At 49.6% G+C, this 267,622-nt stretch overlaps 5 protein-coding genes across 14 annotated transcripts; 3 read left to right on the top strand and 2 right to left on the bottom strand.

Annotated features, from left to right (window-relative positions):
* The first annotated feature begins 13,140 nt into the window (after positions 1-13,140).
* PIK3R6 (phosphoinositide-3-kinase regulatory subunit 6) lies at positions 13,141-42,266 on the top strand. Of its 2 annotated transcripts, XM_032199881.1 has the most exons (21): positions 13,141-13,201; positions 19,049-19,375; positions 22,500-22,617; positions 25,105-25,188; positions 26,256-26,347; positions 28,148-28,216; positions 28,461-28,593; positions 29,380-29,449; positions 29,841-30,024; positions 30,441-30,588; positions 31,530-31,616; positions 31,869-32,325; positions 33,084-33,183; positions 33,945-34,067; positions 34,508-34,618; positions 36,131-36,221; positions 36,901-36,971; positions 37,198-37,288; positions 37,759-37,829; positions 38,874-38,986; positions 39,752-42,266. In XM_032199881.1, the coding sequence occupies exons 3-21, from the start codon at positions 22,605-22,607 to the stop codon at positions 39,906-39,908; spliced, it is 2,265 nt and encodes a 754-aa protein (XP_032055772.1). In that variant the 5' UTR covers positions 13,141-13,201; positions 19,049-19,375; positions 22,500-22,604; the 3' UTR covers positions 39,909-42,266. The 2 variants fall into 2 exon arrangements, with proteins under 2 accessions (XP_032055772.1, XP_032055773.1); XM_032199882.1 differs by lacking the exon at positions 19,049-19,375.
* A 9,891-nt stretch (positions 42,267-52,157) lies between these two features.
* LOC116496505 (bMERB domain-containing protein 1-like) lies at positions 52,158-70,295 on the top strand. Of its 2 annotated transcripts, none has more exons than XM_032199661.1 (7): positions 52,158-52,243; positions 57,789-57,909; positions 63,169-63,242; positions 66,555-66,669; positions 66,792-66,865; positions 67,473-67,624; positions 67,895-70,295. In XM_032199661.1, exons 1-6 carry the CDS (start codon positions 52,180-52,182, stop codon positions 67,589-67,591), a joined length of 567 nt encoding a protein of 188 aa, XP_032055552.1. In that variant the 5' UTR covers positions 52,158-52,179; the 3' UTR covers positions 67,592-67,624; positions 67,895-70,295. The 2 variants fall into 2 exon arrangements, with proteins under 2 accessions (XP_032055552.1, XP_032055553.1); XM_032199662.1 differs by having other exon boundaries at positions 67,473-67,627.
* A 5,543-nt stretch (positions 70,296-75,838) lies between these two features.
* CCDC42 (coiled-coil domain containing 42) lies at positions 75,839-104,583 on the bottom strand. The gene is given in 9 exon segments (XM_032199905.1): positions 75,839-75,937; positions 76,251-76,330; positions 76,333-76,555; positions 77,570-77,791; positions 78,249-78,446; positions 78,981-79,085; positions 79,212-79,317; positions 79,656-79,781; positions 104,474-104,583. Coding segments are annotated over 9 exon segments (1,269 nt in total).
* Positions 104,584-131,748: 27,165 nt separating this feature from the next.
* MYH10 (myosin heavy chain 10) lies at positions 131,749-235,564 on the top strand. Of its 5 annotated transcripts, none has more exons than XM_032199833.1 (43): positions 131,749-131,780; positions 134,214-134,591; positions 147,304-147,460; positions 169,837-169,864; positions 179,796-179,898; positions 185,817-185,846; positions 189,607-189,699; positions 193,472-193,535; positions 195,180-195,278; positions 196,227-196,370; positions 196,669-196,764; positions 200,472-200,590; positions 201,009-201,161; positions 201,574-201,747; positions 203,508-203,681; positions 206,411-206,525; positions 207,546-207,608; positions 210,064-210,257; positions 210,660-210,781; positions 211,109-211,178; positions 211,278-211,438; positions 212,055-212,163; positions 212,246-212,377; positions 213,330-213,536; positions 214,864-215,001; positions 215,619-215,742; positions 217,892-218,063; positions 218,809-219,021; positions 219,131-219,275; positions 220,643-220,849; positions 221,911-222,015; positions 223,057-223,209; positions 224,131-224,379; positions 224,950-225,162; positions 225,697-225,909; positions 227,276-227,437; positions 228,877-229,005; positions 230,322-230,410; positions 230,651-230,774; positions 230,864-231,072; positions 232,334-232,442; positions 232,832-233,004; positions 233,848-235,564. In XM_032199833.1, exons 2-43 carry the CDS (start codon positions 134,247-134,249, stop codon positions 233,990-233,992), a joined length of 6,024 nt encoding a protein of 2,007 aa, XP_032055724.1. In that variant the 5' UTR covers positions 131,749-131,780; positions 134,214-134,246; the 3' UTR covers positions 233,993-235,564. The 5 variants fall into 5 exon arrangements, with proteins under 5 accessions (XP_032055724.1, XP_032055726.1, XP_032055728.1 ...); XM_032199834.1 differs by lacking the exon at positions 131,749-131,780 and adding an exon at positions 132,091-132,109; XM_032199835.1 differs by lacking the exon at positions 185,817-185,846.
* Positions 235,565-236,703: 1,139 nt separating this feature from the next.
* Positions 236,704-261,853, bottom strand: NDEL1 (nudE neurodevelopment protein 1 like 1). 4 transcript variants are annotated; one of them, XM_032199623.1, is made up of 10 exons: positions 261,784-261,841; positions 255,413-255,511; positions 253,872-254,025; positions 252,456-252,604; positions 251,286-251,422; positions 249,252-249,425; positions 248,297-248,388; positions 245,813-245,964; positions 242,705-242,739; positions 238,308-238,376 (listed from the first exon to the last, which is right to left on the bottom strand). In XM_032199623.1, the coding sequence occupies exons 2-10, from the start codon at positions 255,496-255,498 to the stop codon at positions 238,369-238,371; spliced, it is 987 nt and encodes a 328-aa protein (XP_032055514.1). In that variant the 5' UTR covers positions 255,499-255,511; positions 261,784-261,841; the 3' UTR covers positions 238,308-238,368. The 4 variants fall into 4 exon arrangements, with proteins under 4 accessions (XP_032055513.1, XP_032055514.1, XP_032055515.1 ...); XM_032199624.1 differs by lacking the exon at positions 238,308-238,376 and adding an exon at positions 243,877-244,008 and having other exon boundaries at positions 261,784-261,853; XM_032199622.1 differs by lacking the exon at positions 242,705-242,739 and having other exon boundaries at positions 236,704-238,376.
* Between the last annotated feature and the right edge of the window lie 5,769 nt (positions 261,854-267,622).

The raw sequence follows: 267,622 nt of genomic DNA, 5'->3' as shown, positions 1-267,622 counted from the left end.
TGATGTGGAAAAGCATGCTGAGGTCGCTGCTGGGCATCTCTCCTGCACATCACTAAGTCCAGTAGGCTCAAGGGATCAGAAACAGACTTGAATAGCTATTTCCACCCACTTGGAAAAAGTTTTCCCATTGATTTAATTCCCAGACAGGTTTGTGTGCATCATTTCAAACGGGGCTGAAATTTGACAGCTGTTTTATTTTCTGTTGTTGTTGTTCAATACATTAAAATAGCACCTTATCCTGTCAAAACATTTCTATTTGTGATCTTGATATCCGTGGCTAAATATACCCCTGCCGCTGTTAATGATACAAACCTCTTTGGTTTCAGCTGGCCCTACAGAAATACTAGAGAAGAGAGTTTCCACACACTGGGGAGGAAAAACAAGCACAGGCTCTAGGGACTCGTAATCCTGGCTCATTTTTTGACCTCTGATGCTTTCTGGAAATGAAAAGAAGGAAGTCGGAGGTTCCTTCAGGCCATCCTTGTACATACGTGCAACCTCACCAAAACTGTGTCATGTCTGTGCTGATCTGTAAAATACTGTTCAAAGAACTTTTAACGTAATTGTAAGATATTAAATGTTGATTTATTTCGAGTACAAGTACGGTGTTTGTGTTGAGTAATTCCCAGTGCAGAAGGCACGGCTCCCATCTCCACACGGAGGGCAGGGTGCACCTGGTCGTTTGCAGAGCAGTTGACCCGAGAGCAGGAAAAAGCTCATAAAGTCACTGGTTCGTTAACCTGGTCCCAGAGGGCATGACACGGTGACCTGCAGCGGCTAATTGAGCTCCTGTTTTGCCAGTAAAAAACATTTTTGATGCTGCAAATCCCAAACTAGCTTTATGTTGAATTAAGGAGGAAAGCTGGCAGAGCCTGTGTGCGCAAGGTGAGGTCTGTGCATAGCTGTTCCTCCTAGGAGGCTCCCTGGCCTCCTCTGGGTCGCTCTGCAGAGGCACAAGAGCTGTTCTGTGGCCAGGCCCCGTGGGCAATGTCCCTGTGGGCAACGTCCCTGTGGGCAGGGTTTGCCCAGCAGTGGGATATTGGGTTTATTGCAGAGCCCTTCTGCATCTTCAGGGATGCAGGCTTTGCAGATGAAGCCGCTGCTGCTGGCAGAGCTCTGAAAAACGAAGTGGCACTCACAAATGTCCTGCTGTCTCAGGAGTCACCCTTCCCTTCCCGGGACAGTCAAGGAGAGAGGCTTAGTTGGTAGGGGTGAGGGCCAGTGTGTTGTATGTGCATAAACAACCAGGGAGAAGTCATTTAGGAACAGATAAGAATAACTTCTGCTGATCAGCACTTTGCTATGAATTACCTTTTTTTTTTTTTTCCCACTGATTAGAGAACAGCAAAAGGTGTTCGTTTATTCATTTTTTTTAAATCAAAAAGTAAAAAGACAAGGGTCACTTGAAAAGGCAAATTGAATTCAAACAGGAAATAATTTATTTTCCAAACTGGAGTAATAATCTGCTTTTATTTGTTCTCAACAACAGCAACAAAAAGCCCAAACCCTAAGCCACAAATTCCTTTTTCTGTTCCTTCCTTTTTAAAGAAGAAAAAATGGAAAGAGGAACAAGCATATTTAAACCCACAGCAAAAAGTTCTTTGTTCTAAGCAAGTTCATTATGAGAAGTTTGGGATCAGGGTCCAACTCTGATCCTTGTAGCGTCACACAGCTGGGGGGGGTTGGTTTTGTACGTACAAAAGATTTGGCAAACAGCTTCTGATGAAATAACCAAAGTTGGATTTTCCAGACTATTTAACAAACCTGGTTTTGCCTTTTGTAGACAGGTTCAAATCAGTCCAAAGGTGTTTTCTGTGACTCTTGCAGCATCACAGCTGAGCTGGCCTGTGGTCCAACTGGAAGACGGTGGGTAAGGTGCATTTGGTGTTTTAGCCTGGGAACATGGACTTACGCTCACTCCCTAAATGAGATAGATTATACCAAAACTGTGCCTCGGGGTTTTGGTTTGTGTTAGTTCATCAAGGTGCATTGGCAGCTTGAGCTGATGTCCCTACTCAGAGAGTGGTTGTCATCTCATGGTCACCTCAGCTGAAGCTGCTGTGCAGGATGTGCTCCACTGGCGGTGAGCTGGGACATGGTGAAGGGGTCTGGGAACACACGGTGAGTTAACTTCTCATCACCCTCCATCCTCTGGTCCTTCTCCAATGGCACGTTGTGCACAGGTGCTCTTTATTGTTACCCGTGCGACCCCCCCAGGTTTTCCCCCCAGCACTCCATGATGCCCGCATCAGGCACCTGCATGTCACAGCAGCCGGTTGAGAGCCACGTCTGCTGCCCCAGGGCCACCGGGGCTCAGCGTTGGCTGGAAGCAGAGCAGAACGGATGCTGGCGATGTCAGTCAGGCTGCTCAGTGTCCAGCCAACATTTGGATAGCTTCAGGGATGGAGACGTTATCTAGAGCACGAAGTAGAGAGCAGCATTAGCCAACACTCGGCTGAGAAGGGTTTCTTGAGTGGGTGTTTCTCAGCTGGTGGCTGATAAGCAATACAGAGTGAATTAGCATCAGTAGGCAGGAATGAGCCTGCCTGTGTTGGAGCCACTATTACACAGATTAAGATATGCCCCTGAACAGTTGAAAACACAGGTGCCATCCTTTTTTGGCAGATGTGGGCAATCAAACCACCTCCTGTGCTCTAAGCAGGCCATCAGCAGATTGTCTGAATGGACACATTGCTGTAGGACATTGGGAATGCTCCCACACTGTGACAGTCTTATCCTGAAGCATCCTGGGTGAAGGAAAAATACATTTGTTCCAAAATACTGTGTTGGTTCAGGCTGGTTTTCCTTAGCTCTATGGGCACGTTTGACAACAAGTCTGTTTGCAAAGCTCCTGTGGTCTATCAGGGGTGAGCAGAGGTCTGCTCACGATCCAGGCTGCCTGCAGAACCCAGAGCCTGTACCTGGGCTTGGTGTGCTAGCACAGAAGTGGCTCAGGCACCGGGGTGGTGGCCACAGGCCATGGTGCTTGGGTGTGGGGACACGCCCATAGGCGTGTGCAGCTCAGCACCTCTAATCCCTTCCTCATGCTCATCGAGTTGTTTGTTGGAAGTGCCCGGGGAAACCTTCCTCTTGTTCTTTTGCTTCCTGGTAGACAAATGTGCAATGCCATAGGTGGCATCTGCAGTGCCCCCGGCATGAGGCCAGCAGCTGGGGGGTGACACGGGATGAGGAAACCCACAGGGACCTTGGGACTTGGGTGGTGGGGTCTAAACTGGGATGTTTCTAAGGGCTCTTTTACAAGGAGGTATTTCAGAGGTGCTCGCCTGCTCTCTCAGCTGTAAGGAGAAATAGCAGAGAGCAGAGTCAGGCTTCCTGGCAGCTCTGTCCTTGCATGCCATTAGGGAGGGGAGGGGGGAGGAGGATAAACGTGCCCAGGCTGTCTCCTCAGGTAGAGGTCACAGCCCCAGCAGCGCTGTCCCCTCCTGCATCTCGAGTTACCCTCAGCCCTGCACCCCAAGCTGGGCTCGCTGCCACCTGAGCCTCTTGTGACGGCTGGCTCCATCCTCCACTGGGACAGTCCTGGGCAGCGGGAGGGTCTGCCTGACCCAGAGGGGTTTCTTGAGATAATTCAGCAACTTCTAAGAGGAAAAAGGAGAAGACAAAGAAAATCCAGGGCATGTCTTCTGCCAAGCTCCCTGCCCTGGTTCCCTTCTGGGGCTGTGAGCTCCTGTGCTGGCAGAGCAGGTGGTTTCTAGTGCTCGTGATTCAGCTTTATGCTTTCAGGCAGTTGTGAAGTAGAACAGATTGGAAGTTTTCTGCAAATTTCACTCATTTCTGAAGGACTTTGGCCACTGCCAGTGACTGACTCCCTGTTTGCCTCGGGACAGACCTTTGCTCAGGACTAGCAAGAGCAAAGGTGGGCAAGCGAAGTGCTGGTGGCTGCAGGAGGCTGTTTCTCTCTCCTGGTGACGCCTGCTGCTCCAGTGTCCTTATCTTATTATGCTAATTAATGATCAATTAAAAGTTAACAAGGCTCCCTGTGCCTGTACAAGGAACAGTTTTCCTGGCAGGGAAAATTCACTTGAGAAGAGTACCAGTGTGCTGGCAATGGAAAGCTGCACAATGAGCCATACGTTCAGGTGCAGCACACGTCCTACATAGGCCTGTGGGCCTGTGCCGGTCAGTGCTGACAGTGTGAGGAATGGGGTGGGCTTTTCTGTGCCAGTCCCACACCCTTCTTCAACCAGTGTTCACCTCTGTGCCCCCGTAGTCCCTTCTCCTCTCCGCACACATCTCCGCTGCAGCCCTCGCAGAAAGCCCCATGAAGGCTGGAGGGTTGCAGCCAGAGCAAACACGTCTCAGGACTGAAATCCAAACCAAAACAAGCATGAAGAATATTTTGTGGTGCTTACCCAGCCCTTGGCTAACCCAAGCAGGGTCTGACGGCATGAAATCTTCTGGGCAGCAATGGGCCAGTGCAATGCAGCGTGTTTAGCCGGCGTTTCCACATGTGGAGAGGTGCACGGGCAGGGCCGCTCCGACCCCCTCTGTGCTCACCAGGATGGGTCCTGCTTCTGGATGTGTCCCCTCTTCTGCGTCAGTGCTTGTGTCTGATCACCCCATGGACGAAAGAATTCAGTTCTTGCTGAATCAGTCTCCTGTTGGCTTAGGAAGCTGAAAGGCTCACGGAAAGGTCCAGGCCTGGCGCAGCTGGGGAGTGTGCACCCCAGGAGGTTGCACAAACATTGAGCGTGAGTCAGCTCAGCACACCTTGCCCATACCCTGATGTTTGCAGCATCTTTCAAGGAGGGATCTGTGGCCTGCAGGCTGAGACATCACTCCTGTAATCAGAAACCAGCAGATGGATCTGTCAGGAGTCCCAGGGCTCTGGGTTCTCTGCTCTCACATCTACTGGGAGACCTCTACTGACCATGGGCTCTGCCCCATCTCCCAGGAGTGGGCCATGGGGCGCTGCTCCTCTGCACCCATAGGCACTGGCAGGTTGCTGACTCATGGGAAAGAACAAGACCCTGAATCACTGCGGCTTTTCCTGTATAATGGTGTGTTTTTTCCTGTTGTTGGTTTCTGTGTTGACTTACTGTCAACTGTGGGCCAGGTTAAACCACCTGAGAACAGGACAGTCTTGTGAGAGGCTCCTAGAAGAAACTGTAAAAAGTTCAGTCCATTGAGAGTTTTCCTGCCCAGGAGCCCATCTGAAATGTCATCCTAAAGGTGTTTAAATTTTTGCTGCTCTTTTATGGGTAGTTTTAACGGTGCACTGGGCACTTCCATCAGCAGGAAGCAATGGGGTAGCTCCAGCTTTGCCGAGTCTCCAGCAGCCAGTCCCCAGGAGATTGGGCAAGGGACAAAGGAAGGGATGTGTCCTGTCTCTGCATTCTATAAGAGCACCATCAGGACCCCTTCCTGCTGCAGCCTGGGTGGCCAAGAGGCGTGTGGCTCTGAGATGGGGCGCAGTAGAAAGGGCACGAACAATCTGGGTACAGGAGAGATAGAGCCATGGCAGAGATTCCTCCTCTGTTTAACTTCACAGCCATCACAAAAGGACGGATGTGCTAATCTTTGGTGGGAAGCCAGCTTCTGCCCATCAGAAGGAGCCATCTGTGCGTTATCATACAGCTCGAGCCTGTGTGCAACTGAGGCGCTTCCAGCAGTTGTGCCGGTCCCTCAGGCCAAAGACTGCCCGGACAGGGAGGGGTGAAGCCTTCAGAAACTGGAGGGACGCTGGTGTTTGTGCTGCTGGCTCTGCTTCCTCACTGAAGGAAGTGCAGGAGAGGCACTTGTCCGGAGCAGAACTGCTCAATTAAAGATGCTTTGGTGAGGAACAGTGCCTGGGTGGAGATGGCTGGCTTTTACCTCAACTCTACTCGTTCCTGGTAGCCATCAGTAAATGCATGACTGCTTTTGTGTGACCAAGCTGAAGCCTTCCCGCAGCCTTCCCATGCTGTCCTCTGCTCCTGGGGAGCTCAGGATCAATGACCTCCATTGCAGTGAGTGAGCAGTCCTCTGGGCTGCGTGCTGGGGACTGGAGCTAACTGGTGCCCCCAGTCCCATTCCAGCTTGACCATGGTGGCCGGGCTGAGCGGTGGTGTCCCCCTTCCCACGGCCATTGGGGTTGGAGGATCAGGGAGGGCCAACGCTGCCCTCCGTCCCCCCGTTCTCCAGCACAGAGATTGGTGGCCATGCGGACGTGAAGCTGGAGCTGTGCTGGAGGCGGGTGGCCACAGGGTGCCTGCAGCCCGTAACTGATGCTCCGTGCTGACGGGCAGAGTGGGCGTGGGTAACGGCTGCTGGTCGGTGACCATAAACCATGGCGAAAAGCAGGCTGTGACACTTCTGTCTTTCTCGTTTTCTGTTAGGATGTGTTTACAAATAGTTTAAGACAGTGGGAGAGATGCTTTCTGAATGCTCCCAGTATGACTGGTGTGTCTGAATGTGCAAGCGGTGGGGCTCTGGTTAGCATGCGCTGAGCTGTGTTAGTCACCCCAACGCCTTCCAATACCCCTGGTGCATGCAACCGTGCCAGGAAATCCTCATAGCTGTACTGCTTATCTCTGCCTATCGATGCATCACTGCCGTAACACACACGCGTTTGACCTGCGTGTACGTACGTACGGGTATGATATATCTGCTGTGATATAAACGACACATCCAGCACAGATGTGGGCAGGTGGGTGGGAGTTCACCCACCCACTGCAGATTTGTAAAATGTCTACATGCTTTGTATGGTTAAAAAAAGAAAGTTTAGATGTGTGTGGGTCTGTGTGTAGCGTGAATCTTTCTTACTTTAAGAGATCCACCCTGCCTGAGCATGTTATTAAAGTACAACAAACAGGGCAACACGGGCAGGGTTTGGGTGTTGACTTATGGCCATGCAGAGCAGGGAGCTGCACGTGCACACACATGCTCTCACTGCAGAGTTTCTCTTTCAGTAGGCATGTGAAAAACAAAGCAAAACAAAACCTCTGCAGCCTGTTGCTCTGCCCCCAGCCAGGCCGTGCCAACACGTGCAGCCCCCGACCGTGAACGTTTTGCCCCGGTGCACGCAGCTCCCCCCACAGCGGGGTGAGGATGGGGGGCTGCGTTCACCCTGAGGCACCCACTGACCCCGGGGGCTACCCTGCAGGAGCTGCTGCATCCCGAGGGTGCTGCATTGTTCCCATGGCCGAGGGGAAGGTGAATTTGGGCTGCCAGCAGCTGGAGGGGACTGAGGAACTGGGACATGACCTCCAAATAGAGGCTGCATCATTGCACTGTGGGGTGCTAGAAAGAGGAGATTCAGCTATTCCTCCCAAATTATTATTATTGTTGTTATTATTACTATTATTATTTTCAATTGTCTTTTTTTTTTTTTTTTTTTTTTCCTTGGGAATTTCAAAGCTACATTTGTGATGTTTTTTCATTTCACCTCTGTGGTTTTTGACCATCTTTCTTCTTTCCAGAGCTCTCCATCCCTGGCTTTAAAAAGCTCCAATATATAAAATCCCCAAAGTGATGGGCAATAGGAAGAAGATGCCTGCCAGTGAGGAGATGGGAAGAGAAAAAAGAAAACAACAAAGTAATTTGTCATGTTGTAATGCACATCAGACAAATCTGGCATTGCTCATTGTGGTGTCCCTGTATAAGAAACGCTGGGCTGGGCTGTGAAGCAGAGGCTGACCCAACAGAGATGTGTCGGTGCCAGCAAGGGGAATCCAGTGGGGAAATTCTTCAGGACCACAAAATTAGGAGAGAACAGGTGGTATCAGCATGCACTTTTACTTCTGCAGGCAGCACCTTTCTGTATCTGATGGTGTCAGCGATTCCTCGCTCCCATTGGGTGACACCAGCAGGTCTCCCCATGTCTCACCCGAGAGGACAATGCCCCTTGCCCCACCCTACAAGTGCAGATGATCCCACTGTAGAGGAAAGAGGATGTGCAGTGCTGGACCCATTTATCAAGCTCCTTGCTCACCTGCCATGAGAAAGAAGGACATGGCTAAGGCAAGCAGGTGAGAAATAGCAGACACGGGATGCTGAAGGGTGATGTTGGAAGTGCCAAAGCTGTTTTGGAGTGAGTTGTGAGGAGCCCAGCTGGGAGCTGCAGGCTTCTGTATGACTGTCAGCTGCAGGGCTAAGTGGACCCAGGTGGGCTAAGTGCTGTAAATCACCTGAGATGAAGAAATTCCTGCTCAGGTGTTTTCCGAATGAGCCACGGGATCCCTCTTGTGGGGACTTTCAGGAATGGGTGGGGAATAAATGAGGTTTAGACTGGAGGACAAGTGAAGGACCAACTTCACCAGGGGGAAAGGAGCTGGAGAGCTTTCACCTTAATTCACCTGCTGGGAAAATGTCAATGCAAACACATCAACTTTTTGCACAGACCTGGGAACAAAGGGAAATGAGGGATTGGTGGTGCTGCCTGTAAGGGAGCCAGGAAAACACAGACGTGGCGCAGCCACCTCAGGCTGGGTGGGAGAGTGGTGCCCATGGCCTGAGCAAGGTGTCATTGCCAGGCTGGGGGACGGAGGATGGAGACACAGGGCTTGTGCCACCTCTGTGGCTTTCTGGTGTGATCATTGATGAGAAGGAGCAGAAAACATCCGAGTTATCCTCCCAGGTGAGGCTGAGCAGAGGAGGATGGTGACTACACTGGAGAATCATGATTTAAAGTGAACTGAGCTGACACCATTTTTTTTTTATTTTATTTTTAACCTACCCATAGGATGCTGTTCAATGGAGACAAGCACCAAGTTTCTCCTTGGGGCAAGAGTGGCACCTACACTGGTGTGGCCGGGGAGGTGGTGGTTCTGCTGGGAAGGTCACGGGCTGGCTCCAAGCTGCTGGGTTCCCCCAGGGAGTGAAAGGCCACCAGGCTTGGCCAGAGGAGCACCACGGGCATGAAGCAGCCGTGCCCACCCTCCTTCCTCCAAGAGCTGCCAACTGATGGACACAGTGGTCTCCGAGGCGAGGTATGATGTTCAGACCCAGCTGGAGAGGGCCGCGGGGGATGTTGCCAGGATTACTCAGGCCAGGCAGTGTGAGCAGGCAGAGCTGCTCATTGTGCTCGTGTGGGCATTGGTGCTGGATGGCTTCTGGGGCCTGACCTGGGGTTAAGCAATAACCTGCCCCCTTCTCTGCCTCACCCAGTGGGCTGGAAGCTGCAGCGGTGTTTCGAAAGCCCTGCTCGTGCTGCCTTAAACACCTCCGTAAGAGCAGCGCTGCTGCCTGGCTTATCAGCTCGCTGAGTGAATTGGAACAGAGTGGCTGTGATTAAAAAGTGCTATTTCCTGCTGCATGCTATCGCTGGCAGAGCTGACAAGCTCGAGGATTTGATCTTGTTCCAGAACTGTCACCTTGGCACCCCCAGGAGAGCTGTAATTTCTGGGAAGAATCTGCTGGGAGGTGTGGGCAGCGGAAATGTACAGCCCTTGGCTTGTGGGCACGCAGCACTTAAGATCTGGACAAAAAGCCATCCCGTGTGGTTTCAAGCAGATGATCTCTTCCGCAAAACAGGCAGTTACTGGCTGTGCACCCAGCCCAGTGGCACGAGGCAGCTGCAGCACCCAAACCCATCTCCTCCTCAAAACGTCCTGCTCACAAGCAGTGGTCTTTACCAGCGGTGGCTTCTCCATTGCTGGCACTGCTGGGTACATGCCCAACACGTTGGATGGTGAGATGGAAAGGAAAAGCTTGCTGATTTCTTATCAGCTGCCTGCTCAAGCTTATCACAATCATTTTGCTTGGATTTTCAAACCCATAATTAACCTGTAGGTGAGCAGTTGTCTCTCCTGTTGCTATTATCTTTATCAGATAAGGCAGTTTCTACCCTTGCAGGGCATGCCATGAGGCTTCTCAGATGTGAAAAGTCCATGGTTCATTATTGTCTTGTACTTGCTTCTGTTTTCTTACCACGGACTTTTTCAAGACCTTAAAAAAAAAAAAAAAAAAAAAAAAAAAAAAAAATTTGTTGAAGATGACTTAGTTTGGACAAATCAAAAAGGCAAAGGTAAGGACCACAAAACTGGCAGTTTGCTTGGCTTCCCCTGTCCCCAAATACCCCTATCCTCATTAGAATCAGGCTGAAAAACAGAGACATTACAAGAACATATCAGTTGGTCTGTGACCTGCTCCCTTATAAACTGGAAGAAAAGCATCCCTTGACTAAAGCGTTGGCGATTCGGACATCTGCCAGTGGAGCTTTCCCTGCAGGCTGGGTGGTTTGGGAGGAGCAGTGCTCAGACAGCGTCCTTTTCTTTGTGCAAATACCTTTGCTTCCCTCAGAAACCCAGTTGGCTCTCTAGGTCTGTTATTATAGCAGCCACATAATGATAGAAAATTGAAGTGGGGAAAACTAAGCTGTCCCTGAATAGAAAGCAGGGCAGGAGGAGAGGTGCCCAGAGCTCCCATTTGACCAGGGAAGCTGCTTTGTGCTTAAACTGGGTGTGAAGCAGGAACCAAGATGGGAACCAGACAGCAACAGGGAGGAGAAGTGGCTCCATCCCCAGCGGCCCCAGCACCGCTGCTGGAGGTGGGCGCAGGGCCCTGCTGCAGCTGCAAGCACTGGAGCATGACGGCCGGCACGGAGAGGGTCCCACCAGCGTGTCACGGCCCGCTGGGTGTGCAGCACCGTGCCCGTTGTGCAGCACCATGCCCCCGGGCTGTGCAGCACCGTGCCCGCCGGCAGCAAGCTGCTGTTGCTGGCATGGTTTCATGTGTTGGCGGCTGTCCCAGCACAAGAGAAGCAGGCTGTGTGCTGTTCCCCCAGCAGGAAAGCCCCAGGCTGGGCAGCAAGTTCCCCTCCGGGCTGGAAAACCCCTTTTGAATTAGTGCTTCAGGTGAGTTCTTTGTATTTGTTTTAGCTGGAAAGATTTCTTCTACAAAAGGAGGATTCAGGGATTCAGAAAGCATTTTGTATCCCAAGCATGCACAGAACTGTATAGGCACGGCCCTTTATGGTGCTCCTACAACGCCTGTAAATCCCCAAGGATGGTGTTGTGGGACAAACAGCTGTTTTGTAGTGGGTCTGTGCTGTTTGCCACACAAGAAGTTCTCTCTCTTCTCTCTCTCCTTCTTTTGGTTGTTTCCTCTTGTTTTTTGTTTGTTTGTTTGTTTTGTTTTGTTTTTTGAGCTAAATGAATTTTGGGTCAGGATCCCAGTGATGATGACATTGAGGAGGCTGCTTGGTGTGCATGGCAGAAATGGGGCAAGGGGAAAGCCAAGCTCATGGCATCCTTCTGCTGTAGCTGTGTGGTGAGAGAGGGTCTGACAGCAATGAACATATGTCAGGGGTGAAGGTTTGGGTCCTTCAGAGGCTGACTGGGAGGGAAGGGGTGAAAATGTCCAACAGCAATGGGAGATCCTGGCCTTGAAAGGTGCCTGTGGAGCATCACCAAAGCAGGAGCACATCCAAGGAAGGGGTGCAAGGAACCCGGTGCCAGCCTTTGCCCCTCCTGTGATAGTGCATGGGGCTAATCCCATCATGGTGTCAGTGTGCTGGCTTCAACCCTCTCTTTGCTTTGCAATTTGCATGGAAACATTTTTTGTATGGACACTTCTGCCTGCAGTAGGGGTTCCTGCATGCTGGGGACCTCCTGCTGGAGGACAGATGCAATGTGGTGTCAGGACATAGAGACAGGCATGGGAAAATAAGCTATTGAACAGCACTGCCCAAACCTCAGCCATGGCATGCTGAAGCTCATCTTGATCCTAGTAGGGAAAACCCTTTGCAAACAGGACCCCACATTCACATGCCACTGCCGTGCTGCCCATGGGGCTGCTGGCACTGCCCCTGCCACGGCCACCAGGACACATCTGTGGGTCCTTCATCAATGGGAGCGAGTGTGGACGAAGCCAAGAGAGGGGAAATGTGGGTGTTATCACCCAGTGCTGTGTGTGGCTGCTGCTTCCCTGGAGCCTTCCTGCCTGTGGGGTTGTGTGGGGCGGCGAGCCCCTGCTGTGGAGATGCCTTGGCACCAGAGTGACCAGTGGGGACTGGAAGCAAATCGCGCCGACAGCCAGCCGAACGGCCACCTCCTGCCTTTCCCTCCAGGCCAGGAAGGAAGTAGGTTATTTTTAAACCAGGGGCCCAGGTATGTAACTGTACCTAATGCTTTTTCTCATGTAAAAGAAGATGGGAAGTGATACGGTGTCGGCTGCTGTTCCCACGCTCCCTCTCGCAGCACGTTCCCCCACCCGAAGCCCTTACCCCAAAGAAGCTCAGGGCCTCAAGCATCGCTGCAGGTGACGCTTGGGGGCTGAACTCACAAGCTGGGCCCCAGACATGAGCAGGGGCAGCCCTTGTTGAGGCTTTCCCCAGCTGAGCTGATGCAAATGTGCAAATGGGCCGCGGTCCTAGCAGAGCCTGGGGCCCCGCAGCAGCCCCAAGCAGCCTCACCTGGGGCCTCCCCCCCCTGCACGGCCCCATTTCGGCTCAGCTCAGCTGCTGCAGCCCCGCCACCGAGTCACGAGTGGTGACAACGTGACGCCCCGCTGAGCACAACCAGACCTGCTCTGGCCGAGGACGCTGCCAACGCAATGATGAATTTCCCCGTGACCCCTTCCCCGGAGGGGCTGGGTGTCCCCTGCCCCGTCTGTGTCCCCGTGCTGGCACCGGGCAGCCAGGGGCTGCTGGGGGCACCCGTCCCCACGGCGGGGGCTTTGTGCAAAAAGCAGATGTGCACGGCGCGCTCCTGGCTGCAAGAGCTGGCAGGGGCACAAAACTTCGTGCTGGAGCTGGAAAAGCCTCCCGCTTGGACAGACTCCTCCTTGTCTCTGTAGCAACCCTGTTTATTTCCCGGCACGGGGTGTGCAGCGTCAGGCACTCTCGCTGCCCGGGCTGGGAGGCGGCAGTCTCCACGCCAGGAGGCCCGAGTCCTGGCTAGGCTGCTCCCCAGCAGCCCGACCTGCACGGCTGGTTTTTGGGGATTAGGGCAGGGCAGGGCTGGAGCCTTCTTCCACCCGCTCCTGCACGTCCAGAGAGTGCTGGGTGAGCGCGACCCACGCGGTGACAGCTTTCTCATTAAGGGGCTTCTGTCTGAAAGAGGAAGTTGTCTTGAAATAACTCCAGCGCTTCCCTTTTCACTTTGCAGACTTTGAAGCGTGCAGCCGCCCCGGCGCTGCCCCTGCACCCTGGGCAGAGCGGAGCCCCTGATGGCTGCCCCCGGACCCTGCTGTGCCCCTCCGTGCTGGATGCGACCCCGGGTGCACGCCTGATGCTCCCGCTGCCTGCCCCACCAAGCAGGTAGGGTCTGGATGGAGAGCATCGGGTGGCTCTGCGTGCACGAAATGCTGCGCTCGCCCTCCTGCCCTGTCCCTCTGCTGCTCCTCTGGGAGACCCCCGCTGCTCTGCTGCTCCCTGAGGAGGTCTGCTGTGCCGTGCTTTTACTGGGCAGCAGTGTGTATGTCAGATGCTGGAAGTGTGCGTTTGTGTGTGTGTGTGTGTGTGTGTGTGTGTGTGTGAATGCTGCATCCCCCCGCATCTTCCCTGGAAGACCCTGGGAAGCGATTGAACAGAGTTGGTGTGGTTTTCCTGCCTGGGGCAAGCAAGGGGAGGGGGGCACAGATGGTGCTGGAGAAGGGGAACCTGCTGCTTATCTGCAGGAAAGGAGAATTTGTGCAAGCTCGCCCTGCCAGCCAGCATGATCCTGGTGGGAGGCAGCGTTTGCCCTGGAGCCTGTCCCCTGAGGCTGCCGGCACCCCGGGGCAGTCCCGGGTGGGCTTGGTGTTGGTGGTGCTCTTGCTCCGGCACTCATCCGAGCCCCCCATACACCCTCCTGGCAGCCGCTCAGCCCAGATGGAGCAGCTTACATCACCGATCTGGGGCCGTTTCAACACTAGCTCATGCTTATTCATTTTGCTCTGTGCGAAACGGCTCCCTCCCAGTTGCGAGGACCGGAGCTGCTCCCGGCTGTCACCCACTGGCAGCTGCACTCCGGCTGCTGCTTGCGGGTGGCTCGCGCCGCGCTGGCTGTTCGTGTAGTCGTGTGGCCGCCCGCCTGCCCCTGCCTTTGGCCCGCTGCCTCAGACCTCCCCTGGGGGCCCCGAGCGCTGCGGCGGTGACATGGCAATACACGGTGATGGCAGCGGTGATAACGCGGAGAGCGCAGCAGCCCCAGCTGGAAAGGAAACTAAAAAGTGAAGTGCTGGGGGCTTGGGTTTCTAAAACAAAGCAGATGAGTGAGCTGTGTACATGAGGCAGGTTTTAGCTCTTCCTCTGCATCTTCTGGCAGCATCCTTTGGCTGCCTGTGAGGCACCAGGCCCGAGTGGCCTCCTGGAGATGCTGTTGCCCTCCCAGGGGAGCTCTCTGGGTGTCCGTCCAGCCCAGTGGCCACGTTTCTTTTGTGCCCCTTGGCTATGCCTGAAGGAAACAATTTTGTCTGGGCATCAAGGGCTGATTGATCACCTCTGAGGCTTGCACAAGCTTTTCCATGGGTGCGTCTGGTGCTCTGATCCTGCAATAAGTGCGTGGCTTCCAAGACTCTCAACCAGTATCCAAGTTCCTCTGTGGATGGCCCAAATCCACGGGACATTATTCAGCCTTTACAGCTGAGCATCCAGAGGCATGTCCTACATCCACAATGGTAGAAAATACGTGTCATTCTGGGGAAATATATGTCATGAATCTGTTCTAACTATGCAGCTTTCTCCCAGGTTTGATCAGAGGAAAGAGTTTGGTGCCACAAAGCCTCTGGGCTGTCCTGGTGAGACCTGGGCTCGCTGCTTCACAGGGCTCTGCCCTGCAGCCCCTGCCTCCAGCCCTGAGGTGCTGGGCCTCCAGCGGCTGGCATGGAGCTATCCTAACATTAAGTGGTTTGGGGCTGCTATAAACTTCATCTGGGATTGTGCTTCCACCCCAGCACATCCAACTGGCTGTTGGGATGGGGGCTGCAGCAGCATCCCTCCCCAGCAGTCCTGTGTGCCCAGCCTCGGGGGGATTTGAAACAGAGGAGCTCTGATTGTCACAAGAGATGACAGCTGCTCTTCTCTTTTGGAGGGAGCTGGCCCAAGGAGCCTCTTGGCTTGGTTGTGCTCAGCCTTACCAATGCTGACCACGTCACCTACCCAGAAGCGGGGGCTCTCAGGACTTTCTTCCAGTTACTTTCTTGGTTTTTGAGTTTTGCTGGTGCTAATGGCTGTGCTGAAGGCAGATGCCGTGTTGGCTGAGTCACGTTGTTCTATTTTGAGGTGTGACATGCCTCGAAGACAGCACTGTCCATCAAACGTGGTTTGGGCAGGAGCTCTCCAAGGGAGCTGTTGCTGTGAGTGAGCTGTGCCCCATGGGTTTGGGTAGTTCAGTCCGGAGTGGCCTTACCGAGGGATGTTCATGGTCCTGCTGAAAGCAGGGGGTTCTGCTGTTGGATGTACCATTTAATTATGTACCATAATTACACCTCATTGGTGGGCTTGCCCTCATGGTTCCTCATTATATGCTTGCCTCTTCCTTGCTCTCTGTGTCAACCCTGTGCCAGGAGGCTGTTTCCTGCTGCCAGGGCAATGCCAAAAGCACCCCATAGCCCTGTCCTCCACTGACACGGGGCAAAGGTGCCATCCCCACCATGCTGCTGTCACTCTGGCTCTGGTCACCCTGCCCTGGTGGCCCCCCAAAGCCCCATGCAACCATTCCACCCCCCTGCAGCCCCAGCAGCTGCTTGTGCTGCACCACAGGATGCTGAATGTGCCCTGAAACTGCTGCTAAAGCCCCAGATGCCTTAGTAAGGGGTCTTAGCAAATCTTTAGCAAGGATTTGCTGTCAACATGCAGCTGCTTTATCCCAGCTGGTGATACAGCGTGTCTGTAGGGTGAAGGGACTGTGCCGTGTATTTTATTTCCCCCTCAGGCTGACAGCACTTGCCTGGGCTGTTTGTGCGAGCAAACCTGGCAGCGGTTTTCAGAAAGCGTTTATTTTTTCCCTCCGATTGTTTTTCCAAAGCCGACTCCGGGAATGGAAAGAGAGATGCTAAATCTAAAAAGCTGATGCTTCCGGAAAACTCGTTTCTTCCCTTAGAAAGAATGAAACGTGACGTTGGCGAGGAAGTCTCCAAAGAGCCGTTAGTGTCCAGGAAGCCGCTCCACTTCCACGCCAGCTTTAGCAAAGGGACTTGGGGCTCGTTTCATCCTGACGGGCAGATGAATATCCGCAGTGGTGTGGGCTGTGAAAGTGTTTTGTTACTGAAGAGTGTCCCTCTCGCGCCCTCGCTCCACGGGCGTGAGCCTCCTGTCAGGGACGCGCCTGCTGGAGCAGCCGGCAAGGAACTGGTGCAGCACAGTGTTGCTGGAAAGCAGAGGCTGAGCTCGAGACATCTTTCCTTGGCAGGGAGAGCCCAAGGGAGAGCATCTGGTTTCGTATCAGAGCTGCCTGAAACCACGAGCCCTGCCAGGTTTTGGAGCAGAAACTGAAAATGGGTCTGGAAGGCATCGTGCGTGGTCCCCCTGCTTCTTCTGCAGGTCTCCTCCGCCCCAGCAGCCTGTTTGAGTGGGGACAGAAATAAGGCTCCTCAACAGACTCTCCCAGGTGATTTTTATGTTTTTTTTTTTTTTTTTTTTTTTTTTGAGTTTCATAATGAGAGTTTGGCTTAGTTTTCATTTTAAATGTGGCACATTGCGCTCAGGTGGTTGGTGTAAGGTGAAATGGAGCTTGCCCTCAGTGTTCATCCTTGGCCATAGGTCGGGTCCTTGGTGGGGCCTGGAGCTGTTGTTACCCAGATGGTAAGGGGGTGCAGGCTGGATTTGGCTGCTAAAAGCAGCCACTCCCCTGGCAGGTGGACATGGTCTAAGAGGAGGGCACAACCAGGAGGGCAGAGCTGCTCTGATGGACAGCACCGGGAGCTCTTATCGTGGCATCGGGTTGGCCCGGTGTCGGTGGTGACCCTGGGTCCCAGAGGAGCAATTACACGGCATTTTGGGGCTGTCAGCCACACTCCGAGCAGCCCAGGGGATGTGATGTCAAATGGGCAGGTCGCCTTGGGGTAAACGTCCCGCTCGGAGCTGCCTCCAGCTCCCGCAAGAGAAAACCGCCTTTGGCTCACGTTCGATCCTCCTGCTCCAGCCGCTCTCACCAGAGCTGGAAGGAAACCCGGGCTGGGAGCCGCCCCAGTGCGAGTGCTGTGTAACGTTAGACTTTTGGAGGTGCTGCTTCCATAAGCGAGCTGGCCTGGAGCCACCTGCGGGGAGCAGGGGGAGGGCAGTGTGAGGGGTGGCGGGTGCTGCTCTGCCCCGCAGGACGTCTGCCACCGCATGGCACCATGCCGCGGGTGATCCCGTGCCTCCCCCCCAGCTCCGCACCTGCTGTTTCTCCCTTCAGGACGCCCCTGTGCAGCACAGCTCACTCGCTGCTGCCGATGGTATTTGCATGATTCTTCCTTGCTCTGGCTCCTTTGGGGTGTCTGCTGTAGGATCAGGAAGGGCTGGTGGCTGGCAGTGGGACGGGGAGAAGGGAGAGGAGGAGCGTGTCCAGGGAACAGCTTTCCATAACCTGCTCCTGGGCAATACATGGGTTTTTCTTTTCAAGTGTCTGTCATTGAGCTGATAAACTGGCACAGGAAACCTCAGACATACCCGTGTAGTGAATTTGTAACCAAATACAGGGCTTCAGAAGGCGTGGAGAGACAGTCTTTGGAGCGGGACTAAATATATCTCGGAGAGAGCAAGCGTGTGTGCATGAGCTATGCTTACCCTGCTTCGTCACTGGTGTCCTTGGGCAAGCTGGGAGAGGGGACATCCCCCAGCACTGGGCATGGTCAGCAGGTGTCCAGGCAGTGATGCTCAGGACCCCAGCCAAGGTGTGCTGGGCAGTGGAGGATGCTCGTGTGTGAGGGCAGGATGGAGCGACTGAGCTTCACACCTGGCTTTGGGTTTTCTTCCATGGTTTTAGGTATTTCTGCCTCACTCCTTCTGTGTCTTGTGTTTCACATAGTCTAGGAGGTTGTGTTTTTAGCAATTTCTGCCATCCTTTGACAGTCTGAGCAGCAAGTCTTTTGGGGATCTTGGGCATCCCGGTGTGGAAGGTCACCAGGGGATGGCCGCTTCCCTGAGTGTGGTGGGGGCTGAGACGACTCACATGGATGGACAATTTTCCATCCATCTGCCGTGGCATTTCCAACCCCACCCCAGGCAGTGCTGCATGGGCTGGGGGAGCTGGGCTGCTGCAGGGTGAGACGTGGCCTCCTGGGGCTGAGCTCTGGTCCTGGTTGGGCCAGATTCCCCTGTCATTCGTGGAGGCACTTGGGTGCTTGTTGGCAATATGTTGGCAGCTCTTCCAAAACCCCTGGCAGCCTTGGTGGTGGAACCATGACTGTGTCACGCCGTGCTCCAAGGCTCGCTGCTCAGGGCTTTGAGGAGCCTGGTGGGCAGGGGGTGCTCCACCACAGGTAGCATGGTGCTGAGCCCGGACCTGGGCCCTTTGGGACCGTAGGTGACACATCCTGACACTCACAGGGACACTAACTCATGTTATAACTGAAACGATCCATCCTGGGCTATCTCAGTGGTGCGTGGAGGGTGGGCTGATGGATGCTGAGGAACAGGCTCTGCTCACACTTTCTCTGCCACCCTGGTAGCTTAGAAAAGGAAGACGTAAAGACCTTTAACCTGTGATCTTATCTGTGTGTTTCTGGGGTGAATTGTGCTTTCGCTGCCAAGATCTTCATTTTCATGAATATAGACAGATGCTGTCCATAACTACCTCCAGCTCCTGGGAGAGGTGGCTTTGGAGTCACGCAGGTTTTATCACTAAAAGCCTCATGGCTATTGAGAACCGAAAGGAGGAATGTGGCTTCCCTTCTCCGTTCCCTTTCTCTTATTTTTTTTTTCCTGTAAATGAAATAAAATACAGCTGATGCCTTGGGTATTTTAAGAATTGCAGAGAGGAAGCAGGGAACTGCAGCTCTGCAAAGAAGTGGGATGAGTGCAGAGAAGCCTCTGGTCTTGCTGAGCTGGCAGACAGCAAAATAACCAGTTACGGGATGAAATGTGTCTCGTGTCTGCTGCAGGGAAGAGAAGAGATGCATGGGGAGGAGGGGGACAGAAAGCGGAGGAGTGGTGTGGTTCAGGGAACTGAGCAGCTTCTGCCTCTCGCCAACACTTTTGCAGGGCCAGCGTTTACGCCCCGTGCTGCCGTATTTCCCCTTGGCTCCGTTCTCGTCTCCCCACCATCGTGTGTGCTGGCTGGGGCCTCTGAGCCCTTCCTGTTTTGGGGTAGAAAGCTTGTGGTCACCAGTGAGCAGCGGGCTCTGACACATGCACGCAGAGCAGAAGCGAGCCCCGGCAGGGTTCAACGTGGGCTGCCGGTGCCGGAGCTTAGGACTGCTGCTTCACTGCTAGCTCCTGCCTGCATTGCCACCTCCTCCTCGCCATGAGCCTGCTGGGACCATCCTGTGCCCTGCGGTGACGCCGGGAGCTGGAAGGACGCAAGGGAAGGTGAGTGCAGCCCGGAGCGAGGTTGGGGATGCTCTTTCCTTGTGTGGTCCCCCCGCTCGCAGCGCAGCGGGGAAGACGTGGGGTGGGCATGGGGTGGGAGGTATGTTCCTAGCCTTCTGGGAGGCGTGTGGCCCTGTCTCTTGCAGGCTTGAGGTAGTCTACCAGGTGTTTTTTTTCCTGAGAAATGGAAAAAATACCTGCTTGTATAGACACAGGGGCCAGCAGCAGTCCCGTGCTGCTGGGTCTTGGGATGTGGCACCATTGTTTCTGAGGGCCCCCTGGCTGAGAATGTCCCTGTGTGAGATGCTGGGCCAGCCTGGGAGAGGGGACCTGGGTCAGAGAGGGGCTGCGGCACATCTCAGACACATCGCTGTGCCAGCTCTCCTCACTCAGCACCAGGGCTCACAGCATATGTGGATCAGGGCTTGATGGGCACAGAGGTGGCTGTCACCAGGGCCTTCAGCCCCACTGGCGTCTCCTTCCCAGGGGTCTGAAGGTCTTTGCTCCCTGCCAAGCTGAGCTCAGCTGGCGGTGCCGTGGCCATCTGGCACAGACCAGCCTGGCTTCATTAATGTCACCTGGGCAGCAGCCTCCAGCTGCACGGCTGAGGGAACGGGGATGTGGCTTTGGCAGCCAAAAGCTCTTCTGAAGGACGGCTGAGCCAGTGCACTGTGTCTACAGAGGCCAGCATCTCCGGCATTCCCCGTCAGCTGTGTTTGCTTTATGCAGGCAAACGGAGGTGTCTCCCTGCTGCTGCTCCAAGCAACAGCTCGGGCTCTGGTCTGAGAGCACTCTGCACAAGGATGAATTAGCCCTGGTTGCAGCACAGCCTCCTGCAGCTTAAAGCCCTCCTCACCATGCCGCTGGGCTCGGCTTTGTGCTTGTTGCTGCCAGGGAAGCCCTAGTGAAGCCCAGGAGGGGAGGTGGGAGCTTGCCCACCCGCGGGCTGCTGCCGTCCATCTCCTGCCATCTCCAGCCCCACCTCCCCTCCCAGGGGGAACCGGGCTGACCCCAACCTTTCTCACCAGCCTGCTTCTACCCATCTCCTTTTGTGCCTTGTACAAAATTTGTCCTCCTGATGGACTCTGAATATGCCGGGGAGTATTTTGGGGAATTTTATATTGAATTTTCTTGGGAGACTTGAGTTCTTGGAGCAGGCAGGCAGGCTGCTGGCCCCATCTCAGGTCTTTGCAGACAGCGAGGAGCACCAGCACTTCTTAAGCAAGCAGGCAACTGAGAAGCAAAGTTTCTAGGGCCTGGAGCAGCTCACACCACCCCGAGTCCTTTTCTAAATCTGGAAAGCGAGCGCCGGTGCGCTGGTTCCCTCCCACGTGTGGGTAGGTAGGATGCGGATGTGGAAAACCACCGACACAATTAGCAGCCGCCTGCCTTTCGCTTCGGCAGACGCCTCTGCTGGCCCTGAAGAGCTTGGCATGCACCCAGCCCCATGAGGGGACTTTTTCCCCACAGGAAATATCCCTTTGAGAGCCACGTGCTGACCAGCCCACCAGTGATGTGTGGTGCTGGGCAAGGAAGGGATTAGGGCATCCCTCACTCCTGTAGCCAGTGGCTGGGGATGGTACTGCTGTCGAGGAGATAAACACAGCCAAGAGGAAGCCCTGAGCACGACGACACCCCTGAAATAGGGCAGCACCAAGGCAACCCTGAGGTGTTAGATTCTCCTTGGCAGCCTCCTCGTCCCCTTGCTGCCACCCCAGCAGGATCTGGCCATGCTGTCCCAGGAGGTGGCAGGGGATGGGGATGCAGGGCTGGCACCAGGTTGGGTGCTAAGGGTGTGCCGCAGGAAGGAAAACCCTGCGGGCATTCCCACCACTCACCCACAGGAAAGAAATGGTTTTCTGGGCTTTGTTTTTTCCCCCTGCCCCATCACATGTTCTGGGTCTGCAGACGGGGGTGTTGGTCTCAGAAGAAACCACACGTCCATTCCCACAGTGATGTCCACGTGCTGCATAGATGCAACTCCCAGGTCAGCATCAGCTGAGCTGGGGGGTTGGAATCACCCCCTGCTCCCTGCCCTGCACTGAGCCATGCAAGGAGAGGCAGGGGTCTCCTGTCATTAGCCCCTGGGCTGCAGCAGTCCCTGTCCTTGCCTCCCTTGTCCTCTCTGCCTTCAGTTGCTCGAGGCTGGGAGCTGCCCAGCGGGTGGTGGAAATCTGCAGTGGTGGCTTGGAGCCAGCCCCAGAAATAAAGTCCCGGCAGCTCTGGGGTGGGTGCTGAAAGCTTCACTTTCTTCAGGAAGCTTTTAGTGAGCATCTGGGAGCAGCTGAGAGCAGGATGCTCTTGGGCACGAGTTGTGTGTGGTTGGGAGAGTTCCTGCAGGTGTTTGTCCATCTCCTGCTACACTTGCTGGGCTGGGTGGGGGATATGTACAGATTTAGGGCCTAAATGGGCAGAGATAGATCTTAAATCTATAAATTAAATGGAGAGATTCCTAGATAGAGCAAAGACATGAGCAGGAGTGTGGGCTGGTGGTCTGACTATGCTTGGAGGGGCACAGAGGACTGATGGGGTCCTATGGGTGGGGAGAGGGTGGTTGTGGGGACGCTGCTGTGCCGTGGGCACTGGGTGGCCGTGTCACAGGCAGATCTCCCTTCCTTCCTCCTCCGCTTTCTTTTTCCTCTTTCTTTGGAGAGAACAATGCTCGATGGCAAGGGAAGCCGTCTGGCTCCGGGCTGGCTTCCCTCTGGAGTGTAACTGGCTTCTGGGCTTTCCTCAGGTTTTGTTTCTCTAGGTGCTGGATAGGGATGGGATAGGGATGGCAGATCAAGGCAATAAATTAGAAACCTCATGGAAGTTCAGCTTCTCTTCTTTATTTATTTTTATTCCTTTTGGACTTCACATTTTGGTCTCAGTTTGATTTAACCTGAATATTTCTTCGTAAATCCTGGGGAGGAGAGGACTCCTGCTGCTGCCCTGCCTGGCGATGCCCATCCGTGGGGGCCTCTTGCTGTGGGTCCCGAGCACTCGGGTGGGTTCAGCTCCGAGCCGAACCTTTCTGCCCCAGAAACCCCAACCTGGGGCTTGTCCTCGGGACTCTGCCTCACAATGTGCTCCTGCCATCCCCGCCGCCTGCCCCAGCTGACATTGTCCTGTGGTTCTGCAGGCGAGACACCGGACCTGAGGCCATGCCCGAGCAGAGTGAGCAGCAGCCGTGCACTCGCCCATCGTTGCAGCCGTGCCCGTGCCCTGCTGCAGCCCCGGCCCGGCCATGGAGAGCACAGGTGGGTGATGCTGCTGCACGAATCCTTCCCCACCCCATTCCCTCCTCTGCCCCAACAGCCCCAAGAAAATACCTGGCTATCTAACGAGGACTGATTGTTGCTGGGCAGAGCGATACCATGGGGCCCTGCACTTAAACCCTGATGGGAAAATGGCAATTGTGACATGAAACACCTGAGGAATGGTCAAAAGATTTGCTGTAGAGTGCCACCAGGTCTGGTAACCAGCTAAAGTCAGATTTTAAAGCAATCTCACATTTTGTTATCAGTATATCAATACTGAAATGTTTTATTCCACTTACAAGCCACTGCTGGCTGTTGCTGGTGGGCTGAGAGCATTTTTAGATCAAAGTGCCCCATGTTTGTGTTGGAAGGGGTGTTCTGACGCTTCGCTCCCCACCAAGAGACCTCAGCATATCACGGCTGCAGTTGCTTTGATTTACAAAAAGAGGACACAGTATTTATACCAATGCTCAGGAAAAACTTCCCGTAGTCATTAAAAATATACAGAAATGAAAAGAATGGGAAGTTTCATGTAGTCCATTACAGTGTGTAATCCCTCAGTGCAAAAACAATGAACACAGTAGTGAAAAGGAGGAGCTTTACCAAATCACTGCAGGGAAAACAAAAAGGAGAGAAAATGCAGATTTCTAAAGTAAAACTTTAACATTTCCTCAAATAACACTTCCAGAATGAGAAAGATCCCATTTCAAAGGACGCTTCTGCACTGTAACTGTACTGTGTGGGTACGATGGCACGAAGTATGCTGGCCAAGATGGGATTTTCCTCATGCACACACACAGCTTCAGCAGCACAAGATGAATAATTCTGAACCCAAACGTGTGGTTGTCTTCTAACACAGCCTAGACTGCAGTCACAGCAGTAAGTGCTCCTCTGCAGAAGTTTGGATTCCATGGATCCCCTGCACCAACATCCCTAATGGGGTGTGCTTCCCTGGGTAAATAGGATATTTTGGCTGTTGGGCTGTGTGGTGCTCAGGAATGAGCCATTCCCAATACTTTAAAGTTTGCATTTCCCAGTCCAGTTTCATCCAGGGCTTGTGCCTGGTGCCCTTGGTCAGCATCTTGTTGGAACCTTGTCATTGTAGCCCTGGGCTTGGGGAGGGCATGAGTGGCTTGTCATCGGTCTGGCCATGCTGTCTGCATGGGAGCTGGGGCTGAGGGGGCAGCAAGGATGCTAGGGTGGGCTAAAGGCTCCTGCCTCCCTCCTGTGCATCGCTGGCAGGGATGCTGGCAGCCCTGGGGTGCCACTTGATGCTGCTGAGAGATGCAATAGGAAGAGACAAAAAACATCTCTGGTTCTTGCATCAAACCTGCCCCGAGATGGGGTAAGGGTCTGCATGGGACAAGGGGGCAGATGCTCAGAGCTGCCCCATCTGCTGCAGGATCATGTCCCTGCCCGTGGGATCCTCAGGTTTTGGCTCTCTGGAGATGCCTCTTGCAGCCCCTGTGTGGCTGAGTCTCCGGCTGAGCTGTGAAATCCTCCCAGGGTTTTCTCCTTGTAGCTCCCAACCCATCTCCCTCAGGAGAGGGGTTACCATGAATACTGAGGTCCTGCCCTGGATCAGGCCATGTTCTGGGTGCTCCAGCCTGTAGGCATCACCTGATAATAGCTGACTATATAAAGAGTTTCTTACTACAAAGCAGCAAAAGTCCTTTTGTTATGGGGGAAGAGAACCCAGAGCAAGCAGGGTCACACAGCCCGGCCATGGTGGAATAAAGGGATCTTGCATCTCCAGGCTGATCCCCAGCGTGCCTTCAGGGCTGGCTTTTATTTCACAGTTGCAATGTTCCAGCGCTGACACATGAACTCCCTCCCGATCACATGTCCCCACCCCACAGCCGAGTCATGCCCCAAATCGGCTCTGAGGTTGTCAGATTTATTTTTGGACGAGAGCAGGATGCTGCTCGGCTCTGACGTGCACAGAGCGGGTGGCAGTCACTGGGCTCGGACCCTGCCTCGGGGTGCTCCGGGCCCATGGGTGGCAGCTGTGGGCTGGGAGAAACTGCGAGAGCCGGGTGGTGGGTGAGGGTGAGGCCGAGTCCACGTGCTGCCAAAAAGCAGAGGTGTTTCTGCTCTTGCACAGTGCCAAGCTGTGGTTTTCTGCCTTTAGCTTGTATATTTAATGTGCAATTTTGTAATTCAACAAAGGGAGAGGGATTCTGCAGAGCCTGTGCAGAGCAGTCCCCTGCAGAGTGTCTGTGCCACCATGTCCCTCCGGTAGGGCTTTGCTCCCCGGTATGGCTCCATGGGCCACCGGTCCGTGGGGTGGCACTTGTCCCCCTGGCTCCAGTGGCCCTGGGGAGGGCTCTGACCTGTTGCCATCAGGGCTCGGCCAGGTCTGAAGCCTGCTGCTATACCCATCCTGAGAGATGTGCACTCAAACCAGTGTCATTCCCCTTGGTTGACCTGGGTGCCGGTGTCCCAGAGGTGCCACCCAGGCCACTCACGTCCTCTTTGTCCCTGCAGAGGTGGAGTCGGACATCCTGCGCCGTGTCCGCACGCTGCTGCGAGAGCTGGACGGCCACCACCCCTCCTGCCAGCATGACCGAGGTGAGGTCCTGGGGACAGCACCGCTGCCACCCGCCCTGCGCACCGGGCACTGTGTGGCCCCAGCCCCACTCTGGTCCCCTCTCAGATGACACCAGGGGACACGAGGTGACCTCCGGTTCCTCTGCCCCTTCCAACCTGCTCTTAGAGGTGCCAAATGTTTGCCAACTTACTGGTGCCTCCATGCACCAACGCCGGTGTTTTCCATCCCTCCTCCACATGGTTCCTCACTCTCACCTCAGGCAGGGGTCCAGCAGTGGGGCAGGACATGAAATGTCAGAGCCTGGGGCTCTGTTCCCTGCTCTGACACCAACTCACCCTGCAGCCCCTTCCAGCTCGCTGATACCGGAGTTTCCCAGTCCCACCCTGAGGGGCTATTGCTTTGCCACACATGGCTCAGCTCCGTGCTAGGGAGCCAGCTGAGATCCCTGCATCACCGTAGGGGAGAATAAAACTCTACTTGACCCAGCAATTGGACTGCTACAGCTCGAGGAACTTAATTGATTTTGAAAAAATGATTTTACTTGGAGCACACAGGATATTTTAGTGTTAATTAAATCTGATTTTTTTTTTTTTTTTGTCTGGAATGAGCCTCGACAAGTCTGCAGGGCTGAAAAGCTTTGTGGTCCTTGTTCTGAGCGCTTGGGGTCGGCAGCCACACCGTGGCTCAGGTGCTGCATGCTGGGACCAGCAGGAACCCCAGATCCCTGGGGCAGGCAGTGAAAGCAAGCAGGGAGGGAACAGAAAAAAGACTTGATGTCATTTAGTCCATTTTCATGCCTTGCTATTCTCCAGCTCCCCAGTCCCAGTTTTTTTGGGATGCTCTCCCAAGCATTTGCTGGTGCTTGACATCAATGCTGCATCCAGAGTGAGGGCAGCGGTGTGACATGTCCCTGCAGAGGGTCACTGAATGAAGCAGAGGGTGGAGAAGCCTGGGTTAGCTATGAGAGTGATCCCAGTGGTGGTTTCTGCAGCAGCAGTGCCTGGGTCACCCTATTCCCCCACCACACACGGCTCCTTGCCCATCGTCCTCTGCAGGGCAGCCTCACCTCTTGTTTTTCCTTTCTCAGGGATGCTGCGATGGACATTGCACAAAAAAATTGACCAGAATCCCAGTAGTAGCTCCATCCTGGTCAGGATCTTGGTGAAAGAGTTGGAAAGGGTGAGTGTTACCTCACACTGAATGTCCCTCGGGAGGTGGTCTCACCTCCCCTGCGGGGCTGTCTCCATCCTGGGGCATCCCTGGCCTGATGATCCCCCAGGTAAAGGGTTTTTAGTGAGTTTAGGGTTTTTGGAGTCTGGCTGGGGACTGTGGCTCACAGCCACAGGCAGACGGTGTTTGCAGCTTGCAGATTGCACAGCACAAAATGCTTCCGACCGCCCCCAGGTCCCCCGCAACCCCCTGGGCCAGCCGTGGCCTCAGGTACAGTGGAAATTTCTCCTCCCTGCCACTCGTTTCCTTCCGAGCGCTGTCAGATCAGAGCCGTCCAGCCCCGTATCCTGTCCCGAGAGCACCTGACGGAAACTGGGCGATGCATTTTTTGATTCATTGACTCGTCTCACTTTCTGAACTCGGGTGAACCTTTTGTACCCGCAGCAACCTGCGGTGACCAGCTTTGTGGTTGGATGTGATGCGATGTGACGTGATGAGCTCGCACCTTTTCTTCACAAGCACACCTCAGTTCTTCCGGTGCTGAGAGGAAGAGCCCACTTCCCCCAGTCCTCCCCAAGTGTGGGGACACATCCCCTGCCCTCCCCAAGCAAGGAGCCCCCTGCACCCCTACTGTCAAGTGGCTTTTGCACATCCAGGTAGACAGGAATGCCCACATCACCCTTGGCTAGCGATGCAGGAATTGCCCTGGTGGGGCTGAGGTCTGCTTTCCCCTGCAAAAGTCATCTCAGCCCCTCCCTGCTATGCTTTTATCCCTCTGCAGCTCTTATTTTTGTGTGCCCAGGAGGGATGTCAGGCCTCCTGGTCTGTAACTCCCTTTGTGTCCCTGAAGCTCCCGGAAATCAGTGCCATGTTATTTTTTTTTTCAGCCTGCTGGTACTGCAGCAGCTCTGAGCAGGCAGTAGCAACCACCGATAACAATTCAGAAATTTCATGCTTGAGCTCTTCTGGGGCTCTGCCCGGAGATCAGCTGGGTTCAGCAATTCAGTATTACTCATTTCATTGATCGTTTCAAAAGCTTTGCTGCCATCGGTTCAATTTAACTCGGATCCATCAGCACATCATCCCTGAAAAGAGGTGCAGAGGGAGGCTCCCTGGGCACCAGCAGCAGCACAGTGAGGAGCTGCAAGCTCTGCGATGCCTTTCTGTCTGTCCAGCAGGGCTACAGGAGTGAGGGAGAGCATCCAGCCCGAGGCACCTTCCTGCTGAAGTAGCCCCATTTCCATTAGTGCAAAACAAAACTTGATAAGGCATTGCCCCCTCCCTGGCAATGAGGGTCTGTGATGTTTTTGGGGTGGAAATCCCTCTGTGAGATTTATCTGGGGCTGCTCCTGCTGTTGGAGTGGTGCTAGAGCCGGGCCAGGCTGTGGGCACGTCCTGCTGGCTTCCCACAGCCTGGGACAGGGATGCAGGAGCAGCTCTCCTCCTGCTCTGGTTCCACACCCACCAAACTCAACAGGGGCTTTTCCCAGGGATTTTGTATTTCCACATGGATTTTGGCATCAGAAAGGCACTCCCCAGTGAGCTCAGTTAGAAACTTTTGTTCTCCCTCTCCCACCACGGGTGCTGTGCCTGCTCTTGGTGGTCCATCACACACCCATAGCAGCTCATGGCCAACTCAGGCAGCCCACCAGGCAGGACCTGACCACCCCAGGGACACCCTGCCCTCCCTGATGGCCCATGGAGAGACCCCAGACCTCACCCTGGTGCTGGGAGCATCCCCCTGCACCCAGCACATCCCAGGGCCCACGGTGGATGCCCCAGCACTGACTGTGCCTTTTGGTCCTGCAGGCAGAGCGAGGTGACTACCGACATTATATCATCCCCCTGCTGCACACGCTGATGTACACCCTGATAAAGGTAACTGCTCACGGGCTTCACTGGGACAGAATCCCGGGGAATCAGAAAAATGCACGTCCACAGCCCTATGGTGGGTACTGCTGGAGGCTTCCAGACCATGGCAGTGCCTGGAGCTGCTTTGCAGATTGCATTTCAGCCCAGGCTGAATGTGGTGTAGCTCTGCACCCCGTGGTCTGTTGGGGGGAGAGCACTCTTCGGGGTCTTTGCCTGTGGCATCTCCTTACCTGCCCCTTTCTTGCCGCAGGCTCCCTGTATCTCCGATGAGCTCTGCAGCAGAGTGTATGACTTCTGCAAGAAGCTGCTCACCCTGCCCAAGCCTTTCTGCACCATTGGTTTGGACTACGCTGTCAGGCTGAAGATGGAAAGGGCAGCACCGGGTACGATGGCTTCCCTGCTCTGCCCCCAGGTCTGGGGGTTTTCCTTTGTCTAATGCAACCAGCCATGGCAGGGATTTCTGCATGGGACTAGCCAAACACCTGGGGTCTGCAGGATATGCTTGTGTGGGAGGGTTCCCCTCTCCTGATTTCAGGTGGTTATTGGCAGAAAACCTCCCTCTGAGAGCACCACTGAAATCAAGTGGGGTTCCTGGGAGCCTGAACCCAACTGCATCACCCTCACTGCTGCTCCCTGCTACCTCCGGAGCTCCGAGGTCCCCCCCAGCAGAGGTTTAACCCAGCTAAGAAAATAACTTATCTGGGGAGCACCAGGAGGCTCGTGAGAAGGTTACACACTGCATTGGGTGCCTGAGCACAGTGGGGTGGGTGTGGACCCTTGGGTTATCCCCACCCCAGGGCCAGGTGAGGGTGAAGCACATCACTGCCCACTCTGAAATGTGTCGTGCCCTTCGTATCCTTCATGTCCTCCGTGTCCAGCGCTGTCCCCCGATGTGGCCCCAAGGCTGTGGCTGGAGCCGGACTCTTCCTCCCACTCCCGGCCCCCTCCTGAGCTCATAATCCACTAAACAAAGGAAGGGAAATACAGGAAATTATCCCTGAATAGAAGGGCTTTTCTTTTTCTGTAGCACAGCCTATCTTCGTCCTTGACTATTTTTAACCTGGGGCCTGGCTCTCAGCTCTCGGCTCTCACCTCGGCTCCCCAGTGCCAGGTGCTGTTGTTCTGCCTCTACTCTGACTCCTGCCTCTTGGTCTTCTCACCTTCACTAGGTATGCTCTACCAAAGAATGGTGATTTCCGAGCAAAGTCTAAAAAGCAACCCGTACCCTTACCAGGAAAAGTGAGTAGCATCTCTTCAAAGGTGTTGTGCCTTCTATCTCTTCTATTGCCTCACTGCTCTGTAGTGAGTCCGTCCCTTTCCTGCACCCTGGGTCCCTGTTGGATGCAGATGCTGCATACAGACTGCATGGCAGGAGGCAGTCACAGGGTATGCAATTTGGAGGCATCCAAACAAGCTTTGTGCTGGGAGGAGCACGTTCCTCCTACCTGCCCCTGTTTATTTCCATGGCCCTGGGAGGCATGCGGGGAGGGAGTATGTGCCGTGCCCCTTCTCAGCGTGGGCAGAGGTGTGAGCTGCATGCACCAGCCCCAGTGTCAGTAACGGGGAGTTCTCATCTCACCCCATCTCACCTCCTCGTCCCCCTCTGTTCCCACCCACCCACCCCACACAGGATTTTCATCTTTGCTGACCCAGAGCTGCTCTCCGAAGCCATCTGCAACGCGCTGGTCACCGACACGCAGGCGGCTCAGCTCTCCCAGAGCCCGCGGGTGTGCATGTGCTATGTAATCATCCACGCCATGCAGGCGGCCCTGGGCGAGGGATGCGACCTCAGCGGCTTGAGGATGAGCCTCCAGGTAAGCAGCAGCACCAGCACGGCACCACGTATGGTTTTCTAACAACCCCACTCTTGCTGGGCACTTTGGAGCAGGGAATTGCTCATGGCAAGTGGGGAAACTGCCCCTGGCACCTGGGTGCTGGTCTCCATCCCGAGTACCCTCAGTGTTACTTGCTGGGCTGGGCAAGGTGAGGTGGCTGGGCAAGCAGAGGTGGAAATAAACTAAAAACCCTTTGAAATATGAAATAATTGCTGCAGCAAGAGCCAAAGGTCTTGAATCTTCAGGTTTGCACAGCAAAGCTGGGCTCTGGAGCTGAAACATGGGCTCATCTGTGAGCCCATCTTCACAGGGTGCATTTGCCCCCTCCTGACACCCTACCTGAGGAGCATCTCCTCTTTTCACACCTCTGGGCTTTAACAGCATCTCTGTGACAGGACATGCCCATGAGTGAGGTCGAGCACTGGTTCCAGCAAGTGGTGGCAGCTGTCGAGTGCGCAGGAAGCGAAGCGAGTGTGGACCGCGAACAGCACGTGGAGAGGCTGGAGAAGATTTACTGTGCCCTCCTTGGCTCCTTGCCACCAGGTGAGGCCCCTGCCCTGCTGCCTGTCCCCACCATTGTCCTGTTGTCCATCCCCAGCCCCCTCTGTTCCAACTTCAGCAGCAGCCATCACTGGGACCAGTCCTTGCAACCTGGCTCTGCGTTACAGCCCCGTGTTGGGGATGGGATTCAACAGTCACAGCTCTGTCATTTGCAAAGGGAGCTGTGGGAACTCCCTGTCAGCCAGGGCTGTTTGATCTGCAGTGCTCTGCTGGTGTAAGGTGCCTCCTGGCATGATCCAGCCTGGGGACACACCACTCCCTAAAACCTTGCACGGATGTGGAGGGCAGCGGTGCTGCCTCCTGCCCCCACAACAGCAGCGCTCTGTCCGAGCGCGGTGACACGGGGGCCACACAGACTGTGACAAACATCCCCATGTGCCCTGGCTGTTCCTGGTGCAAGGTCCTTATGTCCTCCTCATCTCCCCAGAAAAAGCCAGAGGCTGTCCCACAGCTCAGAGACAGGAGCAGCAGACAGCGGTGCAGGAGAGGAGCAGGACCATCTCCTTTCAGTCTCACTGCTTCTCGCAGAGCCCTAATGGGGCAGAAACAGCCAGCAGTGGTGGGGTCAGAGGGTCCCTTCATCTCAGCTGAGATCACCAGGAAAGCTCCTGCCACCTGGGTTGGAGGCTCAGTACTAGAAAAGGCATTCTTTATTCTGCAGTCCCTCTGCTGTCTGCAGCAAAGCAAGGTCCTTCAATTGCCCGTGCCTCAGTTTTCTCATCTTCACTTCTCCCTTCCCCCAGATGTGAAGGTGCTTTCTCCTGGCACTCAGAGGGCTGGGATGACATCCTCAGGTCTGCCCAAGGGGTGACCAGGGTGGGAGAACCCCAAGGGCCATGACAACCAGTGGCTAAAGCAGAGCCCTGGTGAGGGTTTGTGCATGGCCTGTTCCCATGTGTTACGAGCACCCTTTTTTCCCCCAGGTGATTCTCCCCTGGGGAGGCTGCAGGACATCCCTCTGCCCAACCCCAACATCAGCTTCCACCTCTGGAAGGAAGATGACCAGCTCTGTGAGTGGGGCATCAGGGCTGGATCGGGGGAGCTGGGGGAAAAGGGATGAAGGAGACAAGTGGGGCACCCCTGTGAGATACCCTCAGAGCACCTAACGTGATGCTGAGCTGTTCATGGTGGAGTGGGAAATGAGGCTGAAGGGGGGATTTGGACCAGCTGTGGTTGGTGTGAGAAGAGGGAAGCTGGGGCAGGACGAGGACTCAGCCTGGGTCTGGCTGCATTTCCCTCCCTGAGATCCCTTCTGCCCACAGGGAAGGAGCTGGTGCTGTTTATCCGCCCGCTGTCGCAGAGCTGCGAGCCCGACCGTCTGAGCCAGGACATGGACAACTTCGAGATCCAGGACATCATTTCGGAGTGCGAGTGCTGCGAGCAGACGCGCTTCTCCGTGCTCTCCACCGACAGCGGCATCGAGCGGGACCTGCCGCCGGCGGCCGAGGAGCCCTTCGCCCCGTGCAGCGCCGACACGGAGCAATCCCGGCTCCAGAGGAAGGGCGGCATTAAGAAGAAGCCATCCCCGCTGGAGAGCATGGCCTTCCTGCAGACCGGCTGCAACGGCCCCGGGGCGAAGCCGGCGGCCAAGGCGCAGAAGAGGATGGGCGTCCCCGCCAAGCCCCCAGCCCCGCTCCAGAGGCTGCACACTGCGCGCGTCGTGCTGCTGGGGGACGACCGGCTCCTGGGGCGCCTGGCCCAAGCCTACCACTCCTTGAGGTGCCTGGCTGGTGGCCATAGGGGAATGGGGTGGGGGCTTCGCTCTGTTGCAGCAGTCAGGGTGGCCGGGGATGGGGTTGGGCTCCAGCGCTGCCTGGGACAGGATGGGAGCTGGGTGTTTTGCACCCAAGTGCATCCATCGTGGAGTGAGTCACAGAATGGGTTGGGTTGGAAGGGACCTTCAAGGGTCAGCCATCCAACCCCCTGCCATGGGCAGGGGAATCTCACAAGGTTGCTCAAAGCTGCTTCTAACAAAACTTTGAACACCTTCAGGGATGGGGCACCCACAGATTCTCTGGGCAGCCTGTGCCAGGGCCTCACCGCCCCTATGGTGGAAAAACTTTGTCACTGGCTGCACTGCCCAAATGATGACATGGGGAGTTTTTCCCCTCTGTGCATGAAATGGATTAAAAAAAAAAAAAAAAGAACAAAGCAATAAAACAAGACAAGATATTTTCCAATGCACAAGGGGAGAACCCTAAATGAAAGCTCCTGGCCCAGGCTGGGGTTGGGCTGCGGTGCAGAGCTGGACACAAAGGGGTGGCTGGTCCCAGCCCAGAGCCCACCCATGGGACACCCCTTTCCCCATCATCTGCCCCAGGAGGATTTGAGAAGCTGGGGGCTTTTCTGCCACCTGTTGCGCTGGGCCCAGGAGGCGAGCGAGGAGGGTGCTTGCTTGTGTTGCAGAGCTGCTGTCGGGAGCCGTTTTCCTCCCCCTTCACCTCTGAGACACGGCTATTTCTTCTTTCCATGTCAAGGAAGCGAGAAACGCGGCGTGTGTTCCTGACTCCGAGGCTGAACCTGCAGTTCTACTACATCCCGGTCGTGACAGGGCAGCCGAGCGCGCCGACAGCTGCGGTGAGTCCAGTCCTCCGGCTGCCAGGAGCTGACGTGTTTTCTGGAGCAGGAACAGGGGGCTGCCAGGATTCACACCGGTGAACACCTGGTTCCTAAAAACAAGGAGGGTGGGAGCCAAGGTGGAGCAGCTGGGCTGGGCTTGCAGGCTGTCTTTGGGCATCCATCAGCCCGGGAGATGTTTGGGTCGCTCCAGCCACCCGCAGGGGTGATAACTCACAGCCCAGACAGGGTAGGGAGTTCTGTCATGCTCCAGCTGTGCCCAGTTTTCGGGGGATAAAAGGAGCTTTGGCAAAGGGACTAGTGCTCATTTAACCTCCCAGGCTCTCAGAGGAAGCGGTCGCCTCTTTCTGAGAGCTTTGCCTGCTTGGTGGGGCCCCAGCTTTGGTTTTGCAAGTGACCACATTGCAGTTTATCTTGGGCAAACTTTGAGCTTTGAGACAGTCTTACTTATTACGATATTTGAAGGAGGCCCAGAGCTGGCTGTGTGTCCTAATGGATTTGCCATTATAAAAATGAGTATTTCTTCTTTTAATTCTTCACTGATTTTCTGTTCTTGAGCACCTGCTGAGTGAGTGCTGCAGAAAATGCTTTGCCATCTTCTTTGGATCAAGCAGAAAAGGGGTCACAAGTGGAGGGCTGCCCACGGGCAATTTGCTTCCCCTCTGCCTCCTAGCATGGTTTCCCCAGGAAAAGCCCCCGTTTCTGTGGCTTCAGGTATTTTGAGCTGTGGTTGTGCCCTGAGCTGTGCATTTCTCCCGCAGACCCACGCTGCTGCCGGCCCGGAGGAGCTCTGCGAGGTGGCCGGGTACCTGGGCAGAGCCGACCCCTGGTACGAGAGCAACATCAACACACTGTGCCACATGATCCCCAAGCTGGCCACCATGGTACGAGGAAACCTCCCCACTTCCACAGTGCTGCCTGAGCCTGGCCCCTTCCCCATGCCCCTGCGGCACCCAGGGATGAGCTCCTGCTTGCAGAGCCCTTATGGTGCAAGTGGCTGACTGCCCCAGCCCACAAGCCCCATTTGCAGCGATGCGTTTTTTTGGTCAAGGGACAGGAAATGGCAGATTTCAAGAAAGCAAATGTAAATGAGGCATTTGCTGAAATACCCCAGCTATCATTTCCTGGCAGTTTGAGCCACCATCGATAACCTGCAGAAAAGGCTGGCAGTCAGGTGCAAGCCTTTGCCTCTTCCATTGGCTTTGGCTAAGTTGTGGCAGAGCAGCTGAGCTCATGGCTCAGTAATTAGTAGGAAGGTGTGCGGGTTTGTGGCAGTGTTTTTATGAAGTGAACGTGGCTGATCCACTGCATGATTTTCCCCCAGCCTTCCTCTCCGAGCAAACATCTTGTGACTGATCTCTTCATCACCGATGTGATCGCCTACTACGTCCGCATGGGTGCCCAGCCCGTCTGCTTCCAGGTCTACGCAGTGAAGGTGGGTGCCCCATCTCTGGTGCTGCCCCATGGCCCTGCAAGGCTTCTTCCCCATTGCTGGAAGTGCTCTGCAAAGCCCCTGGGGTCTTTGGGCAGCTCTGGGCCTGGATCTCCGTGCCCCCCCAGTCCTTCAGCTCCTTGCCAAGCTCCCAGGTCTGGTGGCTCCACGTAGCACAGCTCAGCTGGAGTCAGTGATCCTGGGAAGGCTATTTCAGGATTGTGAAGGTCAGCAAAGCAAACCATAAAATCACCCCACACACCCATATGTTTCCTGCTCTGCTTGACATGGGTTTGCTGAGGAGCTCTGTGCCTCCTGATGCTTTGGGTGCTGTGGTCAAACAGGAGTTTTCAGGGTGGCTTTTCTAAAATCTTGCTATACCTTGTAGGGGCTTTGCAGGGTTTCCTGAAATGCTGTCTTTCTTTGTTTCCTGCCAGCTTTTCTCTGAAATGGTATCAGAGTGAGACCTGGCACTTGTCACGAGAGCAAAGAACTACTCTATTTGGTCATGAAATACTAACCCCCCATCTCTGGCAGTTTTCCCCCGTCAAAGCTTAAGGTGACACCAATGCACATATCTCCTTTTAATCTAACTGTGGCCAACCCAGTGATCTATTGCACCAAAGGAGCAGCAATTGCACGGGCAAACTGGCACGTGGCTTGCAAAGAGCTGGAAGAGCTTTGGGAATTACTGGTAGAGCATCACCCAGACTTGATCTAATAACATGTAACTTATAAACACCTGGAGTGCCTGGTCCTCAGCTTGTGTGGCGGGGGATTTTGTTCTCTCTCTGAATATTTTTCTACTCATTTCTCCTCCATGACAGAAATCAAGAGCAAGTGAGAGAGTGGGTGACTCAAGCAGGGGAAGAGGAACTGACTCCAGATGTGGTTTTCAGATAGAGGCACCTAAACTACCCTGCTGTCATACAGGGTATGATTCTGGAAGCGCTGAGCCTGTTTTGCCTTTTTAGTTAAGACCACGCTGTTCCTCTTCAGCTGCAGAGAACTTTCTTGGAAGTGAGGGTCAAGCCCCACAAGAGCTGGATGTAAGCAGAAGCTCTCCAGGACATAATCTCTATATTTTCTCAAAACAAGCCCATGAAAAGAAAAATAACACATAGGTCTTAAGTGACCAGTTGATTTAGGTGTATTAGAGAGAAATTACGTGCCTTGAAGCTAAGCCAGAGTCTGTGGTCAGGCTGCCCTTGACGTGGGTTGCCTCTGGGTGCATGGCTGGGGACAGACTCATCCGTGAGTGTGCAGTGACACCCAGTGGCAAGGGACACTGCCCATGGCTCTGCCCACTGCCTTGTGCCCTGGCAAGGTCTGCCGTGCTCCTGGGCTTCGGAAATCAGATCTCTCCATCCCATATTCCCCTGGCTGCCATGGGGAGGTCATAGATTCCCTTTCACACCTGTGTGCTCTGGAGAACCTTCTCATGTCACGACCGCAGTGTGATGTCACAGGGTGACTGAGGACAAGGTGTTCTTAAGAGTTTTTCCTCTCTTTTAGGTTTTCTTCAATGACCCAGCACTGGAGCCAGCTGAGGATGTCTTCCTCACTGAGCTGTGTGCCCAGGTGCAAGAGAGCATCTCCCACAGAGGTGTGTGTTTCCTCCTCGTGGAGCCCCACAGCTGGGACTGCCACCCTGGGGGGGTTTCACCTGCCCCAGCTCCCTTCCACCCAGTCCTCAGCCTGCAGAAAGCAAGGCCATGCCATGGGGCCATGGGGCAGCAGCCCTCATTCCTCAATGAGCAGGAGGTTCCCTCAACTCTTCTGTCTCCTTCCTGGGCAAGTGATGCCAGTCTAAATGAGACATCTTGTGGTCACTGGCTCCTGGTCAACCAGGTTTTACAGGGGAGACTTTGGTTGGATCCAGGACCCCCTGAGGTTGGACCAACATTTTATTCTGGCTGAAAGAACAAGCTGATAGCTTTAAAAACATCCCCCTTTCCAGATATTTTCCCTGTTAGAAATTCTGCTTTCTTGAGTTGCCAGTGATGGGACAAGGGCTCTTGAAGGCTGGTCGCATCCAACACCCCAGTCTGATCCAGTGGATGCTGGGCACAGACCCTATACTGAGTCCGTGGATCTCACTCACTGGACCTTTTGAGGGCACAGAGCCCAGCTGCTGTAGGCAAGGACTGGGGCTGGTGTGCCCACCTGCAGCTGCTGTGTGACGGAGGGATGGCTCGTCCCATGGGAGGACCACTCTCCTCTGGCTGCAGACAGGTGGGATGAGAGAAACCTCAGTTCAGAGAAACCTGGTTCCTCCCTTGCAGAGTTAAACCTGACCAAGAAGAAAACAACCCTGGAAGGCCCTGGCATAGATCTTGCAGTAACATACAAGAAGGTAAGTGGGGCTTTGGGCAGCCCAACACACCGCTGCCCACACAGCTGGCACAGATCTCCCCAGAGCAGTGATCAGGCCCTCCTCCTGTCCCCTGGAACTGCACTCTGGGGGAGGACAGAGAGGTCCCGATGAACTTTAAAAGTCTGTTAGCTAACCCTCTATTTGTGACAAACTGTCTCAACGCTCCCCAGGTACAACCACTGAATTAACAGAGCCTTTCCTGCAGGTTGTGGTGAGTGAGCGGGCAAAGGAGGTGTCGGCGTCCCTGCGCTCCACAGGCCTCGTGATGAAGGCCATCCCTGCCGATGAGGCTGAAGGTGGGTTCCTCCGGCTTAGGAGCATGTGAAGGAGGTTTGCTGAGTTTTCTGGTGCTCCACAGAGTAAATCTGACCATAGTACTTAGTGCCAATTGTGCCTGGGCAATGGGGTTAAATCTGTGACGTACAAATACTGGTGTCACCATGGCCTGTGGTCGTGTTTTCTCATGAATGCTGTGCATGGAGCTCCATGTAACCCGGGGTTCTGCTTAACCGTAATCTGGTCTTGGCAGCACCTTCCTCTTGCTGCAGCCTTCCTCTTTCACCTTGCCTGAAGCACAACCTTTGAGGTTTCACCCTGAGCATGACCCCATGCAAACCCCTGCCCACAGAGCTTGCTGGAGTCCTCCTCTTCTGCCAGCACATCCCATGGCCCTCTCCCAGGCAACCTGATATGGGATGAGGCTTCATCCCCATTTGAAGCTGAGATTGTGCCACTGTTCAAGGCTAACACACTGCTTCTGTTGCAGATCTGTTGTGTCTGAATGTGAACGTCACTGAAATCATTAAGATCAACAACTTGTCGGGACGATCATTCTCAGTAAGTAGCTGTGGATGCTCCTGGCCCTGGAGGGGTCAGCCTTATGGAAAATTCTTATTGCAATGGGAAAGGGGGAGCTCTCCATGGGGATAGGAAGGTTCTGGGGCCATCTTGCGCTGAGAAGGTTTTCCATGGAAAAGTCCAGTTTTTCAAGTGAAAGCCCCAAGCACTGTCCCTGCTGCTTGATACCACATCAAATTGTGTGGACACCCTGAAGGACTGAACTGTCACTGGGATTCTGTGACCCAAGGGACAAAGCGGAGAAAAAAGGCTTAGCCCCAGACATCATGACCCTGCTTGGGTAGGGGAGGGGATCTGTAGTTCTGAGATCAACCCCATTAGCTCCACAGCTCCAGCAGCAGAGTCCTCTCCAGACCACTTGTGTCAGCCACTTCGGGGCCCACCAGAACCGAGGCTGTTGGGGAAATGCTGTACCAAAGCATAAAAGGGAAGCAGGAATGTCAGTGAATCTAATCAGCACCTCAGAGAAACAGATATGCAAGAGGTAGGACTGAAAAACAGGGCTCCTGTCCCTCTTGTTTTACGTGAGATGAGACGCTGTCCTGTGGGGGTGTGTCTCTGCAGTTTGGGTTGCAATATTATTGTATTATTGTGCCTTGGACATTTGGAGTTGCCCTGGAGCCTTCAGTTTCTCAGCTGGTGTTTCCAGATAGCCAGAACTCTTTTGCTTGTTTTCACTCAGCTTTTGGAGACACCATGGTGCTGTGGCCCACTCTGCCCACCAAGGTACACCAAGGCCCAGGAGAACTGGCCAGGTGTCCTGTGAGACACCCCAAGCCTTGCAACCTCTGCAGAGTTTGCCAGTTTGCGAAGTCTGCCCTTGCAAGCTTTGGCCAGGTTGTGATGTCAGAAAGTGGAAGAGAGAGACACTTCTATCTTTAATCAGCTACCTGAGGTTAAAACCGAAAGAGAAAGGCATCATTTATCCCTTTCATACCCAGCATGCACACACCACCAGTCACCGCGTGGCACAGGGCCTGGAAGTGAAGCACTCACTGGGCTCTTCCTCCTTTCTCAATCCAGGCTGTGGCAAACAGGTTGAAAACGCGCGATATCAAAATCAGAAGCACGGAGCAGAGGCCCTTCACGGTGTGCCTGGACAAGGACAGCAGAAGAACCTACAGGAATGTGATCAGGTGAGGATGCCCCATGTCCCAGGCTCTGCACACCTCACCCGTTAACTTGCATCCCTCCCAGGAAGAAGGGCTTCCAATGTGGAAGAGCTCTTCCCCATGGAGTCCTAGTCCTAATGGGTATATATCTGATAAAAGACCTATAGGTAAATACATTGCTTTTCCAGGGAAAGCAGGGCAGAGTGGTGCTCTCCTACCTTTGCATTTTGGGGTGGTAATGTTAAAAAAAAAAAAAAAAAAAAAAGATTCTTCTATTTTAAGTAAGGCGCTGTCATTAAGATGGTAGAAGGAAAGGTAGATCCGAGATCTTAGATCTTCTAAATTGTTTTGTGGAGCTGATGCTCTCTACACTGACTGCAGTCCTCACTGGGGTATCTCAAGCATATGAAGGTGTGGGGAGAGTTCAGTCCTGCTAAAAGGGCAGGGATTGCTGTGGCTATAGTGGTGGCAGTGACATATGATGTGCTGGAAGTGAACAGTCAGGGTTTGTGGTTCGTGTTTCATAAGCCATGTGGGGCATAGGTAAAATGTGAGTTTCTGAGAACTGAAGTGAGCCAGGCTAAGGCCACTGGTTTTGTGGTAAATGCTAATATACAGCAGCTCATCTTCCCAGCCAAAACCAGTCTGAAAGCACAAAAGCAGCTGTGTCTCAGCACAACAGCCCTCCTCTGCAGGCAGCAGAGAGACTTGAGGTTTAGTCTGAGTTCAGACTCTGGCCCTCAAGGGCAGGTTCGCATGAGTGGTAAATGTGTTCTTGTACTCTTGCAGCGTGGAAGTGTCGCCCTGCCTAGAGCCCAGCTACTGCTTGCAAAAGACAAGGACAATGAAATCCAGCGTGCACGAAGCAGAGGATGTGGGCCTTGTGAAATACATGCCCAAGTCTCTGCTGTTGCCCATCAACACGTTTGCAGGCATCATCCAATGAAGCAAATGAGAAAAAGATGATGTGAAAGATGTGACATCTGGGTCCTCAAAGAAGAGATGGAAAAAGAAAACACACTAAGAAGCCACCAACAGTGATTTTACGACCATAATGGTGTTTCTAGAGCTGCAAAGGCAGAGGTGGAGAGGGCTCACGGAGGACAGCTGCATGCTGGTGAATGGCAGTGGTGACCACAGCCAAGGACCCCTGTCCAGGGGCAGAGCTTTCCTGAAGAGCTGAGGTTTTCAGCCTTTTGCACAAGTCAGGAAAAACCTTTGAACTTTTTCATTTCAGGAAAAGGACTGAGGAAAATACAGCTCAGGTGATGGTGTGTGCTGTGTTGTGGATCAAAGAGCAGTTGCTATTAGTAATATTTATTATGGTGGTATCTCCTGCCCTGGCAGATGATCAGGGATTGTTTTGCTGGGTTCTGCACAGCAAACTCAGTTCTGGCACAGGATGATGTATTTGGGCAAACCGGCAATTGCTCCCCTGACTCAACCAGGAAACCTCACTGCAAGCCCGACCACAACTGGGAGTGTGTGTGCATGTGTGTGAGACTTCCAATGCAGGAAGCCAGTGGGAAACCTGCTGTTGGTTCAGAGGGGCTATAGAAGATAAAGACAGATGGTGTGAAACAGGGATGTGGGAAATCTAGTGCAATATTTGACGGTGCTGAACTGGACTAGAACTGCTCAGGTTGCTGAGATTTTGCTCTGAGAAGCAACCTCCTGCGATCGATGGAGAAGCAGAACACCTGGAAGACTTCTCTGTTCCTTTCCTCTGCTGCTATCATGGTGTAGAAACCCTCCCCTCATTTGCAGATGGGCTCCACCTAACCCACTTTTATGGATGGTCATGTCAGAGGCCTTGTCTTCATTCTAGCTTGTGGATGACTGAAATAATGGAAGAAACGAGGTGTGTATTTATTGACCCTCTGAATGCGGTCTGAGGTATCTGGGGTGTCTCCAGGGAGTCTTCCAGAAATTCGTGTTGGAAGGGATTTGGGATCAGTCCTTCTATGACACTATCATTTTTTACTGTCTCAGCTCCCAGATAACTCCTTACCTGGGTTGCCTTCACTCAGAGGTGCTTGCTTGGATCTCCCACCCAAAGGAAGTGTCCTTTGGCTTTGTCTGTGTGTGTAGCAGCTCCTCCAGCTCTGCCTGTCACCCATGGGAAGTCCCTGAGGCCAGCTCTGCAGTATGAGGTGGCGCTCTGTTAGCCCTGATGGCTTGTGCCAGCCGGAGAAATGCTGGTGTGGGCTCAGTTCCTGTAGCCAACCAGGAGTCAAACTAGTTTAAGGCTGTGGTGACCAAGGGCAGACAGGAACCTCCTGAGGACAGCTCAGTTCCTCCTTGGGAAAGATGCTGAAGGTGAGAGAAGAGCCAGCTTCAGCAGGGGGAGTCCCAGCCAGCAACGACATGGGGGATACTGGGAAATGCTCCCCCCGAGCCATTTCACCCATGCCTGGAGCAAGGTGTCCACCGCTACCCAGGTGTCTGGAGATCCTTCCCCTGACCCCCCACAGTGGAATCCCCCCACTGCTGTCCCTCAGGCTCACCTTGGCACAGGAGGCGTTTTGCCTCTTGTTCCCGAGCTCAGGGTTTATTCACTCTCATTTTGAATGCCCCATGCAGACCCAAATCAGCACTGAAATACATTACTGGGAGTAAAGCAAGTCCAAAGCTGTGGGTGGGTGATGGGTTAAATAGCAGTGTAAAGCGCCTCCAGGTCCCCAAAAGTATTAAATCACCAAACCAGCACAAACAGCTGAAAGATCATGTTGGGCAACAGCAACATTGTCATTTCCAGTCCCCAGCCTTAGCATCCCCCTGCAGGAGTCACAAACCCGCAAGAAGATCTCAGCAACTGCAGCTCTTCAGTACTGTTTTCTGCCTCCACTCACTCACAAATCAAGAATTGTTGGTGCCCACCAATTCCAGGCTTAGTCAGCAAGCATTTTGGCCCTGAAGGAAACTGAATTTGTAGAGGAGGCTCGGGAACAAGTCAAGAAACACGTTCTTGCACCAACCGTCTTCCTCCATGAGCTGCTGCATATGCTAGCTTTGGGCTTAAGGGGGTGGCAGTGGCTCTTCACACCTCCGCTCCCTTGGGGCTTCATTTTTTTGGGGGGGTCACACACCCCTGGCATGCCTGGCTACTACTTACAAAGCCATGAGACCATACTTTGGGTTGGAGCTTGGTCTGCGGTGTCCAGAGTTGACTCTGTACCATTGTAAATGATGTAGATGGATTATAAGTTATTTGTACAGGTGTCAGAGATGGTCTGTATCAGAAGGTGCGATCCTTTTAATGGCGATTGAAAAAAATTAATATATATATATATATATATAAAAGCACAGCAGAACTGGACAGAATTGTTGGTGTTTATTTTTTATATTTGCATGCAGCTGGGGTGAGTGAGGAAAAAGTTGGTAAAAACTACCAAAAAAGAATAGAAGGACCTTTGGACCTCTATGACTGATGTCTTCTCCTCCCCACCCTGGCACTTCCTGCTGTGTAGGTAAATGCTTCATTTCCATAGTGCTCTTTTGTGAAGGGACAGGCAGAAATGGAAAAAATGCAGAAATTTGGAAGCAGGAGTCTGTATCCGCCATGCTGGCTGCCCCTTGACTCCCAGCTGTGCTGCCGTAGTCTGTCCCCACAGCCCGGCCCCCTCCAGCTCTGTTTCCCCCAGTCTGAAACACCGCCCTTCCCCAAGCATCCTCCAAAGCCCTTGTACTGATCACCACTGCTTGTTGATAAAGCGGAAAACAATTCATCAGCTTGTGTCAATGAATTAGCTCTGCGGTGAAAAAGCCTTTCACAGGTAGTTTTATTCACCCCTGGAAATCGCAGGCAGCTAGTGCAGCTCACAGAGCTCCTTAGCACAGGGGCAGTGTTCTGGTCTTCCCTGTGCCCTGGGAGCTGCCAGCTCTGGGACAGCTTCGTCTTCTGCACAGGGGCTGGGCGAAATGCCTGGAGGAATGTGGCAGTTTCTCAAGGGGATAAGGGGGGACATAACTGCCTGGGGGCTTTTGGGGTTGTGGCAGCTCTGTCTTCATCTCTTTGCACACCCAGCATGATGCTGAGAAGATGCAAAGCTGTCTCCGGTGGGACAATGGGTGACACCAAGATGGCTTGCCTGGAGCCTGTGTGTGTCCTGGCGCGGTGGCCTGCTGTGTCACCCCATCGTCCCAGCTGTGTCACACTGAGGCTGGCTCCCAGCGTGAGTCACTGCCTCCTCCTCCTGCATAAACCCACAGCAGCCTGGGCAGCCAGCAGCACTTGCAGGTGCCAGCTGCCTGAGCTCTGCATCCTGACCAACCTCCTCCTTCCATCACTGCTTTGGACAACCCCAAAACACCCACTGGCTACAAACCATTCAACGCTTTGTGAAAAGGATAAAAAACATCTTTTTTCCAAGAGCATTCTGCACCAAAATGAAAAACTTTGGAGGCAGAATGAACCCAGCAACAAGAAATCCCAGTATAGATCACTTTATATACAGAAAGGAACCCCACAGCTGACTGAGGGGGAGGAGGATGCTGTGCAGGCACCATTAACAGTGGATGGATGTGTCTTCATCGCATGGCCTCCCTGCAGCACTGCTGGAAGGTGCCAGGAGTAAATCAGCCCTAACAGCAGTGTTCACAGCCCTATCCATCCATAATTCGTATCCCACTGGGGTGATTTCGGAAGCTCACTGCTCAGGCAGCTCTTTCCCCTTTTGGCCACACTGTGACCCCCCCCACCCCTGCCTCCCTGGGGGTGCCGTCTCCTCCCCTTGCCTGCATAGGACTAAATCTGTGTCCTAAACTGAACCTGCTGGCTCCAGGAATGTCCTCAAGCTGCCTTACCTGTCCCCTTAAACTCAACAGCACACAGATTTCATCACCTTGGCAAAATTGCTTGTAAATGAAAATTTGCTGGGCTGCACTCATGAAGAGATCTGTGTCAGAACTTGAATGGGGCTGGGGACAAACCCCAGTCCTTAGGGGCCTTTCAGCTGTCATCAAAAGCTGTTTTTAGTTTAGTAGCTGCTTCCTGGGTCACAGGGCTACAGCATCCCGTTGCAGAGAGATCCATTTTAGTGACATCTCCCTGAAGTTTTACAAACCAACTGCAAAACCCGGAGTATTTGTCTAAATACATATTGGATGTGTAACATGCAAGTGGCATCGTGGTCTCTCACCCTGCTGTGTCCTGGATTTGGTAGAAAGTTGTGCATAATCTCTTTCTGTGCATGCATTGATTACAGATTATCTGCACATCAAATGCTTTCAGTGTAATTAGCTCCCCTTTCTCTGGCACAAATCCACTAGGCCATGCAGAATAACCTACCAGAGTGACTATAGATAGACTTGTCCTCGAGCCAAGAATAGCTGGAACTCTTCATTAAGTCGCTGCTTTCTCCCAGGAATTCAAACTCAAGTTGGGAACGATTTTAGTGTCAAGAATTTATCCCAGCCTTATTACCATACAATACCTCAGGAACTCTAATTACGCGTTAGTAGTGTTCGTAGCTGCAGTGCTGTGTGAGCAGCACACCCCGGAGCCCTGCGCACAACCGCGAGACGGGTGCTGCAAAAATATCTGCCATGCTTTAAAATGCTGTGGCTCCTTCGGCCAGAAGTGACAGCCTTCGTTTGGGGCCAATTAAGGGGATTGCATGTGCTCTCTCTATCTGATTCCATGAAAAATCAGGCGGTGTGGTTCAATCACCACGGGGAGAAGCCTTGCAGGGAGGGGTGGTGCCAGCTGTGTGGCCCCCATGGGGGCATCCCCAGAGCCCCGACCTCCCTGGTTTTCCTGGCCAGAGGTGTTCAGAGCTGTTCAGCCACCACAGACACAAGCAGTGAGCATTTAAGATACAGCCCAAGGCTTTGTTTCAGTGTAATAATAATAATTACTAATTTATTATTACTATTATTAAACTAAACAGCACATTTTGTCCCGATTCAGGGAAGGATTGTATTTATACAGTTCAAAATACATTCTGAATTGCCAACCATTATGGAGGTGAGTGAGGCAGAGGGCTCATTTGCTGAAGAAATTGCACCAGTTTGATTAAATTAGCCTCTGCTGTACTTTCTGCCGTTTGTGCGTGAGGACTGTACAACATGGGTGACTCAGTTTCTTCTCTGGTGGTCACAGACTCTGCAAGCCCCAAGGGTAAGGAGGGAGATGGACTTGAACTGGTCTGTGTGAGACAGCTTCACCCCGAGCTGGGCTTGCTGAAGTAAGCAGGTGCCAGGCATTTGATGTCACTGGGAATAAGAAGCAGCCCAGAAGAACCAAATTGCCTTTGGGGAAAAGATGGTGTGTTTTCAGCCACATCAGTTGTTACTTTTGCATTACTTTGTAACAACTGGCCAAAAAATTTGGTGTTGAAACTTCTGTTTCTGTAAGTTTTATTCTTAAACAGCAAATTGTAAGGCAAAAAGTGATTATAAAATAATGTTTTATAATGTTTTTACTGTTTGCCTACTTGACAGTGAACATTAGCACGTTTCAGATGCTTGTATAGAAATCCTTTTTCTTTTTTAGCCTCTTGGTGTCAGTCCAAGGTCTAGGCTGGGCTGTGCACTTCTCCTCTGAATTCAATTTGATTTAATTATGCTCAGGTGGAAAACCATCATTAGTGCTGGGGAATGTGTTGTGCACAATGACAGTCTTTGTAGATCGTGCAGTTCAAATTCCACATGGATCAATACTCTGTGAGATGTTTCAATGGGTCCAAATAAAGCAGTTGTAGTAGGTGAGGCATCATTTGCCAACAAATGCCAAAGGTCTCTTTGCTTTTAGTGGCACGATGTGCAGGAGCGGCAGGTGGTTCTGTGTACGGCTGCTGCAGATGGATGGGAACCCAAGCAACTCACTGAACTAAACACTTATCTTGCATTCTTTTATTTTTGTTCCCAAGTTACAAGGAAGCTACTAAAGTCACAGATTCTGTCTTTCTGGCAGTTATTTTATGCCAGGATATTGCAAATCTTCCCTTCAACTCCCATCCATGTGCATCTCACGTCCGCAATTGATTTACGTAGCGTGGCTCTCTTGGAATATGGAATCAGGTGAAGCTCAGTGGGCACCGATCTCTAAATGTTCGTTTTTCTTGTGGATCTGATTAGAATAGTAACATCCTCTCCAGCATTCTCCAAAGGCATCTGTAATTCAACAGCAACCACAGCGTGCTGCTTCATGGACTGTACTGAAACCTGTCCAGATGAATTTACACCTATTTTTTGTAATGAGTCTTTTCCCTAAATTGTAGCTAGATATTGTCCATTTACAGTAAGTCCATTTAGGTGTAATTTAACAAGATCAGGAGAGCGGTGTTTTTGAGAGCTGTGGAGTTATTCTGCATGTTCTGCATCTTAAAAGTGAGAGCTCCTGAGTGGTCTTTTCTTCCACGATGGAGCTTAATGCCTCTAGGGCATGGTTGTGCTGCTGTGGGTGCCCCTAGTAAAAGTGCTCCTCATTTTGGCCACCTCTGAAGTACAGGCAAGACATTACCAGTCTGATTTGAACTCTTGGGTGAATTATGATTGCAGCACAATACAGGAATTCTGTGCCTGTAAAATATGGGTCCCATTTACACACCTCAAAGTATCAGGCAGCTCCCGACCATTGCTGGGGTGAACACTAGCTAGTGCTAATGTAGGGAAAAAAAAAAGGATTTTCTCATGAAATATCTTGACACTCTCAGCTTGACATCTGTATTGCTGCATTTATCAAGAAGGAGCCAAAGCAGAGGAATCTCTGCTCTCTCTGCTAACTTAGATTGTACATTTCTCTGTGAACAGATACATTTTTTGTGCATGGTTTCTCCCTGGGGCCACTGGTTTTGCTGTGATATAAATTACTTTTCCGGCCAAAGGCAATTTTTTTTACTTGAAATTGGGTGTGTTGACACCATAAAACTGTGAACCCAGACATACAGCTGAGTATGAGGCAACTTTAAAATTAAGCTTTGCTTCACCTTTAATATTTAGAATCCCTGCCTGAAGAAACCAAGCTACAGAAAAAGTAGTTATCTCATACTGACCTTATCAGTACAACAGACTGGGAAGTTGTTGGTACCAGGGCTTTGGTTTTGAAACTTTGAAAACATTTCTAGCTCTCATCAGGTTGAAAGGTCAAAACTACGGAGGTAATTACAATGCTCAGAATAGGAGGCTTGTTCTAACATGGTTTTTTATCAGCAGCAAAAGGAATTTTGAGCCAGGAAACACAATCACGTGCTGAAACGATTTTAATAGTCAAAGCATGAACTGAGAAATGTGAACATGAATTTTTGACAAATCCTACAGAAAATAAGCTCATTAAAAAACTCCAGACCAGTTATTCTGACAAGATATGGATGCTGCCCTGAAGCATTAGGCATTCAGGTCTTCGGGACCTACCTGAGGAGGTGCTTTCTCGAGAGGTGACAAATTGAAATTCTAAGCTTCCTTTTATCATCAAGACGTGCCTAATTAAGCTGGCAGTGAAGGGCCTTGCTCACATCACTTGGAAGCGTTTTTGAATACTCTGACTTTGTTGCACATGCCTTAAAGGTACCTGCTGTTTGCTGCTACCTGCTCAGGTTGTTTGAGGGGCTTCAACAGACCTGGTCCAGCCCAGCTTTCTCCAAGCTGCAGTTTCATGCTCTTTGTATTTGCCAGCACCTGGCCAGGGTCTGGGAGGTTGTATTACTGTTTCCTGATAGTGGACAATATTCTATTCCAAAAAATTACAATGAATGTGCACTTTCTGTTATGTAGGCATTTGATTTCCACAGAAGTAACTGTGTGCAGGGAAATATTTTGTGTTTTTAAGAAATATTCTGCTAGTGCCTTGAAAGTATTGCTGTCAGCAATGCTCCCCTTATGTAGACCAATGTGAAAATCAGCTCAGGATCCATTAAAACTTCTTTGCTGTGGATTTGAGGATGTAGAGCCTCTTCTGCATTTTCTCTGCAAAATGGATTTGTATGTAATGACTGCATTCAATACAGCAGACCGAGTAGTGTGCATTAATTGGATCACAACTCTGTGCATGACTCTGGACTGCTAAATGTAATCCCATGTTTTTATGGAGAGTAAAGCAAGCACATAGAGTGCTTTAAATTTAAAGTGCAGACCACAGCAGATCTGGCTACTCATGGCGAAGGTAATCCTGTAGAAAATTTGACTGAAGAATCGGTTAAAATATTTACATATCCATTTTCACTGCATTGTGGAGTAATCAAAACAAGGCGAGTCACTTCAGATCTGAGTTCATAATTGCAGCAACAGTGGATGCTCATCATTTAATGAGCTGAGGAACAATCAGCTGGTGGGCTATTCTTACCTTTGGCATGAAATAACAAAACCACAAAATTCAGTGGCTATATATGTGCAGAAAAAAAATTATCTCTGAGTTCAGCTTTGCCTGTTTGAGTGGGAGCCTAAGTTAAAAATGACAGCCATACATAGATCAGAAAACTCTGGGTATTCCTAGACAATTCATTCGAATCACAAAACTCAGTCTGTTTCAAAAAACACTGTTTCATCTCCTGCCAGGGTTACACAGGTTCATGGCCTCATGGCTTGGCGCTGCTCCTGCCCGAGAGCTGCTCCTGCATTTGCAAACAGTGGCTGGAGCAAGGTGCTGCTGTGCTTCCCCTGCTCTGAGGCACTGCTGCTGCCTTCCTCACTCAGAGCAGCAGCTCCCACGTCCTTGGCTCATGCATAGACTCTGGATTTTTGTCTTCTTGCTTTGCTGCTGGGTTTATATGCCACAGTTTGCCTCAGTGAATGAGGCACTGCCTCCCTTGCAAGTGTTTTGTTTTAAAGTACTGGAGTGGAACAAAGCTAAACAGCTCTGACTGCATGGAGCAGAACACAGTTCTCTGGTTTTTGCACTTGGGAATTCCAAGATTTGGCTCAGTTTATAACAGTGGCAGCAAGGACTAGCTCAGCAGCCTGTTTCACTTGGGGGGAGCAGTTCGACAGGAGGATGCTGCAAGGTGCTGAGAGCAGGTACTGCAACACAGGCTTTTGTTTGCAGGACGTGATATTTTGGACCCATCCCTTATGTTGCCATGCTTCTATTTTGCTCACTGGCAGCTCATTTTACTGCAGCCTGGGCTGCTCCCTGGCCCAGCAACTTTGTGTTTTCCCAGGGTGAAGGAATCCCCTCCCTGAGCCCAGCTACACCTCTTGCCTTGGACCCTGCTCCTGGGGACATCAGTGCCAGCTGCAGGCACGTCCTGGCAGAGCAATGTGTACAAGCAGAGGGCCTGTGCCCCCTCTATGTGCTTTGGGCAAGGTGGTGCTTATCTGGGTGTCATCGCGGAGGACTGCAGGTTGTGGATCCCTCCCAAATGGAGCGGTTGCTTCTGCTGTCAAGAGTCCCAGTGAATGGCATTCAATCCAGCTGACTACTGGCACCACCAAACACAAACACAAAACAGTTTTCTTTCACATTTTTATTGGTGATTTGGATGAGGGGGTGGAGGACACCCTTAGTAAGCTGGCAGATGACACCAAGTGACAGTTGCTTGGGGAGATAGTTGGAAAGGAGCTGGGCAGAAAGGTGCCCTGGGGGTGCCGGTGCACAGCCAAGAAGGCCAGCGTGACCCCAGCTGGCCTCAGGACCAGCACAGCCAGCAGGGCAGGGAAGGGTTTGTGCCCTCATGCACAGCACCGGTGAGCCTGCACCTTGAGCACCGTGTTCAGATTTGGGCCCCTCAGCGCCAGAAGGGCACAGAGCTGCTTGAGCCTGGGCAGAGGAGAGTGGCGCAGCCATGAAGGGGCTGGCAGAGAGGAGCTGGGGAGAGCCACTGGTGGAACTGGGGCGGCTTGGTCTGGAGAGGAGGCTGAGGGCAGGCCTCCGCGCCCAATGCAGCTGCCCTACAGGAGGCTGCAGGTGCGTGCCGGTCTCTTTTCTCAGGTGGCAGGTGATGGGAAGAGAGGCCATGGCATCAAGCTGTGCTGGGGTGGGTTACATTGGATATCAGGAAGGATTCCCTGACCTCAGTGCCAGGGAAGCTCATGGAGCAGATCCTCCTGAGAATCATCATGCAGCACTTGCAGGGCAAGCAGGCGATCAGGCCCAGTCAGCATGGGTTTATGAAAGGCAGATCCTGCTTGATGAACCTGATCTCCTTCTATGACAAAGTGACGCGCTGGGTGGACGAGGGAAAGGCTGTGGATGTGGTCTACCTTGACTTCAGCAAGGCTTTTGACATCGTCTCCCACAGCATTCTCCTCAAGAAACTGGCTGCTCTTGGCTTGGACTGGCGCACTCTTCGTTGGGTTAGAAACTGGCTGGATAGCCGGGCCCAAAGAGTCGTGGTGAATGGAGCCAAGTCCAGTTGGAGGCCAGTCACTAGTGGCGTCCCCCAGGGCTCGGTGCTGGGGCCGGTCCTCTTTAATATCTTCATCGATGATCTGGATGAGGGCATCAAGTGCACCCTCAGTAAGTTCGCAGATGACACCAAGCTATGCGCATGTGTCGATCTGCTTGAGGGTAGGAAGGCTCTGCAGGAGGATCTGGATAGGCTGCACCGATGGGCTGAGGTCAACTGCATGAAGTTTAACAAGGCCAAGTGCCGGGTCCTGCACCTGGGGCGCAATAACCCCAAGCAGAGCTACAGGCTGGGAGATGAGTGGTTGGAGAGCTGCCAGGCAGAGAAGGACCTGGGAGTGATGGTGGATAGTCAGCTGAATATGAGCCAGCAGTGTGCTCAGGTGGCCAAGAAGGCCAAGAGCATCCTGGCTTGTATCAGGAACAGCGTGACCAGCAGGGCTAGGGAGGTGATCGTCCCCCTGTACTCAGCTCTGGTGAGGCCGCACCTCGAGTACTGTGTTCAGTTTTGGGCTCCTCGCTACAAGAAGGACATCGAGGTGCTTGAGCGGGTGCAGAGAAGGGCGACGAAGCTGGTGAGGGGCCTGGAGAACAAGTCCTACGAGGAGTGGCTGAGGGAGCTGGGCTTGTTCAGCCTGGAGAAGAGGAGGCTCAGGGGCGACCTTATCGCTCTCTATAGGTACCTCAAGGGAGGCTGTAGCGAGGTGGGGGTTGGTCTGTTCTCCCACGTGCCTGGTGACAGGACGAGGGGGAATGGGCTTAAGTTGAGCCAGGGGAGTTTTAGGTTAGATGTTAGGAAGAACTTCTTCACTGAAAGGGTTGTGAGGCATTGGAACAGGCTGCCCAGGGAAGTGGTGGAGTCACCATCCCTGGAAGTCTTTAAAAGACGTTTAGATGTAGAGCTTAGGGATATGGTTTAGTGGGGACTGTTAGTGTTAGGTCAGAGGTTGGACTCGATGATTTTGAGGTCTCTTCCAACCTAGAAATTCTGTGATTCTGTGATTTCTTCATGGACAGCATGGGCAAGCACTGGAAGGGGCTGCCCAGGGAGGTGGTGAGGTTCCCATCCCTGGAGGTATTTACAAGACGTGGTGTAGTGCTGGGACGTGGTAGGTCAGGCTGATGGTTGACTTGACAACCCTGAAGGCCTTTTCCAACCTAGGTGGTTTCATGACAGTATGACCAGCATGAAGCCCTACAAGCAGAAAGGTTTTAAGTCCATGCGGGTTCCCCACCGTCCCAGCAGTTCCAGGCTGGGACAAGGCACTGAGGCGGTGACACTTGTCCTTGCGGCATCCCACAGAAGAGCTCCATGGCAGGAGAGGAGGAGCAGCTCACAGCCACGATCCCCGTTCCAGTGGGTGCTGCCAACAAACCTTTGACTTCCAGACCATCGCGTATTTTTGAACGTTTTTTAAACACTTTGCTGTTCTGTTTTTCCCCAGGGGGCAGTTACTCTTGGTGCAAAGTGCAGCTGCCCATGCCCACCTCCTCGCCCTGCTTTTAGGGGCCCGACTGAACCCCGCATCCCCCCGCAGCACGCCCCATGCCGGCTCTGCACCCCCACATCCCCATTCCTGGCAGGAGCCCCAAGCCCGGGGGGGCTCCCGCGGGGCAGCACCTCCCAGCCCCACTGCTGTGACCGGGGGGCGGGGGGGGAGGCTAATTTTATTATTTTATCCTTGATTTCATTATTTTACGTGCTGTTTGCGAGGCGGGAAGGGGAGAGGGGGAGCACATGAAGGACGAAAGCGGGGCCGAGGAGCGGGGCCGGGGGGGGCCGGGGCCGGGGGGGCGGCGGCGGCCGGCAGGGGGCGCGGCGGCCCCGGCGGAGCGGAGCGGATCGGGGGGGAGCGGCGGGAGCCCCCCCGGCCCCGCCCGGCGGAGCGGAGCGGGCAGGGCAGGGCCGGGCAGGGCCGCGCCGTGCTGCGGCATGGAGGGGACGCGGACCCCCCCCCGCTACGGATCGCTCGAGTCCACCCGCTGGCCGCAGCCAGGTGAGCTCCAAACTTTGCCCCGGGTGGCTCCGGTGCTGTCCCCCCGCCGCCCCTCCGGTTCTCCCCCCCCTCCATCCTCCCCACGGACTCGGGTACCGGAGCCCCGCGGGGCGCCCCGCAGCGGTAGCGGCCCCAAGGGGAGCCGGGCACGGGCTGGGGGAGCCCCCGGGAATGGGGCAGGGACGGGGGGACGGGGGGACGGGGGGACGGGGTGCATGGGGAGGGAGGGAAGGGGCGGCTGGGGGAGAAGGGGTGGACAGCAGGGGATGGAGGGAGGGAGGATGGAGGGGAGAGAGGGTGGAGGGACCGAGGGCTGGCTGGAGGGGAGGAAGGATGGAGGGAGGAATGAGCCCCCCCCGGCTGATGCTGCCCAGAGAGGTGCAGAGCTGCCCTGGTCGGCAGGCTGGGTGCCCACGCTGCCCTTTGCTGCCTTTTCCCATTCTGACCAGTTCCTCCAGAATGAAACGGGGTGGGCCTGGGGGGGGGGGGGGCTGACCAGGGGGATCACCCAAATCATAGGACCTGGCCTTGGGGTGGGAGGTGATATCCCCCACACCTGGGCTGTGGGCACCCCGGGGAAAGGAGGCTCCTGCAGCCGGGGCGTCCTTCCAGCTGTAGTCCTACCCTATGGATAGCACAACCTCTGCCCTTCCCCGTCCCTTTCTGCTCCCCGTTAGCCCCTTGCACCCAGCAGGATGGGGACAAGCAGCCAGAAAGTCATGGAGGGAGGCACGGAGCAAACTCCAGCACCTTGCTTGATGCTGCTGTGGGGTTGTTGCCCGTGAAGCTGCTCGGCTCCACAGGGAGCTACCTGAAGTGTCCGTCGTTCTCCTTTGTGCCTTCCAGAGCAGTAATATTTATCCCCACCATCTCCCCCTGCCTGAGAAGAGTGTCTGGGTGAGGGCGTGCAGGGGTCTGAGCTTGTCCCGCAGGACTGGGGTGCTCGGCCGTGCACTGCAGGTTCTTGAGGTTCGTGTCCCTCTGCTGGGCACCCCGGGGGACAAGCACTGTGCCACCTCTGTAAATGCTGCCCCAGAGCCGGGCAGCATGTTGTGGTTGCTCTTGTTATCAGACTTGCGGAGCAAGGGCTGGTGGTGGTGAGCTGAATGCCTCCTGCCCACGCTGCTTTCTATGGCAGGGAAAAACCCACAGCTGAGTTAAAGGCCTCTTGGGATGTGGCCCAGGTAAAGGGCCCTGACCCCCCTCCTTGGGGCACTGTCGATCAGTCGCCCAACTTTAATCATCGCTCACAACTCAACCCTGAACTGGCTGCTGCTGTGACTCATCCCAGACTTGCTGCTGGCTGTCTAAATGTTTTCACCAAAGCCATACGGAGTGAAAGTCTCCAGCTATTATACTCCTCATTAACGATACTCTCTTCCCCTGGGCCATGCGTGATGATCAGAGCATCCCCAAGTTGAGATCAAAGCTTTCTCCCCTTACTGGGTTTCCCAGCTGGAAATGCTGCCTGTCGGGGCTCTTTGCTTGGGCAGCGTGGGGCAGATTTCTGTGTGGGTGGCAGATTTCTGTGTGAGGGGCAGATTTCTGTGGGGGGGGCAGATTTCTGTGTGAGGGGCAGATTTCTGTGGGGGGGGCAGATTTCTGTGTGGGGGGCAGATTTCTGTGTGTGGGGCAGATTTCTGTGTGGGGGGCAGATTTCTGTGTGTGGGGCAGATTTCTGTGTGGAGGGCAGATTTCTGTATGTGGGGCAGATTTCCATGCCTGGTGCCACTGCCGCCTGTGCAGCTGTGGGAGCAAAGGGGCCCTGGGCAGCGTGGCTGCACATGTGGTCATCCTGCTGCCTCCCTGAAGGGACACTCAGACTGTAAGCTGGGACACAGGTTTAATGAACGCCTCTGCTATAGCCCCTACTTGGTGCCAGGCACTTAGAAATGGGTGTTAGAAACCCATTCTCAGCTTGGCAAAACCACCTCTGGGGACATCTTTGGCCCAGCTGTCTGCAGGATGTGCTGGGTTTTACTCCCTTGTGAGCTCTGAGTGTCCACGCTTCCATCTGTGATGGCTTTATGGAGTCGCTGCCATCACACAGGCTGCGCGGGGAGCTGTGGTGTGGCCTGTGCCTGTAGCTGGGGGGCTCAGGGATGTGGGATCCCCTGCGTCTGCCTGGAGGAAGCATCTCCTGCACTCGCAGAGAAGATCCATGTAATTCCTATGTATTCGTCACAGACTTACCTCATCACATGGAATCACAGAGGAATCTGGATCAGGAGGGAGCTCTGGAGATCTCAAGCCCAACTCCCAAGGATGAGATCCCTTGACCTCTCCAGTCCCAGTTCTTGTTTCCTGAAGGGAAAATGTTTTCCTGCAATCTAACTGGAACCTCCAGTGTTCCTGCTTGTGTTCATCATCTCTTGCCTGATCTTCGCACACCTCCAAAAGGAGTCTGACTCCCTCTTCTCTGCTTCCTCCCATTAGGTAGCTGAGGACAGCCATGAGATCCCCCTTCACCTTTTCTCCTTCGGGTTGAGCAAACCTGCTTCTGTCAGCCTCTCCTTGCCCATCTTGTGCTCCTGTCCCTGCCCTTGCTCAGATGTTCAGCTCTTGGCAAGACTGCCTGTGGTCCTGGACAGATGCTGGTGGATGGAAGGGGTCTCCACCAGCAAGTTAATCCTATCAGCATCCTGTAGGATAGGGCATCCTATCAGTAGCCCTCGGGTTGCTGTCTGTATGGATTCACTGGTTTCTCATGAGGATTGATGGATGTTTTTTGTGCAGAGGATTAGCTCTGTTTTCCATTGCCCAGGTGTTCCTGCACCCCACAGTGTCTCCGGTCCTGCTTCCCAAGCCCTTGTGTTTTCTTGGTGCCAATCAACGTGAAGGATTGGCTGATGTTGGGCAGGGTCTCACCCTTACCAAAAACCCCAGCAGCAGCAGCGTGGGGTTTCTGATCCCAAAGACTTTCTCCATTCTTCACTGAAAACAGAAGGGGTAAGGAGGAGGTGCCTGTGACAGATTTTAAGGAAGCAGAGGGAAGCGTTGGGGGCTCGTGGAGGCCTGAACGGCAGAGGCAGAAGGGTGCTCCTGCCAGGGGGCTGTGTCCATTTTGCAGGAGCTCTCACCTGGGGCTGCCCTTGCTCCTGAATTAAGCAGCTCCAGGCAAACCACTCCCTGCTTAGAGCTCTTCTCCAGGACGTACTGCTCCGGTGAGATCTTCCCTGCCGTGCCGAGGACACGTCTTGCCTTAGGGACACTGAGTGCCCTGTCCCAACCACACCACCAAGGGGAGCTTCCAGCTCAAATCCTGCAACCATTGCTCTGCTGCATGGCATAGACCTGTCCCTTGTCCCCACCCCGTGTGTCACTCCTGACCTGCAGCCTCCGCTGTCCTGCAGAAAGGTGGCTGCGGGGTGCATGAGGGCAGCTCCTCCTGCGCAGTGTGTCCCCAGCCACGCTGAATTCCCTGTTGTTGATGCAAACCCACCCTGAGCCGAGCCAGCAGCTCTCTCACCCCTGTGGGCAGCTGCCTGTGGGCTGACATTGCCTACCACTGCCTCCTCCTTCCTTCGTGTGCACAAGCGAGGATTCGCTCCCGCAGCTGGGATGGCTGCGGCTAATGAGGTTCTGGGATGAGAAGGGAGAAGGAGCGATGCTGACACCTGTTTCAAGCCATTGTGCTCACTGTTGTGGGTGGGAAGCAGCTGGCTGATGACCTGAGCCAGGTACCAGTGATCAGAGCTGTGCTGGGTGAGTCCCCCACCCACCCAGGCCAGCAGTGACAGGAGCTCCCCCGGGCCCACCCCTGTGCTCCAAGCAGGGCTCAGATCTGTCTTTGGCTAATGAGAGCTGCAGTCAGCTTGTGTCTTTGTTTACTGAAGCATCTGTAAAACAAACAGCCTCGTCATTTCAGCCTGGTCACTGAAGGGACACTTGGAGCAATGCAGCTTTTTCCTGACAGGTCTAGAGCCGCACTGAAGTGTAGGCAGCACCCCAGGGAGCGGCTCCTTCAAGTGCACGGTGGCCGTTCTGTCTGCACCCTGGGGTGTGTTACCTGCTTGTCTGCTGCCTTCTGCAGGGAGGTGTGAGCAGGGCACATATACAGAGAGGTGTGAGCAGGGCACACCTGCAGGGAGGTGTGAGCACTGCCCCCAGCCCCCTGCCCATGGCCGGGTGCAGCAGCGAGGCGCTGCGGGGTGGCAGTGCAGCAGGATGCTCGGGATGGGAGCTCAGCATCCCGGTCCCCTAGCAACCGAGGTCCTGTCCCCTAGCAACAGCAGCCCGGTCCTGCAGCAACCGCATCCCTGGTCCCGTAGCAACCCCAGTCCGGTCCCCTAGCAACCCCTTCAGGCCGATGGAAAGCAGGCTGGGGGCTTGGGGGGGGGGTCCTGGGCTTGTTTGCAGCAGAGGCAAGAGCTGATGGGAGGCAGCACATCCAGCCTCACGTTGTGTCCAGCCCACATTTCCCTTGATCTGTCCTGAGCGGGCGCTGGCTCCTAGGAGCATCTTGAGAGTTCAGGATGGGGAACGACTGAGGATTCGGCATGCTGGTGTTGGCTGAAAGGGTCCTGGATGGCTGCGGGGGAGGGAGGCATTCTCCGAGTAATCCTCATTAGTTTCTAAGCCAGAAAGAGAGGAGAACTATTCCCCAAACCAGTCATGGTAACCTAAACTACTCATATTGCTGCTCTTAAACCTTCTCCACCAGCAGCCTTGGAAACATGCCTCACTCTGGGAACAATTTCTCCAGCAGTTTTAAGTGATGAGCAGAGGACCAGTGAGTGCGGGGTGCTTTGCCTTGTGCCTTTCTTGTGATCTCTTCCTGCCCTGCATGGGCAAAGTCCCAGGGCTGCAGAAAGGCAAAGTCTCATAGCAGAGATGTGTGCACTGTGGAGATCCAAAGGAAGCACAATTTTCCCCTGATGTGTGTGATTGTTAACGTTGTCTCATAGCCTGGCTTTGCTGTAGCTGCTGAGCCCCCCCCCCCCAACCTGTGCTGCGCGTACATCACAGGAGAGCCAGATTAGCCTGCGTGTGATGAATGCACTGCTGCACGTCACTGATAACAAGCTCGCTGACATGATGCTGAGAGCCAGACTGGCAGGGAGCAGGGAGCTGGCCTTCTCTATCCCATAAAACAGGCTGGGGGTTGCTGCAGGCTGTGCAGGCTTGTAGGCACTGTGTGAATCAGTGGGACATCAGTGGGACATGGGTGGAGGCAGAGCTGGTGGTCAGAGCAGGATAATGCCTGCTGGACTCTCATCCTGCCCATTCCCCCGGCTTGCCACCACGCTCTTCTGAAATACGAGAGCCTCCTTTTCCCATATTTTGCTGTGATGTTTTTGGCTCTTGTCCTGAGTCAATGACATACCCTTTTCCTGACTGTTTCCCCAAGTGGGTTTCCCAAAGTACTCTTTCCATGAATGTGTCGGGCTCTTTCCTCTTGCAGCAGCAACCTGGAAAAGAACTTAAAACTGCACACGCTTACTGGTGATGCTGTCTGGTGTTTGCAGGGGGTCTGGGAAACGCCATCGTCCTCAGCACCTTAAATGTCAGCTGATGGCTGATGTGGCTCCATTTTCCTTTACAGAGGATGAAATTGTTTCCATGGCCGACTCCACCACCACCATTGATGACATCGAAGGGGAACTCTTCAAAATCGAGAGGATCAGGGAGATCCTGGTGAGGAGGGAGTCGGAGCTGAGATACATGTGAGTGCTGGGAGCCAGCCTGTTTCTATGCAAACAGAGTTGATGGCATGGGTTTAACCAAGCTAAAACATGCCCATATTCCACCATGAGCACCCCATCTTCTCAGCAGGTTCATGCTCAGCTCTTGGGCTGGGATTGGGAAGGGCCCTGAGGTTTGGTGTCTCATTGCTGCTCTCTGGAGATACTGCTTTGCCCCAGCATGCAGATCTCTGGCTGTTGAACAGCCATGTGGCTGCAGTTTTCCGTCCCCACGCTGCAACGTTATGCATCCTCCCAGCTCTGATGTGTCTGGACCAGCCACAGTCCCTCATTCCCAGCACAGCCTTTGCAGCTAGATGTGGGGGGAAGGGTTTTCTCCAGGGCTCAGGGCTGTAGTCAAAACAGTTTTGGAGTAAAATTCTGAATGCCTTTCATATTTAAGGCAATCAATAGTCACTGTGCTGCAGTGACTGAGGGTGATGAAGAACATTTTCTCAGGATATATATTGGGATCTGCTGTGGTGTGGGAGGAGAAGGACTGACTTACCCATGCTCCAGATTACAATGGCACAATGGTCTCCACTGAGTTCTTCCCTTTTGGAGTATCAGCACGGAGAATTTGGGTGCACAGAGTGCCAAGATCAAAGTGGCACAAAAAGAATCACAGAATCTTAGAATATCCAGAGTTGGAAGAGACCCACAAGGATCATCGAGTCCAACTTCTGGCCCCACACAGGTCTACCCAAAAATTCAGACCGCATGGCTGAGAGCACAGTCCAAACGCTTCTTGAACTCTGACAGGCTTGGTGCTGTGACTACGTCCCTGGGGAGCCTGTTCCAGTGTGCGACCACCCTCTCAGTGAAGAACCTCTTCCTGATGTCCAGCCTAAAGCTCCTCTGCCTCAGCTTCCCACCATTCCCACAGGTCCTGTGACTTGTGATTAAGGAGAATAGATCGGTGCCTGCCCCTCCACTCCTCCTCGCGAGGAAGTTGTAGGCCGCGATGAGGTCTCCCCTCAGCCGCCTCTTCTCCAGGCTGAACAGGCCCGGTGCCCTCAGCCGCTCCTCATACATCTTCCCCTCTAGGCCCTTCACCATCTTAGTTGCCCTCCTCTGGACACTCTCCAGCAGTTCAATGTCCTTTTTGTACTGTGGTGCCCAGAACTGCACACAGTGCTCAAGGTGAGGCCACACCAGAGTAGAGCGGGACAATCACCTCCCTCGACCGACTGGTGATGCCGTGCTTGATGCACCCCAGGATACGGTTGGCCCTCCTGGCTGCCAGGGCACACTGCTGGCTCATATTCAACTTGCTGCCAACCACAACCCCCAGATCCCCCTCTGCGGGGCTGCTCTCTAGTGTCTCATCGCCCAGTCTGTACAGCCGGGGTTGCCCCGTCCTTGGTGCAGGACCCGGCACTTGCCTTTGTTAAACTTCATGTGGTTGGTGATCACCCAGCTCTCCAGTCTCTCCGGATCTCTCTGCAAGGCCTTTCCACCCTCAACAGTGTCAACAACTCCAAGTTCAGTGTCATCAGCAAATTTGCTCAGAACACCTTCTAGTCCTACATCCAAATTGTTTATAAAAACATTGAAGATGACTGGTCCTAAAATGGAGCCTTGGGGGACCCCACTGGTGACAGGCTGCCCATTTACCACAACCCTTTGAGCCCTGCCTGTCAGCCAGCTGTTCACCCATCGTATGATGTTTTTATCTGGCTATATGCTGGACATTTTGTCCAGTAGGATCTTATGAGAAACTGTGTCAAGAGCTTTACTGAAAAGGCAGAAATAAAGCCAGTTTGATGCAGAGGGATGGCCACAAGAGAAAAGCTCATGAAGCAAAGCTGCGGCAAAGCTGCACAGCCCCTCTGGGGCCGCTGGGGTCTGCAGTCCTGACTCTGGCTTAGTGGGCAGAGGCAACTGGGAGGCAGCTGAAAAAAAAAGCAAAGATCCAAGGGGCTGGAAGGCTCACTGCTACATGAGATAAACAGGTGGCGCTCCCAGCACAGCTCTGCATATCATGTGCATGGTTTCCAGCTTGCAAAGACCTGCATGCCATCAGCGAGAGGCAAAGCATGGTGCTTGGCCAAGACGCCTCTGAGCCAGAAACATAATGAGGGACATACCCTGGGTCAGCTCAGAGCTGCAGAAAGCTGGGTCAGACCCATGGAAATGGGGCTCCCAGCTCCCTGCACTGCCCTAGGGCAACCCTCAAAGTCCTGGTGTGGGCGAAGAGGGAACATGCCATGCACGTGGAAGTGAGATGTTATCTGTCGGCCTCATTAAAATCTCAATGACCCAAATCAAAATTCAACAAGCAGTTATAATTTGAATTGCGATGATACTAGCATTCATGGTCTGAATTGATTATGCTTTTTAATATCACTACCTTGCTACAGTCAGCCCAGTCCTGAGCTCCCGTGCGGTCAGGTCAGCCGCAAACCTGTGATTTTTTAATGGTAATTGGAAAAAAAAAAAAAAAAAAGTATTTACTGGGCTACAGTACTTGACATGCTGCTATTTTAACATGTTTGGGTCTCCACTGGTGCCTGCACCACAGGGATGACAGGAGCCTGGCAGTGCCCATGTAAACCCGCTGCCTGCAGTAGCTGTGAGCTGGACTGTGGTCTCATGGCTCAGATTTGGAGTGATGACCTCTGTGAGGGATCAGCACAGTTCGTCCCAAATCTATTGCTGAAACGGATTTTTGGAAGTCATAAAAAGTGAAGTACTTAAATGCTTTCCATGGCAACCAGTACCTAAATCTCACGGGTGCTGTCAAAACTCACAGCTCTTGGTTTTCTGTATCCCATTATTTGTTTTCTATGTCCTTGGGTGGGTACGGCTGCAAAATTCATCACTGGGAAGTTTTTGGAGGCACCAGAATTGCATGTCTGAGCAGCTGGGAGTCACTGCCAGGGACAAGGGAACTCCCAGGCCTGGCTTCTGCATGGTGGGTTTAGACAGGATGGGGCTGTGGGGCTGCAGTGGGGCTTATTTTACCAATGGGGGAAAAAATAGGATCAGTTGGACTGTAGGTCTCAGGGAAATGGACATCTCCGTTGATGTGCCACCAAGCGGAGATGTGACTTGTCTGGTCAGTCCATAGGGACTGGTGTTTTCTTCTTGCTGGAGATGTCAACCTAAAATATTACAACATTTCTGTGTTTAATATTTAATGTTCAATATTTACAACATGTCTGTGCTGTGGAAAACAATGACACTCCTGGCATTTCTCCCGTTACAGGGCAAAAGAAAGGTCTGAATTTCCTACGAGAGGTGCAGCTTCACTCCTTACCTGCTCTGTGCAGAAGTGACCTGCTCTGATCCCAGAGCCAGGCAGGGCAGCACGGCCGTGGCTGATGCTGCAACATTATCTCAGGTGGCAGAAATAATCCCAACTCCAGCAGCAGCCTCCTGGGTGCTTGCCTTTGCAATCTCTCCCAGGTTTTATTGAAATGACAATTTTTATTACCACCCATTCATTACTTTTATTATAAGTTTTCAAATGATTTAATTCAATTTGAATTTTGATATTTCAGTTATCATTTGACTCTTTATTTTAATTTTAATAAGTCTATCACCGTTGATCAGCCAGTTGCCCATGTGTCCTGTGCAGCCCTCCTGCTCGTGCTCTTTGCAGAAGCTCAGGGCTCAGCCACCAAGGCACGAGGAGCAGGTGATACAAGGACAGACAGAGCTCCCTCTTCTCCCCGCACAGCTGCCAGCCGTTGGCATTGGTGGACCTGCTCAGTGCAGTCTGCAAACAAGTGAAGACACTGTCAGATGGAGCAAGGGAATAACAGAGCCAAGAGGAAAGACTTCCCCCGCCTGGGATGTTCTCCTCCTACAGCGATATCACACGGGGTCCCTCTTCATCAGTCTGTTCGTTTTCCTTTCTCTAATTAATATTTCTGGTGTCCTCGGCACAGCTGACAAATCTGCAGCTTCGAGTAGCTCTAGTGTGACTCATCCCAGATGGGTGGACGGCGTGACTCAGTGGAAGGGCCGGCAGGATTACCGAAGGTGCAGGCAGGGCTTTTAATAACAAAGGCACATCTGTTCGAGGTGGCACCAGCTCGTGAGTCGACTGTGTATTATCTGTAGACACAGATCATGTTTTAGGGTTTCTCATCACTCACAGATGTGGAGCTTGCTAAAAGTGTCAGCTGAGTTCTTACAGGTTGGATGCTTTGCCATGCACCCTGCACAGCATCCATGGAGTGAGTTTTCCTGCCTTCAGGTCTTGGGTGACCTTGGGAAGCTCATGTCAAGATGCTGGAGTGCTTGGTAGGGCTCAGGAGGACGTACAGAGTCTCTGTCAAGGTTAAAAAAAAAAAAAGGGGGTTTTCTGATTCCTTGATTTCAAATGAGCCAGTGGCCCAAATCCCCTGAGTAGGGTTCTCTGTTTCCTGGGTGCCTCAGTGCCATTGGAGAGTGCCCAAAACCCTTCAAACTGAGGCATTAAAGTTCACTGTGACCAGACATCATAATTCCTCGGTCTTGTCCAAGTGGGGCTTTAGTGAGGGCACAAGCATGTGATATTTTTGTGATAAATCAATGAGTAAATTGGGTTAAGCCTTCTCCACTAGCTGCACTCACACCGGTGCACCTTTGGGGGTGGCTGAGCATCTATGGTGCTTCCTCCTCCTCCCCGGGCATCACCACACTGCCCCAGCACGGTGTGTGCCACCCTGCTGCTGACACTTGAGCTAAGCTCAGTGCCACCTTGGGCTTGTCCTTCTTGGTGTCTTGCTGCTGCCGTGAGATGGTTTCATTGCCCACGGCTTCAGCAGGCACCTTTTCTCCTGTTGAAATGACCTTGCTCCTCAGCAGGCACCTGCAAAGTTTGCACACTTTTCCCCTGTGTTGTATTTCATTTTTCTGACTCTTTTTTTCATTTCTGCAGAAAGCTGGTATTAAAAGTGTCAGACTTTTCTTGGTGGTGGCAGTTTCTCTTTGCTTTTAGATTTTGCTATTTAAGGATTTTTTTTTTTTTTGAGAAGAAACACAACTGCTATTGCATGTGCCAGGTTTTAATAAGGTATCATTGTCATTAGAGTGACAAAACTTTTGCTTTGCCAACAGCCGGTGACACAACCCATTTAGCTGCAAAAGCTGCTCTGAGATGAAGTGGCTGCCGATTCCCAAGGGAAGGCAGGTAGATCTGTGCTCCCCACCGTGGGCACTGAGGGCATGTGCTGGGTTTTGCTCTGGACATTTTACACCTTTCCTCTCCCAGCGTTTCCCTCAGTGGTTTCATTTGTGTCTCTGCAGGATGGATGACATCCAGCTTTGCAAAGAAATCAGCCGGCTGAAAAAGGAGCTTCAAAAACTGATAGCCCTTCCAGGTAAGGCTTTGTAGAACTTCAAAGAGCTGCACCCTGCCTCTGCACTCAGCAGAAAGATTGCCATGAAATCCAAAAAGCTCTTCACCATGTCCCCCCTTGGGACGCTCCCAGAGATGCTGCGGCTGCAGGCAGAGCATGAGCAGCAGGAACTTGGCTCCTTTGGTCTGACCCAAGGTCTTTCTCGGGACAGGGAGACCTCGTGCAGGCCTAAGCTGACAGCAGAGGAAACAGAAGGGGAAGAAATACAAGTCCTCTGAGGAGCAGCGTGGGTCTGGTAGAGGGGGAAGACAGGGAAGGGTTGAGTTAGGTTCCAGTGAATGGTGGGACCTGCTGCGTCCACTGAGAACATGGCTTGGGTGAGTTAAGGGGAGAAGCAGGGGACATTGTGAGACCACACCTTGGAGGCAGCGGGATGAGAGAGACCTTCAGAGGCCTCAAGAGCATGGAAAGCAATGAATTGGTGCTGTGACCATGTCAGAGATGTCTGTCAGCAGCAGGGCAGAGGGCAGCATCTGCCAGGACAGGGCTCCTGGTTGCAGCCAGGGTAAGATGGGTGCTGGGTGTCCCTGTCACAACCAGACCTGCCCTTCTGTGGCCAAATCTCAGCTCTCTAAAGAATCCCCTTCAGCCAAAATACTTTAATAAAAGCACACACCAAACAACTCCAGGTTCGAATGAGAAAGAACAAGAAGGGCTTCCTCACACACTTGCCCATCACTGCTCATCAAGCTGTGCCTCCTCCTAGGACATCCCCATTCAACCCCAGGAAGGACTCTGGCTGTGTTTTCAGGACCAGGTGGGAGTCAGGTCCCTGCTTACTCGTACTCATGTGAGCCTTAAGATCCGGACCTCGGTTACTTCCACCACAGGTACCTCGCTGAAGATGCTGTGCTGAGACCACGGAGTGGGTAGCAGGGGGCGATGCCTGGGCCCAGCTGTGCACATCTGCTCTCCAGAGCAGCTCAGCTCAGCAGGTCTGCGCCCGAGGTTATCCCCAAGCCAAGGGTGGCAGAGACCTTTTCTGCTGCCATAGTGTCGCTGTGCTGTGTGTGCTTGTGAAACACCAGACTGAGGCAGGTTAGAGCCCAACTGCTGCTTAATATGCAGGTCTTGGTCAGATTAATATAACCTGGCCGCATCAGAGGGAGGTTCGGGCTTGGGCGGGGGAGGATTCTGCCATGAAGACAGGAGCTGCATGAGAAATGTAGACCCACATCTCATAGGGATTTTTAATTCAAACAGCTTCTAGTTTGTAAATTAAGGCATGACTTAAATGGTGGCTTAGGAACAGAGTTAAACTTGTTTTCTGAAGATTGAGGAATGTGGCTGGCTTTTCTTCATCTGCTTTGGTCTTTAATTTCATGTCTTTTCATTGTTCCCAGATTCAGCTGAAGCAGGAATGCTGCTTACATGAGGGATGCTTTTTTTGCCTTCTTTATAACTTGGCTCAAATCAGGCCGTGCTGGAAAAATCCTGCAAATTGCCTGCTTTGTGAGACTGTAGCAGCAGATCATTCATAAAAATGGGTGTTGAGGTTTGGTTCAGAGAAGGATTCAAAGACGTCAGTGCTTACTCAGAGCTCATCCAGACCTGTGGCATGAAATCTCACCAGACCAAAGTGCCTTTAATAATTCAGAGAGATACCGTGGTCATGATGGACTCTGACATCAGCAGGTTGGAAAAAAAGGTGCAGTGTTTGTGCAGTGGGTTAACTCTGATGTGCTGTAACTCAGGAATGGAGACTGCTAACTAACTCCAACTAAGCCGTTATGTTTGTGGCCAGCCTGATGATTCTGATTTTCACGGCAGCCTAATGACACTGTGCTTTAATTCCCAGCAGACAGGTGGGAGCTGCTGCAGGAGGCTGTGGCAATGGCCCTGTGACTTTCCATTAACTCTTCATGGAGAAAGACCCATGTCTGTGTCCCAGATCAGCTTTTTCTGCCGGGGAGCTCAAGCTCACTCCCTGCACAAAACCACAATTGGAGGAGAAGCCTTTGTTTTCTGGGGGTGTTCCTAACAGCATGATGATAATGAATTCCTTCTACTCAGACCCCCACAGCAGCACCTCCCAGCAATTCATAGCAGACTTTAAACTACAAATCAATACACAGTTTACGTAACTGCTGAGACCCTGCTGACAGGGTTCGCTCCATACTGAGAATTTTGCTGCATTTTTATTTAGCTGAAGGAAAACTGGAGATTGATCCATCGTGTGCTGGATTGATTTTGGAGCTGGCTGCTGAATTCAGAAATGGTGTTAAATAGCTGCAGCGCAGACAGTCACAATTTCCTCCCAAGGTAGCTCTCCATTTAGATCTAACACTCCTCTATCTTATAGAATCATAGAGTGGTTTGGGTTAGAAGGAACCTTTAAAAGCCATCTAGCCCAATCCCCAAGGATCTCCACGTCTCCTGCTTACCAGTATGTACCAATTTATATGGAACATGACATCACAGTGATGTGAGAGTTTCCTGGGTCTTCACTAATTCACTGCCCAAAGATACGTGGCACAAGTGCTTGAGTTAGGTCAGTGTGGGGGTGCAGGTGACAATCAGGGCTAGTACATTCAAAATAGCCTGGCAGACACTTGCAGTCATCCTTGTCATTGGGGGTGGATGGAGCCCATGTAGGCTGACAATGTTTTGAAAGGTCAGATGCACTGGGTAAGATCACAGGGACAGTGCTCAGCAGGGAATAAGGCTATGAAAAGCAGTGGATTGTGTTTGTTTTCATGTCTTTCTCTATACAGGATAGTGGTGCAACATGTTCCCAGAGCATATGGGCATTGCTGATAATTCCCCCCTTCTGTTTTTGAGTCACTTGGATCCCTGTCTGTTTTCTCAAGGACCTGGCTGAGTGGACATGGTTGGGTGTTCTGGCATGGGAAGTGTGGGTTAGGCACATCCTGGCAGAAGGATGATACCTGAATCTGACATTTTTGAGCACCTTGGGACCAGGTGTCCACCCTCTTCAGCAGTGACACCTAGAGAGCCATGGTGTCCCACCAGTGAGGCCACTTTGCTTAGCAACCCTTTCTCTGTTTTGCGAAGCTCCCAGTTGTATCTAGCAATGCTCATCCCCATGGAGTTTTGGTGAGAAACTCAAAATTCAAAGTTTGATCACACCAGACCCAGGTGGTTTGAGATGAGGTTGTCGCTTATTTAGCAGCCTGTATCTGGGTCCAGGCACTTTGGGTTGGATTTTTCCCCTGCTGTTATATCTGCTTCCAAGTGGGGCAGAGCAAGCTTGGCCTTGGCACAGCAGTGTTGACCCCTGCTGTTGTGTAAAATATGCTCCTTGTGCTGCAGAGACTGAGAAGTCCAACGAGGAGAAGCAGAAGGAGGAGGAGCTGGTGCAGCAGATACACAAGCTGGTGGAAACTCGGGATTTTCTGGTGGACGATGTGGAGTTTGAGAGGCTCAGGTAGCTGGGTACAATTTATTCCTTGCAATGAGGACAGTGCAATCTGTCCTTAGATCGGCGTTATGCTTTGCCAGATGCCTCGCTGCTCCTTTCCCAGGTACTAATCAATCTCTTTATCACAGGGAGAGAGAAGAAGACAAGGAAATGGCAGAATTCCTGCAAAATAAGCTCTCCAAAAGCTACCTCCAGAAAGCAAGTAGGTGGCTGATGAGTTTTATTCCTCCCATTGAACCTCCCTGCCAGTTTCTCCCTTCTTTAAGCACTTTGTTCACAAGAGTTCATTGTTCTTTGTGGGGCGAGCTTACCTGGAGGCTGTCTGTTGGTGGAGGAGGGTGTGGGGAAATGGCAAGTTTGGGGTGCTGGTGCTTGAGATCATATTGTGGAAGCATCACAAATCAGTAGATGCTGTGCTTCCATTTACCCTCCTGGCACTTCTCAGCCAGCATGGCCTATGAGAACTAGGACAAGTGGGTGTCCTTTCATGGTTCATGTACTTCATCTGACCTTTTCGAACCATCCTCTTCCATTTCATCACAGTTAGCTGAGGTCACAAGTCACGGTATCCATCCAGCCGTCCTCTCTTCATGGCCTTTGGTGGCAGGCCAGCCTTCCCTGTGCCTCCATCAGTGCTGGAGGAACACCTCCCCAGCGTGGTGGGCATCTCCTGCCCCGGGTCCCTGTGCCTCTGCGTGAGGAGGGGCAGCACCACAGCCCTGAGAGGAGCTCTCAGAAGAAGCAATGGGCCTGTGCTCTTGTCAGCGAGCAGACACCAACCCTAAAGGTAACAATGCCTCTCTCCATAGCTCCTGTCAAAGAGAAGAAAATGACTTCCAGAGGGCAGCAAACCTCCGCCCCGTATATGACCAAGACAGGCCTCACACTGCTCAAGGAGTGCTGTGGCTTCACCTGCTCCATCATGTAGCCAGTCCCCAGCTCCTCTGCACAGGACATGACCGTGGTAGTGTTCGCCTCCTGGGCTGGGTGACAGGGGTTCCCTGGAGTACTGGGGCTGCCTGTACAGGGTGGGTGAGCGCTGATATATGGGACACAGAGCTCCTGGCACAGCAGGAATGGGGTGCGAGGGACCACCAGGCTGCAGCCCATGGGGCTGGAAGGGAGGCAGCAGTGGTGATGGCTGGAAGGAGGCCGAGGAGATGGAGGGAAGCATGAAGGGAATAATGTGGTTGCAACCCTTGGTTTCCTATTTCTTTCATTTTCTCCCCAGGTCTCCAGCCAGAGTCCACTACCTGCTGTCCTCCGAGAGTTTCAACCTCCTGTCATTATTCATGCTTCCCACTGCAGCACCGCCACTGAAGAGACTTTCCAAGTAGGCTGGTGCAAGCTTGAATGATGGCATGTCTCCTTGGTGCCACGTCAATGGTCGTCTCCTCCATGACATCAACTGAATCCCACCTGAGCTCAGCTTGGCAGAGGTGTGTGCAGCAGTGAGCCCACGACAAAGAGGTTCTGCACCTGCCGGTGTAATAAAACAAGCACTTGGAGCTAACGTTTGGAGAACATCGTGCTCCACCATCCAAGAGAAGCTGTTGCCACAGATCTCATCCTTGGCCTTGTACCTTGTACCAGCTCGTGAGTCTCTGTGGGATGGTTCCTAAGGACTCTTTGTGGGGAATGTCTCTGGTCTGGGTTTTGTTGCATTTGCCTTGATGTTATTGCCAAGTCCCCTATGGCTCTGGGTAGATCTGTGGGAAGTGGGAAGGGCATTGCCTGGGGCTGGCTGAATGAAGGGCTAATTCTTGTGATGCTTTCACCTGAGCACAGATGTAGTGTGTTGAACTACAGGCAGATGATCTGCTTTCTCCACCTCGCTATTACTGGGTTCAGTTTCAGCTCCAAGGAAAAAGAGGAAATCAGAGAAAAAGAGGAAAGGAGACAAAATCAGAAGAACAGAGCAACATGCAAAGGAAGATGAATCCAAATGGGAGACTAGAAATGTGGCAGGGAAGGTTGAGAGAGCAGGTGAGAGACACCCTCAATGCCAAGAGGGCACGCAGCCCTGCCCTCCAGTGCCCATCCAGTGCCCGCAGGCTTAGCACCATGAGCTGGACCTAAGTCCTATGTGAAAGGCTCACAGCACCCCGAGGTCACCCAGTGTTTCAGTCCTGCTGTCCCCTCTGAGCATCCCCATGTGGAGATGGCACAGACAGAACTGCTACACCCACTGCAGCAGGACAGGGGCTCTCCTCACAGGCTGTGGAGGCCTCTCACATCTCGAGCCCTGCCTGCCCTGTAGGGTGGTGTCGTGTCACTGGGTGGCCCGGGGTGGCCTCCCCTTTGGGTGGCTGCCCAGGAGCTTGTGCTGCCCTCTGGCCAAAGTGCTGAGGCCTTCAGCTCAGCCCTGCTGCAGCTTGCCGGTGGGCCTGGAGGTGGTGGGTGCCTCTGCCTGGCCCAGGGCCCAGCATGCCCATGTCAGAGAGGTTGCAGCCCACCTGTCTCTCCTCATTGCACCTGAAAGCACATTCATCCCTATAAAACCACGCAGGTGGGACCCTTCCTGGTGCAATGTCGCAAGCAGGTCCAAGTTCCTCCTGCATTTCTCTATCAGCACTGCCAGAAATCCCAGTTCTCTAACCTTTGAAAAGGGGTTTCCACTCACTTGTCCTTCCTGAGCAATCTTCTCTCCATGTGGTTCTTACCAGCAGCAATGAAAGTCCACGAGCTCTTAAGCAATCCCTCTGCACACTCACAGGCCGGGGTGCAGGGCCCCAGCGGGCTGTCGCTGTACCTGGTCACCTCTAGCAAACTTGACCCCACTTTGGTTCAGGTCTCCTCTGAGCTGACCTCAATGGTCTCAGTCTGAAGCCTGCTTACATTTTGTGCTGCTTATTGTTAACGACCTACTGCATCCTACAACCACCCCTTGCCAGTTCCTGGTGTTCCCCTTGCTTTGGGGAGGCTCCACTGCAGGCTGGAGGGAGTGCCCCGTGGAGCTTCCCTCCACTTTGCCAGCTGGGTGTAACAACACGAGGTACCTCCGCACCGCAATACACGGCTGGGGCTGTTGCTCAAGCAGCAGTGACAGGCCAGCAGCAGTAGCATCCAGCCTGGAGCTGGTGGGACAGATTGGGCCTCTCTACTCTTCCAGACACTGTCCCGTGGCTGCTGTGCCTGGCGGTGCTGCAGCCAGGCGTGGAGCGATGTGGGTGCTCGCTGATACCCACACAGACCCGGGGCTCAGGGCCTACAAGACCCCTCGCACTGTGCTCACCTTCCCCAGGCCTTGGGAAGGGTGAATTCCTGAGCCAGGATGTTTTGTTGGGCCAAGAGGGAGCCAAAGGCCGGGAAGGGCCCTTGATCCACTGCTTGGTCCCCAAATTCATCACTACCTCCACCCCTCCAGGCCCCAGGAGCCAGACTTCAGCTGGTGTGCAGTGCTTGGGCAGGCAGGGAGGATGGCCAGGAAGGAGACGGGGAGGATCCCGACCTGTTTTGCTCTGTGTTTGCCGGCTGTGTTTGTGTGGCTGGTTGTGGAACAGAAGGCAGGCTGCTGTCCTGGTCATATGATCCTATTTGGCCTGTGTTTTACCTGATGGCAAAGGTGCGCAGCACACGGGAGCGACACTCGTTCATGTGCATTGACTTCAACTAATAAATGTCTGTTGGAAGCTTGGTTTGTAAATATCTTCTCCTGCTTGGGGCCTTGGCAGAGATACGTCAGGCAGTGCTGCAGCAGGGCAGTTGGAGTGGAACAGAAAGAAGGTCCCGAAAAATCAGGCTGGGTTTTGGAGCTCCCTGGTATTTTACGAGGACAGAGCAGCCCGTGCCACAGCAGTAAGATACTTGACCCTTCCCTTTCTGGCTGGTGACCTAACATTCACTTTTGGGTCAGGCTGAAAAGTCCTTGGAAAGGCAGGAGACTTCCTTTCTGGGTGAATATCCTCACATTTCTGTGAGCACTCAGAACTCTGCACTGGGTTAATATCCTTTAGCACTCAGAGCTCTTCATGGGTTTGGTGTATTTATTCATTTATTCACTGACACAGGTCTCCTGTCCTCGCCAAGCCTCAGTGGTACCATTTGTGGGTGGCTTGTGGCACATCAAGTGTCTTCTACACGTGATGCTTGGGTCAACGGATCTCTGAAGGGATCTGGTTGCACCAGCTTTCCTCCTGGCCCCCAGCTTGATCCCTCCTGCCTCCCCCCCAGGGTGCTCTCTGGAAGAGGAGAGCGCCTGCAAACTGTAGGTTCTCATGGATTTTGGTGTTGCCTGTCCTCAGTGAGTCAAGAACAGGAGAAGCACCTTGTGGTGGCCGTGCTGGGGAGGTGGGAGAGGGGCTGGGTGGGAGCAGAGAGCAGGACAGCCTCTGTGCATTGCTGCAGATGCGTAGCACCAGGGAAGCTCAGGGTCATCCACGGACACAATGTGTGCTTTGGTGCCAGCGACTGCTGAGAGGGGGCCAGGCAGCTCCCGCACCCACACCCTCTCTTGGATCAGGCAGCTGAAAACCGTATGTGCAGAAACAATGCTCTAATTTGTGTTTAATGACTTTCATGTCTGCCACCTGGCACCCGCTGGTTCTTGGCGTGCCAAGTCCTGGGTGAGTGCTTATTAGGGGGTTAACAAGCCAGTAACATCCTCTGAAGTCATGGCTGAGGACAGCAGTCGGTGCTAGCACAGGGCCGTGTCCCTGCCTCCTTGCAGAGTGCCTAAGGGGAGGCAGCAGCCTGCAGGTGAGAGCACCAGGAGGTGACAGTGCCCCTCTGTACGGCCGTGTCGGAGCACATCGCGTCCTTCGGGCTGACGGTGGCAGCAGGCGTTTCTGCTGCTCGGGGGCACAAGCCCCTCCAGTGGAGATCCCACTGTCAGCGGTGGGACGGGAGCAGTGGGGACCAGCATCTCAAGCTCCTGCCCACGCTGATGGAATAGCAGGCTGCTCCAGGGGAAATGTTGACAGAGTCCAGATTAAACCAGTAACAACATTGCAATGTGCTGGGGATTTTCCATCAACAAGAGGCAAAACAGACTGTGAATTTAGCCAATACTTTAATCATCTCTTCTCTGTGCCAAGAGAAATCTTACAAAAACAAAACAAAACAAAACAAAAAAAACCACTACCTAAATCCAAAAAAATACAACGCAAACAAACCCAAACCCTGCAATTCTCCAAGAAAAGGCAGGGTATTAATACAAAAAAAACTGTTTATTATACACAGCATCACAGAACTTAAACCCTGATACCTGATTAGGTAATTTTAGTCTCTGCTTCCATTTCCCACGGCATCGTGAGTCACGTTGCTTTTGCTTCACCCCCCACAAGAACGCAGATGGGGCTGGTAGGAGTGCATCTCTGATGTTCAGCACGCTGTGCTTGGGGAGCAGCTCCTGCCACCTCCTTCACTGGTGCTGAGGTGCCCAAGCCAGCAGGATGGCTCCAGCGGAAGGAGAAGGGGAGCACAGGGGATGGTGCAGGGAACCCTGCCAGCTCTGATGGTCCCCTCTGTGGAGCCGGACTTAGGATTTAGGACTAGTGCAGCTCCAGCATGGTATCTTCTGAAATCTTACAAATACTGAGAGCAGAGCTTGTCTTTTTGCTAGGCTGGGAATGCCTGGGCTGGCTTTGCCTTGGTGTAGCTGAAAGGATTTCCTCCCCTTCCAGATCCTCAGGGAAAGAGCAGAGGAAGGATGAGTTTCCCAGGCTGGAGCAGCCAGTGCCCGTCCCCCACACCCATGTGTTCCCTGATTCCCCTTCCAGGCAAGTTCATCCAAGGATCCCTTCATTCCAGCCGTGGCAGCATCAGCGCACACCTGAGGTACCACCTTATGCCCCTAGCCCCGGGGGCACCATCTCTTGCCAGGGCTTATTGAAGAGGTGTCTTTGGGGGCTCCTGGTCATGAGAGGAGAGGTGAGGATCTCAGGTTATTTGGATCTCTGGCAGTCATCCAGGGCTTAATAGCCTGGCCACAGCCCCTCCAGCAGACCCATCTGTACAGAGACTGAGTCATTTGGGGCTGGAAAGTAAAAAGGTGCTGTTGTGGGAGTCACACATCTCTGAGTGCTGCTGGCTAGGAAGACCACCAGGCATGGCTCAAGCAGGCATCAAACCTCCTCTGGAGTGCTCAGGGAAATACCTGAGCCTCCTGTCATGCCTCAGCTTTGTCCCACCACCCTGCTCATGACAAAAACCTCCAACAGGTCTCTGGGGGTAGCTCCTTTCCCCTGCTGTGCCCACAGGTGGGGCTCCCTGGGCAGGTTCCTCACTCCTCTAGCTTGTCTGCAGCCCCCGTAGTGCACAGCCTGACCTTGTCTCTTTACAGGAGCTTTCTCAGCCATTCAGAAGATCACAGGCTGTGTCTGAGGAGCAACACCATCTCTCTGGCTCTACGGAGGAAGGAGAGGAGAGGAGGAGGGACCTGGTCAGATCGGTGGCTCTTGTTCTCTTTCTTTCCTTGTGCTGAAAGTTCCTCCAAAGAGCTCAGCTCAGGCATGCAGATACAGGACAAGTCACTGAACAGCCCAGCACTCAGTGCCCAAAGAACTTCAGGAGAGCAGGTCCATCCACCTTTGCTCTCCATATGCCCAGCCTGGAACCAGCCATACCCGCAGGCCACCATGTGCAAAGTGGCAGGCTCAGAGCTGCAGCCCCCCATTGGCCTGGACACAACCACTCCTCTCCTAACTAATGGCACCAGTGAGATGCGTTAAAGTGGGCTAGGTGGTGGCTGTGGGTGGAAGGAGAGGGGACAGCTGGGTCACCTCTCAGGGTGGGTATAAATGCTTCTGGTCCCTTTGGCTGTATCACTGCCAAGAGGAGATGCAAGGACACAAGCACACAACTTCATCTCTGCTGGGATGAGTCATGAGCTGACTTTTCCAGTGCAGGCAGCAGCTTTTTACATTGTCACCAGTGCCTTTACGAGACATTTGCCAGCCTCTGGGCCTCTTGAGGGTATCAGCGAGATGTGCTCTCCTGCTTGTTTTTATCTCTCCCTTTGGCTGCTGGGTGCTTGGCCTCACAGAAGAGCAAGAAAGGCCAGGACATGAGGCAGTGCAAGATGAGGAGATGCTGCTGACTGGGCTGAAGGCTCTCAGATTCAGCCCTGGCAAGGAGAGCTGCTATCCAGGGAAGTTGCCCGCAGAGCAGATTGCCACGGTCTCCACAAGACCCAGCTGGAGGTGAGCTCTGGATCTCCTCATGCAAACAAAAAGGAAGATGTTTGCTTCCCATTGAGAAATCGATTTTCACTGGCCTCAAGTGCTCTGCATGGCTGGCTTCCCAAGGCAAGCCCTGCAGTCCCAGCCAGGGGAAGGTTTCTGCTTGCTGGAGAGGCCTGGGCATGGCAGCGGGCAGGGGCTGCCCTGTTAAGGGTTTGCAGGACTTGCAGGTTCCTTGCACTGCAGACCCGCAGCCCCAGTTACCAAAGCAAAGGCCTCCCACTGTGCTCACCCCACCTCTGCTCAATCCCTCCCCGAGCACCCCTCGGGACACTGCAGTCCCTAAGTCATGCTCCACTCTGCTGAGGTGACAAGTAACTGCCCCTTGGTACACATACACCAAGCAGAAGAGAGCCCAGGCCACGGTGCTGGTTTCACAATGACTTTGGTAGGACGTTGATCTGTGCTCCTGCCACAGGAAGGACTCTGCAGACTTCAGCACAGTGGGGCTGTGTTAACAGCAGTGCTCTCAGTCCACCCATGGGCTCTGCAGCCTCTTTCCCCATCCCAGGGTTCTGGTTGCCTGTGCTCAAGGCCAGCCCTGGCGTGGGACAGCCATGTAACCTGGGATCAGACTGCTGGAAAAACAGATGAGGTGTGAGGTGATGTGTGGAGCCTTCACTGGAGATTCCCCCACCTTGCCTGGGAGCTGCATTTACATTTAGGCCCTTGCCCTTGGTCTTTGGCTTGCCTGTGCCTGTCTGATTCTCATCTCAACTTGCCAACTTGGCTTTCTGGCTTGATCTTGGACCTGCCTCATCCCAACAGAAAAGCCTGTTAATTGCTGGCCTTCAGCTGTGAACCTCTCCTGCTTTTGCTCACCTTCCATGGGGCACCATCCTGTTGGTGAGATACTCTCCTGCCTGCCTTGCTGTCACCTTCACTGCTTCCCTTGAGGAGCAGCCCACTCTCCTGCTCTTGCTCCACCCTGACAGTTATTATCCCCATTTTACAGAATGAACATAATAAAATCATTAAAGTGTGGGCACATCGTGGCTGCATAAAGTTGTAACATCTTTTACTTTTCCTTGCCAGCTGAAATGCAAACTGCCACTCACCTCCCACCGCTCCGGTGATCCGCTCAGAAGAACACCGGGCACGTCTTGGCCCACACTGCATTTACACGTCAAGGCTTCAGAAATAAATGAGCTCTCTTTTCACATATAGCAGCTAAGAAGCAATTACTACCCTTGCCTCTGCAATGGAGGCTTTCGCTGTTGTGTTTTCTCCTGCATGCTGCACAAGGGCATCTTCTGCAGCTGGATGGTAGCTCTCTAAGCTCCACTTGGCCCAACATGGGGCTGAGCTCAAGAGGTTTGAGAGAAATTGGGTTCCTATATTGATCCTGTTAGTGTACCCAGTGAGCAGCCAAATGCTTCCTGCAATGCCTTTGGTTGGTTTGTCCTTCACCTGTAACTATTCTCCATGCTTTTCCTAACGGAAGTGTGGGGATGAGTTCTGGCAGATAGTGCATGGCTGTGCAGAGAAATCTGCATCCATGCATGTGCTGGGTGTGGTGGCTCTGAAGTTCTCCTGAAGCACAGTCCCACATGCCGCTGTGATGTCCCTCTTGCATATCTCAGAGCTTAAGGTGGGTGGTATGTCCAAATGTGAACACCAATCCCTAGCTGAGCCTGTATGCTGATACCCCAGCCTGCTCTTGCTGTCTTGCATGTTTTGCTGGGACGTTGTGTCCTGCAACCAGATTCCCATCTGCTGGACAAGGCATCATATTGCCTCTGGGCTGAAGCTGTGGGATGGAGTTGATCTGATGGTTCCAACCCTCCCAAGAAATGGAGGCATATTAAAACACATTGCTATTTTTAATAGAATGAAAAGGTCTCAGTGACTACAGGAAAGAAGAACCAGAAAGGTATGAAGCTTCATTGGCATAACCTATGGTGGAGTCTACAAGATCCGTGGGGCCCTCTGTCCTCTTGCCCTCCCACCCTTCTGGGACTTTGCTGGCAGACCAGGTCAGGGTGGCACATCCCTTATAGTTCTGTAGCCTTAGCTGCTTGTTGGTGTTTCTGTATGTCCTTCCTTTTCACCTCCAGAGAGATGTCTGTGAGGTCTTGGATAAATTGCTGAACCTAGGGTGAGGAGGAGAGATGGGAGAGCTCAGTGCTGGGGGGTGTCCTGCAGGGATGGGAACAGTAGGTCCTTTGCTGGCCCTTTCAGAAAGCAAATTCTGCTGACCAGGCTGAGCAGGAGGAGAAGGCCTTTACCTTGCTGGATCTGCACCACCAGAATGGGCTTTTGGGGGTGAGTCTGAGTTCAGGGCAGAACTGAATGGATCAGACCTTGGCCATGGTTGATCTGCACCCCCTGCCTGGCCTGCCTGGCTCCCCCTCCTTGTGCCCCAAAGGGCCTACACCCTTCTGGGCCTCCGTGGACAAGACAGGCCTTCCTGAGGTCCCCTGCCCAAGAGGTGAAAAGGGAGGAACCTGCTGGGCACCTGGAATTCCCTGGGCTCTCCCCTCCCTCGGGCAGCTGAGGGTTATTGCTGCTCCTCTTTCTGGGCAGGGAGAAAGGGTCTGGGTTGGCTCTACCATGTTCAGCTGCATGTGGTTGTCATCCGCTGGCACGCTCAGGCTTCTTTTCATCTGCTTGCAGATGCAGTAGAAGAGGTTGAGGATGGCCATCCTGATGGTCCCCAGCTCCAGGGTTCTCTGGGTAGCTATCTTCTGAATGTGGGCCCAGCGAGACTCCTGAGGGAAGAGGAGATGGGCAGCATGTGGATGTACCCCACAAAGACACTGCTTGTAGGGGACCCTGACTTGGAGATCTCAACTTTCACACTCATCTGGTTTGCTAGGGAGACCATGAACTTGCTGAAGGTGGTTCAGCTCAGGTGATATAAGCTGACTGAGGAACCACCACAGCTGCTCCTTGCCCCAGGAGCTTCTCCATCTCAGCCAGCCCCTGCAGTCCTCATCTGGTGGGTCTCACCCCATTTGCAGTCCCCACAGCAGGGCACCCTGAGAGCAGCACATCCCACTGCTGCCCTCCCAGCCAGGCTCTGCCCCATGGGACGCAGCTCCTGGAGCACGAGATATCCAGTAGGGGGATTTGGGGAGGCCCCCTCAGAGTGATGCAGGTGGAGCTGAGGGCTTTTTTGTGCTCTGAGAGGGGACTACACATCGATGTGCCTCATTACAGCCCATTTTACCACAGGTCAGGTCATTTTTGGTCTGTGTAAGGAGGGAGGAGCAGGGATGAGCCCTGATGGGCAGATGCTGTGTGAAGCATGAAAACAAATAGGAATAAAAGCCTGAAAAACTGATTTCATTTCAAGTCCTGAGCCATGAGCACTGGAGACCACTAGATGTGCCACACTGAAGCCCCACCGTGAGGATGCTACTGCAAGGAATGGTGACTGGAGGTGGGTATGACCAGGTCAGGTAAACCTGAGCAATATGTGGCAGAGCATGCCTGGGTTTTGTGCCAAGCAGAGCTCCCCAAAGGCTGGCTCACTTTTCTCTGCTGGCTGAACTCAGTGTGAGTTCAAGCAAGGGCTGAAAGATTGTGATGTATTGTTATAACCCCTGATGTGACCTGTCCCAGACCTGGCCTGGCTTTCTTCAGTCTACAGCCCCCTGGAGGGATGAAGCCCCATTACAAGGGGCCTTGCCATGATCCTATGGCTTTGGGATGAGCCATCAGCTGGTCCTGACACAGCCAGGCCTTGGAGATCTTCCCCTGCCCACCTCACGTTTCCTCACCCAGGTGAGGACATCACTGTGAGCCTCGTCAAAGCGCAGTTTGAGCTGAGCCAGCTCGTTGTTGTACTTCAGGATCTCTTCTTCTTTCTCTTCAGTGTACTGGGCCAGGAGCTCCTTGGCTTGCTCAGATGCTTCCCTGCGCCCCCGTTCTGCCTGCAGCAGGTCTTTGTTCATCCTCATCAGCGTCTTGTAGCGCCAAATGACTTTCTGGATCTCCTCAAACTGCAGAACAGGGCTTACTAAACTGCAGGGGTTAGTAACCCCCTGCCCTCCCCTCACTGTGAGCAGCAACACATCCCTGGTATGAGAACTTCCCACTGTGCCAGTCCTAGAACTGCCACGTGTGCTATTGCACCTCTCCCCCAGGAGAGCAGTGCTCTGATAAAACACAAAGCACTCCTGCAACTGCCTGCGCCGAGCCACCTGGGCATGGGCAGGGGCCAGCTGGGGTTTCAGGAGTATGGGCAGTGCACGGAGGGGTGCCCAGGCACCCCTGAAAGGGCAGATCCCATTTGCAGGCAACCTCTTCCCAGCCCATTTGAGGTCTCTGGGTTTGACCACTGCTATGATTTCCTTGGGCGTGTCTTATCTCTTTTAGGTCTGATGCCCGTGGAAGGCCCCCCCTCTTCTCACCCTCCCCCCTGAAACCATGAGCTATCTTCCTCATGGCCAAGCTCACGTGCGAGGTCTTCACCACATCCTCCAGGTACTTGCTGAAGATGGAGTACTTCTGCACTCTGTCACTGAGTTTCTGGTGCTTATTTTTCAGGGCTTCCAATTCCTTCTTAGCTCTCAAAAGCTCACTCTGCTTTTGCATCTTCATCTCTCTTTCCCTCCTGGCTTTCTTTAGAGCTTGGGTTCGCATCTTATCGTTTTCCTGTTGGTGTATCCTCCACCAGCACCCACACACACATAGGGAAAGAAGGAGCTGGGTCACTCAACAGCACTGGCCCCAGTGACCTTCCCAGAGGAGAGCCCAGCGCTGGGGCACCCCTGGGAGCACCCTCACTCCCCATTTAACAAGGCCATCTCTCAGCAGTGACACTTTGGGCTCGGAGACAACCACCTGGAATGGCACTCCAATTTTCAGACCTATTGGTATGTGTCCCTGGGTGCCAACAGTGGGGACAGGATGAGACCCTTCTGGGGGTTGTTCAGGGCCCTCAGGGCATCCCCCTGGTGCACAGTGAGCTGCCTCCTACACCAGCCCTGCCAGGGCTTTCCATGTCTGTGGTGCAAAGCCCTGAGCTGCCCTGGTTCCCCTGCCCCCCTAGACCTGTTCTTCACACCTCCAGCCTTAATGGAGATGTGGGCAGACAGCGGTGCCCCCAGGATCTCTTCCTGAGGGAGGACAGGAGCTGGTGGCACAGCCCGGGGTGGTGCTGGCTGAGCTGAGAAGGGGCAGCTGTACCTGTAGGACCCTCCTAGATTTCTTCATGTAAGCTTTCAGCTGAGCCTCCTTGATCTGCAGGTCCCTCCACTGGCAGGCGATGGCTTCCATCCTCTCCCTGAAGGCCTGGCAGGGCCAGAGAGAGCACTGCATGGCTTCTGTGCCTGCAGCCTGTGTGCTGCCACCCTCCAAGAGACCACCAGAGACCACCAGCCAGCCCAGCCACCACCAGGACCCTGCCGTCCTTCTCACCTCCTCCTTCTCCTCTAGAGTCTTTTGCATCTGTTGGGCTTGTTTCTTCTTCTCCTGGAGGCGGATAAATGGACACAGAGAGTCCTCCTCCGTCAGTCTGAGTTTCCTGCAGCAGAAATTTTCGCTGAGGTGAACGCTGGGCTCAGCACCTCGGTGGGGTTTGCCCTGCCCTGCCCTGCCCTGTCACCACTCCCCGGACCCGTCTCAGGTCTGGCCCAGCAGCGTGGGTCTGCCAGGACCAGAGGGGATCCCATGGAGGGAGCAAGGGGATGTTACAGGGAGGAACAGGGCTGGGGAGGGAGGCGCAAGGGAGAGCGAGGTGGTGATGAGGAGGAGAGATGAGTTCGCAGTGGTGGAGATAAGGGATGGGAGTGCGCCATGGGGGGCAGGAGGGGTGGAGGAGGCAGGGGAAGAGGATGGGGCAGGGTGGAGGAGATCCCTCACTTCAGCAGGGTCAGGAGATTCTGCCTGTACTGCACGCTGAAGTAGGCCGGCAGGTCCTCACTGCCTGTGTCAGCCATTGCTCCAGCCACCAGCAGCTCCCGGGGAGCCTCTTGGTGCAGCTTGTCCCTGAGGCACAGCCCTGCCAGCCCACGGGCTCAGCGGTGTGCAGGAGACACCCCCAGGTAGGGCATGGACCGGGGGGCTCCTGCCTCTGCTCCCCCAGGGCCTTCCCTTTCCCCCTCTGTGCTGGTGGCCGCTGGCTGCTGGTGGCCGGTTGGCCCAGAACAGCTTCCAGGGGCAGTTGGAAGGTGCGCGGGCAGTTACACGGCAACCGAATCGGGGCTTTTTGTTACAAACCTGGAATTACTGTCAGGCAAACATCACCCTGTGCTCACTACAGACCAGTAAGCTGGGGGAGGGCTGCCAGATCTGCCCCCTTTAAGCAGCAAGAAGAGGGATGGTGCAGGTGGGGACCACTAGGGATCCTCCCTGGGAAGGTGCTCCCTCCATGGACTGGAGGAGCTGGTGGTCCCCAGAAGAGCAAGGGACCCTGCAGGGTGAGTAACCAGGAGGGGAGTCCCAGCACACCCAGCTTCACTGCTGCAGAAGTGGCAGTGATCTGTTCCATCACACAAAAAGAGCTGCAGAGCCATGCGTGTCCTCATCCTCCTGCACCTGAGCTGTGCTCTCTGAAGTAAAACATAAAATAAATAAATAAATAAAGTAAAATAAAATAATAATAATAATAATTAAAAAAATAAAGACACCACAATTTTGGAGAGAGCAGTCTGAGGCAGGTGCTGGGCACTATGATCAGCAACTGAGGCAGTTAAAGTTCATTATCATTATGCATAACTGGAGACAGACATTTCCAAGGGGAAGCACTGGCTGACTTCCCAGCCTCACTGCGATTCCCCCATACGTGACACTGTCACATGCATGGCAGGCAGGATCCGGGGAGCAGGCACTGCCACCAGCCACCCTCCTGCCTGAAGGCACGTCTATCACCGAGGGCTGCCCCGAGCCTTTGGATTCACGTATTTAGTTGTGCCCTTGGAGCTGCTGATCTTCCAGAGCACGAGGAGAAAGTGCAGCCCATTATGAAGTGAGACGGCTGGCTGAGTGCAGGACTGGTACCTCCAGAAGATGTGGGGGGAGATGCCCCGTGTTCCACAGGTGATGTCTGCTGGGTGAGCCCACCTTGCACACCCTCTCCTGAGCACCCAGCTGTCCCGGGGGGTGCCAGAAGGGCCATGGAAAGCTGCCCCATGCCAGCTGTGAGATGGGAGCTCACACGTTTCATCCAGAAGATGCCAGCCCAATGCCTGTCCTGCAGGAGCTGTGATAGCCAATGCTTTGTCCTGTCCTGATGGGAAATCCTGAGCTGGGTCCTCTCCCCACCCTCAGGGAAGGCGTTTCACTGCAGTGGAAGTGCCTGCAGACAGCTTTTTTTTTTTTTTTTTTTTTTTTTTTTTTTTTTTTTAATGTTCCTAATCACTGATTGCCGCTTTTATCCTCACACCGAGGTTTTATCTTTGACAAACGCTTTCCTCCTCAATAGGCTATGCATTAAAAAAGAGTTTCTTCCTATTATGCTCTCCATAGCAACTGCATCAGCTTGCCATGAATAAATTACCCCTGACTTGACATCCCTTATTAGAATATAGAAAATGCCATTTCTGAGTCATAGCTACCCAGTAGGAACCTTCTCTCTTGATCCCTTAGGTACGTCCCCCATTTTTTACTCTTTGAAGGAAACTATTTTTTTTTCTTTTAAATTTCCTGTGCTCCTGAAGACCCTGGAGTTGAAGCCTGATGGGAAGCTGACAGACTTTCCCTTCCAACCATCAGAGCTCCCATTAAAAATCGCTTTTGGTGATTCCTCCAAATCACACCAAGTTCTGTATCAGCATGACTTTGAATGACCACATCTCTCCATAGCACATTTCCCCAGTTCTTATAGTCCCCAAGGGATGCGCTGAAGGGAGGAGATGACCCTCCAGGGGGAGCGTCCCTATGCCTTGGGGACACAGACACCTCGGAGATGCTCGGATACGGCTCTCCACCAAGTGCTCCTCCCTGGACAACTCCAATTAGCCAAAAGCACTTGAATTCTCCCCGGGACCGTTGTGAACACAGCCCAGGAGAGGGAGCACTTACTAAACAAGTGTGCAGTCCCCGCAGCATCCCAGTCCTGCCCCGTTCCCCTGCCTCAGCACTGCCGGCAGCCTTCCCGAGGGTGGCAGGAGCCCGGCCCTGGGGCACAGCCCCTCCTCGGCCCCTGCCCGGCCATGTGCACGCAGCTGGTGCTGGTGGCAAGGCAGGATGAATTTGCTGATCTATAAGGGAAGGGGTGGGGGAGCCTGACTCACCGTTCAGTGCCTCTCCCCACGCCACTTTGCTCCCCTGCTACCTTTTCTGAGTCATCCAGCACAGCAGGATTTCGGCTTAACCCTGCAAAGCCAGGGCTGTCGGAGGTGCCCATCTCCCCTGGGAACATCAGTGCCTCTTCCACAGGCTGGGCTCTGCTCTGCAGAGCAGAGGTTCTCCATCCCTAGGGTTTGTGGGCACTGATTTGTCCCAACATCTGCATCTGCACCCCAACCCGGGGGCAGCTCAAGGTGCACCTCCCATGCCACAGGCTGGGAGGAGGCGCAGGCTTGGGGGCTGATGCAAGAAGCAGCAGGAGACAGAGCTAAGAAGTGGTTTCCAAACAGCAAGCTCTGCACCTGCTTGCAAGCCAGCACACCCTAAAACTGACGTAGTCATTTCCAGGCACCTGCAAGACAGCACAGGCTGATGGGAGAGCACAGGGCAGCCGTCAGACAGATGTCTGGACATGGAAAACCCTTCCTGGCTGCTGTTTCTCCCACCTGGAGCAGGGTGAGCCTTTCTGATGCAGTTTCAGCTTCCAGCATCCATCCTGGCCCCAAACCAGCCTTTGTGGTGTCTGCAGGGCAGCCACTGTGGGTGGCCCTCTGAAGGTGACAGCAAGTCAGGAGCACCAGCACTGCCAGTGGGGTTGTGTCATTGCAGGCTATGTCCTCGTTACATCAGGGTTTCACTGCTGGTCCCTGTGTGTTTATGTAGGGACTTCTAAGCCCTGAGCTCCTGGAGTCATGGGATTATACAAGACTATTCAATCTCCATGAAACAGAAGTTCCCAGTTAAAGAACACCCCCCTGGAAGCTCACAACCCCAAGGGTTTCTGTGTGCATCAGGCTCTGCTGTCAGGACAGCAATCTGTCCAGCTCCCCTCTTGCAATGTCACCTCTGTTCTCATTTAGCTGGGTTGCAAAACTTAAACGTACTGCTGAGCCACTGATGGAACTGCACCTGGGTGCGTAGGCTTCAATGGACAGGGTTGTTCCGCACCTCCCTGCCGTGCCTGCTGCTTCAGCTGCTGGTCCCATCCCGGCCTGGTTCGGCCTGTGCAGGATGCAGAAGGCAGCAAAGCCAGGAGATGGAGAATATTTGCTGTGAGCTCTCAGCACAAGGGAACAGCAGCCTGGATATTTAGGTGAAGAAGGGAGAAAGGGAACGCTGTTTCCTGCTGCAGAAGGCCAATTCAACACAGGCATCTGGGGATGTTTCCATTTTAAGACTTCATTTGCTGAACACATCTTTATCGCAAGTGAATGAGACCAAAAAGGACAGCGTGCTCGTTTGTGTACAGAGAGCCCCATGAATCAAAAAAATAAGGACGATGCAGCAGGGACGAGAAGCAAACTATGACTCAGTGTCCAGACACCCCCGCGGCAGCAGCGAGCGCTGGACCATGTTAAGATGGGTTTATTCACTTGCTGTGTGACGCCTGGCAGAGCGGGCTGGCTCTGCTTCCAGCCTCTAGATATTGCCTCTTCTCCCAGGCAGGTGCCACTGCCCCTTCCCGGGTGTTTCTGGGCAGCAAACTGCCCCTTACCCTCGTTCAGTTCAAGCTGGAGTCTGGGTTGTGTCTGCAAATGGCAAGTGTTAAGGGTAATTATCCAAAGTCATGGTAGATGTCTTCAGTGGAGACATCCCCATGGGACAGGGCACCCCAGGGTCCCTTGGTAGCTGATGAGGGGGTAAGCACTGCCAGGGAATAACCCTTCTGATGCCCAAATCACTTTCTGGAAGCTTCTGCTTCCCTCCATGGTCTACCCAGGGCACCTACCATGACCAGTGACACATCCCATTCGGCCACCTCGAGCACCCTGGCTGGGCCCTGCAGCCCCTCACTTGACCTGGCACCTGCTTTATTGTTGGGTTCAGCCCCAAAGTGTCCGAGTTCATCTTTTGTGGTGCAAGTCATCTCCAGCCCAGAAGCACCAAGTGCATGGTTGTTTCCCAGGGAAGCTCTGACAAGCGCAGACAGCATTGCGGCAGCATCAGGAACACAGAGGGAGCATCGCTGTGAAAAGAAAGGGTCTCCTTTTTGTCTTAGAAGAGTTTTGCCTGGGTGAGTCAAGTCCTGGCCATAGCACCAGCCTGAGGCAGTTCTCAGGCTGCCCATGATGGGGACAGGGATGGTGATCTGATCCTGAATGTTCTGGGCAGAGAGACCCACCATGAATCGATCCCCCGGCTCCCACACTGTTCTCCAGCACATCAAATTGCTGCAGAGATAAAGTATTTCTGTGCTCTTGCATCAGTCAAAGCTGCCTTTCCTACCATGGCTGCTGGGAAGGCCTTGCCCTCCTCTCTTCCCCATCAGAGGTTTGGTCACAGTTCCACAGGAGCTCAGACGCTCAGCAGGATAACTGCAAGCCCCAGGTTCTCGGATCCCTTGGGCTGGGTTCAGCTCTCAGGTAACCAAGAGGAGCTCAAAGCTTTTTCCAAGCATTCAGCCCTGGGTTCATTCTTTCTCTGGGGCTTTGAAAACTTTCCTGCCAGGCCCGGTGGCACCAGAGCACACCTGACTCCACTGAGCCTCAGAGGAGATGTGGGCACAGGTGGGACTGCGAGGGGCCGGTGAGCACCCCTCAGAGCACAGAGGTGCTGGCAGGAGGAGGAATTGAGCCCTGGTGTGGGCAGAGCCCAGGGACAGCCACAGTGGGGTGCCTGTGCCCGTATCCTGGCAAGGCCCGGAGCTGAGATACGTGAAGTCCCTCTGGGGATGCTCAAAACATGGATGAAGGCTCAGGCTCCTCGCAGTGTGCAGAGCCACCTGGCCCTCGGTGCTGCAGCACGGCTCAGACCCCGAAGCAGAGCAGCTCTGTCCTGAATCACGTCGCCTAACCCCAGATGTGCAGGGCAGGATGTTTCCCTGAGCCATGAGGCTCCGCTGGTGCTCCCAGTTGCTGAGGAGGGCACATTTTTGTGTGCAGCTGGGGCTCTTCTGAGTGCTGACAAAGCAAGCTACGTGGTCAGTCAGCAAAGCCCTGTCTATGGTGTTGCCTCATCCTCCGTTGCAGCCCATATAGGCCTGTCTCTGTCCCACCATGCAGGACATAAACCCCTGGGGAGGATGCAGTGGTATGAGAGCTGCTTGCGGGCTGGAGTCACCTCTGGGAAGGGGATGCTCAGGGCCTGACACCTGCCAGGAGGCCAGGCTTTCCCCACAAATCCCTACAATGGTGCAGAAGCCTTCTCAGGTCCTTTCATGCTGATCTATAGTTGTGCACCGGATCCCTTCTCACTCCTCAGCACAAATCCTGCTGAAATCAGTCCCAAGTGAACGACAGACGGGCTTCAGAATTAGACCCTGCAAATGCCCAGTTTTGCCCAGTTTTGTTTTTAGGCACTGCAGACTCCTCTTCACCCTGTGACCCCCCGAGCACCTCCCTGCACACACACAGGCAGTGCTGCCATCCCCAGGATGTGTCCACATCACCTCCAGACCTGCATTTCTCACCCTGAGTGCTTGCAACCCCATAAAGCCCAGATGCACACATACTCGTACATTACAGCTGCACCATCCAAACCAGGAGAGAAAATATAGCCCAGAAACCCAGGGCCAGCCCCAGCAGGCTCCTCTGAGCTCTCTCTGCAGCCAAACCAGGTTTTGATGGATGTGTTAAGCTGCCATAATCCATCCGTGATTCTCCTGCAGACACAGCCCGGCTCCTTGCCCTCAGCTGCTCATTCCCAGCCCTTCACACCCCCACGCTGGCACAAGTGTCTGGGTGGCCCTGACCTGGGACCGGCTGCCTGGAAAACAGCATGGCCAAAGTAAAAGAGCAGCTCTAGAGCCCATAGAGCACTCGCATGAATGAAGACTGTGCCCAGGAATGGGGCAGTGCTTGCAGAAGGGCAGGAGATGGCTCGTGCCCCAGTGGGTGTGCTTCAGGCTGCTGCCTCCAGCCTGGAGATCTGCCCCAAGCAGGGCTGATGCTGGGGCTGGGCTTCCCATGTGCTCTTTGGCCATGCCTGGCAGCCCAACGTGCTGATACAGCTCACAGCATCACTTCTTCCTTTCTGCTGGGTCATCAGGCCTGAAAAGCAAGGACACGAGATTCACTGGGAGTGAACTGATCCGTTTAGAAACCATTTAATAATTCCTCCTGACTTGGCCCAATGTCACTCTGGTGATGTGTTCGTGGTCCCTCTCCTTTTTCTGGCCGGATTTTCTTCTTTTCATCATGCCCACTTTGAAGCATCCCCATGAGCTCTCCCAAAATGAGTACATCCCATGCACCCACCTGGTCTTTAATCCTACCTCTTCTCTTCTGCCTGTTTTCTCTCCTCCCCTTTCATTAACTCTCTGGTCACGTCTGGATTTCTATGAGGATTAAAGCTAAAAAAAGAAACCACCAAACTCTTCTGCATTCCCCGCATCCCCCTCTCTTAGTTCTCCTTCCCCACTGAGCAGCGAGCTGAAGCTCTTCTTCATCTTCCTCCCTGCAGGCGTTCTTCCTCCTGCCTGCGGTGCCCCTGCACGCTGCAGCCTCTGCTCTTCCCTCACATCCCCCTCGCTTTGCTACCCCTCCACGTTCAGATTTGCTCGTGTGCAGATCTTTTCTCATGTCTGAGGGCTTGTGCAGCCCTCCGGCACCTCTCCCAGCGCATCCTTCCGTGCTGCGATCACTTCCCCTGGCAATGAGCTGAGGTCCTGCTCAGCACTGCCACCTCTCCTGCCCTCCTTGTCCCCCAGACCTCTTCCAGGAGTGTCCCGGAGGGCTGATGCCCACCTGTTTCTTTGCTGTCTGTATGCCACAGCTCTTGTCCTTGGTTTTGTATCCTCACATTTCAGATGAAATTTGCCTGTGTACCTTTCCCCTGCTCAGCCCTTATTTAAGCTGAAAATGATGAGTGAAGAGCTCTGATTTGGATGTGGCACCTTTTTTTTTTTTCTTTTTTCCACCCAAACTGGCCCCATCCACACCCTCTCCCTCTCAGCAAGGTGCAGCAGCGCTGGTACAGAGGACAGGGAAAGCTGTGTGCATCCAGCTCCTCACCACGGCGCCACAACAGTGAGCAGGTGATGCCATCCCCAGGCTCGGGGAAAAATAGCAGAGGCTTTGAGCAGCGAGGAGGAGACGGGAGCCGAGGCTCACACCCAGGGGCAGTGGGCACTGAGGGTGAGGAACCAGCTCTGCTTTCCACAGCTGTCTCCTCCAGCACACAGCCCTGGGGCTCAGCACCCCCATGTACTCTGCAGAGGGAGCAGTGCCGATCTACGGTGACATACAGCTCCTCCTGCACCAGCTGGCCCAGGCTTGTGCCCTCCCAGCACATACTGGTATGTCACTGGGAGCCCCGAACCTCCCAAATCTCTCTGCAGAGCCTCCTCTCTGCCATGCTGCAGGTGGAGGTGTGACCTGCAGGGCTTTGTGCTGCCCTGGAGATGGAGAGGGCAGGTGGGCTGATGCGTGGTGGTCCACGGCGCTCAGGGGACACATGGATGCCCAGGCTGAGCCAGCAGATGGGTTTCACACACAGATCTGGGCTCTCAGAGCCTGGTAGGGAAGAATGTGTCCCAAATCAGGCAGTTTGGATGTCTTCAAGCGGTGTGAAGCGGGCTCTGAGCCATATGGACGAAGCTCAGCTGAGGGGGCCGCTGGGCAAAGGCAGCTCCGTCCTTCCCTTGGTGGAGCTGAGGGAACTGGGGGCAGAGCAGGACACCGGGTCTGAGAGAGGGCTGCAGCCCTCCCTGTCCCTTTTCTTCCCCTCCTCCACTTCTGCTGAGCCCCCAGACCTCGTCCCCTCCCAGGGACCTTGGCAGTGAGGTGGCCAGGCTGCCCCTGGGGTTTTGGAGGCCCCATGAAGGGCTCGGGGCCAAACCTATAAACCAGGGCTGGGATCCCCGGGCACTGGGGCCTCTTCTCCCCCCTGGTTCCTCACCCCATACTGCAAGGTGATTTATCCATCCCCTCCTTTCTTGCTCTTCATCCCCACATCCTGTCCCAAAAGCAGTTGCCACCAAACCCCACAATGCCACAAAAATGAACTGGGAAAGGGGGCAGCCAGGAGGCTCCCATGGAGCTGGGAGCTCAGTGCATGGTCTATGGGGAGAGCCTCCTTGGGAAGGGATGGAGACCTCTTAGCTCAGAAAAGTTCACCCACCAGGTACCTGCACTTGTGTAATTCCCTGTGTGAGGGCAGCACAGCAACACCCCTGCAGGGGCTGTCACAGACCCTCTGGGGCGTTTAACGGGGGAAGGACCCCCAGGGCGGGGTGATGGGGGTTTCCTCCTGTCTGGTCCTTTTTTGCAATCTGTACAGCTGGAAGTCTATTAAGGCAGCTTTATGGGAACTCACGCTGAGAGCTCAGATTAATTATCTGGCAGCATTGCTAATGAACTCTGTTGTGATGAGATGTGCTGGGAAATGCACAACTCGGAGGGCTTTGGGAAGGGGGCTGTGGTGGTGGGCACAGTCCCCCTCCAGCCAGGCTGTGTCCTCGTGCACAGCCGTATCTGTTTGCTCCACCAGGGCAGCCGCAGCCACATCCCCCTGTTTGTCTCCCCTCCATCCCATCCATCTCCTGAGATCCTGCAGCAACCAGCTCAGACAGCCTGGGAGCATTTCCCTGCTCACTGGCCCTGTGGTGCTGTAGCTTGGAGGCCAGGCTGAGGCTGGGGCTGTTCCCACCACTCCCTGGGTGGCAGCAAAAGGGGTCTGGGAGCACAAAGGATTCCTCCAGGCTCCTGTCTTGTCCTCTGGGAAGAGCTGGGAGCCAGGAACCTCACACCAGGAACTTCACCTGTCCCATTTGCTCCCATTTCCAGCCCAGGTCTCTGTGGCAGGGACCTAGGACACCATCATCTCCCGGGTAGAAACTTGTCTGACCTTAAGAGCACCTGAAGTTTGCGGGCTGCCCCTTTCTCACTTCCAAATTTGCACCCCACTGGTGTTATCAAAGCAGTGCTCCCCGCAGGGCCACCTTCTCTGTACAGATGTTTGGCAAAAGACAAGTTTCATTTGCACCAACAGTGTTGTACTTCTGCCTCAGGACAGGAAAGATGCCGGAAAAGCCCCAGGAGCAAAGCAGCATGCCGGGTGCTGGCAGGCACACAGCTGTCCCTGCTCTCCTTCCCCTTGTCCCCCAGGCCGTGGGGCTGGGACAGGCTCCATCAGCAGCCCAGGTCCATGGGTGCCTGTCCCATCTGAGCATCCGTGGGGTAGAGAGACAGACTGCAGCTCGTGGGCAGGTAACCCACAGCCCATGGAGCCTGGATGCCAGCTGATGGCACAGGGCTGGTCTGGGCTCTGCGATGTGTTTCCTGCCCTTCTGAGCCCCAGCAGCCTCGGGACTGAGGTCCCACAGGGCTGTGAGGACTCTAAGCCTCCTCTGTTGGCCGCCTCCACGTTTCAGATCCTCACACTCATAAATAACCCGGGGCCACACTCGGAACCACGGGGCAGGCTCCCGGCCAGGGGCTCCCCGCAGCTCCCCGGCTCCTTCCCTCCTTGGCCGCTCTCCGCTGAAAGGACGGACGTGTCTGGGAGATGTGAGCGCTTGAAGTCCTGCCCGAAAACAAAACGTTTCCCATGCTAGGGAGCCAAAAGAGACAAAATGGCCAGTGCTGAGCGCTGGTCCTTAGCCTGACAGGAAGGGGAAGGCAGGGGAGCACCCAGCCTGGCCAGCATGCCAGAAGCCACATGGATGCAGGCAAGCTGGGAGAACTGGGAGGAGGAACTGGTGCCCAGTCCGTGCCCAGTGTCCCATCCCAAGGCACATCCTCCACATCCCAGCTGCTCGTTGCAGGAGCTGCTCTAGTCCAAGCTGGGGACAGCAGGATTTGGGGGGCGGTGTCTCCCACCCCATGGAAAGCAAGGGATGAGGCAGCAACCCAACTGCTGCCTGTGCTGGGGAAGGGCAAATAGGTCGGGGGGCAGCAGGGCATGGACGTGCCTCAGAGCTGCTGCCACCACCCTGCAGGAGATGCTGAGCCCTGCCAGCAGGCAGGGATGTGCTCCAGAGCCCCAGGTCTCACTGGGGTGGCATCCCAAGGAGCCGGCCACCACCATGAGGAGCCCTGGGAAGCACCATGGGCACCCCTGGAGGGGTCTGTGCCCCCTGGGGGAGGCTAAGGGAAGGCAAGGAGGTCCCGTCCCACAGAGTTCAGCGTGTCCCCTGAATCACAGCAAGGAAATTCAAACTATGCTCAGGGCAGAAGAGTTCAGAACAAGCCCAAGTCCCCAGCCAGCCATAAAAGTCTGGCCAAGATGAGGCAATGCAAAAAACTCATCATTCAGGCAAGCAACAGACCCCGAGAGGAGCACAGCAGCTCGTGGGGATGGTGTCAGCTCACCTCTGCCTCCAGGGTGAGGCTGGGGTCTCTGGCAGTGGGTCTGCATCAGGTCCCGGTGGGCAGCACAGGCAGCGAGGATCTCTGGGCACTGCTCAGCACCACCAAGGTTAGGATAAGGCCAAGGGAAGCGTGGGGGCCTGACCTGCTCCGCTGAGCTCTGGAAGACGCCGAGATGCAGCTGGCATCTCCCCTCCAACTTCTCCAACCTCCAACCTCCCCTCCAACTTCTGCCGAGAACAGGAGGGATGTGGAGCCCTGGGCTGATGCTGTCTGCGTGCTGCTTTGGCTTCCAACCCCCAGGTTTGCTGGAGGGGCTACAGGGGACATATCCCCAGGACACCCTGATCTTGGTGAAGGCTCTCAGGTGGAGCAAGAGGCAGCAAAGAGCTTGGCAGACCCAAGCTGAGGAGCAGGGCTAGGCACCAAGGCAACCCAATGTTGAAATGAAATCCCCCAAGCCCTCTGAATCCTTCAAGCAAGCCATAAAGCTGGCCAGGGAGGGACCTGCCTAGGAGCAAAGGGCAGAGGAGCACATTTCGTGTCTCCTTACCCGTAGATAGGGAAGCGAGTGCTGCCTGGTGCCCCTGCCCCTGGTAGCAGGGTGACCTCTGCCCCCCCACCAGGAGGCTGCACACGCCGGGTGCGACCTTGCAAGAGAAGGCTGAAGGAAACCAAGCCAACCTTTCTCCAGGCACACGGGCTGCCAGGGCCTGTCCGGGAGGTCAGAAGCAGAAGGAAGCCAGGAATTCAGAAGAAGAATGTGTTTGTTGTTTGCTTTTTGGGTAATGTGTTCTGGGTTGTGGCTAAATCCTGCTTCCAAAGTGCTGAGCCTGTTGTGAGAGCTGGGAGTGACCCACGGACGCAGGCAGGGGAAAACCCACAGCACATTCCTTTCTCTCCTGGGCAGGCAGCTCCGTGCCCCTTCTGCTCAGCTTTCCAAACCAGGAGGAAAATTGCTCCAGGGATGCTGGTTGGACCCAGCAGCCCCAGGATGTGGAGCCCCAGAAGGCCCCAGCAGGTCCCAGCAGGTCCCCCATACTGGGGAGCAGCTCCCCAGCTGGAGCAGAGCCCATTCCTTCCCAAGACATCACAGCCCCGAGCCCAAGCTCCTCAGATCCCACTTTCAGCAGACTCCAACTGATCTGGGGAGCCCACCGGGAGGCACAGAGCCCGCTCCCCAAGCCTCAGAGGTGCTGAGCCCTGGCACATGCAAAACCAGCGCTGCTGGGGCTGGGAGCATGCACCGAGGGTGAGCAGGAGCAGAAGGAGCCAGACGGATGTTTCTGAGTGGGAATGCTGCTTACAAGTGTGCACGAATGCTCTTGCTTCCCAAGGGACCCCAGCAGTGACTTTTACTGCACTTCTTTGGAAGGGGCCCAGACAGGCAGGAGGATGGGATCCAGCGCAAGGTCCCCGCAGGCAGGCTGCGGGGCTGCAAGGCCCCAGGGAGGAGGAGAGCCGAGCCCATGTCCCACAGCCTCACCTGGCACCAGGTCACCCCCAGAGCAGCAGCCCAGAGAGATGTGAAATTTCTGTTTTGGAAGGGGATCATTCGAGGGGGCTCAGACCCAGCCATGAACCCAACGTGGCCATTGCAACCCACCACGTCTGCAGGACACGGAAGGAGCCCTGTGGGGCTGTGGCATCCCCACGGCACTTCTCGTCCTCACTGGGGGGTCCTGGCGGAGAGGGGAGCAGAGACCTGGGTTCAGGACCTGCTGCTGCGGTGCTGCCGCCCTGCTTCTGGCACGTCCCGCCACGAGCAACCAGGTTTGTGTTTGCAGCTGGCCTTTCCCCAGGGACACCCGCCACAGTGTGCAGCCCCCATTGTCCCCGTGCCCCCCGCAGGAGCAGGGCAGCCCCGCGGCTCCCCCCCGCCTGTCCTGGGGAAGCACCGGGGGAGCAGGCATGGGCAGCAGCCGCTTCCCGGCAGCGCTCGGGGCCGTGCGCCCCGCTCACCTCGTGCTGCCAGGCCTCTCGCTGTAAATCAGAGGATTTCCCCAGCGCAGCACTCCCTCTGCCAGACCGCAGCTCTCGCCTTTGTCTCTCCTTCCTGACTTCCTCCCTCCCGTTCTCTTTGCCTTTGCTCCGGAGTTGAACCCCCTTTTTGCCAGGGTGCGTTGGCAGAGCCCCGACCCATCGCTGCGTGTGTGTTTGCTTGGCCCTGGGTGGGATATGAAGGCAGGAGCCAAATCCATGCCCACCAGCACGGAGAGCTGGCTCTGAGCAAGCAGCTCCAGCAACAGTGGCTAAATTGTCCAGTGTTGGCTTCCATCCTCACACATTTTTCACCTCCTGTGGTTTTGAGGCATTTGGGGCATCCTCCGTGTACAGCCTGGTGTGTCTGCAGTGCCAGGGGAGGGCGCTGGTCACTGCCCTGCTGCCGGGCAGGACAGACGGACAGCAGAGAGGGCTGGGGATCACAGGGCTGCCCACACCTTGGGTGGTAAAGGAGCGATGTAGGGCGCAATCCCAAAGTCACTTGGAGCAAATTCAAGGGGTTTGCAGCCCCACAGCAGTGCTGCAGCCCGCGGTGCTCCCACCAAGTGGGAAGGGTGCCAGGGCAGGGCTATCATCCAGGGACAGGGCAGTGAGGGGCAGTCCTGTACCCCGGCCAGGGCCTGCAGGGACAGAGAGGGGCAGGGAGATGAGGCACAACATGGAGGGCAACAGAGGCACGCTCCTCTGTGCCTAACCATGGCCTGAAGCTGTCCTCTGACCACCCAGCGCATCTCCCCTGGGACTGCTGAGTCTGCCCTGCTCACGGTACCTGTCCTGTGTCCTCCTGGGGCTGGGGCACAGAGAGGTGGCACTGGGTCCATCGGTGACAAGCCAGCCTTCCCTTGGGCCTCAGGAGAATTTAGCTGGGGCTGCGCAGGGCTGAACCCGAGTCACTTCTGTCTGCAGGGGGTGAACTTCCCTCTGTGCCTCCACGCTAGGAGGAAGGGAGTTCATCACAAAACAGCTCGGGCGGCAATCCTCGCTGAGGAGCCGTACCCAGAACCTGTCCCGGCATGGCAACACATGAGACATCAGAGCAAATTCTCGCTCCTGGCGCCGTGCGTTGCACAAAGAGCTGCGGTCAGCCCCGGCAGGACCTGGCCATGCCCGGACACCGCCCGCCCCAGGGGTCTGTCGCTGGGGACAGGAACCAGAGTCAGGAAGGCAATGGATGCCGCTCGAGGGGAGTGAGGAGGAAATCAGGAGCTGAAAAGTATCAGCTCCGAGCCTACCACTTTGCTAGCAGTGAGGCGTGCGGATAAGGACAGACACAGCTCCCTGCAGCTCCATCAGGCCAGGCTCTGCAGGCTGCACGGCAGGGACCCAGTGCCACCATGTGCCCAGGTCGGTGCCGAAGGTGCTGTGACAGCAGCCAGCCAACCTGCTGACCAAGATCCCTCCCATGAGAAGGAACAGAGAGAGATGTCTCCTGGCACTGCATTTTGTTTTCCTCCCTGGGGAGGGCTCTGACACAGAGTGACAGGAACCAGAAACCTGGCTCCTCGCCGCTCGCTCTGCCCAGCTCCAGCCCAGCTCCAGGCGCCGTGCTCAGCAGAGGGTTTCTGCTCGTCCATCCACCCCTGCTCACTGACTGGTGGTATCCCGGCCGGGAGGTGGCTCGCAGGTGCCCTGGACTTCCATGCTTTGTCCTCTTGGGGTGGGTTGGCCCAGCCTGGGCACTCTGACCCAGGTCACACTGTGCAGCACCCGACGTGTCCGTGAGGGTGTCTGCTGCCACCCTCCCCTCCCGTGGGGCTGCAGGTGCCTGGTCCCCCTGCCCAGCTCACCGCTGTTCCTTGGGGGCTGACAGAAAGGGGCTTTCCTTCGCTACAGCTCTGCAGCCTGCAGAGCCCGAGGCGCTGAGGAGGGGCCCTGTGCAGTGAGTTGGGTGGTCGTGGTGGTGGGACCCTTCAGCAGAGGGGAAAATCCACCACAGGCTCCAGAACTGCTTCAGACTGCTGGAAGGCTGACAAGATGGGAAAGGAAAAGGAGCTGCAGGCTAAGAGGGAGTGTTGGGTTTTCACTATTAAATTGCAAAGCAAAGCAAAATTCAGTGTTTCCACTCCATTTAGTGTCCTGCTCATTTGTCATTGCAAACTGAGATGAAAAATAGGATTATTTTTTTTTTCTGCAAGACTTTTCCCACATTCCCCTTTAGAGAACACTGGTGATATTGCACTGGTTAAAAGTTAACTACCTCAGATGCCCTTCCTCAGGAGACGGCTGCTGAGTGGCCCATGCTATGGTCCCTTCCTTGTGATCCTGTGGTCCCCAAGAGGCTCCACACGTGTAATTGAGACATGTTCAGAAACTGAAGAGCATCTTCTTACCTCCCTGGTAATTGCTGTCCTCTGCTGGGCACTTGTGGGGCCACTTCCCAATTCGTGTGTGCAGTTTGGGGGCCCAGGAGCAGCCCTGACAAGCTGGATTAGGCTGAGAGGTGGCTGGGGACCTGGAGCACAGGGCCCGTGAGGACAGGCTGGGAGACCTGAGTTTGTTCAGCCTGAAGAGAAGGTGGCGGGGGATTTACAGCTAACATCCATCTCCATCCATGCAGATATCCTGAACGCAGACTTCAGCCAGCCGGACTGTGTTGACCCCACTCAGAGCAGGGGTTGGACCAGAGGTCCTCTGGACATCAAGTCTTGCATTTAAAGAGGACTAGCCACGGGGCCTTGCTCAGGGCAGCACTAAAAGGACTTGGCTGCCTACCCACCTCCGTGGCCCGTGAGCCTCAGAGATCCCAGGCCCTGCCGGAGGAGCTGCCACCAACAGCCCTGGGGTGGGAGAGCCCAGACTGCCTGGGGGTCTGGGCCCACCTGCCCCGGTCAGAGTCTGGCTAGGCTGAGCTGCATCTCCTGAGAAGATTCTGGTCCTGAGACTGGAAAAATAGCTGAATCTGTTCACATAACTCATCCTAGAGGAAAGGGATCAGCATCCAGGAGGCCCACTTGGCAGTTACCTAGCTACTGGGCTATAGGATGGCTGTAGGAAGGCTGTAGGAAGGCTGTAGGAAGGGCTATAGAAAACCCTTATATATATCTGCTTCCTAAACAGCTTTTAACCAGAAGAGGCATCAACACCAGACTCCAGGGGTCCAGGCGTCCAGGCTGTGGGGACAGAGGGCCGTCAGGCAGAGAAGGAAAAGGCAGAGACTCAACAGGGGTGGGCGCTGAGCAGGGTTACATCCTCCCGTCCTGCTCCCACCTGGGCTCTTCCTGCCTCCCCGCAGAGCACCACATCCTGCACGTCCCCATCCCTCACCGGGAGGCTCACTCCCATCACGGCCCGGGCAGACCAGCTCGTGGCAGCCTTTGGGCTCAGCTTTGCTCCCTGGGTCTGCCCATGGACAGGCACCAACCCCAAGGGGCTGGGACAGTCCCTGCCCGCACACATCCCATGTACTGGAGGTCGGCTGCTGCCTCTGGCTGCAGGATTGAAGCCCCAATGCGCAGCGTCGTGGTGGGAACCACTTTTAGCCAGCAAATGGCTCTTTGCAGATGCAGAGAGACAGGAAACATCTGGATTGTCATAGCTGGCAGGTTCTCCGTAAACACAGGATACGTTCATTAAACAGCCAATTTCCCTTCCCTGCCTGCGGTGGGTGCCAAGAAGGCCCTTGCCGAGGTGGGGCGAGCCCCAGTGTGGTCTCCCCTTCAGCACCGCACACCTCCAAGGGCAGGGGGCAGGTTTGGGGGGGGGGGGAGGCAGGGATTGGGGTGCCCCCAGTGACCCAGCTCTCAGCTCCACCGTATCCAGAATTTGGCAAGGATGGGCTCTGCAGATGTCTCCTGGAGGGGGACATGGTTGGTGATGTGCCGTGGGTGACCACCAGGGCAGATGGACAGAGGTCCCCATTGCTCCTGCGTGGTCTCATCTCCTGGTGGCCCACACACCAAACCCTCAGCACTGCCTGATTTGTACAGCCTTTCCAAAAAGGAGGGCAGATTCTGGTGCAACCACCCACAGCCCAGCCTGAAACACCACCCCAGGAGAAGGCACAGTGTTGGCTTCCTTCTCTGGTCTTGTTTTGGTCTTTGAGGGAGCAGAAAAGGATTCCAGCACTGAGCACCATAATAGTTTCAGCAAGACCCAGCAGAGAGTTATTGCTATCTTTAATACCAGTGGGGAGAATTTTTTATGGAAACTTCATGGTTAGGGGTCGATGGGATAAGGGAGTTGAACCTGGAAGTTTTAGTGAACTCTTCACGTCTCAGCCCCTGCTTTCCCCAGTGTTCCTGTAAGATGTGCAAATGGCTGAAAGGACTCCTGAAGGAGTCATTCAGGACAAAGCAAGGCTGGTGCACGCATCAAGCACAGCACTGTGGCACCACACCTTTGCCTTCCCTGGGTCGGGTTTCCCCCACAGTTCCTCGCAGCGGTCCCTGAGGATGCTCCAAATTGGATCTCCTGGCCCTGGAGGGTCTGCAGAGGGGAGATGCAGCAGAGGGGTGGCTGCCTGGCAGGTGTGGTTCGCCCTCTTTGGAGATAAATGGAGGACTCTTAGTGCTAAGCTAAATTAACCTTGAAAAATTCATGTCACAACTGACTGCAGCAATTAGTTGCTTTTAATGAGCTGCTTCACCCAGGCTGATGTGCGAAGGTCCTGGAGGAAATCAGCATTTTCTGCACATGTCCCGACGGCTGGTGGCTGATAGGAGCTGGCAGCCCCCTCCCGCTTCCCGGTCAGGAATTCCCATGTTTCAACTTTTGCACACAGATTTGTAAGCACAAGCTCTGCGATGAAGGCTCCTGAGTCTTCATTGCTGGTGCAGCAGTGATTTTCAGGAGAAAGGCAAAGACATTAATTTATTAACAGATGCTAGGGAAGGACAAAGCGTGGCAGCATTTATTGTCAGATCCCACCTACTGCACTGTCCCAGGATCTCTGCCCTGCTGGGATGTTTCTCTCTGCTGGCCAGCCCAGCTGAGGCGCTGAAATAAAGCAGCAGCCTTGGTTCTGGAGGTAGGAGGGGCACCAGGTGTTGCTGGCTCTGTCTGGGGGCCCTGCAGAAGACATCTGCCTAACCCATTGCCCTTGCTTCCATTCCTGTGCTCTGCTCTCCCCCAGCAAGAGGAATGCAATGCACGGGCATGTTTAGGGCCATGCAATGGTTTGGGGTTCCCTGGGGAAGCCAAGCTGTCCTGCCACCCTCTCAGGGGGCCATCATGTGGGCGAGCTGCAAGCACCCCCAACCTTCCTCCCTCCTGCAGGGGTTGGTGCCCCAGTGTTGCCTTTTCGGGGAATTCAAGAGCCCACACAGCTCCTGGCGAAGCTCCATGGCTCGTCTAAACCCGCTTGCAGGCTGAGGAGCCGCTCTGACAGCTGCTGGACCAGATGTCTGGCTCGTCTTCCCCCGCCTGGCTCTGCAGGTCGCTGCTCCCACGTTGCATCTCCCTGCCTGCTCTCGGCACCCCATCAGGGGCCCCGTGCTGCTCCTTGAAGTTCACCTCTATCTCCCGCAGACTCCCTGGGAGGCACGGCTGCTCTGAACCAAACCCTCTGTCCGAACCTGCCTCGGCTCCAGTCCCTGCCCTGAGTCCTGGTGCTCGGCTTTGGGCTCAGACACGCAGCAGCAGTGCTGCTAGGTGCCACATGTGCCTTGGAGCGGCGAGATTTGCTCTCACAAAAGCACTGAATAACCCCCTGTCTTGCATTTTGCTGTTCACAGATCCCGGTTGGAATAAATTTCTAGAGATTCCTCTGAATATAGTGTAAAGTAAACATGAATAAATCTAATATGGAATTCTTCTAAGTGTAACCACGCCTGGTGCATGCCCTCTGTTTGGCACACAGACTCCTAGTTTTCTGTTTTAAAAGTTATAACCCCATAAAACATCTCCTGTACCAAAGATACAAAACAGATTAATATCTACCCATTAGCCATTGGAAGAACACAAATGTTTTCTTTTCTTTTTCCCAGTGCAGCTCAGAGAAACCCCTGCTCATGCCTGCACCTAGGACAGTGGGTCTGGTGCGAGCTGACACCTACCTCAACACCCCGCAGCAGCAGATTTCTCTATCCCTACCAGACACTCCACGAGCAGAGAGGGTGTGAGTGGGTAAGGGCTGTAGAAGAAGGCTTTTCACAAGCAGTGAGACTGCCCCCATCCCCAGGGTGTACATCCCTGGGGTCAGGAGGCCACTGCAGCACAGCCTGAGGGTGACAGCACCACATTTTGGGGGGAGCTGCTTCCTAAAGTCACCCTCTAGCCGCTGTCTAATAACCTTGGAAGTAGTGGCACCAAACCCAGATTCCTCAAGCATGGGGCAAACCTGGATGTAATTGAGCCTTGGAATCTGCTGCGGTGTCAGATTTTAGTGCCAGAAGTGTCAGAGAAACAAGAAGAGCTGTGGCAGGATGTTGTATGTTTTTGCTGTGATTCAGCAAGCCGCATGCAAAAAAAAATAAAAATCTGTGCAACAACTTGAGATTCACCAAGCCAAACTCCAACCCATTTGTTTCTCAAAAGCTTTGTCATTTCCTGGACAGTGTCATTAGAGGGGATTGAAGTGTTCAAGGCTTGCTCCAAATGTGGCAGATGTTGCAACGCACCCTGGAGCTCTTTCTAAGTACGCACGTGCTTTGCAAGCAGAGCACTCCAAAAAAGGGCAAATCCTTCTAGGTTTGGCATTATTTTCTCAGATTTACTTTTTGGGAGTTGCTTACCACACCTGAGATGGAGCACCCAGGTCTGAATATCACCAATGTCCCCCACCAGGCTCCGGAGACCTCTCTGCCCCCGTGCCTCGACACCCCCAGACCTACATTTCCCCTGCTCCTGTCCCGAAGTGCTCCTGGACTGGAACCAGCAGCTCTGGGTCAAGCCAAGGCTTGGTCCGGCACGGCCCCGGCAGGCCTGGCTTGCCTTAAGTCTAGGGAGGAGCCGGGACTGGCGGAGACCTGCTGGTGCCTTACACACGCACACAGACGGGGCATGGCGGAAATCCCTGCCCCGTATCCCCACAGAGTCAGAGCCTGCCCCAAGGTTCTGGGCTGCCAATCCCTTCTCTAGCCTCCTGGGGTGCAGCACGGTGGGGACCCCCTGGCCCATCCCCACCTTGGCTCCACCAGCCCCACTGCTCAGACCCCACGGGCCTCCCACAAGCCCAGGACAGGGCTCTGTCCCCAAATAACCTGTGGGGTGCCGGTTTTCTTCTGTGGCTTTTCGGTGCCTGGCAAGGGGGCTGAGCACGCTGAAGGTTTTCTCTTGGTGGCAGCCCAAGCGTGGGTCTCTCCCCCTTCACACATTTTCTTGCAAGAATAAAACTCTTTTTTTTTTTTTTCTTTTTTTTTTTTTTTCGCATTTTAATGTCTCTGTTGAGACTAGTAGGAAGTGGTCAGCATATTCTAGCTGACTGGAGACAGCAAACAGGCGGGCAAAGAGACAGCAGGACAGTTTAAGCCTCTGTGATAGAAGTGTTTGCTGCAAACACTAGCAAAGCAATCCCATCCCCCCTTACTGAAGTTCTTTTTTTCTGGATTTTGCATTTTACTGCAAGAAAATAATATCAATTCTGAGTTACTTTCTTTTAAACCAAATTGGAAACATTTATTTTTGTATTAAATAATCCAGGTGAACTTCCCCCACTTTAACTCTTCTCTGAAGACACAATTAAGAGCAAGTGACAGAAACAGTCTTTCCTGTAAAATTGGAGTAAATAAACTAAACACTTTCTTTAGAATTGTTTGCATTGTCAAAACTGGAGTAATTAAACCCAAATGGAAGTGAAATGTATCTATGATGAGAAAGTGTTACAGGAATCAGATAAAAGATTTTGAGGCCACGTTTGAAACCCCATGTTCATCTCGATGGATCTGTGACCGGAGCTGGTACGTGGCTGCCTGCCAGCAGGCTTGTGCAGCCCCCAAATCCCATGGCCCCATCTAAATCCAAGCCATAAACATTTGGGGGAAATATCCGTTCTGTTTTCTGAAAAGCCCAGTGCACTGGTGAATGTTGAACAGACACTAATGACAATAAATATGGCTTTATATATGATTTAGACTTTAAGCTCCTGGAGGTAGAGCGCGTTTCCTATTCAGGGAGTTTAGGACCAGGAAAAGGCAGTGAACCCCTTTACCTTCTATATATGCTCATTTTGATCCATATTCAGCCTGCAGCTTCTCTCCTGGGTAAATCACACCCTCAGCAAGGTCTGCAGAGTGGGGGACACCCCGAGGTGGAGCACCTGCCCCTGGTCCAGCCGGCTGTGACCAAGCCCCGTGTCCTGGGAAATCCACCAGGGCTTCAGCTACCAGCAGAGCCTTCCCCAGGGCTGCCCCATGACCTGGGGACAAGACTCACACCAAGGCTTGCTCCATGGACCCTTCATTAGTGAGGTGGAGCTCGTTATCAGTGGGTCCAGCCCAGCAGGAGGTATGAGGAGCATCCAGCTGGGACGGGTGCAGCTCCGTGGGGTGGGTGTCTGCCTGGCGGCACCCTGTGACTCAGGGGCTTGCAGCGTCTCGACTGATACAACGGAGAGGATGAAAGGTGAATCTCGGGTGAATTCCTCCCACAGCAAATTTGTCCCAAGCTGGAGACCCACCTGCTCCATCCCTCTGGAGTGAGCCCCTCCTAAACAGCCTGCTCCTGCATTGCCCCAGGCTCTCCCACCCACATTTCTGCTTGGAGTGGCCCTCACCCAGGCACCAGGACATTGCTCCAGCTATGGATACACGTGTTTGTCCTGGGATTACCCGAAGATGTCTAGCCCAAGTCTCCTGGATGCCTGAAGGACCACGAGACTTCTCCTCTCCTTGGCGCACCCCAGGCTCTCCTGGGGCAGGCAGCTCCATGATGTGCTTCTTTGTCTCTGCTGCATCCCTGTCTGCCTTCCTGAAGGCCCATGCCTGATCCAGCAGGATCTCACCTGCCTGGCATGGGTCACTGCTTTCTGGTGCAGGCTCCTGCTCTGACACCACTCGGGAGGGCCCAGGTCTGTGAAGGTCTTTGGCCCCTTGCAGATGGGAGCAGGAAACAGGCAAAGCTTCTGCTCCTGGCACAGCACAAACCTTACGCAGGTTTAGTTCCCTGCATGACTCTGGAGGCCACGACCATTGCTAAGGCTCTGCTGAAGCCGATTTCTCTGCAGGCACAGAGGAAAACCTGGGAAGGTCACCCCCAAAACTGTAGAGATGGCTTCAGGGCCACCCTGGTGCATGCAGGAGGCTGGGTGCTGCTCCAGGTGGCTGTCCATGGCTGTTCCTGCTGTCACCGGGTGCAGAGCACAGCCTGTGACATCTCAGACACTGGTCTCCACTGGTGTGACAGATCCAACAGCAACAGCTGAGTGACGCAGGGACGGTCACAGCAGAAAGCAGCACCGGGCTGCAAGTCTGCAGTGACCCACTGTCCGTCCCTGGGGGGCCTGGAGTGCCATAGCGGGAAGAAGGGAAAGCACAAAGGAGCTGCGGAGATGTCTGACCCCACAGAGGCCCCAAGCAAAGAGAGTGGGATGGGGTGGGGTGGGGTGAGATGGGATAGGGTGGGGTAGGACAGGGTGGGATGGGATCGTGTGTGATGGCCCAGGAGCATGCTGAGGACATCAACAAGGGGCTCTGGCTGTGCCTGGGTTATGCAGCCAGAGATAAGCCCCCTCCGGTATGCTGACTCCAGATAACTCCCACCATGCGTGCTCCATCAGCATCTCCTCCTGCCTGCAGAGCCCCAAGCACATTCCTTGGGGTTTAATCAGCTGGGTGATGGGGGCAGGTTCCCAGGGCAGGGATAGGAGAGGAGAGGAGAGAGGAGAGGAGAGGAGAGGAGAGGAGAGGAGAGGAGAGGAGAGGAGAGGAGAGGAGAGGAGAGGAGAGGAGAGGAGAGGAGAGGAGAGGAGAGGAGAGGAGAGGAGAGGAGAGGAGAGGAGAGGAGAGGAGAGGAGAGGAGAGGAGAGGAGAGGAGAGGAGAGGAGAGGAGAGGAGAGGAGAGGAGAGGAGAGGAGAGGAGAGGAGAGGAGAGGAGAGGAGAGGAAGATGACTGCTCTGGGAGCAGAGGAGCCAAGCTGTTTTAGGTACTCTGCATGGCCCTGGTTGGGTTATTTATAAGGTCTGAGGTCAGGATCTCTGGATCGAAACTCACTCATTTCTGCTGCATGTGCTAAGGGCTGCAGGGCTCCAGGGCCCTGAGATCAGCTTCCAAATACAGCCCGGTCCCCGCAGGCACCGCGCCACCCCGCCGGCCCGGCGCACGTCCCTGCTGCTCCCAGGGCTTGTACAAACGCTGCCCACTCCCCCTTGCCGGGAGAAGGCAGGTGTGGGGTGAGACGAGGCAGAACACAAACATCACGGTAATGCTGGCTGGTGCTAATCAAAAGCTGGTGTTGCACAGCCCGGCCTGCAAACATTGCTGGGGATCTGTGGGAAAAATGGGAGCCGCGCGGCAATTCACGCCCCAGCTGCTGCCTTATCTGCTGGAAACGTTATCTCGTGCAAACTGGAGCTGGAGCTATTTTTTTTTCCAGCTGAGTAAAAATGTGTCAGTTTTATATTTATATATGAGGCCACAATCCCATGGGAAATTAATTTGCCCAATGGCAGAAATTCTGTCATCATGGGCATCAGTCAGTCTGGGAATGGGGATCTCCAAACCAGGGCTTGAAATTGGGGGAACAGCTTAAAATAATAACCATGGGAGGATGCAGAATAGTGAGCAATTTATGAGTTCCTTCCTAAATGTAAATGTATTTAAGGTGCATTTTGTCCCCACAGCCACCCCAGGCATCCATAGCAAACTGGAAACCTCCCTGGAGACACCCTCGGCTGCGCATCCCCAGGCACATCCCTGCAGAAAAGGGTGCAAGGCACAGGAAAAGCCAAATCCTCACCTCTGCACGGGGCTGGGGCAAGCTGGTCCCCAAACCCTGCCTCCTCCCTAGACATTCAAAGAGTTTTCTCCTTGTTCTTGTCCTTGAGACAGTAAAGAGCATGGGCTGTCGGGAAGGGAAGGGAAGGGAAGGGAAGGGAAGGGAAGGGAAGGGAAGGGAAGGGAAGGGAAGGGAAGGGAAGGGAAGGGAAGGGAAGGGAAGGGAAGGGAAGGGAAGGGAAGGGAAGGGAAGGGAAGGGAAGGGAAGGGAAGGGAAGGGAAGGGAAGGGAAGGGAAGGACCAGTTCTGTGACAAAAATGGGAAAGACAACTTCTCCCCAGACCCATGTCCCCATGCAGGACCATGCCCTATCACTGCCTTCCTCTACTTTCCTGCTTTGGTAGTTCTTTCTTCAAAACCACAAGCTTCCTCTAAGCCTGCAAATGTTGCTGGGAGCTTTTATCCTTCCCTCTCTGCTCCATCCTGCATTGTGAGCCTGTATTTACAGACCTCACTGCGGCCGTGCAGAGTGCACAGGCTGGGCTCAGGCACTATTATCTAGCCAGTTAATAATGCAGCTGAATCCCTGAGGTTTAATGAATAAATCCAGGCTGTTTTCTCATGGAGACACTCCCACCATTGAGAGTACCCAAAGTGAGTTGGCGGCAGCCTGATTTATGGCCAAAAAACAACACGGCCACGCCAAATGCTTTTTCTTCCCCTCTTTTTTTTTTTTTTTTTTTTTTTTTGGGGGGGGGAAGCCATTCTCAGGGACTGGCACAGAGGGAGATGCTCCTGCAAATAGCGGGGTTTGGTTGGACCCAGAAGTTTGAGTTTCACACGGTAAATGGAGACCGGCAGCAGCGCAATCCCGAGCAGCTCCAAGGCTGACGTAAGAGCAGCCCTGGAGCTGGCTTGCTCACCACATACCTAATTTTCCCATATAAGGCCAAGGAGAGCAATAACTCTCCTGGCAAGTAGATCAATAAAAACAGATGGTGGGCTTACAATTAGAGATTAAGCACATACCAATCCAGAACAAACAGGCCATAAATCATACGTGAAGGAGGGTATTTATAGTTTAGATCACATTCCTTAATTAATTCAAAATGGCCCAGAAAAGAAAATAATACAAAACTGCTCTTTTCTGCTTTGTTCTTGCCTTGGTTTTGCAAAGCTGCATTCTTTTCTTGGTGGGGGGGTGAGAAGGGGATGGGGCAGCCCCGGGAGCTGCGGCTCTGGGAGGAACCTGGCCGATGGCAGGAGGGCTGCAGAGCAGCACAGAGTGTGCAGGGAGAGGGCTGGAGCACGGCCAAGCCCTGAATTTACCTGCACACCTTGGGTTTGCATACATGCACCTCAGAGCCAGGTTGATCACTGGTGGTACATGATGATGGATCCATGGGAGGAGGCTGCAGCAGCTCCAGGGGCATTGCCATGGTTGTCGTGCTCTCAAGCCATAAGTAGGGATGTCCTGAAGGACAATACAAGAGATCATCCATTAGTACAAGTCCTGCTAACAGGGCTTTTGATCTTTACAGCAATTAATGAGCCCATTTTGCATTTCATTTCAATAGTTTTATACAGAAATTAGTCCACTAAATTAATTTGCACTACAAAATGATAACAAACACCTTGCTCTGGAGGGGAGTGCTAAGCTGGAGGCAAGCAAACAGGACAGAAAAGAAATGCCAGCCAAAAGGGTATCAGCTCTGAAAATATACCTGCAGATGAAGGGTCCCAGGCTTTCTGAAGCACCTCTGTATTCCAGTCCAGACCTCCAGGATAGTTTGTAAGTATTAATTTTAGTGTGAATGAGGTGCCCAAACCCCTCCAGCAGTCCAGGCTTCAGCAGCCATGTCCTGCAACTTGTGCTCTTAGCTCCAAAATCATGCAGCTGTCTTAGAAGTCTCCTTTGCACCCTCCTCCCTTGTGCAGGGACTGCCGGGGGGCACTGTGCCCATTCCACGATGTAAATGGTGGCTTTGCAGATTGCACAGGCACCAAGATATTTGCATTCTTGCCACAGCTCTTCATTTCACAGGTTTTGTGGGGGTTTTGTGGACTCAAGGATACAAGGTGTGATCCCAGCCATGACACCTTCTCGAGATAGCCATCATGCAGGCATTGACTGACAAGCAAGCCTAATCAGCGTGATAAGAGCTCATTAGCTGCCCGCTATCAAAACCAATCTGATGACAGCCGAGGATGGCGTCATGAATCAGGAGTCCCGATCAGGAGGCTGTGGTGGGGCTCTGCACGCCGCCTGTGGGACGTGGGTGGCAGCCCTGTGACCGCCCAGCGCATTGCCAGACAAGTGGGGCCTCGGTGGGGTGGGCGGCAGGTGACATCGGGTCCGCTGGAGGTGACACTGTTGGTCACACAGTTGTTGGTCTGGGTGGGCTGCACAGACAAGAGGTTCTGTCACTGGGCAGGGCGTGGATCCCCAAACCATCGCTGGGGCTGTTTCGTTGGCAGCCCAGCTGCAAGGACCATGATCTTCACTGGGCAATAATTAATTTACCAGCAGTATGGAACTGTAGAATGTCCTGAGGTTGGAGGGACTCACAAGGATCATCGAGTCTAACTCCTGGCTCCACACAGAACCACCCAGAAACCAACCCCTGTGTTTGGGAGCTTTGTCCAAACACTTCCTGAACTCCATCAGGCTTGGTGTTGTGACCTCTATCCTGGGCAGCCTGTCCCAGTGCCCGACCACCTCTGGGTGCAGAATTCCCAGGTCCCGTTCTGGGGGCTGCTCTCCAGCCTCTCAGTCCCCAAGCTGTACATACAGCTGGGGCTGCCCCATTCCAGGTGCAGAATCTGGCACTTGCTCTTGTTAAACTTCATGCTGCCCATGATTGCCCAGCCCTCTAATTTGTCAAGATTTCTCTGCAAGGCCCCTCTTCCCTCAAGGGAGCCAACAGCTCCTTTTAATTTATTATGATCTACAAACTTACCTAATAAAACATTCAAGTTCTGTGTCCAGACCATTTATAAGGCTGTAACCTGTGTACCACCAAGTCCATGAGCTGGCTTCACTTTCTGGGGCTCTCTTCCAGCCAAGACAGAACCCATAACTGCCACTGTTGTCCTGGCCCTGCTGCTTATAGGGCATTTGACCCTGCTGTGTCTCCAGCTTCCCCATCAGCACAGCCACCACTGCACATCTCACACACACCTCAGTGATCAACTTTTCCCATGAAATACACCAAAAGATGCCTTTGTGTTTTTGCTGGATGGATGTGGAAGGAAGCATCCCCTTAAAAACTCTTTTGGGGGAAATGGTTTAACATTGTTTTTGTTTTGTTTTTGTTTTTGCTCTTACCAAACCGAAAAACATTTTTGCCTTTCTTCTGTACCCTGAACCATGTCTCCATCATTTCCATTCTTCTATCCAAAGTAAAAATATGTTGATATTTTTACAGAGAATTCACAAAATTTTGACCTACCAGAGGAGATTTTTCCCCTGACCAGCTGTGACAATTCCCTGTGACCACTGAGTCAGGTGTTCAGAGGCACAAAGTCCTTTTAACCCTGAAGGAAAAGCAGACCCTGGTTGTGCTTGGTGCTGGGAACCGCCTCTGACAGATGAGCTGAGGAAGATCATGAAGCATTTTGTAACAGGAAAGAAATGCCACAGGAGGTGCCCACAATTTAGCAGGGTGCCACACTCCGGAGCTGGACCGGGTCTGCTGAGACCCGGCAGAAATGGGTCTGCCTACTGGGAGACGTCCATAGGATCTGCCTGGGGTGATCAGAGGGATGGTGCCTCCTGGCTCTTTGCAAGCTGCTGACATCCCAGCCCCAGCCCTGCTGCCTGCAGAGGTGGGGAGCTGCATAGTGAGGAGCTGTCGGCAATCCCCTCCAGGCGATATTTGGCAATTCCTGGCACTGGGGATGCAGACGGGCACAGCACCCAGGGACTGTATCTCCTCCTGCATCCCTGGAGTGATAGGGGCTGTGGTCCTGCTTCTGTGCTGGACTTGCTCCCTGTGAGCAGGTGAACATCCCCATTTTCAGCCCCCTCTACCTCCACAGAAGTCCCCTGTGTTGCTTTCACATGGGCAAACCACAGATGGAAATGCCTCCCATCCCATTTCCATTAGTCACAGCTGGGCAGTCTCCACCATTTTGGGCATCTGCAGCTCACAAGCCCAGCCCAACACTTCCCCTGGGGACTTCTGGCAAGGAAAGGATGTTCTCAGTGGTGTCCTGGACCCACAGCAGGTGGGATGGCTCGTGCTGGGGAAGATCCAGACCACAGTGGAGAAAACAAATGCCCAGAGCTGTTGCTTTTGCCCATGACTCTTCCTGCTGTGACAATCATCCCAGTGGCACATGATATCCCTGAACCTTTGCAGGATCTGGGCTATATTTGCAGTCCCAGCAGCATGGTCCACTCTATCCTGGGGTGCAGCAGATCCTATCTGTCTGCTTTCATCTGCTATTAAATCACTCCAGGAATCCTCCTCTAGCAGTTAGGCAGCCTCCTCCTCCCTTCTGGAAAACAACAAAAAAGCTGTTTTGTCAGTAAATGAGATAAAAATCTTCCCTTCATCTAGATTCAAGGAGAAGCTAATCAAAATATTTTCACAAACCTCACAATACTGCACTTGCCAGGGTTTTTGTGGTGTCCTGATTGCAGCAGGTTCCCCTTGAGCACTGCCCCAGCCCTGGGAAGGAAAAACTGCAGCCCCCAGTGCCCAGGGACATCTCCCATTGTCCCCATGGCCGTGTCCCTGAGCTCACCATCACCATGAGGTGCAACTGTCAAGCAGCCGAAAGCCTTGCCCACCTGTGGGTGCGGGGCTGGGGAACAAGTTCACTTGCTCATCTGGCTGAGCTAGAGCAATTAAAAGAAAAGCAGGTTAAAACCTGCCGTTCTGCACAGCACCGGACAGGAGACAGCGTCTCAGGTGAACCCAGCCATGGTCTGCCCGGTCCCATGCTGCCCACCCAGCTGTGGCTCTGCTCTTGCACATCCCTTGCCCTGCCGAGCCGCTGCCCATCCTGTCTGGGGCATGTGGGTACCAGCAGCCAGCCTCTGCCTGGGTGGGTGTTGAAATTGTGCATTGCAGCATCCCATGGGTTGGCACCCGGGCGTTTCTTCCACCTCTGTTCACACAGTGAGATTCAGAGTGATGCAAAGAGGCACGTCTCAGCCAGTGCCGCTGAAAGTTAGTATTCCCTGTGTCCCAGGTTGTGAACAATGCTCGTGTAACAGACCCACAATCATATCAGGCTCAGAGGACTGGGCAATGCCCAAGGGACATCCCCGTCACATGGATCTGCTCATCCCCCCCGGGCTACCAGCCTCCCTGCAGTTCAGCAGCTCTCCTGCCATCCCCTCTCCTCCCACCATACCCATCAGCTCTGTGTCTACCCTGCTTCACCCCACCAAACCCAGCAGGTCTCTGTCTATCCTGCTTCACCCATAGCCAGCATTCCACCCCAGATGCTATGCTCCATCCTACCTTGTCCTACCCACACATTCAGCTACTGTCTCCAGCCGTGGTTGTTGCCAGAGACTTTCCTGGATGAAATGCCCCTGGTGGCCCCTTCTTCTCAGATTAGCAGAAGATCTTGGTAGTTTTCTGGGTCACCCCTTGCAGAATTGAAGGCAGGCTGCCTCCTGCAGCACCCTCAGGGCAAACGTAATTGTCCCCAGGCAGACACAACCAGAGAAGTTCACCAAGCCATGGCAGGATGACCGAGATGAGGCCGAGATCTTGTCGTGCTTTAATTGACAGCTCACACACCTCCAAGCCCCCTTGGCACCAGGTTCTGATAACATCACCAGCAGATGGGAGCTGCCTTCCCTGGTACCGCTGTGTACTTTCACCGTGCAGACTGCTGCCTGCCTCCTCACTTTGCATCCGTTTATGAGGCTGCGGTAATGAGGATGGGATGTTATGTTTCCATTTCCACCTTTCACTGCAATTTGCTTAAATGTATTAGCACTGACGTGTGGCCCAGCCCCTGCCTGGCCAGGTGAGCCACATCCGCCAGAAATGCATTTCATTTGCATCCTCAGTAGCTGTGGTGGATCTGGGAAGGCTGCTTTAGACACCCGAGAATAAGGATCTATGACAGAGTCATATTTTTCATTTGTTTTTCTAAACAGTATAAAGAAATCTGTGCTGCTTTGCTCCTGGAGATAATACACTTTTCCTGTGTATTGTTACAGGCTATTTTCCTTCATGTACTCTATTTTTGGCACATGCAATAAGCCCTAACATCCTCCCCTATCTCTATGTTCACTGGAGTCCAGTTTGAAACATTTCTGCCCTTTATCTTTGCTTTTCCAGTGCTGAAGTGATACCATATATCCTTTAGACTTTATTTTTGTCTTATGAATCACCAACCTTTAACCAGGATCCTACTGGCTATAAAGAACCCCCGTTCAACAACAAACAGAGCAGGGGCAATACCGCAGCGACTCCCCGCAGTCTCCTCTCCAGCAGTAGCTCTGGCAGCAGTTTGCATCCTGCCGGAGTCTAGACAAGCCTGTTTGATCCAGCAGAGAAGTATGAGTTCAAGCTCTGGACTTTGCTCCCACACATTTTTATCAAATACTCTCGAGGTGCATTTGAAACCTCTAAATCTTCCCGTTAACAGCCCATTTGCAGATGGAAAAGGTATTTCTGCAGTCTTGCGGGGGCCATTTGTCAAGCAGGATTCACTAATATTGGCTTCCTGTAAACAAAGGTGTCAAATATTTGTGCCAATTTCTCCTCCTATGGAAATGTTGATGCTCCAGCACCACACTGCTCTCTGGGTTCAACTGTGGCAGAGATGGGTATCGGCGTCCTGGGGTCTCACTGACTGGTGGCCTGAGGAGGCATTTGGAAAATACCCAACTCTTGGGCAGCTCAGCTCTGCCATCATTCCTGCTGGAAATTGCGAGCTTCACCACCAAAGCCTGGTCTAGGGGTGGCAGAGGACTTTCTCTCCATGCAGACCTGAAAAGAGACCCCCGGGGGCTGCTCTTGCTGTTCCTTGCATGCTGAGCTTGTTGGGGTCCCTGGCTCCTAAGTGGGAACCTCTGCGCATGGGGTTCCTGCCCTGCACCAGGCTCCTGGTGCTTGGCAGTGGGCCACTGGCATCTTCACGGTCCAGGAGATGTCCTCCATCCTTGCATCTCTTTGCAGTTTTGTGCTTGTCTTTTGTCTCCTGGGGAATAAGACACATTTACCATACTGTGTGGGCAGGCTGAGCCTCGTGCCTGTTGCATGCCTGTGTGATCCAAGCCACTGGGCTGGGGACATGGTTCCCAACACCACTCACACTCTTGAGGCTCTCTGTACCCCATGCCTTCTACATCTTGTTGTAATAAACTCTCACTCAGGCCCTTTATTTCCATTATAGATTATTTATTCCATCATCTTTTGTTGTTGTTGTTGTGTTTTATTTATATATTTTATTTTTGATTGATACTCAGCCCAGTAGTTCTGGCTGCTTCAGAGTGCCTAAGACCCATGAATCGTGTTCCTCTACTGCTTCTTTCCAACTGAAAACGTCACCTGCATAAAGTGAAATGCCCCCAACCCCATTAAAAATGGTTTTATTTTGCTCTGCAGCCCCCTGGTGCTGCCTGCCACCCAAATGGCAGTGAGGTCATTGTATCCTGAAGGAGAGCTCTTTGCTTGTAAGCTCGCTCCTGTTTTTCCAAGCCTACCTGCCAGAGCCCTGCTAATGCACACAACGTAAAAATACTTGGCATAAGTCACCTCTCCCAGAATTTTTCCCCTTGAAAGCAGTGGAAATATTCCTCCTACATACGCAGTGCATCGGGTCTGGGTGTGAGTGGAGAGTTGTGTCAGACGCTTTCCCGCAGTGATCAGCGCACACCTCCACCCCTGTGTGGGCGTCCAGAGTGATGTGATGCCTGGCTCTTCTCTTAGCCCTTCTATGGGGACAGGCTGGGGCCCCACTGGGCTTTTCCAGCTCCTTGCAAAGAGATGGGTGTTTCTCTGGCTGGGAGAAGACATCTTCAGGCTCCTCCTCTACCACCCTGGCCTCCTCTCCCTCCAGCTAGCAGTTGTTCTGCTAAGGAGTCTTTGCCCCTTGCACTTTTTGCTTACTTGCAGGTACCTCACAATACTCTCAGTTGTGTATTTTTCTGTTTGTAGCTACTTTTATGCTCAGATTGCACAACTTCTCCTCCACGGGGATGAATCTTTAATGGCAAATCTAATGTTTCCCACATGCCTACATGTGTGCCTTTCAGTTCGCCACCTTGGAGTCTAACTTACGGATAAAAAATGTCTTGACTGCAGACAGCCTGCTGGTCTGCTTGTCCTCCTCACCGCAGCCCACATCCCCAAGGATTTCCCAAGCTAGAGGATGCACTGTCTGTGTTGACACAGCCCTAAAAAGCAACGGGGTCCCAAGTAACTCCTAGATGTGCATGAGCTTTGTTTGTTGTGTCCCAGGTGGCCTGGGTGCAGAGATGGCAGAGCTTTCTGCCTTTGGTCCCCATCCCTGCAGTGCTGGGGCCGCACTCACTGCCAGACTGGCACGAGCCCCACGGCTGGAGGGCTTGGTGTGGACCAGGTTTCTTTGCTTACCCAAAGCCAGCTCTGGAATTTTCACCCCCTGTCTCTGTTGCAGTTTGGTGTTGTGCTGAGGACTTGGTTTGCCTCCTTGCCAAATGGCACGACTGGCTCTCAGCTGCAGCCTGGTCCTCACCTCCTTGCATCTGCTGCTCTGAAAGCATCTCCCCTGGTCTCATGCACCTGCTGAGCTAAGGATACCTGAGACTGCTCCAATAGCTTCGTTGTGACTCAGTGAAGAGTCACATGAAAGCTGTGAAGTGTCAAGTGCTGAAACCTCGCTGCCCCACCTCTCCCTCCCCAGTGGCCTCCATAGCCTGCAGCTGCAGGGGGAAGCACTGCTGTCGTGGTTCCGCTCGAGTGGGCAGCCGAGCTCCACCACAGCCGCTCTCTCACTCCCCCTCCTCAAAGAGGAATGGGGAGAAAATATGTGAAAAGGGCTCAAGGATTGAGATAAGGACGAGAAAATCACGCAATAATTATTGTAACGGGCAAAACAGACTCGGCATAAGGAGTCGCTTATTGGCTCGGATCTGGAAAACAATGGGGCCCTTCCCAAACATGGGGCAGCTTCTAGATCTTTCTAACAGAAACCACCCCTATGGCTCCCTGCTACCAAAACCTTGCCACGTAAACCCACTACAACTGCTAAAAGTGCTTCCCACTGAACTGGGAAGGGACCTCTGGGTCCATCTGGTCCAAACCCCTGCTCAAGCAGGGACACCCAGAGCAGGGTGCCCAGGACCAAGCCCAGATGGCTTTTGGAGATCTCTGAGGAGGTATTATTAAACTGCTCCACTCCTACTCCAAGTGCTAAGACCCCAGTGGAGGCTCAGCAGTCCAGGCTCACCAGGGCTGTGGCAGAGACCTGCTTGGGTCTGGTGGCTCTGCTCTGATGCATCCAGAGAGCACCTCCTGCAGCTCTGGGCAGTCCCACATGAGGAGCGAGGCTCTGTGCATGGGTCTCTCTGCACCACAAACACAGCAGGAGCAGCCTGGCAGCCCCCCAGGGCTTGGTGGGCATCCCAGACCTGCTGGGGTGCGGTGCTCATTACGTGGACATCCCTACCGCAATGCAGCTCTGTCCCACCCGCTCGTGGGGCTCAGACCCAACACCTCCATGCCCCTTGGCCACAGCTGCAGAGCAGAGGGCCTCCAGGCCTTGCCCTGCTCACTTCAGAGCACAGCAGATCAGCTGGACCTACTCCAGCAGCATCGCTGCCCCTTGGCAGAGGGTTTCGGTGCAGATTCCCAGACTCGCGATGAAATCACCCATCAAAAGGCAAGCAGCGGTGCTCCCGCCAGACATCTGCTGTGGGCTGCTGGGGAAGGAGCTGGGAAAATAAACACATCGTCCTGCACACGTCTCCTGTGGCTGGGAGGATGAAACCAAACCCGTCCTCGTGGCCCCAGCTATGAGCTAGGTCGGCTCAGCTCCTGGGCCATCAAACACACACGTGTCCCCAGTTAGCAGGTAAGAGATTCACCTCCCAGGCAGGGACTTCCAAGACCACAGGCAGAACCTGCCTGGCCAAATTTTGAACGTATCCAAAACAGGAGGTTGTCATGGGCTGGGCAGAAGCAGGATGGGGAAGGAGAGAGGAATTCAGGAGAAATACCTGGTGAGGATGGCCAAAAAAAAAAAAAACACAGAGCACAGGGAGATGAAGGGGAAAAAGAAAAAAAAAAAAAAAAGAGGGCGAAGGAGTTACAAGATCTGACCCAGCACCATGAGGACACCCCTCCTGGCAAGGCCCAGGGCAGGTGAGACAGCTCCCTGCTGCCTGTGCCTGGCCCCTTGGCATGGAGAGCCCAGGACAGCACCGCAGCAGGATGCAGGCAGAGCCTTGGCACGGCTCCTGGCAGCACCGGGGCCAGGAGCACGGTCACTGCCCCCTGCAGCCACTGTCACAGCAGTGACGTGACCAGGGAAGGCTCAGTCCCCGTGTGAAGTCCCATGGGATGCTTTCTGCCAGGATACTGGGGGGGTGGTGGGGTCTGTGAGCAGAGGGACAGAGACAGCACAGGGCAAACCCCAGGAATAAAGAGGAAAAAACACTTCCTGGGGTGCTCCTTCCCTATGAAAATGGGGTTGCTTCTCTCATCCCAGCGTAGCATTCAGACTCCAGCTCTGCCCCTGCTGTCCCCTCTGCACAAAGGCCACCCAGCTCCTAGCACCCACCACATCCCACGATGTCTCTTTGTTCCAGGAAGAGTTTCAGCTTCTGGAAGACACGAGTCAGCTCCTTAATGTATTACAAGGTAACAAGCTTGGACAAAGCAGCTTCAAGTTTCCCCCCAGGGGGATTCAGCGAAAGCTGTGATTTATCACGTTCTGCATGCAGCACTTCCCCAGGCCGAGCGCCAGCCCCAAACCATGCTAAAAATGTTCCTCCTGCCGTGGTTGCTGACCTGAGTGTGACTCAGGGAGCGGGGGGAGGACTGCAGCGTCTCGCAGGGGTTTTATCCCTTCATGCAGGAACCCTTTGGAAATATCCATCACCCCTCTGAGGCACTGGAACACTGCTGCTGCTTTAGAGGACAAAAGGAGTTAAGGATGATAAAGTGATTGTGTGTGCTCACACTGGCATGGGTTCAGGAATTATGGGGGCCCCAATTCTGAAGAAGGAGATAAGTTTTGAGGATTTTGCTGCCATTCCCAAAGGTCTTCCAGTAACAGAGTACTCCCAACAAGGCAGAGAGCAAGAATCTGTTTGTGTTTGCAAACCAGAGAGCTGTCTGAAATCCCTGCCATTGCTTCCAGATATTTTTCTTGCTGATCCTGTACTTGTTGCAGAGCTCCCAGGATGCTCTTGTGATCACAGTGAAATGTGCTAATTACTTACCGGGAACTGGTTATGTTTAGGATCATGAATTTATGCTTCAGGGTCCTTTCAAGTTAACTGTAACAGCCTCTATTAATCCTTTATTCACAGTGAGCCAATCTGGGTGGAAACAAGCAGAGAAGAAGAGGATCTGGGACTCTCGGGTTCAGTTCCTTGCTCTTCAGCTCAGTCCCTGACCCTAGGCACTGCTTGGCAGAAGAAGGCAGGCCTGGTGGTGAAGATGCTAAACCGGGCTTTAGGAGATCTGCAGCCAGTTCCAGGCTTTGTGGCAGATTCTCTGATGACTTTAAGTGAGTCTCCCAAGCCACCATCCCAGTCCCAGGGCACGCAGAAGGAGCAGGTGCCTGCAGCATCTCCAGGGTCGGGATGTCGTCTCCTGTTGGGTGAGGTGAGCACTCTGCATCCCTGGCAGTAGGGTGGGGGGCCTGTGCCCAGCCAAGGGGCCCAGCACCGAGTGCCCACTGCGTGCCCACCCCCGGCACGGATGCCCTTTGGTTGAACATCCCATGTCCTGGCCATGGGAGGCAGAGCAGCACTGAGCTGCTGGAGCTCTCCCAGGGCTGCCACAAGGAGGAGATGATGTGGGTTTATGGCTTTATGGGCAGCACATTCCCAGTGCCCAAGCAGTGGCCGGTACTGGTGAGAAGGTCTCGGCCATCTCCAGCTGCACAACCACAAATCTGCGTGTTCTGCCTCGGTCCCAGCCCATGCTGGGGCTGCAGCGTGCAAGCAGATCAGCCAGCAGGCTCGTCCCACATTAAAGCTGCTGCAAGTAAAACCAGAAAATACAGTTGTCTCGCCAGAAACCGACAAGGCAACGGCCAAACCAGCCAAGCGGGATGGAAACCGGTCAGGTAGCACCGCTCAGCCCAGTTTGGCTGGGCTGGGAGCAAGGCAACGGGCAGGTTCAGGAACCACTCATCAGGATCCTTCCAGATGCCTCCGTTTGCACACCCAAAAGTCGCTTTCGAAGGCATCGACTATGGCCAAGGAGGAATGTGGGCGGCCTCTCACTGCTGGCCCCAGTGGAACCGACCACAGTCCTGGGGACACAGAAAGGCAAGGCTCCTCCACCTGAGAGCTGCCTGAGGTGGTGGTTAGATGTGATGGAGGAGTGGGTTTGGCTTGCTGGGCTGCACGATGAGGGGTAGGAGGAATCCGCTGTGCCCTAGATAAGGACTGGGGCGCACACAGGAGTGTTGGTGTAGATGACATTACTTGCAGGGCCTGCTCAAGCTCCACTTGGCTAAAGACCTTTTCCCCTTTTGGTGCACAATGACTTGAATTCAATTATTTGCTCCTTCAGCTCTTCTGTGGTGACTTCTGCAATAGGAGCGATGCCATCGGAGACATTCCTCCTGGACTGGAGGTCTGGAGAACTCAGAAACACCCCCCAGAGTGGAGGGAGGCTGCCGTCCTCCACTGCAGGAGCTAAGAGCCCCCGGCTGAGATAGCAGAAGCCAACCATGGGAAAAATGCATGTGTGGTTTGTCCTCTGAGAGCTGGTGGACCTGGGGAACTCCTTGCCAAAGGAAGCTGTGGCTGAAGAAGGTCTTAATGGATTCAAGGAGACTGAACAGATGCTTGAGAAAGAGATCTGGTGAGATCTGCCAAACCAACAAACCACATGAGGCTCAGGAAATCTTGTGTGCTGAAAGAATCTGGAGGCTGGGAGAGTATCTAGGGAACCAACTGTATCTGCTCAACCTAATCTTACTCTTCCCCAGTCACTTATGGCTGCTGTTCCTATTGGATTTCACCCAAGGCTTGGGTGTCAGCTCCTCCAGCAATTATGAAATCCTCTTCTTTTCCCTGAAGGGAGTCTTCAGAAAGGAAAAAATATGTGATTATGGAAGATGACCAAGAGAGAGAGAAATCAAATAATGAAAACTCTTAAACTGGGGACATGGGGTGGGGGACACCAAGCTAAGCAGCCCCCAGGCTACATACCCCCTGAAAAGGCTCTGCTTGGAGATGTGGTGGGAGAGGGATGGAAATGGGTCCCACTGTCAGCGGGACTGTCCTGTGGAGCTGCCTCCTGCTCCAGGAAAAGGTCACCTTGGCTGGGGCTACAGAGGCAGAGAATCACAGAATCACAGAATCATCTAGGTTGGAGGAGAACTCGGGTCCAATGGCACAGTGGGTGTAAGTAAGAAGGTGCAAAGAGCTGCCAGAACCTCATCAAGAGGCTCAGGAGGAGCCAGACCATGGCTGAAGACAAGCAATGGGCAAAACAGATATTTGGTCTGAACCAAAAGGAAGTTCAGGAGCTAAAAATCCTCCCACATCTTCAATTATATCAGCAAAAAAAAAGCAACTTGGACCTTCTTTTTCTCAACTAAACACATGGCAAGATCGTGTCAAAAATATTTTCCCAGCCTGCCCGTGTCCTCCTGCAGAGATGGGTGTGCGAGGAGCCCCAGCCAGGCCCCAGCAGCAGGGCTGGGAGGCATAAGCCCTGACCCCAAGCTCACTCCCTGCTGCGGGGAGCGTGCAGGGCTCGGCTGAGAGCAAGGTGCTGGGTCCTGTCCCGAGAACCTCCAGCATGGTGGCAGGGACCTCAGGCAGAGAGCTGAAGCTCCACCAAAGCAGGCCTGCAAGCATCCAAGATGTGTTGGATGTGAACTCTTTCATCCTTAATTTATTTTGTTAGTGTGTGACCGTGGCATAATGGGAACAACCCATGAAAATCCCTCCTTCCCCTTTAATCATTAGGGGGCTACTCAACAAAGAGTGCTGTGACCTGTAACGTATTACAGCAAAAAAAAAAAACAACAACAACAAACAAACACAATAACAGACATCTGGACACAATCAGCCCCATGCAGCCATCAAGGCTGGGGAGTGGGACCCACTTGTCCCAGTGCCCTGGGCAGGAGCAGCACTGAAGGATCCGTACAGCACAGGGGCAGAAGGGGCAGATCCCAGACTTGGGTCCGCAGCCTTCCCCCAGACTGTCTGCCAAGATATCAAGCAGTCAGAAACAGGAGTTTAATGCAATGACAGCACCGTGCGATGCTGGGCTGGGTGCAGGATGCACACACAGACATGGGGCCCCTGACCCCGGTGATTCGGGATGGTTACTTTTTCTCCTTGAGGGATAATTTCACCTCTTGGTCTTTTTTGTTTTTACAAAATCTGAAACCTGGAACACTTTCTGTAAAAGGAAACAAAGGCAAAAATATCCTGGTTTGGGGACAAAGTTATTTCCAGTGGAAAAGGTTTTGCTCTACTCTTGCCTGGAGGAAATTGCAGACACGGCATAACTGGAGGGAACGTGCTGATGGGGAGCAATGGGTGGGAGGTGGAAATATCCCCATCCAGCTGCAAATACCCTCAACCAGGGATCCTGGCTCCACCTCTGTGGCCACGTCCTGGACCAGAGAGATGGTGGAGTGAGCCGTGCTCCTTGGTCCCGTGGTGACTCGGTCTCCTGCCCTCAGCTGCAGGAGCTGGGAAAGCTCTCGAGAGCCGTCCCCCAGCCCTGCAGAGGAAATCGGCCCTGTCCAGCCACCCGGGGCTTGCTGACGGATGATTCTTGTTTCTGACTTGGCTGCCACCGCAGGACCATCTGCTGCTGTGTGGTGTCCTGGCTGGGGGCTGACCTGCTGGAGAGCAGCTCTGCAGAGAGGGACCTGGCCGTCCTGGTGGACAGCAGGCAGACCGGGAGGGAGGCAGCATGTGCCCTTGTGGCCAAGAAGGCTGAGAGGATGCTGGGCTGCATTTGGAAGAGTGTTGCCAGCAGCTCAAGGGAGGTGATCTTCCCCAGCTGCTCGGCCCTGCTGAGGCCACACGTGGAGCATTGTGCCCAGTTCTGGGCTCCCCAGTACCAGAGGGACATAGAAGTACCAGAACGAGTTTGGAGGAGGGCTCCTAAGATGATGAGAGGACTGGGAGGGTGACAGAGCACTACAACAGGCTGCCCAGAGAGGTTGTGGAGTCTCCTTCTCCAGAGATATTTAAAACCCACCTGGGTGCCATCCTGTGCAAGGTGCTGTAGGTGATCCTGCTTTGCAGGGGTTGGGACTGGAAGATCTTCAGAGGTCCCTTCCAACCCTGCCCATTCTGGGGTTTGATGCCTCTGTGACCCTGCAGGCCTGGCTAGGAGGAGGCCAATGCTGTCACTGAAGCATGAGGCTTGGAGTCCTCAGCCACCAGCCAAGAGATGGGCCAGGGTGAAGCACGGCCAGGCCGTGCTCAGGCTGAGGGGTCCCATCCTGGGAGCCGAGCACAGCAGGGGGCTCAGCTGGGAGGGGGATCCATGGCATGGGGCTGGGGATGGAGCAGCCAGGCTGGGGGAGGCTGCAGACAGATGCTGGTGGGTGGCCACCATAATGCTGAGAACCCACGGAGGCTCCAGCGCAGGGTATCCAGGACCCCTCTTGCCCGGGTGGTCTCGCTAACCACAGGCACTCAAATAATCACCAGTTCAGCGTAAAAATAAACAGGAGCATCTCGACTATCCAGGCCTTCAGGGCACACCCGATTCGTATTTTGAAGATGGTTTCTTCAAAGGGCTTTTTGCTGGGAGAGAGGAGAGGTCCGTGGCACCACAGTATTTCCCTGCAGAGTGGATGATTGTCCCAGCGCGGGTCAGCAGGGCAAGGGGTTGTCACCACCTGCACACGGTCCTCAGCACGGAGCATCTCCTGACATGCCCGTGGTGCTCAGTCCCCGCTGTTGCCCTGGGATGACCCCAGAGGGGCCGGCAGTACCGAGCCACAGGCTGCAGCTGGCCCAGCCCCGCTTATCCCCAGAGGCCACCTCGGAGGCGAAGTGATGGTTGGGCTGATAGGGACATGCTGAGCGAGCAGTCAGGGTGCAGGGCAGGTGGTGCCCTGCTCTGACTCATCCCCAGCCAGGCTCACATTGATGTTCCACCAAGGCTACACAGCCAAGCTCACCGCAGTCACTGCTGGCACTGGAGAAAGGCAGGATTCAGCCCCATGATCCCGTCCCAGGGGTGAAATGCAGCCTGGATCCAGCTGTTCCCTCTGCCACTGCGTGCACCAAGCCAGAGAGGAGCCACCAGCCCCTCTCCCTCCCGGCCCAAGAATGGGGCTGGAGCATGCTATAAAACACACACAAACATTTGCCTTCGAGGCTTTCTACCCTTTACCCACCCGCCCTGAAATTACCACCATGAACACAACTTTTTCCAGCAGCAGAATTGCAGCTGGAGCGAAGCAGCATCCCTCAGAGCAGCCACTGGAGCCGCGCTGCTTCACACCCGCTGGCAGCACGGCCGTGGGGCCCTGTTTCTGGGGCGCAGCGGGGCTCTGCGCTGCGGCACAGCGCCTTGGAGATGTTCAAGGAACTTTTTAAGTGCTGGGATGGGACGAGCTAATGGTTGGGAGTCAGGTCCAGCGGGCACCTGGGGAAAGGCAAAAAAAGAAACAAAATCATTGTCCTGCAAAGGTATTTGTGCAGGCTGCCGATGTGTGCTCCCAGCTATGGGATGAGGGGAAGGATGGCTTAGATGCATCCAGCAGCACAGCGCGTGTGTGAGACGGAGAGATTTCTCATTAAAAGCAATCTTTTCCAAGCTACTTTGCCCTGAGATATCAGGTTTAACAGATTTCATAGAAATGGAGAACATAGAAATTCTTGAGGCAGCTTGGGCAGTCATAACAAATGTATATGTTACATGCACAGAACGGAATTAAGCTGGAGTTACAGGGAAGCTCAGATATCAGTAGTCTGGGGTGAATAATATTACAAGTTCATTGCTATTAACCTAAGCCCAAATACTATAAATCCAGGAAATTCGGAGCTGAGGTTAAGCGTCAGGGAATTTCAGGCATGCCAGGAATGCAGCGATCCGGCACAGAACACCTGTAGTGCAACCAGGGAGGGGAGAAATGAAGGGGGTTACATCTAACCCAGCCCAAGTGGGCGTGCGGCTCCCCAGTGTCACCACGGAGCAGCGAAAGCACCTCCAGCTATGCAGAGAAAAGTGGGGGGGCATGGTTGTGAATTAACAAATGCATTTGCACACAGCTCCCGTGCATGATTTTGGGCGGTTTGGCCTGCCTGCACATGTTCCTCCTGCTGCACGTGCAGACTTTGGTTATTCTTAAGCAGAAGTCAGGATATTTTAAAAGAACCAGAGAGCCAGGGGACTAAAAAGAAGGAAAATTGAATTTTTGTGCCTATGAAGGGAAGGCTGGAAATGTGAGCAGTTTGGCTGAGTTTGCAGAGAGCCAAACCAAAGCACGTGGCTTCAGACCGGGTGGATCCGCGCCCTTTCCCTCCCACCTTCCAGCCAGGGATGCTGCCTGGATGCTCCTGCAGCAGGGGCGCATCTGGCCACAGCAGAGCTGGCAAAGCGGGGACCAGCCCAGTAAAAACCAGTGGGAACTGGGGCCAGGCTGCTCCCTTGGGAGGCTGAGACTGGAGGCTGGTTGCGAATGGGAAATCCCAGCTCTGCTCCAGGCTCCTGCTGAGCTGCTTATTGTGGGGCACTGCCCAAATGTGCTGGGACCCCGAAGTGATGCCAGAAGGGCTCGGTCAGGGCTGCAGACACAGCGCCCACCGTCAGCACGCGATGTGGGGGCTTCGCTCGAGGCCACCTCTCTCTTCCAGCTGTCACTCGCTGTTTGCATCCAGTCCCTGCACCCGTGCAGCACCCCGGGAAGCCTTGGACTGTCGATTAATCCCCCGCGACAGCTCGCTGCGGGATGCAGGAGCGTTAACCCCCCCGGTGCTGGCGGCAGGCGCGCAGGGGTTAAGCAGGCAGAGCCGTGCAGTGGTTAATCAGATCGGAATCCGGTTTAATTGCAGGTTGCCGTCAATCCTTGATGCCTGCTCTTACAAAGTGATGGAAAATGACAAATATTTATCCCTGCTGTGGCAGCAGCCCTTTATCTTCCCACACTGTCATCAGGCTTTTCCAGCCTGGCTTTCGGTAGGGAGCGTGTGAGCAGATACTATATAAGGGTAAAAGCTGGTTTGGGCAGCTGTCAGCGTTTGCATTTGCTGCATTCCTGGGAGGAGAGGCTGGGGGAGGAGGTGTGAGGTGAGAGGTAGCTCCTGGGCACCCAGGTGCTGCTGGAAGGGGACCCGCAGGTCCAGGGAGCAGGGCAGCAGCGGGACCCTTGGTGGGCAAAAAATGAGGGGTACGTGGGACCCTGGCCAGGGGAAAGGGGTGCACCTGGTGTTAGGTGCCCCTTCACGGCCCTTTTAGCTGCCTTCTTTGGAGAACCTGGGCTGGGAGCTGTGAAAGCATCTCCTGCTGGGCAGGACCTGCCTGGCCATCACCAGATCATGGCTATTCCAAGCTTCCAGGAAAAGGGTTACTTCAAAAAAATAATAATTAATAAATAAAAAAAGGAGAAGAAAAAGAAAGGAGGATTATTTGAAATCTCTCCCTTCACCAGATGCCTTCGAGGGAGGGCATTTTTAAGTACTGGAAACAAATAAATCGGGTGCTCCTGCTAGGCTGCCCAGCAGTCCTTTGTCTGTGACGCAGCTCATCAGCCTTGTGTTGCTCATGCATTACCTTGCTACCGTGGGCAGCGATATGATCCCAAGCGGGTTTGTCTCCCAGACATCCTGCAATCTCTCACCTCCCGTCAGGCTCTGCTTTCTTTCCTCCACAGCCATCTCGGTTTTGGGTGGCCGCCAGCATTAAACGCTACCAGAAGGGCTGGCGGGCGCTCAGCCCAGACTCGCTGCAGGTCCCAGTCGGCTGGGGGTGAGGGCTGGCTTCGTGGGGACCCCAACAGATAATTTACATTAAAAAGGGAGGAAAGAGGGGATAGAACCCTACAGAAAAATGGAATTCCTGAGAAGGATGTGTTTATTAAACCCCTCCATCAACGGCACCTCCCGTAGTGAACCAATAGCCCCGTCCCCTGCAGCATGGGCTGCCACTGTTGAAAGCAGCCCTGCTAATTGCACGGGCGTGCTGGTGGCTTGGTTATCCCACGTGTGCTCAAGCTGGGGGTAGGGAGTTCTTTATGCACCCTGAAATAGTGACTTTGCCCCCTGGGGTCACTCCATTCCCCAGCTGAATTTGGGGGATGTCCTTCAATTCCCTCAGCTCTTCTCAGCTCTTCCGTCCTCTTTGGTGGCTGCACCACGCAGAGCCATCGTTTCTCCGTGAGCACTATTTAAACACAGTGCCTGTGAGAGCACACTCCCCCCGTGCTGACTTCCACGTGATTCTACCCTAAAAAATCTCTTAACTCCACCAAGCTCTCCTGGAGGCACAGCAGCACCGGTGGAGGTTGTCTGAGCAGAAAAAAATGCAAAAAAGGGGGTATTTTATTTCTCCCAGAATAAGGTTTAGTTTCCCCCCAGTGACGAGACCTGCTGGTGCTGGAATAATAACACGCATATAAAATCACAGCTAAGGAAGAATAAATAAATAAAGCAATGGAAACAAAATAAATAAAAAGAGCTACTAAAAGAGGTGAGGATTTGATCAGCCTCCTCAAACCCTAGGGTGTAAATACAGCGCCCGCGGGGACGTACCGTGTTTCCAGGCTGCATGGAGCTGGCTGGGCTCAGCAGGCTGGTGCCGTTGGGTTACGGGGACACTTCTAAGCCGGTTGCAGATGGCTGAGTGCAACCGCTGGGTACTTGCAACCACTGCTGTGCTGCCGTGCCACGAGTTGCACCAGGGGCTGCGCCCGGTCGGCTGAACCCAGCAGGGTTCCTCCTGCAGTGAGAGCAGGCCTTCCTGCGGTGCCTTCCAGCAAAGTCAAACAAGACCAAGGTTAACATCCAGGATAATTAATAGCTGCGTGTTTGTTTTACAAACAACCCTTTCAGATGCTCAGACCAATCTCATGCATCTTAAACAGATGAGAAAAGGCACTAGTCCAATTAAATATAGAATCATCGCATCATTTGCAAATCACCTTTATCTTCTTCCTGAGGCTCTATAAAGGATTGCCACCGTGGTGCTTGGCCTCTCTCTGCACTGGTGAGCTGGGAGCAATTTCTGAGGAATGCCCACCAGCCCCTGGTTTCTCCATGCCCCGACAAAAGCTGCACCCACACCGAGGTGGGAAATGGGAATGCTGCCTGCAGGGGAGCAGGACGATGACCACGGGAGTGGGCAGTGATCACTGGAATGAAGAGATGATGATGGGAATGGGGCAATGATCACAGGAATAAGGAGATGATCATGGGAATAGGAAGAGGACTGGGGAAATAGGGACATGATCAAGGGAACAAGGTGATGCTCCTGGGAAGGAAACGGGAAGATGAGCAGGGGAACAAGGCGGTTCTCCTGGCAGTGGAGTGATGACCACGTAGGAAGAGCCCTACGTTCTGTGATGCTCTGCCCTTTCACCCCTGACACCCCATGGGACCAGGCCCACAGCAGTGGTGGTTTTGTACCTCTGGGCACCATTTCTGTGGTACCCAAACCCTTCAGGCCCTTCCCTCTGCTTGTCTGCTGCCCTTCCTCTGCAGTACCACATTTTCTGAGCTCACAACAGGGCCTCTCAGAGGGCGGGCAAGCAAGGGGGGTATTTTAAAACTCAAACCAAGACTGCACACAAGCTGAGTTGCCCCTGCTGAGGTGGACAAGTGCCTTGGGTGCTCTGCTCCGTCCCTTAGCTGATGCTGAGCCCTCCTGCAGGGCATGGGGCAGGCTGGGTCTGTCCCCACTCAGCCCGGGCACATGGCTTCAGGTTGCCATCTGGGGACGCCTGCACTGCAGGGACAAGCCACACCAGTGATCGCCGTGGCCTTAATAGTGCTGTGAAGACTCATTTTCCCTCTGGGGCCAGGGGAAATGCTGGTGCCCAGCAGATGCTGGAGCTGGCCTCCAGCAGGGCAATGTGCTGCACAGCCCTGCCAGGGGTAACTGCTCCTGGCCCTGCTCATCCTCACCCAGCTGAGGGATTTCGGAGCAGGGACTGGTTCTCCCGTCCTTCTGCCCAGCGCAGGGAAGGGGTTGGCACATGGCCGAATGGCTCCCAAGTCAATGACCAGCTGATAGCTGAGTATTGGCTCGCTAATTAAACCGGTAGGGTTCAGTCAGTCATTAAATTGGATTGAATTAAATTGAATTAGATCGTGGCTGGGGGCTAGCATCCCAGGGTGAGCCTGGCTGCCAGGGCTGCACTGGGAGCTCCCTGCACAGCGTATCCGACAGAGCCGGCGTGCTGGAGGCCTGAGGTTTGCTGCAGTACGGATGTGGTGGAGGATTGCCAACTGCTTCCCCTGGCAGGAACATCCCCCGGGAATAACGCATCTCCCAGCCCGTGCTCTGGGCTCAGCTGCTGGGTTTCCAGGGGAGGGGGCTTCCCCGCTGGCCCTGAGCCTCCTGCTGGGAAGCCAAAGATGAAAGAGGCACCGGGGAGGACTGTGAGGAGGAGGACTGTGAGGACCAGCTGGATTGTAAAGGCCAGGTCTTTGACTATAATATGGTAAGAACAAACTGCATACGATAATGATAACGGAAGGAGAGCGCCTTTTCCCCCTTTCAGGCACCTTGTGCCTTGCAGAGTGGTGAACTGGCTGAGGAAAGATCCTTCCTGCCCGTAGGACCCAGAAGCAATGCATCAGCATGACCTGAAAGGACTACTTGCAGCAGAAGATGAAACCTCCACACACTGGGTCTGCCTCAGCCCCTGCTGGATGCAGGAGGTGAGGGTGGCTGGGATGTGCTCCCCTGGCCCTGCCTCTGTGAGGTTCTGCTGAGGGAGCTGGGCAGCATATCCTGCCCGCCCTGGGGCTCCTGTTTCACAGCAGAAACTGCGATTTGTACCCTGCAAGAAGCACTTACACGTCCATGCTGGAGCACGGCTCCCTTGCCTGCAAGGGGTGAAACCCTTGAGGCCACCCAGGTATGCCTGGGGCCACGCTCCCAGCTGGGCTGTCCCCAGGCACTGCCCCAAGCCTCGAGGATGGCAAAGGCACCGCTGAGCCCAAGGGTGCTCCTGCAGCCTGACGGAGAGCAGTGGCAGGAGCTGCTGAGCAGGACAAACATCTCCTGACTGCCTGTCCCCAACACTCGCATGTATTTGGGTCCTTTCATGGACACCTGGGTGCCGGCCCAGAGGGCGAGAATAATTTATTTGAAGACAGGAGAAAGGCCAGGGTGCCAGGACGCTCATGCGAGCAGGCAGCAGCTCCGCTATAAAAGGCCCTGCGATCGCCTTCCAGACTGGTGATTCAACAAATGCAAAAGTAATATTCAAGCTGCCTGCTGTGCCAACTGCTGGCTGTCGGCGGCAATAAAAATGCCATAAATCAGCTCCAATTAAAGGCAGGAGGCTCCGGCTGAAGCCGGGAAACTCCCCGACACGCCGAAATCGCCGAGGCAAACCCTGCACGCCGTTACTTGCCGCTTGCAGTGGGCGATGGTGCAGCACTGCAGCTCTTTGGGTTTCACAGGGTTAGGAGAGTTGGAAGAGACCATGCCTGAACAGAAGGCAGGATTTGGGAATGCTTTCTGGGAATGCTTTTCCACAGTTTTCCAAGGAGATGCAAGCTCCTGGGGTCAGGTCTGGAGGAGGGGAAGTTGCTGCTACCTGCCGAGAGTGCTGATGGCCCCATGGGACCTTCTGGCGAGCCCCCTGGCCCCAAGGAGCCCACCCCTCCTGGCACAGCAGGGAGGCTGCCCGAGAGCAATATTCACCTCTGAAACAGTCCCAAGGCTCTCAAGCAGCCATCAAATCTCTCCTTGGCAGGTCCGTCAGATGCCAACCCCACCTTGCTTTTTGGCCGTTTGCTCCTCAGAGAGGGCCCTGGAGAGTTTTTCTCCTTTGGGGTGCGTTGGGGCGTCTGACAATCCCAAGAGGGTGGGTGGGAGGCCGGGTGTGGAGCTGGGACGTGCGAGGGCAGGCTTGGTTTCCAGCGTGGGTCCCATCCTGCCTGCCCTTCCCCTGCCTGAAGCCCAGGGGTGCCCATGCAGCTGAGGGCAGCCCCGTCCCGATGTCCCCACGACTCTCGGCATCTCACTGCCCCACCACGGACACGAGGTCACTGCGAGCCCTGCACAGAAAGGCTGATTTTGTCCTGACTCTGCTCCTCCACTTTCATGGAGGAGGGCTTTCACCGAGGGCACTGGATGTGCCCCAATATGAACTTTTTACTTTTTTGTGTGTGTTTGTTTCTTTCTTTGCTGATCCTTTTTTGGGGTAAAAACGAATGGTTTTAGTTACATCTTGTCTAGAAAAAAGCACTTGGAATGGAAGTTCTGGTCCCAGCAGCAGGATTTGTCCCCTTCAGAGCGGCCAAGGGCCATCTTCTACCCCCCAGCTCTGTTCCCCTGCAAGGGTTTCAGTACTGTGAATTATTTCAGGGGCAGCCCCCTGACGTCTGCCCAGCTCTTGGCCAGCCCAAACCTTGGGCCATGTGGGGAAATCACGTTCCTCGGCAGCACTGCCATATGTGACAGATCTTAAAACCACTGCTGGGTTTGCTCAGCTACAGCTGTGCATTTGTTTCATATCAGAAAATGTTCTGGCACCATGGGTGGAGGGGTAGGTGGGACAGGGGATGGACAACCAGGGGATAAATAAGATTTCCAGTGGGGGTAGCCAAGGTGGCTCCTGTACGGGTGCAAAGGCAGGAGCCCTGCCTATGGGCAATGGAGACAGTGCACGCTGCAAACAAACAAACAAATGCCACATCCAAAATATGCAGAGGGGAATCTTCCTCATCCCGTGAGAGCTGTGTGGCGTGCTCATCCTGCTGGCAGCTGAGCACCTAATCTTGCACTTGGGCTGGGTTCTGGATGAGGCAGATCTCCCCTGCTCAATGTGCCCTTCACAAGTGGATCTCTGGGAAAACACCATTTTCTTTTGGGATTTTGAAATCTACAAAGGGATGGCTGGGTTGGAGTGGTTGATCTTCTGAGGTCCGTTCCAGCTTGAAGTGCCCTATGACCCTGTGATGCCTGAGAAATTTTCCTTCTGGCCTTTCCACTATCTAGCGGCTGAATCATTCTCCCTTAAAAACAGTACAGCAAACGAGAAGTGCTTCTGCGATGCAAACTGGTGTAAACTGGGAGGAATCGCAAGCTCCCAGCTGGCCAGCTGGGCAGGGGCAGCTCCCCAGCCCTGCAGCACGCGGCTTTCCTGGGGACAATTTCCGATCTCAGGGCGTGGTGAGCCAGGCGGGGGAGGAAAGATCTCCCAGACAAGTTCCTGCTTCGAGGGGAACGGGAGGTTCAGATTTCGGGCTGTTTTTCGCAGAGGCTTGTGAATGAGCTCTCCTTTTCCTTGAGGGAAGAGAAATGCATGCCAAACCCTGTGAGGAGGGTGGAAGGCATGGCTATGAAAATCCTGTTCTACCTTCCCAGCCTCTGCTCCTTGCCAGGGCGTTGGATGGAGGAAAAGGGAAGGAAGAGGGAAAGCAAGGAGCAGGCGAGCACAGGTCCTGGTGTGTGGCCGGGTCTCACTCCTTGCAGGGTCGCAACAGGTTGATCCAAGCCAGATCCCATCCCATGTCCTCTGCGTTGTCCCTTTCTGGCGCAGAGGCCAGCTGCCTTTCTGCAGAGCATCCCGTGTCCAACACGTCCCTCAGCACACAGCCCACGGCTGTCAGGGGCTCGCAGGGAGGGAACGCAGACCTTTCGCTCTGCTGCTCGGATCTTGACTCAGCTGCTGCAGAGGTGGCTATTTTTGCTGATCTGACATCAGGTTCACAGCAGCCTGCCCAACGATCTGTTTTGCAATCCCCCTTTGTGAGTAAGAAGCAGACTTTCCATTCCTGATTTAGCTAACTTTTTAAACTATCCAGGGCTAAAATATATGATGGGTGAGACAATGAAGCTCATATTTGGTGCTGATCCCTGCGAGGCCCGGGAGAACACCTCCTATTTCAGAACGTTTCCTATTGACATGGGAGATAAAAAAAAGGCATGGTCCTGGAGGGCAGCATGCTTCAAGAAATAAGTCTAACCTCATGTTATTGTAATTTATGACATCTCGGAAGGCTTTGAAACTCAAGCATTAAGCATGAGGCTTAAATTTCCAATTCTTTTCAAGCTTCTGCCATAGAAATGCTTACTATAAAGTCATTTCATTGTGGAATAATTTTTCTTTTATTCCTACACTTCTCTGTGTTTTGATCCCATGCAACAAAGCAGCCGTTTTTTTTACATGAGCAATTCTGCCTTTCCCTCGTGCCTTCTTTCTGAAGGTGTCAAAGCACATTATGCATCAAAAGTGCTCTCACCTCTGAAATGGCCAAGGTGAGAACGAAGCCTCTTCCTTTGCACAGTGAGCGAGGGCAGGGGAAGGCACCGTGCTGCCTGGAGTCACAGCAAGCCAGGATTTGAATTAGAAACCAGATCCACATGAATGTGGTCCACGTGTCCCCTTGTCACCGCTAAGCACAGGCCAGGTCTGTGCATACAAAACTCCTGTATTTAAATCCTTCATTCCGGCTCGGTAATGTTCGGTACTTGAAGTTACCGAGAATGATTTGACCCAGAAAGACGCTGAAGTGTCCTGCTTAGCAGACACATGGGCTCCTGAGGGAGGCCAGAGCTGGCTCCGTAAATCTTGGAGATGCGCCCAAAACCTGCCGCAGTCAGAAAGCAGGGCAGGCAGGGAGGGCGCCGGCCTCTGCAGGAAGCAGAGACGTCAAATAGTCCAGGGACAAGAGTTGTTGGCTTGTGTGTGGATGCCGGTAGGGACACGGGGCCGAGCAAACAGCTGCTGCGCGTCGGTTATGTGTTTTCTCCTTGCAGAAGTTTGTTCCCCCAGCAATGTGAGCACCCATCTCCCCTAATGGAAATTAGCTTCTCGGTACATGCCAACAGCCGTAAAACCTCTACATTAAAAGTGAGTGAAAAGCATTTTTCCCTAAATCCTCCACATTGTCTCAAAAATCTCTAGCATTCCCTTAGACTTAAGTGGTATTTGTTTACCTGCTTTGGTTCCAGCTCTGGAAACACCCTGGGCGACATGCTTGGCTTTAAGCATGTGAATGCCCTAGTAGCAACAGTATCATTAGTCTCATGTTTAAAGGTAGGGAAACAATTTTGGGATTAGGAAATAGCTGAGTTCCTATTTCAAACAAAAGGGTTTTTTTCTTTTTTTCTTTTTTTTTTTTTTTTTTCTTTTCTTTTCTGCTCTTTCCAACCTCCCAGGGAAGATAAAAATATCATCTTTCCTTCCATGGGTTAAAAACATTCAGTGGATTTGGGGAATTCCTTCCTAACACTGGTCTGGATAAAAATAATTGTGTGATAAAAATAATAACTTAATGCTATAACCCTGACATGCTCCATGTGGCATCTATGGGATCCTCAAAGATTTTCCGTGGAAATCATTTTCTAAAAGAAACTAAAGTCTTCAGTGGCTTGTCACTAGAAAAGCGTTTTCTGCGTGATGCTTCTGTTTTTCCTTTACAAGATGTTGGATGCCTAAAAATGGAAGTTCTGTGACTGAAGCAGGACGTGTGGGTGCCGCGTGCCCAGCACCTCCCATGCTGCGGCCCGAGCTGCCCCAAAGGCGGTGGGGACCGGCACCCACCACCGCCCCGAAATGTGCTGCCGTGTGAGCGGGCGGCTCTCCCGCGGGGAGCAAAGCACCCGTTGGGATGCTCCATCACAAAGAGAGGCTGGCCCTGCTCGGTGAACGCCGGCCGAGCATCTCGTGGAGGCCTGCTGGCCGAGCAGGGGGTGGCGGCAGGTCCTGTGGGGTGCCCCGTGCCAAACGCCTGTGTGGGAGCGATGGGTGTCTGCACGGCGCTGGGCTGTGGCCGCACGGGGCAGCTCGCCACACAGCTCCGCCGTGCCGGCCTCGGGAGTGGCAAGGCAAGAAACAGCCGGGGAGTAACCAGTTCAGCCTTTCGGCTTTCATCTACCTGCGTTTGCGAGTCAACACCCTTATTTTTCTGTGAAACAGGATGTACGAGACCTCCCACTGCAATGGTAATTAAGAGGGAGACTTTCATATAAATCCAGGTGCCAGGAGTTGCGCAGGAGCTGATTTGTGTGCTGAGACGAGCAGAGATGACCGAAAGATTTCCCGTTCTGTGCCAAGAGCCTGGCTCCCCACGGCTCCTCGCGGCTCCCCTCACTGCCTCCCTTTCTGCCCCAGACACCCAGTCGCACCCATCGGCACGTGCTGCTCCGGGACGGTTCCACAGCCCCGGTTCCTGCCCAGGGCAGACGCCCTGCCTGCCCTCCCCGCTTGCTGCCCTGGCCAGGGCGATGTGCCACAGGTCCCCACACAGAGCTCAGCTCCTGGGCCGCTCACGAGCACGTTGGGGCAGCGTGGCTGCAGCTGGGCCGATGGAGCCCTGTGGTGCTGGGAGCAGAGCCCCTGCCCTGTGCCTGGTCCGGGGCACCTCGCGCAGCCCCACGCCGTGCACGGAGCCGAGGCTCTGAGCTCTCGGCCTCGAGTCGCAGGGCCCAGCCCAGAGCCCGCAGCGGTCACCGAAGGCTCTGGGCGCCCACGGCCTCGGTGCCGTCCCAGGGGCGCTGCCACCGCCTTTTGTTTCCTGACACAGTTTTCGGCTCGCCCGCTTCACCCAGAGTAGAGCTCAGGGATATGGTTTAGTGGGGACTGCTAGCGTTAGGTCAGAGGTTGGACTCGATGGTCTTGAGGTCTCTTCCAACCTAGAAATTCTGTGAAATTCTGTGATGAGAGCAAAAAAAAACCCCGGGACCGGGCTTCGGGAGGCGGGGGCAGGGCCGGGGGATTCTGCACAGGGGAGCGGCGGGACCACGAGGGCTGGGAACGGCCCCGGGACCTGAAAGTGCCGGAGGGGAGGTGCGGGGTGCGGGGTGCGGGGTGCGGAGCACCCTGCGGGGCGGCGGGGCCGTGCGGGGCCCTCCTGAGGGGGAGGCGCGCGCCCGCCCCGCGCTGCGGCACCGCGCCCCCCCCCCCCCCCCCGCTCCGCTGCAGCGTCGGGAGCGCGCCGCGCCCCCCGCCGGGCGTGCTGCAGCGCGGGGCGGGGCGCCGCCCTGACAGACGCGGCGTTCGCCCAGTGAGAGGCGAGCCTCCGGCCGAGCGACCAATCAGCAGCGGGGAGGCGGTGCGAAGCGGGGGGGCGGGGCTCGGAGGGTAAGCGTGTGGAGGTTGCTATGGCCGTAACCGCGGAGCGGCCGCGCGGCGGGCCAATGGGAGGCGGCGCCGCGCCGGACGGACGGGCGCGGCGCCCAATGGGAGCGCGGCGGCGGCGGGGGGCGGCGGCGGCGGCGGCGGGCGGGGGGCGGCGGGCTCGGTGTGGCGCTAAAGGCGCGCGGCGGGCGGGGGCGGGGCGGCGCGGGGCTGAGCGGCGGCGGCGGCGGGAGGCGCTGCTCAGGTGAGGGCGAGGCGGCGGCCGGGGGGGGCTCGGAGCGGCCCCTGGGCTCCGCAGAGGGGACCCCGAGCTCCCGAGGCGGCCCCGGGGAGCGGGGCTGAGGCGGCGGCGGCGGCGGCGGGGCCGCCACACAAAGCCCCCGTTGTGCGGGCCGCGCCCCGCTGCGGGCAGGGGAAGGGGCGGGCGGCGGTGGCCATTTTCTGCCGCCCGCAGCCCCCGGACGCGCTCCGCGATCGTGGCCGACGGGGCCGGGCCCTGCACCGGAGGGGGGTGGGGGTGGGGGGGCGCTGCGGGACCCGCCGCTTTGTTCCGCTGAGCCCGGCGGGTTCCCGGTTATTTATTTATTTATTTATTTATTTATTTATTTATTTATTCATTTTTTTGTGTCTTTTTCTCCTTCTCCGGGGAATGCCGGGTGCCTGCGCGATGAATGCGCGCGGCTGCGGCTGGGCGCTATTGTGAGGGGCACGGCCCGGGGGGGGGGGGGGGGGGGGGGCGTTAAACAGGGGGAGAGGGGGAGAATGAGAGGGGGGGCTGCAATTAAACACTGCGGGAATGATGAGGGGGCTGCGATTAAACCACGGGGGGAAAACGATTGGGGGGGGCTGTGTGCGATTGAAAAACGAGGAGGGAAAATGCGGGGGGGGGGCGGCTCTGCAATTAAAACCCGAGGGGTAATTGATTGCCGGGGGGGGCTGTGCTGTCCGAGCCCCGGGGAGGTGCCCGATGCAGCACAGAGCTGCTGTGGGGCCAGGCCGTGCCCCCAGCCCCGCCGCTCGGGCTGTCACCCGCCTGTCCCCGCCAGGTCCCGCTCAGCGCCCTGCAGGAGGACGGGGCCGGGCTGGGAACAAAGCCGTCCCCGGAGAGGTGTCCCCGGCAAGGGGAGCAGCCCCAGGAAGGGGAGCAGCGCTGCTTGGTCTGCACTGGACCCCCAGTGGTAATCCAGCACAGGGGAGGCGAGCGGCTTTGTGAGCTGGGGTAGGAGGCTCACGTGTAACAGCAGTGGGCTTCTCGTGGCTTTCCTTGACTGATTTCTAGCTGCTCCTGGCCAAGAAGCCCATTTATTGCTTATGGGGTCCCTTTAGCGTTTTCCTTTTTCTCTCCGAGGCTCCTCTGAAATACTTTAAATGTTGAGTCATCACCTCTTGATTTGAATTAAGCAGTCTGTAGTAAACGGTCTGCTCCTCAAACCTCTGGAGGATTCAATGACTTCATGCTTACTTTACATTAAAGTTGGACAACGTAACAATCCTCCTTGCCATAGATGGAGACACAACTATTGTATTTAATTACACGTTCTTCTGAGGGCGGGCATGTTGCAAAACTTCCAACAGTGCGCATACCGTAGCATGAAAGATGACAAACGCGGTTTGCGAAATCTCCCTTGCTCTTGAAGCTAACCTCTAGGTTACCTGCTGGAAGAGGTTACCATTTGCTAATGGGACATTCTCCAGCAGAAAGGATCTAGTGTGTGAATAAGCAAGATTTTAATGACCCGGGCAGAAGGTGTCTGGCTCGACCTTGTTGCTCTCGGGGTGGTTACAGATAAAACTGCCGAGTCTGGAAGTCCTGGATGTGCCAGGGTTATTAAGGAAGGATGCAGTTGCCTCTTCCTGATAGGTGCAGATTGGTAAAATGAGTGCGCGCGAGCCCTTGTCAGCAGCTTTTCATTCACCTTCAAATTACCCGTGAAGCTGCTGGAAAATCTAACTTTGGTAGTCCTTGTGCCTTGCCTCAAGGTAAACCTGAGAGCTAGAGATGTTGTTTGGAACACGGCAATGTCAGTGTTCACAACTGCCAACAGAAGCAGGCTGTGAAAGTACAAAGTCTTATGTCTTTAGGATGAAAATGAGCAAGGCTTAGCTAGCTGGGAGGCTTGTGAAACCCCCAGGTGTCTATGAAGTGCTCATCTGTAGCTGGAAGTTGGCTTTTACAAAGTAAACGTTCTGTTATCTCACGTGCTGTAGATCACTGTGATTAGCTGTGTGCTGAACACTCCAATGTTCACTGTTTAGTGGAATTTGTGCTGACTGGCTAGCTTATGTTAAAATTGATACTCTTCTTTCTTTAAGCACCGAAGGCAAGTGTGTATTTTTCTTTTTTATGGTTCCCACTTCAATTGCAACGTACGCCAGCTGGGAAGAGATGGCTGGGTTCAGTTTAAACTGTTTTTCCTGCAGTGGATCTTTGGGTTAAATATGGAAGACCACTTTCAATGTATACAGCAGTTTGATTGTTCAGAAGGCCCCTGTGTATGCAGGGGCTTCCAGGTGCACGGCACCTTCTTCATACCATGGAAGACCTCCACAGTGTGTGGTCATCCGAGGGGAGATGCAGGTGTTGGTGACGGAGCGTCTAATTGAGGGCAAAGCTCCATTCCTCAGTAGGAGCCTGGTGTGTAACGTGCTTCTTGCTTTTCTCCTTTCCAATTTGCAGGGTAACTGGTAGCGGACACCTTCACTTCCCACAATGGCACAGAGATCGGGACAGGAAGATCCGGAGAGATACCTCTTTGTGGACAGGGCTGTAATTTACAACCCTGCCACCCAGGCTGATTGGACTGCTAAAAAGTTGGTGTGGATTCCTTCGGAGCGCCACGGTTTTGAGGCAGCCAGCATCAAGGAGGAAAAGGGGGATGAAGTGTTGGTTGAACTGGCAGAGAACGGAAAGAAAGCACTAGTGAATAAAGATGATATTCAGAAGATGAATCCCCCCAAGTTCTCTAAAGTGGAAGACATGGCAGAATTAACCTGTTTAAATGAAGCCTCTGTATTGCATAATTTAAAGGATCGGTATTACTCTGGGCTCATCTATGTAAGTACTAATTACTAGATTCATTACGGTTGCTAATTCAGCTAAACCTTATCTGATTCCCATTCCTTTACTTATTTGAAATGGAGGAAGTGGGTCTTGGCTCTGATTTTGATAACGTAAATACTTTGTGTCCTTCGCATTTAGATTAGTCCAGGGTCTTTTTCTGTGCTGTGTACAGGTCAGGAACTCTGTTGTCATAAAACAAATAATAAAAATTTCTCCTATGGAAATAATTCTGCAAGCATCTTTCAAAAATAGAATGCTAAATGGCAACTCTGGGTGCTTAGCTCATGCCGCTCGTTAGAGTGCTTGCCTCAGACATGCTTAACTGATACAGTGAATAGTATCAAATGGCTTGTTTGAACTGAGGGCAGATTACAAAACCTAACTTTGCTGAATTACTGCCGTTTAATTGCTCATATGAATAAGCATGTATCTTGTTTTAACTTGCTGTGCATTAAAAATGCTAATAAGAGGCTATGCTATTACTTAAAAGTTGAAGTTGGAAAGTGCTAGGAATGCAAAATGTCTCTTTGGAATCTAATATCAACTTAGTGGGCCAGGAAAGAATGTGTTCAAGTGCTTAAAATAAACCAATAAGATAAAGCTTTATTTTTCAGTGGTTTTGAAGCGCTCGTTGGAACATCTGGTTTATTGCTATCGTTCTATCGAGTCAGAAATCACAAAGCCATTGATGCTGCTTTTGACCCCGTTCCTTCCTTGAACAATGTTGAATGAGTGTCTGTGGCACACAGCTAAGAGTAGCTCCTTGTCTCTTGGCAAACCACTTGCATAGTGACTTGTTGAGTCAGAGTATCACTGAGAGCTTCAAGTAGACTTTCTATCTTAAAAGAAGCTGCAACATCTGCTTAAATACTTGGCTCATTTTAATAAACACTTGTTCTAAAGCTTAAATCCATCTTATTTAGTTCCTCTAGTTAGTTGGCTTGTTTCCCCTTTCTGTCCAGGTTCTAGTCGGGTATGTCTTCTGCTTGACTCTTGGTAATATCTGGATGTAATAAAAAATCATACGCAGCTTCAAAATATTATTCGTACCTGTGCTTCTGTGTTAGTTTCCTATGTGGGCTTCTGTTTTTTACTATTTCAAGGTCTTCCACCGAGAACCTTACAGTACAGCTCAGCAAAAAATACTTCTGGAAACCGCCCTGCAAGCTTATAAGTAAACTAAATGGCTAATTAGTGAGGACTGGATTGAAAATTAGAAGTAAACAAGTTGATAGTTCAAGTCGTGAGTGTACGTGTGAATCACAGCGCTGGCTATGAAATGCTGGTTACGATACTTGTATCAGTGTAATGAGAGTTAAAAGCTGCAGACTTTAAATGCCAAAGCAAGCTTTAATCTAAGGACTCCGCACAGGAAGCGTAGCCACAGATACTTCTGGAGGATGGTGCTGAGCACCGGTCGCTCTTCTGTATACACAGGTGTTACACTGCTGGGACACTTTGGACCACTGACAAGTTAAAACACTCTCTGTCTTGGCGGGAGGCTGGCTTATCGTACATGTGGAGTTCCAGTGATACCATACAGGTGGCTCACCGCTGTGTCCCCCCACTCCGCTTCCCAAAAAGGTGCTCTGTGTTTTCATGCTCTCAGTGCTGAGGCAGGCTCTAAAACTTGGTTCCCTGGCACCGAGCAGCTGCTGTCACATAGGAGGATTACTGCATCAGTGTGTTACTCATGACCTCCCCGCCCCCAGGCTGGAAGAAGTTGGTTGGGATCAAGAAGCTAATGGATTTGTTGGCCTTAACTGGAGGTCTGAGTTCCAGCGGTGTTGCTGGAGGATGCCGCTATTACCAAGAATAGTTACAGCTTGTTTGCAGTTAAACCCCCACTTACTTTGGGGGTGTGTGTGCAGGGGAAATCAGTTGTGAGCACTGTTGGAGTAGAAGCTGAATATTGGCAAAGATCGATAGGCCAGAGAGAAATCTCATCGGCAGTTGGAGCTGATGAGAGTGCTAGCAGGGTTCTGGTTCTTATCTCCATCAGAGATCCCTCAACTCCTTCAGCCTTGAACTGTTGCTGCTGCCTGCGTAACCCCCTGATGTAGGCTCGGTATGAAGAACCAGAGCTAACGGGGCCGGTGAAGTGCACTATGGCCAGCCCTCCATGGCGAGGGGCAGCTGAAGGCATGTTTGTGTTTCCAGATAACTAATAACCAAACTGGGATCTTTCATTTTGGTGCTGACCGTGAACAGTTAAGGTATAGAAACCACATCAGATTCACCATCTCCTAATTGTTCATAGGCAGCTCACAGTGTTGCCTTTCTAGGAAGCAGAAGGTGTTGACTGAAGTAGACACACGTTTCCTTTCAGTCCCTAGAAAGGAAACAGGAGCTGGGGAATTTGGCCAGCTGTCTAGTCATCTGTCTGCAACCTACCTTGTCAAGATGAGACTGCTGGAGGACCAGGAGGACTGACTAAAGCTGGCTCGCGCCAGTCGGCATGACCTGACTGGTGGTGCCCATCTCATTGGCAAGAGTTCCATGTGAACTCTAACAAGGGGCGGTGAGGAGCTCTGGCACTTCTGATAGCTGCCACGTTTCGTGACCATGGCCTCTGAGTTGTGTTCGTGGTGTGCTGGGGGAAATGGATACAAATGGAGAACGGGAAGGCCAGTGGCTTGCCAAAGGTTGTACACGCTTGGTTCTTTATTTCTTTCTCATCTCCTCATGATAGCACAGAGGATGAAAGGAAGCAGGACTTGTACAGCAACTGCTGGGCAGAAAGGTTGGAGTATCAACGTTGGTGATTGCAGTTCTGCTTAGGAGATGAAATGACGTCATTTCTTGCTCCATTTTTAACATCACCTACTCAGTTTCTTGCTGTAAGGTTTATTTTCAGCATAGCTGAAGAATCTTAAAGCACCTTTCCTAGAGAAGGTGTACTATTTCGGCAAATTATTCTGAAGTATACTACATATCATCACCCCGAGGAGGGGCGGATCTGTCCTTACAGCCCCTTGTGCTTGGACTTTTTCCTTCTCAACCCGCTGATGACTCAGCACAATGCTGCCCAGTCTCCCAAATGATCTGTGCTCATGTTTAAGAGGTTTGGTCGTTGTGAAGTGCGAGTGTTGGTTCTGTGGAGGTACAGCCTCCAGCACACTTCTTCATTCCTGCTGCATTTGGTGGCAGTTTTCACTCTGGTTATTGTAGGTGATTTTTTCCAGACTTTGTGCTAGGGATATCAGCATTTCTTATGGCAAGGATGTATCACTTGATCACCGATATTCTTCAGTGTGTAATTAGTAATATTCTTAAGAGCAGTCAGAATCTGGAGGTATTCATTGTAAGGTGCCCAGGAGGACTACCGAAAGGCTGGGGATTATTCTGAATGTTTGGCATGAGTATGGCTTTGCTCAGGTTAGTCTTGTGGTCATTTTTCAATATCCTCATGCCTGATGAGCTGAGGTCTAGATGCATTTCTGGGGGTGTTGCTGTAAGAAAGGGGCGTCATAAGTTCTGGTTCACTCACTCAAGCTGCAGACCTTGGTGACCATCTTTATTTTTACGAGACCTGGGTGTAAGATGCCGCTGTGAAGGCTTCCAGGTGTCAGCCCTAGATTGTAGTTTGTGGTGAAGCTGCATCAGGTAGACAGGGTCTTTAAATCAGACCACAAAATGGAGGCACCCCCTGGATTTTAAGGGTCCATCAGCCACGAATGCTGTGCCATTCTCCGGACCACCTGCCTTAATGCTCTGTGGCAAGCTGCGAGGTTGCTTGCTGCGTCACTGCATCATGAGGTTCCCTGGGGGCCAGCTTCCAAACTCACAGCCCAACCCTGTGTGTGAACGTGGGAGGTGGGTGCTGTAGGAGATGGGTGCTGAGCTGTGGGCTGCCACGAATGGCTCGGGTGGTGTGGTGTCACTTGGCTGTTTTGGGGCCGGGGGGTGAAGTCTGGCTGAAGCAGTGGCTTTGGGAGCTGTAGCTGTCATCTCCAGCTGAATCCCTGGGGTGAAGGGAGGCGTTAGAAATGGGCCTCTCGTTTTGGTGGGAAGGGATGGGGCTGGCAGGAGAGGTCACCAAGAAGGAAGGATTTTGTCAGAAAGCAAAGTGCTGGGGAGAGATGCTGCACTTCACGGTACGGAAGGGCAGAAACTTTGCTGCTTTGATGGAGAGCTACAAATAAAGTCTGAAGGCTGCAAAGGAGCCCCTGGTGTAGGAGGAAGCATTTTCTCCATCTTGTTTCTCTGAGCATTTTGCTATCAGCAACATCACGGTCTATTCAGGAAGGTTATACATAGACGTGTCAGTTATGTTCAAAATTAGGTTTCTATGTGAAGTTTGCTACCCAAGTTGCCTCACAGGGCTGGTCTGAAGGAAAGAACTGAGGGAATATATTTACTGTTTTCTTCTCTCTGCACTTGGAAGAGAAAGAAGTTGGTTTGATGGCTACTTACTGTGCGATTCAATCATTTGTTTTCACTTCAGAGCAATTTTTTTTTCTAAGCTCTGGATTGCAGTACACTTCTAGGGATACTACACTGCTCCTAGGACTCTGAACAGAGGGCAAGAGTGTTCCCGGTCACTAAATGTCTCGGTGCTTTGTTAGGCAGTGTTCTGGATGCAACTTACTTAGTATCTTGAATTAAGTCACTTCAGCTTTTCAGATGGTCAAAATGCAGCTGGCTGCCAGGATCAGGAATGCAAATACCTTATTTCTGCTGAATGGAAGGTGAGCTGTTCTCAATGTTGCAGGCGCTGGCAGTGGTTGAAAAGAAAGAGCTAATGACTTACGATTTCTAAGATGGGGGCAGGAGGTAGGTGAAGCTAAAGCTCTGCTTTTGTGTCAGTACTTCCATTTTGATGGAAAATGGAAGGGCCTTCCTTGCCTTCTTAAGCATGTTTCAAGTGTTCGTGTGTTAATAAATACCGTGTGAATGGAAATAGAGCCCCATGCCCATCTTGTGAACGAGCATTTTGTTAAAGCAAAATGGATTTCTTTCTAAATACACCTGCAAACACTAATAGCATGGATCCTGCGTGGGCTTGGCACAGCTTCCTGCCTTTCCAGGAGAGGAGAAAGCTGAGGGAAATGTCTGAGCACATGACTGTATTTTAATGGTCTTGATGGATAAATGCCGTCTAATATCTGAAAAGCTCCTGGAAAGGTGGGTAATTGTCTACCCGGGGCTCTGTAAAAGTTCCAGAGTTTGATTTTTGTGGTCTGATTGAACAGGACCAAAAAGTCTCTTGCTTGTGCAGTCAGAGGTTCGTGTTCCTGTCCCCACTAAGGTGGGATGAAGGCATTGCTCACTTAAACACGGAGTCTATAAAGCCTAAAAGATGCTGAGTTCATTACAAATCTATTCCAAAACGTGTTGCTCCCTGGGTTCCACCCTAGTCCCAGCTCTCCTGGGTGAGGAGGTCCTTGCCCACAGTTGTCTCTGGGGCTTTGGGATTCCCCCGTAAGTCACTGCTGAACCACTGAACAGCTTCCTGACCTTGCTCAGACAAAAGGATTAAAATGAACTTAATAAAAGTCCTCCAACACTTGACTCCTCTTCAGCCTGTGTCAGTGTCTGTCCCACCTCTTGCCCTGGTGTCCCTGGGGGATGTTCCCTGGCTGCTGGCAGTAAGGGAGCCTGTGACTGAGATGCAGAGAGCCCAGACCTGGCCCTGGGAAGGCTCGGTGGGGACGTGTGGCTGAGGCTGCCTGTGCTGCAGGTGAGGTTGAGTTGGAGACGAGCGGTTTTGCTGCTGTTTGAAGAACAGAAGGCTGGGGAAGCGGTGTTGGGGAAAGGGTTAGATCCAACTCTGAAATCTTCCACAATTGAACTAAGGATTTTTACCACCCACCCCTCAGTTTTATTTTAGCAAAGACTCTTCCAGAAGGGTTGGAAAATGTTTGTGTGGCTCTGAGAGCCTGGAGAGCTTTACAGGGAGAGCAGTAATTAGCAGCATGTGCCCACTGGTTTATTCCTACCAGCAAAGAAGAAAATGTGCTTGCTGCTGTGCAGTTGCAAATACTTCAGCAGATATTTTTGATAATTACAACTATTATTTCTGTAATTGGTCTCTAGCCATGTGCTACTTCCATTTTTTTTGCTGTACTTTCTATTTTATTGAGGCAGAAGGGGGGACGAGTGAGAATTACACTGCAGCCCCCAGTTCCAGGGCCTGCTGTGGGTGGAAGGTCTCATCAGACCGTGCTTGAGGAGCAGTCTGTAACTGGTTTCTTCTCTTACGCTCCTATTCCTGTGAGGCCAGAGCATAACCTAGAACAATCTGTGTTGTTATATAAGCTTCTAATTGCTTTAATTTTTGTGCTGGTCCAGCTGGGAGTGCTTCACATTACCACATATTGCAGACTGGTAGTAACAGAGCCTGCAAGAATCTGGGTTTGTAACTGGCTTCAGCTTCTCCTCAACACAAACCAGTTGCTGGCTCTGGTACCTCATAGGCTCTGGTACCTCATATAATGCAGCAGAAACACCAGGGTTCAAATTCTAAGTGCTACTTATACTTCAGACCTTGTTTTTAGGTTAATTCTGACTTTTGGAACATGATCAAGTTGAAAGAGTTCAGTGTAGCTTTCCCTTTGCTAGAAAAATCTAAGGGATTTCTAGGGGATACGTTCATATTCCTTTTTGCCCCTGGGCAAGAAGAGGTACAAAGAAGTGCATGTTCTTGTCAGATATTCTCTGCTTCTATTAAAAATGGTGGCTTAGCAGCCTGAAAGGGTGCAACAATTTGGTTCCTGGTCTCCTGTTTAAGCGCCCAGCTGAAGGAGCACGCGGTGCTGAGGACACCCCGTCAGGCCACGGGTCTGCATCAGCACACCCGGGTAGCCCGTGCCAAACTTCTGCGGGGCAGTCGGGCTCCAGAAGGCCGTACAGAAGCCTTGTGAAGGGATATTAATACCCCTCTGGCCCGGGTGCAGCCCGGGATCATGTTTGCCCTCGTAGTGGTGGTGTGGCTGAAGCAGCCGCGGTCACACAACGTCAGCCTCAGGGAGGGGGAGCTGCCTGAGCGGGAGCACAGCCCGCACTGCTGCCTTAAACCTTGTTCTGTCTTTGAACAAATCACCTGGAGCCTGTAAACGTGACAGCACAGCACTGAATGCCCTGGCTGCAGGGCTAGCTGTAGGGAACAGCTGTAGAGAAGTCTCCTCTGCAGTTTGGGCTGCGCTTCTGCTTTAATGGCTTGTGTACGGGCTGTGCTCCGTCCCTTTCTCATCCCCTGAAGCACGGGACTTGCAGTTCAGCTGCCCTCAGTAGCAGCCTGTGGCTGTTGCTCCCCATCTAGCCCCAGCCTTTGTCACAGCGGAGGCTCCCCCTGCCCTCAGCACCCCCTCACCCCTGCTGGCATCCCTGACCCTACTCGTTGGGTGCCCACAGGGCTGGTTTATTTTTAGCCATATGGGCCTGTTTGTACGGAGATGGCTGGGGTAGTTCTGGGGTTCCAGGTTGCTGACAGTGCTGGGGAGCACAGCCTTGGGGTGGTGATGGGGCTGTGGGGCTGGGACAACCATGCGGCCTCCCCAGCCCTGTGGGGAGGAGCGCGGGATCTGTCTGAGCTGCTGTGCATGGTGGAGGTGTTCTTCCCCGGGCTGCAGCCTTTGGCTTTCCTCCCCCGTGAGGCTGAAGAGCTGCCTCCCCTTCTGTGCAGCTTGAATTCAGGCTGGAGAGCTGTATCATTGGGGTGGGGGGCGGTACGTGAGAAAACTGCCAGGTTTGGAGGGTTTAGTAGGGCTTGGAGTGTAACAGGCACCTCCGTAACCTTAGGAGGGGTGACTGGGCAAGAATGATGTTATGGCAGTGCGACTTCCCAGTCTGGAGAATGGGCTGTACAGCCTGTGCATGGGGTGCAGTTCTTTTCTAGGTAAGAAACTGGAGGTTCACAGGTCCATACTGCAGTTAACTAACCGTAGGAGATGCCTAGATGCTTATTTCACCTTGGTTATGTATGTAGCCATAGAGTAACTCTGGCGTTTCCTGTATTTGAAGAACTGCAGGTAAATGTTGAGCCTCAGCTGAATTGATTCTTACAAATCAAAAAAATGACCCGCATCTTGCTGATGCGCTCTGAAATGACTCTTCAAAGAGGCTTTTTGATGTTGCAGCAGAAGCTGCCACCTGAACAGTTGCAATAGCGTCCTCCTTGGTGCAAGAACTGCGGCCCACACGAGTGCATCTCCTCCTAGGGCTGCTTGCTGCTAGCAGCGTGCTGTCGTTTTCAAACAGGCCTCTGCAAGGAAGCTGAACTCCGCGGTCTGGGATAGCTTACCAAGATCTAAATTACTAAATGATATACTACTGGATAAAAGCTTGTAAGCATCTGGAAATATTCAAATGCCACAATTAGTGTCCTGAAGGAGAGTTTGTATAACAAAGCTCTGTCAGAGCACTGCTTCACTATTTGTCTCTGGAGCCTTGCCTGGAGCGCGCGCATTCCAACGTGCCGAGCTGCTGCTGGTTGCTGTTTGCATCCTGTCCCTCTGCAAAGCAGAAGTGCCTTTCAAACTGTTAGCTTGGTTGCAGCTGATTGCCTGATCCTGAGCCGAAGAAGGATCAGCACACAGACCTATCCCATCTGCTGAAACCTCCCATCTGGTTCTTTGTCCAGACTGGCTGCTCTTCACTGCTTGATTCTCGCTGCAGCTCAGGTTCCTGGCGGTCCAGGCAGAGTCCAGGTACTGCGGGGCAGGGAGGAGGCTCAGGGCATCGCTGCCCCACCTGTGTGTTAGAGCTTTGGGCACCTGTAAGCAGCTGCCTGGTGGAATTCAGTAAGCAGGGTGTTTTTTCAGTGGCTGATCACTGAGAACCTTTTCAAGGTGTGTTAACCAATCTCAACTTTCTCATGCCTTCAGCTTGCATGTGGGAAGCCCATACCTTTTCTTTTTGTGTTTTCAGACTTACTGCCTTATAATAATGCCCTGTGAAACTTGCAGTTACAAAATAGCTGTATAAAATACTTGGTGTCATTTGTCTCCCTCCCAGTGAAATTTGACTCAATAAAAGCAACGCCCTCCCTTCTCCCACTGTGCTTCTATTGCCTAGCAAACCAAGAAAGCTGTGTTGCCTTTTGGAATAGGTGACAGGAAATTTGGGACCCTTGTGCGAGATCTTGGTTCCATCTTTCCTTGAATGAATGAAGACTTGATAGTATAGTGATGTTTTGACAAAAGTGTGACTCTAGATTCTGCAGGGAAGTGGCTGGAGAGCAAACCAAGTGACAAATATGCAGGAAATCAGGATGCTGGAGTTAAAGGTGCTGCGTGTGAAAGAGCTCTGTCATGGTAAAGACTTCAGCGGTCAGTGGTAAAAGCCTGTTCTCTGGGCCTCAAATAAATGAACCTCAGAATTGATGAAACTCGCAAGTGGTTCATTTGCTTATTGCCATCGCTCCAGGTTCACTGATCCATCCAGTTTCTGCACCGGGACATAGTCTAGAAAGGCTGCTGGGTTAGGTATCGTTGACAGAGCTCTGAAGGGTAGTTGAGCTTGCTTTTATAAACCACGTTCCGTATGTACGTGAACAATGGTAACGCTCCTTGCGATGGAGAAACTTGTTTCTCCATCCAGAAGCTAAAGCAAGCTGGGAGAGGAGCCATCAGGTGGGTGTTCCTTCCCTAGTACTTCTTTCAAACACTCTTAACATTTTTGTTCTTTTTTTTTGTTTTTTTTACAAGGTCACTTTGTTCACATCTGGGGCAGGGCAGTGATACTGGAAAACTTCCTTATGAATATAAAAGGACCAAAGCAACTAATCTTGCTTCAGATGACTTTGGAGAGAACAGAGGTGTGACTCTGGGAGCCCTGGTGGCGCAGCGAGTGCGGATCCCACAGCCTAACCATCAGTTACTGCCCAAGGGCCGGCAGCCTCGGTAGGATGTAGCCTGCCGGGGTAAACTGCCAGCCTGTGATGCTGCCTGGGGAAAAAGAGTAGGGCTCAGGAGTGCTGCTGGGTGAAAGGGTCTGGAGTCCTCCTGGAGGAGGGAGGGCCCCTGGCTCACGTGAATTCATGCTGCTGTGGTGGCCAGAGGATGTGCTGGGACAGAACTGGGAGCTGGCTCTGGCTGGATGAATTCTTGCTCATGAGCAGGCCTCGTCTGGAGGCAGCAGGAAGCGAGCCTCTGTCATCAGGCAAGGCTGTAGTGGAGAAGCAGGGCATAGCTGGAGCTGGTGATCGCTGGGTGGCTTGATGAATGCGTGCCTTTTCTAGCTATCCTTATTTGAAGGCTAGAATGAAAATCAGGTTTGTGATTTTTTGATGTCTTCAAGCCACTGGTGCTGCTTGTGGCTGAATGTGGGTGACCTCCTCTGAGCCCAGCAGGGAGGATGGCTGCTGGCAACAGGCTCCGTATCGATCAGTTCCCAACTCAGCTGTACCAGGCTATTGAAACAGCCGTGCTGCCTTCCTCCGCCCTTATGATATCACCAGTAGCCACGAATGAGACTGGTCGGGAAGCTCGTTCCGTTACTGACCAATCCATTCTTGACACTTGCTCTCCATAAAGAGAAAGTGCCAGCTCCGTGAGTTACTACAAGAGCACCGGGGCTGGCAGAAGGGGCGGCTGTAGGATTGTGTACTTGGGAGGGAGGCCAGGGAGGAACTGCCCTCCCCAGCAGGCCCACGCTTACCTTGAGTTAATGACTGATAAGTTGTTCTTTGTGCTTGGGTCAGTTGAACTGATAACATCTGTTCCCTTTCTCTTGAGAAATAAATGTTATTACCAAAGATGTCTGGCTGGGTAAGGTGCTGCAGTGCTTATCGTCCAGCAGATCTGACCAAAGCAGAGAGATTCCTTTCCAGTACGGGCATTTGACGTAAGATCAAATTCTTTTTCTTTATTGATAGCTCCTGACTCAACTCAGATCACCTGCTGTCTCTCTTTCCAGGATCCCTTTATGTGCAGAATGAACAGGTTCCTTTTCTTCCAGATAAAATCAAATACATACATTATAAAAATAAATTGGGAATTTAAAATTCTTTGTTCATACAAATGTACCAGAAAGAAAAAATCACAAATCAACAAATGTAGGAAGAATCTTGAGTTACTGCTCCGTGCTGTGTAGGCCCCCAGCAGCTGGTAATGCTGCCTGGCTGTCTCTGTTCCTCCCTCCTCTGAGACTGCAAGGCAGGAGAAAGTCTTTGTGGCCCCCAGAAGGATGCTCACTGCTTCTGTCAAAAGAAAGCTGCTCTCTTGCTAACATTCCTCCAGTAGTAAAGGTGTGAATGGTATTAATGGCTAAAGTAACACTGCCAAAACTTGCTTGATTTTTCCTTTCATTTAAAAGAAGAAAAAAACAACCAAACAAAAACAAAACAAAACAATGGATTTAGAAGAGATGGGAGCCACTAGTGCTTTGGGTGCCTTGGCACTTTTGGGTGCTCAGGGTGACACCATGACTGAATTATTTGTTGGTATAGCTCAAGGCTGTCTTGCTGTGACCTTACCTTTGACACTTAGTAAAGCCCACACAGCTGGACCAGATTCAGCTGGAACTCCTAGTTGACAAAATGAGTGGTTTGCTGTATGTTTTTCTTCCATCCCTATATAATAAGTATCAGCAGCTTTATAGGTATATGTGTGTACATATCACATACACGATAACTTCTGTAGAGCAGCGATTGAACCGTTCTCCAGTTATCTTTGATACTTAATTCTTACAGAAATGTGGTGCTTTATGTATCGCTTGCAACGTGTGCTGAATTTTATAAAAATTGATTTTTTTGGTGTAAACAGAAATCCCTCGATAAGAGGACATTACTCTTTGAATTCAAAACTTGTTCTTTAATCTCTTGATGATAGAGCACTCCTGATAGTGTTAAAGTTGATACTGACCAGAAAGCAGGTTATGAAACGCTGCCCGCAGTGCCAGCTGCCAGGCTATCCATCACCTGGGAGAGGGAGGTGATGCCTCCAGGAGGAGGTTGCTTTGGGATTGAGAGAGACCGAGCAGAAACGAGATGCAATAATAACAGGAAAAAAGTAGGACAGCAGAAATAATTGGCTTTTTCCTTATCTAAGTTATTTACTAGAATAATTACTACTTAGTGCAAATAAGGGTTTGCTACTTGCAGAAGGTCTCTGTTCTCTGTTCTTATCCACCACTGGCAGTGCCAGCTGAAATGTTTATGAAGAATATGTCGTCTTTCTACTTCTTGAAGTCTGGTCTTCCACACGTTATATTTCAATGTAATATGTATTTCTTTAACATTGTGAAAAATTTTAAGATATTTAGTAGTTGACTTTTTTTTCCCCCTCCATACAGTGTGATGCAGAGAATGTCTGGCCCCTGTTGTAAGCTCCTTATCTTTGTTTAATTTAAAAATTCATACAAGAAGATCATTGGAAAAATCGAGAATATTGATTCCTCCAAATATGAAAACTGTGAACAGGCATTTTACTGAAAGAGCTGAACATCAAAAGATGTTCATACTTCTGGAACTTTGCAGGTGGAAGGGAGACTTAAATATCAGTAGGAAAGAGATCATATGCTCTACTTTATAATTATCCATGTTTATAATCTATAAATTACTCTTTATGCAGGTAAAGAGCCTTTTAAGGGACCTAGAAACCAATAACTTGAATATAGCTTGTACTTAAAGTTGGTTAACAACATGGACCTTAATTATGTTGTAAGATAAATGTTATAACCTGTGAAAAAGTGTCTTGCTCTTTACGGTTTTATTTCAGTACTGTATTTACTAACAAAGCCCCTTTTTTTTCTTTTTTTTAAGACCTATTCAGGGCTGTTCTGCGTAGTTATAAATCCTTACAAGAACCTTCCGATTTATTCAGAAAACATCATCGAGATGTACAGGGGGAAGAAGCGCCATGAAATGCCACCGCACATTTATGCGATATCAGAATCTGCATACAGATGCATGCTGCAAGGTAAGACTGGACGATGTTAATTCGTTGATTGCTCTGAACTCCTTAATGTACCTAAAATTCCTGAACTTTGTTTGCCAGCTGTGTATTAGCTTCTAACACAATCAGAATTTCTTGTAGTATTCTAAGGAAAAGAAAATGCTTTCTACCTAGAACCTTAACCTTTCAGAATAGGAATAACTTGGAGCCTGACCCCTGTTGGCATGCTCCTCTGGCTTCCTGAGGCACAGAAGCAAACTGATGCTAATAGGAAGTGTACTGTGCCAGCTGGGGGCACTGGAAGTTGTAAGAGAAATTCTTTCTCCTACAAGGAAAAGAGATAAGATTGATGTCAAGAGCTGTTAGTGCGCTCTCTTTGAAGTTTGAATGAAGTAAGAATGGAAAAGTGTGACTGGAAAAGGGAAAGCTAAAGTCTTAACATCTTGTTTCTATACTCCTGGAAAAATGTTGACATTTTGGCCCCTGACAGAACTAATCCAAAGTGACAATGAAACGGTGTGTTTTGAGTTCAAAGAAAGGTCAGTCAAATGCCTAATCCTGAAGATTTTTTTCTCCAAGTGGTATGGGTTTCATCCATAGTATAACAGTGTAACATTACGATGGGCACACACTTTGGGTGGAAACTGAGAATTCTGACGCTTATGTGAATGTGTTGAAACAAAAACACGCTGGCCTTGTGCAGTTGCTCTTCTGATACAGTGTATGGTGGAAACACAGCTGACACCGTCCTGTATCAGTTCATAGTTGGCTCTAGGGGTGGCTGTCTGTGCTTGGGATATTGAGCTGAAGACATCTGCATGCAGAATCTAGAAAAAACGTGTGTAATGAAGATGCAGGCCTGAAAAATCTGCTGTGTTGTGCTGTAGGCCCGTTACAGGCATCCTGGGAGTGGGTTAAAAGCTATTTTATTCAGACAAACTAAGAAACTGCTTCTGCTACCAGGTTAACAAACCATTAATATGTAACAGATTTTAGACAGATATTTCCTGTCTTTAAATAAATCGTATTAAGCCTTTGTTTCTTAGTTGTGCCCCTGTTTGTAGGGCTGCTTAATAAGAAACTGTCAGTTGTGTTTTTGCTGGGTGCTGAGCCCTTTTTTCATCCTAGGAACATCTCTGCCATCACCACTGAGAGGGGAGATGAGGGGGCACAGGCAAGCCACAGAAGAGCAGCAAACTGGGGTGGCCCAGATTGTCATGCTTCTTAACGAATATTTTGGGCTGGGTTTTACATTATGCTGTGGGAGAAAAATGACGGCCTCTTGACCAGAACAGCCCAACAGCTCAGGTCAGAGGATCCCTGGAAGTACACATTTGTGACAGAACAGAACAAACTTTAAAGGTCATCTTAATGAGTTCATCCATTCCTCAAAACTCGGTTTGTGGATAAGGGCTTCCCAACCCAGAAGCACAGTGTCTTTTGAAATTAACTTATGCTGTACTAGATCAGTACTGACTTATATCTCTGGAGATCTTGCCATGTGATGTCTGGAGATCTTGCTATGTGTACAAATTCTACAGGTTTTGGAAGGTGAAGCAAAACTTCTTTTGCATAACTTGGGTTACAATCTTGTTTTCTTTCCACACTGATACAAAGGATTTTATATTTTGTATCGGCTCTATTCACATCTTTCTACACTTGCTTTCTTATTGATTTTGGTAGTGTGAATTGTTTTCAATAGGAAAAAATGAGAATGTAGATTGGAATAAAAATAGCTGGAAACAATGCAACAGAAGCGTTTTATTATAGAATAATTTCTTCAAGGTTAACTAAATCTGTGTTTCTGGTGTCCTTCACCTGTTCGGAGCTGTTCCCTGTTTATTTTAGAAAGCGGTTGAGATCAGCCAGGGAACTTTCCATTGATGGCTTGCCTTCGCAGCTGCTTTGCTAAGGATAAGTAAAAGCTCTGGAATAGACGTTAGCAATTCTACATTTGGCAAACGTTTTACTTAGCAAACTGTTCTTGCCTGATTGGGTTAGTTTGGAAGAAGAGACCTCCAGAGGAGGGGAAAAAGAATGCTTCTGTTTTTTTTTCTAACGGACTTGGTGAAACTGTTTACAGACATTGCTTTACTTTGGAGGAAGGTGGGGTGCAGAGTTCTTCTGGACGTGTTTGCCTGAAGTATGAGACACATTGCTGATTATATTGGTGATTTCTCTGGCTTCCTGTATTCTTGTGAAGCAGTGATGAGTGATGATGATGAGACTACCTTGTGAATATTTAAAGTGGGATAAGTGGGAAGAGAGGTGTGGCACTACCATGCTCACTACTGGTCCTTCATTGCTTGCAGAGACTCTTGATGGGAGCTGGTGCAGAGGAACAAAGCAGCACTTGAGGGAACAGAATTTAAGGCTTCAGATAATGGAAAAATTACACTTGCAATTATAACAGCGGAGGTTATTTGGAGCATCAAATAATACTTGTCTTAACAGTAGGAGGTTATTACAATATTCAACTTAATTTCTGTTTATCAGTTGCAGCACAAGGTCAAGTACTCAATGTACCAATAATTTGGTAGGGAGAGCTGGATTTTCCCTGCCAGCCAAGGATTTAACACAATGCAGTGTCCTTCATCTTCCAACTTTTTCTTATCTTTTGCTAGACTCTCCTAAATAAATGAAACAGAAAACTTGTGTAGGAAAATTTTGGCTAGTAGAAATAAGTATCTAACCAAGAACTAGCTGTTTTAATCTTGATGCTTCAGATTAAGTCATCAACAGTCTCTACTAACAAAGCTTTACTTGAAGCATAATCCTTGACAAAGATGCTTTTTCTGGGAACTTACTAACATGTGCTTATGGAACTTTCTCTACAGTTCACATCCATGTTAGTACACATAATTGCTTTGGGAGATGGGATAGTAGAGGGAGAGCAGGTTGGAGGTAGAGTTCTTATTCCAGTTAGATTGCAAATCATTATTTTGCTATTAAAGCATATTTTAGTTTCTTTTGATATGGGCGACTACTGTGTTTCCAGTATTTGACTTCTAGAACTTAATTAGTAGGATTCAGAACTGAGATTGAAACCATAGGAATGCAATTTCTTTATATAATATGACCATACCCTTACAGAAATACCTTAACCATTAATTTGGTTGTTGGCTGCATTTTCCTGGCCTGCTCAGTGGTATTTTGTTCAGTATAATCATGTTTACTTTCCTTGTATTCATAACTACTAATTCTGTAGGTATTTGAGATGTGTTTACACTGATTACCAGGATACCTGGACCTGAGCTCTGTGTCTAAACACCCTGACTTCTTAAAAGGCAGTTTTTCTGTGCTGGTAGTCAAGGGCAGAAAGTAAGCTTGCTCATGCTGGGGCAATTAAGGCTTTCATGCCTTTAATTCAGAGCCCAGATGATTAGAGATGAACTTCAAGTTTCTGCTAATCTGAACCTTTGTATGTTTAAGACAATATTAGGGCTTACCCTAAAGCAGAAATCTTTATTTTGTTTATGAAAACAAAAAGGCTGTTGGTCAGCAGAAACAGAACTGGTGCATCTGAATAGTTACTCATCATAAATGGTGCTGGGAATGCTCCATTTTGTTAAACTAGTGATACAAAGCTCGCCTGAAAGGGCTGTATGGGAGCACTGCTGGCTGCCAGTCATCAAACTGCTGCTCTGTTCTTGTCCCCTGGAAGAATTTCCTGCCGAGGACCTTCAGCACTGCAGGCATCCCAGGTCAGCTCTCATCTTGCCCTTCAGTGAGGAGGAGAATGGGCTGGAATCTGTTCTGGTATTTGTTAAGCAGGGAGGACAAAGGGTGGGGAGGGGAAAGAGCCAGAGAAACAGAATGTATTGAGGAAGCCCAGTTTCTCATTTCTGAGAGCAAATAGTGTTCTGCGGGGAGATGTATCACATTAGTGTTAGCTGTCACAAGAAGGAATGGGGTAGAAAATTGTTTTTAATGGCTGTGTTGCAGATGGACAGCTCAGCGGTGGTGCAGCCGTGATGCGCGAAGGATTTGAGACAAACTTTGCAAAGCAAACCTCCAGGGACTCCTTCATCTCCGAAGCACTGACTGCTCTGCAAGCGAGCCTTGCAGTAAAGATCGAGTGTGAACAGTCTGTTAGTACCAAGCAAGACTTCGGGTGCATTCAGATGATGACAGTCAGGATTTCCCTGCTGGAAAGGGCTCATTACCTGCTGTCCTGACCTCAGAAGGCAACACGCAATGTAGCTTTACATACTGGGTTTCCCCTCTCTCTCCCCTAGTAATTATTTTTCAAAGTAGTGTGGTAGTAGGCTAAGTGTTACGCAGGTGGTTTAGTGGATTTCTCCCATGCTTTCTCTTCATTTTCCTAATGTTATGTTGGAGCAGTGAGCGCACATAACCCAGGGGCTTCTAGGCACACTGAATTGTTTAGCCCTAGACAGAAATCCTGTGCGTTTATGCATAGGGTTGGAGTAGGCATGTTTCACAAAAGAATCCCAGACAGCTTCTCAAAGCTGCTGGATAGTTGACATGGTCATAAGGAACTGGTGTCCTAATCCCTGTGACAACATTGACCTTAATTCTGTTTGGTAATACAATTTGCAAGACTTGCTGATGTTCTTCTGTACTGCTGAAAATGACAGGCAATGAGAAGCAAACATTTTGACAGGGACTAGGATTTTCACTAAAAATCTGATTTAGTATGGCTGAGCGTTCCCTTAGGACTGCCTTTTTCTGACTGACAATGGAGGCTTGACCCGATCGTGTGAAAGCAGCACTAACCTAAGTGGTAAAAGCACTAGAGAAAACTTGGCTTTCTCTTCTCCCCCTGTGCTTCTAGAGGAAGTATGGCAGTGTTTTATTAGGCCTCTTTATTCATTGACTCTTAAAAATGCTTTGGAGGAAATACTAAGGGAAGTTTGTTTGCTTTCGGTTGCCAAAGACCAGCTTGCCTACTGATATTACTCTTGTATAATTATACTTAGTCTCTCCTTTTTATCCTGTTTCCCCGAGGACGTCTTGATGAGCACTAAATTAGCGCTGATATTTTAGGACTGCCTTTAATCCTGTTCCAGGGAAGGTTTATCGGAAACTGCGTAATACGTGAAGTGAACACTTGGTGTTGGACAAGCTGGCGCTGCCTGCAGGTGCAGTGTTCCTCTCCGTAAAACACCAGATTGACTTACATTTTTAAGTAATCTTGACTGAAGTCCTTCCTTTGGGGAACTGTTTTTTTTTTTTTTTTTTTTTTTTTTTTTTAAACAGAAGAAAATAATGTAAACTAAAGGGTGGCAACCCTTTTCTGTAAAGGACTACTAAATATTCAAATGGCAGGGGAAAAGATTGCTATGAGATTAAGGAGCCTGGGAGCCATGACTAGCATTCTCATGTGAAGAGCACATAAAACCTGTTATATGTGCAATTAATATTCTTGGTATTTTCATAATAAATATTCTGACTTCTCAAAAGATTCCCCGAAGCTTTTTAACTACTCGCAAGGTGCAGGGTGGCAGTTTCAGCAGAACCATCTGCTTGGTAAGTGCAATGGGAAGGATTTGCAGGTCTCTTCATTGTTACGCTGATTTGTGTTTTCATTTTGTCTAATCAGGCTGGAACGGAATATGAATGCTTAGGTGACAATAACACAAAAATCAGGATTGCTTTGTATGCCAAATGGGATGTGATGCGCAATGGTTTTAATGGCTGGAAGGAGGGAAGGAGAATCTTAAAGGAAGAAATCAAGTAGAATAACTGAAATCCATCATGCTGAAACAGTCTTCCGCCTCATTATTTCTGAGGTTGAAGCAAAACGAGAAATGCTTGTCAGCCAGACTCATTGAGCAGTGCTTCATCTTTCTCTCCACTCTTCTGTTCCTTGGTGCCTGTCTACTTCAGTGACTCTGAGGTTATTTTGATAGCTTCATGCCTTATTAGACCATCTCTGACTGATAGCAATAGCAATCATTTATTGAACAAACTCAGCTAAGCTTATTTTCTAGGATGAGACTGTATCACCACAGTCTTGGCTTTTTTCAATGTTATTTCTGTTTGAGAAGCTTTCAGTAGGGCAGCACTTCGGACAGCAGTTCCTAACCTTTCTTTGTGTCAGAATGTGTTTGGAGCCCTGCTCTAATTGTTGTTCAACTTCAGGGTTACAAACTTAATTAGGCATAATGGTATTTACAATAAACTACTCTTTTCTTAACCCTCAGTTGCTTAGAAGCATTACTTGGAGTGGTTAACTTAATTTGCGTGTGCGCAACTTCAAGAAGTAACTTTTGCATACTTAAAAATGAGACAGGAGTGACAAAGGTTACGTGAGCGTTCTCAGTTCCTTCAATTCTTAGTTTCTTCAGTGCCTGGTGGCTTCCCCTGCTTTGGAGAAAGCAGCACGTTAGCCAGTTCCATGATCCTTTTAGTCCATCATCTGACCAAATGATAACTTGATGATGTACTGTGTAAGCTGACCTCATAACTGATTTGTGACTCTGATAGCCTACAGACAGGAATTCAAGACCAAGTGCATTTAACTTTTGAAATCATTCATGAGATGAATGATTAACCCTGGCTGCACGTACAGACTGGGCGATGAGATGCTGGAGAGCAGCCTAGAAGAGAGGGATCTGGGGGTCGTGGTAGACAGCAAGTTGAATATGAGCCAGCAGTGTGCCCTGGCAGCCAGGAGGGCCAACCGTGTCCTGGGGTGCATCAAGCACGGCATCGCTGGTAGGTCAAGGGAGGTGATTGTCCCGCTCTACTCTGCGCTGGTGCGGCCTCACCTCGAGTACTGTGTGCAGTTCTGGGCACCACAGTATAAAAAGGACATGAAACTGTTGGAAAGTGTCCAGAGGAGGGCTACGAAGATGGTGAAAGGCCTGGAGGGGAAGACGTACGAAGAACGGCTGAGGTCACTGGGCCTGTTCAGCCTGGAGAAGAGGAGGCTGAGGGGAGACCTCATCACAGTCTACAACTTCCTCGTAAGGGGGTGTCGAGAGGCAGGAGACCTTTTCTCCATTAACACCAGTGACAGAACCCGTGGGAATGGGGTTAAGCTGAGGCAGGGGAAATTTAGGCTTGACATCAGGAGGGGGTTCTTCACAGAGAGGGTGGTTGCACACTGGAACAGGCTCCCCAGGGAAGTGGTCACTGCACCGAGCCTGTCTGAATTTAAGAAGAGATTGGACTGTGCACTTAGTCACATGGTCTGAACTTTTGGGTAGACCTGTGTGGTGTCAAGAGTTGGACTTGATGATCCTTAAGGGTCCCTTCCAACTCAGGATATTCTATGATTCTATGAATCATTTCGTGCCGTTACTCAACCAGCACCTTCTGTTAGAACCCTGTTCCACAGTTCTCCTTCAGTTTAAACTCCACTTATTTCTAGGTAGTTGTGAAATTAAAAAATTCCTTTCTGCTTGTCTATTTGGTTTTATCCTTTAGATGCCATACTTGCTCCTTGTGCAAAACTCATAACTGTGTTCTGATCTTGAGAGCGCGTTGCGGTGTCACAGCGCTGCTAGGCGATGCGTGGCTCCACACAGTCGCTGGTTTTTGTCACTCACATCTGTGTTCCCCTGGAGTGTTGAACTAAGAGTTGAGCTCCGCTGTAACTGCTGCCAATATCAACTGCAGGAGCTCCTTTTTCCTCTGCCCTCCTGCTACTACATTTCTTTGCTGTGTTCTGGTGAGGAAACAAGTAGGAGCAAATGGAGAGAAGTGGTGAGGGGCTGGTGGTGTGCTGCTCTTCGTTGTCAGTACTCCAAGGCTCATGTCACCAACATGGTTATCAATGTGCATCTCAGTGCAAGCTTCTGGTGCTTTTCTAGCTTCGTAACCAGGAGCAGTGGTATCATCTAGGATTCTTTTGCTTGTCTGCCCTTGATGCTTTCAGGTATTTGGCTGCTTAGATACTCCTGGTAGCCTTGGTGCATTTTCTTCAGTGGCTCAGAGTTGCAAGGTGTTTTGCATGTGAATGGAAGGCTTTCAGAATGGCTTTCCAAATACTGGGGGCAATAGGATTCTTTTTATTCCAGGGCTTTTTTTTTTTTCTGGGGGTGCTGGTAAGGCCATCAGCTGACGTGTAGAAGGAAAATGCAGAGAATTTTTAGAAAAAAGAGAAATTCAGAAAAAAAGAGAAAGCAAAGCAATCCTAGCTCTGTCTTTGCTAGTAAAGAACTTGGGGAAGTTCTCAGGCTGGGAAGTTTTTCTGTTTTTTGTTTTAGGAAGATGATGTCAGAATCATCCTGAAGTTGCAGGGTTAGTAAACAGAAAAATGATGGCAGTGCACTGCAGGAACCAGGTTCTCCATGTCGGAGGTAGCGGCTGCACACAAACACGTGGCACGCAGCTGCCGTGCTACCGAAGCACCCGGACGGTAGCCACGGGTCACGGTCTCGGAGATTCCTTTTCAGATGCAGGAACCTGAAGAGCAGCACGTGTCATCTGCCAAACGTGTTGGTGGAAGCTGCTCCAAAGTATAAATCCAGCCTTTGCAGGAACATATACGTGTACAAAGGCCCAGTCTGGCTTTTCTAAGGAGACATCATGCCTCTCAAACGTGCTGACCTGTGAGTGGGTCTGCGTGGACAAGAGGTCATCTAACATCACGTTATGTAGCTTTTCAGAAGTAGCTTGCTAATGATCCTTACAACAGGCTCGTGGGTAACTGCAATGTGGGGAAAGGCCACAGTATACGTGAAGGACTGGCTAAAGACCACCCAGTCCTATTCACTCTTTTCTGCTTTCTATGGCTTGGTGGGGTCACTGCTGAAAATCCCATGGAACATCTGCTTGTGTTCGTGCTCCTTACTTACTTTTTTTTTTTTCCTCTGGAAAAAGAGAAGGGGTTCTGTGATGAACCTTGGCTTTTATTTATTTTTGGGGTAGTGAAAATAAGTGCCCAGTGTGAAGGACTGTATCTCAGAGCTTACAGTATTCAAGTGGCACATGGGTTGTACTGCGAGGTATAAGCTTACCTTAGCGATGTTACTGCTTGGAGCTGTTACTGCTTTAGTAGGAGCTCTTGGATGAACCAGAGCTGTAGCAATCTAAATTCATTGGTCAGCAATAGTTAAATCTCAGGTAGAGAATGGGATCAAACCAGGGAATGCTGTGCCCTAAACTGGAATACGTGTGCATCTTTGGTGCTTTGTGCAGCTCTGGCCTTTCCCTGTCCTGGGAGGAGAGGAAATAAGACGGGAAAACATTCAAAGAACAACTCGAGTTATCAAAATTGCATTCAGCATGGGAATGATAACTGAGGTCAGAAAAAACAAGTCTAAATCTGAAATGGCACAGGGAGAGGGAACCATGATCGTGCCTCCCACCCATCTCTTCCTATGCAAGAACAAAGGGTCATTAATTGAAATTCACAAGCGACATGTACAAAACAACAAAAGCAATCTTTAAACAGCATAGCTAAACCACGGTAGTGTGTGCCTCAAGATACAGTGGCTGCTGAAAACCTGTGCTTGTCAAAAAAGCAATTTGAAGAATTCATAAACTTAGAGCCTGAGGCTGACGGATCAGGAAGCTGCAGGAGAATGCGCTGGCTACTGGGAAAGTGTTCTGGGGAAACATCCTTACCTGCTCATTTTGGTCGTACATCCCAGCTTCCACCCACTGTTGGAGTACGACACTGATACGGTCCTGCTCTATCTGCCTAGATCAGGAGGCTCACCTGTAACCTGCAGACAGAAGGGCCTGAGGTCGGGGTGTAACAACTGCCCGCGCCTGCCTAAGGCTGGTGGCTCTGGAGCACGGTGGGTGAGCGGGTGTCCTGCTGAGCAGTGCCTGGGGGGGCAGGAGGCTGCTCGCAGCTGGCTCCAAGAGCTGGCGAGGCTGTCAGAAGCTGTATTGCAGTTCTTAGCTCTATGGCACCACATTAAACTCAGTTACTTGTTCTTGGGGTCTTTCCTTAAGTATTATTTCTCACTACACTGAAGTGTTAAACTGGCCATGAAGAGTCAACTTGTGAAATGGCATTTTCTTTCTTTAAATAGTTCTTCGTGATTGCATTCAACATCTCAAAGGAAATAGATCTAAAAGATGAGGTGGTGGTTCTATTTGCCTTTACAAAAAGCATAGGGAAGTGTTGTCTTTAGCATGGGGATGAAATCAGAGTTGTCAAAAATTATTACAGTGTTTATCAATTTTTCTTATCCTTGTTTTTTTCATTTCCCTTTCTTATTGAAGACTAATGCTGGAAGAAGGGGCATTAGGTGCTGGAACTGTGAGGAGAAAAGCTGTAGCTGAAGGGGAAATGCTGTTCCTTACCCCTCTTCATGGTCTTCATAGGGGTGTACTGGGAGACTTCTTTTCCCCTCTTCGTTGCACATCAGATTTTTAGGTGGAAGCGGTGTTAGGCTACGTAAGCAGCATTCAAAGTTATTTTGTGAACAGTTAATGAGCACTTCTGACAGGGAAATTAAAAAATACTTAGCAGCAGATACAGAAAACTGTCAGATGAATGTTAATCCTCTATTCTTCCAGAAGCAGCCGTTTGCATCAGGTCTGTGTGCTCGAGGGGGAGAGAGCGAGGGAAGGTTTTGAGACTTTGCCCCCAGTGACTACCGTAAGGAACAGGCGGTGCTCGTGTGTAGTCAGTAGTTGAGGGAGAAGTGCCTGCACACATGCATGTGAGTAAAAGCTCTTCTGGCCATAAGGAAATGAGCATCTTGGGAGTTGTTTCATCTGAAGGCAGGATTTAGATCATGAAACTTCAAGTTGTTGAGGTGAAGAAGTTTGAGAACTTGCTGATGATGTAGGTGGCAGGAGCAGGGTAAGTGTGGTGTTTGTTTTCAGCTTCTGGCTTTCTTTAAAAACTATCAAAACTTAGGCTTCAAGGAAATTTGTTTAGAACACAAGAAAGCAGCCTTAACTTGTGTCCTTTGAGGAAAGGATGCCAATATTTGGCATTAAAGACTACCCACCTACCCCTTACGATGTTAATTGGTGAGAAAAGCAACAAATCGCTGCAGGACACTCGTGGGTGGTTGCCCTCTACCCTTCTGTACCTAGAAGATACCCTTTAAGCACCGCAGTGCTGGGGCTGGCATCTCAAGCTTTTGTCTCTTGAAATTCTTTGCAGGACAGTAACCGTGGCTCGTACAAGTTGCTTAGGACAACATTTTGGAATTTGGTAGTGTTTGGTGGTTCAGAGTTACAACTTCATTGCTGGAGAATGGAGATGTGGGAGGCCTGTGCACCAGGCCTGGGACTTGGGATGGTTTCAGTGAAACCCATTCCTCAAAGGGCCAAGGACAAAAAGCCGAACTGCTGGCCACGTTGGTGTTCAAGTCGAAAAGCCTGGCCATGTCCTGTGATCACACTTGCTATTTTCCCGAACTTGTAGAGTTCAGGCAGAATGAAATAGCTTAGGAAGAGCCCACTAGAGTGTGTTGGTTCGTAGCCAGTTTTGTTAAGTGGTTTGTGCCTGCTTAATTGTTTGGGAGGGAGAGGAGCAGAAGTAAATTAGTGAGCCTAAATGATAGATATGACTGCTCGAGGACCTCCCTGAATCATTGTTTCGGTTGACAATGTAACCTTTGTCTAGACAAAATTGTACTACATGGGAAACAACGATTTAAGCAGGGTTGATGGAGATTAGAAACCACTGCTATGCTGAGTACTCTACAGTCTAAATAAACCTTTTCCAGCTTGTGGTTGCCAACTACTACTAATCTTATGTTACTTCTAAGCAGTATGCAAATATAACTGAAAAGCAAGCACTGGGATGGCCTGAGTCGGAGATTTAGGAGTTGCTCATTTCTACTGGGAAAGCTCATTGGGAGCCGCAGATCAGGCTGGGAACTGCTCATCTGTATCATCTGGGGAGCAATAAGCATAAACAAGTCCTTGCAGCTCTAGCTGGGGCAGTTTAGGAACTTGCTGCCTTACGGATCGTTAGTGCCCTTCAGCGAAGTTGCGTTAAACCCTGGTGTGAGAACCAGTCGTTGGCTTTGCCGGGGTTTCAGCGACAGGAGTTGCTCTGGCTGGCCCGACAGGCACACAACGCAGTGCTGGGAGCGCTCTCCCAGCCGAATTGTGGTGCTGCCGTGCCGCTGGTACTGGCAGGGCCTTCCCCTGGGCCGTCCCGCAGCGTGCTCAGCCCGCGGCGCTGTGCTGCATCCCTCGCCTTCCTGCAGGCTGAAGGCTGCTGTGGTTCTCTGCTCGCCTCCTGACCTGCCGCAGCTGCCCTGCTCAAACACCTGAATAAACCTGGCATTACTTTGCAGGCTGGGGAGGTTGTAAGTGTTACAAATCCATAGCTGCTTGAATGGCTTTGTTAGGGAAGAAACGTCTTGTCTCATAATTTCTCTTCACAGATGTAGCAAATCTGTTCTCATCTCTAAGCTAGGCTTACCAGGCTTCCCCTGGAGTGCTAAATAAAGCAAGGGAGAGACTGACAGTGAAGGCATAATGCTTGAGCTTCTTCAAACTTAGAAAATGATTTTTATTCTTTCTGTCTCGTCCTCACTATCTGGTGTATAATGGAGAATCAACCCACGGTTTCATTAAGTGGGCAGGACGTAGTCTGACAGCTATTTGTTTTCTCCTTTTATGCTGATTAAGCCCTGGCTAGCAAATCTGAAAACAAATGCCACGTTTTTTCTTTAGGAATTTGGGTAATTTCAAGCTAATGTTGCCAATGCCTAACACTCGACTTCTAAAATAGCCTCAATTCATAGCTTGCTTCATTCTTCCAGGATGTGATGATGCTGTGTTAGGTTGGCTGTTTGTGCAGCAGCCTGGGCTATCTGGGGTGAGGAATAATGAGTGTGGTCATGAACTCGGCTGCAGACGTGCGAGAAATTCTTGTCTGCAGCGTATGGTTTGCCATAAACAAGTTGTAGGGTAAACCATGGCTGGGTTTGACTGACCTCTACCATGCTTCATTTAATAATAATTAACTCGAGGTACTTAGCAGTCAGTCAGCAAGCAAAACCGAAGCGTGGCTGTTGTGATTTATCTCAGACCTCGCCTCCTCTAGAGTAGGGGATAGAACCATGATTCTTCATGGCATTTTTTTTGAACTTCACAAATTATAGGAACACCTATGTGGTTTCTTTATCTGTGTGCCTGTCCCCGTAGTGATGAGGTGCTTTCTCAGCCCTTCATGAAAGGTTTGGATCTATTTGGAGCATGCCTTGGCGTAAGTGTATGTAGAACACTGGAGGCCAGACAGCTCCTGGTCTGTCAAACGTGGTTTGTGGCAGTTCCCTGCGTAAGCTGCCTGGCTTGTAGGCAGAGGAAATGTAGCAGACACAGTCTCCCTGTCTTGTATCGTGTTGTGTGGGAAATTCTAGGTAAACAGCCACGGTTGGGAATTAGTAATTGATTTAAATACAACAGCGCTGTGCACTCCTGTCTTTGAAGTGGACGGCACGGGGCTGGAGGATGAGGTAGGGTGTAATTCTTTGTGGACTGGTGTCTGGGCCACTCCGGAGCTTTCCAGTGAGTTGTGTGGAAAAAGTGGGAGTGCTGATGAAACTAAACTATTAAGTATTATTATTCTAAATCTTAAAGCCACTGGATAACATCGAGGAGTGGGAGTGCATCTGAATTTGATCTTCTGGCATAAACTGCAGCATTACACATTTTAGGACAATTGAGAGAAACTTGCAGAAATTCTTAATAGTTTCAAAGCAATTTGACTTAAAAGAACCTTCAAAATATGAATAAGCCAATGGTGACAAGAAGGAAAAAAGTAAATGCAGTTTCAGGGTGATAATTTTTTCCCCTAAAGATAAGGGTGCAGGTGCCCTTGATCACTTTTAATCTCCAGCAGTTCCTTCCAGCTTGTAGAAGAATAGTGCAGCTGCCCTAGCTGCCTTTCTTGAAGATGGCTGTGATGTATCCCTGTGTCACCTGAAACCTCCTGAAGAGAGACAGTAACCTCCCAGAGATGTGGTCCAGCACCCTGAGCACTGGTGGATGCGTCCCGTCGGGTCCTTCGGGCATGTGCAGGCTCAGGTTCCTGAAGTTGGTAATGGCTGATTAAATTTAGGTGCTATAGTTGTAGTGTCAGCTTAATAGTGTTAGCAAATTACATGCTTTCTAAAACATTCACTTGCATGCTTAATGGGTTACTGTTGGCAAAATGCTGACTGTGTTCCTATAAGCTGCCTTTGTCTCTGTGGAGTTGCAGAACATACACCAAAGGACGATGACTAAGCTGTACGTAGCAAGGCTATTGCACAACTGAAGGTAGAGGTGAAATGTAGGATAAGCAGTGCTATGGCAGGAATCTCATGGGGAGCAGAAGCGTCGGGTATATTTGGTCTGCAGTAAGGTAGGTCCTCAGCAAACAAACTTGTGCCTGTCAGTCTTCCTGTTATGCTCTGGAGATGTTTGTTGCAAGTTGCTTCGTAGTGTTAAGTGTTTGGTAGTTTATGGAGTAACTAGGCAACATTTTAAAGATCAACACGAAATATACAGTCATGCTTCATCTCTGTAACCAGATCTTTTTCCATGCTTATCAGTCTAGTGGGACTTTTCTTGATTTTAAAAAAGTTATTCAAAGCTTGAAGTCCAAGAATGGCAAATTGTCAGACCACCTGTCTCCTTTATAATTTTGTGGCTTTTATTCACAGGATTGGGTCATACTCTGCAGCAAAATCTGTGCTGATGGGAAGGTCTCTTTCCTGGAGGCAGTGACCCATTTTCACAAAACTTGTCAGGAATTCAACTTTTAAATCTTTTTGAATTGACTGATATCTGAGCCTGTTAACCTACAGTAGAGGACAAATATCTGTAGAGCTTCCAAGCCCAACAACATCCACAACAAACAAAGGAATTAGCGAGGTTATCAAGCTCCTCTTGGTTTGGCTACTACACGTGAATATTAAGTGCTGTCTAAAAATAAAGCCCTCTCTTCCCCCTACACCACCACCCCTTTTGGGGAAGATAACAATTTGTCCCACTGGAATAAATCGCAGAAGTCCCTCTCCTCCCCGCCAAACAAAGCAGCAGCCTCTTTAGTTATGCCTGCTACAGAGTCGAGGCTGGCCTTTGCTCACTGCTGGGCAGGTATTTGATGCTGTGGAGAAATAAACGGGGAGGAGTGTCAGAATGGGTGATTTGGAGGAGTCTTGGTGTTGAGGGATGGCCCTCAGTGTAACCGCAGATGAGAAGGGTGCCCTCTGACCTCCTTCACCGGCAGGAACAGCAGGGAGGGGTGTGTAGTCCCCCATAGCTCTGTCTTTAACCTGTCTTGGGAAAGCAGGTTAAAACTCCTATTTGTTCTTTTTCTAACTAACCTTTTTATCTTGGCACGCTTTTTTTCCCATTTTCCTACCAAGGTGTTCTTAACCTAGATGCTCGTAAGTGGAGAGGGAGGCGCCGGTCTCTGCTCCCTGGTGACCACGACGGGACACAGGGGAGCGGCCCAGTGCTGTGCTGGGGGCTCAGGCTGGGCCTTAGGAAAAACTCATTTTCCATCAGGGTGGCCAAACACTGGGACAGGCGTCCTAGTGAGGTGCCCGATTCTCCATGCTGTCCGTGAGGGCTCTGGGGCAATTCCCTTGTTAATACCCTGAACTTCTGGTTAGCCCGAAGAGGTCAGGCAGGTGGACCAGATGATCTTTGTGGGCCCTTTCCAACTGAACCGTTCTCATCTAAATAAAGACCAGATGCAGAAGGGAAGGTGCTTATAGAAAGTGTGGGGTGATTCTGAGAAGGTGCATGTTTGTATGAAAGCTACTGCATTTTGTGGTGACAGCAAATCATACCAAAGTAAGGAGCTCCATGAAATCTGAAAGCACGTAATGCAGCTGTGGAGCTGGTTTGATAAGCCTGTCTTCTTGTTAATAGGGTAGCTCACAAACTGGGCTTTTTAGTAGGGCTTTTCTTGTTCACTATGTGGGGTAGCCCCGAATGATTTTTCATTCATTCAGAATCAGATGGAGATGGTGGATCTGGGTGGTGGCTGTATCTTGATGTAGTAAGGGATGACCAGAGCAAAGGCAGTTGTAGAGGGCGGGCATCTGTTTCCTTGCAAGCTGCTCTGTGGTAACATTTCTGTGCCTGCAGTGCTACTGCCTTTAGTTTTGCTACGAAACGTGAAGACAGATTCATCCTTTTCTGTGTGCTTATCTTCTACCAATTTATGAATGGCTGTAGTGTGACCAAAGCAGAACCAAGACAAGCTTTTAAGAAAAGCTGCTTTGTTAAAATACAGCCATTCCTTTGTAGGCGGGCTCTATAGCTTTGAGCTATGACTTTTCTGAACATCCTGCCTGAACCAATTACCCAACAAATGTATTTAATGTACATCTGGAATCTTCCCCAGAGTTAACAGGGGTTTTGTTAGGTCTGGTCTGTTATGGGGGGAAAGTTCTTCTATGGTTTGGAGGGAGGGAAGAGGAGGAGTAAAACATGCTTGTGTTCTAACAGTCGAAACTTATTTTACATATTTTCATGGTGATGTAAACACCAGGATCTATTCTTACAAGACACTCAAGCAGGAAAATGTGGCAACTTTTGCAACCAGGTTTGTTTGAGGAGCTGCCAGCTGTCCCCACAGGAGTGTACTCTGGGGAGATGTGAAGTAGGTTCAAGAGGGTATAGGAGAAAAACAGCTTTCAGAGCTGCAATTCTGCTTGTCTTTGTTTTCTGGTGATTCTCCTTGGCCTCTCTTTGAGGAGTCCAGCAGCCTGCACCGGGGAGGAGGCTCTGGCTGGGCAGTAGCAGGTGGTAGCACAGCGCCTGGCTCCTGCCCTGGGGCGTGAGTTTCCTCTGGGTGGGGGGGAGAGGAGAGCAAATGGTGAGCGGTGCTTCAGTGCCCGATACCTCCAGCTTCTAAATGTGTAAGTGGGTAGCTTAAGCTGATCTAGGGATTAGCTGTTCCCAAAAGAAAGGCCAAACATCACCACATCTCACTTATGCTAGCTACTCTTTTTTCCATTTTTATATAATTTTTCCGATAGGATTAGTTCCCTGCTGGTGTGAGTCCCTGATCTGCTGACCATAGGCCAGGCGACCACCCTCGCCAGCTCAAAGGATGCAGCAGGAACACGTGCTTGGGACAGGGGAGATGACACCTTCAGGTGGCAGAAGCCATTGGGTTGGGGACTGTCTGCAGCTCACCCAAGCCAGGGAATGGGCTTCTGTGGGGGCTTTAGGGTGACCAGAGCGTGGGCTGCTGCTGGAAAGGGGGGTTCTTGGGCTTTTTGTACGTGACTTCCAGTGACGGTGTGGCAGTGGTATAAACTGGATGCTCAGGGTGCTGGGCTGGTTGAAAATGAAACTTCGTTAGCCGGATCAGCTGCTGGCACTAGCAGGGCTTGCCTCTGTGCAGTTGGTTGCTGCTTCAAAGGGGGCATGGGATGGGGAAACGGGGCAGGGGAAGAAGCGACACTGGTTGCAGCTCAAGTTGATCAACAGCCCTGGGGAACTTTAGCCTAAGGTTAGCGCCAGATTGTGTTTCTTTTTTGCTTCCTAATTCTGCCCTTTTTAGAAGAACTCATTACTCGGTAGAAAGCTTGCTTCTCAAGCAGAAAATTGAACTTTTTTTTATTCTTACTTAGACTGCACAATTTTGGGACTTTTTTCCAAATTTGAATTGCACAGGTGTACTATAATATTTTTAATGTTAATCTTTGTAATTTGAAGACCCTGAGAAATATTTACATCCCAGCTGTATCCCTCCAAAGTGAAGCAACAGGTTCCAATGGGACTTCCTTGTTCCTTTAATAACGAAGGGTTGGTCTTAGGGTCGCGCTGAATGGAGGTGAGAGGGGGTGCAGGGGGCTGGGCTGCTACCACTCGCTTGTCTTTGTGCCTGTGTTTGTCTGAGCCAAACTGAGTGGTTGTGTTGGGTGAGCACCGCTGAGCAGCGAGCTGGGATGCCTTAGTGTGTGGCCATGGCTGCTCGGGGACAGGGCTGTGCTGGCGTGGCAGGGAGGTGCATGGGGTGCCCTTTTCCTGGAGACTGGAAGCTGCTCGTTTGTCCCAGCCTTCGGGTGAACGTCCTGGGTCCTGCGGGGTACCCTGCAGGATGTTTGTGCTGGTGCAAGAAATGGTGTTACTGAAGCTGTCTTAGAGGTGCTTCCCCCGGCACAAACGGTGTGCTAGAGCACGTGCTGGAAGTGTAAAGCACTCGTCGTGACTTTGCCCGGAGTATCCTCATCGTGGACCGAAGCATCCTCACCTGCTCCTGCAGAGCAAGAGAGACAGCTAATGCCGTACTTACCGATACTTGTCATGGGACTGACTGACTTGTGTTTCCTAGGTCAGCTGCTATGAAGGCTGGCAATGCAGATAGTCTAATCTGGTCTGCTTTTTACTCCTGAAACTTGCTTATAAACCCCATGGGATTTTTTGGTCTAATCTTTACATATTTCTGCAGCGCTGTCTCATGAGGCATGTTATCATACAAAGGCCCAGTTAGTTCTGAGATTGCTTTTAAGAATCACAACGCTTATGTGGAGATGTTTTCATAATATTTTCATGTTTCCATGAACAACCACCTCAAAATTCTGTGACATTTAAAAAACAAAATCAAAACTATTAGAATTATTGCAAGGGTTGGCAGATTTTTTTTTTTAAGACTCAGACACATTCTGTCATAATAATCTGTTTAATGGGCTCACTGTTGCACTTCAAGTTGAAATTCAATGAAAAAAGCAGTCTTTTAAAAATACTGAGATGTGTGTCCAACATGAGAAGTGCAGTTCTTCTCGCCATCCCAGATGATGAATGTCCCAGCAGTGACCGAGGAGGGCTGAGCTCTGGGACACAGGCTAGCAGACGTGGCCCGTGCTCTGGGGATGCTTTAGGAAAGGGCCCAGCTGCTTTGAAAACAAGACCCCGAATTGTTTTGTCTGGGGGAGGAAAAAATCAAAGCAAATAAACTGTAAATCACTCTTCCCCGTTAGTCCTTTTGCCAGAATGTTGTTCAGAGCGGATCCAGAGCGATGGGCTCTCCTCTGGGACACAACTCAGCTGCTGAACCAGGCGGCGTCCTGAGCCCCCCGCTGTAACGCCCTCACTGCCCTTGGGTGCTGGATGCAGCTCTGGCCATTACCATGAACAATCAGAGCTTGGAGCTTGTGGCTGTCTGTCTTTCTCTACTTCCACCTTAATGGCTTGTGACTTTCAGAGTCCAGATGGAGACAGTAAAACAGATTTGCAGTAACAAATTGGAATACCCATTGCCTTCCTTAAGACCTGTGCCAACTCAGGCTCCTCGATGTAGAAAATGGAAAGGTTTTCTGCACTTGCTGAAGTTCCTGGTAATGATAAAATACCTACAGCTGTCCAGACTTTCAGACACGCTTCAGGACAAATGGGGTTGGAAAATTCATTTATACAGTGCCTTGCATGCTGTGGAGCACAAGCTTTGTGTGGTGAACTGACAGGCAAAATGGGGGATAACGCAGAGCACTAACACATGCTGCTGCTTTCTACTGAACTACTTCTGTTTTTGAGGCAAATGTTATCCGTGTTCTTAGCATTTTAAGAAGTAATAAACTAAAGAGCTGATGTTTAGAAGAGGTTTTATTATTTGACAAATTGCATTGGCCTAGCTGCAGTGACAAAATTGCAGAAAAGTTATTTTTGGGGAGTCAAAAGGGAAAATTGAATTGTCGCTTTAGAAAATGTCTCTGAATATTAAAGCAAGAAATACCAACTTTGCACTCATGGTACCAACTTGGCATTTGTTCAGCTGTTTCTTCTAAAAGAAGAAATAACTTGTGTTGTCCTACGTTATCTTGATTTTGCTGCCATACGGTGTTGCCTGTGAAGTTTGCAAGTCAGGGTTAGCTGTGAGTCAGGGTTAGCTACCCTTGGAATCGGGTCAGGGTCAGAAAGTTGCTCTCTCTTCAGCTTGGCCTGACAGCTGGCTGCGTGGTGTGAGTACTGGAGTTCTGTGCTTCGTCTCCTGCTGCTACCAAGAAGCAATTTCTGACTGGGCTTGCAAGACCAGCTGCCCTAAATCAAAGCCAGAAGAATGAAAACCTTTTCAGGCTATGCTCTGAGCATTTCTGCTGTTGTACTTCCCCTGCTTTTGCCTACTGTCAGCTCTTAGTTCCTGCACTCAGAGGCTTTGCCCTTCCTTTTTGGTGAGCCTGGGCAGAGCTGCTGTGCATCACAGGTGGAGGAGGTCTGGTACCGTCCCTGCAGCATCATTGGGAATACTTTGAATCTTACTGTCTTTCCCACTTTTACTTAAGTGACTTGTGTTCTCTGCTGAAGCATCACCCCGGACCGTTTGGGTGTTAGTTGTCTGCACAGTGGCTCAGGGGGATCGCTGGTATTTCTTGCCACTTCTGAACAAGCAGGTACGAGGGGTTCAAAGTGCAGCCGTGTGCGTGTTTTCACACTTCCCCTGGGAAAGCACCTTATGCTTTCCTTCGTACTTGACATTAAAATGAAGCCTAAAACTTGCCAGTGGTGCAGTCCACAAGCCCCCGCTTTAGCTCGCTGTAACAACATGCAGTAGCATCTCCCTGCTTTGAAGGATGTGAATTCAAGGACTTTAAAACTTCCTATTCACAGACTAATTAAAAGAGCAATGTTTTGCTGAGACTAGGTCTTTTTTTTTTTTTTTTTTTTTTTTTGTTCTGCCTGCCTTTTTTAGGTACTTTGTCGATACAAATGTAGCTGTTTGATCTAATGCAGTTTGGAGCTGGAAAAGGGATCTCAGCTCTCTCCCCCCACCAGCCGAAGTTTTGGGGCAGTTGTGTCCTGATGTGTTTTAGGGCACGGAGTCAGCTGGCCACAAATTGGACCAAAACCCAGCACGGTCCAGCCTGCTCTCCTGCTCACCTCTGGGCTGCCTGATGCTGACCTGAGCACTGGCACAGCTGGAGGAGGAAACCAGGACGTGACGGCCCCTCCACAGCCCCTCTGTTTGCTGTGCACCCACTGCCTGTGCCCATCTCAGCCCCAACCCCGGCCTCGTCCCTGCACCAGCAGCCCTGCTGGGCTGTGCCGAAACTCCACTGCTGCTGCAAGCCTGCTCTGGGGCTGCACCAGCACTTCTCAAATCCCAGGTGCTCAGCAGGCAGCGTCAGGGAGGGAAGTGCAGGTCACTTGCTGGCTTTTACATGCTGGTGAGGGTTGAAATTCTACTTCAGCACTGATCTTACACAGCAGTGGTAGGAGCTCGGCTCGCTTCGTGCGTAGGGTGACCGCAAAGCTCTGCAGTAGCTCACGACACGGGTTAGCAATAGCTTCTCTGGACCCAGTTAGAAGTGATGTAAAAATGGTTTACATTACTCTGCTTACCTGAAGTGTATGTATGTATGAATATAAGGCTGTTTCAGAGCTGTTAAGCATGTTGGAGAGATGCCTTGTAGCAACTGAAGCTATTTGTTGTATTGGGTGTGGAATCTGTGTCCTAGAAGGAATTATGGTCATCGTGTTGCCTGTTGCTCCCTCCCTGTGCTCCGCCACAGCTCATGTTTGAGGAAAACGGGTGGTGGGCAGCAGGGAGTCCAATGTGTAGACCCAAGATTTACATTTCAACAAATTGCTCATTGTAATGCAATCCATTACAAATGACCGATCAGGAAACAAAGTGTGTGAAGTCCTTAGTTTGCAGGAGGCAATTGTGCTCTTCCTGGTGTAAGTGACAAAGAACTGAAAACATAAAAGCAGCAGGAACTTTGTGATGCAAATTTATGAAAAAAGTTGAAGCAGGGGAAGAGGGCACCTCTATCTGAGATGTTTTACTTTCTGCAGGTATACTTGAATGTTTTGATTATATAACTTTTAATATGTAGTGTATGATGAAATAGGTTCTGTAAATACCCCGTAATTATGAAATACCTCTTCTAGGGTATAACTGACCTTCAGGCATTCTTTTCAAAGGTCGTAAGCGCAGCAGTGGGAGTCACAAAAGTGCTGAGCCACACCGTGTTGTGGAGTTAACTCTGTTCAGTGTTTCTCTGGATGTCCTTTTGACGAGCCTGTAATGAATAAGCTAGATCATGGAAGCACTTCAGGCGTGCATGTTAATTAAAAAGAATGAAAAGCACTAGAGGAAAGCTCTTGCTTGCTTGAGATGTTCCTCCTATTTCCAAGTAGTCATTTCTGGTCATTAGTATTGCGTACATGAAACTGTTTTGCCTCTTGCTTAATGCTTAGTATTTGAAATTCTTTATTCAATGAATTTCAGATGAGACAATAAAAGATGTAGGGTCAGCTTTGTCTGAAAATGTTTAAAAAGTACTGTGCGTTATTAAATTTAATAGAAGATTTTTGTTTCATGACATGTGGCAGGACTTCTGTGAATGTCTAAGGTGATGCTGGCTGGGGTGTGTGTGTGAGAGCTTAAATAATTAAGGGATATTATTAAAACTAGTGTGAGAGTGCCCTTAGAATTGTTAAGCTAAGAAGCTAAATTATCTAAATACTCCTTCCAAAGAAACTGTCTTATAAATTAAGGGATAACAGACACAGACCTATAACCATGTTCATTCTTGTTTTTGCAGACCGTGAGGACCAATCAATTCTCTGCACGTAAGTAAATGCTTATTTTCTTTGGGGCGTTTTGGGAAATTCTTGTTGTCAAAGGGGAAGGTCTCAAGTTCCTGGGGGTCTTTGATACAGCTATGGTAATCCCAGTCCTGTCTTTAATCTTGTCAGGCAGTGACTAATGGTTAATGATGTAGCGTGAAGTCATGTTTTATGCGGGGAAATACTCTTTTAATAATGTAATTCACCTTATGGAAGGCTTTATAGGCTTATGTGGCATTTAAGAACTGTAGTTTAAAAATGTCAGTTGAGATCTGAATCAGAAATAATCTTTAAAATGTACGTATCTGTCTGAAATACTGTATTATATCTACTCTGTGTAGCCCCTCAGGGGGACATGAATCAAAGTTGGTCTAGAAACCCTGCTGAGCAACTGCATAGCCTTGGATCTGCTTCAGACAGGAGAGCTCTGAACAAGCTGACACTCAGTTTCCTTCCTGCCTCCTCTGTGTGTGCCTGGGTCTGCCCCATCCAGGAGCAGATTTCTTGCTTCAGCCCAAGCTTCCTGGGGATCTGGAAACGAAGCGGTGCACGAGTCAAAGCAGCCTGAGTGCGTGTTCTGCTCATGCCGCCACAGAGCCTGTCTGTCGTTGGGCTACTGTTAGGAGGGGCGATCCTATTTCCTCCCCCTTCCTATGCAAGCTGTGTGTTTCTGCTGCCTATTTGGTTAGCCCTGGGAGTTGGCACTCAGCGTAAGCCGGTTTGGGGAGCTCAGCTAGCAGAAAGCCGACCTTGGCACAGAATGCTGCTTTGGGGTCTGCAGGCCTGCACCCTGTGCAAAGCGCAGAACTGGGGAAGTGCCATCGCTGGTCCCGGCCTGGTGGCTGGGCTGCTTCATGAGAGCCCACCCGGAGTACTGTGCTCAGCTCGGGGACCCCGCTGTAAGAAAGGCATGGACCCGTTCAAGTGAGTCCAGAGGAGGCCACGAGGATGCTCGGAGGCTGGAGCACCTCTCCTGTGGGGACAGACTGAGGGAGCCGGGGCTGTTCGGCCTGGGGAAGAGAAGGCTCCAGGGGTCACCTCACAGCGGCCTGCCCGTGCCTGAAGGGGGCTGCAGGAGTGCTGGGGAGAGACTCTGTGTCAGGGGTGTGGTGGTAGGACAGGGGGTAATGGCTTTAAGCTAAAAAAGGGGAGATTCAGGTTAGATATTTGGAAGAAATTCTTTACTCAGAGGGCGATGAAGCCCTGCTGCAGGCTGCCCAGAGGAGCTGTGGGTGCCCCATCCCTGGCAGTGCCCAAGGCCAGGCTGGATGGGGCTGGTGGGAGGTGTCCTTGCCCGTGGCAGGGACTGGAATTAGATGGGCTTTAAGGTCCCCTTGTCTAGGTCTCCGGTCCCTGCCCTTAGTGGCATTGTGTTAACTACTTTATGTGCAATGTACAAAACAGCTCTGAAAGCAGGGATAACATCCCAGAGTGAAAAAGGCTTTGTCCTCTGAGTTTGTGGATGTGCTAGCATGTGCTTGCCTCACATGAACTCTTTTGAAGTAGCTTCATGTTTTTTTCTGTGTATGCATGAGCTTTGTACTCTTCAACATGGTCAGCCAAGGTTGGAGTGGCAGTGCTACAGGATTTAGTGCAGGTCTGATGTGTTTGTGTATAGATCAGAAAGCCTTTAAGATATATTGTTTTCAGGTTTTTTGTTACCTCACCTATAGGGTTAATGTAAGCTCTTGATCTTTCTGGGCTGAAAAGGCAGTTGGGTCCTGTTTTATATCTGGAGCAGCACTTCAACGTGGAATATTTGGAGCTTGTGACAGGTTCCATGTCTTGGCTACCAGGCAGTTGGTAAGCTGCTTAGTTGCACATGCATTTGCAGAGAGGAATACAAATGATGAGGAGGGGACACGCTTTCTTATGGCCAGACCTCAGGAGAGTGTGACCACATCTTCTGAAGCCTGGAGCTGCTGGGGACTGCTCTGAAAGCCGCCATAAGATCCTTGGAGACGGTCCCACTTCTGTCAACTATTTGTTAACAAATTTACTATTCCATCTAAAATCCCAGAAGCGGTGCTAAGAAGCAACGGACAGTAGATCTCATAAGGATTCCAACACTGTTCTCGAATCATATTGCAAAATGTGGTATTGAAACTGTTATTACCATGACTCTGGACAAGTTTTGCTACCTATAATTTGCTGTCTCGGATGTACCAATGTTAAGGACTAAACTTAGCAGAAGTGTGGCAGTGTCTGACAGAAGCTGAGATTCTGAGCAACAAATTCCAGGCTCTGTTGGCTGCCTTGTTTTTTTTAACTTGCATTTTCTCATTGAAGTGCTTACGCAGCAGCATGAAGAACCACTTACTGTGTATTACAAAGAAATACAAGTTCCTTCAGTAATGTGGACAGGTCTGTGCCCTCAGCATTATGAAGGTAAGGTACCTTACCTCCAAACTTGACCTGTAGGACCATATAACATCCAATCAAGGTCTTGCCTTGTGAGAATGTGAAGACACATCAGTTGTTAGGCTCCAAGGGTTCTGCGCTCTCGAAGTTGACCACCTCAGCTTTACCGGCCCAGGAGTCCTTGCTGATGGAACACTGTTATCACCGCTTGGATGCTGACTGTAGAAAAGCATCCTAGGTATTACCACATTGCTCTTCAGGTTAACTTTTCTCTTGAAACACAGTTGCCTTGGTGCTTCTCTCCAAATTGGATACAGACCTGAAAAGCAGCACATCAAAAGCAACTGCATTCTCTTGCACAGGTCTTTTGAACAAATTGGTGTGAAGACGGCTGTCTACTGTTCCTAAGCAGGTTTCCCCATGGGCTTCATGGCAGAGCCATATTCTTTTGTCAGGTTTGCATTATAAACTCATTACTTGACACCTGGTCAGCTGGGATGTTAAATGACCTCCAGCAAGGCTGTGGCAAACTTGTTTGTGTAGTAGACCAAAAGGATGCCTAATGCACTTTGCTCAAGGCTGAGCTAGTGTCCAGGACTCCTCTCTATTGCGTTGCTGCTTCTGTGGTGAAAAGGCGAACTGGACATTTTCCTTCCACGCCACTGGTTTTACAGGTCTTAGACTAAGGCAGGCATAAATAAGGTGAAAGGAGTGTGTCTTAACTGCACTGGAGGTGGTTTCAGAAACTTCTTTGGCAGTTCATAAAAGGCTTGATGTCTTCTAATCCCAGACTTGTTGTCTCAGGACGTCATTCATCTGATTGACCCCAATCTTCAGTAGAGCTGAAAACCTTCAGAATATTTTTTCTCTTCCCCAGTAGCAGTAATTCAAAGGAGTATTTCAAGCTAGCTGTGAGAAAGGAAACATCACAGAATCATAGAATGGTTTGTATTAGAAAAAACCCTGAACACCATCTAATTTCCAGCCCCTGCCATGGGTAGGGTCCCTTCCCAGCAGCCCAGGTTTCCCCCAGACCCATCCAGCCTTGGGCACTGCCAGGGATGGGGCAGCCAGTGCTTCACACTTTCTGAGAAAGGAATTTCTTCCTCATATCTAATCTAAATCTCCCCTCCTTAAGCTTAAAGCCATTACCCCCTGTCCTATCCCCACACCCCCCGACACACAGTCCCTCCCCAGCTCTCCTGCAGCCCCCTTCAGGCACTGGCAGACTGCTGTGAGGTCTCCCTGGGGCCTTCTCCTCTCCAGGCCGAACATCCTTCAATTTGTGCGTGCAGGTGAGTGGGGAGTTGCAGTGTGCCTGCCACGCTCATCTCTCCTGTTGCCTTGGCTGTAACTGCCTTTCTGTACAGCCTGGAGAGAGATCTCTCCTCGTACTCGGTGAAGGTCTCCCTGGTTAATATCTTCATTGATCTCTTCCTACCTCTAGTTGGTCAAGTTTCCTGGTTTTACAACTTGCTGAGAATCACCTTAATTTAGTTTTCCCAAGAGGATTGTGCTGAAGAATAGCCTGTCTCATTGAAATGCTCATCTAAATGCAGCATGTGGAATAGGCTAGACTGATGGAGAGTTCTTCAGGCATGCCTCTCATTATATCCTGCTGTTCTGGACGTAATGGGATTACTTGAAGGTTTCCTGTCCCAACCTAATCACATGTTGACGTTCCCTGAGGAGCTTGAGGTCTGTCATGCCCAAAAGATGAGTTTTGCATAAACTGGTGATATTAAAAATTACTAATCCCTTCTCAAAGTTGAATCTAACACCAGGAATGGAAAAAACTACTGCTGCTTTCTCTGGATGCTTGTGTCAGCAGAACATCATGTCCTTTACCTGGCATGGAGGCTGCCTCTTTAGGAGGGTGTTACTCACCGCCAGCTGGTGTGGCTGTCACTCAGTTCTCCCACCCAGACTTGCTGACATAAATGAATTTTTGGTCTTGGTGTGGAAACGAGTTGCCTTAGAACATAAAACAACACTCCTTCTTCTCTTCCTCTTTTTTTTTTTTTTTTTTGCTATTGTTCTCTCTCCCTTCTTTTCATTTGTTTGCCCATTCTCCATCTTTAAGGAACCAAATGCAGACAGTGGTTCCAGTAACTTCATGTTCCTTCTAGCCTGTAAGTACCCTGTAAGCCTGTATTAACCCTGTGTCCATAAGAAGTCAATTACAGAGAAGTGCTAACTTTACACTGTGCCCACACCGAAATGACAAAATAGACAGCGAGGTAAGATGTGACATTGCAATGAGAAGCTGTGCAGGCTTTTCTCTTTGAGAAGCTGCATCTGCTGGACTCCTGGTACGATTTGATGTTTGTCTTTGATTACTGTTCTCTGTTAATGTTAAATAGGAGCACGTGTCAGGCTGCTGGAGGCTGATGATCAAGATGAAGAAACTTTTGTTATGGCATATTAGAATATGAGAAATATCCAAATGTCTCCTGGATTTGTTCTCTTTAGCTGCAAGGTGGCTTCTGGAAATTCAAACATGCAAACATGCCGTACTGCACTTTTTAAGCAAATAGATTCTAAATTTGAGAATCTTACTACAAGCTTATGGTATTCTCAAAACTGAGACTAGGTTTGATAAACAGTCATTTAGCAGATGCTTGCAGCCATACAAGGATATCTAATCTGAATTGGCTTCAGTAGGAGTGGTGGGGCGTGGAGGGAATAGAGGCTGCTTATTAAAGGACAACAGCAGCAAATACCAAGCATTTTTGTATACAACCTCTGGCCAGAGTCCAGCTTGTAACATTCCCTAGACAACTGGTGTTGAGATGATGAGAAGCATCTAAAGGGGAATGGAGAGGCTGTAAAGCAGCCTTGTGAATAGTAAAGCCAATTAATACTCCTCTGTGCTAGCCCAAACTATCACTTAGACCTCTTCGTTACAGAAAATTAGCCAAGTAATTAAAGCGTTCTTTTAATTACAGGTCTCGACTGTAAATATCTGTTTATAACTGGCAGAAGACTTGCTCAGTTGCATCTGGGAATAAGTCCCTTCTGTTCTTCGCAGCCGTTGCTGTGAGGAGGACAAAGGCCTGTTGTTGGGGCTCTCACTTACGCAGTTACTTTCTCCTACAAACAACTTAAGTGCATGCAGCCGTGCTTTGGTGCCGAAGTGGCCACTTGGTGTGAATCGAAGCAGTGCTGCCTGCAGAACTGCGCAGCAGGTCGGGTTCCTGGTAATTGTGGAATCAGTCCCCAAGGAGAACTTGCCCAGGTGCCAAGGTGGGGGTGCCGTGTCTCCTTCTGCCAGGTGTTCAGCTCCTATAGGGCCTCCTGCCCCCAGGTTACCGTATTGTCCCAGGGCCTCCTGCTGATCAGGAGTGACAAAGACTGATCCTCCTGTGGCAAGGGAAAGGTCTGAGTCCCAGCATGGAAAAATACGGGCTTGTTTGGCTAGTTTTCAGTATTTTAAATCACTGAGAGGTGATCTGTAATCGGGTAGATTAGACAAACTTAATCAGATCACCCCTATATATTGCAGATGCTTATCTTCACAAACCTTGTTCCTGTGCAGTAGGGACTGTGTGTATGGGCAACAAGATGAGGAAGTCTTTCACAATTTCAAAGCTTTCTTTGTACCAGTGTGTGTCCTGTCCTATGTGAGTGCCAGAGCTACATCTCAGGTCCTGCATAGCCCATGCTCTGCAGGGGAAATCACTGACTCACAGTGGGATGTCAGCAACTTTAAACTACTGCAAGTGTCCAGCAAACAGAAATCGCCACTGCAGGCAGAGGTGGTGGTGTAGCCTTGTCCTGCCGTCCTGAGAGTGCTGCCCCTGTACAAGATGTGTAGCTGGCAGTAAGAGGAGCAATTGTTTCAGTGCTGTTCTCCTTCGGAACAGTGCTTCTGTTAGGGTAGGTCTTCCACAGGCAGGCATTTGACCTGCTGATACAATAAAAGTTGTCCCTATAGGTGAGCCATGTGGGACGAGCACAGTGCTCTCCTGGAAGTCAGACCTTGCCTCCCATGCCTGGATGTTGCCTCTTTGCTTTGTGACCTTTGAGTCATCTCCCACTGTGTTCGTTTTGCATGTGCTCAGATGGTAATCTGCTCAGCAGAGGAAATGCCTTCTGCTGTGCGAGAGTTAGGTTGGAGTAGCTTGGGGAAAAAAGGTGCAGCTGGCTGAGAAGTCAGTCGGTAATTCTTGCTAACCAAATTGTAGCTGAGATGAATTTGCCTGAAGAATACTTTCCTTTATTGAAAAATGACACTGTAGGTTCACATCCAGTGAATTTAAAATCATGTAGAAACTTTAAAGTGTTCTTGCTAGCTAAGGTTTTCCTACTTTACATGTGCTTGAAGCTTATTCAAAGCAGAAGCTTTGCTGCTGTGGGGAATGGTGCTTTAACTCCAGATAATGCAAAAATTTGCCTGTGACCCTCAGACTTCATTTGACCTGTCTCTAACGTAGTTTGTATGAAGGGAGAGAGCTTTCAATCAGTTAATGGAATAAGCTCATACATCCAACTTGAGCCTAGTGCTAAAGATGGCTTGCTTGGCTGATTCCACCTGGTGTGCTTGGCATATTCCATAGATGGAGCTGAGATGTGAATTCAGTCTCATTTTTTTTTCTGTTAGTAATGGAATTGAAACCAAAATAAGGGGTGAAATTATGACCTTACTGCAATCGTTAGCAAAGTTGCCATTGACTGAAGTAAGGCTAGGATCTCAGCCAAGGGTTTCCAGTGTTTAATTTATGGTAACATATTAATTGAGTTGTATTAAAACAAGGCTTTGAAAAAGTTAATCTTTAGCTTCATGATACCGTTTCCATTTCCATAAATATTGTACATTGTGTTACTAGAAGTTTACCTTTTTTGGGCAGGTTGGTAGAGGTAGAAGATCTTAATTTATTTTTTATAACTCATGTGTTTGCCCTCCTGGGAAAGAACTAAAGCGTGCAGATGTCCTTATGCCTATAAATGAAGAGGACTTTATCCTAAATCTTCTAATTCTTTTAGAATATATGGCAGCGAAACTATCTAGCTCTGTATCCTGCAGGAAATATTTGGCATACTTGTAAGCTCTAGGGAGAGGAGAACTAGGATGATAGCATCCATTAGTATTGCTTTTGAATGAGAACTTGCATAAAGACCTCTAAAAATCTCTATTAGATTTAAGGACTTTTAGCAAAAGGAATGTATTGCAAGCTTTTGACCTTCCTGTGCCACACGAAGCTGTGCTGGTGTGTGTGCCAGAAAAGCCTCTTGATTAGTGGACTCCTCTAAAGCTGGGTGCTGCCCTTTAGGAGGCTAACATCTGGACTGTATTTACTGTGCATTTTCTTTTCGCTGGATGTGTCAGGGTAGGTTTTCATCTTTAAAATTTAATAAACTGTTTCTGTAACTTAACAGAAAAGATTATTTATCTAGTTTTAAAGTCACAGCTAGCAATGTGTTCCCAAGCTCTGATGACAATTAAAACAAATTGTATTGGTTTAAAATGTAAATGTATGTTTTGTTGTACTTATTTTCTTTCTTCTGTTACCTGCTGGAGTAGTTCTAGCATTAAGAGTATTTTAATATACACTTAGAAACAGGCAATACTGCTTTTATTATCACTTGCAGTCATGAGTTATGTTAATATGAGCATTACATTGAAGGAGAAACTAGAAATAAAGACAAATTGGGAAGCAAGAATGGGCATCAGAAGTATGTTTTCTGCTTATTGATCTTCATGTTTCTCTGTTACAATTTTCTATGTAACAAACATAGGGACCTGGTAGAAATGGGATTTTTCACTTAATTAAAAAAAAAAAGTGTATTTCCCCTTGTAGTGGTCCCAAAGTACACCCAGTTTGTGTAGCATACTGATGGTATCTTGGCAAAAAGGAAGCCCAGTTATTCATTAGCTAATTCTTGGAGTGGTTATCTATGTAACCAGCTCTCCAGGTTATACATTCCACATTTATTTTCCATGCATCGAGCAAAGCTGGTGTAGCTAATGCGTTTTGAGGGGCCTGTCTTCTGCTCCTGCAAGTTTTTCAATAGACAAGTATTTGTGACTTCTGCATTTTTCTTCTTGTGTTCTTTTCCAATTATATCCATTTTCTCATGAGGAAAACCAGAACAACAATGGTTTGACAGGACGAGGTGGGTGCTTCTGAGCTGCAGATGCCACCAGTACGATCTGGTGCCCTGGGTAACCTCCGGTATGGCAGACTGCAGTCCAGTAACTGGGGCTGGGGTCGCATCCCATAACCTGTCTGCACAATCGTTTCGTTCAGTGCTCTCAGCTAACGGTGTCTTCCACAAAACCTGGTCGTTGTCCTTCCAGGTCAAACACATCAAACACCACCAGAACTTCATGCCTAAACTAGGGGCTGCTAGGAACTGAGCACCTGAATAAGTGCAGGCGAGCTGCAAAGCTGGCACACGGTGTGGTGGGGGAAGGCATTAGGAAGTCTGCAAAAGAAAGTGCTTGAATTCCCCCCAGCGAATTCACACTTCTCTTTCAGAATCGTAGCTGAGAAGCTTGGAAGCACGTGCAATGTATCCTCGCCACATTTCTGGAGTAGTTGGTTTCCGAACATTAACTTGAACAACCACTGAACGACAGAAGAACTTCCCCTCTCCCATTGCAGCCCCACATAATGAAATGCTTTTCAGTTTTGTGTCCTTAGCACTGCCGGTGGCAGGCTCCATCTTGTGTGGAATGGGCTTCAGCAGGACTGAAATGCTGTTGAAACGTGGCTAAATGAGACCTGGCAGTCCCCTTGTGTGGATTTATTTAATGGACTGTATTTAACCAGGTCTAGGTTAAAAAAGACTTGTGCCATCGTTTGTGGTCGCTGTGACAGCAGTGGTCAGACCTCTGCCTGTACCATCGAGGCAGTTCATTGCTCTGAGTTTGGGATGCCCCTTACGTAAATCTGGCACTAAATTCTGTCCAACAATCTGCTTTCAGTCGGCCTCTGTCTTAGTGTTCCACATCTGCGGTCCCTATTGATCTGTGTGCTGTGCCACTGCCCTAACTCACCTGGTGCTGAAGATGTAGCCCCATGACAGTAAATGTATTTGGGGCTCGCTAAGAGTGAGGTGAGCAGTGCAAAGAGGCTGGAGGTTTAAAATATTTTACTGGGGTCTGGAACTGGCTTCTAGAGATGCTAAGCATTTCCATCAGCCCAGTAATCCTCATAACCGGGTCCTGGAATATAAGATACACTAACTGTTTAATAATTTAAATATATATCCGCACTGTGAAAAAAATAATCTGTCTCAGTCTTTGTGATCAAGGCAAAGAACAAGTCTGTTTCTCATTACTTACGGTAATGTATGAATCCAGGCATACAGTCAGAAGCTTTTAATCAAACTAATGTTATATATTGTATCAACATCCTAATGCCGAGGAGATCTTTAGGATGTAGAAGGTATTTTAAACAAATACTTTGCAGTTCCCTGCCACACCACTGCTTTTGGATTTAGATGGTTACTGGGGTTCTGTTGCGTAGTCTAAGCCATAAATGGAATGAAATGAGGTTGTTTTAAACAAAGAATTGATATGCTGTTGAAAATTAACTTTGAGGAAAATGTTTAAAATGTTTTCCAGAGGTGAATCTGGTGCCGGGAAGACTGAAAACACTAAGAAGGTTATTCAATACCTTGCTCATGTTGCTTCCTCCCATAAAGGAAGAAAGGACCATAATATTCCTGTAAGTTGGGAAATCTTTTGTTTTTTTCTATTACTCTTTTGGTAAACTGCCATTTCTGCTTGGAAAAAAAACAAAACCTTTTGAATCAAAGATAAGCTGTAATATAATCCCAGTAATTTTGTTCACCTATTATTTTCCCTTTATTAGTGGCTAAAATGAGTGGTTATGTCAAAACTTCCAGTTAATGTTAGCTGTTTAACTGCTTTTGTGAGATTATGGGCTTTTTGCAAGAATTGTAACTAGAAACAGTATTGAAACTTTGCTACCTCTACTTTGTTTTCAAAAAAAATTTCATTAACTCTGGTGATTCCTGGTGGATTTATTTCCCATTACATGCAGCTTTTAGTACTAGCACATGTGAACAGAATTTGTTCTTTCAAAACTTAACTTGGGGAAAATCAAGTTTAAAAATTGCCATAGATCTTCTATATCTAGAAGTCAGCAGCTAATGAAAAGCTTGGCTTTATTGCATCACAAACATGCAAACTTGTTTTTAAGTTGGAGAATCTTGATTTTTTTTTTCCTGTAGCAAATCACTAACTGATCTATGCAGAGCTTTATTTAAATTTGTTGCTAATCTCTTCCAGAACTTGCACTGAATTTTTAGCAATTCACAAAACATGAATGGGTTGAAAAGTCTGTTACTATGAGGACTTGGAACACTTAGCAGCGGAGTATTTATTTAACTTTACTACAAGCAAGTAGCTAGCTCCAGTCAGTGCTGGTGTATGCCTGCTTTTTCTCCAGGAGTACTGCAGGCATCTGTGGTGGTTGGAAGCTCTCAGGCTGCATCTTCTGGCTTAGAGACATCTGTAACTTTTATTGTGTATGGCATGTAGTGTTAAGGTGCTCAGTGGAGTCATAGACTTGTTCGGTGTGTCAGGACTCAGACTCCTGGAGAAACAGGAGATGACTTTTGACCAATTTGTGAAGAAAAGAAAACCAAGAATTTAAGGGGGAGAGGAAGAAAATTGCTCTGCAGGCAGACTTGGAGAAATCTAGCCGAACGAATGGAGGGAACATCAGTCTTTAACTGAAAGCAAATAACGTGACCCTATATATTGCTTATTGAAAGTGTTGCTTCTTTGTTACACAGGGGAGATGAAAAGTAGTATTTCTCAATGTACATCATGCAGTCTGAGTGGGCTGCAGGTTGTGCCTACAGCAGTCACAGGCCTTAAAAAGAAGTTTCTTGCAATGGAGCGTCAGCAGCGTTGGGCATGTGTGCATGGCATTGCATGGAGAGGACGAGGCTCTGCAGAAAGCTATTCAGAACGTTATCCATCAGACTTGATTTTCTGCGTAGGTTCTGGTTCATGGATATTACTGGTTTTCCGCTGCATAACTTTGAACAAAACCAACAGCACCTTCTTCAGTTTCTATACGAGTAAGATTGCCCACAGCTTTCTGGGGGAAAGTGAATTACACAGTGTGGGTTTGTAGCAACTACTCTTAAAGCAACTACTCTTAAATATTCTACTGATAGAATATCTTGGGATATTAGATATGCTAGATACCTAATTAGATATCTCAGGATGCCTCCATTTGAAAGAGTTCCAGAAGTCTCTCGTCCAGGTGCTTTTCAGAATGGGTCTCTCTTCAAAGTCAGATCACATTGCTCAAGACCTGGCTGAGCAGAGGATTTTGAAAATCTCAAGGGATGAAGATTACGTGACCTCTCCAGGAGCCTAACCACTTGAAGCTCTCTTTCTGAATGTCTAAAATGTACTGGATATTTCTTTGGCCTTTTTTGTGCTGTATTTCCACAAGCGCTTGGTGCCAGTACACTAGCCAGGAGAAGCACCCTTCCTGAGCTTTGTCAGCACAGCAATTCCTGTGGCTGCTCGCTGGGCCTGGGAGCTGATGCAGGCTCAGGCTGCTGTTCTCAAAGTCAGCCTGGCTTTAACTGAAACTTGTTTTCTCTGTTGTGCTTATTTTGTGGCTGATATGAGGTGAGGGGATGGAAAGAGAGGAAAGTTGGGGGTAGAAAATGTCAGGGAGGGGAAGGATGAGTTGTCTTTTTTTAATGCAGTGTTGGCAAATTCAGTTTAAACCCCTGGCTGTGCTGCAACTTAATTCTGTACTTAGCAGTGCCATCAAATAGGGCAGTGGTGCTCATCTCAAGAGTTTAGGAGATGGTTGTTGCAATCGGCTGCTCTGTGAGCCATTGATGACTGGCATGATGGAGACTGGAAGAGTTTCATTCTTTGTAAAAGGCAGCTTAGGCACAAAAAGGAACGGGTTAGTGTCCTGAATGAAGGTTTGGTGCTCTGATCATGCACTTCATTCACTGCAGTGCCACAGTAAGCACCAAGTTAAGCAAATACTTACGGAGAAATGCAGATTGTTTAACCAAACCAGCCTTGAAAATACAAAGGAGTCTTCCTTTTTCTGTATCGATTTGTTTTAATTTATGGCAGACAAAGAATGTCCAACCTCCCCAACTAACTCTGAAAAGCTAAGTAGTGCCAGAACTGCAGTTAGATGTGCAGTCCTTGTTCCTTTTTATGTATTCACCAGCAGGCTGTAGAGGGCTGGTGGTGATCTGTAACACCATTCTGTACAGCATTTGTCTTCTGCTAAATAGGCTTGTTAGACTGCTAGTCATGGATTTATTTTTATCCATCCTGATAAATAATTATTGCTGACTTGTATTAATGATACTTCTAAATGCTGCAAATGCTGCATGGATTTTTTTCAGAAGCATTTTGCATACTGATGAATGAATAATTATTTTCCCAACACTATTCTGAAGGTGAGGGTGGATTTTATGCCCGTTTTGCCTGATGGACCGTTGTTAAGCTGTTAGAAAAAATGTAGCTGACAGTTTGACGCCTCAGGCCATGGACAGAGTAGCACTGGTGTTCTGCCATGTCCCAGCCGCTCACCAAGTGCAATTTTGAGAAGACCAGGTTGTGAAAGGCTTGGCTTATGCAAGGAGCATCACAAAGGAGCTGTGCCTGTCCTATGGAGGACAATGTTGTCACCTGGGGCATTCAGCTACTTGACCGTGAGACTTTTTCTTCCCGACAGTGCTCTCTCCTCTCATGCCAGCTAGTAGCGGTGTGCCCACAGATGAGTCCTGCCAAACCCCTGGCATGTCACACTCAGGCAGGGTGCCGTGGGAAGGGAGTCAGTACCACACTGTAACCACGGGGAGAGGAAATACCGTGCTGAACAGCCTTAAAACTGCAGCTTCCCAACTCAGTGCTGGAGTCCATAGCCACGCTGTCTCTCTCATTCTCTGCTCAAGATTCTGTCCTGGGCGCTGTGCTAGGAAGTGAGGGTGGGAGGTGATGTAGATGACGGGCAGTGTTATTGTGGGACTCAGCAGAGCAAGGTGAGGCTAGGCTAGCCCCTTAAATTAGGAAGAGAGCCTAGGCTTTCTAGAGCCAGCTAACGGATGGGAGGCAGCTGTACGTGCACTGAGTTATGAGCATGGCCTCATCTACAGATTGAAGGTGGGAGGAAAGTGAGCCTGAATCCTTGCCCAGGGCATGCTTGATTGAGCTTGGGAAAGGGCACATGTACAATCCCCTTGGTGTGGAGCAAGGGAGAGAAGCTGGCAGGTGTTTGTTTAAATCACTGAAAGCTTTAGCTTCACATCCCACAAGTCTGAGCTCTAAAGAATTCGGGTGAGTGGGATGTTAAGAACTTTGCAGGTAGAGCTGAAAGTTTTGCTGGCAGAGAGCATACCATGGTTTATTCCGTGGTTATGGTGCTGGGTGTGGAGCAGCCTTACAAAGATGAGCATCGTGCCATGGCTTTGGCATCTCAGACCAAAGGTGACCCTGCTGGTGTTAGTTGGTCTGCTCAGCTGCCCCCTGTTCCTGGGCCACAGGCAGCGCTGCCTTCGCTCTCGTTTGCCTTCTGTAGGCCCAGGAGGTGGGGGAAAAAGTATGTTTGGAGGAAGAGAGCAAGGACAGGTAACTGGTGAGCTTGGGGAGGAGGCTGATCTGTCTGGAGAGGAGTTTGGACAGATTAAGCAAGGAGACGTGGAGGGAAACGAGTTCTCGTGAGCTCATAACTTGCCTGTATACTGAGGTGGGAATAAGAAAGGAATGAAATTGTGGTATTGAAGGAGCGCGTTACAGAGCTGCTTTAGTGTGGTTAAATAGCAAGCCTTAATTCAGGCTCTTGGGTTCTGCTTTAGTTTGCAAACAGGTTTCGGATAGGGAGGAAAGTCGGTGCAAAATAGACGAAAAGCACCAAAATGCACACCTGACCTGGCACAAGAAGTGCTGGCTGTCGCTTGCTGCCCACGGTGGTCATTAACTGGTGTGTGCTGCTGGGGAATGGGCTGTGCTTGTAGGCTGCGGAGGGGCCTGGACCCTCTTCGTGGTCAGATAGGTGAGAGCAGCAGGTAACAGACGGACTGCCAGGACTGAAAGCAAGCAGCTAAGTTCTATGAAAACCGTATCCAGCCATCGCTGACTCCATTTCCACTCATCTGAACCAGAGCTAGACAATGCCAGGATGAAAAGAATTAGACTTTTTTTTGTTTCTTTCCCCTGCACCAAAGCCCTCCCACCCCACAAGACCTCTATTTTCACGAAAATCCAGCTTGCATGATGGTGCTGCTTTAAGTTTCAGAAACGACTATAAATACTTTCAGGTTTGTGACTGCATTTATTTGCCTCTGCAGCTGAAATGCTAAATGGTTTAATTCCTTTTATTAAATTCAAAGAGATGAAACTGGTTTTGAAGTACTGGATCTTGGGTAGGCCAGTTCAGGCTGAAACTTCTCCTAGTGAGGATTTCCCAGATGGGCTTTAACTGCCCTAATTTAAGTGCCGGGGAGTTGATCTGGTGCTGCTCAGCTCTACTCCTGGCGAGGGCAGAAACAGAGACCCTGAGAGAGCAGTTATCTGCTCTGAACATGGGTAAATGAAATGCCTCCTGGGTGTACCTGTCCTCTTCCACTGAGTGCAGCACTGGTCTCCTGCCGGAGCAGCTAACCTTATTTTTAACTACCTTAGCTGTTTTCCAAGCAGGCATGATTCAGCTCTGCTGAATTCACCCTGCTTAGCTGAACGAGCCAAACCGTTGCCAGCTGCTTTGAGGACCTCTCTCCAATTCTGTTACTTTGTGCTAAAACAGTTCTGGAGCTTTAAAATAATAGGCATAGAGGAAGTGTGCATCTGGCTTGGTATGAAAATCTCTTCCCCATATTTCATGGCATTTTCCCCATAGGCTCTGAGATGTGAAGCTCAAGATTGGAAAGCTTGCAGACAGGGGAATGGAAGTAATGATGGGATTGAAAATCTGAGCACTTCTGCAGAAACTCTGTTGAATTTTGAGGGCTTTTATTTTATTTTCCATCTGTACCCTTCTTCCTGGCAAAATTTGTAGGTTTTCAGTTTAAGATCTTGCTTCTTATGTGGATGGTCACTCCTGAAAGAAAGAAACGAGACTTCTGTCTATTGTAAGCTTTTGCAGTTGTGAAGTTCATGTTGTACAGCACAGAAAGAAAACCTCAGGCTCCTTCAGGATGGCTTTCCTCCTAGGTTCTGTCATAACCTGCATGGTATTTTTGAAGAATAATCATCATCTTATCCATACCAAACTACCTTGCAAGGGCTAAGACTGGAGAAAGTTACTTAGTGTTGTGGGTTTCTTTGTTATTTGGCAAAAATGTGGAAAACCGTGTGAAACTAATAATGCTGTCGCCCTTTTTCCATGTTACTCAAGGTCCATCTGTCATCTTGTATTTTATTTGGAATTAGTTCTTTGCATAAACACAGGTTTTAGCATTTTGCGCATGCAATGACAAGTGAATAACTTTCTAAAATTAAATAAGCTTCTATGAAGTGAGTTAATAGTTAAACTAAACCTACTGACATTAATAATTTGGGATGTAACTTGCAGCTGGAATGCTTGCTTGCTAACATATGCGTTTGTTTGTTTGCAATGAACAGCCCGAATCACCTAAACCCGTGAAACATCAGGCAAGTGTTTTTCTTTATGCTTCTAAAGTTTTGTAGGTGAACTTAATACATCATTTCTACTATTTTCTGTCCATTTGTATTTACCTGTACAAGCTTTCCCACATACTTTATTCAGCTAATAGTAAATTTAGTAACTATTTAACTGGTTTTGTAAGAGAATGGGCTGCTGAAGAGCACAGAGGCTCCTCAGCACCACCGAGCACTCCCACCCACCGGTGGGGGCTCTGCTCCTCTCAGCTGAACTCCTCTAGCAGGCTCTGCATCAATGTGCTGCTGAGAGTACAAAACTTCTTAATGCTAAGTAACCTACTAAATAAATGGTAAGGGTCAATGGAAGTGACAAAATACTTCTGGTTAACATATGATTTTGCCTGAATGTTTTTATAGCTGCTTGGGTAACCAGAGAAAGACTTTATTCTCAAGTGTGTAAGGCTTGGTGCAACCACTCACCTGAAATCGGGCATCTCCCCTGACCTACCGAGGTGATGCTTATTCACTGTTGCTGCCTGAATTAGCGTTTCCTTGTTGGAGCTTCTGCTGCACTTAGCTCCAGCCAGCCCACGGGCGAGCAGCTAACGCTGCCTGCTCCCCAGTCCTAGCCCACAAGCAGCAGGAATCACAGCGCTGCTGGGGCGTAAAGGGGCACAAAGAGGAGGGCTGGGTGGAAGCTGAGGGTAAGACTGTGGAAAGAGATGAACGATTTGTTCCCACATGTTATGCAAGGTACACGTTCCAGTCTCTAACCTGAGGTGGTAAGTGATGCCTTTTTGTCACGGGCACAAGCCTTTACATAGAGAGAAAGCTTTGCAAGAGCTCCGTGTGGTGTAACCAAGGCCTGGTAACTCAAGAAGCTGCCACGAGTCAGTTCAGCTGATTGTATTCCTCCCCTTGCATTTTCTGAAAGCTGGCTGTGGTGCAACTTGCAGTGGGGAGGGGGGAGGAAAGAAACTGTGGTTTATTGGAGACACAAGTCCCATGGACAGCTGTGATGCCTTTGCTAGTGTGTGGTAACTTGCTAAGCCTCTGTAACCCAATCATGTGTCTGAGCCCCCATGGTCTCATTTTCAGAAGTTACAGACATTCTTAGTATTTAACCTAATCCTTCCTCCATCCAAACCTCAGGCAGTTCTAAGTTTTTCTGTTGTTTTTTTGCTAAAGAATTTCTCTGTTCCAAAAATAAATGAAAGAGTTGAGTTTAACCCTCCTTTTGCTTAGAATTAGCCTGCCAGGGTTGAGACATGCTGCTTGTTGCCAAACATTTGAAATGTGTCAGTGGAAACATGCTAATCCAGAAGTGTTGATATTGCATAAACCATAATCATTAACATTTCTGTTTCGATGTCATTTTGAACTACAGAGTGGATCCCTGTTGTATGTGAGTAGCATGTAGTTTCCCTGCCTCACCCAGGCTTCACAATGAACCGAGTCACTGGGATGCTGGTTTTTCTGAAACTGAGACAATAAGCTCTCCTTATCTTGCCATTGCCCTGCATGAAATGTTGCATGACTTCACTTTTTCCACAATGTTGCGATACTGCTTTTTCCAAGTTCTGGTTAGATGCCTATGCTGGAGATATGCCTACAGGCCAATATTAAACTCTTTCCAAAGCACTAAATGCTTCTTCAAATCTTCTTCAAAAAGGTTTTTGAGTGTAAACCAATCTTTCTAGAGATGAAAACTACGAAATCCATTTAAAAATTCCCACCACTATTCTTCTCTGAAGCTGTTCTGTGCTGCGCGAGAGGTTTGCTCTTAGATGGCCACATGAAGTCTGCCTGTGAACAACTGCAGCGGCTCGCTAGGCTGTGATCGCTGCTTGTCCTCACTGTTTTCACCCACGTCTGAGGACACAACTGAATGTTTTCTTCAGATCCCATGGGATACACATAGATGTGCTCTTAAGAGCTCTGCATTCAGTTGCAGAACTCGAGTGCAATTATTTTATGACTTGCTGCAGAAGTTCCTGTGCACGAAGCTGCATTACTGTTGTGGTGCACAGAGGCACTTCAGAGCTTGGCATCGAGTGCCTGGAGTGCGCTGCTTGCATGCAGCACCGTGATGCTCTTCAGTGGAGCTGCATTCTGAAGTCAGTGTGCTTTCTTTTCCAGAATAGCTAGAATTTGAAATGTAAGCTGTGACATGCTTGCTGCATTTAATATACGTAATGTGGCTTATTTCAAGCTGTGTACAGCATGGTAAGCAAGCGTCCCACTTCTCGTTTAGTGTCTGAACAGGAGCTGGTCGTGTGGCTGGGAGAGGGGACGGGTGGAGTGGTGTCAGCAAATGCTCTTTTTTTTTTTTTTTTTTTTTTTTTTTTTTTTTTTTACTACCTGCTGCCTTTGCACAGCAGCCTTTTGAATTGCAGATGTCCATGTAGCGGCTATAAGTGATTTAGTTTTCCTCCAGTTGTGATTTTTTTTTTTTTTTTTTTTTACAGTCCTTAGGAGCTCTTTTAAATAGATAAAGGTGGTAGACCTGACCTGTGGTGTGTAGGCACGCCTGTGGTGTGTGGCCTGACTAGCGGTGTGTTCAGGGCTGAGATGAACACATCCATTTCTTCTTTAGTTACCGTAGAGTTCAGAGAATTTGTAGTCCCAAAGGGAATACGTTTGGATGTAGACAAGCTTTGGGCAGATAGCCTGAGGTCCCATTAGAGAATGAGCAGCCATTTGTTTGCAGAAGGACTTGAAATATATTTGAATATAAAAATAAAAGCCTCTTTCAGGTGTTAACTAGTGACTTTTAAAAATTCCTATGTAAGAATTGACCTCGTGGAAGTCTCAAGAGACTTACTTCCATTTGTAATTGCTCAGTGTGCGGTCTTCATCCATGCTATAAATAATTGGAAAAAGCAGGTTTATGAACACAAACTTCATTTTTTTAAACTACATTCCAGAGACATACCGCTTCATTTTTTTTTTCTTAAACCATCCCTCAGAGCAGGAAAGCAATATCATATTTTCCTATGTGCATACATGCCTCTTGGGCTCATGGAAGCAGCACAGACGGTTTTTGTTACCAGACCTCTTCATGGACAGCAGTTGTAAAAACTGTTGTGCAATTTCCTTAAGATAAGTACTTTGATTTCCACATCCATTGGCCTGAACTTAAGGAAGCATTAAAAAAAATGCATTAAAGCTGCTGAGCAATTTTGGCTGAATTGGGCAATTTGTAAATGATCTTTGTGTTCGGCGTTGCTGGGTTCCCATTATGCCATTGCGGTGTACTTTTCAGGTGCATTCACTTTAGGTCAGATGTTGCAACGACATGAATGTAAAGCTGATGGAAAATGAGCACTTTGCTGATTTAGAAGTTGATATAAAAAAACATGAGTAGGTTGTCAAATCACTAACGAGATGGTGAGTCACCTTGCACTAAAATCTTAGAAGTTAAATTTAATTTTATTTCTCCCAAGCACATGAAGTCTGTGCCTACTTTCATTAGCCCTAAATGTGAATTTTGTTTTCCACGTTCAATGATTTGTGACATCCATTGACTCCTGTTCGGTCACCTCTGTGTGTGTGTACGTGTGTGTGTGTGTGCTCTTAAATGACAACACAAAACACATTCTTCACTGATTGGAAGAGACTATTGGCAGATCTAGCAGTGAGGGGGAAGGATGGTAACCTCCTTCTGAAGATGGTATCACTGCCACAACCTGGGTAAAATGACTGTCAGGAAGAAGCAGATTATAGGAAGCCTTCATCACATGAGCACTGTGTTTATGTCCATTCGCTTCTCTGTTTGTATGGTTTTTAGGGGGAGCTGGAGCGTCAGCTTCTTCAGGCAAATCCCATTCTGGAATCCTTCGGGAATGCAAAGACGGTGAAAAACGACAACTCCTCCCGCTTTGTGAGTTACTCCTTTTCTATTTATAGTCTGTAAATCTGGATTACTGTTCATGGAGATACTCCTTTTTAGGAGCTTAAGTAGTATCAGAAGTTTTCTTTGCTCTTTCCTCAGTGACTTCAGGTTTGGTTATAAGGCTGTCTGCGTTGTGTTGCAGTCACTGAAGATGCATCCTCGTTGGCTTTTGGCAAAACTTGCTTTAATTTTATCTAGTTTCCAACCTCCACTATCCTTGAAATGATAATAGCATTAGTAACATAATGAATGCAACTATGCTGTCAATATAAACTGTGGTTTGCATTCGCAAATTACTGCTGTATGTCTATAAAGGGTGAAGGAATAGAGCATCTCTAGGATTTGGCTAAATAAATATCTTTCCTGTCAATAGCTGTGACTGTATCAGTTGATTTAGAGAGAATATCCACAATTAAAATAAAGAACCAAACTTACATATAAAAACACTTCTAAATCTCGGTGTGCTTCTGACCCCTTTGCTGAAGAGAAGCCAGAAAGACAGCGTGACTTGACGTCAAGGTGTAGGGCATTCTCACACAGTAGGTTGAGTTTTGTTGGGTCAGTGCCTCGTTTTGTTGGAAGTAACTCTTTGTGTTCCATTGTTCTGAAACCAGTAGTGGAATTTGGGATAAATAGCTATTTAACACTTTAAAAAAAAATTCCCTTAAGAAAAAAAAAGCAGTCTCCTATTTTCAGGGGAAAGAGGCTTTTAGTACTGCTTTATAACTGTGTGGGAGGCTTTAAGTCTTTTTGCAAGAACTGAACTAAAATTTACAGAACAAATGAAAGATTTCTTGGCTGCCTTGATGTTTCAACGGTTGCTTGGATTTATTTGTATGAACTCAGCTCAAGCGATAAGGACTCTGGAAAGTTGCATGATTAAATCCTTCAGATTTATCAATCAAGGAGGGAGAGCAGAGTACTGTAGAAATTCAACTTCAGTAACTTTTTATAGCCACATTACTTAAACTACTGGCTGATGCTCATATAAGTTGCATTAGTATTCATAATATCAACAGGTTTCACTGTGCAATAATTCTTGATTCTGTTTCTCGAATCCATCAAATATTGTACTAATTTAATGAAGATACTTTTTTCCTGCAAGATGTTAGCATCTGCTCTGCGTTATGTTGAAGCCTGCATTGCCATCGTGAACATGATCACTCAGATGGCTCCAGCTCTATTTTTATAAAGGAGCAAGTATAATGCATTCCAGATGGTGTGTCTTCATGCAAATAAAAAAAAAAAATCTGACTTAAAAAATGTCTTCCCACAAAGTGAGAACTGCTGTTGTTCAGCACACACAGGCTTAACAGTCTTTACTGTGCAGCGTGAAGAGGCCAGGCTGTGCCCTGTTTGCTGATAATGCCCGGTAACACTGAAATAAGGCTAGTGTTCAGTCACTTTTTTCCCCTCACCTCTACAAAATGCTTGTATTTCCTGTGCTTCAGGAAATAAAGCCTGGAGCTTGCAGTGGATAGGGAAGTTTTGGAATATGGACCTGACAAGACAAATGCTGCTTCCCTCCCTACACGGTTTAAAAAAAGCCATGTACTTCAGTGCTCTAAGGGTAGTGTAAACAGGATCCCGTTGGAGACTAATGGTGGTCATTAGCTGAGAGATTAAAGACTTCAGAGCAAGGCTTGCCTGTGCTCATTGAAAGGGCATATTCATATTTCACTCTCAGGAAGATGAGCTAGATCAGTGAGCTCTCTAGTATCGGCTTCAGTGGTTACTGAGCTTGGAGGCTGAGGAGGTCCCTGTCCCCTGGGGGGCATCTGCCTTAACGGGCTGTGTTGCCTCTGTGTGTTTCATTCGTGGGGCTGGGGGCTCGGCAGCAGCAATGTAATAACTTTGAAGTGTGAAATAGAGTAGAGCAGTTCTGAATTATACCAGAGTTACACCAGGCTAGACCTTATGTAGTGCTTCGTGCTTGCTCTCACACGAGACATGACAACCCAAGCTGTGTCACTCTGAGAGGTATCTCTGTGACCCATGGTGGGAAAAGCTGCCAGCTGCCTTGCTGGACATGCAGGTACTGACATGTGGTATATCGAGCTTATTGGCTGAATTTCAGCAAAATGATGGTTTTATCTGTGTAACAGTTACAACTGTAGCTTTCAGGATGGTTACTGAACAAAAAATACAGTGCTTTAGTTCAAAGTTGAGCTTAGAGCATTCTGTTTCTTCATACCCAGAAATCTGTGTTCAAGTGCCTGGTCTCTTATCGGGTGTGCTTGAAAACAAGCCCCGATCTTTCCAGCAGTTGTTTCAGTGCCACTGACTTTCCAACCAAACTGCACATTAAGCAGTAGGGTTGTAAGCATTGAAGCCAATGTGAAATACTCCAACAGTTCTCCTAAATCTTGGAGAAATCCCTGAGCTGAGGGTGTGCAACTGAGTCAGAGCAGTTGCTGTGCTCTGAGGCCGAGTCGAGGTAAGGCTGGCTTGGGTGTTCCTTTCTCTGGGTGCCCTGGCCTGGCTGGGGAGAGAAGCACAGTCAGTCATGCACACACAAACCTTTTTGGTATGAATGGGCCACCAGGGAACCAAGAGGTCAAAGGTGTTCTGGTAAGTGATGGTTTGAATGATTGCGGTGACTTGTTCAGGTGTTGTAATTCTGCAGCACGGCAGTGCACTGCAGAAACACTTAGTGGGTCAGGCCATTGCTGGAATACATCTATTCTCCACATTGTAGAGCAGAATATTTAATATGGAAATCCCGTAGTACATTCCTTGAGTGAAAGGGTTCTGCCAAACAGGAATTCTCTTTAACATACTAATAGCAATAATCTGTCAGACTTGAGATATGGGAGGCCCTGGATAATGATTTCAAGAAAGCTTTCAAAAGGGCTCCACAGAAGATATTAGTAGGTGACTTTGAGCAGATATCATCAAAAGAAGCATTCAGCTGGCTGTTAGCAAATTGCTGTGATACTCCCTGAGCTCCAAAACCTGTTTCTGTGTAGATAAGACTCTAGAAGTTGGATGTGATGAAAATGGAGATCCTGGTGTGGTTGCAGAGTATTTCCACTGGTTTCTTCAGACACTTGCATCCAGGGAAATACTTACCAGTTTCATGAGCACAGACACTAGAAGTGGTCCAAATCCAAGCCAGAACCAGTGGGGAACATGTGTGGCAAGCGACAAACCAGGCTGGGGAACTGAAATGGCTTGAAACTGATTAGTTTCAACTCTGAGACCCAGTACCATGTGTTCACTTGCAACCAGTTTCTTCCCAAAAGCCAGTGTGTGGGGGAAGTATGCTCTGTATTTTCTCCTTTGTGGGGAAAAGGAGATGTGTGTGGAAGAAAGGGGTGCGTTGTCTCTCTAGGTCCCTTCTTTACCACCACTAGACAAGAGACCGTGGAGGTAGCAGGCAGCCCAGTCCTGGGGCAGGGAGTAGAGTCGTGATGTAGGCAGCGTGTGGAGATTTGGGATTGTTGCAGGTAGAGCAAATGCGGGCGTGCCTGAGGATGTTGGTGTTCGATAGAAACGTGCACACTGAAACTCTCAGCGTTGCTCTACTGTCACTTAACGTGTTCTGTCAGTGTGAGAGCCCTGGTGCGTTGGTCTTCAGAAGGTGTTTGAATGCAGAGTGATGCGTTCCGCTGACGTGACGAGTGCGCTGAATGGAGATTTCATTTGAACTTGTGTGAAATGCTTATTACCCAACATGCAGGTTGCATTGTTTTCATACAGACAGCTGAGTTGTTGTAATGAAAAAATAAGTACTTACAGAAATCTTTTTTCTTTGCAGGGCAAGTTCATTAGGATTAACTTTGATGTTACTGGTTATATTGTCGGGGCCAACATTGAGACATGTATCCTCCTTCGTGCTATGTCAGTGTGAAATGCAAGTTTCAAATGTTTTTTTTAACCCTTGAATTTGTTGGAATGTAGTGAAAGGTTACCATATTTCTGGATTCCATTGACAATGTCTCTCTTTTGTTTCAAAATAAGTGCTTGAATGTCATAAAGCCAGCATGCTTCCTCAGGCTTAGAAATTGGATATACCAACGCTTAGCACTCTGAAATCTGCTGCAATTTTAGGCTAGACTTAAAAACAGGGTTTGTCAAAGGAATTATTTCAAGTGTGCTTGCTCTACGTACGTTATCTTTTTGGAAGGATGCCAGTAAAAATACACTTTCCTAGCTGGAACCGCTGTACTGTGCCGAAGGCTGCCGCTCAGCGCTGCAGGAGCAGCTCTCCGCCAGGATGGAGATGGTGCTCAGCAATGAGTGACGGCGCTGGAGGTGCTGTCCTGCCCGTCACCTTCTGGTTTCACGGGGCTTCTGGATACCAGGGAGGTTTGGCGACACAAGGCTTACTGCCAGTTAATGCTGAAGCCTAATTCAGTTGTAGTTCTAAGGTCCATTTTTATGTGTGATTGCATAAGAACAAGTAAAAACACTTATCCTGAAAGCCTTCTCTAAAGTTGTTTTCTAAGAATGTGTAAACTTTCCTAGTCTGTTTAGCTGCTTCTCTGTGGGGAATAGAAACAGGGTGGCCATAAAGTTATGAAATGAAGAGCCTTGGTAAACAATATCTTGTGAGTATTAATCATAAACATTGATGCAATTAAGCTTTCATTCTGTGCCTGTGAGTTAAACTGCTTCATTTTTAAGGATAGTGTGTGTGTTTGGTACTGTCATAAAATATAAAAATTTCCCAATAAGGCTGGGAAAAACCTGCAGTTATTCAAAATATGCTTTAATGTTGAACAATTTTTTTTCAGTTTGGTGCTTAGGGACAGGAACGAGGGCAATTCTTGCTTTTATGAAAGTTTCGAATAGTTTTGTCCAGAGGTTTATGAGAACAGGAGGACTTATCTTTTAGGGAATTCTTTCTTCATCACAGGAACTTGCCCTTGTGTCATTTCAAATAGTGGTCCCACATTCGTTTTACAATATGGAATATCAAGACATGAACATTTAAATAACACAACAGCTTGTTGCAGCTTACTAGAGACTATCAGCTGCACAAATTTGAGTTTGGAAACTTTTTAAAGGCAATGAAGAATAGTCTATTAAAAAAAAAAAAACGTACTTGAAAGAAATGCTGAATGCACTAGAAAGAGTACTTTAGTGTTCAGCAGCTGCTGGGTTTTTGTACTTCGAGTAGGACTCAAGTCCTAATAGAAGAATGATTGAAAAAGAATGAGACCAGCTCCCCCTCCCACTTAGGTCTCAGTGATCCCTTACAGACATCAGCTGCGTGTGGCGGGGAAATGTAGACAGAATCCAAGAAACGAGTTTGCTGGAATTAAATGTGGGCTTCTGTCTGTCTGAAATTGAAATCCCTCATTTCAAGTTACTGATAGTTTGTATTGGATGTAGTCCTGTCATTAGTATGAGAGTTCCTTTTGGTCCTTATGTAATTATATAGCCTGCTTTGAGTTCTGTGTGCACTGGGTGGCTTTTTTTACCCAAAATTTTAGAGCATCCTTGACTCTAGCTGTAATCAGACTTGTTGGAGAAGTCTCGTGCTGTTCGTCAGGCTAAGGATGAGCGGACATTTCATATCTTCTATCAATTGCTAGCTGGAGCAGGAGAACACCTCAAGTGTAAGTTAAGAATCTCACTGTTTAAATCTGTTGCATTTGTGTGCTGAGTTTGTTATTCTAGTGTTAACGCAGTTGAGTTTGAACTATTGTTTGGTCTTGAAACAGCGAGCTTTAAAAGAAGAAAGAAATGAAAAGCCAGGTGGCTTGATTTTGAAGTAACTTCTGTGTTTTGTCAAGTATGCTGTCAAACAACTGTTGCATTTCAAGCAAACGGCTGCTATTTGACAAAGTCTTGTTTGGGCAGGCTGGTGTCTTCAGTCTCTGGCCAGGAATCGCTGGACTGAAACAGCAGTGTGCTCCCAGCTGATTAATAACAAATCTGGTTGGCAGTGCCTTCAGACTAGGAAGAATAGCAGCCATTTTGTCAGTTCATAATGAAACCATGAGGTTCGCCCTTTGCAGTACTGTGCTGGTTATCTTCTACCCTTTTCTCCTGGTAACTGGGGATTCCTGCTAGGCTGTGATAAGTGAAAATGTTTGAAGGTACAGACTTCAGAGAACTGACCCACTTTTTGTCCTGTGTTAAATAAACTTGCATTTAGCATCCTTGATGTGTTTATCATCAATACCCAACTCCACTTCTGCTTGTGTCTGTTACCTTCAATAGACTTCCAATAGAGATGCTTGTTTTAGGGTACTTTAAATAGGGATTTATTATGCTAGACCTGAGTCAGGTAATGTTCTTTTTACAGGCATAATACATTAAAGAGCTAATGTAGGATGCTTCAGGTAGGTGTTCTGGGAATCTGGCTTCAGCTTTTAGGGTATATTCATGTTTTTAGTTTTAAAAGAATGAATTACTAAGCTGGTATGATGGCTTGTAGCCGTAGTTGAGGAACTGATTTGTAAAGCATAGGCTGTATGTTTAGTGAAAACGGTGTGCAGGTGGGTGTGAACAGCAGTTCCTTAGCTTGTTTTTCTTCCTCTTCTCCTTTCCCCCAAATACAGCTGATCTGCTGCTTGAAGGATTTAACAATTACAGATTTTTATCTAATGGCTACATCCCCATTCCTGGGCAACAAGACAAGGATAACTTTCAGGAGACTATGGAAGCAATGCATATCATGGGATTTTCACACGATGAGATCTTGTGTAAGTTAAGCCTCTTAGATTGTTAAAGTGTACTTTTTGTCCTGTACATGTGTGTACACACTTGCAAATTTAGTCAACAGATTTAACGTTGTTTCAGTGTCTTGACAGCCTGCATAAATGTTAACATAAGCTTACAGCTGAGTTAAAGCCACTTGCCTAAAATGTGTGATATAAAACTATTTCCTTTCTGAACTTGTGCTTCAAGTTTGGAAGGAAAATGATATAAGTAACTGAAGAAAAATTTGCTAAGTTGAACTCTCTTCAATTAAACTGGTGTATATGTCTCTTGTTAACACAGCAATGCTGAAAGTGGTGTCTTCAGTGCTACAGTTTGGGAATATTTCCTTTAAGAAGGAGAGAAATACCGATCAAGCCTCTATGCCAGAGAATACTGGTAAGTTGGTCACGCTTTTACGGCTTCCTTTAACTTGAGCTGCAGTTTTCTTCCTATCGTTTGTTTAGTGCTTATCTTTGAGTACAGAGCAGCCTTCTGAGCTTCCTTGTTAAAGTTTTGTGGAAAAAAGGTGCCATGATTGCAATGGTAGTAGCCAACAGGTAATTATTAAAACTCGCATCTTCCATTCTCATAATGCAGACAAATTCAGATATCCATCAACAGAAATGATGCCGTTTTCATTGCTTCTAAACTTTAAGTATTTCAGTTGTAGTCCTGTTTATTGCTATCTACAAAGACTTAAGCACTAGGAAAAAGTGCATGCTTAAATCCGTTTGTTTTCTTTGGTTCCTGACAGCAGTTTTCTTGCCAATGATAAGAACCCTGGAGCCAAGCACAACTTCCATAGTGAAATGGCTGAACATAAGAATGCTGTATTTCAGAAAATCTGATTTCTGAAGTGGTGTGATAGTGTGACTAAAATTTATCAGTACCCTAAATGCAATGCAATCAGCATTTTGAGGAGTTCTTTCTTTCTTCACTAAAATAGCTGATGAAGCAGTTCTCAGATCTTGAATTTAGTACTTCAGTTGTGGCCTTTTAAAGGCTGTCATGGAAAGTCAGCTTTGAGAACTGACCTCAGTGCACGGAGCAGTAAGAATCATTCATGAGACCTGCTGCACATGCACGAATCAAATTCTTGTCTGTCTTGTTTCATAATTGCCCTAAATTGCTGTGTGCACGTACTGCTTGCAGTGTCCAAAACTTTTGTGATTTCCCAGGGCAGTGACCTGCTGCTCCAGCGAGCAGGTATGGATTAAAGCTCGACAATCACTGACTGGACATTTGGCTTGCAGTTGTCATTTGGGGTTTTGCAGGGAGGAAGAAAGCTTGGGTGGGGGACTGGGTTTTGGGGCTTTTAGTGTCAGCTGAGGCAGTTCAAAGGAGTATGTTTCCATTTAAAAGGTGGAATGTATAAAAGATATAAATGCCTCTTACTTTCTGACTATCTTCACTTTTGTTTTATTACTGTTGTTTTTGGACATAGAATTCTAAAGGATAAGTATATCTATATAGATACATAGTAGACCTATATCTCTATCTGTATATCTATATCCAATAGTGTGCTATTGAATATAGAATTTTAAATAAAGTGAAGATGCTGAAAAGATCAAATTGCAGTTAAGGCATGTTGCTGTTCTGCATTTAAAATCTAATCTACTAGGTTATCTGGTTATATTTTTTACCATATCTTTTTGAAGATACTGAATAAAACTGATCTTCATCAGCTTGTCATCTGTATTGTCACATCTCACTGATGGGTTTTCCTAGTATACTACAGAGAAATAAGTGTCATGACAGTGACGAGTTTAGAGGTGTGTCTGAAATAGGGCAGATTTGTGTCCCCATAGACAGGAAGGAATTCGTGTGGGTAGTAAAGATGTGAACCTAAACAATGTGGATGAAAAAAAGAAAAAGGAAATAGTTAAAGACCCATTTCAAGTATAAACATAAGAGATAGCAAAAAGTTCATATAGTAGTCCTGGAGGAAGGGGGGAGGGAAGCTGTTTTTACAGAACCAATTCACATTTGTCAGGTTTAGAAGCCTTTCTTCCGAAAGGTTCATAAACAATTTCATAAGGTTTGCACTTGAACTACGATACAAGCTTTTCCAGCATCTTTGCCTTATCCAGAAATTAAAACTGAAGTTGGATAGCCAGGGCTTGCTACAATTAGTGGACATTCCTCAGCTGTAAGTGAACAAGACAAGTTGTATGTTGTTTTTGGTGCAACATTGATCAAGAGTAAAAAAAAAAAAAAAAAAAAAAAAAAGAAACAATCCTACATGTCAGTGATGGAAATTGCACAGAGCTTTTAAATGATCTGACTGAAGGAGGGAAACCAAGTGAGTGAAGTAGCATGGCTCGGTGTTGTCTCTGCCTTTCTGGGCTGCAATTGCACATGCTGCCGGCTCATGTGGAGCTTCTCATCCACCAACACCCCCAGGTCCCTCTCCTCAGGGCTGCTCTCAGCCCATTCCCTGCCCAGCCTAGATTTGTGCTTGGGATTGCCCCAGCCCAACGCAGCACCTTGCCCTTGGCTTTTCTGAACCTCATGAGGTCCACACAGGCCCACCTCCCAGCCTGCCCAGGCCCCTCATGACGGCAGCCCTTCCCTCCAGCACATCGACCGCACCACGCAGCTCAGTGGCATCAGCAGACTTGCTGAGGGTGCACTCAGTTCCCCTGTCCATATCCCTTACAAAGATATTAAACAGTGCCAGTCCCAGTGCTGACCCCTGAGGAACACCACTCATTACTGATCTCCACCTGGACACTGAGCCACTGACCACAGCTCTGAGTGCAACCATCCAACCAGTTACTTACCACCCAGTGCTCCGTCTGTCACATCCATGCGGCTCCAATTTAGAGACAAGTGTATCATGGGGGACAGTGTCAAATGCCTTGCACAAGTCCAGGAGGGTGATGTCAGTTGCTTTTCCCTTATCCGTCAGTCCTGTAACCCTGTTGTAGCAGGCCACCAAATTTGTCAGGTGCGCTCTGCCCTTAGTGAAGTCCAGTTGGCTGCCACCAGTATGGCTTCACTAAGGGCAGGTCGTGCCTGACAAGTGCTCGTGTACGTAGCTAAAGTGAAAGGAATACTCAGTTGGTGATGCCATGCTAACTTCACTGATGCAGCTACGTTTTGATGTATGAGCCATTGTAATGAAGGTATAGCAGAGAGAATTGCAGACTTTAAAACCAAGTAGTAGCATTTTGAATACCATATAAAAACATCCTCTGCTTTTATGTTGGTATTATCTTTTTTAATGTAGGTTTATAAAAAATATTTTTATTTCAACAGTAAAACAATGAGCTGCTAGACTAGAAAGCTAGAAGGTTGAAATACTTACTGAATACAGTGTGGAAAGCTTCCTGCTAAAGGGCAGCACTTACCCAGACCTAAAAATATCTTCAGCGTCACTTTCATTTTTAGAAATTTGGAATCATAAGCACCTAGCCTATTGGAAAGGTTATTTGGAAAAAGGGGTTGATGCAGTGAGAATATCTGATGAGGGTGTGTGTAATGCATAATTTCAAACAATGAACCAGGACACCAGGAGAATTCAAGCTGTCTAAAAGTGAGCTGCTGTATGCGTTATTCTAAGCAATTTAACACATGGGTTTATAATATTTTGTATAAACAGGGTATTCTGCTATAGTCTATAATACGAGCATTCATAGCATTATGCTGCCATACCTGCCTAAACTGAAGCACAGGTTTTTAAGGAACCTTTAATGTGATGGAGTTGACGTGTGACACCATGCTGTGCTTTTTTTTTTTTTTGGAGGTGAGAAAATGCTCCCATTAAAGTAATAAAATGAAGACCTGTGTGTGGGCAATAGACTGCTGCATGACCTCCTTGTAACTTTGTGAAATGTAGCATTTTCCACATTCCCTTAAAGAAGTTCAGTGGGTACTTCTGTAGACGTTTGCGTCAGCTTTTGGGATGAAGTCCCACAGACACAGGCTTTGCAGTAGGGTAGGTCTGTCCACAAGAGAAGTGCATCTTCCTGACAGCTATTTTGAATAGCTGTTAAATTTTTCAGTTGGTGCATGAATGCCTTTGTCAGTAGCATGTTTCACCCGTGTTGCTAGCTGCTGTGGAGGATTTCAGCACTTACATTTATTACTTCAATTTCCAGTTGCACAGAAACTCTGCCATCTACTGGGAATGAACGTGATGGAGTTCACCCGGGCCATACTGACACCACGCATCAAAGTCGGCAGAGATTACGTTCAGAAAGCCCAGACCAAAGAACAAGTAAGTTGTGGTGCTTTAAAGATGAAACAGTACCTCATCCTGATTCCTCCTTAATAAGAAAAGGTGGGATTAAATGTTTACTGCCACTAACGTTTGCTGTCCTCACTAAACATCCTTTAAGTGGTAAAAGTCAGTGGTAGAGTAAAAGAAACTTCCTTTTCCTTAGCCTTCTGTTGGTTTTATCCTTTCATGTAGTTATACATACTAAATGCATAGAGCCTTTGTTTTTATGGTACTGTTTAGAAACACATGACCACAACATCAAGCTGCATACTGTTTCGTCTGCTTGTTTTCTTTCCCCAGGGGTATTAACGCCATTGAACTTCTTTTGTTGCTCAGTTATTTTTGATAACATCCATGTCCATGTTCTTTTGATGACTTTTCCAGAGTAAATAAATTTTCCTGTTTGCATTTTCAGGCAGACTTTGCAGTGGAAGCTTTGGCAAAGGCCACCTATGAACGCCTCTTCCGCTGGCTTGTTCACCGCATTAACAAAGCTTTGGACAGGACCAAACGACAGGGAGCGTCTTTTATTGGAATTCTGGATATTGCTGGGTTTGAGATCTTTGAGGTACTTTAAAACACTGATCAGATTTTTCTTTTCCTCTCCATGTTACTGTGCATTCAGGATTAACTGTAGTGCTACTAAACTCATGCATGTTCCAAGGCTGCAGAAGGGTTTTGGAGTTTGTAGCACATGAATGCTTTGACAACCCTGAATTACAGTGCCAAAAAATCAAACAGTGAACCGTTCTCTGATGTGATGTTTCTACAACAGTTATGTTTCCCTATTACGTGCTAGTTCAGTATAGGTACCAGGGAACATAAGAGACTTTGAATAATCCTTTTTCCACTTTTCTTTACAATGTCCTTGAATGTTGCAGGGCTTTCAGGGAATTTCCTTACAAGGTCAAATTTTTGACTTCCAAATGTGGTAAATCCTGCCACTGAATTATTCTTGCTTACGAGTGTTATTTTTGTAGTTGAACTCCTTTGAGCAACTCTGCATTAACTACACCAATGAGAAGCTTCAGCAGTTATTCAACCACACGATGTTTATCCTGGAGCAAGAGGAGTACCAACGAGAGGGTATAGAGTGGAATTTCATTGACTTTGGACTGGATCTGCAGCCTTGCATTGACTTGATCGAAAGACCTGTGAGTTTGTGCATTAATAATACTCTAAGGAGGAGGGGTTCATCTCAAGCGTTTGTCTTACAAATTGTAGGACTGTACAGAGATTTCTTGCAAAGCTATTGTGGAAACAGTTAACTTGAATGCTGAATTCCAAGGCCTAAAATGCCATGTATTAATAAAAAGGATTTATCCTTAAGGGATTTTGACCCAGTGTTAGGGTAAAACACTCTGCTGAAGATATTAAGCAACTATTTTTATACCTTTTCCCCTGTACTAACGAAGTCTTTAGTCCTTCCACTTTCATATTAAACCATGGCAGTGCATTATAGGAGCTGTAGTGTGGTGGTTTAGTAAGAAAGTTTTTCAAGTCTTAAGGTAAAACTTTGAAATCAATAGAAGAAATTCTGAAACCCCATTTAGGATAAACTTTCTTGCAAATCTGCCTTTTGAATAGGACAGTAATATTTTAAAGGTGGTGTTATCACTGCACTTTGATATTCTGGCTGCTCAATATATGGAAGCTGAAAAAGACTTCAAAGCAGTACGAACAGCTGGTTTCAGGAGGGGACTGGGAGAACTGAGGATCATAATTCCTGGAAGGTTCTCTTTGTACGTCAGAAGTATGCTGCCAAAGTTATTTTATGACTGTTTAATTAAAACTAGAGCATTGCAGTTACTGCTCTGTACATTCATCTGTGCGTACTCTAGAGTACCCAAAGTTGACAGTGCCAATGATGCTGTGCATCCTGAAGAGCAGAACAGACACACTCTGGCATTGGTGGTTTTTTGTTTGGTTGTTTTCTTGTGTTGCAGTAACAAAAGGGAAATCTTATTTCAGTTATCAAAATGTTGCATTTTGAGAGTGGAACTTAAAATTCTGTCTCCTTGGAAGGTAAAATCTCTGCCAAAAAGACTGGAGGCTTCAGAATGGGGGTGTTCTCAATATGCAGATGGTTTAAGTGAATATTCTAAAATGCATTAAAGTACTTTTTTTTTTTTTAAAGGAAATGTCAGCATAGTCTTAATTGTTCAGCAAATGAAGTATGTGATGCTATGTAGTAGGCAAATATAAACATCTTCAAATGTTTAATTTCTGAGTTCATTAGAAACTTTTGAAATACAAATCTTTATGAACTATTTTTCCATTCTGTTCCTGTGTATATCGGTCTGTCTTCCCTGAGGAAAATGATTGTCAAACAATTCTACAGCTGTACAATGCTAGTGTTGCTTGTTCCCTACTTCATTCTAAGAATAAACAAACCCTCTAATGGAGTAGTGTATGAAACTGCTGGCTGCTGAAGTTAAGCCTGCTGAATCCCTCTGGATGCTGCTACTGCATATCAACACGAGGCTTGGCAAGGGAAGGCCTCATGGCTGCCACAGTAGTATCAAGTGGCTGGGAGGGATAATTGTCTTCAGTTTTGCCAACATTAAAGCATGACAGTAACTACTGTGGAAACCTGGGTGAGCTGCTGCATAGGTATGTGCTGTAGAAATGTTTGGAAGGAAACTCTGGAGGTCATCTATTCCAGTCTCGTCTGAAAGCAAGGCTTCAGGCAGTACTAGGTCAGCTCTATCAGAGTCCATATACATTGGAATGAATTGGTTTGAACCAGTCAAAATGCCTTCATGGAACTGAATTCCCCCACAGTTTGCTTTAATTTATACCAAACTAGAATCAACTTTTTATTGTGGCATTCAATTACATGTTTTGAATACAAAATATTATGAAATATATGCATATTAAATAGTAACACAAATAAAATACATCTGAATTTCAGGCAAATCCTCCTGGTGTGTTAGCATTACTGGATGAAGAATGCTGGTTCCCTAAAGCTACTGACAAAACATTTGTGGAAAAATTGGTCCAAGAGCAAGGAACCCACTCCAAATTCCAAAAGCCAAGACAGCTCAAGGACAAAGCAGACTTCTGCATTATTCATTATGCAGGGAAGGTAAGAGTTAAATATTAGATACTTGGTTAGAAACATTGGTTTAAGAAAAGTATTATGAGGTGTGAAGCTACCAAATTTAGAAGTACTTGTGCAAGAAGGTGGCCTGGTTTTGTTTTTTTGGACATGCGGGAGTGCTCTGATGGAACTCTTGTTACCAAATAGCAGACAGAAGTTAAAAATAATAATATTAAAATAAGTAAATATTTCAATTCCCTGAAATTTTGTTGTCAGGTCTTAGAGGTGAGTTTTTTCAGGGCTTACTAGAGTGGTCTATTCTGAGTATGTTTCCAAGTTGATAATGCATAAGTAGGACTATGTCAGTACTATCTTGTTCAACTTTATTCCCTCAGTTCAACACAAGACTGTTTGTTCCCTTCTATAGCTAAACTGATATCTTTTCACCTTTACTATTAATTCAACCTTCATTTTTCTGCTGAGGGGCAGAGCGTGGATGCAATGTAAACTGGTCCATGAAGCAGCCATGTAATCCTTGTCAGCATTTTGTAGACATTTCATGATCACCAAGTCTATTCTGTAGGGTCATGCTATGTAACCAGTTTCATAAATAGCTAAACTTAATCCTAGTACCATTTCTTGGAGAGCTGGGTGATCACCAACCACATGAAGTTTAACAAAGGCAAGTGCCGGGTCCTCCACCAAGGACGGGGCAACCCTGGCTGTACGTACAGACTGGGCGATGAGACGCTAGAAAGCAGCCCCGCAGAGAGGGATCTGGGGGTTGTGGTTGGCAGCAAGTTGAATATGAGCCAGCAGTGTGCCCTGGCAGCCAGGAGGGCCAACCGTACCCTGGGGTGCATCAAGCACTGCATCACCAGTCGGTCGAGGGAGGTGATTGTCCCACTCTACTCTGGTGTGGCCTCACCTCGAGCACTGTGTGCAGTTCTGGGCACCACAGTACAAAAAGGACATTGAACTGTTGGAGAGTGTCCAGAGGAGGGCAACTAAGATGGTGAAGGGCCTAGAGGGGAAGATGTATGAGGAGCGGCTGAGGGCACTGGGCCTGTTCAGCCTGGAGAAGAGGAGTCTGTTCTAGTCTGTTCTAGTCTGTTCTAGTCTGTTCTAGTCTGTTCTAGTCTGTTCTAGTCTGTTCTAGTCTGTTCTAGTCTGTTCTAGTCTGTTCTAGTCTGTTCTAGTCTGTTCTAGTCTGTTCTAGTCTGTTCTAGTCTGTTCTAGTCTGTTCTAGTCTGTTCTAGTCTGTTCTAGTCTGTTCTAGTCTGTTCTAGTCTGTTCTAGTCTGTTCTAGTCTGTTCTAGTCTGTTCTAGTCTGTTCTAGTCTGTTCTAGTCTGTTCTAGTCTGTTCTAGTCTGTTCTAGTCTGTTCTAGTCTGTTCTAGTCTGTTCTAGTCTGTTCTAGTCTGTTCTAGTCTGTTCTAGTCTGTTCTAGTCTGTTCTAGTCTGTTCTAGTCTGTTCTAGTCTGTTCTAGTCTGTTCTAGTCTGTTCTAGTCTGTTCTAGTCTGTTCTAGTCTGTTCTAGTCTGTTCTAGTCTGTTCTAGTCTGTTCTAGTCTGTTCTAGTCTGTTCTAGTCTGTTCTAGTCTGTTCTAGTCTGTTCTAGTCTGTTCTAGTCTGTTCTAGTCTGTTCTAGTCTGTTCTCCTTTAATTTCAAATATTATTAATGTTATCTATTCATTAATGTTTGGTGGCGCCAATTAGATAATTGTAGCAAAATAAAATAAATGTGTTGCTTCAATATTTAAAATAGTAACTTTAGAAATAGTCAATCACTGTTGCTACAGTTAATAGTAAATTAGCTGTGAAACAAAAGATTACCTTTAGGTAATCAAAATGAAGTAAAACATCTTGGTACCAGAGTACAAAGAAGTAATTGTTTGGCAGCAGCCAGCCATTCTTCAGAACATTGCAGGCATTTCTGTGATGCTGACTCTGCATTGACTTACCTTCTTCTGACAGAAAGTGCTTTTCAGTTACCAGTCGGAGTGTGTATGTCCTTCAAAAGTGAAATCCTTGTAAAATATCTTTCTGCAAAAAAGACTAGGATGCTCTCATCTGATTTTAGATGGTGGGAGTATTTGAATTTGGCTTGCCTTCCAAAGTCCTTATTTAGAAATAGCTACCTTTTGGTCTTGTTGAAGCAAAACCATGCTACCCAGAGGTTGTTAGATTTTTATTTTTTAGGGCTCTCTTTTGCATTGTGATGAAGTCCATGTTGGTAGCATGGAATTTGCAACTGCTGAGCTATAGTTTCATGGCAAAACCACAGAACTGTTTCTTTCAAAGATAAGATCTCTCCTTGTTTTGTTTATAGAACAAAAATGTTTACGTAGATCTGTTATAGTGAAACTAAAAATTTATTTTTTCAGCACGTTCTCAGTTTAACCTAGGCATTTATGTACAGTAATTAAGGTCTGTGTCGGAGTTCTTTCTACATCTTCACAGCAAACAGCAGAGCCTTATTTTGTCAATACTGCCAAGCTGAGAAATGTATGCTAGCTACTAGTAAGCAAAAAGTCAGATGAAGTTTAAATTAAATTCATTATTATTTACTTTTACTCTTTCAATAGATCAATACATTTTAGTGGTACTTTGAAGTACTCTAAGGAGAGACAACTAAGTTCTGCCAAGCGAATATTTAAAAGAATGGGAGAAGAGTTATCAGTATACTGTTTCGAAAGCTTATTTTTAAAGCTAGAAAATCTAAAATTAAGGCTGGTAGTATATTGTGACCGCTTGCAATTTGTCTGCTCTAAAGGTAGACTACAAGGCAGATGAGTGGTTGATGAAGAACATGGACCCCCTGAATGACAACGTGGCTACACTCTTGCACCAGTCTTCTGACAAATTTGTTGCAGAACTTTGGAAAGATGGTAAGAGGTCATGCTCTGAGTACAGAAGTTGTTGGAGATTTCTCCTTGCTGGATTAGTTATCTTTTTGTGCCTGTTCTGTCCTCACTTCCACCTCTTCATTGTAAATATCTACAGTGTTTTCTCTATGGTTTAGTGCCAAAAATACAAGAGGGAAGCTGCGTTGCTCTTAGTATGGTCCTTTGCACATGTACCATTTCTGAGTAGCTGCTTCTCATATTCATTATTTGAACTGATAACTCACCTACTACTTGTTAACCTGTGTCAAATTTTATCTGTAGAATTATGTCTAAAATTCTTGACATGCTGCACTGAAGTCCTGAATATAAACAGCTGCTTCTTACATGAGCAGTACAGTGCAGGGGTGGGTGGGTGACACCCTGGAAAACTTATTTCCTGAAATAAAACTCATTAACAGCTAAACCAGTGCTTATATATTCCATATTAAAATCAAATGCAATATTTTGCCTACTGAACTGCACATTGCTGTTTAACCAGTTTTACCTGCACGTCAACAAATTTTTTTCCCAAAATGCTCCAAGAAGCAGAAATAACCAAATAACTACTAAGCAGGGACTGTTACAGTTTTTAACATCACAGTATATTAATATCAGTATATTTACATGTCATAGCGCATAAAGCCTGTACTTTCTTACTCCAGGAAAAATTCCAGCTTGTGATACAGGTGTTGCTGTAGGTTAATACAGAGTTCCCATCTTCTCAGGAGTACTTACTTGGCTCAGCTGCAGAGAGCTGTTACAATGAATATATTAAGAACTCTTTGGTTGGGGATCTGCTCCTTTCCTTTTGAGTACATGTGTAGAAATGAAAGTGGTTTGATCCAAATATTCAAAACCTGCTTCCACAGATAATTGAAATATGCATGGAATATGTTGTGGCCTAATGGCCTTTGTAGCACAGTTAAGTCTGCTTGCAATTGATAAACCTGTTCTGTATACTAACTGAAGTGTCTTGTGTGTCTGCTCTTCTGTCTTTCTGTTTTTGCTGTTTCTCTGCCTTAGAGATTCAGAATATTCAGAGAGCCTGTTTCTATGACAATATTACTGGTCTTCATGATCCACCAGGTGAATGGATATAAAAACCATAGGCCTCCTAAAGGCAGGGCTGTTGTATCTACAGGAAAACCATTTTTGCTCGTAGGCTTGCATGAACTTTTTCATTTCATGCTAAATTTAGGTATACCTCCACAAGGCAAATGTTCTGAGTGCATACCTATTCAGTTGCTGCTGCATACATATAGCATCTATATTATGCATTGCATTTAAGCATTGCAGATGAAAAGGTTTGTTGCTTCCTAGTTCCAGAATTGCTTCTTAAATGATAATTCTGGTAGCTCTAAGTATTTGAGACAATGCATAAGCTTTATAACACTATCAAGCTTCTTTCTGCAGTCCAACATTGACAAAACTCTGGATATTTTAGAATGTAGGTATGGTTTTTGAGAAGGGGAGGTGAAGAATCTATGAAAACTATCAGAAATGCTGCAGTCTTGTTAGTGGAGTATATAAAATAAATTTCTCCTTGACTTATCAGAGTCGTTCTATTTAAAAACATGTTTAATATTTCCCCTTGTAGAAATTGCATGCTTTTATTAAGGTATTAAAATTAAACCACTTACTTAGGTATTTTGAAGAAGCTTTAGATATTTTTATCCAACCTCTTCATCCTCCCCTTCTTCCTCTCCAAGTTTTGAAATGTGTGTGTGAAGCTTGTGCCTTCAACCTTTGCAATTTTTACTTGAAACCTGCTATTCTCGATATACTACATACTTCAGGCTGCAAGTGCTGTTTACTTAAAAATAATAATAATAATAATTACTGAGTGTGAGTTCAGAAGTTTTAGCCAATAGGTAATTTCATTCATGCTGTTCAGTGACTGCTCTTAACCTACAGGGAAGACATATGAACTTTAATATTGATTATTTCGATATAAATAACCTTAATATAGTTGGAGGACAGAGGGGAGCAAAAGACAAGACACACAAATCAAAATCGATTTATTCACAACATTGTAAAACTGTACGCGGTCTTAGAGATGCCAGATGCCAAAACAGAATGATGTCCAGTCGTTAGTGGTGTCTGTTGGGTATGTGCTGTTACATTCATCTTCTGTAAGATGAATTTCTATCCCCCTTCTTCTGTAGAACTCAATTAAAAAAACTATAGCTTCTGTAAACTTCCAGTAATTTCTATCCCCCTTCTTCTGTAGAACTCAATTCTGCTCCAAAATAAATATTTGGGATATGCACTTATGAACAACTTGCTACAGACTTATTCTTCTAACTCTAATAAGCCACATAGATTCTTGCATTTAAAACTGTGTGTGGAGGATCTGGGCTCTGCTCTGTACTACATGAGACTTGCAAGTGGTTATTCAAACTTGTTGCCCTGTATTTTTCTGCTTTTAATCTTCCTGTTTTGTATAGACTTTTGAAAGCCATGTGAGTACAAGTATGAAATAAAATACTGACACTTTCTGATTCTTTATATACAAAACTAATTCTGGTAGCGTTTCCCTTTGCTTTGATGTAATTGAATGTGAAGATAACATTACAAAAACAAATTACATATAATCTCTTGATTTCATGGAGAACCAATGCATGCTGTGTATTTATTCAGTACTAAGAAGTACCAGCTATTATTAAGATGTAAGCCACCTTATTCCATGTTTAAGCAAGCTGTTTAAATAACTGTTGACATGCACGTGGAATCACAGTCTTGTTCATGTTTTTGGCGTAAGGGTCTTAATGATGACAGTCAGATTTGGAATGCGTACTTCTAAAGAAGAAGCCAGGGAGATCCTTACCCAAAATGTTTCAAAATTAAACAAAACCTTTCTCTATTCTGATGCTTTGTGGCAGCTTTGAAGTGCATGGGTGTGCAGTTTTCTTGTTTTGAAAACCCTCTTTTGGTGAAGGGGAAATCTCCACAGATTTATATACAACTTGAAAGAATTATTCAAAATCTCTGACTAGCAAAAGTCGGGCAAATACTTTTTCCCCTCTTGTCAATGAAATAATACTATTTCCAACTCTTCTGTAAATCATTGTCCTCAAACAAATTTGAGCATTCAGTAAAACTCATACTTCACCTATATGATTGTCATAAGTGACTCTTCATTTTAAACAAATATGAACAGATAACTAATTCCAAATGTTCAACTCAAATATTTCATATTGTAAGAATACGAAGAATTGCCAGTTTCAAGGCAACTGTCTTTCTTAAAAGTTTACTTAAAGAAAATGGCTTTACTGGTCATGTAGAACTGCAAGTAAAGAGCTAGATATTTTAGTAGGTTCCTACTAAAGCTACACTACTCTGCTGTTTAAGTTTGTGGCTTCTGGTTCCACTGCTTCTGCACAGTGTCCCTAGTACCTGCTGACTGCCTTGCCTACTGATGGCATCTTCTGTCATTTGTTCCACAAAGCTTTTGCTGCTGCACTATTGCTCTTCTTTCTGTGCATCTTTATACCAGACAAATATTAAGGTTCACTTATTTACTTTCTCTTGTCCTTCCCAGTGGATCGTATTGTCGGTCTGGATCAGGTCACTGGAATAACAGAGACTGCTTTTGGCTCTGCATACAAGACCAAGAAGGGCATGTTTCGTACTGTTGGGCAACTGTACAAAGAGTCTCTCACCAAGCTGATGGCAACGCTCCGAAACACTAATCCCAATTTTGTTCGCTGCATCATTCCAAACCATGAAAAGAGGGTATGTGCTACAGACTACTCCCTGAATTCTTTCTCCTTATTAATAAGAATATTTATGTGCACTTTAAATTATGCATGCTGTCTGGGTATTCACTTTGAAATTCGAAGGCAGGTGTTGCAAAGCTTTCACACAGACCAATATACTTTGTGCTACCTGATCTAGCAGTTGCTTTGGGTAACTTGATCTAGTGGAAGGTCTCCCTGCCTATGGCAGCAGGGTTGGAACTAGGTGGTCCTTAATGTCCTGTCTAGCCCAAACCATTCTATGAATGTCTTCTCAGTATTCCCAAGCGCACCCCGGATTTAGACAGTTGATTTTGTAGAGAGTATCTTGAAAAATTTAAACTGCAATTTTTCATGATTGCAAATTAAAAATTTAAAAATCATGTTTTTGTTTGTCCAGGCTGGAAAATTGGATCCACACCTAGTTCTAGATCAGCTTCGTTGCAATGGTGTTTTGGAAGGAATAAGGATTTGTCGACAAGGATTTCCAAACAGGATAGTCTTCCAGGAATTTAGACAGAGGTAACAATGTGCATAGTCTCTTGAGGTTTTTATTTTTGAGGTGAAGTTTCTTGTTAAATTATTGGAAGAAAAAAAAACCAACAACAAACACAAGTAGAACAAAATCCATATCAGTGTGTGATGTCTTGAGGGGGTTTGAACTCAAAGCAGTTAAATGCTTAGTTTATCCAAAAGAGAATGAGGAAGGGAAAGCAACCTAAAATGGACTTCTGGAAAAGCTTTCTGGAGGAACTTCTTAGTCATGCACTTGGTGGTAATACCTGTATGGGTTTATAAAAATAAAGATTACTGGTAAATATAAAGACTTTTTTTTTATTTGACTTTAAGGTATGAGATCCTTACTCCCAATGCAATTCCAAAAGGTTTTATGGATGGTAAGCAAGCCTGTGAGCGAATGGTAAGTATTTATGCCTAAATATTGTTAAAACACTGAAAAGTTAAAACAAAAAATGTCCTTTTCTTGACGTAAAAGCCATATACTTGTCTATCCATGTAGATCAGAGCCTTAGAGCTGGACCCCAACTTATACAGAATTGGACAGAGCAAGATATTTTTCCGAGCTGGTGTCTTGGCACACTTAGAAGAAGAACGAGATCTGAAGATCACAGACATTATCATCTTCTTCCAGGCAGTCTGCAGAGGATACCTGGCTAGAAAGTATGTGTGCTTTTATGACTGGATCTGCTTTTGATTACAAGTCTCTTTGATAGGTAGCTAGGCTTCAAAACTTCTATCTAAGGACAGACTTTTCTTAAGAAAGTATGTTGCCTGAAATATTGTAGTTGTGTCCAAGGGAAAGAGGTAAGTCTCCACCTACTAATTCTAATAAGACTTTGTACCTTCATTCCATAACAATATCTGCTTTTCTATGTCTTGGCTTTATGACACATGGAGCAGTTTACTTCAATATAGCTAATGATTGCAAAAAATCTCTCCTGCTCCATCATAAGTTCTCAGAAGTACTCTGGAAAACTGTTTTTTGAAACAAAGGGGGGCGGTTCACTGTCTAATCCATTCTGATTTTTATCAATTTGAGGAAAAAGTCTTAACAAATAGCATTGGTAAAATGGAATCCAGCTCTTGCCTATCCCCTTTACTTAAGGAGTTAAGTGATTGACTTATGATTAAGTCAATATAGTCATTAAAACTTTAAATAAATAAATAATGGTCTGCAAGTGCTCTAGAGTTGGGTAACCTTCGTAAAAAAAATCAAAAACACAGATGCGTGCATAGCTGTTCTTAACATGAAATGTTTTGCTCTTTCTGTCTTCAGGGCCTTTGCAAAGAAACAGCAGCAACTGAGTGCACTGAAAATCCTGCAGAGGAATTGTGCTGCATATTTAAAGCTTAGGCACTGGCAGTGGTGGAGAGTCTTCACAAAGGTTTGTTATATTCTGTTATTTTCTTTGACTTTTGTAAATAGGTCAATCCGATTTCTCACTTGTTCATTTCAAAATTTTGCAGGTGAAGCCCCTTCTTCAGGTGACTCGTCAAGAAGAAGAACTTCAAGCCAAAGATGAAGAACTAATGAAAGTGAAAGAAAAACAGACAAAAGTAGAAGCAGAACTTGAGGAAATGGAAAGGAAACATCAACAGGTTTGTGCTGCAAATCAACTTTTTAATATGTGAAATGTGTTGCACTATATCCTGTGTTGAGGGAGGTGTGTAGGAGAGGCCTCTGATCAAAATACTGTTTTTGTCAGATGAGTTAACTGCCTTCACGCTTGGCTAAAAACAGGAAAATAAAAGTTGAGCATTCCTTCAGGAACGTGGAGATACTGTAGTAAAGGAAAAAGAAAAAAAAGGCAAAATAATAGTTCTGTTAGCGTTCCCTGGCTTTGAAAGAGCCTCAGTAGCAGCAGCATTTTACTCTTCAGTTATGCTTTCAGGGTGGGATATTTCCATGCTGTGTCATGGGGACATGGGGAAAAAATGTTGAACGGGCAAAACATAAATGAATTTATAGTAAGACTGGTACCAATTTGAAGAACAGCTGAAAATGTATCAATACAGACAGATTTGTATTTGTCACTGTGGTAGTTGAGACATGATAGAACTGTGATGGATATCTAGAATGGAAAAATTTTAATTCCTATTCTTGAGATTACACTGCGAGAGGTAATGTTTTAGTTCTGTTCCAGTGACTGCAAGAGCCAGCCTCCCTCCAGCTACCTATGACACTGCTCTGCTACTGTGCAAGGATGAGGGATGGTTCCAGCAAACAGGCACTTCCCTCATCTTTTTGTTGCTTGTAGAACAGTGCAAGTAGGGCAGGTGCCCTGGTGGGGTCTGTTCCTTAAACTGGGCGAGGCAGTTGAGTGATTGTTGCTGTAGCTGTGTTCCTGGAGTTGGGGTCTTCTGGACTGCTGATAAAGCCCTGTGATAAGTTTCCACTTTTGGATGTGAACCAGGTAGTCTAGAATTGGAACAGAACTTAGTATTTAGAGAACTTTTTGTAGTTGTCCTATGTGTGTAGTTTCACAAGAGACTTCAAAACATCAAGCTTTCACTGCTTTACAACTTTGTACTACTTGTCTAATATTTGCAGCTTCTAGAAGAGAAAAACATTCTTGCAGAGCAGCTGCAGGCTGAGACGGAGCTCTTTGCAGAAGCTGAGGAGATGAGGGCTCGCTTGGCTGCCAAAAAACAAGAGCTGGAAGAAATTCTCCATGACTTGGAGTCCAGGGTAGAGGAGGAGGAAGAAAGAAATCAAATATTGCAGAATGAGAAAAAGAAAATGCAGGGCCATATTCAGGTATGTTTCTTGGTGTCTTGAAATGGAAAAGAATGCAAACAAAACAGTAAAAGGTAGGAAAGCTTACCACCTCCCCAGCAAGGAGGAAGTCAGTTCCTTAGCACCACATATGGAATAAAAAACAATAAATCAAATTAATTTATCTTATTGTGTTCGGTGTGTTTAGATTTCTGTGGGTTCCAAAGGTGTGAGGTTGAGGAAAGAAGAAGAAAAGCCAAAATGCACTGTTCTATCTTTTGTGTATTCAGATAGAGGACTAAGGCAGCAAGCACTTCTGAGTGGGCAGGAATCTGGAATAGCTGCATGGGTCTTACCTGCTTTCTTCAAGAGACTGATGGGATAATATTGGTTGTGGATGCCCCAGCCCTGGAGGTGTTCAAGACCAGGTTGGATGAGGCCCTGGGCATCCAAGGGTGGCATCCCTGCCCATGGCAGAGGGGGTGGAACTAGGTGATCTTTAAGGTCCCTTCTAACCCAAGCTGTTCTATGATTCTATAAGAAAACGTTTTTTGATTTAAATCCAGTGATTATCATGAAGAATATTCCTCCTTTGAATTTTCATGAAACAAATTAATCTCCTTTGAGGTGTTTTCTGTGAAGACTTCAGGTGCTTCCTTTTGAACACCTGGAGACCTTAAAATCCTTATGGGTTCAGGGGATCCATAACTTTACTATTTTTCAAAATGCTAATAGTACTTGAAGGGGAGATAAATCCCACAGCTTGTGAAGACTTTTAATAAGTATTGATGAATGAAGAGAAACACAATAAATTGATACTTTTCTGCTAGTATTTAAGTATCTGTGCCAGTCTCTCTGAAATTGTTCAGCTGTAATGTTGAGCTCTAGACTACAGGAATTCAGTCTTCTGATTTCAGTGTGAGTCTCTTCCCAGACGACTGCACTGTTATACCTGAGGCCCTATTCAAATGCAGTGTGTTAGGAAGTATTTGACATAAAACCCAATCTAACTTGTTTGTCATTAGGTAGTGCTGGGTCTAATTTCCCTCTGTGGTGGATTTTTATTTTTATGTGCAAAATCAGGAAGGTGAAAGACTGTAGCGGAGTGAGTATGTATTTCCAAGACAGCATGCTTCAGCCAAATCTAAAATACAGAGTACAAAAAAAAAATTTCATGTGTGTCACATGGCCCTTAATTTCATTACCAGTTTTTTAGATTCATTTACAATATCAATAAAATAAAAGTATTTTTTTAGTTTTATTTAGGGCAACTGGCTCTTCAAAATAAGTTTTCCACCCAGCAAAAGAATAAAATGTTGACACGTAGATAACCTGGAAAATACACACATGCACTTGCCTTTCTTCCCAGGACCTAGAGGAACAGCTTGATGAGGAGGAGGGAGCTAGACAGAAGTTGCAGCTTGAAAAAGTGACAGCTGAAGCTAAAATCAAGAAGATGGAAGAAGAGATCCTACTGTTGGAGGACCAAAATTCCAAATTTTTGAAGGTGAGACCAGTATGCATGGGTGGAGATTCTGCTCATAAGTGTTAGTAATGCAAGTGATGGTTCTCAAAACGTTTGAAGCTGCTGCTATCTTACCATTAGAGTTCCTACGTTGAAGACTTGTGGGGTTTGAACAGGCTGAAGCTAAGAGACTTGGAGTTTTTCAGAAATGACCTTTAAAAGGGTGGCATTTGCCATGTGTTCTTAATGGTTTCATGAGTCTTCTAATCTAAGAGCTTTAAATGTTTTGTCATAGCTACAATTGTTCTTTGCTAGCCATACAGATGCTACCATTATTTTCTCTGATCTATACAGATGCTCTTGGATGACAAGTGAAAGTGACCTGGTTTTCCAAAAGTGTGCAGTAAATGCCGTACAAAAACATGCCTTAAATTCCAAATCTCTCATTCTTGGGAAAACAAATGTTCGTGTTTCTATACTGTTCAAATTGATCCCTAAGATTGATGGGTCAGTCACATGAAATAAAATGTATTAATACACTGTATATGAGACCTCTATATGGATTTCATACATTCAGTTATTCGTGCTGTTTAGAGACTCCTTGAGTCATCTTTTGGAAGTTATTCTCTACATACACCCCTGCCCTTTCTTGTAACTAGGAAAAGAAGCTGATGGAGGATCGAATTGCTGAATGTACTTCTCAGCTGGCTGAAGAAGAAGAAAAGGCCAAAAACTTGGCCAAACTCAAGAACAAACAAGAGATGATGATCACCGATCTAGAAGGTTTGTTCTTACTACATTTGCCTATTAACAACTGGGAGGTCACACCAGAGAGGATGGATCACCTGTCACAGTGTATGCAGTGTCTGTCCCAGTCTGCTAAACATACCCTTACATGTGGATACCTTAATAGCTGTTATTTGTTATCTATCTTGTCAGATACTGTGCTTTTTCAAGGCTTGTTGCATCTGGCTGCTCCATCTTACTCTTCTTTAACTTGTTTTTCAGTTTTGAGATTGTTTTAGTTAGATGCATTCTGAAATTCATGATGTTAAAGTCAAACATCTGCCTTGTGGAATTGCTACAGTTTTCTAAATAACATACTAGGCAAATATATTTCTGAAATAGTGTTACTAGCCAAAACATACTAGAAGCCTAAGCAAATCTGAATTGTTTTGTTAATGTTTTGTGTATCAAAAATAGTTTAATTTCTCTGTCTGTTTGTTCTGGATTATTTAGCTATGTTGTCACAGGCTAAACCTGCCCTATATGTAACCCTTCTTGATTAAAAAAAAAAAGTTGAACATAGCTATTACACAATGTGAAGAAACTGCCAAGTCAAAGCTGTAAAATATAAGGCAAAATTGCTCTTTGTGTCCTAATTTGGAAATAGTTTTTAACTAACTTTATTATGGCATGGCTTACTACATCTTTTAAAACGGTTGTGCTTATGGGAAGCATAGCAAAGCTTAATTTTCTGTTATAAGTAAGTATTGAACTAATAGGGATAGTAGAGGATTGATGTGCCTTTTCTTTAAAAATCATTCGGAGACCATAAGGTGAGCATAAGTAAAGCTTGTTAACTGGAAAAAAATGCTTGAGTAGTTGTTTGCTCAAATCAAGATTAATGTTTTTGAAGATATTTGACAGATGGGTTTGGTTATGGTGCCATTCCAAGACATATTTTGGATGACCAAAAAAATGGAAATTAAAGCTTAACTATAAGGCATGCAATTCATTGGCTAGTGAAACACTGTAGGATAATATTTACTGTTGGAGATGGTTCAAGAAGCCCTTAAGCTTTCTCTGCTAGGGTCTTGGCGCTGTTAGGCACTGAAATTTGGACCAAAAAATAATTCAGTTTACTGTGAACTTTCTCAGTTACAAAACTGGGTCTTGTGACAATGTTCTATCTAAAGCTCCTGAGAACTGTAATGTGAAAACAGAAGGGAAAGTGCAATTTTTTTTTGGTCAAGAATTGTTTAGAGAGACTATTAATCTTTTTTTTCTGGAAAATCCTAAATTGCCTTGGGTGGCACTAAGAGGTGGTTCTTGAGCATGGCTCTCTTTCTGTATAGAATATGAGGTCTTAATCCAGGATGTAAAAGAAATGTGTACACAGAAGACCCACAAAATATTGACTAAGTCTAATAATTTATGATAATATATGTAGAATTGTGTTAATACTATGCTAAGAACTAGTGATTTGGCAAAACCTTCCTGTTGCTTCAGTTTATTAACATACCTAGCCATTAGCAAACTGCTAAACAATGCAGTTAGGAACTATCTTGTTCAGACAACAGGCAGATAAACTAAATGCATTGTATTGCTATGGCACTAATCAGTGGATGTCTTTCACAAAGAAATGCCTCAGGGCAAGAGTATATCAGTTAGAAAAGCAAATTACTTAAAGGGTCACAAACCTTGCTAAATACCAATGTGATGTGACTTAATGGCACAGATGTTTCCAAAAACTGTGATTGTCCAAGTTTTCTTAAATCTGTATTATTTTCCAGTAAACCTTTTGGAGTCTTGCCTAGCCCTTCAAAAACTATGCAAACTGTAATTTTTTCCAAGCCTTAGCCAATCTTCATTTTTGAATCTGTATGTCCATTATCATCTGTCCTAACAGCTCAAGCTGTCCTTCTCTTAGATTCTATTCCTTATTTTCTGTCAAGATTAAGTTGTTTCTGTTCCCCTCAAACTTTCCTTCTCTGGAGTTGTCAACTTTTTTCTTAATTTTCTATGTCATGAAGCTCTGCTTCGTTATTTCGGTTTTCCCTGTCGGCCTTCCAGTTACAGACTGAAGAAAGAATTGACACAGTATAAACTAAACTTCCACCCTTCCTGCCACCCCATTCCCCTGCCCACGAACGGTCTGAGGGTAATTGGAGAAAAAAACAACACTGATAAATCTATGTCACTTTCCTAGAGCGCTTAAAAAAGGAGGAGAAGACCCGTCAAGAATTGGAAAAAGCTAAAAGAAAACTTGATGGTGAAACAACAGACCTACAGGACCAAATAGCTGAGCTGCAAGCCCAGATTGAAGAACTGAAGATCCAGCTGGCCAAGAAAGAAGAAGAGCTGCAGGCTGCTCTTGCTAGGTAAGGGCACCAGAGGGCTTATGACTACAGAAATGTGGTGGAAAGCTACTCTACCAGACTGCTTTTCAGTTGTATAGAACAGGGAATATTAACACAAGCCAGTTCGTATTTGTGCTAGGGCATCTGTAGCCATCCATGTGCTGTGAGTGGACGTGGCAAAAAATGAATTTAGTGTTTTATCTGTGTCCTTGCTCTACAAAGCTGCAAAAAAAAAAAAAGTATACTTGTGAAACTAGCATTGGGTAATGCAATAACTAGCATAAGCTTTTTAGTCTCCAGAGTTCAGGCTTAAGAGGGAAAAACATGAGATTGTCGGTGAGTTGTCTTAATGGTCAGAGTATTTCCAGTGATTGGGATAAATTACCAAGACTTGTGCAGTAGCCTTTCTCTCACATAAAAAATAGAAAGGGTGTTTCTATTATATTGAATAATGATCTGTTATTTTGTAGAAAGAAAATTCTATAAACAGGGTACATTTTCGGAACAGTATTTAGTGGCATCTACAAAACTGGAATACTTGGATGTTAACTTGAAAGGTTAATGATTCTTACAGTGCATATTGAGGCACTGTGCTTGTCAAGACTTTAAGAAAACTGCTATTGTGCTGTTATTCTACTTAAAAAGTTTTACAAAGTCTTTTTTTTTTTTTTCTAAACTGTCATTTGTGTATATAATTAAAGCCAGACTGTTATGAGAATAGATCTGAGGTTAAAAAATATTAACTGCTGTGCCCCCTTTTTAACAGAGGTGATGAAGAAGCAGTTCAGAAAAACAATGCACTGAAAGTGATAAGGGAGTTGCAGGCTCAAATTGCGGAACTCCAGGAGGATCTTGAATCTGAGAAGGCATCACGAAACAAGGCAGAAAAGCAGAAAAGAGATCTAAGTGAAGAGTTGGAGGCTTTAAAAACTGAACTGGAAGATACCTTGGATACCACTGCAGCACAGCAAGAGCTGAGGTAGGGTCATACACCTGTCTAAGGCACTAATAAAACTAATCTTTAATTTACCAAAGACTAAAATGTTGATTTTATTTTTATTTTTTATAATACTTGATGCTTGCTCTAGGACAAAGCGTGAGCAGGAGGTGGCTGAGCTGAAGAAAGCAATTGAAGAGGAAACCAAGAACCATGAAGCACAGATCCAGGAAATCAGGCAGAGACATGCTACTGCCTTGGAAGAGCTCTCTGAACAGCTCGAACAGGCCAAAAGAGTAAGCAGAAAATGAATTACAGAAATGTATTGTTCTGCCTCAGGATTTTACATAAGTAATGTAACTGTTCTAGTCCCTTCCACTGACATCTGCAGAGCTAAGTTGTCTTTCTCTTTCCATATGTTACTGTTGTAATTGAATCAAATACATCACACATGTAACTATTAGACACTCTTGGCATCTGTCTGAAAAGTCTTCATTAGACTTGGAAACAGTGCACCTAGAGATAAAAGTCACGTGGGAATTATCCAGCTGGCCACATGCTTATTTGATGAAAAGCAGTTCTCAGCATGAGAGAATAGCAGAATGCTTCCGAATATGGTAATTATAGCATCAGGACTGACATATAACCAAGTAAAGTGCAGGTAGTGTAATCCAGATACTCTTAACTTAGCACATGTCCTGTGAACTCCAGTAGTAGATGTCTGTGGAGTGTCTTGCCTATTTGGGCAGCTGTAATGTCTTCCCTGGTAACCAGAGCAGGTAGGAGGAGGCACCACCTTGTTACTGCACTCAGGCTACACTAGTAAGAATAATGCTGCCTGAGTGTCTTGTTCCAATACTGACAAAAAATAAATAAATCTTTAGGCAATTATAGTAATGGCTGTTCACAAATTTATTCGTGGACAATTCGTATATTGTAGTAATATTTTTATGTAGGGACTTCCTTTAAATACTGAGAAATGTAGCAGTTAATGCTGAGGAGCATTAACTTTTTCACCTGAAAATTTTTTCACCTGAAGATCTCATGCATATACTCTCTTCTTGTTCATTAAATGTTGTCAATAACAGTATGAAAAGATGGAAGAATACCCCACAATTTTAAACAAAGGTCCTCTGAGATAGTGTCAGTTTTGGTGATATAGTAGGAACGGGACTTAAAGTAATTGGCATAAGAGATATTTCAAAAGATTTTTGACAAATGTCAGAGCAGTGGTAAAAAGTGCTTTGTTATGCACTTCCAGGCTGCTATGCCTACTAAAATCAGGGCAGCTTTAGTTAATATCTTTCCCTTTATTTCTGTGAGATGAGCCATGCTGATCTGTTAATGGGCACATTCCTTCCTACTTACAGTGTTACTCCGTCATTTTACAGCACTGATGTCCCAGTTCTTGTCATGGAAGTGTCTTCTGGTGCTTGCTGATACCTGTGGTGTCTGCAGGTGGATTAACGTGCTTTAACTTGTCTTTGGCTAACATACACGGAATCTCACATGGCGACACTTTAAACACTCTGCTTGCAACGTGCCAAGCTCTTGTTTTATCTTCAAACTTGTAAACCAGATTTGCTGGACTGAATATATTTTTTAGCAGAAGACGTTATTGATGTGTAACAGTGTTGAATTTCTTTCTTTTTGTCTTTCCTAGTTCAAAGCAAATCTTGAAAAAAACAAGCAAGGCCTAGAGTCTGACAACAAGGAGTTGGCCTGTGAAGTGAAGGTATTGCAGCAGGTCAAGGCAGAGTCTGAGCATAAGAGGAAGAAGCTTGATGCTCAGGTACAAGAACTAACTGCAAAGGTCACTGAAGGTGAAAGACTGAGGGTGGAGCTGGCGGAGAAAGCTAACAAGCTGCAGGTAAGGCTTTATTAAAGTCCTAAACTGCTGAAAAATGGGCAAGAAAGTAAAAGCCTCAAATGTATACAGAAATTACTAGGAAAAATATCTTTCAAAGATGCAGTTATGTTTACGGGAGCTGGGCTTGTAGCTGCCATGGGAGGTGACCTCAGTCATGCACTTGTGTGTACTCGAGTGGTGGTGTGCATCAGAAGCAGACAGCCCAAAAACTCAGTCTTAATGTCATGGCTGTCCCACTGTGAGAATTATGGTGATTTTTAAGTATATGGCTTCCCATCCTGGAGACCAAATCCTACAGGAGGTTCTGTATAGTCCCGCTGCCGATATCTAGCCTTCAGGTTTTTGGCTGGGATACAGGGTTGAGAAGATTAAGCTGAGCTCTTCCATAGTTGTGAGCAAAATGTGCTGATGATGGCCATGGATTTTGTTCTGTGCTTCAAAGTTGAGAACTTGACAGATACAGATTGTAAGGCCCATCCTTTTGGGGAAAAGGAGGAAACGAGCAAAAAGGAGCCAGGACTGACTTTTGAACTATGGCAATGAGTGCTTTAACTCAACCTAAAGCACTTCAGAAAGGGGATGGCCTAGTTCTTCTCAGAGGAAGATTTCACGCAGTCTCTCACAATATCCCATAAGTAGCATAGCCTAAAATAACAAGACTTGGCACCTGGCAGTAACCTTTGCGCTGATGCTTTAAACCCAGCTGCCACCATGATAATCCCTGAATCCATGATCCCGTAAGGTATATGGCCCTATAATTAAAGATAGCATTTAACTCTGAATGCAGGTATTGGCATGCAGATAATAGAACAACATGCTCTGCTAAATGGCGTGCCTGCCATGTTATACTACTGAAGTTCAGGTTTGACTTCCAACTTTGTTTCTAGTCAATCTTCTATATTTTTAGCTGGTGGTATCTATCCCTCTGCTGGGATCTAATGTTGTCTTGCCATGCTTGGGATTTGTTGAGTTTTGTTTTCTGAAGCTCCAGCTCCCAATGGGATGTAGGATTTGCTGTGAGTCAGCTGCATGGTGTTACCTTTATACTGCTTGCTTTACAGAATGAATTGGATAATGTCTCAAGTCTCCTGGAGGAAGCAGAGAAGAAAGGCATCAAGTTTGCCAAGGATGCAGCTAGTTTGGAATCGCAGCTTCAGGATACACAGGTGTGTGTGCAGTGCAGCTTGAAATTTGTTCTTAGGCTTTGTTCCTCATTGAAATGCTAACTGCATGGCAGCAAATACACTTCCATGGTTCTGAAAATCCCCTGGGTAGAATCTGTATGTCCCATTGAAGTCTAGTGAAATGTGATGTATAATGACTTTTCAGTTATGTATGGAGCCAATTTTGCACAATCTAAGATTCTGTACTTGATAGACTGTAGCTTTTCAGTTTCTCTTTTATTTTTGTCTGTGGAAGATAAGTATTAAGTCAGGAAAAACCTTTTGAAGCAGAAGGTTGTAATGAAGTAAATAAGATCCTTGGGGTATATGAAAGGTATGAGAGACAATACTGTTGTTTACTTGCGGCTTAAGTTCTTAAAACTACCACTTTTTTATTTTATTTTAAATATTTCACCTTTATTCATGTAGTCATTGCTCAAATACACTTTTGTTATGTATAAAAATGCTGATAGTGATTCCTAGAATAGCGCTAATCGTAATTATTAGCATAGGGATCTGTGAGGAACAGGATTAGGGGTTGGGGGGAGGTTGTTATAGCTTTCATTAATTTCTGTTATGACAGAAGTTCACATTGCCAAATTACAATTATCTTTAAACTGACCTCTATGTTTATGCAATGCAGAAAACTTGGAAGCATACTACCATTGCAGGATTTACTGCTGTATTTTCTTCCTAGGTGTGATTTTTAAACAGGTACTCTGATTTGTCCTAAAGAAGATAAGTAAACTTTGAAAGTGACTTCTGTGTTCATTCATTTTTATTTTTTTTTAAAGTATCATCTGTGAACTTCTAGAACGCAGTGGTATGGATTCCCTAATCAAAAATGTCTTAAGTTTGTTTGCCCAGAACAAATGAGTACTTTCTTGGAAAGCCAAACTGCAGGTGCTTTTCATAAGCATGTCTCTGTACAAAAATATCGCAAGAAAATAATTAAACATGAAACTCTTATGGAGTAATAGAAGGCGTTATTCTAAAGCCAGGATCAACCAAACTGAGTTTTGAATGTGCTTGTTCATGTAACAGGAGCTTCTCCAGGAAGAAACCCGCCAGAAACTCAACCTGAGCAGTAGGATTAGGCAGCTGGAAGAGGAGAAGAACAACCTGCAAGAGCAGCAGGAAGAGGAGGAGGAGGCCAGAAAGAACTTGGAAAAACAAATGTTAGCCTTGCAGTCGCAGGTAAGTGGTTGTAAATGGCAGGACTTCTGCAAGGCCTGTACGTTCCAGGTGAGATGGAACTGGTGCCCCAAACCTCTTGGAGAAATGTCATCTTAAGTTGCTAAGCCACTATCCAATTTGCTAAGCTGCAATCCATCATATCTGAAAAGCTGTGGTGGTCAGGTGAAGCCCCAGAGAAAGCGAACCATATCATGGGCTGCATGAAAAAGCAACATGGCCAGCAGGTTGAGGGAGGGGATTGTCTCCATCTACTCCATCATTTGGACCCCACCTGTAGAGCTGCATTCAGCTCTGGGGCTCCAGTGTAAGAAGCACGTGGACATAGAACAGGTCCAGAGGAGGGTCACGAGGATGATCAGAGAGGGCTGGAGCACGTCTCCTATGAAGAGTGAAGCTGTGCAAGAGTTGGGGTCATTCAGCCTGGAGAAGAGAAGGCTCTGGGGAGACCTCACAGCGGTCTTCCAGTGCCTAAAGAGGGCTGCAGGAAAGCTGGGGAGAGATTTTGTCAGGGAATGGAGTGATAGGACAGGGGGTGATGGCTTTAGATTAGATACAAGGAAGAGACTATTTACTCAGAGGGCACTGAGTCCCTGGCCCAGGCTGCCCCGAGGCGCTGTGGGTGCCCCATCTCTGACAGTGCCAAGGCCAGGCTGGATGGGACTGGGGGCAGCCAGTTGTTGGTGTAGTGGAAGGTGTCCCTGCCCATGGCAGGGCAGTTGGAACTAAATGATCTTTAAAGATCTCTTTCAACTCAAGCTACTCTATGATTCTGTTACCTAAACTTCATGTTGTTTAATATGCTGCTAGTTCACAATTCTTGTGCTGCTTCTGGTTTTGTACTTTGGACCTGATGCTCTTGTTTGATGCTTTTGTTTCCTTCTCATGATGTACTAAGTATCTTTTTCTTTTGATAAACTTCAGTTAGCTGATGCTAAGAAAAAGGTAGATGATGACTTGGGAACCATAGAAGGCTTGGAGGAAAATAAGAAGAAATTACTGAAGGATATGGAATCCTTAAGCCAGCGCCTCGAAGAGAAGGCAATGGCTTATGACAAACTCGAAAAGACAAAGAACCGCCTGCAGCAAGAGCTGGATGACTTGATGGTGGATCTAGATCATCAGCGCCAGATTGTCTCTAATTTGGAGAAAAAGCAGAAGAAGTTTGATCAGGTAATCTTGTTTCCTGTCATCTTGCTACTTTGTATGAATTTTTTAAACGGCATCTTGTTTATATTTACAGTACTCATTTATGTAGTAACTATAGAAGGATCCAGCTAGAAGAGTTCTGTTACTGGTAAATTTGATGTGCGCAGTTTGGCCTTTGCTATGAGAAGGCACTTATGATTTCAGTGAGCTAAATTTCATGTTAGAGTCTTGTTAGATTAAGAAATAAGCTCTTTATATATATATATTAAAAAAAAAAAACTATATTAGGAACAAAATCTTGACTTAAAAAGCATTATTGTAATTCCTTGTGATAGACTAAGAAAGGATGTGAAGACCAAAAGATCAGAATAATGTAAAACTTACATAGTCTTGAATAGTAGCTTCCTTTCCTCATCTCATCCCAGAACAGCTTTAGTTGTTTCCTTACTAGCACTTTGATAAAGTCCTAAGAGGCCAGCAAGCTTCTGAAGGCCAGTTAAGCTTTGAGCATTAACCATTTGATTGACTAAAACACAAGGCGGAAAGGACCTGATTATAATATTTGAGATAAATTAATTTATTTCTTACGTTCAGATGCTGGCAGAAGAGAAGAATATTTCTGCCAGGTATGCAGAAGAAAGAGATCGTGCTGAAGCAGAGGCAAGGGAGAAGGAAACCAAAGCACTGTCTCTGGCTCGAGCCTTGGAAGAAGCCCTTGAAGCTAAGGAAGAATTTGAGAGACAGAACAAACAGTTGCGTGCAGATATGGAGGACTTAATGAGCTCTAAAGATGATGTGGGCAAAAATGTAAGTATTTTTCCACACCTTATTTTTGTTATATACTGCATGGGGAATAACACAGTAAAACTCTCTAATGAGAGAAGTATGTTTGACACTAAATTAGAATTTCCATTTTTTGAAGCTGATATATAACTCAAGGTACTGGAGAGGTGAATACTTAAAATATGGGGTTGGGGTAGTCATTCAGGCTTAATTACCATTATCTCTTGAAAAGATGTGAAGGATGTGCAGAGTAGAAAGTTCTGGCCAAATGACTTGTGGCACTGGAGATAGATTTAAGAGCTTATTTCACTACTACTTTTTCTTTGTCACGTAGACTGTCACACTAACTGCACAGCTCATCTGTCTAATAAATTGCATAGGTTTTTGCTGGGTTCTCTAATACAGACTTAAAAAAGCTGCTCTGCCTGTTCTGATTTGGTGTCAGACTTAGAATGCAAAGCATAGTGTACTGTGTTCATGTAATGCTTTATTTTGCTGTACTAAGTGCTTTTGTTGAGATACCTGAAGGAGAGGGTCTGATAAATGTTTGTGGCTTAGGTCCATGAGCTGGAGAAATCCAAGCGGACTTTAGAGCAACAAGTTGAAGAGATGAGAACTCAGCTTGAAGAACTGGAAGATGAACTGCAGGCCACAGAGGATGCTAAGCTTCGTTTGGAAGTGAACATGCAAGCTATGAAAGCCCAGTTTGAGAGAGATCTGCAAGCCAGAGATGAGCAGAATGAAGAGAAAAAGAGGATGCTGGTTAAACAAGTATGTCTATTTTACTGCACTTCGTAGAGGGAAGGGTGTGAGGTTCTTTTGCAAAAGCTCTGGCTTTGGTGATAACTTTCTACTAGAAAAATAAAACTATTTGCTTAAAGATCCCATCCCATAGAAGTCCCTAGCATTGATCTTCACAAATAATAAAATTGTCTTGTTGAGGACTGGCTACCGTCAACTGTTAGCCTCGGAGTCTTCTACTGAGGGACCTTGCAAGGCAAATGGTTTCTGGTGTCCTAACCAAAAGCACTCAATGTGCAAGCAGAGTCTTTGCTATTGCTGCAATACAGGTGTATTCCAAAGTCACTGGTATGTCATTTGGACTTTCAAGCCCATCCTGTTTGGTATAGAGTAACAAATCTGTGGATCCTGACATAGACTGAAGGACTGTAAGTGAACTGCTTCCTAAATAACAACACTGGAAAAGATTTCAGATTTTCCAGGCTTAAAACCTCTAGAAACATGAGGCAGATCCAAAGACTCAAGAAATGCCTTTAAAATTTCATATTTTAAGAGATGTTTCTAATTAAATTCTTCTAAAGCTTTGTAAAGTAAAACAACAGTATTTCAATATTTATCACAAGAAAACAAGAACTTAGTTACTGAAAAATTAGGAATTATCAATGTAAAGATCTTGTAGAAACAAACACAAGCGTTGGAAGGCTTTTAAAGTTTTACAGTGCAAAATTGACATTTACTGGCATAGGATGAGAACAGAAACCTTGACCTAACATGAGGAGGGAAGCTTAATTTAGGGATTAAAAGTACATTATTTCATGTTGGTAACCTGTGTAATAATGGCATTTTGTGTAAGTCTTATTTTTGCATACGTTTGGCTTAGTTCTTGTTGACTAGCTGCTCAGCTACTTTGCTTTTCTGTTTTGTTTTGGGGAAAAAAATAGTGTACAGAATGCTAGTAGCACTGCTGTTTCTAAGAGAATTACTTCATTTTTTTTCCTGGAGGAAAATGAGGTGATTCTACTTCTTATTTTCCTTTTAGTCGCTCAATCAGAATTAGTGACATCTGCCCCAGAGTGAAACCTAAATGTGAATAGAAGCACTGGGCAAAGAGCTGATCACTAAATAGCTAAACGGATGAAATGGGAATGCTTCAGACACTGAGTTATTGTCACAGTTTTCTCTTCTGTCAGTTCAGAGATCTGTGCTTCCAATTTGTGGATTTGTTTTTGCCATCTGCAGTGTCTTCTCCTGTAGATTACCTTCTGCATTCTCTTGGTCACTCTATCAAGTAATGCTCATTCTGCTCTACAAAAGCCTTTTGGATTTTCAGACCATTTGCTGAGATTTCATGTTTATTCCATTCCTGGGATGGAGCCTAAGTGTCTTGATTTCACAGGTGCGAGAGTTGGAGGCAGAACTGGAAGATGAGCGCAAGCAGAGGGCTCTTGCTGTGGCAGCCAAAAAGAAAATGGAGATGGATCTGAAAGACCTGGAAGGTCAGATAGAAGCTGCAAATAAGGCTCGAGATGAAGCAATCAAACAGCTACGTAAGCTCCAGGTAAGTACAGCTAATCAACTGAGCTGCTTTGTCCCCTGGTGGCAATCTGTCAAGGGTGATGCCTTCAAACTGCAAATGTATCTAATGGAAAGCAAGAGGAGTATCTGGCTCAACTGTGCTGGCATGTGTCAGAGAGTATCTGGCCTGAATTCATCACCGGTTCAAAATTCCTCTCATCCTTTTGTTGGTAAGGAGTTAAGGTTGTCCCCGATGTATTGTTATTCAATAGTCAACTTTTTGTTTCAACACTTTGCATAAAGATTCACTGAGTATTGCTTTACAGGCTGCATTTCTTACATTGTGTGTCTTTGAATTTACTGATTTGGGCTCAGCTCTTCCTGACTGCTGCTTCCTAAAATGAACATGTTAAGGCATTTTCAGCCAAAATGCTTTAAGAGAATAAGGAGTAACTTTCAGTTGCTTTAAAAAAGTCTGCAAGAAGCCCATTCTTTTCTGTTTGGCAAGAGAATGCAGCCCATGTGTTGAGGATTTGTTTTCCATTCCCAGGAAAATGTTGAGCATTCGGTAGAGTTCCATTTTACCAAAGACGTTCAGTGCCATGACCCAAAGCTTGTAAGGCATATGGCAAATTAAATTGCCTTTCTGCCCTGTCCTCTCTATTTCTTGTCAATCCAAGCAAGTGAAGACAGTTCTTGAACTGAGTTCAGGCTCTGGATGAGGAACTGAGTCCAGGCTCTGGATGAGGAGAGGCTAGGTTAAAGCAAGAGGTACTGGTCCATGAACAATATTGTACTCCTCTACTCCAAAAGAACAGGTCAGATAGAGAGCTGAGCTGTGTACACTTTCATAAAAATCAAATCACTTAAAATAAGTGATTTTTTGCTCAGTGGTATTCCAGAGATGCAAGTACAATTTAAATGCAGTTTCTCTCCAACTTTTATACTCTTTTAGCATCTTGAGTCAAACTTGTGAAAATTGATGCACACTGAGATCTTAACAGTGTGTATTAATTGGAAGCTAAGCATGTGCTACTAGGTTATATGTACAAAATGGTGAATTGCTACTTCTGGACTGAGAATAAAGTCTTAGCTTGCATACTTGCAATAAGCTTTTTCAATCAATTAAAGTATATAGATTTTTTTTTTCCAAGTCATTCCAAGCTTCACCTTGGAATTCCAACTTCCACAAGTTTCATGCATGATTTCAGTTGAGCAGCTCTTTATTTGAGGTCTTTTCTCTACAAGAAATATACCAAATAATTGAGGTAAAGCCCTGTAATGAGATTTCTGACAAAGAATGAGTGATGCAGAGATAAGAAAATTAAGTTTTACTGTAAAAGTAACTGAAAAACGCATTTAAGTGGAATGAAGTTACTTTGAGGGGGGAGGCCTTTCCTCTTTAGGAGATAAGAAGCTACAGAGCTACGAATCTCATGGTTGTCTTAATGCAACATGGCTGTGGTTTTCTTCCAACTACAGGCTCAAATGAAAGACTACCAGCGGGAGCTGGAAGAAGCCCGTGCATCCAGAGATGAGATCTTTGCACAGTCCAAAGAGAGTGAGAAGAAGCTCAAAGGTCTTGAAGCAGAAATACTCCAGCTCCAAGAGGTGAGATTGAAATCCATGATTTTTTTTTTTTCTTGATAAGAGTATGAGGAAGATTAGGAGGGGGAAACAGAAGTAAAAATCTATACTGGTAAGCTGAAGAGAAATAAGAGACAGCAGACCTTTCTCTTCCAATCCCCTCACCCTGCTTCCTGCACCAGATCTTCAGTGAGCTTATGGCTAAAAAGGAATTGTTCCAGTAGCCTCCAGTTCATTTCTCTGGTCCACATGAAAGCTTTTCTACTGCTTAAATAGACTTGATACCTCACAAAACATGCAAGGTGGTTCAAAAGTCTATAAAGGGTGTGGTGTACAGTGTCAGTACTGAAACTGATGACTGAAAATACTAAAACCTGAGAATCTCTCCTCAGTGGCCATTTCATTCTGCAGAGGCTTGTCACTGTCATCTTGGTTCTTCATCCCTCCCTTACAGGCATGTGTTCCCTCACTGTTGGCAATCTGTGTAAGAGCTCTAAGACTTGCTCTGCATCGCTTATCCATCATTATCTCCTTGTTCTGCCACAAGGTCAAACATTAGCAAAATTTCCTTATATGACTTTGCTTTGAACTTCAGTTTGTAGCTAATACAGGACATACACAAAAAAAGAGGCAATCACAGATTTCACTACTTTAAGCCTTTACAGGTGGCCTACAACTTAAGGGAACTGCTTCATGCGTTATTCTCTTTTGTGGACTTCAAATTTGTCAGTCTTGCACTTGCAATGCATTTAGTTATGCTTCTTAGCAAGTGCCGGGGTGTTTCTTCCACACGATATAGTTGATAATACAAGATTCAGTGCTGTTTTCACTATTGTGCTCTAATTTTCTGTATTTTTCTTACTTTCATGCTATGTACTCTGGAGGTGTAAGACCCTAAATAACTAAATTCAGTGCTCATTTTGCATTAAATATGTTTATATTAGAGCACGCGACAATGTTTTTTTTCTTACTGTTTAGGCCTTGAGCATCGCTAACTACTTTCTGCAAGGAACACACTTGTAATACAGTATGAATAATACTGAAGTGGTTTTAGAAAGGATGAGTGAAGCATTATCTTAAATACTGTCGGTGTCCACCATTTGGGGATGGAAAAAGTAAATCCACTGCAGTCATATGGCAGTTAAGGGGGAAGAAACTTCATGATGATGTGGCTGGTTGTTACCAGCTAGCTTCAACAGCTGCTGCTCCTGCCTATCCATTAGAAGACTTCAGGGATATTGCATATCACAGCATCTCCCAGAAGTTGTTGTGAGGCTAAATTGATTAAGTGTTGCAGGATTTCTGAGATGTATAACAGGTCCTTCCTGAAACCTTTGCAGGAGTTTGCTGCGTCTGAAAGAGCCCGTCGTCATGCTGAGCAAGAAAGGGATGAGTTGGCTGATGAGATTGCAAACAGTGCTTCAGGAAAGTGAGTCATCAAATGTATTAATTGCACATCTGAAGAACTGTGGGCACCAGCAGCTGTGGCTCTCAATAGCCTGCTTGCAAATTCTGTATTAATCTGTCCTTATGAAAAACTCCCTTGTTACGAAGGGAATTGCCAAATTGCTTCTTGTGACACTTGCGATGCCTAGATTATCAGAAGTAAACTGGCTAGTTGCTTTGTATCGAATCTGAATGTGTCTTGACCCAAATACTTCCTTTCTAGGTCAGCGCTGCTGGATGAGAAGCGCCGGCTGGAAGCTCGTATTGCACAGTTGGAGGAAGAGCTTGAGGAAGAGCAGAGCAACATGGAGCTTCTCAATGAGCGCTTCCGGAAGACCACCCTGCAGGTGTGAATCTGTGGTGTTGTGCTTCAATGTGTGGTTAAGTGTGGGCTCTGACTAGCACCAAATGATCTATTTTCCTTTTCCTCTGGAAGGTTGACACACTTAATTCTGAGCTAGCTGGAGAGCGGAGTGCTGCCCAGAAGAGTGAAAATGCACGGCAGCAGCTGGAAAGGCAGAACAAAGAGCTGAAAGCCAAGCTTCAGGAACTGGAGGGATCTGTGAAGTCGAAGTTCAAGGCAACAATTTCTACTCTAGAAGCCAAGATTGTTCAGCTAGAAGAACAGCTTGAACAGGAAGCAAAGTAAGGAAAAAAAAATCTGTTTGCATTGTTTCCTCTGTCAGTAGAATCTCTGAAACCTCTGTGCCTTAAGTTATTGTACGGCTGAGATGCAAGCTTAAAATGCAAGCATTAGGTTTCATTATTTAGAAACCTACTGTCCAAGGGACAAACTTCAATGAGATGGTTGAAAAGTGACTGGGGTTCATGCTTTCAGAATCTGTGCTCTTTAACTTAAATTCCTGAATTAATTTGTTAAGTTAAACAGGTGCTTGTTCTGACAGGTAGTCTCAGGATCCACAGGGTGCTGAAGAAGTTTCTTGAGATAAAACATTCCCTTGGGATACTGGTCTCTTTGGCTTGACAGCTTAGATAAATTGAGATATTCTGAAAATAAGGACCACAAAGATGCTGAAGGGACTGGAGGGGCATCTTTCCTGTGGGGAAAGACTGAGAGCTGGGGCTGCTCAGCCTGGAGAAGGAGGCTCAGGGTGCTCTGATCAATGTGTGCAAATACCTTGGGGGGGATGCAGAGAAGAGGGAACCAGGCTCTTGACAGTGGTGCCCAGGGACAGGATGAGAGGCATCGGGCACAAACTGAAATGCAGGAGGTTCCATCTGAACATCAGGAGGCACTTCTGACTGGGGGTGACCAAGCCCTGGCAAAGGCTGTCCAGAGGTGGTGCAGTCTCCTCCCTGGAGATCTTCAAAAGCTGCCAGGATGTGGTGCTGGGCAAGCAGCTCTGGGGTGGCCCTGCTGGAGCAGAGGGTTGCACCAGGCGACCTCCAGAGGTCCCTCCTAGCCTCAGCCATTCTGTGAGATGCCACCAGTGCTCTGCAGGTCTGCTTTCCACTGAGAGTGCTCCCATGTCTGTTCTTTCCATCTCAGTCCTTGGAGGACTGTTTTTTGCTAGCTCATCCTAGAAAGACTGAAAGGAGACTTATATCACCATCTCCATTCCTTCTGGCTCTGGCAGAGGACCATGTTATTGGTCAGCAATAATCCTAAAGCTGCTCTGTTGAAACATTGTGAAGAAGCACTTTGCAGTCCCTCCTTCTAGCCTGCAAACCATACTTGTACTGCTTCCGTGCTAGTACTTTGCTTTTAAAGCTGCCTCCCAGCTAAGCCCCAGGATATTAAAACTGAAGTCAGTGCTGTTAACGGTGATGGGCTTGTTAAGAGGGCTTAAGCGTTAGTTGCACAATGTCCACTGTTCTGGAAAGTACAGATCTTGTGCTTCCGCCTCCATGTACTGAAACAAATTGTGGCTTTTGATTATTCTAGGGAAAGAGCAGCTGCTAACAAATTGGTGCGCCGCACAGAGAAGAAATTGAAAGAAGTCTTCATGCAGGTGGAAGATGAACGTCGACATGCAGATCAGTACAAAGAGCAGGTAGGCGGAGTGGCTTAGCTTTGGATGTTTGTTTCTCAGAAAAGACAGAAAACTTTGAGCAGAGGAGCGCTGTTAAGAAGTGCTTTAATGAAATGACCTGAGGGAATTCTAGCCTTGATGACTAAACTGCTAGAGTAGTTCCTTGTTGGCTCCCAGCAGTCAAAATCTCCCTGTGTTAGCTCTGTTGTGATGATCTGTTAGGCATCCTGGTCTCCTGGACCCAGGAGCTCTATGGTGTTTCCAGGAATCCAGACTGGAGTCTGTAGTGAGGTGTCATATCCAGCAGGGGTGGCTGGGGAGACAAGGCTGGTAGCTCACCTCTTCGACCTCTCAAGTTGCAGGGTTGCAGCTGCTGAATTTGATCCCGATGACCTGGTTTTGTATTTTAGATGGAAAAGGCAAATGCCAGAATGAAGCAGCTCAAGCGCCAGCTGGAGGAGGCTGAGGAGGAAGCCACACGTGCAAATGCTTCACGACGTAAGCTTCAGCGTGAGCTGGACGATGCCACTGAGGCCAACGAGGGCCTGAGTCGGGAAGTCAGCACCCTGAAAAACAGGCTAAGGTGAGTGGTGCCAGCACCAGCAGGCAGGCGTTTGTCTGGGCCCCTGTGTGCCCATAATGTGTCTCCTGACCATCCAGCTGTGGGACTGCAGAAGCAGACCCAGGGGATGGGGCCAAATGGAATCTGCTGGGAATGGCTGCCTGAGCCTGACGATACCAAGGAAGTGGCCAGGCCACAAGAATGTTCCTGACAGCTCCTGAGCCTGAGCTCTTTGAAGCTGAAACAGGCAGATTCCCCTGGGGCTGGTGGTTCAATCCAGCAGTGGGTCAATATGCCAGAGACGAGACAGGCCTGTCAGGCTTTGCCAGTGGCAAGCACCGATACCCTTTTTGCTGGCCCACCCTGTGGTTCAGCACCTTCTTTGAGAGCAGGTCTTTGAGATCAACATTTGTAGCGAGTGCAGAGGGGGTCAAAGGAGGTGGTGCTAGCACAGGACAAAAACCATCCTGAGATGCAGAGAGCAGCTGAGGAGACAGGAGGGTGCAGTGCAGCACTTCACAAGCAAGCAGTTGTGTTTGTTTTTTTTGTTTTTTTTTAAAGAGCCCGCCCTGTCTAGTACTTGGTCAGTGCGTGGTGCTCACACAGACGACATTTTTAGTTACTTGGGACTTCCTAAATTAAAGTGGTATAAACTAAGAAATCCTGGAGTAGCAGCGTGTGTTTGACTGCAGCATGATGACCCCTCTCAGAGAGGGGTGGTTTCAAAACACCTCTCCTGGAACTTGTGGTGTGATGTTCCCTTGCAGTGCAGCAGGGAGCTCTTTTGGGGCAGCCACCAGCACCGTGGTGCTGGCTGTGAATGGGAGGTGATGTCTGCAGCCGCATTCTGCTTGTTGTTTGCAGGAGGGGGGGCCCCATCACCTTTTCCTCGAGCCGATCCGGGAGGCGCCAGCTGCACATCGAAGGGGCCTCCTTAGAGCTCTCAGATGACGACGCGGAGAGCAAAGGCAGTGACGTGAACGAAGCGCAGCCAGCCCCCGCTGAGTAGAGCCCCTCACACCATTTGCATGCAGAGACCTTTTACACAGTAGTCGGCAGAACGAGGAGGACTTTCCTGACCACCAAACTGCCTTGTGGCCCTAAATCTGCCTTACAAAATGTCGGCATGCTACAAGGTTACTTATCATAGGTCAACTATGTCTTAAGGCTCTCCAGCCTCACCATACTGTACCCTGCTTCAGATATAGGTACAACTGCTTTTTTATATATAGTAAACAAAATGGGATCGTCTCTGTTCAGTGCATCTATTTTCCAGATACTCATTGTAAAGCCATTTTATAAAGCATCATGTGAAGGATGAAACTTTTTTTTATCAATACAGAAACTTCATTCCCAGAGGGTAGGTGGTTGGGACAGGCCCATTGTCATGACTATGCATGCTTTGTTGTACGGACAACATCCTTCCATTTCTTCTGTGCTCAGACGGCCTTGGCTGTGTTGAGTCTGTTGGATCATTGAAGACCAAACTGCACCTGCATCTTTCTTTTCTCCTAATTGTTGTGATCAGCACACAATCAGTGAGTGAACTGTGAAAAGGCGTTGGGAAGTGTTAGAGGGAAATGTAGGGATGAATGAGTAGTGTCCATTTTTTAACCTGCAATATCATTTTGAAGTGTTCTCAGCACCTGCTTCATCAGTTAGTGTTCATGCAGTACAGGCAAACTGAAATAGCGTCACCGTTCCTCTCTGTACAGTACTTCTGCGTTCGTAGTGTCCTGCTATTACCATGCCCAACAGATCTGTATATATATTAAGGCTAGTATAATGTGAACACCAGTGGAAAATAAGCATACAACACAGGCAAAATAATTTATTAACTTATGGCTGAGTAGTTGTCAGGACATGGAGCCGAGGGGCTGCACCGTGAGACCGTGGCCAGCCGGTGCCGAGGGCAGCGGCGCCGCCTGTGCGGGGCTCCCGCGGAGTCTGTGGTTTACAGGGGCTCGGAGATGGATGTTGCCTGCCTACGAGTTAACATGCCAGTGGATGTGAATCCTTTTTTTTTTGTTGTTGTTGTTTTTTTTTTTTTTTAATTTTGAACAGTATTACAGCGAGTAGTTAGCATTCTTTTTGTTTAAATAGCTGAAAAACTGACATTACAGAAAGTGCCTTAGACACTACAGTACTAAGACAATGTTACATATAATTTGCCTATATAACAATGATTTAATGTATTAATTTTGACTGTGCTTCATATCATGTACCTCTCTAGTCCAAGTGGTATTATTGATATTAGTGACAATGAATCAGTGTTAACTAGGAAACTTCCTCTGCCACATGCTCAAAAGACATGGATTTCCTTTTTTTGGTTAAAAGCTTTAACATCTGTCGCAAAGGTTTTGTTGTGTGTGTTTGGATATTTTTAATCAAACTGGCTGTTGACCACCAGGCATCTGACTGCAAATATCTTGTTTTCTTGTATACCCATATTTCTAGACAATGATTTTTGTAAGACAATAAATTTATTCATTATAGATGTGGCCGCCTGCTCTGTTTACTTACAGGAAGAGCTATCTCCTGAGGCTGGCATAGACCTTAATAAATAAGAATATGACTGGAAGCTGCCTTTTCCCTTCTTAGTGTTTTGTGTTTTTTTGTTTGTTTGTTTGCTTTGGCTTTTTTTTTTTTTCCCTCAAATACAGTGTAAGTTACCAGTCAGGCCTGAGCCTTTGCCCTTGAACCTTAATGGCAGTGCAGAGCTGGAGCAGAGGAGTTCTGACCCCACCTGCTCATTTTCTACACCATGGCACAGGCACAACGCCTTCCTCTGAGCCCCGTTGTGATTTTGAACAACGTCTGCTCTCTTTACTATTTCCTTGACAGATGAAGTTTCTGTTTGTGGAAGCGGTGTGGTGCCTTTTACCCTCCCTCAGCCCTGGTCTGGTGGCCAGAGGCAGCAGGCTCCAGGCAGGTCTGATCTCTGCAACCTGGTTTGGGCTGGGGGGAGGCTGTGGGCTGGGTCTGCCGGAGGTGCAGAAACCAGGGCAGGGGCTGGGCCTGTTCCATGAAGGGGAGTTGGGGGCATTTGGGAATGTGGGCCCACATCTGGGGCCCAACCCCTCTCTGGTGGTTCCAGGCATGAGGGGCTCTGGCCTCAGGACCCTTCCTGTGCCTCCACCAGGGCTGTACCTGCTGCTGCTCGTCCTGCTGGCAGGGAAGAGCTTTGCCACCCTCCGCAGTCTTCTCAGCACTGCAGGGTTGTGCCTTTGTCCCTTCCATCGTCCACATGTCACAGCTGCCTCCCTGCAGTGTGCAGAGCACTCAGGATCCACGTGCGAGTAGTTTTTGGGGCTTTCTAAGGGATGGCTGGGGGGGTGACTACCTGCGACAAAGGTGTCTGGGTCTGTCCCTGTGCCTCAAGGGGGCGGGTGCCTCTCCCTACCTCCACCCATGGGGCACAGGGCAGGGACTGGGGCTGCTGGTACCAGCCGGGAGCAAGAGCAGTGCCCCTGGGGCATGTGTGGGGCTGGCCTGGGCAGCAGCAGGAGGGCCTGGGGGCTCTCAGGGGCTGTCCCAGGAGCACCGGGGCTGAAGCCGTGCCCAGGCCCGTGAGAGCAGCTGTGCCCATGGGGTGCTGCTGGAGGCAGCGCTGGCACAGCCCTGGAGGGGGTGCACGGAGCCAAACGCTGGAGGCTGCACCTGGAGGCCTCAGCCATGTCCCCAGGCGCAGCTACATGACAAAATACAGCCACGGCCACCTTTTCTGCAAAATCCACAGATTCCACATTAAAAGAACTTTATTTCTGGAAGATTACTTGCTCAGCTTTGTCACGTTGCTGTTTTTAAACTGCATCACTATCCGTGTCACCTCGGTGGTATGGTACACTGTCCTATTGAAACATGCCATATAGATTTTGAATAAATAAAGCTACAAAGCCCAAGTTATGTACAAAGATCTTAGGCAAAGATATTATGTTTACAAACCTATGTACAATAAAACAAATGTAAACAGTCAAATGCAGCAGAGGATGCACAGGAAAGGATCATACAAGCCCTAACAGCAACGAGTGATGTTCCCACCGCCCTTTCGCTGGGGGCAATGTGTTTTTTTCTCAGCGCTTGTAAATAAACAAACTTAGAGCTGCAGAGCCAACGGAATGTGATGGACCAAACTGGGAAGATCTTTTTAACCTACTGATCAAACCCCAGCTGGGCTTGCTGGTTCATTTTTGAAATCCACCAACTCTGAGGCACATAGACAGAGAACTCGCACAAATACATTGCTTGAAAGACCCACAAGGTACACAGTCGCCCAAAACTGTCACAGAAGCCTGCAAGTGACACTGTAAAATCCAGTCATATATTACACAGATCTGAACATGGTTTCGATGGTTATGGGGTCCTGGGAGGGGGCATGTCATGGGCAGGGCAGCCCATGGGCTTAGCGGTTTCCTAAGGAGCTGAGTGTCTCTGTGTGGAGGCAGGGAAGGCTTGATGCAGGGGGCGGCTTCCCAGGGCTGGGGGCGTTGGGGCGCAGGCACCCCACAGACCCCAGCTCCTGGCAGCAGCCCCTCGGTGCTGCCCCACTGCCCAATGGGGCTCAGGGCTGGGCCTGGGCCAGGCGGCCACAGGGCTGCTGCCACCCCTCTCTTTGCTCCCCCCCACAGCCCAGCCCCAGCCCCCCACTGCTGGGGCTGCACAGGCAGGGCTGGGGCTGCGCTCATCCTCCCCTGCCCACACTGGGGCTTGGCTGGAGGCAGACACACAGCAGCTGCACCCTGCACAGCCATAGTTTATTAAGCTACAGTAACTCAGTTACAGACCCAGACCTGATCCCCAGATGCAGATGTCTTGCCACCTCCCTCACCTTACCCCACATCTCCTTTGAGAGGTTGGAGCCTGCTGGGGAGGAGAGCAGCTGCGTGGGTAACTGGCAGGATCGCGAAGGGGGCAGGCAGCGAGATGGGTGGCCTTTAAGAAAAGCAGCAAGTGTTTCTGTCACGCCAAACCTAACTTAGAGAAGAGATAAAGTGGCAGGTCAAGGAGCACCTGGCCGAGGTTTTGCAGCCCCTGAAACAGAGCACTACGTGGCTCAGCTTGCGCGACGCGGCGTGGGGCCAAGTCAGAACGTGTCCACTACAGCAACAGGAGGAAGTTAACTATTAACAAGATGTGAGGGGCTGTGAGCACAGGGCTTCCTCCAGCAGCAGCCAGGCAGGGACTGCTGCACACCACAGGGCAGGTCGTGTTCCAGCAGGGCGGGAATGGGGAGGAAACTGAAGCAGTTCTTCTCTTGGTGGGCTGAGAAAAGCATCCGCAAGTCCAAACACAACCTCGCGCTGACTCATACGCTCAGGGGGAGCATGCCAGGTGCTGATGAAGGTCTGGAGGCTCCCAGTCCAGGGGAACCTTGATCAAAGCCGTTTACTGCCCTGAGAAGAAACAAGAGACAGGCAGGTGAGTGATAAGCAACCCCAGGAGCTAGTCCCGTTCACCCCACCCACCACCAGGAACTGGAAGACAGACCCACCGCCTTCCTCCTCAGCCCCCTCACAGCCCCCTCCCTGAGACACAACGGGGACGGGGCAGGGGCTGCAGGGGGAGCCGGGGGGCCCCAGCCTCAGGGGTACACCTGCACTGCGGGCCTGGTCCCCCCACAGCTCCCCTTCCCCGGGGGGCTGCCAGCTGCAGCCACTGCCAGGCACAGAGGGGCACGGCCAGGGGCAGCTGCAGGGCCAGCTCCAGCCAAGCCCCCGTGTCCATCACAGATGGCTCTACGCAGGCTCTTGTAAAGCAGACAGGGAAGCAGGTACGTGTAGATACACACACATACGGGTGTCCACACGCAGCTACAGAGCAACCACACAGGGGAGAAGGGCTCTGCGAGGGCCAGCTGCAGATGCTGCAGCACAGCAGAGGCTGGGGGGCAGCCGGGGCTCCCCTGCAAACCCCCAAATCCCCAGGAGCCCAGGGCTCCCCCCTCCCAGAGCTGCTGTGGGAGGTAAAGCACGCAGAGCCTAAAGCACGCAGAGCCTGCTCCCTGCGGGCTGGGAGAGGAGCACCTGGCTACGACAGCTTCTCACTCCCTACGTGGCTGACACTGACATCTTCTCTAATTAGGCTCAACTCACAGCACCTGGAGCTCCACCATCACCACAGCCTCACGGCCAAGGAGCAGTTCAGTTCTTTCCCTCCCTCTGCCAGGACAGCTCGCCCACCCCTGGCTGCCCTGGAGCGAGCCCCTCACCCCTTGTGTGCTGCCAGCCCCAAGTGGGAACAAAAGGAAGCTGGAGGGCTCTGGGAGGAGGCAGAAGCAGCTGACCCGGGGGGCTACCTGCTCTGAGGCCTTGGGCTGCACCCAGGGCAGTGCTCAGAGGAGTGCAGCCTGGTGACCTGCCAGCAGTTCGCATGAGCAGGGCCTCGGGGCTGGGACAGGCTCACAACTGGCCCCAGGACAGACGGCTGTGGGTTCCACACAGCACTGGTCCCATGCTGCTCACGCTCACCGCTGACCCTACACCTCCCAGGTCTGGGCTGTACAGACCCTGCCAACAAACCCAGAAGCAGCTGCTGTTGTGTTGGACAATTACAGAACCCTTCTGGAAGGGTTGAAGGATGAAGAGCTCAACTGCACTCTCGCAAGCAAGGTCAGATTCCCAAGGTAACCTGGGGCTGTGCTGCAGGGGCTGTGCTGCTTCCCACACCAGTGCTAAAGCAGGGAGAAAACACCTTTTCCATCTCCTCCCCACTAAGCTTGAAATTTCGAGCATTACTTTGATACATTTCAGAGACAAATGCCTCCAGGAGCGCCTGCAGCAAAACACTGCTGGAGGAGGCTTAGGGGCAGACGCATTTTGCTAACTGATTTGAGTGAAGGGGCAGGAAGCCAACCTCCTCCCGACATGACTCTGCAAATTACTTATCAGCTAGAAAGCTGCTCTGCCAACTAGACAGGGGAGAAACAAAAAACAAATAGGATTAAAACGTGGTAGTTTGCTTCCTTTTGAACAGAAAACTGATGTTGAATAGCAGCAGCGTGGAGGGGTCATGTCTGGTGAGTCACGTTAAACCAAAGCTCTGCAGGTTCGTCATGGTTCCCTGGGCAAAACCCAGGGCCCTTCTCGTGACACACAGACGCTGTCCTGCTGTGCCCTTGCTCCATGTGCTGTGTGCCCTGCCCGGGCTGAGGTGGGACAGAAGTGATGGCCGTGTCCTCACAAGGCAGCCATCAGCTGCACCACGGCATGAGGCCGAGGGCAGCGCACACAGCGGGGGCTGCATCCCCACGGGGCCCCAGCTGCACTCGCTGCCCGCAGCTGCCCCGCACTGCCTGAGGGATGCGTTTGAATTAAATCCCAACACCTGGCATTTGTGCATGGCACTACACCAGGGACCGGCCAAGCCAAGCAGCATCCACTTCTGGTATTGCTACTTTTGGGGCACTGGCTGCTCCCAAACAGGGTTTCACCCTGTGGGGAAGACTCAGCTGCAGCCACCCCCACCCAACAGACCTGTCCGTGCAGGCAGCTTCACCTCTGAAGGACTCTGGGCACGTCTAGCCCTCCCCAGCTCCTGCTCTGAGGCTCATTTGGCAGCGTGGGCCCTTTTCAGTCTCCCAGAGGTACACAGACAAGGCCAGAAGCCACGAAGCCATCGGGCACTCTGCACAGACACCACACAGCTGTGAAGGGACCCAACCTAAATCACCGGCATTACAAATAATATCCTGAAGCCTCAGACAAAAGGGAGAACGATCCCCGATCCCCATCTCAGAGCCGGGGGCAGCAAGGGGATGAATGCTGCAGCCCCAGTGCTGTGCAGCATCCCCCATGCTGGGGCAGAGGCCTGTGGGCACCCCCAGCCTGCCCAGGCGCTGCCTGCAGCTCCTGCCCTCGCGGAGCGCCCTGCTGCCTGATGCACTGGGGAGAGGCCAGGGACTCCCTTCTGTGTCCTGACCTCACTCTCCAAAGTGGGACCAACACCCTATAACCTATCTTTACAGAAAAGCTGTTTTGCTGTTTCAGGCAGGTGTGATGTGGATTTGCTGGCAGCAGTGCCATGAGAAGTGGTGAGCATGAGGACATCGGTCACGTGAAGAGGTGCCAGCACTGTGCAAGATGGGGAGTGCTTAGAGCACTACGATGCACAAGGGAGACAAGCAGGCTCTCTGATGAAGATGGAGAAGATTAAAACCTTGTTTAGAAGCTTTGTGAGTTTTCCCCATGATTTGCTAATTAAAAGAATATCAAGACAGAGCAGAGCGCTCGTTCGTGGCAGCAGCTTCTCCCAGGATGAGCTCCCAGTGAACCCGCACTGTTCCTTGTGTACTGCTCGCCCAGACTTGCCCTCGGTGCAGAAACAAAGATCAAGCAGCAGCTTTGAATCGCAGGAAGCCAGTTCAGTAAGTGGGGCACAGAAAAAGGCTCTGAACAGTATCAGCAAACGAGGGGATGCTGAAAGCTGACATTATGGCTCAGTTTATAGGACTCAGCCATGGACTTCTGTTGTTAACAAAAATGCACAAAAGAAATAAGTTAGCATTACTGCAGTTAGAAACAAAGGAAAATAAGTTAAGCAGAGCAACTCTTAAAGAAAACTGTAGTGTGGTGGATGACTACTGACCAACGAGAACAACTTGGGAAGGGAGGTCTTGTACTCAGTCTCTGGGACAAAATCCTCCACCATGACACACCCAGAGCCGGGAGGAACATGCACATCGCTCCATGCTCACCGCCCCATCCAGGCTGACACACACATGGAGTGACCGCACACAGAGCTGGTGCTGCCAGGCAGCCCAGGGACCTGCCCTGGGTGATAAATCCCAGCCAGGTCGCTCACTTCCTGCTGCCAGCACTTTCCCCAGTCGCTCAGACCCGACCCAACACCCTGCAGTGCCTGCCCGGTGCTCCTGCTCAGGGCCCCTCAGGTCAGGCTCTGGTGCTTCCACCTGCTCTCTGTCCTGTGATTACTCAAGACAGACTTTTACTCACTGATCTGTATTTCGAGATGTATTTTGTATTTAGCACAATGTCTCTGAAAGTCCATCAACCCGTAAGTATCACACAGAACCTCACCAGCAGATTGTCTCACAGCTGAACAACCCAGCCCAGGGAATACACCGATGTGGTCAAAGCACACTTGGAGCCCAGCTTATCAAGGAGCACGAGGAGGAGGTTCCCAGGCAGAGCAGTGCTTTAGCTTTACACCAGTGCCCTGGGGTCCTGCTCCCACTGCCAGCAGGGCAGGGGGCTCACAGCCCTGCTCCTGCCCTCCCCCTGCTCCGCAGAGCCCTGTGCAGCACCTTGGTGCCTGCCTGCTTTGCCATGACCACAGCTACGGCAGCTGAGCAGCAGCCAGCCAATGTCCAATGCAGTGCTGAAGGAAGAACATGACCAAAGGGCAAAATTCACAAAGTTTCAAAATGAAGATTTCACCAGTATTTCAAAATTCACTAAGTTAGCAGCAATGCTTTGTCCCATATCTCTGATGTGTCTGGTTCAGTCAGAAGCATGCAAGTATTGAAGAAATATTAAACCAAGAAAGCAAGCAGCACTCAATCTTATAGTTGCAACTGGTCACAGCACCAGAGAAGTTTATCTAAAGTAAGGAGAAACAGAGATTACAGCCTCAGGCTTTGCTCATTGCCTATTAGTTCATAACGCTAGAACTACGTCATGCAGTTAGCACAACCACCAACGCTGCACCTCCAAGCACCAGAGTTAAAACGCATGCAGCTTATCATGTAAATGAATTCATTTACCCATGACCAAGGTGGGGAATATGACCTTTTCACGCCTAGTGGAGAAAAATTGAAACAGTTTATGCACACAATACAGACATTCTTGGGCATAACCCTGGATGCAAGCAGCGGGGAAAAGCAGGGGTGCTGAACCAACCCTCGCCTGCTCTCTGCTGTGACCCCTGCGTAAGGACGCTGCTCTGCACAGGCGGGGGGGATCCCTCTTCAGTGACCACCAGCACCCCCACCACGCTCCAGTGCTGAAGTGCATGACCCAAATAAAAGCTTGGAGCACTGCAGAGCACCTTACGGGATGTGGATTTACTCAGCTGCACCTGGTGTACCCACATTTAAGAAGGTTTCCTCTTTTCCTGGGATTTTTTTTTTTTTTTTTTTTTTTTTAAAGGAAGACTAGGGAACAGCAAGAAGACCCAGTTCCTTTCTGATGTATTACAATCAGGGCTGGGGACATCAAGCAGAAGCACTTTTCACATTTAAACTTTAGCTTGCTTTTTTTTTTTTTTTAATAGGGTATTTCTGTGAATCTACTGGGCTAAGAATAAACATCAACTGCAATGACTCTGACGTGCCGGAGGAGCAGGGTAGAGGCCAACAAGCAGTTCGTGCCCCAAGGAACAAACACCCGGTCTTGGCTCACTGCTGTCCCAGCTCAGCTGTTCTAGTGCCAGGCCTCTGCAGAACCCATCAAGGTCAGAACCATTTTATTCCCCAACTGGATCAAAGTTCGTAACAATTAAGAACAATCACAACGATTACAATTACAAGAAGCAAACATCTATTGGAGAATGATCTCAGGTGCTGTTCTGCTGGGTCCTGGTGCCTGTGCAGAAAGATCATGTTCCTAAAGGAACGACTCTGGAGGAAACTGATCTTATGCTACACTTGGTAGAGCACGGAAAAAGAAGAAAAGCAGTAGGTAAGTCCTGCCTCCTCCAGTTCTCCAGCAAAGCTCACTTGCAAGCCCAGCTATTCTCCAAACATCCCCCAAAGTGACGCTGAAGTAACTGCTCCTATCCTTGCTCCCACCACACCATCTCCTGCACGTTGAGCTTCCTGCTCAGCTCTACTCAGCAAGCAGAGAGCAGGTGTTTGAGGAGAGATGGAGGTTCATCGAACATCTTAACCAACAAAATGGGAAAGTAAATGGAAGTGTAATGACGTGACTGAATTACCTCTGTCACAATCCCACCACCCAGCAACTGGCTGTTCATAAGGCAGCAGCTGCAGATTGGACCGGGTCTACGAGCACACGTGGCTGATTCAGGCTCCAGCGACAATTTGGGGCAGGGAGGAGAGTACAGGGGCTGGAGAGAAAGGAGGAGAAGAGGGGAGAAGAAAGGGCACTCCTCAGCTCAGCCCCTCGTGCCCAGCCGCTGTGACGTGCAGGGGACCAGGCACCACCAGCAGGCAGGCACGGTGGGGCCGAGCTCACCGCAGTGAGGGCTCTGTCCAGGTACTGGTGCAGACAGAATTATTCAGGCTTTACACAGGAACGGTGCAGTGTGCGTGCAGCACAGACACTGCATCACCCCCAAGACCATGAGAGAGGCAGGAAGACAAAGCGAGGGGAAGGGGCAAGCCCCTGACCCCAGCAGCACATACGAGAGGAAGAGAGAGAGAGGATAGAGCCCAGCAAGGGTCTCACAACTTGCAGGTGTGCACAGTCATTTCCATGCACTTTTCTAGCCTGCTAACATCCTCCGAGTGTGCTGTAGAAGTGCTCTACCAATAGGCTGCCTTCCTAAGCCTTCCTAAGCCTTTTTCAGCTCCAGCCTGCTCTGAGCTGCAGGCAGCCAGCCCAGGTAACAACTGTGATGACAATCTGGATAATTAAAAGTGACCCCCACCCCAAGCAGCAATCAGCTTATTTGTCACACCACAACTCAATATAGCCATGCTGCCTGTTAAGAACAGCTCTAATCTCCCCCTAGCACTATCCTGACAGCTTGCACACGAAATGAAGCCTGCATTGAAAGTGTGAGCACTGCTGTGGGGGATGCGTGGACCCCGGTCAGCCTCCCAGTATGCAGACAACCCTGATGTCTGTCCAATTTGCAAATGACAACGACCTTGTTAAGTATCTGAACACTTCCTTTCCAAAAGCAACAAAAAACAGTTGCTCTAAGAACTCTGTATGCCAGTTTCTAAGCAGCAGCTTGCCCTGCTACCCACATAGCAACATGATTCAGCTCACAGGAGAAGAATTGCAGAAGCCCAGCTTGACTGTTGTCTATATGGCACTCTTTAGGTTGCTAACAGCTCATTTAATGCTCTAAAATAAATTCTAGATTGAGGGTGTGCTGAAAATCAGCATTAAAATTGAACTGGCTTAGGGTTTAACAAGGAAGACTAGCACCACGGAGGGAGCATGGAGGGTGTTTAGCCCGGTGACACCCAGCACAGGTTTCAGTATCACCGAGTAGCACCGGAGGAGCGCTTGGCTGCACGTCCTGCCCTGCAGTGCTGCTCACCCAACCACAGGGACGGGGAACATCCTCCTGCTGAACCACTTCCCCATACGAAGGGAAGTCACGTGAGAGTGGTTTTTCCTGTGAAAGCAGTTTCTGGCCTCCCGGCTGATGCGCAACACAGCCGGGAGGAGTACAGCTGCCCCTTCCATCAGCCAGAATTACACAATCAGTGACATTTTCTTTTCCACTAATAGAGGGGGAAGTAAAAAGAGGACCCCACCCTCCAAGCGAGCCTGTGCTGCCCACACTAAGCTGTTCGTACCGAGGGAATCTCCAGAGTTGTGGTTAAGGCACTCCCCACGCACCAGTAGCTACGGCAACTCCACCACTATTTCCTTGAGATCCTTCTGAAGGCCGTGGTGTCCCCACCAGCAGAGAGATGAGGCAGCAGAGGGGCAGAACTGGTGCTGACATCCTACCAGCTGAGAGGTCACACACTGGCTTTTCTCTTTGCCTTACCTAAGTCTACATTATCCTTGCTTCTCTGTCCCCTTGAGAATTTGGCTCCACAAATTATTTGTCTTATTGGATGAAAGCTGCGGTGGGCTAAAAACAAGCCCAAAAAACCCTCCTGCTTCACACAGCATCCTGAAACACACTCCCCCCTCCTTTAGTGTAAAAATAAACCCTGACTTACCCTTTGTCGAAGAAGGAAGTATGTCCTGGATGAGGGTACTTTGCACCATTGCTGTTTATCATGCTGCTGTTAACATTCCCTGAAATATAGGATTTCCGTGATGCCTGGTCCTTTGCAAAATTTCTGCAAGCAGCTAATTTGGATTCTAAGGCCTGTGAAAGGAGAAAAAGTAGGATTAAGAAAAATGTTTTGCTGCTCAAGTTCAGGCTTTGACATGACCACAGATCATCATGATCTGTGTGATCACCCCAACGTAACCATCTTTGGCAAAAACTGAACTAAATGGGAACAAAGCTGTCATTTTCTGTCATCTGTCCATAATTGAAACCCACACAATGAGATGCTGATGCTGACTGCCAGGCACATTTTGCTTCCATCAGGACTAGGATTTTATAACATATCAACTCCCATTTAGGTACCAAATGTAAAAAGGTAACTTGGCAGAAGTTACTGAAACCTCTTGCTTTAAGAACTTGAGTGAGGCTGGCGTAAACTAACCAGAGGACTCAGAGAACCAAAAGCAGAATCATCAAGTTTTGGGAGTGACCGTACATTTGGAAAATTGGAATTTTTCCCAGGACAATGTCTTCTGGCATTTCTTTCTTAATCATTGTCTGAAAAACATGGCTAGTTTCTTAATCCTCCCTGATAATCTTCGGCAGAAGAGGTGCTACTGACACAGCATAAGACAGCAGCAGAAACAAAGGCAGCTAAGCCCATCCTCAGGGTTTCTACCTCATCTCTACTACTTCCAAGCTAACCTGGAAAGATCTTTTTCCCCCTATGCAAGGTAACAGACCTTAACAGACCTGCCTCATCCACTGACTCCTGGCAGGAAGGAGACCCAAATCCTGATTCTCTCCTCCACTTCAGTACATCACCTGCCCTTTCTGTCATTTATCACAAGCCGAGGTTTAACTTGGTAAGACTGTCTGGTTCAGCAGAAAAACCTTGCAATTATTTGCTATTTCCACCCTGCACGTGTATGAATTCCCACACTCGCAGGCACATGGAGACAAAATTTCAACTCCATAGTATATGGGGCTGTGTCAGATTCCATTCAGTAAAGTACTCCATTAATAACTTACTGACGTACTAAGAGAAAGGGAATACTAACATCTTCTTCTAGAAACCCCTTTAATCTTCCTTAGATAGGTATCTTTATATATAGTCACTATCTCTTGGTCTCAAAGCATCTTTCTACTGGAAATATCCAGTGTGATCTGCATCAAGTAATTTGCTGTCTCACAAGCAAACAAGAAAGCTGAAGGGAACTTCTTGGAGAGAAAGGGAGTCTGAGGCATGGGAGAAGGTATCCTGCGTGTAGCCAGCCCAAAGAAATCTTGAACATCCTATAATTATTACTAAACAAATGCATGAGCTGGAATTCTGCATCACTGGCAGAGCGTGTGTTTAAGAGTAGGCTGGGAAAGAAGCATGCTTATTTGGCATTTCCTGTCCTTGCAGAGTAATCACACAGGATTGTGATTAAGCTCCCTAAATCCCCTGCAGACTCTTACTCACAATGATCCCATTTTAAACATGCCACTCCATAACTCTGAGTCGTCCTGTTGCCCTTTCAAACCAACTTTGAGCTCACTGGATCCAAATGTAAGCAAAGATGTCATTTTTAGCTCAAACTTTGCTAGAACTATCTTGACTGCAGCTATTTCTGTTTTCCTCATTAACCAGAAGGGAGAGAGGAAAGCCAGCCCTGAAGGCTAGGCACCGAGGCTACCCATGTTTCCACTCGAAACACTAACCACTGTGGCACTTCAAACAAGCTTCTCATAACTCAAAAGTCACGTCTTCATTCAACTGGAAAGCCTGGCATCCTAAGCAACACCGTAACAGATGTTTAAACCACTTCTTCCCTGCTTAGAGTTGTAATCCCTTTAAAGGCTCACACATTTCACTTCCCGTTTAACTACATAGGGGGAACATTTGGCTTTCTCCTGATTTATTTTTTCCCTTTCTTACCCAAAGGGCTCTTTTCTAAAATTTATTTCATTTTTCAGCAACACTTGCAGATCTCCTCAGGCACAAGAAGAAACAGTGACAGTCTGATTTCAGCTCACCTGCTGTGACATAAAACAACTATGCAGTGGACACCCCAAGTCTGAGGTTCAGTTCTGAGCCCTGGTCTCATTACAGAGAAAGCTGCAGGACCCATTTGAAATATGCACAAGTGCCTGATGTCTAGCCCAATGTACCAAAACATTGAAGGTTCTTTTTACTCCAAGTAAAAATTTCATCAATAAATCTGGCATCAGAACTTCAGCAAACCTGCTCTACAAATCAAGATACTTAAAAATATATATATTATTACATACTAAACACTAAATGTGGATGATTTGGAAGAGAGACATTGGAAACTACAGCATGAACTCAACATGGGCCACAGCCATCTTTAATTTGCTTACAAGGATGAGAGCTCAGTGATATCAGCACAGAGCTAGAGATACTTCAGTACAGAGCACTCACCCCCACTTTCCGTAAGAGATCTCCCACAATGTTGAGTGCAGATATTCTAGCTGAAGGAGTAAGAGGGCTGGTACCAAATCCGTTTGGAATAGCTGCAAACAAACATGTTTGATTATGTGAGTTGCTATGTGCCTTGCTCCTCCTCCACAGTTCAATTTTTAAAATAACTTCAGTATAAAAGGGTAAATCCAAAATCCTACTGCAGGCTCTTCATACAGTTACTCCATGGTAACACAGGCTGCATAACCACTAGCCATGGAAAGAATAAAAGCTTAATTCCTGTTCACTGCCTCCTTTTCCATTAGACCTACATGCAGAGTTCATGCACTCTGCATCTGCAAGGCTTCTGCCTGCAATCTATCTAATCCAACCAGAGCTTCCCTTGGAATCTACTCTAATTTAGAAAATAAATGTCATAATCCTTGTGATTGTCCAGAGCCTTCCAGATGGGAAGAGGACTGGACTAACATCCTACTGCCTCACAGAGAAAACAGCACCCCTGAACGCAACTGTGGTAACAAAGGCAGTCTAGACTATCACAGTTATTACCCACCATTTACCCACCACTGCTACCCTGCACTTAAGCTGAAATATCAGTCACTGCACTGCCCTGCAACCCCAAACGTGCTCTACTGCAGGCACCTACTGCAGAGTACAATCCCTACCACCCCAAAGCAGTAGCTCAGCTTCTGAATCTTTCTTTTCCATAGCATTTGCTCATGACACTCAGTAAGCAGGCCTGATGCTGGCCCATGATTTAAAAATGCAATTTTTAAATTACATTTATGTAATGCCTGTTGGATCCACATGTACCATGTTTACTTAAACATGTGGATCATATACCACATGATCCGCATGTTTACTTAAAGTTTACTAACAAGGACCTGGTCTGAAACTATTTTTGACAAGCAGAGCATAATCTCAAACAACTAGGCACAGCTTCTAGGAACTCTACCTTTTGGGGAAGGAAAACTATTTTCTGATCCTTTTCCAACAGGTGTAGCTGGCAAGGAGAGAGACGCCTGGACAGCTGAATCCATCTTTTCACAGTCTAGAGTTGGAGAACTAGGTGCAGACTTTCGGGTGACTTCTTGTTGCCTTTCCCGTACCGCAAGCTCTTGCCGCAAGTCTGAAGTTGGAAGAAGGAAAATACAAAAACCACACATTATATTAGCAACAGATTTCTCTAACATGCTAATCGTTTTTTGAGAGGGGAAGAGGGAATACTTTGTAACAACCAAACACCAATTCACTGTTGCTGGATTTCTCCAGCAAAGACCCCATCTCAAATCAGACAGCTCAATACCAGCACCTCCCATTACAGCTGGATGTAAGGAGGCAGCAGAGATCCCCCAGCCCAGAGAGCTGCACGGCCCCAGAGGGCACAGCAGGTGACTTGACCTCAGCATTCTTCCCCACTTGTAGTTTGGTTCCATGGAAAGTGTGCTTCGAAATACTTAGCTGGTTACAAATGCCTGCTGAACTGCATTCAGCTTCTGCTCAAATAGAAGCTGGGAAAACAGATTAATGACCTAGTTTTGTGTTTCTTGTGTTATTTTTCCAGTTAATTCACAGGACTGCACACCAGCCAGAGACAGTCAAAGGGCTGTATCCAGTGTTTCTTGACTCCTCAGCAAATGAAAGAGCAGGCTGAAGAAGCCAGTAGTCCAAACGAAAGAGAATCACAGAATACTCTGAGCTGGAACTGACCCACAAGGATCAAGTCTGTTGTACAATATGGCTTTTAAGTTATCCTGAATTTTTAGGAAAGATTGAGGAAAACAGCACAACTGAAATGAAATCCAATTTGGATTCCTAGAAGAGTATTTGTGGCTGTTCAATCAGAAGTGTTATATTTGACTTTGATACCATATCTGTTCTTTTAGTGCCTAGCATTCCTGCTTGCTTACATGGGAATAACATGCAACTTTTCTATTCCAACAAACGCTAAAAATTTGCAAAGAACTCATCCAAGACAGAGGATGTCTCATGTGATGATTCCCCCAGTGTTCTAGAAAATAATCCCCTAGGTTTTGCTGTCTTCTCCAGTATTATTGCCCTAACCCTAGACTGCAATACATACATATCTTCAGAAAATTCTTAATCTCCCTTTTCACATTTATTATAAATAAAACTGTTTTCAATAGTGGCTTTCAATTTGTGAGGCACAAACTTGCTCCAAAGAGGCTCACGAAGAACACCAACAAAGAAATCCCAGCCTACTGTCAAGTGTATGGCCTTACAGTCAGATTGTTGTTTTCACTGAGGAATTGTTTTAGAGAGCTTCACTTTGGAATGAACATTGAAAACACTAAACTACTGCAATGGAAGGCTTTTGAGCAGATTGTCCCATTAGAGAAGTCGTGTTCCCCAACCATTAAAAAAATAGAATACAAATAAAGTTTCCCCCATGTCCTCTATGTGAAACACACCAGGGAATTCCCAACTTGATTATAACCCAGAAGACTATCTTAACATCTCTGATCCTACAGGTCTAACCACAGTCTTTACTGGAATATCTTTAATATGCCAGGTGATTTCCAACAGATTTAGAAAGTACACAGTAGACAGAATTTTTAAAGATAGTTGTTTGCCATTAATCATGCATTTTCCTGTCATCTCCTGTATTTTCCGTTCCTATACAAGGCACAAAACCACAGACAGTGGGATCTTTTGGATCACAGTACTCAACTCTGTTAGATCTGCGAAACAGTTTTTTTTCTGGTCACGTTGGTTAAAAATTCTGAATGAATCTTATATTAATTCAGCCCTACATGAAGATTTTTTTTTTTTTTTTGCTCTTAGCTACAGTGAACATACAAAGAATAGAGAAAATACTGTTAGTAAGCAAATCCCAATGCTTACATTACAATACCAGTTTGAGTGTCATTACATGAGCCTTTCTATAAACACAAGCTTTGGTTGCTACACGTCTCTGTTAGCAAGCCAACAATGTCCCAAGACACAGAAGTAATCAAGAAAGCCATACCTCTCGCTTCATCCTTTAATCGCTGTACAGAAACTAGCAATGATTCCTTGTCATCCAGTTCACTTTCTAAAAATGCATTTCTCTCAATGGCCTGGTTCAGCCTTTGTTCAAAGTCCTCCAATGAAACTATTGTTGCCCTAGAAACAAAATCCAGAATATTAGGTTCTTTGGCTCAACTAACATAAAAGTGTATTCAAAAACATAATAGAGGAAAAATGTTAGCAGGGTCTACATTCAAGTTAGTCATCTGAAAGCTATGGAAATGCTTCTCTGAAAGGACTAAAACTCCAGAGAAGCCAGGGATTGAGATGAAAAGAACACGATAGCATCTGGCTCTCTGAGATGTACCAAAGAGCTGGAAAAGAGCCAGTCTAGCGCACCTTGCTCCATTCTTCCCAAGCCATTCCGCAAAGCCATATATTTTATCAGTGAGTCACCTCAGGAGGAACAGGCAACAGCCCAGAAAGCAGGGCACTGGGATATTCGTTCCATGATTTCAGTGGGACAACTCATATGTGTCAAAAGTTAGTCATGAGGTTAAGAGCCTTGTGGAAACAGGGCCTCAGCTCTTAGATCTTTTTGCCAGATAGCCGGAGGCTCATTCCTGGTCCTACTGAATCAATGGCAAAATTCCCATTCAGCAAAACGGAAGCATGATCGACTCCAAAACTGGGCGTTTCTAACAGCAGCCTGTTCATTTTGTGCACTTACACAGGCCACATTTGTTCCCCACAGTCATTAAGCTGTTATGCAAGGAACAGGAGACTCCTTTGGCCTGTTCAATTTAAAAGGGACTATGTAAAGCACTAGCTTCTTACTTCAAAGGGGCTTTGAGCTACAAGGATCACAAATACAAGTCACCCAGCTGGTAGTATCAAAACCAGTGCACTGGCCTAGCTTGCTCTGAGCCTTCTTGTACTGCTCAGTTCTCACATGAGCATGAAGCATTTTAGGCTTTCCCACTAGCTTTTCTTGATGTAATATAACACTACCAGCTGACGGAGGTAAACTCCAGGAGTAAAGTTGCACTGTACAAAGAATCAAGCATCATTTTTTTAAACCATGTGCTTTTTTTTTTTTTCCTCTTTAGAGAAATAAAGTGATGAATCTGAATAACAAGGAAAAGATCTAGTGAATACTTTAAGGAAATCAGAGGACTGCAGCCTTCACCTCTTTGCACGTTCCAAGTCATCGTTGGCCTGTTCCAACTCCCTCACATACTTATGTAGCTGATCTTTAATGGCCCTTGTCTGGCTCAGGTCATCCTCTAACAACGACACTTGCTTGTAGCTTTGTGCATACTGGTGCTCCAGTTTCTCCTGAAAGAAAGAGAAGTAGTGAGATAAACATCAGTAGCATACATTCTCCAAATTATCAGCGGTAAAACTGGGCAAACAAAGTGAAATACTAGCTGCAGTCTGCTGATCTGGGATTACTGGTAACACACAACAAAAAGCATGAAGGCAGAAGGAACATACTCTGAACATCAATACTGGACACAGGATAAAATGACAAACACCACATTGTGCATTGACTTCTCATCACAACCCAGCTGGCTGTTCAGAGATGCATCCCTGCATCTGTTCCTAACAGCCTGCACTGACAGCTGCTCTGATGCCTCAAACATCTAGAAAAACAGAAATCTAACTGCACAGCCTCCCCTTCAGTGCCTCTCTCCCCTGACAATAGCCACACTGTTACCAGAACGCATCTGATGTCTCCATTACAAATGAGAGCCACTGAAATCTGTTACAAAACCTCCAGGTCCACAAGCTTATCTTTGAGATACTGGAAGAATCAAGTCTCAAACACACTCTCACCAGCTCCACAGGGTACAGACAGGGTCTTATGGAAAAACTACTGACCTTAAAAAACACATACTGGCCTTACAGACATAACCAGGACTGGATATGTGAACAAGTAATCCCCAAAACCCTATTTCCATTAGGTAAGTTTTCCAACCTTTGCCTTCAATAAACTAATCTGAGGTTACCAGAAAAGATACTTTTCAAGACCCTGAAAGAATTTGTTAACACAGAGGGGTTAATTAAAATGCATCATCTGAACACACAAATCCTTATGCAGTTCCTGTCTTCACAGATATGGCTGTTAAGAATTAGGAATAAATCTCTCAAAGATGTGCACAAATCACCCATCTTCAGCTTTCTTTAAGGTCTCATAAAACCAAGGAGACGTTCTGGAAAAAAAATTAAAAAATTGCAAAGAAAGATGACAACGCAATGGCCTGACAAAACATACTTGTGTTGTCCACCCTGTTGCTATGCTGATGTTGCCTGGGTAAATAATAAAGCTACCACTTGGCAAAGCCTAGAGAATTCAAATAAACGAGCACAAACTCAATGACAAGAGTTTAATGATGTGAACAAGAAAAATTCCTCCAGAAATTTCTCTGGTAGGTTGCTGCCTTATTTGGAGCACATACTGGAGATCCTCAAGACGGGATCTTAAACAGATGACTCCTTTACTTCATTTGGATATTCAGTGGCCAAGAACAGAACAGACAACCTAAAATAATATCCAAGACATATCTGTAGGAGAGGCAATGCCATTACAGACAAGACCTACCTTTAATGTTTCCACTTCATATTTCAGTCTTTGGTTATCTGCTTGCAAATCCCTATTCCTCTGCTCGGCTTGCACTAGCTGTGCCTCCAACTCAGCTTCTAATTCTCTGCTTCCCTCCTGAAATTCAGCCAGCTCTTCTCGAGCTTCCTGGAAGCTGTAAGGAGACAGTTTTGTCAATCGAAAATGCAGCACCTCTCAAGTTAAGACAAAGCCCATGGCTCGTTAAAAACAATCAGCTGAAAAAACACGAGTTTTAAAGTACTTAAGCATCATCCACAGACCTCTGCAGGGGAAAATGAAAAACAGGGAATAGAGAAATCACATTAAGTTTAGCTATAAAAGGAAATTCACTCCCTAACATCAAAAAAACCCTCAAACAGCTACATTAAATACATGTGCAAATACAACCTTATCAAGGCTATTTCCAGGAATCACAGAACCTGATGAATACTTTGAACTCCCGTAGCTTTCAGTCTAGCAGACTTGACAGAGTCACTAAATAAAGTGAGTTTGTAACCTGCTTCTGGTCAGACACTAACAGAATGAGTTACTGTATCTCTGCACTACCTGGAAATTTAATGTTGCTGAAAAGCATTAAGCTTTGAATCTTAGGGTTACTTAAGCACTTTGGAAGGAAGCCAGCACTTACTAACCTTGTACCACTGCAAGGTATTAAATTGCTAAAAGCAGCCACTCCGCATACTTCACTTATTAATTTTTCATCTTTACCAAACGTCATAGCTCAGCTCCTAGCAAGCTGCAGAGAAAACTAACAAACTTTAGGAAACTACATACCCATTGGCATTAAAGGGAGACTTTTCTGACACCCAAGAACAGCCCAGGAAACCCCACATGTGAAGGGGCCTGCCCTTCAGATTCCCACTCCCATCCCCATCCCCAGGAAAAAAAAAAAAAGCCAAACAAAAAAGCAACTTGCACGTTGGGCTCTTTGGGCTTGAGAGAGGTTTCACTTCTATTGCACACAGGTAACACTGAGTGCAAGAAAAGCCTTCCAAAGAGAACAAAAGCTGGGAGCCTATAGTCATTTTTTGTAACCAAAAAGCCTCGTGCCCCCTTAAAACACGCAGTGGCACAAACACAGGCTGGACTATGAAGTACAGTGCATTTCAATAAATGGCAGCAGCCACCAAAACTGTCACTTTTTATACCAGTAACTAAACTGCAAGAAGCCCAAGGGACCAGTAATGATATCATCAAGCCCAAAGGCAGCTACTTGCAATAAAATGTCAAGTTACTACTCAAAGCAGCACTTTAATTATACAAATATGCACATGATAGCAAAAGGGGCTCTTCTCTTGCTCAAACATGCCCAAAACATAGCCTTGAATTCCTGGCATGGTAGCACTAAGGAACACTGCGCTTCCACAAGAATGGGAACGTAAAAGCTGGATTTAAAGCTGGAAATAAAGAGAGCTCTTTTTTAAACAGACACCTAATACTCATTTTGGTAAAATCTTGCAGAGAAACAGATTAAGCCACATTCTGATCATCAAGAACTATCTGCAAACCTACAACAGTACCTTTGTTTGTACTTCAAGGAAAGCTCTTTCCAATACGCGGTTTCCTCCTTTGGACTTGAAAAAGTTGGGATTTCTTCACTGTCCATGATCAGTAGGTCCCTGCAGGGCACAAACACAAGAATGTGCTCAGGATAGGCAGACAGGCCCCGAAACTGCTGCCGGGCTTCATGGCATGGCCTGGCAACAGCATCCAGGCTTGGCACTGGCCAGCAGGATGTTAATGATCATCACTCAGCAGAGACCTGCCGCAAGTAATGAAATATCATCCGGCTTCGGGAAAGGCTTGTGCAGCAGCCTGAAATGAGACCAAAATTGTCGGCTGTGTGCTGTAGCTGTCACTGAAGCATTAGCTAATGCCACGTGCTCATTTAGGACCACCACTGGTAAGGACATTGAAATTTACAGCTATCACAGTTTCCACTTCCATTTGGAAAATGTTCTTAGAGGTTCTGCCTGCTGCCCTTCCTGTTATGGCAGCAGAGACACGAAACAAGCAAGCCCAAACGCTCTGAGGTCAACAGCCAAGGAGCTGTGCTGTGGGCATTAAAACTCGATTTACTCTTCCCAGGTTGAGCCCAAGCTCATTTCTGCTTCCGTACCAATGAGGCAGGTGCCAGCAGCCACCCTGAGACCCGCTGTGCCCTCCCCAGCCACCCCAAAACAGCTCTCCCCAAGCCCCGTGCCCCCCCAGGCCAGCAGCTCCTGCCAGGGATGTCTCCGGGTGGGTGGCAGCCGCGCTCTGCAGTGCAGGAGCTGCCCCCGGGGTGTCACGCAGACATTTGGGAGCTCCCTCCAAGCTCTCACTCAAGGCAGTCATTTCTCTCCCCCCTCTCCAACAGCCGAGACTCCAGCTCGGTTATGAATTCCCAGAAAATAAAGGAATAAGCTGAAACCAACCTCTTTGCTATGGCAGAGGCTTCAGACAGCTCTTGCTCCAAGCTCACGCTGGCAGATTAGCCAGTAACAGCTGACCCGTGAGTCCCAGCCTTCCCTCTGACAGCCATCAATAGCCACTGCTGTCCCTCCAGGCCCAGCCGTGTCACACTGACACGTCCTGCATCGCCGTGACCCACATTTCAGCCACCCAGAAGTGGGACAGAACGCCCCAGCGCTTTCATCAGAGGGCAGCCAGGCTCATTCCCCAGCCTGGTCCTTAGCTCACAAAGCGCGGCACAGCCGCTCTTCAGCCGGGACCGCAGCTGCCACCACCCAGGGCACGGGACCAAACTCACCCAGCGGGTGCTCAGCACCTCAGAAGCACCCCGACTGCCTCCCTGTGCTTCCTGCACCCCACGCTGCTGTCAGGTCTGAGCTGGCCATCATCAGCCAGGCCCCCACGCCGCTGACACCTGACCGTGTTTCCTCTCCTACAATGCCCTGAACTGAGCACAGCACACGTGAGGCACCGCCAGCCCTCCCGGCACACGTCTGTCCAGTCCTGCTGTCCCTCCAGACAAACATGTCTTTGGCGTACGTGCTTCAGCTGCTGCACCTGTTGGCAAGGCAGTTTAATGGTAACCCAGGAACAAACGGCGCCCCGTGCAAAGTGCCTGTTTACGGTGGATGCGGAGCCCGTGAATCACCTCCCGAGCCGCCAGGGTTTCACAGCCGGCTGCAGCAAGGCGAGCAGACGTTGCTGTGGCTCAGGCACACGTCAGGCAGCTCCTGGGCTGCTACGCTGATTTGGGGGAAGAGAAAGCGATGAGCAGTTTGCCTTGGTTACCGCTGTGTGCTGCCTGTAACACCAGTCCCACACGGATCACACTGGAACCGCTTCAGTACAAGCCTCCGGACCTTCCCCTCAGTCTCTCCAAGAGGGCCAGCTGAGAGCACAGAGCAGCAAGAAGCACGTTTTCCCCAAAACAACACCCGAGGTGTAGCGCTGAACAGGGTCAGCTCCCAGTGCTCCGGAGGAGCCCTTCTGAAGACGTAACCCGCCAGGAAGCCCCACATCAGTGAAATTCAGGATGCGTTGAGAAGAAAGCTAGCACGAGGAAGCGCCTTGCATCATTTCCTAGAAGCAGGCGCCACAAGGCGCGCCTGGGCCCAGGACTGCTTCCTGCTGCGAGGGTGGGGAGGGCAGAACATGGGGGTTTCCACCCCTCGTCCAAGCGCCACTTCCCTGGAGACACCAAAGGGAGGAGACTCGCCCTGCGGTACCCCAAAGCCGGCAGCACCCCTCGTCCTTCACCACTGAGGTCTCAGAGAGGGACGGCACCGACCTTCCCAGGCCTGTCTGCGGCCCCTGACACATTTTTTAGGCGGTGGCAGCTCGCACCCACCCCTGCTCAGGGTCCTTCCTCTTGCCCAGCTGTCAGCCCTGATTTTTCACCTGCCTCCTGCCCTGCAGAAACACCTCCCTCAGATGCCAACATGCTAAGCTCTAGCACCCACAGCCTGGTTTGCATGCACGATGCTGTAGCTCTTGCTTTCTCTCACGTGCACGGGGCCAAGAGCAAGCTAAGAGCACACACACTACACAAACACAGCAGCTCGGGGCCAGAACACTGCACTGAGCATCAGGAGGGGCAGGCAGCTTCACGGTGCAGAAAGCAGCCCCCCAGCACCACCAGGGCACGAGCGCCCAGCCTGAGGCACGGACGCGTGGGACGGCGTCACCCACGGCGTGCCAGGGGCTGGACAAGGACGGCTTTGCTGCTGCACGGCGCCAGCTGCCCGGCTCGGGGCTTTGTGCGAGGGGCTGAGCCGCAGCACGCCGAGCCCTTCCCATTCCCGGGCTCCGTGCAGACGTGGCGCTGCCAGAATCGAGCCTTTGACAAAGAACACTGAGGCTTTCAGGACATGGACAAGACAATGCAGCAGCGTCTTCCAGGGAAAATGAGAGCAGGCTTCTGGTGATGCCCACTCGGCATTCATTACAACAGCTCCGCATTCATGCAGCGCCCTGGGAAAGCTCGGGCACGCGGGCATAGCTCCAGGTCCGAGTAGCACTAAAACAAGAGCTGTGTTCAAAGCACCGTGGCTGCTTTCAAGCTCCCAGTACACAGTCACTGGGACCGAGTAACTCTCCTCTTAAAATGGAACAACTTTTCGATGCTGTGATTGTACACACACACACACACACACACACACACACACAAAAAAAAACCAAAAACAAAACAAAACTGCAGCTTGTAGGTTAAGGACTTCTCTAACTGCATCTTTTTCTTTTTTAAGATGGGACAAACGCGGTTTCCTCACCTCCAGAAGCATCCTGCCAAGTGGGATGCTCAGTATTTTCTGAGCCCCACGTGTACCAGAAGGAACTGAACTACCAGGTAGACAGTACTTTCCTCAAGGACATTAATGGACCTTGCATTCAAGGCCAAAACTCCTCTTCAAGGAGCCACCTCTCAGCTGAGCCATTAAAACACAAACACAGCACCTTAAAAAAAGCTGCCCGGGCTCCCCATGTGACTGGAGGCTGCAGCTCGGGCTTGGATCAGATGTCAGAGCACAACACAAGGCTCCACACCCAGCGCAGTGCTTGGACTCCTCTCTGCCCCTTCCCACAGCTCAGAAGCTGCTGCTCCGACCCTCAGCTCATCACAAGCTACAGAAGCACATCCAAAGTGACTCAGAGCCGTGCTCAGACGCAGCTGTGATCACCCAGCACTTCCAGGGAGCACTCACCGAGGAGAGGGGAGGCACAGCAACGTCACCGAACACACCAAGCTGCGGTAAAAGGCATCCCACATCCACGCTTCACTTCCTGACCCACCACCAAATGTGGCACAACCACCAAGTGACCTTTGGAACTGAGCAAATACCCACCTAAAATAGGACCTGGCAGAAATCCTGCCAAGGTCACATCCGGCCTCCAGCTCCCTGGGCTGTCGGAGCCCCGGAGGGGCCGGGTGCCTGCCCCTTGGTGCCGGGAAGGGCTCTGCCAGGAAGCGTCGCTGGGGCCCGGCAGGCAAACCCAGGTCTTCCACCTCTTCCCATCATCTCAGAAAAACAGAAGAAAACTTGTTTCTGCCATTTCTGGTTGTCAAATCCCAGGAACCAAGAGGTAACCCCCGAGCTGGCAAAACTCTGGATTTGTTTATTTTATCTCAAACCCAATTTTGGACTTAAAGCACGGCTGGGCACCTGAGCACTTCAGAAAAAAAAAAAAAAAAAAAAGAAAACACAAACTTGTGTTGTCTTTCACTTATAAGAATATAGAAAACAAGCAAACAAACAAAAGCCGTGGATTAGGTTTCTCCAATCAATTTGGGCTTGTTTTTCTCATCCTGAAATAGGAGCTGGAGGCATTTTCATACGCGTGTTGGAAGGCTGCCTGCTTCCATCTCTGCTTCGGAAAGCAAACCTCTGTCTTTTCCTGCAGTACTATTTTTGAACTGAATGTTCTCTGGTGAACCACAACAAATGCCTCCTTGCCTCTTACAACAGCAGCAGATGAGCTTTCGGGAGGAAAAAAGAAGTCAGAGAGCACAGCGTCAGCACAGCACTCCCTCCCCGGCCGTAACCATCAGTCCTGCCTTTCCGAGGTGGGTAGCAAGCCAGGCAGGAGAGGACCAAACCTACCCGCAGGATCCTCAAGCCAGGCTCAGGATAGAAGCCTCTGGAACAGCCAGACACCGTCCAGTAAAGCCTTTTCATCCTGACAGCCACTGTGGAATCAGCCTTATTGATGTACTACAGCCAGCCTGTTTTGCACACATGGCCAAGGCTTGCACACCTGGCAAACAGGATATCTGCTGGGGGAGACAGGGACATCCACCCCCCACCCCCCAAAAGCAAAACCAAACCAATGTTGCCACATTAGCCAGCCCTGCGATGCAAGCAGGGACAACAGAAGGAAGGCACTAATATGGGAAGCCTCTTTTCAGAAATCCAGCTACAACTACCAAAGGTATCAGAATTTCCTGTTAAAACCATTGTTTCCTTCACACACCTGGCAGTGTCAGACAACCTGCCTCTGCTTGCTCCCAGCAGCACCACCGAAGCATCTCCTGCCCAGAAGCAACAGCCTCACCCGAGAGTTTAAGGCAAACACAAAGAGCCTGTGACAGAAGCCGGCAAAAGTCCCTGGAGCCTCCCCATTATCTCAGCAATTAATGCCATCCCCATGATGAAATTCCCTGGAAAGGCGGTGGCCAGAGGGCTACGATGCTTTTGGTCACTGTCAAACGAGTGACTGGGAAGCTTGAAGGGAAGAGCACTCGGCGCAGGTTTCTCCTAAGGTGAGGCAATCCTCTGTTGCCTTTTAAATCCCTTACAATCCGGCAGTGCCAGGGAGGGAAAACCTTTCTGAAAAAGGCCACCCAGACACAGGTCACAGGCTGGCCATAAGCAGAGGGACTCAGGTCCCTTCAGCAAACACTCAACGAGATGAAAGTTTTAAAGAAATCCCCGAGCTGTGCTGTGATCGGGGCAGTGAAGCTCAGCGGGCTGTCCCCGCAGAAGGCCCCTCTGGGGGTACAGCCGTACTGGGGAAACCACACTGCTGGCAGCGGCTCGTCCTGCCCCAGGGCGGGCACAATGCAGTGGTGAAAATGCACTTTGCTTGAACGCACGTCAATTTTATCTCGATTACGTTCACGGGGACACAAACATCTGAACACTGTGCGGCTCTCCCTTTTTAGTCCACCTTCCCCCACTTCTCCAAAATACCCGTAAGAGGCTGAAGGCACACGGAGTGCTTCGCTCCCTGCTTTTTGGCAGCCTCGTGCCAGCTGCCTCCATGGCACCAAGGTCACGGCCGCCACCAGCCCCATGCTCTCCCTGCACTCTTCCTCTCCCTCCCCGGCAGCGGGGCTGTCACCTCACACAGCCGCAGCTCCACACGAGGAGGAAAGGAGGGTTCGAGCCCCGGGAGCCGAGGAGGAAGCGAAACCCGCACGGACACACACCCGCACCTCTGTACCCTCGGTAAGGGGCAGGACCCAACACAGCCAGAGACACCCCGAGGGCCCCGGGCACTGCCCGTGCCACTGCGCCCCCCCCCCGCCTGCCGCCACCCGCGCCGAGCCCGGCAGGCCCCGGGGGGCACGGGCAGGGGCAGGGCAGGGGCAGCCCCTTCGGGACCCCCCCCCCCCGTTCCGTCCCCTCAGGGGGCCGGGGGGGGGGGGGGGTGCGGTAGGGGGGGGGGCAGCGGCTCGCGCAGGGCGGTGGCCGCGCAGCCCGGCCGGTCCCGACAGACGTGCGCTGCGCCCAATAGCAGGCCGCGGAGCCGCGCCGCCGGCCAATCGCGCGCGCGGGGGGGCGGGACGTGCCCCGTTGTCAGTTGGCAGCCAATCGGCGGGGCCGCGCCGGGCGCCCCAGGGCCCTGGACTCAGCCCCGCAGCCCCCGGCCGAGCCCCGCAGCTTCCCCCCCTCCCCGCTCCCCGTCGCCCCCCGGCCCTCGTCCCGGCCCCGCCGCTCACCGGGGCGCATCGCCCGCCGCAGCCGCCCGGCCTCGGAACCGCCTGATCCGGGCACCGCGGGGCGGGGCCACGTTATTACGCGCAGCGGGGGGCGGGGCGAGGCGGGGGCGGGGCTACGGCGCGAGTGGGCGGGGCTACGGGGCGAGGGGCGGGGCTTCGAGGGGCGGGGCGGAGGGGTGGGGGCACGGCTCGGGGAGGGGGCGCAGGGGGCGTGCAGGCCCCCGGGGGCTGTGGGTGTGCTGGGAGGGGCCTGGGGCGGGCTGGGGCCCGTCGGGCTGGGAAGGCAGTGGGGTGCCCCCATGTGTCCCAAGAGCAGGCCGGGTGCCTGCACTGAGCGCTGGGGCAGGGCGGGGGGGGGGCTGCTGTTCCCCAGGGGTGGCTGGGCACAGCGCGTCTTCTGACACACACAGAGTCACAGAGTCACAGAATTTCTAGGTTGGAAGAGACCTCAAGATCACCGAGCCCAACCTCTGACCTAACACTAACAGTCCCCACTAAACCATATCCCTGAGCTCTACATCTAAACGTCTTTTGAAGACCTCCGGGGATGGGGACTCCACCACTTCCCTGGGGGGTTTTAAGAGCCGCCGTGCTGTTACTCCCCTGAGAGACACTGCCAGCGGCACAGGTAGCCCCAGGGACTGCATTTGGGGGGAGCGGCTTGTCCAGACAGGAGCATGTAGGCTGGGGGGGAGAGGGGCCAAGGGGGCAGAGCTGGGAGCAGCCCGCAGCAGGGACAGGCCCCCAGAGGGGCACACGGGGCCGTCAGCATCCCCCTCCCCTACATCTGTGCCTCCCTGCTACCGCCAGCACCGATCCTATTTCCAGCTATAAGGAATTTCCCATTCCTCATAGAGCCAAAGCAGCCAGGTTCTGGGTTCTGCAGAGCCTTAGGGCGAAGGAGGCTTTGGGAGAAGGAGAAGCCAGGACGGGGTGCCTGCCCTGGGCTGCGCTGGGTGGCACCAGCGAACCCTGCTTGTGGCTCTGGAGCTGTGAGCGTTTACCCACGGGGATGTGGGCTGAGGACCAGCAGCTCATTGTACCCGGAGCCCTCGGGAGCTCTGCGGTCATCCCCATCCAAATGCCACACCAACGGCGGTGGCAGTGTTCCGTCCTCGTAACCCAGTAGGTTGAATCGTGGCCCTCTGAAGCCATCACCAAATGGATCTGGGCACCAGGCTGGCAGGACGTGGCTCTGGTGGGGATGGGGCCGTGCACCCCCAGCAGGGGCAGCAGGAGGGGGCTGGCGTGGAGGCAGGGACGGGGAGGGATGGGTTGGGGAAGGGAGCAGGGAGGGTATGTAGGGAGGGGGGGGGCTGGGGGGCTGCAGGGTGTGCAGGTCAATACAGGAGGGTGGTGTCAGAGGTGCCTGGCATCTAGGAGGGCTTTAGGGGTCCCCAGGTGATGGCTCGGGGGGAACGTGGCAGTGCAATGGCTCTGGGAGGGAGGCTGCAGGGACAACAGCCCAGGCACAGCCCTCGGTGCCCCTGCCCAGCCCCTCCAGCAAGGTTTTGCCATCGGGGCAGCTCTGTCACGGGGCTCGGTGACAGCATTTCCCCAGCAGCAGCTCGCTTGGCACAGCCGTGCCCAGCACCCTGCAGGGTGGTGCAGCCACACGCCAGGCAGAGCACCCCAGCCCCATGCTCCATGGGTCGGCCAGGGCAAAGGGCTGATGCTACCGAGGGGTTTCTTGCTGCATAAAGGCAGAGACACTTAATTTTTCCTCATTTTACACCCCCCGCCCCGAGCTGGTTGCATACATTCACACAGAGGCTTTTTTAGATGAAAGCTGCTACTTTTACTGGCTAATCTGAGTGCTGCCATTGGTGCCTGGGCGATATTTGCCCAATTGTTTCTTTTGACAGACTTTGCCAGCAGTTCCTGAAAAAAGCTGTTCACAGCTCTGCCTGCCTACTGAACGCTCGGCTGCCCCCCAGTGATGATTTTTCTTCTTGATTTTTGCCCTGCTGCTCACTGGGTGCAGGGGTTACCCTTTGTGCACCCCACATCTTTCGGCACCCATCTTCCTGGGGGTCCCTGGGTGGGGATGGTCCAGGAGATGCAGGAAATGTCTCCAGAGCTCAGCCCTGGTCACCCTTCCCTTGCTGGGCACCTTGGTTTGGATGCGTAAACCCAGGCACGGCAGGGTGGGGAGGATGCCCTTGAAGCTGAGCATCGCATCTCAACAGCCCCCCGGGTGTCTGGTGGGCAGGCTGCCAGGCAGCCCTGGTTGGCAGAGCAGCTCTGCACGCACACGCTCCCTTTGCAGCACTATGTGGTCATAAATCCCAGGAAAAATCATTAAATTAACCCAGATCATGAGCACCGCCATAAGTGAATATCAAATGCTCCTTTTACTGAGCCTGTTTTCCCTTGTGCTGCTCCGAGATGTGTGTTGCAGCAGGAGCTGGAGGCTGACCTGTTCTGGCTCCTGTTAAACTGCCCCGCTGCTACCCCAGCCCGCTGGGAGCTGGGGCTTGGAGGAAAATATCAAACTGCAGCAGTCCGGCAGGTAAAACCACAGAGAATAACTCGTTTTGGTACAGGACCCCAAAACCCAAGCCCTGACAGCCTGTTCTGCTGACATTGCAGGGTGTCTGTGCCTTGTCTTCCAAAACATGGCTCAAAGGAACTGACAGCAAAAAAGGGATGAGCATCTGAGGCGGGGTGTCCCTGGCACCTTGTTGCCTTGCCTGGCTCTCTACCACACTCGCTCCTACCTGTGCCAGCAGCCAACGTACAAGGGATGAGGTTTCAAACCTTGGGTGCATCCCAGACTCCTGCAATGGCCCCGTTGAAGCCTCCCATGCCAGAAGCAAGGGGAAAATCCACCTTTGCTGGCCATGCTGAGCCAGACGATTTGATGACAGGTTCAGCAACCTGCTCCCCACCCCGGCCCCGTTCCCAGGAAGGACCTGCCCATCCTTGGGCTTGCAGGACGCCCAAGCCCCTCTGCCCTGACCACTCCAGCCCCGGCTGAGCAGATGCTGCCTTCTCCCCCTGAGTGTCTTCCCACTTGCTTCAAAGCCGTGTGGTTTCTCTATTACATGGGAGATGCTGTGGATTAGCATTGCAGCAGCACCTCCTCCCCTTAACCATCTCCCCAGGGCACTGGGATGGGAGGTGAGGTGGGACCAGGGCAGGGAGGGGATGCTGGAGAGATGGGGAGGCAGAGGGGATGTGTGCTGACACCCCATTCAGGCCTTGCTCTGAGGACTGGGCCCAGGGAAAGCCAGCTTCTGGTGCTCTTGCATCTGTTTGTGGTAGCAAATAATTCACCAATACCTATTTGTTTCTGACTTTTGGGGCAAATGGTGGCACAGCCTGTGTCCCTTGTGTCCATATGAGCCAAGCCTGCCCTGCAAAGCAGGGACCAAGCCCAGGTGTGCAGTGGGAACTGGCACAGCCCCGGCACTGTCCCAGTCCCCATGGGGATGGGGCTGTCTTTGGGATGGGGACTAAAGACGGGGTCTGTGCAGCTCAAGGGAAAAAAAAAGCCTTCAAGGAGCCTCTGGAGACCACAGTTGCCCTACAAGGTTTGGAAAAACCCTATGTGCCCAGGGGCACATAGCAAAGCTTAGCAAAGCAGGCAGCATCTCAGCAGATCCGCACCCTGGTGGGAAAAGAGGAATCGGAGAGGGGCTCGGGGAGGCTCCAGCTGTTCCTCGGTGCCGACAAGCATCTCTCACTCCGAAGGGCCAGACCCAGGATGCCCCCGTCCCACCCAGCCGTGGCACCGCCGGCTCCGGGCCCCGCCGCTCCGCAGGTGCGGGCTCGGGGCTGCTCCGCGCAGCCGGGGCTGGATTTTGGGAGGCAGCCAAAGCACACACGAGAGCACCACCTCCTGGGCAAGGCACAGAGCGCCGAGGAGGCCGCTGATGCAAGGGCTCCTGCTGCTGCTTCTGGGGCCTCGGGCGTGCTCCCCTGAGCCTCTCCCCAGGCTGGGAACATCTCCGCAGGCTAAAACCAAACGCGGGTTTACTTCTCCCCTCTTAACCTCGGCTCCTTCTCGCTGATGCCAACCACTTGCTGTGCTTGAGAGTCGCCTGGGAAGAGGTGGAAAGAGAAGGGGCTGAGCAGAACCTCCTGTAAAGCCTCAGACCAGCAGGTTGAGATCTGAACATGAAATACAAACCATAGTAAAATGCTGAGTAAAACTTCCCAAACTGGATGTCAATTATAGATGTGGGCACAATTATTCCTCCTTCTCCAACTGAAGACTTCACCTGGCTGAGTGGCAAAGCTCCCTGTGTGCATCTTGCAACCAAGAATAAATTGGGATTTTTCTCACCGGGATCCTGGCCCCAGCTGAGCAAATGGGTAGGGAAACACCTGGGCTCATTGGAGACTTCCCTGTTCCATTGGTTAGAAGCTGCAGCATGGGCTTGACATGGAAGTGCTGAGACCCATGGCACCAAACTCACACAGAGATCAATCTTTTGTCTATAAGTGTGCTTTGAAGATAAGCAGTTTTATGTAGCTATATATAATAGCTTTGTGCCTCCCGTCTGCCTGGTGGTTGGGAGTAGGAAGTCTGGGTGATGCTAGTGAAGATTTGCAGCATCCTTTCATCCCTGTAAAAAGCTGCAAAGATCTGCCCTGAATCTGTCACCACTGCAGGGAGGGGACGTCGGCTACCCCAACCCCACAGCCAGGGCTGTGTCCCCTCCTGGGTCAGCAATGTCCCTTGTCTGCGGGGAGCAGGTCCTGGGCAGAGCAGCTCTGGCTGTGATCATGGGCCAGGAGCTGAGCCTGGAGCCACCTCCTCACCTGGAAAAGGCATCCTGGACCTGGCTTTGTCCCTGGACCTGGTCACTTGTCCTTCAGGCACCGTCAGACCCAACCCTGTCACCCAGCAGAGAAGCGGCTGCACATGGAAGTGGGGCAAAGGCACCGGGAACGGCCGTGACCGGGAGAGGACGAAACTGCTGACAAAGCCGGGGCCGCGATACACCAAAATCCCTTTGATTTCAGCGAGGCCAAAGCTGCCGAGGGAGGCAGACTTGTTTTTCCAGTGCCTATGTATAGTGCTGTGAGCTCATAGTTTCCGATGGTGGAGAGTATCCGAACTATGGAAGCAGGAATTTCCACCCCGCCGCCGTGCCGGCTGGGAAGCTGCAGGTGGGGGCAGCGCAGCCTCTCCGCATCCATGGGCACTGCCCCAGTCACTTCTCCCCTTGCAGCGCCCTGTTGGGTGCGAACAGCCCCAAGGAGATCAGGTGGGACAGGGGTGCACACCCCAAAGGTGCCTGTGGGACCCCTGCCCTGGCTCAGTCTGGAGAGCTTTCAGCCTCCACCAGCCCGAGAAATTTGGGGTAGCGAGGGGAGTGGCTCTGTCTCCGACCTGCACAGCAGAGGGGATGGGGAAGGTGTGCTCCGGATCTCCCTACAGCTTGCGATGGGATTTCATGGCACGAGGTCCCCTGGGCACGACCCCCAGCAGAGGCACCCCCTGCAGAGGCTAGATGCATTTTGGCAGCTGTCCCATGGCACAGCATGGCACGGTGAGGCTGCGCCCTCCCTTTTGCTTCCAGAAACCATCCCCGTGTTGTAACCACTGCGCCCACGGGTGACTGATACTGCTGCCCACGCCTGCCACCCGCTGCCCTGCCAGGGCGTGAAACTGTCCCTGCTCCCATTGCAGCGACTCTGGGGATCCATCGATGGGTTTTTTAGGTGCAAGGGGTGCATTAATGTGCTCATCCACCCCTTTTCTGATTGTCCCATAGCTCCTGGAGTGCCTTGGGCACCTTCCTGAGGTTGGAAGGGTGCAGGACCAGGGATGGTTGTGCAGATCCTCTCTGCCCCCAGGCAGGACCCCTGCTTGTTGTCCAGGTTT

Source organism: Aythya fuligula, chromosome 18 (assembly GCF_009819795.1).
Source record: "Aythya fuligula isolate bAytFul2 chromosome 18, bAytFul2.pri, whole genome shotgun sequence".
NCBI lineage: Eukaryota > Metazoa > Chordata > Aves > Anseriformes > Anatidae > Aythya > Aythya fuligula.
The sequence above is the reverse complement of the archived record's forward strand: the minus strand, read 5'-3'. Positions and strand labels throughout refer to the sequence as shown.

What these genes read in the sequence shown, in the direction of transcription:
- LOC116496505 (XM_032199661.1), top strand. Translation starts at nt 52,180, where the DNA reads ATGGAGGGGACGCGGACCCCCCCCCGCTACGGATCGCTCGAGTCCACC. An exon ending in CACCCGCTGGCCGCAGCCAG is followed by an intron (nt 52,244 to 57,788) that starts GTGAGCTCCAAA and finishes TTTCCTTTACAG; the next exon opens with AGGATGAAATTGTTTCCATG. An exon ending in AAAACTGATAGCCCTTCCAG is followed by an intron (nt 63,243 to 66,554) that starts GTAAGGCTTTGT and finishes CTTGTGCTGCAG; the next exon opens with AGACTGAGAAGTCCAACGAG.
- MYH10 (XM_032199833.1), top strand. Translation starts at nt 134,247, where the DNA reads ATGGCACAGAGATCGGGACAGGAAGATCCGGAGAGATACCTCTTTGTG. An exon ending in AGCAGAAGAAGTTTGATCAG is followed by an intron (nt 224,380 to 224,949) that starts GTAATCTTGTTT and finishes TCTTACGTTCAG; the next exon opens with ATGCTGGCAGAAGAGAAGAA. An exon ending in TCCGGAAGACCACCCTGCAG is followed by an intron (nt 230,775 to 230,863) that starts GTGTGAATCTGT and finishes TTCCTCTGGAAG; the next exon opens with GTTGACACACTTAATTCTGA.
- PIK3R6 (XM_032199882.1), top strand. An exon ending in GATGGAAAGGGCAGCACCGG is followed by an intron (nt 28,594 to 29,379) that starts GTACGATGGCTT and finishes CACCTTCACTAG; the next exon opens with GTATGCTCTACCAAAGAATG. An exon ending in CCGTACCCTTACCAGGAAAA is followed by an intron (nt 29,450 to 29,840) that starts GTGAGTAGCATC and finishes CACCCCACACAG; the next exon opens with GATTTTCATCTTTGCTGACC.
- NDEL1 (XM_032199624.1), bottom strand. Translation starts at nt 255,498, where the DNA reads ATGGACAGTGAAGAAATCCCAACTTTTTCAAGTCCAAAGGAGGAAACC. An exon ending in TCCTTGAAGTACAAACAAAG is followed by an intron (nt 254,026 to 255,412) that starts GTACTGTTGTAG and finishes GTCTCCTTACAG; the next exon opens with CTTCCAGGAAGCTCGAGAAG. An exon ending in ACTTCCTTCTTCGACAAAGG is followed by an intron (nt 244,009 to 245,812) that starts GTAAGTCAGGGT and finishes CTTTCTCTCCAG; the next exon opens with CCCCTGTACTCTCCTCCCTG.